The sequence below is a fragment of the Psittacula echo genome (genome assembly GCF_963264785.1).
Source record: "Psittacula echo genome assembly, chromosome: 1".
NCBI classification, from domain to species: Eukaryota; Metazoa; Chordata; class Aves; order Psittaciformes; family Psittacidae; genus Psittacula; species Psittacula echo.
Genome location: NC_137735.1, coordinates 16450484 through 16738841, shown reverse-complemented (window position 1 = coordinate 16738841; position 288358 = coordinate 16450484). Strand labels below are relative to the sequence as shown.

Below are 288358 nucleotides of genomic sequence, written 5' to 3'. Positions count from 1 at the left end.
CAAACTATGTTTGATTCCTGCTTTGAGCTCCTAAAAAGGGTCAGTTTTACCTGAGATAAGATGGGCATTAAAAATGAGATACTAGACTGCAGAACAACCTTTTATTAAGGAAACTAGACTATCTTTTTTAGTACGGGGAATATTGGTTTATATCTGATCTTAAAGATTTTACTTGAGGTTATCCAATGAAGGACTGTGCAACCAGACTCCTAACTGTGCAACCAGATTTTAGCTTTAGTTTGTTAGCTAATGTGGCTTTTTGCACCAGAAGGCTTACAAGTTATCCACTTCACTTTTGGAAACTCATGTGAAGAAATATTAAAGTGTTTGAAGGCCTCCCAGGTCATTGCACTCCATACAAAGGTGGGTTTTTGCCTTGTTTATAACATTCCTCTGAGGGATCTAACAGGCTTTTAGAGCTGATGTTCTGTATGTCTGTACTGAAAGAACAATGTCATTCAGTAGACTTGCCATGAAATGCCTTGGAGGAATTCAAACAGCAGCGTTTATATGTACATGATGCGTTCAAGTCTACTGCCATCCAAACCCAGCAGAGGAGAGACTAGAAAGGTTTCATGAGCAAGAGGAGAAAAAATGTATAAAGGTTAAACTCAGTGCTAAAATCACTGACATTTGAACAACATAGATGTAAAAGAAAAGTGAAAGCATCAGACATTAACTAGGGTTATTGTATTAGAAACTTCATCTTGGTAATGACTGCAAAGTCAAGAAAAAACCTCAAAGCCCCAAAAACTCCAACCAAAAAATCTTGCAAACCAACCTACTAGGAAGGCTGCAGATCAGCATGAGTAAGTGTTAGTTAAATGCTGTTAATAGAAAAGTATGTCTTTATATAGACATGAGCAATATAAAATTTTGCCTGCCACACGTTTAAACTTGTTCTTTTGTAATTAAAAGCAGAACTAATTTAGAACTTAATGCCATAAGAGCATAAATAGTGTAGAACAAAATTATAAATGTGATGGCAGAACAGTATTTTTATCATCTGGATTATGTATTTCCTCAGCATCACTTAATATGTTTGACTCCATCTAAATATCATGCATAGATTAATTGACTGTAAAACTACTGCTTACTTAATGTAGAGGCATGAACATTTCTCTTGTTTCCTTTCTGATAGAGAGGACATGAAGAACAAATCAAAGATTCTTGCTAAGCCTATGATCAGGAAATTTATGTCTTATTATTAAAATAATATCTGAGTGTGTTTATATTTAGGAATAGAGTGACTTCTAAAATAGCCTGAAAATCCTGGAAAAGCAAGTGAGGCTGACAGTGCTATGTGAGCACTAACTGGTGTATTTTCAAATTCTTTTTACAAATAGTTTATAAGTGTTTGAATTCTTGTTCACTGAAAAATGTCCATGATTATCAGGAAGGGGTTCTTAGCACTAAATAAATAAAATAAAATCTATAAAAAACAGTGCAAAAAATGTCAAATGCTATAGTTTCAGTGAAGGACTAGTTAAGATTTATACAGGTGTCCATACTTGGGTTTTTTTGCCCAATTACCAGTTTAAGAACAGACTTAGGTACATATTAAGTTCCTTTCATTTAATCTCAACCACCAATAAATACACTGAAGATAAGAGTTGTTCTTGAGCTTGCCTGCCCTTGCCAGTGGCAGCATTAGCTCTTGGGATACTGGCTAACAACACAAATTCAAATCTCTCCTGAAATCTGGCTGCTTTTGAGACACCCAAAGCAATAAACATTAATAAAAAGCTATCAACATCCCTTCTATAAGCATATGTGCACACTTACAAGTCTGGATCATTTTTTCTGTAGGGGCATGAACAAGCGTGGGCTTCCTGTATTCCATTTCTTTGAGACCTCATTAACTTCAGTGTATTTGTGTCTTCCACTTAGCTGACCACTTTGTCAATGCTTGCCAAATAATAAAGCCTAATTATACCAAAATCAAGTTTGGAGCACACAGCTGCAAGTCCTCCAAATTTGTCTTTCATTCTGCCTCTAAAAACTCATCCTTGCTGAGACTGCTGCCTTTCAAGCAGCAGTATTCTTGGCCTGAACACTGACTGATATTTGAAATGAATCAGCAGTACAGTAAATTTAATTTTCAAAAACAAATGGTTGCTCATATTTAGAACTTGGCCAGAAATTGTAAGTAGAATCCACTCTGCGTGCTTCCCTTTCCACAGGGCTGGTCAGTGGTAAAATCGCACTGAGCTAGGGAGAATTCTAACTATAGTTTTTGGTATGAGTGAAGTCAGGCTGAGAGACAGCATCTCAAGGATCAGAGCAGAGGCTGATTCTTAAGGGTGCAGCCTGTAATCAATCAAGCTGTAATCACAGGAAGATGGGACCAGAGCGTGCAGGTTCTGACTGCAGCTGGGTCAGTTCTTCGCACCTTTGCAAAATCATTGCAGATCTTCCAAAGTGGTCCTGAGCAGAGATGAAGAAGAGATGCCAAGGGCAGGAGCTAACTGGAATACAGACAGTGAGTAATAAATAGAGATAGCAGCACTGCTCAAAAGGGTCTGGAACAATATTTAGAGCCATGTCTTGAGATTCTCTTTTACACAGAATAGTAACATTATTCCTTTTTATTTGCCTGGAACTGTATTTCTGTTGTTCAGCATGTTGGTTTTCTCTATTGCTCAGGCAATATCAGGCAGTATGAACCTTGGTACGGTGGAGCTCTGTAGTTGCATCTCCCTAGCAACTGAGTAACTAGCACTTGAGGAAGCAATAAAACCCGGTGTTTTAATTCTTTTACAGTTTGGTAAAGCTTGAGAGATGGAGAAGCCATGTGGCAAATTCATGAGGAAGGAGAAAGTAAACTATCTTTTGTTTATATCTATTAACTGCTCTGCAAATACCTGCACTGTTGCTTTCACTCAAAAATCACGCTCTATGTAGCTAATCTGAATTGATGCACTTACGTTGTACGGAATCGTGTTTATAGGTTATTTGTAGTACAGATTTATATGTTTAGTATAGGGTGAGAGCGAAAAGAGAGGAATGAAAAAGCTAAGCAACATTTTAGCCACTTCCTAAACCCTTTGGCTTCAGAAGCAGTTCTGGTTACACAGACTGGTCAATTTTAATTTCAGTTTTGCTCAGCCTCAAAAGCTTCTTTGGTGGGAAAATTCAAGATAGCAGAAGAAAAAACTGGCAATTTGATTTTCTGAGGGGAGACATGGGGTAGTTTTTGGAGGATCCATGAGGTGGCTGGATAAAATGGACCTACCTATTCTGTCAGGAAATGATATGCTGCTAGATGAGGCACATAAACATATGTACAAATATTTTTTTAAACATTTTCCTAAGGGAATCATTCCTTCTGTTAAATGTAACTTTTTTGCTAAGACTGTTATTTATCCCATTTGGTGCAGAACTGTGGGGGATGGAAGGGAGGGAACCAGGCTGCATAGGAGATACTCAGAACATAGTCAAAGTACTGCAGTCTAGGGACTGTTCTCAGAAAAGCAAATTTATTTGAAGCTTCTCCAGAAAAGACAGATGCACAAGGCCTGGGATAACACTCATCAGAGAAGAGCAGAAAGGTGCAATATCCTTCTAACCATGACGAACGTCCTGTAAGAAAAATGTTATATCTCTTTATTACCTCTTTACTTTTCTTTTCCCTTTTGTCTGCTGTTTTCTGTCTCACATTTTACCTTTCTCCTTGTATTGTCTCAACCATTCATTTTAATCAGCTCTTATTCCATAATCTGTGGCTTTAGTATTCTGCATCTTTCTGCATGCTAAAATTGCTCTCCCGAGCATTGCTCCACCCACACTGTGATTGATTGCTGTTTATACGCTCCCGCTCCCTGCACTCTGAAAAGAGCTGTGTGCACACAGGCACACAATGCAAGTACTTCCACACTTTGGTACAACACCGGACAGGGAGCTGACTAGACCTCCAGTGAGGCTTCTGCATTTCTGTAATTGTGCTTGAATACTTTTTGCTGTCAAAACCAATTTTGGGGAGATGCTTTTTCCTCATGTCCTAACTCTCAATGCCTTTTTATTTTGTTTGGGGTTTTTTTGTGTGTTTTTTTTTGTTTGTTTTTGTGGGGTTTTTTTGTTTGTTTGTTTGTTGTTTTTTTTTTTTTTTTCCAATTGCGTACCTCCAATCCTTCAGAAAAGCATTTCTTCCTCTATTAATGATGCTTGCCTAGGGCCAATGCCTGTCAAAGCAGACAGGTATTTTCAGTGTCCTATTAAATTAGGCGATATGAGTGAATTAACTGTAAGCATGTTCAAGATTTTGGCTACTTCTAATTTGCAAAATTTTCTGATGCCTGGCAATATCTCCATGGACAGGCAGGGCAGAAAATGCTTATTTCAAGCCATTGCCTTAGCTCTTTCACCAGGACATCTACCACAGGAGTCCCTCCCCACTAGTGGTGACTTGGGGATACTGCAAAGATGATTATTCTGAAAGTACTGTTCATAGCCCTCCTTTTCTGAATTTGTGAGATGACAAATGATTTCCACCTGAACATCTGTGACATTTGGGTTCTGAAACAATCTCAAATACCGTACTGTTCATTAGTGGGGATTCAATTTCCTGTACCTCTCTGCTTCAGTTTTGCATAGAGTGTGCATATTCATTAAAAAAAATAATAATAAAGTTTTGCTAGAAAAGAGGGGTGTGTAAATAGAAGATGCGTGGGGCAAAGCTGTGTTTTGTGTTCTGGACATTTATATAGCTATTTACAGTGCTCTTCAGTTAAATAATAATAATAATAATAATAAAGAAAAAACAGAATTACCATAGCAACTGAAGCAAGTATGTGTTACATTTTTAATCTCTGAGATACACAAACCATTACTAAGAAAACCTGCACAAGAAAATACGTGAACTTATGTGCATTCCCTATGTTTGAAGGGAATATTTTGTTTCTTATTTCCGTGCCAGTATTTAATGCTGCCTTTGTTAGGAGAGTAGCTTTGTTCTCTTTGCATTGTTATGCTTGCATCTCAGGCAGATGATGAGTGCAGGAGACAACTGGAATGTGTTCTCTTCCGAGACATTTTGGGAACTGCCAGGAGTATGCAGCAAATGGTGGCTATGAGGCCACTATGATATTTTTTCCTGGTACATTGGAATGAACTCCACAGGTGAACACATGGGGAACACATCTATAAATAAAACATGCTTGTAATTCATGTCTGCACAAAACTACTTGCTATGCTTTTCTGAATCTGATGTACAGGAAGGTTCTTGTTCAAGTTTATTTCCCCTTCTTCCCCACCCCAGTTCACCACTCTTACTTGGTTTCCTTAAATCCCTTTTGAATTACAGTACACAAAATTTCTTTCCATAAAAGATCCATAACAGTTCTGCTTAAAAATATATAAACCCACATTAGCGTGTGTTGTGTCTATGGAAGAGTCAGGGGAAAGGGGCACCAGTTAATCTCAATAGTCTCCCCATTACTCTCTCCTATTAAATTGGTATTTATTTCTCGTGCTGATGGTAAATATTATTTCCTCTATTATATCTGCCCCTGTTATGGCAAAATAGTTACAATTCCTTTTATCAAGACAATCAAGGGACTAAACTAGCTGCTTTTTCCATGTTACTGCAGTACTTGGTTTTGAATCTCTTTCAAAAAATGGAGCTTTTGCAGTAACATGCCTGGACACTTCGCTGTTTCCAAGACAAACAGCTCTTGAGCCAAGACTGATTTGGACAGCATGCAATAGCTTGCATCTTTTTTTCAGGAGATTCAGAGTCCTTTAGAAAAGCTAAAAGAGCCCTAGAAGGAACAGCTGTGGGTAGCTTGAGGTACAGAAAGATTGTGCCTGCCCAACACCATACAAGTTGACTTAACAGTGCAGAGGTTCTCTGAACTATTAAACAATTTCAAGCCTAATCTTGTTGGCGCAGGTCCCTGACACACATTTTTGTCAAGTATGTCGTCATGATCCTTAGGGAAAAATATGTCCTTTTCCTTTCCCTGTCAAATGCCTGCAACCTGCTGTATCGCAAAATCAAGTGATACTCCAGACTTTGAAGAAAATACTTAAGATTCTGATACTTCACCCTTTTCATATTCTTTACAGACATAAAATTTTAGGTAGAACCTTTTGTCAGCGTGGCTGCATGGCATCCTTTCTAGAGCTGGCCAAGAGTGTTTCTCTTGGAAACAAATGTTCCCTCAGAATGAAACTTTGCATAGGAAATCAGCTGTTTCTGATGAATTTTCAATTTTAAAGTTTTTGATTGAATCGTAGCAGAATGTTTATAACTTCTTGGGTTAGAAGACTTTAATTTGCTTTGATGTTATGCCTTATGCACCAGTCAAACTGCATTAAATAGTTGGAGTATATCAGTAAAGAATTATATTTTTTTACCTCCAGGCAGATGTAAAGAATTGTTTATTGAAAATTTCTTAAAAAGTGGAAATCCTCAGTTTCATCGAGCTCTAATTTTTGCTTCAAAATGATGAAATAATAGCAGCATAACAGATTTTTTTCTTGCTTATTTCTGCTAGTGAGCCTTGAAGTAGCATTTCCAGCTCCTGTGAATGTTAAGCAAAATCCACAAATGAAATATGAATTTTCAATAGCTTATGTTCAGCTTGAATTAAAAACAAGTAATTCTTTCCTTCCTTTCTCATCTTGGAGTTCATCATGCAGTGACAATTTGAAATTTACAACCCAGACATTTAACATCCTTCACAAGAACATATAATTTGAAAAACTTGTGAAGAGAAATGTCTCTGCTAAAAAATGGCACTGTCTCTTTGTAAAAAGACCCCTGCCATCTAAATTTCTGTTCAGCTTTCCCATCTTAAGCTAAATAACATTGACTTTTTTTCAGATGCATTTTTTTGAAAGTTACCCAAATTAGATATGTGCTCAAAAGAGTTATAATGTGATATCGTTGGCTTTCTTCTATATCCCTTTGCATAAATTTGCAGCTAATGCAGAATATGGATTTTATCAAAATCCATTGCTGAAAATAGAGACAATGCCATTTAACAGGTGTTCATAACCCTACAAACTATCAAAGCAACATTCACCCTGTGAACCCCAAGGGTTTTCTTTCATAAAATGTAAGGTGATGTATGTTTTGATAAAACCTAGCAAAGGAGGGTTTCAGATGAGGTTCTGTCTCTGGGAATAGATCTCTGATGAGGTTAATAAAACTAGGCTTGATGCCTAACTCTCCTTGACTCCATTGGATTGGACACAATCTCATTTGGTAAATCCCACTAAATGCATATTCTTATTTTCTGTTAATTAGCCATCTTTGCAAATCTTTTCTCCACAGACCAATAGGTATCTTTCAATTATGTTTGGCATAACATATCCGAGTGAGCGCCTCCTTATGTTACAATCCCAAACAGCAGGGTATTTGCTTTCTCAATTTTTTTTTAAAGTTTCATTTCTCCACTAAGCTCTAGAAAATGCATCATCTGCAACACGAGTCTTGTGGGAAATGGCTGCCTTGGAAAACTTTTTAAATTTCCTTCGAATTCTAATTGGTATGAAAAAGTCTTAATTCCTCAATATTTCCAATGTGTATTAGACTCCCCAGTTCATATACAGTCGGTAGAAGGAAGACAGAGGAAGAAATTAAAAACCAAACTTCTGCAAAGTTTGTTCTTTGATGTGACAGTTTCATACGATGGCAAATTGGACAAGGGAGAAGATGACAAATAGAAGACACAAGAAACCATTTTTTTTGTGAAGCAGTAGAGCAGATTCCATATTTTAATTAGATGAGATGCTTAGCTCAAAAAAGTTAACAGAGAATCCAAAGAAGTCCCCATAATTGGTTGTCTTACGTGGTAAGCTACATTGCTCCACAATGTTCATCTTTCCTCAATAAACAGGCTTATGAATATTCTTAGAATTGCAGAACACTAAATGAGTATGATAGTGAGCCAGAATTTATGCTAGGAAATGCTTCCTTTAATGTCTTTAAAATATTGTACAGAATCTTTTTTAATTGAGTTGCACGTTATGTAAGTTATGGGAGCATGATTTTATACCTAGAAAGAGAAGAGGTTTAAAATTGCTTAGAAAGTCAGTTCTAAACTGAAAGAAAGTATCCTAAACCTTGGTAAGTTTTAAAATTGGGCATGAACTTCTCAGCTCTCTTGTAGTTTTTCTAAACCCACTCACTCTATCCCTCATGCCCAAGCTATGTTGCAGTTTCTTTAATCTCTGAACCAGTTGCAGAAGTTCATAGGCCTCTCTGTTTTGCAGTCTGGTAGATTTTCTGATACGACTAATTGGTTTTGACTCTCCTGGAATAGTCCATTGTGGTTTTACATAGTTTGACATTGTAATGAGATACGTTTGTTCACAAAGTTAATTTTGTTAGCACAGAGATTCTTTATTTCTATTAAATATTAAGACACACAGAACGAATTTTTGATCTTCGGACTCATGCCATAAGAAGCAACATAGATTACAACAAAGTCACAATGTTTTAATTCATTCTGCTATGCTTTCATTTCTGGGTTGTAAGTCCACATATATTTGCCTTTAAATGCTTTAGAGGTAGACAGGTTGGGTTTTCATTGCTTCTAAATATGTGGCTGCCTTGAGGCTTCCAATTTATTTATTTTTTTTAATGGAGTGAGAGGCTATAAAACCTGTGTGCTGTAAAGCAGGCAGACTTCTAAAAGTTTCCTACCAGCTCACCAGGCTCAGCTGAAAGAGCAGGTATCTTCAAGCATATTTAACTCTTGTTCCTAGGCTTGTAATTAAAACCACTGGAATGCTCCCCATTTTGAAAAGGTCACATTTGATTTCATCTGAGACATTCCCTTTGTCTCATTTTAGCTGCCTCTGGTTTATATACTTAAGGAAAAAAAAAAAAAGGCACTTATAATTAACTGTCCACTACCCACAGGAAGATTATCTGGTTGGTGGATGAGCTTTGGCAGAGCTGTGGACACAAATCTCCTCCCTGTCTCTACACATACCATAATAGACTTTAACCTACAAGTGCAGGATAGAGACTCCTGAATGGCTCTGCACAAAAAGAGGGAGCACGAGGAAATGGGGCAACTACGAATGGGTTTATTTGCTCAGCTCCCAGTGTCTAAGAGTAACAAAAATTTGATTCTTCTGATTGTTATTGCATTAATTAATTCAGTTCCAATCCAGGGATCTCATCTCAACAAGCTAAAATATCAGGATTTTTGCTGCTGACAAGGTTAACTTTCTAATACATTTTTTTTAATATTGTAATAAGATAATTGTCTTTATGTTTAGGAGATTCACAGAGTGCACTCTTCAAATGTGGTTATTTATCTTTGTCTATTTTCATGGATTCCATTACCATAATATACAAGTTTCATACCCTTTAATGTGCAAATCTGCCCCAGGCCTCTCTGAAAAAGTGAGTTTATTAGCTACATTTTGAAAACTGAATGTAATTCATACTGTCCAGCTTTAATCGTCTAAGTTAAGCCTCATTTTTTTTGCCTTGGATCCTAGTATGGACTATAAAAAAGGGTTAGGCTGTTAACTCAGCCATGCTGACTTGTTTGTACTCTACAGTCCCTGAAATAACTGTTCAGGAATCTCAGCACCTAAATGAGGTAGTATCACTATCCCTCTAGGAGACTAAGTAACAGGTTTTCAGAGATGTCTAGACACTTGAGAAAGCAGAGGAATATCAAATGGGATTGAAAAAAAGTGTGCTGATATACTTAGGGATGTTGAAGACATACTGAAGTCATTTATCTCCATCTGCCTGTCTTGCAAGAGCAGAACAGGGTCTTGAGTTCAGGTCTGCAAAGTCCTGCTCCTCTGCTTCGTCAGTGCTTCAGTCGTCTTCTTCGTGGCTTTATTTTTTTGTAATTCATGTTTTAGAATGGAGAATAGACATTCTGCCCAGTGACCTTTGGAAAGTCTTTTTAATCACATTTGTGCCTAGGGAATACCAGTAAGAAATAATACTAACAAGTACTGCACAATGACAGGGTCAGAAGCTGTTCCCTGTTGAGTCAGTAAGAGGAATTGTAAATTTTATCCTTCATAACTATTTCTTTTTAATATATGACATAAGAAGAAAAATAAATATCACTTCCTTTATTTGTATAGTTTATGATATTATTCTTTCTGGAAACACTAGTCTCTAAGACTTTTTCACCAGAAAGCATTCAAATCCTTGTTCAATTGATGGTACCTGCTTTAACTGGCTATACCAAAAGGTCCATGCTCCTCTGGATGCAGGTGTTGCTGTATAGCTTTATTGTCTCCCCTCCACTTTCTTTCCCTTAATCTGAAACCTTAAAACAAAGTACCAAAATTTGCTGCAAGGAAAGTAATGATCCTCCAGAAGAAATTCAATGCAACTTTAAAGAGCCCTTTTAATTAGCTGACGGAATTGCATTGTTTAGATTTCTTTTAAAAATCAATGAAGTGGCTGCAAACGTTTCTAATGTCTTCATGTCTTTAAAACACTGGGGAGCTGCCTTCTTACTACAAAAGAAGTTTTTATCATTTTGAAATTATTGTGAAGGCAACAGTACTTGAAAGGGGCTAAAATGCACTTCATGTCTGCACTTTTTTTCTGATTTTGCTTGGTGGCAAAAAAATAGGTTTAAAGATCCTTGTCCTAGTTCTGCTTTCTTCTGGGTCTTGGGTTTGGGTTTTTTTTTCTGACTTTGTGTGGGTCAGATATACATGCTATAGCATTTTATACTATAAAATATTGTGCTATCAAAGACTAAGCCTGAAGTAAACACTTCTCTCTATCTAGTAAGGATACCTCAAACTTCTCCTGTACCTGTACTTCTGCTTAGACTAACACCAAAGTCTGGAGCAATCTTTCCATCCATTCACATGCAGAATACACATAATGATGCATATTGCTTTAATAACACATGGCAAATGACTACCACTGACCGAAATCTGTATAATCTATGTAACAAAATGGTTCTGAGAAAATAAAATGTAACATGGATGAAGAATACAGCTGCATCTTCATAAACCAAAGTGCACTGAACAGCCCTGCTCAATGTGGAAAGTGTTCAAATTCACCAGACATCCTTACTAGAGGTCTCACCACTAATACCTTTTCCTTTATCATCTTCATCGTTGGAAGATTAGCATTTCTCTAAGGTGATTCTAATTGTAGCTTTTGAAATCATACAAGCACCTGATACAGTTATGTAAACATCCTCTCCCAGACCCCCACAGTATGTATCCCTTTGTGCTTTGCAGTTGTATTCTCCGAACTCTAAATATAAAAGAGAAAAATGTATCAGTCATTCATGGAGAAGACCTTTCTTTAGTTTAGGGAGATGGAGAGCAGAATGTATGGCTTCAGTTACTGGTGGAAGAATCCCGTAGTATTCTGATTACTGCTTCCACTTCTATGAGCTCCCACTTACTCCTATCCAGCCCAAGCTTAAAATAACAATAATATTATTTTTGTCTCTGACTCCAAAAACAATTGATTTCATTTAGGTTGCTTGTATAACTGACAAAGAACTGTTGCAGAAGTGATGGTGTTTTTCTTCACTTTTCTTTTGTCTTTTCATATAAAGCCACATTCTGTTGATATTTATGCATGTGCAACTCCCAAATAAGGTATGCTGTGCTTAACGTGATTCCAGTAGATGCAAAGATCACAGCTGATTAATGTGAACTGCTTTTATGTGGTAAGGTTTTTTCAAACAGATAGAACATGAGTGCAGTCCTCCCAGGAAACCTATTTGGCTTTTCCTTAATGAATATCAGTACTGTTAATCTTTAGTGATTAGAATATCACAGGAAAGCACAAAGCTCTGAAGTCCCTGAGACTTCTTAATATGAGAAAAATTCTTCTTGAGACCTTTTCTAACTTCCTATCTAACATAAACCATACAAAAAAATATACTCAATATTCTACTTTCCAGTTCCCTCATTCCATCAGTATGTAACAGATAATATTGTTGGTCTATTTCTATTACTTTTTTTAGCTCTGTTACATATTTCTGGGTCATTTCTTATGTCTACTACAACACCACTACTACAGCTAAATCATGGTTAAAAGTTATTATTATTCTTATTCAGTGTCTCTCTTTAATTTATTTTTCTGATTCAGACTCCTCAGTTACATTCCTCAGTTCATTCTGTCTGGACTTTTCCAAGCTGATCACTTGTGGATGTGTGAATGACTGTGAAAGAATAAATAGAATTTAACTCAGATTCTCAATTCTTCCCTACCCTCCCTCTTAAAAAATCCAACATAACTGATTTGAAAATGCTTGCCTTAAAGGTTAGGAGATCCTTAATATAGACTTTAGTTGGAAACAAAAATAGAATTGTGTTACTAGAGTTCTACCTCTGTACTTACAAGGATGAAATGCAAACATTTCTATTAATACAGAAAATATGTTTCACAGCCATAGAAGCAATCAATAAAAACATTCCTTTGGAAGAAAACTTAACAAACTGTTTCAGAGATCAGATGATAAAAAATAAGAAACATCCAATCTACTGTACCAAAAAAGGTGCTGTGGAGGTTCACTGTAGGTGATTTAGTGTGTATGTTCTCATGACAACAAAACTGAGAGCATTAGCAAGGGGAGAAAAATCGAAGGACAAGAAATTCAGATGTCATTTTCTACCTTTGAAAGATTTTATTTTAGAGATAACTAAAAAAAATCAGACTGACAACTACCAACCACTGTCATGCCTAAGAAGAAAAGTAGTGACGTAGCTCTGATGTCAGACTGTACCTTAGTTTTAAGGAGTAGTAAGAGAATTTGGAAATTTATTAAATGTAAGCATATTTAGTTTTTCCTCCCAATACATGAGTTACAGAGATATAAAGAGCTTACATTTTATTTGTGGTTTGAATACTTGTGAGGAAAAACCGTCCTGATTTGATAGAAAGCCTCTTTTGAGGCAAAAGCTACATCATTGTCCAATGAGTTTACCCATGAATAGGATGGGAACTCACTTCAGCAAAGAAATTTCCCTTTATTCAGAGACCTTTTTCCCTAGCTATACAGTTACAGCTGTCAGTAACACCTATGACTTAGATCAACCCCTTCCTAGCTGATGTCAGTAACATAAATGTGGTGCTCTTGTTTGCTCCATATAGCCATATTTCTGCAATAGTTTATTTATTTTTATGATTTTAATTCTTGTATTGATAACCAATGAATGAAACAGGGAAAAAAAAAAAATTCAAGTGCAAATTCAGAATTCCCTACTCAGTTTACTTGAAAAATGCTGTTAGGTGCTTGAAGCCTGTAGCATGGGGAACAAACAAGAGGAATTAGAGATGTGTGCACAACTACGGGAGTATGATATAGTAGGCATCACAGAAACATGGTGGGACGGCTCCTATGACTGGAGTGTTGGAATGGAAGGTTACAGGCTCTTTAGAAAAGACAGGCCTGGCAGGTGGGAAGGGGCAGTTGTTATTTATGTTAGCGATAGGCTGGAGAGTATGGAACTCTGTCTGGGGACGACAGAGAGTTTGTGGGTCAAGATTAAAGGGAGAGCAGCGATGGGGGACATTACTGTGGGGATCTGTTACAGACTGCCTGATCAAGAGGAATCTGCGGATGAAGTGCTCTATAGGCAGATAGGAACAGCCTCACACTCACAGGCCCTTGTTCTCATGGGAGACTCCAACCACCCTGACATCTGTTGGAGTGAACAAGCACAAGCAATCCAGGAGGTTCCTCGACTGTGTGGAAGACAACTTCCTTCTGCAAGTAATAGAGGAGCCGACAAGGAGAGATGCCATGGAGACCCGTAACGAGTGGTGTCCCTCAGGGATCGGTGTTGGGACCAGTCTTGTTCAACATCTTTGTCAGTGACATGGACAGTGGGATTGAGTGTGCCCTCAGCAAGTTTGCCAATGACACCAAGCTCTGTGGTTCAGTTGATAAGCCAGAGGGAAGAAATGCCATCCAGAGGGACCTCGACACACTTGTGAGGTGGGCTGGTGCCAGCCTTATGAAGTTTAACCATGCCAAGTGCAAGGACCTACACCTGGGTTGGAGCAATCCCAGGCACAGCTACAGGTTGGGCAGAGAAGAGATTCAGAGCAGCCCTGCAGAGAAGGACTTGGGGGTGTTGGTCGATGAAAAAATGAACATGAGCCGGCTTCAGTGTGCGCTCGCAGCCCAGAAAGCCAACCGTGTCCTGGCTGCATCAAAAGAAGCGTGACCAGCAGGTCGAAGGAGGTGATCCTGCCCCTCTACTCTGCTCTCGTGAGACCTCACTTGGAGTATTGTGTGCAGTTCTGGTGTCCTCAACATAAAAAGGACATGGAACTTTTGGAACAAGCCCAGAGGAGGGCCACAAGGATGATCAGGGGACTGGAGCACCTCCCCTATGAAGACAGGCTGAGAAAGTTGGGGCTGTTCAGCCTGGAGAAGAGAAGGCTGCATGGAGACCTCATAGCAGCCTTCCAGTATCTGAAGGTGGCCTACAAGGATGCTGGGGAGGGACTCTTCATCAGGGACTGTAGTGACAGGACAAGGGGTAACGGGTTCAAACTTAAACAGGGGAAGTTTAGATTGGATCTAAGGAAGAAATTTTTTACTGAGAGGGTGGTGAGGCACTGGAATGGGTTGCCCAGGGAGGTTGTGAATGCTCCATCCTTGGCAGTGTTCAAGGCCAGGTTGGATGAGGCCTTGGGTGATATGGTTTAGTGTGGGGTGTCCCTGCCCGTGGCAGGGGGGTTGGAACTTGATGATCTCAAGGTCCTTTCCAACCCTAACTATTCTATGATTCTATGATTCTATGACATATACCATCACATACCAGCCATGTTCACCTGCTGTTGTTAGCTCTACCACTTGCTGAACTTCTGCTGTCATCAATGGAATCAAATGATGGGCCATTGGATACAATTAGTGTGATGTTCAGCAACATTTATTCCAAAGCTTTGTGTGTGCATGTGAGAACAGGAGGCTTCCTTGAGAAGTGAAGACCCCTGGTACACACCTCACACACTAGGATGTGGAGAGACATTTTCATTTCTTTAGCAGGTGTGAATTACCTGGTCCAGATGGTGACTGCAGGGTCAACACCACTGACCATGGAAGCTTTCAGCTTGGCCTTATGAACAACTAGTTAGCTTGTGTCCACTGAGCATAATTTGCTGCACAATTTACTTAAGTCATACGGTAGCAGTAGGAATAACTAAAAAAGGTCTCTTTTGCAGTCACACATTATTTCCATTTTATGCTTTCCCAACTCCAACTTTTCTCAGGCTGTTAGTCATCTTCTAAAACTTTCACATTTCTGGTGTTTACAGAGTTTTAGGGCTCAGAGAGAGCTGTGAAAGTATGCAATTAGTGACAAGGATGAGAGACGTCAGAACCTTGTCATTTCATTATATTTATACTATGGTGCTCACAGAGTTTCCCAGTAGCCTGCTGCCTCTTCTGAGAGCTATTGCACAAAGCTATCAGAAGACTGCTGTTGACCTAAATATCTTGGACTTCAATTTTTCACTATCCTGTTTGTGGTCTGTCAGAGGGGAAACTGGAGTACTTATATTTCAAAAGTGGTGGCATCATTTGGATGGGGTTGACAGGAGTTTAGCCTAGAAAAGCGTAAGCTTAGGGTATGTCTATGGCAGAACTGATTAGAGTGTAAAAGTAATGAATGGGTTTTAGGTGAGCTTGCTCAGAGATGAGCCTGAGGACCCACGGCAGCACAGAATTCAGTGTGGGGTATCCATATGGATAGGAAGCTAAACTGCATGCTGTTATAATTACATAGTATGTGGTACCAGAGTGAGCGGTCTTTTTTTTTTTTCAACGGCTGCCTTGGGTATATCTGCCATTTGTGGTATAGATGCAAACTCCTTTAGCAGGAACCAGATTTCAGTTTCTCAGACACTTGCTTCAGCAAAAAGGAAGCTAAAATTCTCTTATTGCTATTTTTGTGTCTGTGGCTTTCCAGGGTTTCTGTTTTGTTCCAGATTGCATCGCCATGTCACATGTAAAATTCCACATCCAAGAAAGGGGTGGAGGGCTGTGCCTCTTCTGGACCGAAGAAAATAGTCTGAAATCATTTGAGCAGCAAAGGAAATAGGTTCAAGCCTCCTCTATGGTATGCAACTAATTAGCTGATGTTCATTTTCAAGTGCTGTGTTCACAGCCAAACTGAGACAATGCATAATATGCATTATAATGTCCCAGGAATGTGTCCTGATTCTCATTGCTTCCTTTTACTACTGCAGCTCCCAACCATGAATAAACCCTGCTTGAAATCTTGAAAGGTGATGGGTGTATTCTGGAGACATACATTTTCAACATCTTCTGAATCTGAGGTCTCTGTGATGTAAAGCTTGTGAAAGAATGATTCTGGCACTACAGCCTGGAAAATGTCTTCCTTTTGGCTTTTTCTCTCTGTTTATTCCTCTCTCTTTTTGATAATTATAAAAAATTTCAGTTCTTCCATTTAAAAAAAATGTTGCTCAGAGACTTTTGATTATTTACATCCATTTAATTTTAATAATACAGGTACTGGATTTTAGTGCTAGCACTGAAACATGATTTATTTTTTATTATTTATTGCTATTTATTTTGGGATTTACTTAACAGTCTGTGTAGTTACAAGCAGCTATAAGCCGCCTGGTGAGTCATTTCCTTTACCCTGACACCCACAGAAACGGCTCCCCTGCTGAAAGTTCACTGATGTAACCAGACAAGCAGTATCGCGAGAGGTCATAGCTCATTATTTCCCATTTGCTCAAGTATGTGAATGTTTCCTGCACAGAATAAAATCAAAAGAAATCTAGGCCTGGGGGGGGTGGGGGGGGGTGGTGGTGATGCAGGTCAAGGACACAAGAGAGAATGAATTTTATCCACACGAAATGATGCAAATGTTATTTGTAAAATTAGGTTTAGCTCCCATCACAGAAATGGGGCAATGAAAATGTTCTTCTAAGCAGTCCCTATCTACACAAGCCTTGGTGTCAGCCTTGCCAATGTGTATGGAGATAAGGTATTAAAGTCATGATAGTGCACTGACTCTGGTAAAGAGAGCTGGACCATAATGGACTTAATATTTAGAAGCAGCTAAACTAAATAGATATTATTGGTTCTTGGCATTTGCCTGATAACTCGTTCATTTACTCATCGTGGTCATCTGAGGCCTAAGTTTTCTCCCTTAGTGCTTAGAAGGCATATAACTGGATCAAAGAGAACTTTACTTCTGGAACATTCAAGTGGAGTTCGTAGCTGTATTTTTTTGGTAAGAAATCAAATGCTAACAATGTACAAAGTGTAAAGGCATGCATGTTAATGCTGGAGATCAAAGAGTTAGGCTTCTATGGGGATTATCTAATGTCACTACTTTCTTCCTCACTTATTATCATGGCATCACTCAGAATATAGTGGGATTTCTTGTCATATTTGTTGATATACTGGAAAACACTTGAACTTCCTCCAAGTCTGCAGATCTGTTTGCCAGGATGGATTCCTGCAGAACCCGGAGGGGCAGCTTTGGGAACATCACTGTGGTTTTTCTCTTGACTGACATACATTCAATAAATAAACAAGCAAACCAACAAACCAACCAACCAAACAACCTTGGGATACATGAGGTTCCAGATACATGCCTAAAAAGAAAATGCTGCCCTCGCACACTTCTTCTCATTGTGCTGCCATGCTCTGCCTGTCCCTGCAGACTGTGCCTCATTTTCCTTTGTTACACATCATCTTTAGGGCTTTTCTGGCCAACAAACCAACCATCATAATGAGAACAGAGGAACTATTTACTTTAGACATTAAATGGTCTCTGTGGCAATTTGTGATCTTTTTTATCTTTTAAAGAAACTCCAGTGGTTAAAAAAAAAAACAACCCAACAGGTAAAATTGCATTTTTAAAACAGATACTGCACATTCCTCACCAACACTGGCGGAGGGGGAAAGCGAGGTTTGGCTGCCATAGTGTGTTTACTGCTCAGCACCCAGAGGGGGGGTAAGTGGATGCCCAGCTGCCTGCAGTAGCCAGGTGGCCACAGGGCTGAGAAGCAGCTTCAGACTCAGCGGCAGGTAGTTCAGCATGTCTTCAGCAATCACTTTGCCTGCACAGTCTCCTGTCACATGGATCCCACACCCACACCTTGTCACAGCTTCTCTTCTTAAATAAAAAGAAACTGACAGCAATAAGGAATTAAAAAGGTCTCCGCTGGAAGAAAGAAATGCTTGCAACTGCCCTGGAAGGAGACAAGTTTGGGTATAAGGAGTTTAGGAGAGAATTTAAAATTTTCTTGTCTTTTAAATATCTAAGTAAGTTTATTTGCTTCAATGAAGCTGATTTTATGATTAAAGAAGAGTTTTATCTCCCATTTGCAAACAGAAAAGGAAGCCTTGTGGCTTTTCAATATGTTGAGTAGAGGCTTTTTGTGCCTTGTTACATTTTTCACATTGGGATAAATAATCCCCAGTAATAGGTGGGGAAGCTCACTCGGATTTATGACATGGACCTCACAAAGATGGAATTTCTGATCCTTTTCCCATAAGCATGGAACAGTATAGCTCCTTGGCTTAAAGTGGAGTCTTTTATTGCTAGGTACATTTGCTTTCATCATCAGTGCTACAGCATTCCTCATGCAACCTTGTCTGCTGATGTACAGAACTCCTGAGCAGGGTGGCTCTGCAGTCAACTTCTTTTCAAGCACCAGTCTTCATATGGGAAGCCTGAAACTATTTGGTACCAGAGAAACTGTCAAAAATCACTGCCATCCTTCTTTACAGGACTCTTTCTGAAGGTAGTTATGGGCTCCCTACCTCAGTGACAATTTTAACAGAGCATATGAAGTGTTCAGGTTCATACCACTGTGTTTTACAGTATTTTGTGGCAGCTTGTTTAGAAATAATTTGGTTGCTATAATTTTCTAGCATCATGTTATTTAGGGGAAGCAGAATAGACTATGCTTGACTAACTACAGCCTCAATCATTTTGTGGCAGAAGAGCAGGTTCTACATCATTGTGCAGCTCCCCTTATTTTTTCTTTTACTGATATATTAGGGGGAAAAATGAAATAATTAATACTTAATTGCATCAAATGGGCCCAAAATTTGTTCTGAATTGTATCCATGTAACTCACTGGCAATTGTACTTGCATTACCTGAAGGCATTTAGATTGCTTCATGAGATTCCTTTTCCTTTAGCCAAATACATAATACTTCTCCTCTGAGATCTGAATTGTTTTATTTAGCAATTAAAGTAGTTTGTGCAACATCTTAAAGATGCAAAGGGCAGATACATCAATTCCAAATCCAAGGTCTAACTCAATGGCTCTTAAAGCTTTCCTGTTAGTGAATTCTCTGAAGACAAAGAATTCTTTTGGAGGCATATGCCTCTACATTTGGATTTGGCTCATTTTAGACCAGTATCAGAGACATAATGAAAATAAACTCCTAAATCTAATGGATGTTTAATAACATCCTCCCATTATGTAGTTTTACTACTTTCTTTTTAATTTCCTTTACATATTTCAGAGCTGATTCTTTCATGTTATTCATATCCCTTTGGTCACTGCAGGTTTGATTTTGTCCTACAGAAGATGTATGAATATGTGTATAAATTTGAAATGAAGTTAACTTTGTGTCAATTCTTGACACAGAGAATGAATCCTCAAGAGATGCACAGCAAAGCTTTTGACATATTCTAAGATTTTTGACATCTTAGAGCAATCCTGAGCTGTTATGGCTTGAAGATGATAATTTCATCAAAAAGCTCCCCAAACGCAACTGGGCAGGTGAACTAGAGCAATACAAATAGAAATTCAAGTTCACAGTTTTAGCATTCAGTATTATTCTTGCCTTAAATTCTACGCATATCAGTGAAAGAGGCCTGATCTATCTGCACATATAGTGTAAAACTAGATACCAAATTAGGAATGACATGTTGGCAATTTGCTAGTAGATGAGTGTCACTTGTTTTACAACACAATTTATTTTGCATTTGCTGTCTTCCTTCAAATTTCCCATTCACATTTCTGCTCAGTTTTGGCTGGTTTTGTATGCCAGAGATGAATGGGTGGCATCTTTCCTCAGCAAGGTACTGCAGTCCACTCTCCTGGCTCTTTCTTTGATTTCTTGTGTTGTGCTTGATACCTCTAGTGGCAATACAGAGCATTGGGAGAGTATACAAATACTTGTCTTCATCCTCTTTTGGAGATTAGTTATAGGTTTTCCTTGCCCTCTTAGTCGGGTTGCTGGATTTCTTCTCACTGGCAATGACTGTAAGATTTTAACTGGGCTAGGCAAAGAAGTGATTTTTGAGGTCTGTGCCAGAATTCAAACAGAACTACGTCTTCTTTTGGGGAAACAACTAATTAAAACTGCCAGATGAACTTGCGATAAAACATTTAATTTCATTTTTAATTGTTTAACTCCTTTTAGAAGACACATGTCAAAGTAAAAAAGCTATTTTTAAAATGAATAGCCCACAGTTTTAGACACAAAAGTTTCTTTCTGATCTTTGTGAGCAAATCTATTTGTTTCCCTACTGAAGTGCATTTGCAGCAAGTTTACTATTCACTGAGAATATATTTTTCTGTCATTTTACCCAGCCAACAACAATTTCAGCAGGCAAAAGGATTAGCAAAGGCATGGAGCTAGAATAAAAAAAGTTTGCTCTGTAATTAAATTTCTCAAAAGTTATACAAAGTAAACTTTACCAGTCTAGGTACAGGAAGAAAAGTAAGCAGTTTCCATCTTGTAACAGTTCTCAGTCTCTGGGCCTGTCAAATGCAAACCAGGACCGACAACTTTTCTTTTGGGCCCAAGGATAATTTATCGATTTTTTCTGATATCCAGGCTTCTTACTTTCCAAGGCAATTTTCTCTGGCTGTGTATGCAAAGAGCACAGATTCAGTTTTACTGTTTACTTAGGAACACCAAGAATGGCAAAATCCTGTTGGGATGAGCAAAGATGACTGTCTTTCAGAGGTCTAAACCTATTCTAATTTGGGTATTAACCCTCACACTGGCTGCTTGTATCTAGCTGTGGAGCATGATCTTTTCTAAAAAAATCTCCAGTTATGGTTCAGATTAAAATGTTGGCTGCGGATTGTGGAACTTCTGTGTGCTCTTGCTTGGGGACACCAGCTACTGAGAGAGGTGGGACACAGAGTACAGAGCAAAAATTCCTGTACCCATTCCAGCTTAATCCACTTCCCCACATGAATTGGCACCCAGCTTCTTTTCTTGTTTGTTCCAACACAGTGGGCTGCTCAGTAAGGGTGTTGAGAGATACTTGTGGCACTAATGGTAATATATAAGTGCTCAACAGCTAGAATTTGTAATAACATGTTTGTGGTTTGCATATGCATGTACATAAGAGGCTATTTCTTGTCTTCCACTCTCTGTTCCATCTTCCACAGTCTCTGTACGTATGAAAAGTGACTGGTTTGGACTGGTTTTAATTGGTCTAAACTTTCTTGCAACTTCTTCTTAAAAACTAGCATTATCTTGGCTCTATTTTCTATCATAGAAGAATTTCATGATGTTTCATAAGTTCCTCAACTGTGGGTATTTAGCTGAAGCTTGCATAATAGTCAAATTAAAGAAAGTCTGCCTCTTTACAGCTGCCACAGTTGTTTAAGACTATTTGGTACCATATCAGGAGTACTAAAATTTTTACTATACTCCACACTAAATGGAACCATTTAGTAAACTGTATCTGCAAGATTGTAAGTAAATATCTCTTCCCTAATTAGCACTAATACATTATTTGGATCTGCTAAAATAAACAGGCAGTTGCTGCTACTGCCACAAAATGCATTTCTAAAGCTCACAGGAACTTGCTAAGAGCTTGTTTGTCCTCATTGTCCAGGACTGTTCATGCTGTAACGTTGTCAAATTGCATCACTGCAAGTTATTTGCTGTACACCAAGTAGGCATGAAACTATGTTTAATACAATCTATACTCTGTACTTTTGGAGTGAAATATGACTGAGCTTATTTGCCCAAATAAAGGGATAAGTAATAAGTAGGTCACACGTAACTGTTTTGTAGCACTATTTTGTGTATTACAGATGAATTCTTTGCTGTGGGCTAGTTTCCAGGATTCTCTGTTTAATTGTCAGCTTCAACTCTTCAGAAGAAATGTTCTCTGAAAAGTCTGAAAATATCAGGGTTTTTTTGATAGCATGAGATTTTTACTAGGATGTGACTTTAGACACTACTAACCTTTTTATTCCCTCTGGTTACTGAGAAAATGAAAACTAAATATTTTATCTTTAAATTCCAAAATATATGAATGTATAGTGAAATAAATTACTTTAACTTTGTCAAAATTAGATGTTTGTACTTAAAACACTACAAAAAGAGCCATACATAAGTATGAAATAGGATGTATGTTTAAAAATGGCTGAAGTTTAATATTTAAAAAAAATACACTTTGGTCCTTTATGCTTGAGAAACAGCTATGGAATATTTTTGACAACTTTTGAGCAAATAACAAGACAGAGATAATAATCTATTAAATATAAAGTCTTTATGTTAAAATGCAGCAGGCATGGAATGTGAATTTGAAGGAAAGCTGACAATTGAAGCATGCAAAAATGAGGAAATAGTTGATTTCAGAAAATGCTATATTCATTTACATGGAATTTGAGTGGCCCTGCCCAGGTTTTATTTACTTGATGAGAGATTATTTTCAGGAATAATTACATGGGAAAGAAGGACAAAAGCAGAATGCTGAAAGTGATTCATTTGTAGCAACTCTGGGGGCCTGCTGGGTCAGCGATTATGGTAAGTTATCGGTAACTTTGGCCAAGGAATAATAGCATCCTAGAGGCATCTATTCCACACTACCAAGCCTGTAATTTTGAAATGAAATATAACGCATGCATTTTTGAAAGAAATGCAAATGCAGGTCTGATTTTGTGATATGATATGGTCCCAGGGCGCTCCACTGCACTTGCCTCCCAGAAAGGTGGAAAACAGCCCAGATCCACAGGATGGACTAGGTAGGGTGTCATACTTCTGTAGTGTCAGCTGGCCATCCATGTCTACAGGTGTCCCTTCTCTACCTTCCTTGTGTACATCAGAGTATATATCGAGGAACTGGTGAACTCAGGCTGCAGGCTGACATTACTATTGAATCCCTTGCAGATGATGAAAGTCCCAGGATGTAGTTTATGCACTGAATACCCACTGTCATCTCTATCTGATGATCTGCTCTCAGATACTTGTACATTTGTTACTCTTGTATGAAATCTGAACATATAGGATACCCTTTATGTTGTTTTCAGCATGTAAGAGCCTCCAAGTACAGAGACTTTTTAAAAAGTGTGTTCTCAACAAGGCCACCTACTGTGAGCACATCAGATCCATCCTCTGATGCTTTCACTGGCTTCCTCTCAGGTTTTAAATCAGATTCAGGGAGCTGTTGTTTATATTCCACCTTATACTTCACTGCCTTGTATGCCAATGGAGGCATACTTCATTGCCTTGTCCAGAATATGTAAAAAGATTCAGAAGGGATTTGTTGCTCACTACATTTCTCTGAAAAATGGAGCACTCTATGTGAAGAGGAGATCTCACCCCTATGGAAAGGGTAACTTTCTTCAGGGTTGATCTCACACTGGAATGAACTCTGGAAATTTAAAAGATTCCCAGAGACCTTGCTGCATCCAGTTGCAAGGCACTGTTCTTTGACCCCATCCTCTCTAATGTTAATATTTAACAATATACATATGTCAAAAGCAACAGCAAACAACACTGAAACTCTACCAAGAAAAGCATGTGCTTTTGCCATGGGAAGTGAGTAAGAGGACACACAGTGTTAGTGCTGGCATGCCCTGTATAACTGTAGGCATTTGGCCGTACATAGCAAGACAGTTCTGAGCGTGCCATAGGAACCTCTGTAGAATAATACAGCAGCTTTGGGTTGCCTTTGGGAGCAGGTCTAGCTTTGAAGCCAGCTGCCAGCCCAGACTCCTTTGCGTTTGAATGAACAGGGGGATCTGAGTTAAAGGCAGCCTGAATCATGTGTCCATATTGCCTTGGATCTCATAGCACTCTGACCATGTGGATAGCACATACTTATTTCACCTTTACACTTGAGGTTGTAAGACTTGTGTTTTAGCCAGTGTCCCATGCCACTCCATGCTAGCGGCAGCATTTTAGGTATCTGAGCTCAGTACTTGAGGGATATGACATTTTTTTCCTGTTGCTACCTCATCAGCTGCTTGTGGTCAAGGTGATAGCCTGACCCAGGTTTTTTTTTTTTTCTCAAGCTGTATTTCAACACTCAGATGCACAAGTTTAAGTATTTTTTCAAATAAGTAAACAAAAGTATTAAATCTTGGTAACAAGAATTTGACAACAACAGCTTTTTATTTCGGCTATGGAATACAACACCATTGCTTCTTTCTTTCCTTCCCAGTCCTTTGATTTTCCAGGTACCATTCAAATCACCCATAAATCTTGGACTCTTAATTTAGAAAACAATCTCTCAATCTCTACCACCTCCTAAAAAGTACTTCTGAAAAATGGTAACTGTTTTAAGCATCACATTATGGGTTTTGTTCAGCATTCAGTGCCTGTGCTACTGAAAGAACATCAGGAAAAAAAAGAAAATGAAAGTCATAAAAATGAAAATCTTAACCGTGTTTAGATTTCTCACAACACATTAAATAGCAAACACATCTCATGTTACACCATTAGATTGGCTGCAATCTGCCAATTCTACTGAAGTGCTACCACCTACATGCGTGTTTTTGTCCAGTGTCTGTGAAAGGTTATACCTGGCAATAAAACTCATGGTATTTTTGAAATAGCACATATGCAAACACAATACTTGATATATATGCCATAACCTTGTGATCGTGCTTGTAGTTGTATTTACAGGAACACAGAGGCCTTAGTAATAATATGGCTTCTAATTGCCCCTATACTATTAAGTATGTATACACATAACCAAGACAATCATAATACTTAAGAGCTGATCTAATTAATGTGTGGCTTGTGTCCCACATTTATGATAGATATTTCAGGGCTGGGGGAGGAAACAACAAAAAAGCCCCACTTGTTCTAACTCTTCTATCCTCTACTTCCTGTCCTTACAGGCAATTTTTTGGAGGCAAATAATTATCTCCTTCCACCCATGATCTGTGCCTTACTTTGGAGAGAATATGTACATATGTAGGTCTCAGACAGTTTAATGGAAAGTTAAATGGAGAAGCCTTTGCCTGTCTGAAGGTGGCTGTTGGAAACCCACCCTCAGCCCACTTGTCCCTGGCTGCCTGGGAGAAAGCACAAGGGACTCAGTTCTCCCCTCGCTCCAAGGGATTACACGGGAGGGGGAGCAGAATTGCACTTCTAGAGCACTATTGTGCAAGCACAAAACTGTGTTTTTCTTGATCCGGTTACATTCTTATCATGGTGCAATTCTTTAAGTGGCAATAGTTTATTTTAATGTTTGGGGTTGTTGTTTTTTTTGGGGGGGGTGTTTTTTTTCTTCTCCTTTTGCAAGTATGTGAGATAAAAGCAAGCTATTAATGTTTCAGTGAGCATATTTTTAGGAATGACTGCTCTACCTGTGCTCAATATGGCTGAAGAGAATAGCTGGTGCTCTGGTTATATTACCGTGCTTTAAAAATTCAAAGGGAGATCCCATTGGAAACACGACTCCTTATTCACTTGTGCTCCCTAATGGCAACTTTAAATTCTGTCTTCTCTATTGTCTTTGCTAAAGACACATAGCTCTGTGCCTTTGCTGTCAGAGCACAGTGTACCGTGCCAACAAAATGCAGTCAGTGCCTAACGTGCATCTACAGAACTTTCAAAGACTGTTATATATATTTCTCTTCTTTTTTTTTTTTTTTTTTTTTTTGTGGAGGATATGTAATTTCTTCATTCAGCTCAGCAGCTTGTGATGTGATAGTACAATGGAACATGAGGCCAGTGCAGCCAGATACCTTTTTTCTTCATATTGTATTAAGGGTATGAGTCTGCTTTGATGTCAGTAACGTTAATAACGTTTAGAGATATAAAAAGCAAGTCAGTACTCACTGACTAAGAAAGTAGTACTAAACTCTTTTGCTAGTCTTGGGTTTTACCAACTTTTATATTTCTAGAAAAGAAAAAGCTGTTAGGAATTGAGACATATCTTTTTTTAGTACAAATTTGGAGGCAATATGTGGAAAAGACCATATGTTCACTCCAAACTTACACCATCTTTTGGTCATTTTATAGCACACAGAAAGGTGTCTTGAAGGGGAAACCCCTACAGCTGGAATCCCTCTAATCTATCCCACAGAACTCACAGCAAATTCAAACTAAAATTAATTGAGCCTGGGGAAGGGAAGCTAACGCCTTCTCCCTTCTCAGTGGGCATTATTTTTCCTTTGACATACAGCCACATTTTTTTTAGCCTGAAGAGCACAAGGAGAATTCTTAGGGGAAAAGAGCACTCACTGAACATTGTCACATGGGCCAGCCTGTAGCCAAGAGTAAAAAGAACAGTTTAAGAATTTGGCCTTTTTCACACCTGCCCGTGAATTATTTCAAACATGCTTTTAGTTTCCGACATACACACACTGCTCAAAGCCTGGCAACAAGACAGATATTTGGCTGTTCAGTTGTAGCCATTACATAACAGAAATGTGGTTTGTTTTGATTACAGGTAGACTACATGATATTTTATTTGTCCTTTTATTTTAGGACAAACTCCTAGAATAAACTGACACAAAATTTCAAAGTTAGCTTTCACAGAATACTCACTTGTATTTTCCTGTTATGTTCTATATCATTTTGGGTAGTGGTGATGATTACTGCTATGTATCATGTAATTTATAATGCATCATACAATCTATTTGCTGCATTTCTTCAGAGACTGAAAACAGAGGGGCACAAAAAAATGCTTCATTGCTACCATAAGGCATAGTTCTGGGTACCTTCCTTTTGCATTATTTTATCTATTTCCCAAACAGAATACGATTCTAAAGTGGCCAAATATGCATCAAACAGTACTCAAAAAGACCTGGTATGAAATGAAAATGTGTCAAAATGTGCATTGAAGAGGTTTTGATTCATTAAAGTCTCCTCCTTATGTTCTGAGCATAAGCCTGAGCCTTGAAACCCAGTTTCATCCATACTTTGTAAATGAGGGGGTTTACCTAATTTCAGGTAGGTTTGAGCTTGAGCCAACTTCAGAGTAATGCCCATCTCTTAGGTCAGTCTACAGTAGCCAAAGTCAGCAGTGCAAATGCATAAAACAGATAAAGGAACTGTCTGTATTTTTTTCCTGGGCTCATTTGCCTGGCATCCTAAATTAAATACAGACCTAGCCTGAGCAAGTGTCAACATCAAGAGGTTGAGAAGACACTTGTGACCTTATCTTGCATTTTGCATTCACAGTTGCTCATGATTTTAAAGGATACCTGTAGCATGTGCCCTCACAGAATCCACTGGGGTTTTCTAAAGTCATGCCCTATACAGAAGAGGACCATGCCTGCTGGTGTCACACTTTAAGTATGGTGTTTAATAAGGAGATCATAAAATCAATGACTGAAATGCAACCATGAGTATAATTTAACATAACACCTTTCAGCTGACTGTCTCATGTTCATTCAAGTGTCTGAAAATGAAAATAATGGGAATAAGATAAACCAGGCCTGTTCCTAACAGGTACCAGAACAGCTAAGTGGGGACTAACATACTGTGTATTTATTACATTGCGTAACAGTTGTCTTTTGAAAGTCAGCATTGCCATGTATTTCTCCATCTCTTATCCAGAGGGCAACATAACTCTCTGTAACTGGTAAATGTTAAGCTTTTAAAACACCTAAAATGAGGAGACATATTATCATGATATCATATGATGAATGGCAGATGTGATGCATTCCTCTCACTGCATCTTATTGGCAACATTATAGACTTACATATATTAGGAAATTATATTATTTTTTAAAGGACAGCATTCTGAACGTTGCTTTTGTACCCTAGACATTTATATGAAGTATATCTAGTATACAAATACCATTTTGCTCTGACAAATACAAATGTAAAACTGCTAAAGAAACTGCAATTTACATGGTTATTTTGGCTACGTATCTGAGAAATAAGCCAATTCATATTAGTTTCCTTGCAACCTCTACTGTAATGTCTGTGCCTCTTTTCTAAAGGCCAGTTCTACTCATGCAAATGTCCCATGATCTGAATTGCATGCCACAATCTTGAGGAGAGAATATGTATTTGGCACCATTTTCAATGATCAAGACACTTTACATGACATTCTTATTTAAATGGCATGAAAATCAGAGTTAAGTGCTGTGTAAATGAGGGCAGAATAGAGCCCTTTGTATCTCGTTTTCCAACTGCCTGGGATCATCTGGAGGTATAACCACATAAATCCCCTGAGGATATGTCTCCAACTCTCCCTTAACATGCTGTTCCCTGATCACATTGGAAATCCACTCAATTTAGATTTAATCTCAGCAAAATCTACCCAGGACTTCCTTTCTAAATTTGCTATACCATCTTTTGGGCAATTTTTTGCTTAGGCTATTATGTTTAGCTGCATTTTTGCTGAGACATCCTCAAACCTGCTTCCCTGTGGGGCTACCTCTGTGTGTCAGGAGGGTGGGGGTCTCTAAAAATTAGAGATGAAACTGCTGCCTTAGTCTCCAGTATGGAGCATGTTGCTTCCTCTGTAACTGCTGCATAATGTATATTGTAATGTATGCATATTGTAACTTCTCCCTGCTTTACTTTGCTTACCTAAATAAGGCCATAATATTTTCCAAATATTTTTTTGGTTTACTATCTAATCTTTCTAAGTTAAGGTTCTGCATTGTATGAAGCAAAAGGCCTCTTAAGCATGGGAGACGTATTTGGGAGTATTTTCCCCCTCCAAAAAGGAAGCTCTGAGCTTGTAATGAACGAGTATAGTAAATTTACAAGTATATACTAAACGGCAAGTTGCATGTGGAGAAAAGGAAAGAGGCACAGAGACAGATGGATTTATAGAAATTCAGCTTTTAACGTGTTATGGTTTTCTTTTTTTTAATTAAATCATCGTAAGCAGTAACCAGCTGAAGTATTATCCTTCACTGTGTAATCTGCAGAGTGAAATGTAAACAGGGGGTCAGGCTCTCCTGTGGCCATATGACCCTCTCAGCAGGAAAAGGGGGCATGGAGAGAGGCTGTGCACAGGGAAGCAAACAAGGATATTCATGAGCTGGGAAATTTTGCAGCAAAAAATAGCTTTCCTGCATAGTCAATGGTGCATAGCGCTCGGTTTAAAACCCCTTATTAAATTAAGAGGAGCTTTCTGCATCCACCAGCCTTTGCCACTGCCACTGTGTGTACTTCCATAATGTTGTTGAGAATACTGGAGCTTAATATCAACTGGAAGGGTTAGAAAAATGCAATAACATTCAGATACAACTTGATTACTGACGGAACAGAGATACAGAACATGAAAACTGATATGTCTGGGGAAACTAGCTCTTCTGAATCTCTTTGCTCCTTAAAAAAAATCTTTCTTACATAAATAAATGTCTATCTATATGTATATATGCATTCCTTTGTCAACACAGGAAGATGGAGGGATTGGCAGCCAGGCATTATTCAGTATGTTAATTATCTAATGTTTTCAGTTCTTTAAAATTCTTTTCATTTTTTTCCTTTCTTTTCTTTCCCAGCCCAAAAAGCTGAGCCCATCTTTTGCATCTGATCAGAGTTCTCACATTGAGTGTTTAATACAGCATATTTTTTAATTCACAAGCATACTCTTTCTGTCACTGCTGTAGTCACTACAGCTCTTACCTTTTTTGTTGTGGCTCAAACATCTTTTCCCTGTCGTATTTTTACGTGATAACAAACCTTTATTTATTTCTTCATTTATTATTTTAAGACCCAATATAGGTTTCCACCCAAAATACCCATTTTTACATAACCTTGAGATGCCTATTCATTCTTCCTCAGGAGGAGTTCAGGGGAAAGGTGCAGCGCTCCTCTAAATCACAAATGAAATGAATTTGTTGGCTTGAATAGTATTTCTCCTTTCAACCCTCCGCACATTTCAGTGCATTCCATTAGTCATTGTTCAAATGAGGCTGTTCTCCGACCCCAGAGGCAGGGGAGGAGGGACTTTGGGGTTTAAATGAGTTTGCCGATCAGTACATAGAGGCACATTGTTTCTCATCTTATATTTTGCATGTTCTGTTTACAGAAAATAACCCTGGTTCCCAGTACCAAAATGCTTCAGGTTTTGAGCATACTGTATGTTTGATGCAGCTAATTTAAATAAATGACTTTCACATTTAAGCAATTAAACCTATAATTAGCACTGTTTGAATGAACTAATCAGCTAATACCCTATGACACACAGTTCCTTTTTCCCTCTAAATATTTTTAAAGGGAAAGGAGAGAGATTTATAAAAAATTATAGGTGATGCAGTAAAAATATATGCGTTGATTCATGGAAATTACAAAACAACACCACAAACTATTTAGACCAATGTTTTCCTTTTGCCTTCCAGGGAATGTGAAATTATGCACACTCATTTCCTCTGAATTCAGGGGGAAAGAAAGCAATAAACAAAGTAGTGAATCTTTTTTAAAAGGACGCAAACTTCTTCTGCTCTTGTGTATTTTTAAAAATACCCAAACACACTTCTAGAGCCACTCTGTATCCACTGGGTTTTAAAATGTGTGCATACATCTAACCCAGTGGTCGGAGAGCTGCGTAAGCTGTACCCTTGGGAGATTCCCTCTAACTGGCAGAACGTTAGCCGCTCTCAATAAGATGGAAATTTATTAGGAGGAAATTATCCTGGTGTCCTCTGAAAAACAGCATTCCTGATAAAAATCTTGTTCTCTGACAGCAGCCTAACAAGATACATTTGTTAGCTGGTTTTGTTCCTTGGACTCATGTGTTAATTTTAATTCTTCTGTTGCATGGCTGTGTATTTTCCTTCTCAGGCAGACATGATCTATGTGTGCTCAGTGTAGATTGAGCTGTTGGGGGTGAGAGGGCACAGAAGTTTAGGAGAGAGCTAGTCTTTTTTTTTTTTCTTTTCTTTTCCGCTGCTTAAAGTGGAAAAAATGCCCTTACATTTTGATTAAAGTTTGAGTTCGTTAATAAATGCTGTGCCTCTTTGAATCCATGTTACTATAGATTTCTATTACTACAGAAACATGTATAATTTATCATACAATTCTTCTTTTCTTCAGCTTTGTTGTCCCTAAAACTCACAGCACCACACACTGGCCATACAAGTCACACCACATACCAGTATTACTTCTCCCTCTCCCTGCCCCAAACATCCTTAAATACCTTTAAATGATGCAAACAGCTTGAACCTCCTTGAGTTGTTCAACTCTGACTATCCTCACTGCAGCTCCACTGAGGATGGGATTCAGCACCCTTCTCTCCAACCTAATTTTGACTTGAGTCTCAGGCTGGAAGGTTTTCAAAGAAGGAATCTGGAATTTTAGTGAATGAAGCTGGCATCAGGACCCCTCCCCCTATCATTATGACAAAGTTAGTAGGTACACAGCCCTCTTGCTGAGCAGAAAGGACAACAGGAAGATGGCAGATGGTCTTTTGTAGTTATATGACTCACCAAAACTAAAGTGAACTAGTTTCTAGTCCTGAAACTTGCACCTCAGGCCTTTACACTTTTAGGCAAAGGATTTGACTACCCAGTCATTTCCTATGGTGACAGTCTTTCTGCCTAACGCTTCCAAATGTTTCCTCCAACCTGGACTGGGGATAGATAGGTAGGAAAATAATTTCTTCCTTGGCTCTACTTCTGAAAATCAGGGCAAAGGTATCTGAAGCACTGACAGTTCTCACGGTGGGTGAATTCTGAAGGAGTGGCAGATGAGCAACAGCTCAGGGAAATCAAAACCTAGGTATTTGAAGCTGGGCATCTAATCACTGAGGCACTCCAAACTCGAGGAATTCCCAAATTTTAGCCATAACCTTCTATGTTTTGGAGCCTGTACACAAACCAGAAGCATTTATGTCCTATTTTTTTTATATACATAAAGCAGAGGATCTCATCTGTCTTACAAGAGATGCCTCCACTTGAGAGGCATACTGTGCTGATGAAGAGATACCCAGGTACGAATATGCTCTCTTGAGAACCTTCCCCTATGATAAGAAAATCCTGGGTACTGATAGCAACAGTTGGAAGGAGGTGGCCTTGCAGGCCACCCCATGGGATCATAGTCAGTGTCTTGCAGGTTCTCTGGAAACCTGAACTATGATCACCCCATGTTTCTCTCAGGATGCAGATGAACTGGATCTTTTCTCAGCACATGTCTAACACAACTTTCAAGGTCTGCTAGGGAAATGCTCCTAAGTTACTCTGGTCACAATTTTACAGATTTGGCTTGGAAATAAAGTGTTTTTTCTACCAGGAAGCTCATTATTTCTAGAGCAGAATGAAAATTAAAAAAGTTCAAAACTATTTTAACATATTTTTTCTAAGTAATAATCTCTGTATGATATTAAATGGTGGTTGTTCTGATGAAGTATTGACAGCTATTAACCTCTGAATGCAATTCTTTAAATACCAGGAAATATCCAGTTAAAGCAGCTTCTGTAACATACCTAACTCCTACACAGCACCCCAACCTATCACTTTGTTAGGGTCTACGCCTCTCCAGTGCTGTTAGCAGAGTTGACCTCATGCAGCAAAAATTATATCTGCAAAAATATCCTAAATACTATCCTGGTTGGTTCAAAGTTTAAAATTCTACTTTGAAAAGTAGAAATGCTATTTTCAAAACTATTCTGCTTGTTGTTTCTATTTATTGTTTCCATGGCAGTGCCGAAAAACTATTGCAGCTGTGTTTTGGGTGGTCTATTGTATACCACTGGTGGTTTTGATTATTACGTTCAACACTCTCTTGGTATGTGTTTCACTATCCCACTGTCTTCACACAAATAAGGAGTGGTGCTGCCTCCACCCGTTGTTTATACAATTGCTCTACCGTTACAAAGTGAGAAACCGAAATTTTTCCCTCTTCTGCTTAAGGGACTCACATGGCCATACACTGGTTCCTAGGGGTGTGTGCCCTAAACACTTGGTTATAGCTTAGTATTTTAAGAGGGCATAATTCTGCCCTTCTGTCATGAAAAGTCCTGGAGCCAAAAGTAGAACATAGAAGAAGGAGCATAATCCCGTGTCCAAGTGACAGCTGGCTAAAATGAAGACACCAAGCTTCTGCTGTTTGACTGTGGTTTATTGCCAGATTAAAACCAAATCAAAACAAAACCAAACCAAAACGAGACAACACAAACCCAAGGAGTACAGAAAGACAGCTATAGGTAAGGTACTGCTGACTTGATGTTTAAACATGCTCTTACAAAGACTTTCTGATAAAGTCCATCAGGTGATACATAGTGCATTTGCTGGGAATATACGGCTCAGTGTAAAGGAGACTAATTTTCAATAACACATATTTAAATGATTGCATTTGGATATTGCTCTACTAGATGTGATTTATTTAATGTTCATAACTCTCAGAACTGACTTATGAGTAGTTAAAATGCAGACTGCTGGCTGTGAGATACACACATTATTTGTTGCAGAAGACAGGAAAATAAAAGTGCTTCCTTGAACCCAGAATTGTGAAAATGAGTGACTGTGGATATAAAATTAGTGGTTACCTGTATAAAATGGCAGTTGTAAATACAGTCTGTCTAAGCTGACTGGCAGAACTCATCCTGTCCTGTAGAGCAGCTAGCAAGGATCAGAGTAAACGAAAACTGCATTGTGGCCCATCTTCTCCCGCTTTGCAATTATCAGCATTTGACCTTCTGCAGCTGAAGCAGGACTTTGTAGCCTAGCCATAAAAAATATCCTTTAGAAACCTGCACCTTGAAGTAGGCCTAGGACAGATGAGAAACGTGTACCTGGAATCAAAAGAAACTGATGCCTTGCCACAGTCAACAGAAAAGTTTCTTATGCCGCATATTTTTCTTAAACTATGTGGTCTCCTGTGGGTTTAATTACTTGATGTAAGTGTTCCTACTTTTAATTTGGTTTTCTTTGTCCAGTTTTCAGCAAGAATAGGAAATCCGTAAAGGCAGGATTTTTAACTCAAACTTCAGATGTTTGTCTGAAACTCAACCAGGTCTCTAGGTTAGTTCTGATAATATTATTAAATGACCTTTTGTATTTAAGGTCTTCAATCCTTGATTTAGATGAAGCCATGATAAAAGTAAAAACAAAATAAAAAACCTGAGCAATACTTGAGCATTATTTAAAGTAACTAAAATTAGGACCAATTTTCAGGATGGTGCATCACGTCCTCTTATATCCTAAAAAAAATAAAAATCACTAAGCTTCTGTATTCATGAGAAACGGAAGTCTCTAACCTATTTGGCTTAACAGTAGAACAGGAGTTGATTGAGCACCTGAATGGACATAACTCTGGGTTAAATGGGGATGACTACAAGCCACATGTTGTGATTGTGAACACCACCGCCTCTTCTCTTTCCTCTGACTATATCTAAGTCTTGAATACATATTTCAAGGAACTGTGACCAGAATTCAGATGATTGATCATAGTAGCAGTAAACTTTCAGTATATCTTCACATTGACATTGAACCTAATATCAAACTTTAACCTGCAGCACTTTGCTTTCCTATAAAATAAAAATATTCTGTCCTGAATCACTGCCTTTTCAAAGCCAGAAACAAAACAAAACAAAAAAGCCAGCTCTTTTTTGATTGGCTGCATTGATTTTCATATAATTCCAAGTTTCTTATCTCTCTGATTTCCCATGAACTCCCTTTTACCTTTCCTGATCTCTCGTGAAACCCTGGCAGATCTGATAGTTCCTTCTGGGCTGGCTGCCATTGCCATATTTTATGTACTTGAGGGTTTCTGTGGGATTGATGACGCACAATACATCCTTGGGCTGCTGTGAGCAAACAAAGGTTGTGTGCTGCAGCTTCCCCTAGCATCTTGCCAGAATTGCTGAGACTTATCAAGGGGCTGAAGAAAGATGAGTAAATGTTGGTGAGGGATGGAGGAACAGTGTTGAAAGGAAGTAGATGTTGGGTAGGAGGAGAGGTCTAAAAACAGTGGCAGGGAAAGAGTTAGTAGGTGTTTCAGAAATATCTGAAATTGAAGGGAAGATAGATATATTCTGGTTCAGGATAAGATATAAGGAATGGGCTATTAGGGGGAATTGAATAGAATGAAAAGAAAAGAAAAGAAAAGAAAAGAAAAGAAAAGAAAAGAAAAGAAAAGAAAAGAAAAGAAAAGAAAAGAAAAGAAAAGAAAAGAAAAAGGTGAGTTTGGATTGAGAGAATAACAACTGAAGGGCAGGATGATGGTGAAGAGGAAGCTTCATTAGAATTTAGTAAAATAAGTGCCTTTGTATCAATGTCTTTGGCTGAATTGAACCATACTGTCCAACCTTTGTGAAACAGCCTGTCCCTAACTGTGGTCCATTGCTGTACGTGGTTATTAGTGTCAATCAATGTATGATGAGGATTACGTCTAAACTGCAGGTCAGCTGCATTTCAGGATCCCATGGGTGAGCCTTGACTTCCTATGAACCATGGGTGCAGTGATTTCCTAGCCCTGTGTTGCAAAAGCAACAGAGCACACTGTCTGCCCCTTTACCTCACTGCCAGCAGAAGAACCAGTTGCATGAACTGCCGTGTATGACTTCAGAGACATCAGTTTGGACAGCTGGACAATCAGTGCTACAAGACACACTGGAGAGTGCATCATCTGCATTCATATGCACTGCCAGATTCCACTGATCTGATGCTCTTATGATATCTGTAGGAATGGCAGAATATGATTTGAGCACAATATATCTATGAAAATGCCATTTTGAAATTAGCCATAAATGATGTCAAGCTGTATGCATGATATATGCTCCCGGTTTCTTACAGGAAACACCATTAACTTAAATTTTTGGTTGTTAAACTTCATTTAACACCATCATATACTGTAAAAATCTGAGAAATAGCTAGTACAGTCACTTAGCTTGCTATCCCGGTCTCCTACCTCATTCTCACCTCTTGCCTCTTCATCTCAATGAGCAATCTCTTTGAAGAATGGTTGTGGGAGATGCATGAAGAAACCAAATAGATGCAAATAAAAAGTTTTGAAGAAGAGGCAGAGGGGTCTCTCCTTTTTTATGTTATGGCCTCATTGCTGTACTCTGAGACTGTAAAGACAAGTGCAATATATCTGTTTGTAAAACCTTGCATTTTCCCTGAAGTGGCAGGCACCTGCTTTTGCTTCAGACCAGAAATACAGTATGATTTTCCCAATGTGACTCAATTTGATTGTTTTGAAAGAAGGAAATTAATGTGAGTTTGGATTTTAGAGTATCCAAAGTGGCAACGGCTTAAAATTATGCCATAGTGAATATATTTACAATTGAGACCTTCCAGGAAGTGTGAAAGAGGTAACAGCAGTAAATATAGAAATTAGTCTGGACAAGTTTTCAACAGGGGAACTTTAGTTTAAAGTGTTTCCTGTGTACCAATTAATAAAAATGAAACTTAAATATAGAATACTTCAAAAAACTATTATTGCCTTTGACTTATTTGCAATCAGATGTGCTCCCTGAAATTGTTTAGAAAACCTGAGCTGCAAAATGCAGGTGTGATTGCAGATCAAACAGAAACTGCCTGCCATCTACCCTGCAAAGGGAATAGTAGCAGCAAGGAGAAAACCTTCTTAAACTCGCTTACATTGACTGGTTATGTACTAATCCTGACACCCCTGTACCATTGTGCTTTTTTATTACTCCAGCAGAAAACTAAATGAACGTAGATATGGCTGGCATCACTTTGGTCTGTCCCATAATGGAAAGAAGTTCTGAAAATCTAATCTCAGTTCATCAAAATGTGAAATCATAGAATCATAGAATAGTTAGGGTTGGAAAGGACCTTGAGATCATCTAGTTCCAACCCCCCTGCCACGGGCAGGGACACCCCACACTAAACCATGCCACCCAAGGCCTCATCCAACCTGGCCTTGAACACCGCCAAGGATGGAGCATTCACAACCTCCCTGGGCAACCCATTCCAGTGCCTCACCACCCTCTCAGTAAAAAATTTCTTCCTTAGATCCAATCTAAACTTCCCCTGTTTAAGTTTTAACCCATTACCCCTTGTCCTGTCACTACAGTCCCTAATGAATAGTCCCTCCCCAGCATCCTTGTAGGCCCCCTTCAGGCACTGGAAGGCTGCTATGAGGTCTCCACGCAGCCTTCTCTTCTCCAGGCTGAACAGCCCCAACTTTCTCAGCCTGTCTTCATACGGGAGGTGCTCCAGTCCCCTGATCATCCTTGTGGCCCTCCTCTGGACTTGTTCCAAAAGTTCCATGTCCTTTTTATGTTGAGGACACCAGAACTGCACACAATACTCCAAGTGAGGTCTCACGAGAGCAGAGTAGAGGGGCAGGATCACCTCCTTTGACCTGCTGGTCACGCTCCTTTTGATGCAGCCAGGACACGGTTGGCTTTCTGGGCTGCGAGCGCACACTGAAGCCGGCTCATGTTCATTTTTTCATCGACCAACACCCTCAAGTCCTTCTCTGCAGGGCTGCTCTGAATCTCTTCTCTGCCCAACCTGTAGCCGTGCCTGGGATTGCTCCGACCCAGGTGTAGGTCCTTGCACTTGGCATGGTTAAACTTCATAAGGTTGTCATCAGCCCACCTCACAAGCGTGTCGAGGTCTCTCTGGATGGCATCCCTTCCCTCTGGCTTATCAACCGAACCACAGAGCTTGGTGTCATTGGCAAACTTGCTGAGGGCGCACTCAATCCCACTGTCCATGTCACTGACAAAGATGTTGAACAAGACCGGTCCCAACACCAATCCCTGAGGGACACCACTCGTTACCGGTCTCCAGCTGGACATCGAGCCATTGACCACAAGTCTTTGCGTGTGGCCATCCAGCCAGTTCTTTATCCACCGAGTGGTCCACCCATCAAATTGATGTCTCTCCAATTTAGGGACAAGGATGTCATGTGGGACAGTGTCAAACGCTTTGCACAAATCCAGGTAGATAACATCAAGTGCTCTGCCTCTGTCCATCAGTTTCGTAGCCCCATCATAGAAGGCCACCAAATTGGTCAGGCAGGATTTCCCCTTAGTGAAGCCATGCTGGCTGTCACCAACCACCTCCTTGTTTTTCATGTGCCTTAGCATGCCTTCCAGGAGAATCTGCTCCAAGATTTTGCCAGGCACAGAGGTGAGACTGACTGGTCTGTAATTCCCCGGGTCATCCATTTTCCCCTTCTTGAAAATGGGGTTATATTTCCCTTCTTCCAGTCATCAGGAACTTCACCTGACTGCCATGATTTTTCAAATATGATGAACAGTGGCTTAGCAATTTCATTCTCCAGCTCCTTCAGGACCTGCGGATAGATGTCGTCAGGTCCCATGGACTTGTGTACGTTTAGGTTTTTAAGATGGTCTCAAACCAGATCCTCTCCTACAGTGAGCCTAGGGTCTTCATTCTCACAGTCCCTGCGTCCGCCTTCCAAGACTTGGGTGGTGCGGTCAGAGACTTTGCCAGTGAAGACCAAGGCAAAGAAGTCATTAAGAACTTCAGCCATCTCCAAATCCAGGGTAGCCAGTTCTCCCGATATCTTCTGAAGGGGGCCTACATTGTCCCTAGTCTGTCTTTTACTCGCTACGTACCTATAGAATCCCTTCCTGTTATCCTTAACATCCCTAGCCAAGTTCAATTCTAACTGGGTCTTAGCTTTCCTCACCTGGTCCCTAGCTTTCCGGCCAACATCCCCGTATTCTTCCCAGGCTGCCTGTCCCTGCTTCCACCTTCTATAAGGCTCTTTTTTCCTTTGAATTTTCCTCAGCAGCTCCTTATCCATCCAAGGAGGTCTCCTGGCCCTCCTGCTGCACTTCCTTCTAGTTGGGATGCAACAGTCCTGAGCTTGGAGCAGGTGATCCTTGAATAACAACCAACAGTCTTGGGCCCCCCTGCCCTCTAGGGCTGTATCCCATGGAACCTTACTAAGCAGGCTCCTGAAGAGGCCAAAGTCTGCTCTCTTGATGTCCAGGGCAGTGAGCTTGCTGCACGCTCTTCTCACTGTCCCGAGGATCTCGAATTCAACCATCTTGTGGTCGCTGCAACCAAGGCTGCCCTGGAGCGTCACATTTCCAACCAGCCCTTCCCTGTTAGTGAGCACGAGGTCAAGCATGGCACCTCTCCTTGTCAGCTCCTCTATTACTTGCAGAAGGAAGTTGTCTTCCACACAATTGAGGAACCTCCTGGATTGCTTGTGCCGGGCCGTACCTTCACTCCAGCAGATGTCAGGGTGGTTGAAGTCTTCCAAATGACTGGTTGAAGTCATTAAATGACTGGATTTAATTTTTTTTTAATGGCAAATGTCAGTGTAGACTTAACTGAAGGCGTGTGAATACCTCCTTTGTTTTGATTTCTACATAACACATATTACTAGCTAGGGTGCAATTATAATGTATGTATATACATGAAATACTTAAGAAAATTTTCAGTGCTCATGCTGTCAATGTAAAACAGCCCTGTAATTGTCCTTATTATGTTCATAATTTGTTAGCTGAGTAAATGTCCCTTCTCACACACTATTCATTCATCCTTCTCTCCCAAATCTTAAGATTTTAAGTTTAAAAATGCATAAATCTAGAATGTTGTGAGTTAGAATTGTCATGCCTGAACTCAGTCTGAAATTTCATACCAGGTTAAGGATGAGGTGGTTTTAAAATAGCCAGCATTGTTGTGCTGCCCTTTCTAGATCAGACACAGGGAAGTTTGGCTGCTGGTCCTGTGGTAATTTTACTTGTTTTTTTGTTTTTGCAAATTAACACAAATGTCTTGCTGGTTAATTTTAAACCGTTTATGTTCCCTCCAAAATTTCTATCTCCATTGGATTCACATCTGTAGTTTTATTTAATATGAACCAGATGCTGAAATCAAGGCAATGTTTATTAGGCTGCTTGCACTGAAGACAGCTTGCTACAGACTGTGTTGTGCCAGTTCTCTTCTGGGTACAGCATCAGGCAGAAATAAAGTATGCTGGAGGTTTTGTCTGTTTCTCTAGTCAGAAATAAAGCTCCTAATCAATAACCTTCAAACTTCAGACTTCACAAGCAAAGAGATAGGGACAAATGTACATAAAGTTCCACAAGCTGTTGTACTTCATACACAAAACATTGTGCTGCTGTTAAAACTGCAGGCTGTTAATACACCAGTGTGAATGGGTATGCCTGGCTGCAGAATCTGTGTGATGGGATGGTGCTGAGAAGACAACAGACAGCAGAGAGCAGAATGCCCTCTTAGAATCAATAATCAAAGCTAGTGATGAGAGTAGAAGCTGGGAGATGCAGCTGCTGCCATTGAGCAGCTGGTTGGTGGTGTCCTGTCTCCATGAGAGGCAGCAGCTCCTCATGTGGGCTGAGTTACAGCTCAGAGGGAGCTTAGATCTGCTGCTTCTCCAGAGATGTTAGCATCTTTCCATGCTTTCTGCAATATGTGCATGTTGGACATGTTTAAGATGCGTTTGATGGGTTTCAAATACTGAATTAGATACATGGTCACTTTTTGGTCACTGTTTGGATATAGGACACCGAGTATCATGCCTGGAAGATATGAGATGTCAAAGGAACAGAATTTATGACATAGAAGAGATAAAGATTCATTCAGTGTATACTTTACTTAGACTCTATTTTTCTGTGAAAAATCATTATTCACTAAAAAGGAGAGGCACAGCCAGTCTTTCGCCCTCATGAGCTGGAACATTTTGCTCTTGCAGCATAATCAGATTTTCCAAGCAAAACTCCTGATTATTTCAGTCACATTTATGCAGCCGTACAAGGCCTTGGCAAAATTCAAGCACTGCAGAGCATGGTAACATTTCAAAGTACAAAATTTAAATCAATAACATATACTTAAATTTTAAAGGCCAAATTAAAAAACATATTGTGCCTACAAAATATGTATACAAGTAACTGATTTTTTTTCGTGTATTGAGTGTACAATCTGCAACAGGCAAGTGTACAACAGAATCACACAGAATCCCAAGGGTTGGAAGGGACCTCAAAAGATCATCTAGTCCAACCCCCCTGCAAGAGCATGGTAACCTCGAGTACATCACACAGGAACTTGTCCAGCCGGGCCTTGAATATCTCCAACGTAGGAGACTCCACAACCCCCCTGGGCAACCTGTTCCAGTGCTCTGTCACTCTCACAGTAAAGAAGTTTTTCCTGATGTTCACATGGAACCTCTTATGCTCCAGTTTACACCCATTACCCCTTGTCCTATCACTGGACATCACTGAGAAAAGCCTAGCTCCATCATCCTGACACTCACCCTTTACATATTTGTAAACATTGATGAGGTCACCCCTCAGTCTCCTCTTCTCCAAGCTAAAGAGACCCAGCTCCCTCAGTCTTTCCTCATAAGGGAGATGTTCCACTCCCTTAATCATCTTTGTGGCTCTGCGCTGGACTCTTTCAAGCAATTCCCTGTCCTTCTTGAACTGAGGGGCCCAGAACTGGACACAATATTCCAGATGCAGCCTCACCAAGGCAGAGTAGAGGGGAAGGAGAACCTCTCTTGACCTAGTAACCACACCCTTTCTAATGCACCCTAGGATGTCATTGGCCTTCTTGGCCACAAGGGCACATTGCTGGCTCATGGTCATCCTCCTATCCACCAGGACCCCCAGGTCCCTTTCCCCTTCACTACTTTCCAGCAGATCAACCCCCAACCTGTACTGGTGCATGGGGTTGTTCCTCCCCAGATGCAAGACTCTGCACTTGCCCTGGTTGAATTTCATCAAGTTTCTCCCCACCCAACTCTCCAGCCTGTCCAGGTCTCGCTGAATGGCAACACAGCCTTCTGGTGTGTCAGCCACTCCTCCCAATTTACCTGCTACAGTGATACCCAGAATCTCAGTGGATCATATTCAGCATGCTTTCATTTCCTGGCAAGTTTTGGTTTATGTTTTGCAAGTGCAAGGGTCTGAGCTTAAGATCAAGCCTTTATATAGAATGGAGAATGAGTCAGAAACATGAAATATAAGACTTTAGCAAAATCTGTGTGGGAAATAATATTTTCCAATATGCATTTCTTTCCACTATTGGTTCTGAATTTGTGTTTAAAAAAATGAGTAAATTAAACAGAATTGCCTCTGCATGTTTTGTAGTAAGGCATACCTGTTAGTTCAAAGCAACAAGGTAAATGCAGTATAGGCTTTGGTGGGACCTTGGCCCAGTTATGTGATAAAGGCTTAATTACAAGATTCACATTGTTGACAAACTAATCCTACCCTGGTACCAGGCACAGAATTTCTGCGCCCATTATTCCCTTTCACACCATTTCTCCTATCTGTCCATCACTTGTTCTGCTTGGTATATGTATGTGTCTGTGCTGTGCAAGATCCAAATACTGTAAGGTATAACTACCTGAGGTATAACTACATTTCTGCCACTGGCTTCCTCCGTCATTCATCTCTCCCGTACCTTCTCCACCTGTAAAATGGGGAGAGAGACCCATTGCAGAGTTTTGTCGTAGTGCTAATCACCACAGTGTCTTTATGAATGTTTATAAAGTGCTTTGAAGATGAAAATTGCCAAAGAAGTGCTAGGGATGATTATTATAAGTTAATGAATAAATTTCAACATGTATTTGATTGCCAGGTAATTCAGAAGGGAATCACCAACCCTTCCTTCTCTTCGAAGAAGAAAAGTTGACAGTCAGCTAGTTGCTAATTAGCACTCAGCTGAAATGCCTCCAAAGCTGAGTGCTCCCAGTTGAGTCCTTTAAAAAGTAAGCTTTCAACTAATTGAAATATGCTGAAAGTTGAGCAGTGGGTGAAGTGTGTAACAGGTAGACCAGTATGGTAGTGCTGGGTATGTAGAAGGAATATGTATGTAGAAGCTTTCCCAGGTAGGGACTAGAACTTTTGGGGTAAATGCTAGCCAAAATGAACACCTCTTGTTCATATTCACACATCTGTTTTCTTTCTGAGGCCCAGTGTGTTATCTGTCACAGGCAGTCCATGCTGCTATGTATTTGTGACGGCAAGGAGGAAGAGAGGAAATGTTGCTTAAAGACTGTGTTGAAGTCAGGTGTTGGTTATTTCTTGCTGTGTTGAGGGGTGGTTATAATGATTCTTGCTTTGGACTGAGACTAAAGAAATTTTGAATAACATTGTGTAATACATTAGAGCTGAGGGACCGCCACCAGCTTTTAATTCTCATTCCCCTTGTCTGTAAGGGAAACTCGTGTATCAGGGCGGCTCGGACTCTTCAGGCCCCTATGTCCCTGCCTTGTTTTTCACTGGAGGGTCAGTCTCCCAGACCACAGCCTGCTCCTGTCGCCTCCCCCACCACTGCTTTGGATTTTTTACTTTTTGCCTTTGGCTGTCTGCCAGTGCTATAAACCACAGCACTGTCTTCCCTGCTGCTGAAGGCTGCTTCCTTCCTCAGCCACGGGGAGATGGCTGCAAGAGGCAAACGACAGGAATTTCATCCCTTTCTTTCCCCTGCTTGACTGCTCTGGATTCACCATACTCAGCATTAGTTCTTCAAGCTTTCTTCAGGGAAAACACACTCAGCTAAGAAGCAAAGAACTTGTTGAGTTCTTTGGGTGAAGAATCTCAGTTGCTTTAAATAACACTTTCCAGCATTCCCTTTCTTCCAGCATTCCCTTTCTTCCAGCAATTCCTTTTCTTCCCAAACCTCAGGAACATACATGGGAGTAGGGAAAAAAAACCTCAAAAATGTGTAGGGTGGGAAGCTACCAAGGCAGATGTTTAGAAATGATTCATACAAAAGGAACTCTGTAGTTCAAAAGGGGCCATGGGCAGGTATGAATGTTATGAAGGAAAATGGGAGAAATGGAGTGAACACAGAAACAAGAGCAAGATGGAGCAAAACAAAAAGAAATATTCTTGAAGCTGCTGGATTCTGGAAAGCAGCCTCTGTGGTGTCCTCGGAGAGTCAGCAAAACCAATGTATAGAAAATATTTTTAGCATTTTACTAGTCTGGAATATGATCTGGTTTTGTCAATTGTGCAGGTGTTCTTTGGCATCCTGAGGTTACCGCAGCACAGCAAAATTTCCCTGGATGTCAAGGTCTGACTATTTCACACTTGGGATCTCATCATCTCCTCCCTGCACCTCACGGAGCAATATACATTGACAAAAATCCTTTCTGGCATGGTCACAATGTACTTTGTAGTTACAGTGCCAAGATCTGGTGCAGGGTAGATAGAAGCCTCCTATGTATGCTGTCCACTCAGGGTGCCACACTGACAGCACAGCGAGGAGCAACGTGAAGCCCCTAGTGCTTGAGGTCTCTTGCGAGCTGAAGAGCCAGACCACAGCTGTGAGGTGCTACAGACCAGTATCCCCTCTGCATTAGGCACAAGGGGAGGACACTTAAAACACACCAAATACTGGCTTACCATATCTTAGTTGAAGAGATGGTCAGTTTGTACTCTATGCCATGTTTAGAAGACCCATCAGTGTAACACCAAGACATGATTTGCACCACTGTGAGTCTGTCTCATGTTTTCTTCCCCAGCTCTGTCTGCTGCAGGTGCTGTGCATGTACTGTATGGGTAAACCAGACAGACTGCTTGGTCAAAGATGGGCAGGCTCCTCAAGACTGCATTCAGCTCAGCATTCATGAAGTTCCAAGACAAAATTTAATATCCATTTTGACTGCATAGTAAGATACTGTATAGACTGCAGAACTGAAAAGTATTTGAAATCACTTTTGTGTTATCATCTATTCAGAGGAACTTCTAGCATCACTGGTGAGTGCTCGAGCTATAACTCTAGTCCACCAGCACTAAATAGGTGAAGAGAATTCTTAGAATTGCCATATGTATCAAATTATCATTATCCGTAATTTATGCAAGGTAGGTTTGAGTTTGCAGAAAGCCTGAAGCAGTTAAAACTTGTGGACCCTTCTTGCTGCGTTGTAAACTCTGCAACACGGTTGTTTTTGTGGGCCCCACTTACAGATTTCTGAAAAACCTTTCTGGTAAAAATAGTCATGTTAATGACAGAAAAGGACAATTATCATGACTGGAAAAACCAATGTAGCCTACATGGAAAAAGCCTGGAAGCATATATGAGCCCAGCAAATATTTTTAACAATGGGTTAAACAGATTTATTTAGTTTCCTGTCCACAAATTTCTGTGAAAAGACAGTGTTTTCCGGTATATGTTTTTTATTTCAATATATTAATATTTAATGCAAACAAATTACAGCTTTTAGATTTCTTATAAATTGCAAGCATCTGGTGCACTCCATTCTATAGCTGCAGAAATTAATGGCAGTACTCAGTTCTGAAATCTGTCAAAATCCTGTGTTTAAGCTTAGCAGTTGAGCATATATTACAGATGATGGCGTAAGGCTGGTGCTTCTTCACTGTGCACCCCAACTTTCAATAAACAAATTTCATTTAGTCACTTATGAGCATCCACAGGAAAACAGCTTTGTTCTCTTACCTAAGGTAATTCCATTAAAAGTCTTCAATGCCATCTGGGTTTTGTATAAACAAAGGACAGTTCAAAAAGGTAGTTTTGTTTTTATTTTTTCAAGCAATTCATGTTTTCTTGAGTGTTCTCAAGAAATCTCATTTCAAGTACCTCTAGGTTTTAGCTCTTCATCTGCTGTGTGTCTAACTAAAATCAGTCTCCCCTGTCTTTTCAACAGCTACAAACCACCTTAAATGTATCCTTGTAAACCTGATTACTGACAGAGACTGAACAGTCAATGCATACCAGGGATAAATACAGCAATTACACCTATTTACAGCTGTATCTCTTCTCTGCATTATTATTATTATTACTAAGTGGTTATTAAAAATAGTGCAGCCTTCAGAGCTATTTCAACTGTCAGCTTGGCAAAGTGAGGGCCGTGCCTAGGTTGTGTGTGGTGTTTTTTTTGGCAATGTTAATGATGCTCGGTGCCATGACAGTGGGTAGTGTGGGTGCTCTCACAGTGGAGGCTGTGCGGAACCCCTGTGCCAAGGGCTCAAGTAATAGTCACAATGAGAAGACAGCACCTGATCGCCTGTTACAGCACAAACAGCAGAGACAGATGAACAAACCGCTCTGGTTTATACCTGCTCGCTCCCTGCTTGTGTCCTGGAGGAAGTTTCTGCTGTAGGTTTTTGGTCTTTCTGTTGTAGCACATCTTGGGTACTAGTAGGCACTGCAGGTTTCACACTGGTGGGTGCAGAGGAAGAGGACCTGCACCCTTCCACACTTCATCCTGAAATGAAGAGAAATTGTCCTCCAGAGCAGTCAGAGCGGAGTCCTTGACTTAACGCCGGTCCTTCTGTTTCTGCCCAGGAGAGGGCAATCCAGCACCCAGACATCAGCCAGCTCAGCCCACCATGTCTTGAGCCTCCTTGGGGTGTCGGAGGCCAGTGTGGTTGGTGCTTGGACAGAGGGACATGAAACATGCTCTGTCTTAGCTGGTGGGGTCTGACAGCACACTTCGACCCAGCTCCCCTTCCTCAGTTGGGAATCGTAGGCCTGTGTCCTGTTGCCTCTCTGCTCTGGTGTGCCATTTCCTTTTGTGTTCACCTGCAGCATTCATGCGAGGGCTGGCTGAGATGCAGAGGTTTCAGGATTGGATAACCGAGGTGGTGTTACAGTCCCTCCTTTTCGGGCTCTGAATGCTGGAGTGAGGCTCTTCGCTTTGAGGCATAGTGGTATTTGCATGTGCATACACCCGGGTAAATGCAGTTCTGCACATGCTGTTCTGTCACCTGTTTGTAGCTGTGCACACAACAGCTACAAACATACTCTGATTTTCAGATTTGGGAAGACTAACTAGTCTCTTCCTCTAGTTTTTCTCTACCTCTTTTTTCCTCTGCTCACATTAAACTGTCTTTCCAGATTAAGGAATTTATTGATTGTCCTAAATCTTGGACCAGATATTTGCCTTTGACCCCAGAGCCACTTCAGGTAGTTTGATGCCAGTGGCATGGAGGTTTGGAGCAGCCCAGCCACGCAGCTGCCTGCTCACCCCTAACCGGCACTCTGGGGGAGCACATGAAACATTAAAGGCAGCAGATCCAAGTGGGAATCAAGATGACACTGTCAGGACCCCTGTAACTTTCCTTGTCTTTGACTCTGCCTTCTGTTTTACTGTTCTGAGCATCACACTGGTCTAGATGATAACAGCTCCGGAAGTGCTGCTGGAGCCTGTAATTAGCAGGTTCCTACCCTGGGACTTGGTTCTTGCTGGTGGGCTGTAGGTGTGCGGTAATTTGCTAGTTAATCAATGGGAATTATTAAAAATTCACTACATATTTTTGCTTTGCGCTAGACCCGTACACAGAAGCTCTTATCTGAGGTGGGGAGGAGTATCTGTGGTTCCCAATCCTGGAAGCAAATGATTCACTTCCAGTACTCCTAGTTTGTCCTTCTTTTTTAAAATAATTTTAAAGCAACCTCTTCCTTCCACCCCACCCCAGCCTCAATGAAATACAGTAATGCTATTGCTGTGTTTAACTTCCCGAAACATTGAACTTTAGCCTAGCAAAAAGTCCTTATAACAGACTGAGTCTTCAGGCTATGCCAAATTCCACTATTTTAAATGACAAAAAGCAGTCAAATATGTTTTTTTGGCAAATATGTTACACTTTAGATTCTCTTTGCAAACAAAGTAAAATCCATAACATGATGGGTTGGTTATTTTTCTTTTTTTGCATTTATTTAAAAGTAAGTGGTACTTCAGTTACAGAAATTTTGTATATTAGTGTTGTAACTGCGTAATTTTTGGGTGATTTTGTTTTAGGCTTTAAGGTAGTCTTGCTGGGATCTCTTAAAATACCAGGAAGACACAGGGAACTTTTCTCCTAGGTACAGGCTTCTCATGTGGCCAGTGAACGCTGATAGAGCACTGTCACTGTCACTGCAGCACTACTGAGCCAAATGCTGTATATGCTATTTACTGAACTCAGCACCTCCTGTGATGGTACTGGCATGACAACATAGAGTTGCTCCATAGCTGGGGAGCATTTAAAGATAGGAGTGGAATACTCTTGTATTATCTGTTGTTTTGGTGTTTAGTGACAGAATCCATGGGAAGTCTATAAAACAGCTCAACATATCACTTTTTGTGGAAACTGTGATTCCATAACAATGTACAGAAATAGTGTCGCTAAACAGCAACTGGTTCATCTGTATTTTATCATAGAATCACAGAATCGCAGAATGGTTTGGGTTAGAAAGGACCTCAAAGATCATCCAGTTCCACCACTCCTGCCACGGGCACGCACACCTTCCACTACACCACGTTGCTCTAAGCCCCGTTCAACCTGGCTTTGAACACTTCCAAGGATGGGGCATCCACAGCTTCTCTGGGAAACCTGTGGCAGTGCCTCACCACCCTCACAGGAAAGAACTTTTTCCTGATCTCATCTAAATCTCCCCTCTTTCAGTTTAAAGCCATTCCCCCTTGTCTTATCCCTACATGATCTCGCAAAAAGCTTCTCTCTTGATTTCCTGCAGGCCCCTTTAAGTACTGGAAGACTGTTCTAAGGTCTCCTGAGAAGAGAACCCAACGTTTTCCAGATTTAGATAAATGCCAGTGAAAATTGCAATTTTCCGTATCTGCCCTAAAATATTCCTACATTCAGTTGGGTTTGAATTAATTTTTTGGCAGTGGATGAAGCCACATCATGCTCAAGTATGTTTCAGGATTCTTATATCAATTTAGGAAATGCAATGGCGTGTGCCTTGGTTTCCCCATCTGTGAAATGGGCGACCCCACAGTGCTCCTACAAGGCATCCTGGCTGAGGGCTGCTGTGACTGCGGCTGATTGTTATTCTCTTAATCATATTAGTTAACTAAATCTGTTCCTAGAGTGGTTCCATTTGCTTGAATGAATTTACATGAGAGATTAATTCAGCACTGTTTATTGTTGTTTTTACATTTATTCAGTACTGTAAATAGTGCCTGATACTTTACAGCTGTGTCTAAAGACAGCCTGTGTTTCAAGGGCTTTTTTGTACAGGTAATTTGGAGGCTCCCCTCCAAAACCTTGCACTTCCTCACGCAGCAGATGAGCCCATTTTGTTTACTCTGGATTTTGAGGACTTTTCGTTCACGTGGTCTCCTCTCCCAGCACTTTCCTGCAAGTATGATTCAACAGATAAAGTTCATCCTTCACCTCCGAAGGGTGACTACTTCCCCTTTGCCCTTCCCTCCTCCCTCGGACGCCCCTCGTCCCCCCCAGTTTTAGACATGTTTCCTCTGCAACCTTCTCTAAGCGTTACAGGATTTATGCGGAGCAATGGTCCTGGAGTACGGACCAGATCCCACCTGGTCGCCGCCACCCTATAGCCCCACGGCTGTGTTTAAGATGGTCCATGAGCACATGCTGCCGACCCGGCGGAAAGGGGCTGCCTGCGGTTGTTCTAGGAGCTCGTTCTCCCTCCCGGCTCTTTGTGTTTTCACATCTTGCCGGAGGTTTCTGTTAGCAGCATTTGCCAGATCCCCATTGTGTGAAGTGCAAAGGACGGAGGCTGTTTCTTTGTGCCGGCTCCCGCTCCCCGTCCCCGGCCACCCTGCCGCCCGCCCTCCCGTCTCCCAGACTGCTGATGTGAGGTGCACTCACCCCACACACAGCCCCAACAGCGCGGTAAGGGCTGCCGAAGCCTCGGTAGCCCGGCACAAGCTCTCGGAGCAGGCAGAGCCGCGCCGCGGGCACGATCTGGGAGCGGGCGAGGCGGCGGGACCGCGGCGGGCTGTGTCGGTGCGCCGTGCGGTAACCCCGGCCCCGACACTGCCCGGGCGAGCTCCGTGCGGAGGAGGATTGGCTCAGGCAGCTTTTAAACCACCTATATGCTAACGAGCCTGCTGCCAGGTTCCTGAGGGGTCCTGGCTGGGAAAAATCAACCCCAAAGCTCAGACCCCTGTCAGGCGGAGGGGAGAATTATATTTTTGAACTAGTCTGCAGCGCGGACAGGAAATGACCCCTCCAGCAACTGCTGCTTTAAAGCCGAGCGGCGGTGCCTGAAGCTCTCCAGTCTCCGTCTGGAGCCCGAGCGCTCCCCCCCCTTTCCCTCCTCCTGCTATAGCGGCTCCCACAGCAGTTCCCAGCCAGTGCGTGCAGCCTGGATGTGTGTGTGTGTGTGCGCGCCGCTACTTTGTACTGTGAAGAACACACAGCCCATGTGCTCTGTATGGATGTTGATGATACTCTGTGTAGCTTGAATCGCTGCAAGCAGGCAAGATGTCCAGCACACCACATGACCCTTTCTATTCTTCTCCTTTTGGCCCATTTTATAGGAGACACACACCATACATGGTGCAACCAGAGTACCGAATATATGAAATGAACAAGAGGCTGCAGTCGCGGACGGAGGTAAGTCCCCCAGCCGTGTTTTCCTGTGCATGGACTGTGGTAGGTTTCAGCCCGAATTCCAGCTGAAGCGTCCCACTAGGCAGTACAGTATATGCAGGCACGAACCCTAATTAATTTAGTAGTTTAATTGGGTAATCCCTCATTATGTTTCCACGCAGAGCAACTCTTTGAGGAGATACCAGCTTAGGCTGAAATCTTGAAATTACAGTACAGCACTTCAGGATTGATTATAATGCTGCTCTCAGGAAATTTCTTTGCCTTAGTGTGTTGTTTGCTCAGGATCTGTCCTGCTGGTGGTTGCAGCTATAATATTGCAAGGTACCGCTTGAGCTTTTGCACAAAATTGATTCAGAAATGTTGCAGGTTTAGGGGGAGAGATAAACCTTTCTCTGGTTTTGTTTTGTGAACTTGTTAAAATTGAAAATGAATGGTAACAGAAAACAGGAGCAGAGTTTTAGAAACTTATTCCTAGGCTGCACTTAAAGAACACATGTTCAGAACGACCGACAGGAGAAATTCATGTTTACATTTAGAATGCAGTTGCTTTTAGCAAGAGAGATGATCGGTTCACGACTTTATCATATAGCTGTCAAAAGTACCCAGTAATGTAAACTACAGTCACTGTTGATTATGCTTTGTATAATGTGTTAGTGGTTTTTACACTCTGGCTTCTAAATCCAGATCAGCCACCACAAAGAATATGCAGAATGGCAAGGGGGAATACTTTTGTCACTTAAAGTAAAAAAATATAGTGGAGCTGCATCTTGTTATTTACATGGTTAAATGAAGCACACTTTTTGATCAGTTGAAGTGAAAAGTGTGTGGACTGAATCAGGCTGGATTTCTGCCCATGTGCCTGTGTTTGTGCAGCAAACATTCTTGGTGCTGCAATTTTTCATAGTAGTTTACTAGTGGTGCCCTGAAAACGCTTTTAAAAGTATTCATCTTTTATAGTGAGTAGCTTCATATAGAGGTAAATATCTGCCAAATTTGTGCCATGAAGCATGGTAAAGGATTTCAGGTTGATCTGTTTGTTGTATTGTGATTGTTTAAGGGAACATGAGGTTATCATAAAATAAACCACACATGCCTGAATTGTCAGCTAAGCCATGGAGAATCTGTGACGTTTAATGTATATGATCCAGCTAACGAGATGTGACCTGCTTTCTGATTGGGTAACTGCTGTGGAGTAAGTGCTCTTCCAACACTGTTACCACTGCTCCTCTTCAAACATTGCTGTGGAATAATTGCTAAATCCACTTCGTGCTGGCTGAAAACTCCAAGCGCTCATTGCTCCCAAAATCACAGCAACTGGTTGTCAGTTTTGCCCCAAGTTGTTGGTTGCAGAGGGTCGGAGCCGTTCAGAGGATGAGGGGACTTGACGGGAGGTGTTTGCTACTGTTTGTTTGTTAGTGCCTTGCAACTCTGTTCCTTGCATTCCTGTACATATTGATGAAGCAATTTATAGACTTTTTCAAGTGAAAAGAACAAATATGTATCATTAAGTGATTCCTTCAACTGTTCTGAAAAGCTGTCAGCGCTATTTTAGCCTTTTTACACAGTTTCAAAGTGGTACTTTGGGTAATTGATCAGTTTCTGATTGCAGCTCCTTTACAGATGTTACACCAAAAAAGTTTTTGAGGAACTTGTGAAGCAACTTCCCCCTCCTGCATTGCTGAGTTGTGCTCAGACTTCAGTGTGTTTAATTGCAGTTTTTGCTATGCACATTCACAGGGACTGTTGTGGGCAAAAAGCAATAACCTACTACTCTTCCTTGCTAGTACTGCTCTGGGTTTCAGCAGCATTGTACTTTGACGGACAGTGCTTAGTTAATGAAGGCCTCATGCTCCAGCATTTCTTGTATTTGTTCAGAGTAAAAATACTTTTGCCTTGCGATTGCTCAGTGTTTACATTCTGGTTCTGTGTTTTCTAATTTCTGAACCTCTGTGCTGTAAGCACTGTTGTTTGTTGAAATGTAATTTCTAGCCAGCTTCAGCTCAGCTCATTCATCCTCCAATTAAAACACTTTCCTTAATAAAACTAAAAATTGAATTAGTTTCCTGGGACACTTGCCGTGACTAGGTGTGGACAGCCTGTAAAGAATCATGCTGGCTTCTGGGACACGTTGGGAGTAGAAGTTTCACATTAATTTTATGCACTTCCAAGCACGTTTGGGATTGGTAGCTGAAGGCTTCTGGAGAATGTATAACTAGCTCTGAATTTTTTGAGTCCAGATTGATGGAGCCCTGTATGTCATGGAAGGAATGTGCTTGTGGTGTGGGTGATACGGGCTTACTGCATGAACGTTTCTCTTCAGGCAGTCTTTGGAATAATGTAGGCACCGGTCTCTGAAGGAGGCTGCTTGTACTCTGTGGGCCCCAGGGGGTAGGTAAGCACAAGCAAAGCAGCTTAAAGGGAAAGGAATTACAAAGAAACTCTCCAAAAGACTGGGGGTAGCAAGCTGTCAGATACCACCTGGACCTAGCTTCTGGAGAGAGCCAGCAGAAAGTGAGAATGCATTAAAAAAAGGGAACCTACAGCTCTTATCCCAAATGTATCTTTGGAAAGCCTTTGGGATTTTCATCTTTTCCTACAAAATAAAAATGTTCTTAATAATCCTGTAGAGTCAGATCCTCTTCTGTCCCTTGCAGAGGTAGAAGTTTCAAGGCAGAGCAAAATGTACACAATCTAAGTTTTACAGAGGATACTTGGACAGCCTATGAAAAGATTAGCTGTATGTCATATCTATCAGTTTTCTCCCTTCCATGCATAGAGCCTTCCTTTGTAGAGAATTCCTGTAGCTGTTCTCCAGAGCTTGCAGGTAGGTGAGAAATGATTCAAAAAAAGTAATGGCTGGTAGAGATGCCATTAGAGAACCCACCAATAAATGCCATTTCTACTCCTGCTCTCTTAGAACCAGGGTCTACGGTGTGTTCAGGGAGATAGAATTGTCCTCAAAGTGGCTCTGTGCTTGAGGACCCTCCCTGGGAAATCTACTCCTCCACTCTGGTTTCTGTCAGCATTGGGTGGAAGGGAATAATAATCAGTGTGAAGGATGTGCTCAGTGTATTAAGCAGATAAAGTACAGATTTGATTAAAGAAAGGTCATTTAGATGCAGCATGGCTATCTTTGTTGTTCGTGTTTTCTTTAGGAAGAAATGAAAGTAAAGAATTAGCAGCTCTAGCCTGGTCTAGATGTGCAAACTATTGCTCTCCGAACTTCTTACAACTTTATGGGCTCCTCAGGCAGAACCTATAACTGCCTTTTTAAATTCAGGGTCAGTCTTAGGCGAAGAATTCCAATCACACTCAGGCAGGGGGTGGTTTTATGATGTAAGTACTGGCAGAAGTCCACCACCTAGCTGATTCTTATGTGATCTAAAGTAAATTAGGGAGTCTGAGTTAGGAACTCATGTGCAGAAACACCTTACCTCCCTTAAAAGTTGTTCAAAGAAATCTAATGTGGTAATACATTTTTCTAAATGGAAATTAAAAAGGGCTTTCTTAACAATACTTTGGGAACATCTAGTGCCATTTTGTAATGCATCAACAATCCTGATTTAGAGAAATAAAATGAATATTTAAATGTTTAATAATCTCTGACAGATATAAAGATAAATCTTATTTACTTCTATCATAGTTGATTAGCTTTCTGGTTAACCAAAATGCAGCTGTTTCCTTGCTCTGTGTGTAGTTTTAAGGTTTTCATTGTTATTCACTCCAATTCAGTTTATCTCGATATTTTTATATCTGTGTTAGTTTAACATTTCTGAAAAGCAATCCTGTTGTGGCATATTCAGCAGTTTCTAAAGTTCTAACTAGCAATATGCAGCATAGGTAAATTAGCTTAAACATTTTCTCTGTTTTTCATAAAACTTGATGTTTAAAAAAGCCTCTTTTCCTCTTTGATGTTGTAAATCCCTTTCCGTTCTAATTTCTAATAATTTGAAATTGCTTGCACTTAAAAGAAAACAAAAGGTGATTATATCTTATATATAATTATTTTTCAGTCACATTACAGTACGCTGTGGATAGATCATCTGAAGCTGCTGACAGTTTAAAGTTTGAGGCATTGCTTTATTGCCAATAATCAAAGAAATGTATCAAGCCTTTCACTTGCTTATTTAGTCCCCTATATTGTGAGAACTTCTGCATATCACAATATATTAAATCCATCCGTATCTCTGTCACTACAAGAGATTATGCTTTACATCGCTGTTCTATGCAAAACACAGCTTTCTTCTGGCTAAGACAGCAGTGTTTAGGGGTGACTAGAGAGCTTGATTAGTAGCATGTTTGTTTTAAAGACAATCAGCTTAATCAAAGCGTATTAAACTCCTATTAAACTGTATAGTGGATTTAACAGAAGTAGAGATTTTGTGATGGAAGAAAATGTGAAGAAAATTAAAAGGAAAATAAAGTGGAATGTTATGATTATTTAAAAGCTATTAAATGAACTGGAAGCCTATGCAGTGATTCATATTCAACCAAATATTTAAAGCAAATCAAAGCTAAACAAAATTTCTGCAGTTTAATGGAAGTCTCTTATTTTAATTCCTCACATTGCTAGCTGATGAAATAATCTTTTCTTCTTTCTGATGCATTTGTAATAGATTGGTCATAAAAATCTATGTTGTGACATCACATTTGTTCACATAGCAACTTAGTATCGCAAACAGATCTCTCATATTGTGTACATGTGTCTGAGTTTGTCCAATGAGTTTGTTTTGACGAGAGGAAAACACATAAACTTATATGTAAAAGCATTTTGGAGGAAATATTCTTTCACCCACAAATATACTAATACTTAGCGATTCTAGGAACACGAGTGAAGTATTTTAAAAGAGCACTTATAAACCATGCTTTGCTGAAATGAAAAAGGTCAGTTTTAAAAGAAAACCCTTGAACTCCTTTAGGCAGAATGGATTCAAGGCTCTTTTTACTGATTGTCTTTTATTTCATATAGTTTTTTCATCCTTTTAAAAAAACATTCAGTTGCAGCTGTTTTCAATTAAAATTGTTACAAACTGACAATTCTTATGAGGCTGGAGAAGAAAAAAAAGACTCTATTTCCTTTCCATGCTGATCCTTAGCTTACAATCAGGGATCCCTTGCTGCCTTTTTTTATTTTCCCTCAAGTTATAATATACAACATAAACTGCGTGTGTAAGTAACGGGGAGCTTCTGGGGCAGGGGCTGGTGGGGGAGGAGAGTGAGTCAGTGGGAAAGTGTAAAAATGGATCTCATCTGCAAATCACTCTGATGCTTACAAGATAATTTTCTCTAAAGAAACCTTTTCAACCCTTCCTTTTCTCTTTTCCATTCTTTAAATCATAAATCCACTCAAAAAAACTTAGTCTTCCCCTGATGTAAACAAGATTTACTATACACATCCAGTCTCAAAAATAGAAGCCTCTGGATGGTGAGAAGGAACAAAATAGAGATCATAGCACGGGCCCAGTCCTATGCTCTTATTTAAGCTGGAGTTTTGCCTGAAGTAGGATTGCAAGATCAGATAAAAAAAAAAATCCTTTGTTTTTGGTATATACACTTTCTTTGTTTACAGAAAAAGGGTATGGGTAGATTGCTAAACTCATTGCAATATTTTTAGCTGGGCTCCTCACTTCAAATGGTTTTTTTTTTGTATCTTTTTGCCAAAAGTTGCATATCTGCTGTAAACAGGCATTCCAACCATGCCGATACTTTGTTCAGTTGCTTCCTCCCAAAGAAGAGCTTTCTTTCCTGCACTGTACTGTGTAAACAGGCCAGCATATATCCTTAGTTTTGCTGGGTGCTCTTTTCCAAAAGTTGCTCCTGGGCTATTTGAAGCCTCAGAGGGGTGATCCTGGCAGGGACAAGGTGGCCTCAAAGTGGCTGATGATTAGTCTCTATAAAGTACTGTGGTAGGGCAGGGCTTGTGGGCCAGGTCTCAATGGTCTTATTTATTAGGCAAAAACAGTAGTTAAAGAAACCTTCCCTAGCTCCTAGCTGAAATCTCCTCCCTAGGCTTGTGTCTCTCTTTTCCCCAGTGCATTCTTTCTGTTTGTTACCATTAGAATTTCAGAGAGAAAGCACTTTATGATCAGAATGCTGTTTCTATTTCTATTACGTTGTGGTGGACAAACAGCCAGGCCCTTCTAAACTAAAGCCTGTAAGTTAGTGATCTAAGCCAAATAGTACACTTGGTACTCCTGAAGTAAGTGAGGATCCACTAGAACCACCAATGGACCATAAACCTTAGTATGGTAACAGCTGATGCTTCTGGAGACAACTCTGGCCCTTTTGTGCCCTATGGGGCTAGGGAAAAGTTACCAATGTGGAAAAATTAGACCTTTGCAGAACTAAACATGAGCTAGGATAGGTGACTTTTCTAAGCCTGTCACCTCTTCAGGACTCACGAGTTGTGGTTGTGTAGAGTTTTTGCAAAGGTGATGAATTTTACAAGAGCAGGCTGTCCTCTGTGAGACTTGGGTTGTCTTGGCCTCACCTTGCTGTTTATACACCGTTGTCAAAAGACATGATGAAGCTTCTGGCCAGGCTGGTGTTCCTGCCTGCATCGAACAGACTCGAAGCATAAGTGTGTAGCAGATTTCTTCTTTATGAAGAACTCTCATAACTACAGCCAAAATATAAGTATCAAACTAGAACTTCTGCCTGAGTTCTTTCTGTTGTCAATATTCACACCCAGGGCAGAATCACAAACTCACAACTGACACAGCAAAGCCATAACTTTATGTACGTTTCTAAATGTACTTAATCTACTGCCTAGTTACCTGCAAACTAAATAGTTAGGTCTTTGCATCCTTCCAAGCAACTAATATATTAGAACATTGCTGTACTATCTATCACACATGATCTGCAATAGCTGCTGCTATCCATCTTTCCTGATTCTAAGTCACAGTCAGCTTGCCGAGCCTATTCAGCTGTGCAGAAACATTCAAATCTGTCTGTAGCATTTGTGTGTGTGTGTTTAAAATGAAAGGGAAAATCTATTCTTTGGGTAGAGTTTTGCCATCAAATTAGTCATGTACAGCAGATGCAGTATCTGTCCAGAACATGTCCAGTTTACACAACTGCTAGTTGCAGACTAGAGCATTCTTCATGATCCAGAAGAATTGCAGGGGCTGATTGGATGATGTTATCTGTTGTATTCAGAAAGCAAATGCAATATTAGGTGTGTATAAAAGTGATCATGTTTGGAAATCCTGACTAAGGCAGACCCAAGAATAGAGGAAATTATAGATCCACTGTGCTTATTCTTCAAAACCTAAACACCTATAAAAAACAGCTGTGAGAGCACTATTACGTGCAGTCTTACATCACCTGTGCAGGGGACTATTTTTTACTTTTCTTTCGGAGTTTCAAACATTTGGTTTTTCTAACTACATACTTTATTAGGTAATTTTCTAAAGTAGTAAATTGAGAAAATGATGACTTCCAGTACATTGCGCATTTAAGGTATTTCATGTACCTTGTTGTGATTCTTGTTCCAGTTGTGTAGTTTTGCCTCAGCCATTAGCAGATTTTATCAGAGAAAGATCTGCCATCTGTCCTAAAGCAGGTTACAAAGAGATTCTGAAATATTAATGACCACATTATTAAAAAAAAAAATAATTCTACATCTTTAAATAGCAGTCACAGGGAGAGGGGAAAATGCCCAGAAAACAAGAAAGTAAATAGTGTGAAACTTTTTCAGTTTATTAGTGTTTAAGCTGAAGCACCCTCAGCATAATTCATCCCCCAGTAAGGGAGTCAGTAATACCAGCATTCCTAACCAGCTCCTTTTCTACGGACTAGATATCCTCCAGGCTGTGACTGGCATGGCAGGCATGAAACCTGCTTTGCCGCTAGGTGTACGACCAGGGTAGTATTTTATAATTGGAAAAAGGGAATAGGAAATGCCTTGCACCTAGAATGGTATGCTTTCTTCATGTAGTTAACAAGTCTCATGGATGGGTTATGGGCAGTAGAGGAAGGCCTACAACAGTCTCCATCCCCCATATTCTGATAGTAACTTGCGTTTTCAGATCAGTGTCACCACCTTCCATAATTCTAGTATGCACTTTAAGTGGCAAAAATGTTTCCATGTTATTCCATTCAGCATTACAATGTTACTGTGACTAGAAAGAAAAAGAACTGCTGTAAATTAGTTCCTTTAGGGCAAATTAAAATTCTTCTTCTTGTTCAGTATCTTGCGGAGGGACTCCCCTTCCTTTTGGTACTCAGTTAGCATTTCTCGACCTTTGTTCTTTGCCATACCAAGATATTAAAAACACTGTCAGCATATAGATTCTATATGTGCGTTTGCAACCATACCCTTGGTGTAGTAGATGAGGGTAATACAATAGCTCTGTCACTTCTACCTAATCACTTGAGTATCAGTTAACCCTTAGGGTAATTAAGTAATAATGTTGTTGATGTGATCTGAAGTAGCATTTTAAGCAATTAGAAGTTCAGACATAATGTGGTGCAGTTATACATTATATAGTGCATCTCTCCATTTTACAGAGCAAAAAATTACCATATGTTTTGTGGGAAGCTTGGCATTTTGCACTGACTGGAGCTCTGCTTGTATTTATGAACAGCACACTTGTAAACTATGGTAATAACTCTTTGAAGGCCACACCTATGCACACTGTTATGTTAAAAAGCGTAGCCCTCTTTTAATGGATGTGTTGACATGAATTATGGGACATAAAAAGCCAACACATTGGGTAAAGGTTTGTTACCTGAGTGCCACAAATACCACATACAACATTTCCATGACTATTCACTAGAGTTTAACAGCGAATTTGCTTTGGCTATGTTCGTGCTCCTTATTTGTTCCTGTGAATGTTCAATCAATTGAATTTTATTCTTACAAATAATTAGAGAATGCAAATTTCAGTTTGTTGGGCATTCTGGAAAGAAGTTGCTTATTTTATATGGTCTAGGCTGAGGGGCAGTGTTTCCTCTTTTGATTTTCCAGAACTTCTCAAATAGAACCACGGTACTTAGAAATTAAATACACCGGAGAAGAATCCCTGATTGCTTTACAGTGAGGACTGACTGGTGTGTGAACGTAAAGTGAATTAATGGCAATGACTGGTGGCAATGGGAAAATGAATGACCAGTAAATATGATGTATTGATATAGAATCATAGAATAGTTAGGGTTAGAAAGGACCTTAAGATCATCTAGTTCCAGCCCACCTGCCATGGGCAGGGACATCTCGCACTAAACTGTGTCATCCAAGGCTCTGTCCAACCTGGCCTTGAGCACTGCCAGGGATGGAGCATTCACAACTTCCTTGGGCAACCCATTCCAGTGCCTCCACACCTTTACAGTAAAAAAACTTCCTCCTTATATCCAATCTAAACTTCCCCTGTTTAAGTTTTAACCCGTTACCCCTCGTCCTATCACTACAGTCCCTAATGAATAGTCCCTCCCCAGCATCCTTATAGGCCCCCTTCAGGTACTGGAAGGCTGCTATGAGGTCTCCATGCAGCCTTCTCTTCTCCAGGCTCCTCTTCTTCCATGTGGCAGGATGCTGCTTACCATGCAGTTACTTTAGAAAAATGTATTGAGAAAGAATTAGTGAAAACGTCCAAATCTTCCTGGCATTTTAAACTCTAACTCCATCTGTGCTCATGGATGCAAAACAGTAAGACACAATATATGGCCAATCACAGCATACATACAAGCAAAACTATGTCTTAAATTTGAATAACTAATGCATTCAAATAAATTGTTATTATTTCCTAGCAACTCTGGGTAGGGCAAAGTGGAATTCATAAAATCTATTTGATGTGAATGATTAGCTCAGCTCTTTTCAGTACCTCTTAACACTCTGTCAGGGTTAATAATGAAAAGTAAAAAGATCAGTCAAGATGCCAGTGCACCAAGTACATCTGTTCTCTGACAGTGCAGTAAGATTATTTAACACCTCCATCAAGAACATCCTGAAGCAACCGAGTTACACCTTGACTGATTGTTTCATCCAAAGGGCTGCACTTGTAAATATGCAGTGTAGCACAGACTTCCTTGCACAGAGTGGTGTTAGCACTGGTACGTAACCTGAAGCCACAAGCTGCATGTCTAGACTGACAAGAATCCTACCAGTTGAGCCACTGTGACACCTTGTGGCTTATGAAGCAACACAAGGAACTTTTAGAAAACTAACAGGTAAAAGCCAGAGGTTAATGGGTACTGATAAATGACCTCTCATACAACTGTCAATAGAAATCTCTTTGCTGGGTTACTCTAGGATGTTTTCGAGGTACAGTTAAATTAAGTGGTAGTGGGCTCATTTCTCTTCAGGGTCCTTATGTATTTTACTGTAAAGTATCATAAGATGGGGCATCATTTTGCTAAGCCTCACCTGCTGCTATTTTCTCCAGTGCTCTGGTGTTTGCTTATCATTCAGATTACATAAAAAATCACCACTGTTTTGGCTGCAGTACAGCATAAATATTTTATTTATTTGCAACCATTAATATGGTTAACCAGAAGAATGCTTGAAGGGAGTAAAGTACTTTTTGGTGCTGAGTGTGTTCAGACAGTAGGACAGTTAAAAGTAATCAAGGTGTAGCAAGCATTTGGCAGTGGGCATGCAGCTCTGTAAGCCCCTGAATTTGGAGTTAAGTAGATAGTATTTCAGCTGTGAATTAACTATAGTGAAACTGTATTTTGCTGAGAAATTCTCAGTAAACTTAAAATGGGTCTGATGATAACACACGGAGCTGAGAAGGAGCTCTGCATCTGTAAAGGCTCAACACCTCACATTACCTGACACTAGTTTCGTGATTGTTACTTGCGTCCTCAAACAAGCATATCCATGTTTCCTTCCATGATGTTCCTGAGTGTTTAAGAGGAGTTTTTCATAAACTCGTGCATTATGTCCTGTGACACTTTCTTTGGCTTTGACATTTTCAAAAACTTGGCAACAATTGGGCTGAAATAGTTGCCTTCCATTGCAAATACTGACTTAGGAGTGAATGCACTCTGTTATGATGCAAGGGGTCTGCATCCCTTTGTTATCCCTTATCTTCAGGTCCACAGTGCTGCCATTTAGACATAATACATAGACATATATGCCCAAACTTGCATTTAACTTGCTGGTGTGAGAAGCAGTAGCAGCATAGGACTCAGGGCGTGCAGTCTTCCTTATTTCATGGATAGGTATTTTGATTCTTTGCTGAGATTTATAGTCTTAAAGTTAGGTGGCTACTCATACACAATCCTGTCTTCATGATATTTATACCATTATATTTATATTATATTTATATATAATGGTATAAGTATCATGAAGACAGGGTTGTGTATGAGTTTAGTTGTGTATGGGTTGTGTATGTGTTTAATTCCTATTTATAATAATGTAGATAAATAATTATATTTATTATGTATAATTATATTTATTATAAGATTCTTGGGACTGGGACCACCTTATACAGTTCTTATACAGTGTTCTTATACAGTTCTTATACAGTGGCAGCACAGTGGAGTACTGTAGCACATTTTTAATGTTGCGCTATGTATCTTAGCTAACTAAAGGCTAAAAGTAGATAATAGTACTTCACATACTTTCAAACCCAAATCTAAATATACCACAATAATTTTGATTTCACGGATCAAAATGTTTTAATTGATATTACATGTATTTATGCACTGCAAAGAATTATCTAACTGGAAAATACCATAATACTGTAAGTTCTTGGAAGACGACTTTTTAATGTTATTAACGTATTTCGTTACTTCTCAACTAATTCTCAACCGGTGCAAGCCTACTGGCTTTGCCAAGCAACTACAAATATATTTTAGGGCAGCATTCTGCTGGTTGATTTGTACATTTGTACATCTGATATTGTTATTAAATCTGTTACTTTTTTAGCGTAATTCTTCAGTAGTTTCATATCAATCAAAGGAGCTCATTCAAAGTTCATTTTCTCTTAACAGTGGAAAGACTTATCTTAAATTCCACAGGAAAAGCATATTCTTTTCAATGGGAACTGGTGTTATGGAATACGTATCTTATTTCATGAGGATTTGGGGAGGGAATATTGAGAAGTCTTGTAATGAATACGTTCCTGTAATAAATAAGTAGAGGTGGACCAGCAAGGTTGTTCTAGGAAAGAAAGGCAACATTTATTTTTTTTTCTTTTATTGTTTACACTCTGCTGATTTAATTAGCCAGTGAAAACAGACCCAGTTTGAATAATAAAAAGACAAAATCAACTCCTCCCTCCCCAGTCTGCCGCATCTGTTGCCTTTTGGAGACTACTTGCAGTACCCAAACTACCTATAGTCTAATGGATTTTGCTTTGTGACAAACATTACCTGTATTTGCTTGCAAATACATAAGGGAGTTATAAATATTTTTTTCTGGTTCCAAGGGACTGGGGCTGTTTAAATTGTCATTTTGAAAGAAACTGGGCTACCTTAAGCAAAACTAGAATGTTTTTGATGTTACGTAAATGAATGTAGTTACAGTCCTAATGGATTTTTGAATGGTGATCTAATAGCAGTATCTTAATGGTTACCACATTATAGAAATCTAAATCATTCCTGAGACTGCTTGAAGTTGGAAAGAGTGTGCATGGTTATTCATTGGTTATTCATTGGTCAGGAACAGGAGAGCATAGATGGGTAAAACTACTGAAATGGTCTCTGCTGTATTTCATTACGCTACCACCTTCTGCAGTGTCAAGTCAGTGGACTGAATTTCCATGAGGAAGTGAGGCAGTTTGCTGCACCTCTGCTGGGTTGGGGCCACTCCCACACAAGAGTGAGAGCCTTTTTAATTGCAGTCTTGAATATGAATATTAATGCCTCATTGCATCACAGTATTGCAGAACCAAGGGATCCTTCTCAGTGGGTTCTGCACAGTGCCCATGCTGTTTTGGGACCTTTCATCATCTGTGGACCCCAGAATTCCCTTAGCTTTGTTTAATGTATAAAGACAGCATCAAAAAAAGGTGGATTTTTTCAATAGTTTTTCCTCACCATTTTTATAAGTGAGTACCAGCTACTTTATTAAAATAGCTTTCCTGTTGAGAAGAAAGAATTCCCAATTTTGCTGAAGATGACTTTTTAGAAACACAATTACTTATATAATTTTCAAGATTATTATTAAGATGCATATAAAGCTATTAGGACCATGGGAACTTGGATAAACCCACTGGTGTGCAAATTTTGTTACCAACGTAACTGCAGTAAGCTTGAGGAGACTGAGTATGATTATAAGAGTCAACTGAGAAACATAAATTGAGAGCTCAGCCCAGCAGTCTTTCCCTTCCTTGGAGATTGATGGCACACAGATGCACGATTGCAAATAACATAGTCTGTGGGCCAATGGTGTTGGTGTGATTTAAAAAGAAAAACAAGATCTTTTTCTGTCTTACGAGCTTCATAGGTTTGTTTCAGCTCCTCATCCTATGCAAACCTTTCCCGTTTATGTCAATGAAATGAGCATTAGGCCCTTGTATATGGAGGTGCTACAAGAAGGTGCAGCAGCTGGTATATCAACAATTTGTTTTTTGTGGAACCTACCTATTCTAATAGGTTTAGCACCTTTAGGTGAATTTGTTCTTAGAAGTGAATTTGAGGCATCTTAAAAGGACTAGAAGGCATATTTAGCTTTTAAGTGTTGTCTGTAGTTGGCTCTGCGATAAAACTGCATGTTCAGGGGCTTAGATTATATATGCACTTCCCATTTCAAAAATGCCAAAGGTATAATAGAACGCATGGTTAAAAGCAAGCATTACTCTCTATTAAGGAATATTGTGCAGCAAAACAGACAACAGAAAGGGGGTGAAGCTTTTTGATTGAAAAATTGATTCTCTAGCAGGAGAGAACTGTATGGCCCGTAAATTAGCAGAATAGTAGGTAGCTCTGGCAGGACGTATGAAGTTTCATTTAGCTGAGCTTATCCACACACTCCTTGAAAAGTGGACTCTGTAGCCTACATTGTTAGCTGTATTAATAAATAACAAGCTTTCTGAGATTCGTTATTTAGGTTTACTCTTCACTTGTTTCATTTTAATGCTGATCAAAACCAAACCCTGGATGTTCGTAGTTAATATTTTTCATTGTTGTTGTTGTTTTTTGTTGTTTGTTTGTTTGTTTTTTTTCCCAGCAGTTGCTAGCCTCTGCTGCCTTACTGGGAAGGGGAAAGGAGATGATTAAATGAAATTCTTAGCCTTTTAGTGTCTGCTCGGCCTGCAACTGGCAGCATGTGGAGTTTGTGGCTGCTGACCTGTCAGACTCACAGCATTTTTGTGATGTCAAGTGCACACATCACGGGTCTGTACAAGCTAAATATGGGCTTCAAACCCCTCTCCCTGATTGCTTTCTTTTAGAAGACTAAGGACTTCTCCCAGTAAAAAACAGAGTGACGGTCGAGCTGCTCATAACAGTTGCAAACTTGTGCTTGGCAGCACGGCCTGAGTTCTGGCCTTGCAACATTTTTCTGTAGCTGTGCTTTCTGTATAGTGCTTCATTTGTTTGGTGTAGTAAATGATAAGCTGCTGCTTTAATAAGTGAAAAAAGGGGTGCAGCTAGCACATCTGAGTTCTGCTGAAATAAACAGCAAATTCCTCATTAGCTTCAACATCACCTGAGTGTATAGCTATCTTAAAGTATGGATTCCTTCAATTTGTTATTTGTAAGAATCTTTGGAGTTCTTCTGCTAAGAAAATGAGATTGATATAATTATATCTACAGGGTTTTATATATGTTGACAAAATGTTACTGTCTGTTTCACACTTGGTTGCATTTAAAACCTGTTGGTGCATTTCAGGCCATAAAATAAGTTCAAAAAATAACAGCCACTTGCATTCATAGTTGTCTTTCTTGCATCTACTTAATGATTTATTTGTTTCTAGGAATTGCATTTGAAATTCCCAGACATCTAAACCTTTTTCAGCATCGAACTGACCACTGAGCTTAAAAAATCGTCTACATCAACACCAACTCAATCATGGACAAGGGCTGGAGGAAATGAAACATCTGAGATCTATTAAGATTGTTATTTATGCTTTTAAATATTGAAAAATACATCACTGCTTTACTTTCAAGCTTTGAGCATGAATCCATTAAAGAAAACTACACAAACAGTTGCATGATAAAGTGATTTGGGCTAGAAAGCTGGGACACCACCATGTAATTGTAGAGGAATCACAATGAAGGCAATGACTGTGGTTAATAAACGAATGTCAGTTTATTTATTTATTGTGGTGATAGAAAGACTTTACCAGGTTCTTCCCAAGGATAACAGATTCTTAATTCTCTTGTAGCTTCTCATAGAAAATGCTTCACTGTTGCATTTTGCTTCCTATACACTGTGCCTTTGAGGTGCAACCTTGTTGTAGTCCTCAGTTAAAGTCATGGTCTGTTTTCCCACTGCCACGCTTTCAAATGATCCCCTACTCCCACCCTCCTCGAAGGACACTGTTCTTTATTATGAGCTTGCCTCTGTAAGCATGTAGTATTTTGGAGGGGGAAGGAGGCTGTAAGGCCAGCAGCCCAGGCCTCCTCAGGAGCTGGCCAAGTTTCCACAAACTCTGCTAAATCTCTTCAGCTGCCCCATGCTTCTCCAGATCCTGTGGAGAAGGTGAGGTGCAGGATGAGGGATTGAACCCTCTGAGGTGCTCTGTCACCATAGCACAGGCAGATTGTAAATACATTGCTAAATAAAGACATTTGGGCAATGGGTAGTTCTGCTACTGGGCTTTTTCGGAGGTCAGCTAAGGAAAGGTCTGAGCTGGTGTGCTGTCAGGTTTTCTGGAAGGCCATGTCTGAATGATGCTATTGTGTGCTGGGGCCTAAATCTTCCAGACTGAAGGCTCTTGTTGTTGCTTAGTAAACACACTTCTCTGCCTTGCTCCTCTTCCAGACAATGTGTTTAGTTCCTGAAGAATCATGTAGGCTGGTCTCGTTAGTCAAGTACTTGCAGGTGACCCTTAAGGAAGGAGAAGATCCATGAGGGGCTCCTGCTGTAGGAGCCTCCAGCAGAGCACATGCAGCATGGCAGTGCTGTTGGCACCTGGGACTACCAGCGTCAAAAGCTGAAGAAACAGCTCATGTTAACCATCAGTAAGCAGCTGTATCCTATTCTCACTGGGACCAGTCACTAGAGGGGGTGAGATCTCCTGTATTAACCTAGAGTATTACAGGCACTTTGGAGGAAGATTGTAAATCCTGTTTATGGTGGCTGATGGAAAGAGGAGCTTGTTACCAGGAAGCTGTCCTTCAGCTGAAGCTGAGTCCCTTCCATCCCACAGAAACCATCTTGTAAAATATCTTTGGGGTTTTGTCTGTGGCTTGCTGATTTTACTGGAGAGTTTGAAAATATCTGGAAAAAGTTGACTGGAAACCATGTCATTTGGGGGAAAGAGGAAGGAAAAAGGATGCACATTTGCAGATAATTGATGCATTCAAGGTGTGTTCCTGTAGTGGGTTTTAGCAGAATTTACCAGACTGACTGCCCATGAGCAGAATGAATGTTTCAATACCATTTTTATAGACAGTACAAACCAAAGAGAACAGTAAAAGCAGAAGGGTTTGGTGATGCAGCATGCAGTGTAAAAGGACATTTTGAAATTCGTTGTGACCTGACATGAATGTTCAAGATTGGATAATATCCTATAGTGATGATGATTTACTTAGTTAACTTCTATTACCTCGATGAGATACATTTCAAACTTAACTAGGAGGTATCTAAAAAAATTATACTGAAGTAATAACTTGGTAAAAAGCTAATATATTATTTATTAACAAATGTTCACTAGATTGCAAAGATTTAAATATCCTTCCGTATTTCCCTTTGGGTGTTGTCACAACATACACATGAAAATGATAGACATGTCAGCATAAAAACTTAAATAAAAGTGAAATTATTTGAAGTTTCACCCAGAACCTCCATTGCTGATACAGGGAATTGCAATGAATACAGATAATTCCACCGCTGATTATCATTCAAAATACCAGTGCTGTGGGTTTTTCCTTTTTAAGTGACATTGTAAGAGAGATTTATTTTTTACAAGTTTAAGTTGGCATTTCTTGTTCATTTAGGGAGAAGTACAGTGTTGTAATAGCTGACAACCTAAACTTTGAATGAAAAAGCACATTTACAAAATCTTAGAGCTAGATTGTAGTGTGGCAATTCTGTGAAAGACTGTTCACTCAACGATTAGTTGCAGCACTCTTCCTAAATGTGTTTCAATTCATTTTTTGTCACTGAGAAATCAAGAAATAGGTAGCTTATTAAAGGCGACCACATCCTTTTATGCAAATTTAATGCACTTGGCAGGTTTATCATGATAAATGATCAGGATGAGATAGTTCATGATGTATCTCTAATCTCTTCTGTGAAGAGGTTCATGTCTTGCAGAAAGTAGCCCCTTGAGAGCTCAAATCTTTAGAAGTATGTGGCAGATGGTGATGTCTGCAGAGTCTCATAGATTACTTTGAAGTTCCTCCAAATTATGCCTTCATTCAATGTGTCTCAGTTTTCACAAGTTCTCTTGCTTCATCTCTCCTTTGGTGCCCTCTTCTCTTTTCCATCACATTGTGTCCCCAAGTTGTTTGTCATACTGGGAACAGGCACCACATCCTTACAGAATATATCTCAACTCCCCAATCCTGTTATATCTTTGCCTGTTAAGTTGTTCTTCCATTAAGCATCTTGCATATTTTAAATGCAGTGGTTCACAGGAAAACAATAAAGCAAAACAAATGTCTTAGAAAAGCCTATCTATCATTCATGTTTTCTGTTCAGTTTTTATGTAAATCTTTGGAGCCAACATCAACACAGTGTCATGTTAACTAATCCATCAATTATAATCAATTACCGATATAAATTAGGCTAACTTCTCTTTAGATTAGTAATAAGAAATGGTTACATTTTAATGCTGCTGTAGGGAGTCTAAAGGAACTCAAAATCAAAAAAAAACACTGCAAAGCTTTTGAAAATCAAAATTTAATTTATTGGAATACAGCTAATGAAATAGACACAATGTGAAAGAATTAAATAATACAGATTACAGATCTGAACTATTGTATGTTTTCAGAGCTGAATATTTTCACCTTTGATTACTTGGCCTTGTTTGAACTGACTTTGGATGGGCTTTTTTTCTGAAATTAAGTACCAAATTTCATGCAATTTTTTGTACTTATCATATTCACTTTGTAAGGCTGCATTTTTGAATCGCTCTCCTTACCATCTTCACTATACATAAACTTGAGTGTAATACTTGGTAATATTTAGCTAGGTATACATAAAATTTTAGCATCTAGGATTTTTTTAATCTCAGAAGCTATTCTCACAATCTGATCTTTTTAAAATATATGTATTTGTAATGTTTTGGGGTTTTTGTGCTATTCCTCAGTTTACTGTATTCTGTGTAACTAAGCATAGCATCTAAGACTAGATCTAATATTTCTGTTTGCATCACGCTTTCACTGTTTAAACCATCCCCAATGGCTTTTTTTCTTCTTATACATGTAGGAGCCATGGTTAACCATATACTGTGATACCCAGTTGCCTTTGAATGGGAGAGGGCCAACGAGCTGTGTATTCTTGAGATGTGATCCAAGGAAAATTCATGGAAATTATTAACTTGCGTGATTAGTCCAGTTTAAGAATTCTTGATTTTTGAGGTTGTACTTGCAATGTCAATCTATGACATTAACTAACCTCTGCCTGGACTGTTGGCACTCTTTAATGAAGTGTCAGTAATTAAATGCTGAAGGGACATTAGTACATCTTCATCAATATATACCTTAAGTCCTTGTTATTATGATTTGCAAAACATAGTTTTGTATCACAATGTAACTACATTCAGGTTGGGGGTTTGAGTTGTGTTTTCTTTGTTTGCTATTTTAAAAGAGGCCCTGCAGAACAGTGCCACAGACCTGACTCAGCTGTTTGTGGTCTGGACCAGGGGTACTAAACAAGTATAAAATCTTCTTATTAAAATTCTGCTCATGAGTTAAGGTAAAGACTGTAGTGACTTTTCTGTCTCTGTGACATTCCTTTTGTTTCTGGTTATTGCTATAGCATGTGATGCCAAAGTGATTTATAGAATCACTTGGAATGATTCTAGATTTATAAGAATTCATTTGCAGAGCGAAGAGGTGTTTTGTTTTTTTTTTTCTTTTGGAAAAGAAAAATGGAACGGAAAAAAAGTCTGAAAGGATAGTTAAAATCTTTAATTTAAATATATACACTTTTTTTTTTCTTACCTAATTGGTACTTTACAATCTAGAACTACAAGGCCTACCAAAAGTCTTGTTTCCCTTCTACAAATAATTCTTGCACTTCTAATCCAGACCCAATGAACACTTTAATAATGATGTATCTTGTACTGTATTGTAATAAATTATGGGACTGAATGCAAATTTAGATTAACCCTCACTCAGAGTGCATGGCTGAAATGTCACCTTTGCATTTCCTCCCCTGCACTGAACTGGCAAACCATTTGTTCATGCAGATGAAATAATGAATATTTACCTGCTTACTGCCCTTCCTGCTAGTGCAGGTTTTTCTGGAGTAATGTGGGATGGACCTGGCAGCTGATTCAGTCCGTTCTGAAACCTTTGACTCATGTGCCAGGCAGACTGAATCAGTGTCTGTAACTTGCTGTGCTCTATCAGATCATATTCAAGTTTAATGGACAGGACCACTAGAGACAATCTGGCCATGACTGAAAGGCTCATTGGTGCAAATTTCACCTGGTTTTGGATTTGGCTGTTAAAACCAGATCTGGGTCATGCTGCTTGTCTTTCCTTTGTTGAGCAGCACCCTTTCTCTCTCAACCTGCTTTCAGGCCAAGAGCTAGACCTGCACAGTGCCATACTCTGACCTAACTGTACCTGGAAAGATTGTTAATGATACAAAGCTGTGGCTTTGCTCATGAAGCTCACTAATGAGTATTGTACCTCTCTGGATCATTTCTTAAGCTTTCTGGAGCAGTACCAAAAGACCAATATATTCACAATTCTGAATTTTCCAACTTTGATGTTAATTTTGTTCTAGATTTGTTTAAATTATAGCAAAATAAGAAAATTATTTCTGACAGTCATCATAATCATTGTGTATCGATGTTGCAAATGAATATGCAGTACAGTCAAGAAGGTCCTGAATAGTACATCCATTGCACAGGTTGTGAATCATAACCCAAATCTTTTATCTAGGGCATCTTTTCACCGTGCTTACAAGTGGATTGTTGTCTGGTGATCTAGTGATCTTCAGAGGAGAAAAGCTGCTTAACTGGAGAGGGAAAAATAGGAAAAAAAGAGGGGGGGGAAAAAGATAATGCCATCAGGAATAAATGCTTCACCAATAGCTAATATCTGTGTCCACACAACTGATGCTACTTTTTAATCCATAAAATGCAGTGATAAAAAAGAGTTTGTGTATTTCAGCGTGGAAAACCCAAAATATTTACTCAACTGTCTGTTTGCTTTTATAGTAGCAACCATTCTAGACTTTTATTTGCAAACTGTGAACAAAAATGAAACACTGAAATAGCTGTGAAGTTTCCTTTTTTTCATTCTTTTTGGAAATCCTTTCCACAATTGTTGGTTTAGTAAATGAACAAAATTCTAAACTTTAGGCATTGTACACAATAGTTGTGTTTAAACTAGCCAGAGACATTTCACTTACAGGAATGCCAGCAAAGCTCTGAGAACTGAAGTAGACCCTAAAGCTAGCTTTAATTGTCCTGGCTGTGTGGGTACAAACACGGAGATACAGTGCCATCTCTTCTGCATTGCTTGGCCAAGCTTCCTGGAAAGAGAGATCAGGAAAAGACAGACTGGCATAAACCCTCATGCTTGCTCCTAGGAACACCATGAAAAGACAGATTAAAACTGAATAATACTGCAGGCCAGCTAGCAGAGTTAGGAAAATATTGGCAACGTAACAGCTTTGTTTTTAAAACAGCCTGGAGGCTCTTATTTTTTTTAGGCAGTAAGAGTAAAGATAGTTGATAGATGCTATTTAGATTAGTCAGCTTTGATGCTCTATAACGAATGCTTAAGGCTGTAAGTGAATCTTTTTTTACTTTGAGAATGGGTTGTTCAGCCTGGAAAGGAGAAGGCTCCAAGTAGACCTTATAGCTCACCTAAAGGGGGCCTAGAAATCTAGACAAGGACTTTTTCCAAAGGCATGTGGGGATAGGACAAGGGGTAAATGGCTTTAAACTGAAAGAGTGTAGATTTAGATTAGATGTTAGGAATAAATTCTTCACTATGAGAGTGGTGAGGCACCACTTTCTAGTGAAAAACATTCCTGTCTCTGGCAGGGTGGTTGGAACTATATGATCTTGAAGAGCCTTTCCAACCCAAACCAGCCTATGATTCTATGACTTAACAGATACGTTAAGAAGAGTCAACTGGTGAGGCCCAATAGAGGAATTCTTGTTTTTTCAGGAATGCAATTTAGTCATGAGTGTGTACATTGGTTTGTGTAACCAGCAGGTTTATACAGAGGTGAAAACTGATACATGGCTTGAAATATGTTAATTAACCATTTGCCATTAGCTGTAATACAGAGAGGAGAAGGTGAAGAACAGATTCTATAAATATGTCTGATATATTATAGCTGTAAATAATTGTAAAATAGATGATAAGACAGGATCCTCCTCTACCACCACCACCATCCCCCCCCCCCCCCCAGTATCTAAGAAAATAATATATGTATGAAAGAAAGCAAACCATTGTAAAGTTCTAGGATGGTCTGCAGCCAGAACGTGGCAATTCTTACTTACTTACTGAAATAGAATAGGCAGTGTGCTCTCAACAGGAGAATATTGCCAAATGGAGCAACTGAATACATATTCTATAAAAAGTCTGGGTTTACATTCTGTGAGTTTCTCATAGTTGAATTCGGTATCACTTAGGAGAGTGTGGAGAGCTTGAAGATGCACAAAACTAAAGCCCTAGAAAATTCTGTTATCACTTCTCCATGCACACTCCCCATCTGATTTTGTCTAGGATTCACATTTGAAATTTGACTTAAATATAACTATATAAAAATATAACTATATAAATATTATATATATAATAAAAAAAGCACTCTTTCTTACGTAGTGTTCAAATTTGCATTGTGTTTTCTGCCTGGCAGTGAAAATACGTTAATTCTTCTTTTTCAAAAAATCTGTTTGTGGTGGATTTCTGTGAGGGATTTGCTGGGACTGGTTGGCCTGCAGGAGTACTTGCAAGGGCTTCATAAAAGGTGACTAGGAAGAGCAAACTTCCCATTGGCAGCCTTTTATTTGCCTTGCAGGGGTTGGCATATCTTCTGTTTAAAATTTGTTTGGTTTCGTTGTCATATTTTAACACTACCTCCATTGTGCAGTGTCTGGATTACAAATAAACTGATTCATTGTCCTCTACTTGTGTCCTAATATGCAGGCTCAGAGACCTCAGCAGAGATCCACTGAAGTTCATTAGCCCTGACTGCAGCTTCCAAGTTTGTTTGCCAATTGATAAAAAGAAAAAGCCTTAAAAAGATCATCCCCACCACCACCGAAAAAAAAGGAAAGAAAAGATAAAAAGGCCTGGCCGCCTGAGTTGAACTGCCAGACATCATCCGTTTAAATTCTCAAAGATAGTGAGATTTGCAGAGAAACTCAGAAAGAGCATCTATAGACTGAACACTTTCTCACATGTCAGTGCTCTCACAGGCTGGCATGTCAGAAGAGGTTTTGCAGTTTTGTTTTTTAGGGTGTCACAAGCTAGCACAAGCATGTAAGCCTTCTACATTGCATGAAATGTTAAGAAAAGTAGATCTCAGATAAAAGTATGAAGGAAGTGGGTAAATTCTGTTATTTTCCTTCCATCCATCCTGCATCATGTTCCCATTCAGAAGGTTACATTTCAATAGAAAATAAAGCCTCAAACATTCTCTCCTGCATAACAGTTTTTTGAAAGATCAGTTTGGGATGGGGTTGCATGTTATATTCTGATAAACCTTCACCTATGAAGTGATCTACCATTAAGAAGCTCTGCACCCACACACACAAGTCTCTTGGTGCCTGACTTCATTGTAAATCTGGGGCCCAAGTGTTGAGGATTTTTCAGCACAGATTACTGCGATGAAGATAACTTTTTCTATATCTCTTTTATACTTGAGCTTTTAGAAGACTTTCCCCATTCTGTGCCCCTTTGTTCACAAAACAATATATTGTTTCAGCTGGAATCAGCAAAAATAAGCATTAAGTTGGATGACTGGGTGAATAGAAGCAGTGAAGCTCTCAAAGCTAGCAGTGAATCTGTAACATACAAATTACAGGCTTCTTTCTTCAGCCTGTCCAACTGTTTTGGTGCCCCTGACAAGAGCTCATTGATGAACTGGCATATCTCTCTCTTACAGTGAAACCATTTTTGGAGAATGTCCTAATCTGCCTGTCTAGGATCTTGTATTAACATTCATTGCCATTGTATCTGAGCACTTCCCAAGTGTCAGAACGACAATGATATCTCTCTCTTCCTTCCCTGCCACGAATGGAAACAGTTAGTTTGTTCTTTCCTCATAAAAGAACTTAAATGGGGTCAGGGAGCCAGGATGGTTAACAATATGGTTTTGTAACTTAGCTGGATGGGTGGATTTCATACCCATTGTTGCTTTCTTCCTGCTTTGTGGTGGTTGCACGCTCGCTTGCCAGCTTCCCTTCCTGGTCACTGGCACAACTCAAAAGAGGAAACGAAGGCTCCGAGTGGCTGGTTGCAGAAGTGAGGCTGGGAAAAGGTGAGATGTTGGATGAAGCAGACTGATAAGGAAGAGGCTTGATGACATGATCAGATAGAGGAGCTTTAAAGAGCTAAAGTCAGATCTGGTAAGGATTTATTGCAGTACCAAGAGGTTATGTATTTTTTTCTTATGAAGCCCCACAGGAATGGGCTATAATGCAGAAAACTATATGGAAAGCCTAATAGCAAGGAAGGGCAGTTCTCTCACACGCCAGCAGAGAGAGTCATACAGTGAACTGTTTAGGCAGCTGTGCAGTTGGAGGTCATACAGCTGTGGCAGGCCCCAGCTTTTGCTGCAGCTGGGTGCTGTCTAGTAACTTCTTTTCCGAAAGGCAGCAACTTTAGCAGAGTCCTTCTGTGAGGCAGGTCATGCTGTCAGAAATGACTCTGAAAATACGAGAACATGCTCCTGGCCAAAGGTTTTAATTATTATTTATTTAGCTTAAAAACATTTTAGCAGTTTCCATGTACCCTTTGCATAAGAAGTCCAAGAGATTTCATCCTTTACTCCCCTGAGATGGACTTGATGGCAAAAGGGAAGTAGCAGAGGAAAGACAGGGTGGAGCTGAGAGGCTCAGAGTTGGAGGACTCCAGGATGCAGGACAGATTTGTCTCACTAAGGCAGAATACAATGTTGGCTTGAACATGTCAGATGTGCTGATGGCATGGTCAGATCAGAGGAATGCTACATCCTTAAGCATCACGTTTGTTAGGCTTTTCAAAGTGTATGCAATGCAGGCAGTTTGCATTTTTTCTTTCGGAAGATAATATTTCTGTGAACTGTGTCCACTCCAACCCTCCATACAAATAACAAGAGTGACACAACTAAGTGTAACAACACAGCATTAAGCATGATGTTTCGACTATGGTCAGTAATTCTGCAAGATTCTTATTGCAGTGAGTATTTAGAGCATGAATTGCTGCCAGAACTATGAGCACATGTTGCTAGAACAGCAAACAGCAGAGAGCTAAGAATACCAACAGCCAAAATTTATTATTGGGTTAAATCTGAAAACTGTGTTAGATTGTGAGGAACTCCCTCATGCATAACCAGTTTACGAGCATATACTGCTTGATGTCTGGCCATATGAGCCCTTTGCTTTCTCAGTTTCTGTAGTAAAGGATTCCTCCGGATCTACCTTATTTCTTTCTGGAATGAAAGCCTGGCCTTTGAAAGCTCTTTCTTTCTCTCTGTTTCTCAATATATTTTTTAGTCGTTTCTTGGTTTCTCTCACCTTTGGTTTGCAAAAGCTGATTCCTTAGTAGCTGTCAATGTGCAGGTTGCTCCAGTGCTAGCTGGTGATTGATAGGTCCCTGACTGAACCCATGTTGTCTTTCTATATCCCCTTCCCTTTCTGTGTTTCATTTCCCTTTCCCCTTGACCTACACAGTGGTTTCCGAACTTGATGTCTTTGGCAGTGCTTTGGCTCTAAAAATACTTTGAATTTACTTGTTTTGGGAGTTCTGGAAATGAAAAGAAGTTGAGGGCTTTTGTGTTCCTCTTATTTTCTGCTAGAGTTTAAATTTCCTCGAATTCCCATGGGAAAGGGAACAACTTTCACAAGGAGCAGCTTTGCCAGACTGAGTGACTGGGAGTTAGATCCTGGGAAATTGCACTACTATTCACCTGTACTATGAATGGAGCAGTCAAATATCTCTGATAATGTCCTTCATCTTGCAATTCAGAGCTTTTGATTCAGACTGCAAAAAATGTTTAGTTCAGTATCAAAAGAGATGAGAAAATGTAAGCATATAGCTTTACTGGGCTGCTAAATCTGCCAGAGAATGAAGAGCACTCCTTCTTGCAGCTGCCCGTGCAGTGGTGTCATCTCTTGCCTTTGCTGAGATTTGCATTACTCTAGAGAGCTCTACAAAGCATGTGTTAGAAGGCTTTTTCTCTTTTTTTAGGTATCTTCTGTCTCAGTATTGCTAGGTAGATATGACTCCATATTCTCCCATTTTCCTTTTGAATTTGGATTTGGTTCTTATATTTGTTCTTCCATTAAGTGTAGCCAGAATATCAGAGACAATTCTTTCTATATCACTCCCTGTGATAGTTTACCCTTCGTGACCGTTAACAGCCTGGTTGGCTGCATATCATCTGTCTCATGTGACAATCCTTTGTAATTGTTTAATTTGTGTTATTGCAACTCTGAGCAGTTTGCACACCCCCAAACTTTGGTTGTCTTTTCTACATTTTCTGTTGAACTCTGCACTCTTCAAACTTGAAACTACCTAGTGCTGATGAGACACCCCTGGGAATAGAGTGTTTTTAAACCAGACCTTTTCTACCTCCATAACTCTAATTGATAACATGAAAGAAATGGAAGGCTGATTTATATAGTTAAAGAGCAATTTATCTTTGTACAGAAATCTGTGTGTGCCTGTGATAGAGGAGAATTCTTATGGGAGTGTGAACTACTCTATGCAGTGTTTTCAGCAAAACTGCTGATGGCAGAAAAAAGAAGTGTCTCCTGACCACTCTGTTTTCACATGGTGAAAAACATTGTTGGCCATTACTTGTTGACTGAGGTGCTGCTTGATCCTTTTGGCTTTGGAGACCAAGACTAGAAGTACCAGGAACTTAACATGACTCAGATACAGGCAGTTACTTGCTACACTGAATAACACAATCTGGACAGGGTGGGTTTTTTTTTCTTCTATCTATTAGCTTTGCCTTAATAGTTCAGGAGGATGATACAGAAAATGGCTTTCATTCTTTAGTAATTTCAGCAAATGTTTATTTATGTTCTCAGAGTTGAGTGCAGACTGAAACTCACTCAGATAATAAATGTAATTCCCTCACACATGCACTCGTTTTCTACAGTCTATCATGTTTATTAGCACATGTATTTAAAATAACACTACACAGAAATGTTAGTGCAAGCTTTTTGTCTTGGGCATGATCCAGCTTAACCTTTCTCCCTGTGGTGGGCTCTTCCTACACTCCATTCCCACAGGACTTTTCTCTCTTGAGAGCTGTCATGATCTCCATAAATATTAGGGTAAACTCGCCTGATCACTAATCATCACTCAGTATTTTCCAGGTGGAACACCACCTGTTCATTTGGATGTGGGAAATACATGACAAAACCATTCCTGCTAGCCTGTGACAATAATGTTCTGTTAGTTTTAAAATTAGTCTCCTAAAACATAGAAAGAATTGAGGAAAATTCTGGGTATGTGACTGTTAAACATGCTTGTCTTAGTCTGCATCAGCAGAGCTGATAAATACTGATGCTATGCTTGTGTGATTAAATAGGAAACCCACAGCTGACCGACTGAAACAAGAAAGTGGCCTGCCACAGAGGAACATTTCAAATTCAGCTTTCTCTTTTTAGGTCTGAATGGCAGTTTTAGCAGACAGAGATCTTAGGACATGACTGACCCTGCATACTCCTAACCCTCACAACATGAAATAAAACATACCAGTCTTAAATGCTTTGTGTTAGCAGTTTCCATAATGTAGCTTACCTTGAATTTGTGGTAGGCTAACAGCATACATCCAGTCAGTTACTGCCTGACTGATGTACAGGCACAGATTACATGGTGGTAACTCATTGTCTGAGTCTGAACCCTGGGTAATGTAGCTAGAATGGCTAATGTTTAGAGGACTAGATTTGAAAACAGTGTTCCTTAAAGGCATGACTTACAGGCATTTCTGCTGTAAGAGCTCTCTAAGATAAAGGTTACCTAGTACTATGATGAACAGAAGTTAGCTGACAAAAAATAAGCAAACATCTTTACAGAGGTAACAATCCATTAGATAAAAAGCGCTGTTTTGGAACCTGGAAAAACAGTAAATACACCTGATAACCCTGGTTATTCACATGGCCTTATTTTTCACGTTTAAGATTCAGTCTGAGATTTCTGGACTGTAACTGATATTTCCTACTAATATCTTCCCAGATACATATTGCATGTTATTTATAAATACATATAGTAAGAGCATATTTTATTCCAAGTTTGTCTGATTTTGTTGTTACTCTCCTTTCAAATGAGAGAACATGAGGGAGATGACAGAGCATCACCCATATAATCCTGCCATGACCCTTAGAATGCTAAAGAAAGAGCAGGAGGAAACTGTTTTATAGAAATTGTGTCCTAGTGGTCACTCTCAGGCATCTCTACTTCCTCCTACAGCAGCCTTCAGACTGTTGATCACGGCTGGTGATCCGTTGCTCTGCATGCCTCTTGGCTTTTATCCTCCTCCTGTAAGCCACCTCTGGATCATGTTAATTTCCTAGCAGGTTTTGTTAGTGTTCTGTTTGGGTGTGTTGGGCTTACTTATTTATTTATTTTTAATCAGACTACTTTCATTTAAAGTGTCTAATTTGGATTTAGTAATGTAAGTAGCAGCAGTCAGATTTAAATATCTTGGCCATAATGTTCATACTGCACTGAAATATTGAATCTGTTCTCACTAACAAGGCAGTTTTTCACACATTAAAGGAATATGTCGAATGTTGGATCTGTTATATTCTTGAAGTGTTGGATCTCTCCCCCACTCAGAGCAGCAGTCCTTGTCATATATTGCAATTCAACAATAAAATATTGAAACACTATTGGGTCACATGGATTCTTCCTATGCTTCTGTCCTATAAAACAGGAAACAAAGCTTACCTGGCCTCTTCAGCCTGAGACAGTAATTCATCAATGTTGTTAAAAGAGAATGTGTCTCGAAGTGTTAACATAATATTTTAGATTTATATATCGTCTACAAATATGGTGGAGGGGATCCCTAATACCACCCAAAATCAGTGTATATAACATGCACTGCATGTTCCTTCCCTGTATCTTTTGAGATTTAGTGAATGGCACTGTCTGTGTCTTTGCTCAGAGCTTGTTTAAAACTAATATACATATTAGGTTTCCTGGACCTCTACAGGAGGCATTTAATTCACTGATAAATACCTCAGCTCTTTTCTAGCTAAATGATGGAATTCTGTGCTTCAGTAAAACAGGTAATAACATATATCTTGACTGAAAAGTGGAATAGTTGGTACTTTAAATCATAAAACTATATAAAACAGAAACAGTAGACAATGCTGCACCAGAATCATCTTTTAAAAAGCTGCATTACTGGGTGATTAGACTTTGTTTTTTAGTGGTAACAGTAGTGAGTTGCACATGTCTATTGATACAGTTTTCAAAGTCAATAAATAGTGCATTGGCTCCTGTATGGAAAGAGGATGTTGCAGGAATAATTATGACATGATGCGATAACCCGTTTCTTAAAAAAAAAAAAAAAAAAAAAAGAACAAGAAAAAAAAGAAAAAAATTAAATAAAGAAAGGAAAACAAAGCAAAACAATACTGTAGTGTTCTGGCCATCAGGAAACCATGACAATGCTCCCACCTTTTTCCTGTGACTTACCCAAAGTTCCTTCCAGGCGACACAGATAACTGATAGTGCTCTGGACTGGATTCTGTGCCAAATGAAAAGAGAGTAATTTTTTTGTTAAATTTTGTCTGATTAAAAATGGATCTTAACAACACCCTTTCCACTTAGCTTTGCAGCTCCTCTAGGTAAAATACTTCTTTGTAACTTTAAATGCTGCCTCACTTCCTAATGCAAGTGTTGCTTCAGCAGGACAAGCACAAAAAATTACTTTGTAAATTAATATCTCATAAGCTACTTGTGATTGAATAGGAATATTGTTCATCTCTGTTTCTACTAAAAAAAAAATAAAATCTTTGGAGCTAGGTTTTATGATTCTCTGGGACTTGAGTATTCCTGATTTACCAATAATGCTTTTCAAAGTACATGTGATTAGGGAAAATGCCTTGCCTCACAGTATTTGAAATGCAGATGTAATCCCCTATGTGTGAATATTTGGGGTTGTATGTGTGTCTTTACAGGCACTCTGCTATTCTCCGTGCATCCATGGATGTGTGTGTTACTGTCTCCCCCTGTGCTCTGGGCGTGGTGGAACTGGGGCAGCTCTCCAGCCAAGGCTGCACCAGCACATGGGCTTAAGCTGTAGAGGTTTTTGATGTCTCACCTAGAATAGGACCACTGTTTTACCTGCTCAGGAATGGTGTTTAGGTAAAATCTCCTATCTGTGCAGGGCTCTGCAAACATGTCTTTGTGAAGTGCAGTGCGGATGAGAGTTGGTTGTGGCATCAGGGTGCAAAGAAACCCTCTGCCTTCTGCTTTCTGGGTGGGAAGGGCCTCTCTGATGTGGTGAGTGGTACCAGGGTCCATCAGCACACACCCAGTTATCTCATGCTTTCCTTACAGGTAGGGAACTCTGTAGTCCCTTAGTTTTAGCTCTGCTTGCTCTAGTTAATTTCCTCAGGCATTTTGCAGGGTTATTTACGTTTCAGCCTGTACTTAGCAGCCAAGTTATTTTGTTCTGACTGGCTACTAATGAAGAATAAGTCAATTTATCCTCATCAGTTAAATTATGAATACAGAGAAAACAGAGTAAAAATGTCACCACATGGCGATAGCTTCACTTTTTTCCATTCCCTAAATCCTGGTTTATATAAACTGAGATAAATATTTATGAAAAATGTTAGGCACATGAACCCTCTTTTTAAAAATTATTTGGATTAGCTTGTGAGATGTAACTATTGATAACACAGTTTGGTACCTTTGTAAATAGTTTTTCTCTGTACAGCTATGTCTTACACTAGGTTTTAAAACAAATGTGTTTTATTTGAGCTGTGTAAGAAAGGAACTTGTGAAATACCCAAAACATAAAAGATGTCAGAAGAAGGTTACTTTTTGTAATGGATACTGTGAATTGAAAAAAGAAAATGCCATACTTGCAAGCCAAATGGGATTAAAGGGGACAGGCAGGAAGGTTGTCTATGCACCCTGTGGAGGTCTTCTGTGCATCCAAAACATGTGCAGGATGCAAGCGGGTGTCAGTGCAGGTGTGCCAGTCTCCCAGCTTTTTGACCCCTGGGGTTGTGGGGTGTGAGACAGCCTTTTTCAGAGAAGCCTATGCTGCTCCAGTTGAAATCAGTGCCAGGGCTTCCCTGTATTTCAAAGGAACATCATTAAACCCCCTATTATATGCCCTGGGGGTTGTCTTCTGCTGTGACCACCTTGTGCCATCCCAACCTCACAATTACTACCTCTACTGTAATAAAGTGTGCAAGCCAGAGGAGTTTGTATGATTTTTTCCCCCTTAAAAATACAGTGAAGGTTTTCAGAATTTTATGATGATTTTAATAATTAATTGTCAAAAAACAACAATGAAAATAGATGGAGCATTAAAGCAAATTTACAAGCCATTGAAGTAAAGAGCTGCAAATAGAAGCAACGCCTGTATTCTACCTTCAGCTATCAGTATAAAACTCATCAAAGTAAACCAGCTTTATTTAGACATCTGGAAAATGTACTTTGACAAACATCCACTTGATGACTGTCAGTGTCTCATAAAGATACTTTGATATCAAAGATCCTCAGAAACTGTCAGAATAAATCGTTTTTTGGGCTTTTTTTTTTATGACAGAAGGATGTTTCCCAGCCATGATTTGTATTGTCTGGTTGATATGTTTTTAGTACCTTAATACAAAGGGTTATTTTTACAAATGTTTTTGTATCTGCTTGTGCAAAAAGATGTGGCATTAAAAAGATATTTTCAGAAGTTAAGCAAACTAGAAAAGCAGAATCTGTATTCTTGCTCCTTGCAGCACTCTTAGTTTTACTGTCCCTGAGGTTAATGGACAGAAACTTTAAGACTTTGCATTTTCAATGGACTCACAGAGCTTAGGTAATCTATCACAAACCCTTTTCAAGCAGATGAAGAGAACACACTAATCATGTACTTTGAATGATATTGTTTCTTGCATTTATGCTGCTGAAACGTATATAAGAACAGAGCAAAATACAGTTGATTCTGCTACATATTTTAGGCTTTCTATAAATGGTTTTTCATCACCCATATTCAGCATACCCCTCGTTAGATACAAAGAAGATAATTAGTCACTGAGCTGTTGGAGGCTGCAGGTATGACTGCAGACATCCAAACCTTTTTTCCTCTTAGCTTTTTTCCTTTTTTTTTAATTCAGAAAGGAGGTGTTGCCCTGCAGTGTAACTGGAGATACAGAATACTTTAAAATAGGAAGATGAGAGGAATGCTTGTGGGGACTTCTTGTAAACATGGAGTATGATTGCTTTTTATTGGAGAAGGCATTTCTGCAATATTCTGTGCAGTGTTGTAGTGCCATAGATACATTCAGAACGCTATGAAAGCCTTAACTATTTAATTCTTGTAATCCATCTGTGAGCACTAAGTGATTAGTTGCAGTTTATCCCAGTGTGGAAGCTGGGTTTGGTACTTGCGTAAGGCTGTCCTGTAAGGCTCTGCTGGGATGACAATGCCCAAGCTCAGTGTGCCTGCCAAAGCTTCTCTAGGAGATTAAGAAGAGAGCTGACAAGGTGGTCTTGGGTAAACTGAAAACTGCAAGAGATGAACAGGTTAAACTGGTCAGAGAAATGGCAGTGTAGTGGCTTGATGGCTAGAAGGGTGCTCACACTGCTTAAACACCAAATTTAAGAGTATAGTTCCATGTTTTGTCAATGATGGCTCCTCACGCAGGTTAATCAAGATACAAACTTGAGACAAACAAGAGATAAACTACATGTTAGCTCTGCTTTTCAGCCTCGCTTATTCTGATATTTACTTAAATGTAAGTTTCTGCATGTTCCTTTTCCTGGTACCAAACAAATGCTGTGGTGTATCTCATTGTGCCTGCCTTTGGATAGTACATTGTTTGCAAAAAGGCATTTTATAGGCTGATAAAATAAATTCAAGAATCTTGAAACAGTTTGTTTCAGGAAAGAAGGCTGCCCAGGGGTGGATATCCTGTATGGAGTCAGGAAGGTATAGGAGGGGACAGGAGATACTCTGCTTGCAGTGGCTGTAGATCTAGAAATGGATAACAAAGGGCCGGGGGGGAAGTTAGTTGCTCTCTCGCTCTTTCTTTCACACACAGGCTATTTTTGCCTAACAAATATCAATTAATCAGTATTATAAAGCAGTCTTGCTAAGGAAGTACCCTAGTACTTCAAGTTTTTGTTGCTTCAGAGTTTCAGAAAGTTCATCCAGCTTTATCTCAAAAGAGAAGGCTCCAGGGAGACCTTGTAACAGCCTTCCAATATCTAAAGCGGGGCTGCAAGAAATCTGGAGAGGGACTTTTTACAAGGGCATGGAGTGATAGAACAAAGGTCAATGGCTTTAAGCTAAAAGAAGGTAGATTTATATTAGACATTAGGAAAAAATTCTTCCCTGTGAGGGTGGTGAGACACTGGAACAGGCTGCCCCATCCCTTGAAGTGTTCAAGGCAGGTTGGAAGGGGCTTTGAGCGTTCTAGTCTAGTGGAAGGTGTCCCTGCCTGTGACAGGGGGGCTGGAACTAGATGATCTTGAAAGTCCCTTCCAACGCAAATAATTCTATGATTCTATGAACTATTTCATTATTTACCCTTAGGACAGCTAAATAAAGATGCAGTTCACTTCTAAAGCACTACACTATTTCAGAGCAATTGCTTGTGATATAGGTAATTACATGATACCATTCTGCCATTTAAGGATGGCTGTTTGGGGAATCCCAGGTACCAGCCTACTCAGACACAACTAGCATTGGCTGCAGCCTGAACCTTGGACTGAATTAGAGGCTATTTCTACCTTTCAAAATCTGTTTTTCTTAGGTAGTTTTTTGAGTATCCTTCCATATTTGGGGTCAGCCTCTGACGGTGCTTCATGAGAACCAACAGTACCTCTCAATCTGAACCAAAGGGCAGCTGGAGTTTGCTTTTTCCTGGAGGCTAAAAGATCATATGCTTTGTTGTCTCTGCTCTGACTTAGTTTATATGGATTTTTACAGGTGTGCACAATGCTTAGTCTAGAATTGCTTGAGGAAATGGAAAGGAATCATCGGTACTTAAATTTTAACTGGAATGAAGCAAAGCTTATTTAGAAATGGGCTAGATAATCACTGAAAATAAATGTATGCTGCTAAACTTTGTCCTACAAGGCAAAACTACAAGCTGACTAGGTTGAGAAGTTTTTAAAGCTGTAGGCAAAGTTCTGCGAAAAGAGCTTGTATATTTGTGATAGTTGTGTCCTGGATTATATTCTGCAGTTTCTTTCCATGACTGTTAAATGTCTGAGCTCACCACTTTGTATTTCTAGCAAGGAGCTCCTTTCAGCTGATTTGCGTAGGTTACTTTCCTTTCCCTAGGGATAGTGTTCTTCCTCCCTACCTGCACATCTTTCTTGAGGGAGGTGGCCTCCTCTGCTGGTCATTTGATTTTTAATTCAAACGTGGGAGACAGAGAACTCATATCCTCACTTCCTTTTTGTTTTGTGTGCTCTGAATAGATCTTCAGTTGTTTGTTTTGGCAAATGATTCCTGAGGAAGGATCCATGAGAGCAATTGCTACCATTATATTAGCTTCCTCTAACTCATTTCTAGCCCCACCCCCAAGTCACCCCCTCTCCCTGCTTTTCCTCTTCTTGACCACTCCCCCTCTGGTGGTGGGTTTTTTTTGTTGCCTGTTTATATCTGTTTGTTGTCCTTTCAGTTATGATTTTTCATCCATCAACTCACTGCTTTTCAAAGCCAAGCCAAGAAACTGCAAAAGTTTGCACCTACACTCATGTAGCCACACAGAGATTTAGATCATCGGGCTTCTGACTGTAATTTGTCAGCCAGTTCCCACCTTCTTTTCCCTCAGTATGAACAGTCTGTGTCTTTCCAAATTCCGATTTTGGGCTACTCTACCCCCACTGCCCTTATGTTTAATTCCTAGGAGGTAGGCTGAATTGGGCAGAATAAAATCCTGGCTCCACTGCATGCTCTTTGCTACAGAGCAGTGCCCACACTTTCCATCTCTGTGACTCATAATGCACAAAATTAGTGCCTGTGAAACTCAAGGAGCAGGGAGAAGCTGCAGTTCCCAAGAAACCCTGTTAGCAGGTGTAAGTCACTGCTGTCACTGAAGATGGTGACTTTCTTCTTTGGGCTTATCCCTGTTGCTCACCCTGACCTTCTTTCTTTATGCCAGAAGAAGCGTTTGCGTAACTTGCCAGATCAGGGAAAGACTTCAGGTAAACCAACCGGGGAAAATAGAAAGATAATTTGACTTTTGTGTGTAAAATGTAAAGATCTTTTAGCTGCTTTGTTCCTGCTTTTAAGGAGCTAATTTTTTAAGGAATTAACTTCCATTAATTGTTTTTCATTTTTCTTTTTAATGGAATCCGTGATGATAGAGAATGCTTAAATTCTGTGTTTTCTGCAAGAGAAACAATGTGCAAAATTTTGCATTGTAAATCTGTCCAGGCTTTCCTGTGATAGTCAGAGACCTGCCAAAACACACAGATTCCCTGGGAATTTCCCATGCCTCCAATAAAATCTCACATCAGTTACAAATTTGTAAAAAAAGAAACAATTTTTGTTGTTGGCATTGTTGCCTTTACAGCACCATTTAAGAAACAAAAGTTACTATCCCAAGAAGGATTCCCAGTTGGCAACTATTTCAGTCTTAGTGGAGGATGAGAAACTTGATGTACTCAGAGCATTACATCAGCAACTGTAACTTACAATACAGCTTAAAAATATGTTAAAACACAGAATAAAAGTTACTGTGGCTATTTACATCTGAATCCCAACTAGTCTCCTTATTTGAGTAAACATTCAAAACGGTTATGCTGTCTAATAATTACAGATCTGATCTGAATTCATGCAAGTCTTTGTCATCCAGAAAACTGAACCTTACAGTTGGTACAACTAAAAATACTTAAGAGTCCAAAGAGTTAAATTTTCAGTTTCTGATTGAGCAATATCTATACATATGTATGTGTGCATATTTGTATGTATATATGCATATGTATACACCCTTTCATAAATACAGAATCATACATTGTTTTTCTGCTAGATAGAAAAAATAACAGAAGAGCAGGTTAAGTACCTGTAATCATCTAAAATAAATCATCCAAGAAAGCTGAGGTGACCGTGTTTCATTGAAAGATGAATAATTCTGCCCATTTCAGAATTAACATGTAACAAAAATATATATTTATCAGCACAATTTTCTTAATTCAACCCTATTTTCTAATGTTGGAAACACCAGGTAATATTGTCCTCTGTTTAGGGATGTTTTCCTGCAAATTTAAGTCTGCTCCTAAATGTTAATGCAAGAGCTAGTTATAGTTCAGCTGAATTTTAACAAGTGTATAGATGGCATGTTTACGTGAAGAAAAATTCAGTGTAACTTTCCAGGATGCTTGGTCTGCCAAGAAGTATGCAATTTCCCATACTAACTGTATGTAATCATTGAAGGATATCTTATGGTTTCTAGTGGTAGAGATGGGAAAATATGCCAAAATTGGTCAGCCGAGGTAAAGTTATTTTGAGCTCAATCCTACATAGCACTGAGCATCTCCATCACCCCTTCATTGTGGGACGTAGCCAGGAAGGAGGCACAGTGATGCCCATTTTGTTTCTATCCCAGTTGGTGCTGCAGCTCCAGAGCAAATGAATCACTCTTTAACCCCAGCTGGAGGTAATGCCCATTTAACTCTCTGTTTGCTCTCTAACCTCTCTTTACAAAACCATTGCCTCTGGAATCAGTTCACAGAGCTGAGTTAGAACGTGGCCAGAGAAACAGTTCAGCCAGCTATAATGATTGTGTGGTGTTTCTGTGGTGCTGTGTGGGGCAAGAGGGGACTGAGTGGGGACTGGGGGGGATGTGGAGTAATGATAGAAGGCTGAGTATTGGGGCTAACTCAGGTCCACCACCAGCCAGGCTGTTTGGTCAAAAACCTCTTAGGCTGATTGTTCTTGTCAAGGTGGTCTCCTCCAGCTGTGCCCACCCATGTAGTTTCAATGGCACATCTTGAACCCTCCATGAACTGATTCAGCTTGCTGAAGAAACAGAAAGGTACCCCAGCAATCCAGCAGACAAATTCCTTGGTTTTTGCCAGGTGGATAACCTGACCTGGCCCACAGAGGAGTTAGATGAGCTAAAATGTGGGAGGTGGAGGCCTGCAGACCTGGAAGAATATGAGACAGGAAGGGAAGGAGGCTGAGAGGCTGCTTTTCTTGACATGATGAGCTGTTGGGCAGCTATTTGGACAACCAAATGTGGATGGCTACCTCTGAGTCACATTTCTAGACTCCATTTATTATCACTGGAGAGAAACATGTTTGCACATAGCGAACAATTTATCTCCTTCCAATGTAGACATTTAAAACAGATCAGATGGATTGCAGCCTTGGAGCATCTCTTTCTCTCCACCGACTACAAGGAATTTAGAGAAGCAGCTCATATGTGGATGGCTATACCAGAGCAGCCTGGTTGAGATAAATCTTACAAAAATAAATGGGGAATTCAAGAGTACTTTGAGAACAGAATTTTACAATTCCGTTGCCTGAATTACCTCGATGCCTGATATTGGCATCAAAGTAACTAATGGATCTGGGTCATGTTACCTTATAGGATAAGACCTTTGTTTTGCAAAGTATAATTGCCATGTTAAAAAGTGCACTTCATGTTGCACATTCTGATGGCATTTACAGCAAAAAGCCTAGCATGGAGGAGATATAAAAAGTCAGAGAATACTTACCTACGGACTTAAACAGTGAGCAGAATTGTTTTTCACAACTCTCTGTCAACGTGAGCCTGTTTCATATCATTAAAATGCATACATTCAGATGGGGGGGGAAGCATATTGAACAATCGATAGTCTGGTAGCCACAAAGCTGGGGAAATGTTTACAGTGTTTATCAAGCAATTTGCTTTGAAATATTGCAGCCTGATCCTGCCAATTACAAACCCAGTTTTGTTTCCAGGCTGTGAAGATAATGGCTGTACATAGCCATAACCTTTCCACCAATGGAAAGGGGGCCATAGTACACAGGGAGCAAGTTCTTCCTCTACAAGCTGGTTTGTTACTACATAGTGGAACGTATACATGTGTGTGCAGAGCAAAAAAAAAAACCAAAACAGAAAGAAAGAGAGGAAGAATAACTCCCTGCTATCTGAAGGGCTTGGCTCTGTCTCTAACAGTAGAGGTGTAGTGAAGTTATTGTACCATTTTCTTACATAGAATCCGAATTAATTGTGGTTTAATTTGCTTATCATAGACCTCTTATGGAAAAGAGAAGAGAAATGGAATATTGAAAAAGTGATCTGGGAAAAAAGAAGTAGCATTGCTGATTGTAGCACAAGTCTGTTTGCCTGATCTGGTTGTGCTGGTGTGCTCTTCCTGCATGGAAGCCACCAAATTTCAAACTGCAAAATAAGCGTCAAGATACTCGTTTGTCTAAAATCTGTGAAGTGACGTGTCTCTTGAATGTCTGTAAAGGTTTTTTTTCACTGGAATAAATGTTAATTCATCTGCAGAAAAACATAAACATTTCATTCTGTTAAAAACATGTCTGTATCCACATCACAGATGTGGTCATGATACAGAAGGGTTTGTGTGAAGGATTGTGGCATATGAATAAGGTCTACACAGGGCCAAATAAGACTGGCAAGTAAAGATCCCTCTTTCCACAGACTATGCATGGGCAATGACATCTGCTGTGATAAGCAGTGGCATTGTTGTGATATATTCCCATCAATGTCATTCTGAAATTCAGAATTTAGGTCTAAAATCAGCATTTTTATTTCTCATTGAAACAGTAATAGCACAGAAGAAAAAGGAACTGGGAGTTTTAAGAAAGACAGATATCCATTATTACAAGCATCTGAATAAAATGGATTCATGGACAACTAATAAAATTCCAGTATTCTGTATTTATACATCACAGAGTTAAGGACTGCAGTCCCATTTGATCAAATGACAGTTGCTTTTTAGTGACTATAGCACAAATCAAAATAAAGCAACAGGTGAAAACCACAGTCATTTATTTAATTAAATATCAAACATTAATTTTTCCTGTATTTGAATCGCAGTTTTGGGAAAGAATAATAGAAAAGTTATGTTTGCTATTGGAAGTTCCTTCTGCATAGCAGCTTTGTTTCATCTGTTTTTTCTATTTTCTAAGCTTCACAGTGGTTTGATTCTGATTTAGTTAATGTTCAGGCTATTCAGAAGGGTAAAATTACTGGGGTGAGCTTTATTGCTGTAATGGAGGTCTTGAGAAATTGAAATTGAGAAGTATTCTAATGCATCTCTGTAGAATATTATCTGCCTCACTTCTGAATGCTTTGCTACTGTGTGCAGAACATGGCACATAAGTGGCTTTGGGGCTCGATGCATTTATGCAAGTGTTTTTCCTTGCCATTTCCTAACACAACAAAAAGGCACTTTAAGCCTCTTCTTGGGGCTTATTTTTATTACTAACTTAAATATAAAGAGACTAAAGTCCACCACAGTTCACCTGTAGATTTTGTTTTTTCAAATGCAGATATTGTGATGATTTTCAATGAAAAATGATGTTGCTGGGGAATTATTGAAGTGAAGATTTGTAAAAATCTATTGATGAAGATAGAGCCAAGATTAAATTAAACAAAATTATTTTTGCAACTTGTTGTGAATGAAAATTGTTTATAAGCTTATATTAGCCAGTCAGGGAACATAAACTTTATCCTGTGCTTTAGCCAGTCCGGTCTATGCTGCAAATGTTGAACTGCATCTAATGAATTATCAAAGGAATATGCTCTGTGAACAGTTGCAAACATAATATGCTGTGTTCAATACAGTGTTCATGGAGCAACTCTGAGGAGTAACAGTAATAATAATAATAATAGGAGCCTATTTGCAGACTGTTGCAAGCAGGAGAAATGGCTAAATGCTTCAGTTAAAATATTCCTTATTTGCCTTGTCATACTATGTGGTAACAGTTAATAATATAATGCACTTTAGTAATGGGTTGGGTTGGGGTTTTTTTCTCTGTTACTTCCCCTGGCCAGATTATTCTCTTCCATTAGCCCATTCTCAGTGGCTTAGTTGTTTGTGAAGTCCATCCAACGATCGCAAACTGAATTCAAACTCGACTCTCCTACTAGATCCAAGTGATGAAATAATGGTTTTTTGTGGACACTCCTCCAGCAGATCTGCTAGTGGAGAGTTTTGTTGCTATTTTATTGAAATTCTTCCCGAAGGCTTGGTAATAGCTGTGCTGAATATCAAAGCTGGAGATGGATATGTATCTCCTTCACGCATTTTTCAAGGAATTTCTAACCCCATTTTCTGACCTTTAATAATATAAGGTACCTTAACAAATATTGTGATTGAGACTTTTAACAATCAAATTTAAGATAGTATTAAGTCAGTTTAAAATTACATCAGTTTTGTAGTTCAAATACAAGACTTTACACCTCACTAAGCTTTCCTGTTTGTATTTATTATTTTCTGCAGAAAAAGTATTTAAGCTTGTAGAAAACTGTGTCTTCTCTTGGCTGTTTATAATAAACTGATTAATGTAATATAGTACAAATAATGTGGTATTCAGGGTTTTTTTTAAACTAAATCAGTTAGTGTCAGACTTTATAAAAATGGTAAAGACATGAAGTATATTCATATGCATCCATCTAAAAGCAAAGGAACATTGTGCGTTAGAGTGAAGCAAGAGGAATTTTAGTGTATGCAGGGGATATTGCCACTTGCATAACAATTCACCTCCCTCTGTTGCTAGTGAATATTCATATTCCCATAGTAGGGCTCTTTGTATTTACTGTTCTGCCGAAGTGCGAGATGGCATCCAAGCCCTCTAGCGTTTTATCGGAGTAGGCATGTCATTTGCAATGTTTTTCTAAGCCTTCCTAAATAGAACAAGCTGAGATGAACAATGCTCTTGTATACCTCTCCTAAAACTCCTTAAAATGTAAATGTAATGTGATGTTGACTCCTCTGTAAGTTTCTTGTTTTGCAAAATCACATATACTGGTTTGTCTGGAAGCAAAGGTGGGAAGAAGGGAGGGAGAATGCAGACAGCATTTGTAGTCCAGAAAACAAACTCCAAGAATCGCTCGCATTAGAAGAAATAGCTTCTAGTATAATGGCATGCAGGAGAGAATGATTACACAGAAAACATATTGTGTAAGTTGTAAGTGATTTATTCAAGGGTTCTGTTGACTGTGTAGCTGGACTACCAATTTTCCAATAGCCATCACTGCCTGCCTGTACAAGCACAGTCTATAACTATGAACTATAGACTGCTTATAAAATAAGTAATCAGTGTGATTCCTGCCAGTCTTCCTGCTCTGGCTACCCCTGCCTTCATGGCCCTTCCCTTGTTCTTTTTACCATCCTTCCTACCTGTGCTCCCCCTTAGCCCTCTTCTTTCTACTCTTCGTGCACTTTTCATGTGCTGCATTCTTGGAATGCAGCACTGGAGCTGCTTAAACCATCCACTCTGGCAGCTGCATCTTTTCCAGGAGAGCAGCCCTCATTCCCTTCTCCAACCGTGCCTATCACGGGGGGTACTGGTTGTTCACCTCTCATGCCTCTCTTCCCTCCCCTGCCTTCCCAGTGCACCAGCTCATTACCTCGGCAGGTTAAATAACACCCAAGAGCTGCATGCAAAATTTAGCGCACTTTACTTACAGCTTCATCGGCTACGTTTCACTAACGAGGGTGATCTGGACCCAAAGCAGGACAGCACTAGGCTTTGACTCCCTGGCTTTGAGGAGACTGTTCGCTCTCATGCATGGAGGGGTTGCTCTCTAAGGTGCAGCTAAGTTCCATGCAGAGCCTGAAATCTGGACTCCTCAGGTTAGACCCAGACATGAGGCAAGTATGCAGCACAGCCTCAGGTTCCTCGTTTCAAACCAGATGTAAATAACCTCTGCCTTGAAAGGATTCAGACTCACCTGTGTAGCTGCCTTTATCAGCTAACTTGTTCTCTTACAGTTAGCTGCTACAATGTTTGTGTGCAAATAGCGCTTGGAAGTGATCAGGTGGAATAATTAAGCAAAACTGTACTTTAGAAGCATCGAGTGAGTTTCCTCTTCATCTTAATGGGAAAAGAGGAAACAACCATCAGGCCTCACACTTCAGCATGCCACTGTCATACAACTCCTTTCACTGCTCTTCAGTGCCTCTGTAATCAAGGTACTTCTTTCCAAATCACAGCTAATGCTTTGGCAAACTATCGTCAGCCTGGTTGGACTGTGCACTGCAAGGACTGAGAGCACAAACATGGAAACAACAACCTGGTATTCAGATGGGTTGTGTGCAGTGCTGACAGCAGATCTGCAGGAGCTGGGCTTGTGGATGTATGAAATCAGAGCTGGGTGCTGGAAAGTTCGATTTTAACAGTGCTGGAAAGGGCTGTGCCTTTGGTGTGCTCGATCAGGAGTTGTTCAATCCCTGGCAGCAGCTCCACGGCTGATGGGCTGCCAGCCCAGCTTCATGATGAAGCCTTGCACTCTGCTGAGGGCTTCTCCAGGCACCTCAGGACAGGAATTCAAAGCCTGCAGACAGACCCTGTTAGGTAGCAAGAGGAATCTACTTGTCTGCTTTTATCCACTGTCCTGATTATGTATTAATATTCCCAAATACATGAAGGCAGAGGTTTTGTTCTCACATTACACAGTGACTTTTGTGCACGATCTGTATTCTCTAGAAATATGCTGTCAGCATGCTCTGGTTGCAGCAATTTATCCAGGTAGTTATCCAGTGTTTGCTTCCTAATGCGAACCTCATTGCCACTGGTTTCTGTCAGAGGAGGAGACATTCAGAGCAGCAAATGGGAAGTGGGTGTCTCATTCTGGATGAATTTCTTTGGCTTTTGTGTATTGCAGCTCTGGTCCTCTTGTGTTTCCTTTTTGCTAATGTAGTTGTCAGACGGGGTTTAAAGGACTGATTTTACTTAGTGAGTGTTGTTATCAATGAAGATAATTTTAATCATTCTCTTTCTATAATATTTTAGTTTTTCAGTATGACAGGATTATATTTGCTATTTGATTTTATTGCAGTCTCTGTTAATTTGAATCTGATCTTATTACAGTATTCAGCAGCCATTATATTTTATAATATGAATGACTTATGAATTGAAACACTTGAGTGGGACATTCTAACTTGCCATTTTGTATTTTTGAAAACAGATTTTCATTATTTTGTCAGGCAAATGTTAAGCTAAATTTCCCCTACCTGTAAATGAGCAGCATGATTTACCTTGGCTGAGAGATCTAAAGTAATCTAAGTGAGCCAATGGCAATGCTTGCTTTGTGTGTCCTACACAAGCGATACTTCCTCAGAAATAGTGATTCTTAGAACTACCTCTTCATGGGGGGATTTTCTTTGCCCTCAGCACATCAGCAGACACAAGAACTCATTTTACAGATATATACATATGTGTAGACATGGTGTAAGGCTGGGGTGTATTTCAGATGGCACCAGCTGCCTCTGATGCAAAAGGAGGAGAATGCAATTACTTTTGTGGAAGTCTGTACATATTTGCCAGAATTTATAAATGTTTACAAGTAACTGGTCTTCACATAAGCAGGGCCCTCAGGGAGTGCTAGGCCCCCATCTGCTGGAGAGTTTTATGTCAATTCTGGTGATTTTTAGGTTATTTTCCTTGCATTTTTGTCTAAGAATTATCATCACTTGGCTTTCTTACTTAAACGTTGATAGTGCCTGGAGAGGCAAAGGCCTGATTGTTCTGAGTACTCTACGTACATATGGTGAGAGACAGTTCCTCTCCCAACAAGTGTTCTATCTAAACAAACAAGGTTAACAGGGCTGGGAAGAAGCAGTAGCTCCCCATTTCACGGAGGAAGCACAAGAAAGTGCGAGGAGCTGAGCACTAAGCCCCAATCCTGATAAGCACTGAAACGCTTGCTCCTGGCAAGGGCAGAGGTTTTTGGAGAATATTTTCAAGTTGAAAACAGTTGGAAACATACTTCAAGAAAAATAAACATTGCAATCTGCTTGGATAGCAAGGGAGGAATGGCACAGAACTTGGCATCCCAGAGGTTGTGGGGATTAACGGCTTTCAACTACTTCTATGCCCTTTTGGGGATATTCTGCGGCCTCCTGAGTAAGTTTGGTAGCTTAATTTGCAGCTCTTCTGTGTTGCCTAGAGCTGCCTTTGACTAGAGTCTCTTGTCTGTACTTACACAGCAAAACCCTTGATGTGACTGAACTCTGACTGTGAAATGATCCTTTCCTTGGTGGTTTCAAGGAGCCTGAGAAGGTAGCTCTCTGCCTCAGTGTTTGCAGGAAAGGCTTGCTCAGGGAGCTTCTCGCATGGCTGGCAGTGAAACAAATGGGATGCAGCTTGTCTTTTATGCGCTGTTAGTTGGCATATAAGAGAATGACATAGGAGGAGGTAACCAAGATACTGAGAACATTCAGGCTTGCATAGAAATTCCCTTCTTTGCCCCATCTTTCCCCCAGTGTGGCCACTGAAAGCAGCAGGGAGAATGCTCCTGGGACCAGCCTTACTGCTCCTGCCAGACACCTCAGGGCAGTGTGTGTTCCAGTGGCTAGACTAAGATTAATTGCACACTTGGATTTCACACATATCTTTAAGGGCACCTCTAATTATGAATGCATTACTGGCTACAGTTAAAAGTTGTTAAAACATGGGGAAAAAAAATTGACGCTTGAAATTGTAACATTGGCAATGTTTAAAACCAGACATTTGTCATCAGCAGGGAAGTATTTTAGGCAGTAAATTTTTATTATCATTTCCATTTTTTCTCCTGGGTAAGAATAGGAATGGATGAAGAGGGAAGCTCTCTGGTTCTGTAGGTGAAAAGCCCCTCTGTCCAGTGGAGATGGCATTCCCAGGGGAAAGCATACAGGTTTTGGGATTCTTGCAGAAATCTGCTGTTTCTCCTCTATGAGATCTAAGAAATTGTTTACAGAGCTGCCCAAAGAAACTAGAGTGAAGCTAGGCCCAAGTTGTGTCAGAAAAATGTAGTTACATCTCACCACACAGTGTAGTTGGGCTGATTTGCAGGGGAAATTAATCATATTGAGGTAAAATCCCATTTATTGCTGTGAATTACAGTTAGTTTGAGAGTGACTGGATTCACCTGATTCTTCTGAAGTTCTGCTTTCATTGTATGACCCAGTGTGGTGTAGGAAGGATCAAACAATCTCTATATTAAAAAAAAAAAAAAAGAGGAAGAGAGAGAAACTGTCCTCAACGCATATAAAGGATTTTTGGTTTCTTCAAAAGAATAAAGGCAGTCTTGCCATAAGTTCGGTAAACTGCATTTATAGTGCTTGTGACCACAGATTTAGCTTGTAAAAGGGAAATGTGCTATGTTTAAATACCCAGAAGGAGTCTGGAAGACAGATTTGTCCTGATAGCTTGTCATTTACCAAAATGGGTAGTGATAATTTGACACAGGAGACACTTGCAGATCATCCTTTAGTGACAGTGCTGATAGTTACTAAAAACATAAAATATCTCATGGTGGAGCTTCAGTGCCTTTACTTTCATCAGCCTGGGCAATGTCTCCAGCAAGCACCACATGCACCATTGCCAAATGCATTTCATCAAGATATTCTCAGTTCAATCCCTTTCTTTAAAATATTTTACAACTGCATATTAAAATATACGGAATGTTAATGAAATTGGAGAAGTGTAAGACAGGGATGGATAAACCCATCCTTCTGAGGTTGCCTTTCGCTCTGATGGCTCTGGCCTGGAGTGCAGCAGGCATATTAATTATCTGCCAGGTTTAAACCTTGTTTCCAAACCTTGCTACCCTTGATCAGCAACATACCACTAAACATCACCTTTTAGCCATCCCTTTGGTATTCAGTGCTGTAGAGCTGAACATCGCTCTGGTGGAGTGGAACAAAATGCAGAAAATAGCTTCTTCAGAGGTGAAAAATCACAGTTAACAGAGAATTCAAAGAGCTTCCCAATCTTCCTTAATTACAACCTTTTCTTTTACATTGCTTTTCAGTATCACTTGTTGCAGCTTCCTTTTTATTTAGGTTATGCTTTTTAAGAAATGTGTTGGCTTTTTGTAGGGCACTGTACGCAGCTATGGTGTGATGGTAGAAATCCCAGGAAAAGGTTGTGTATCATTTGGACTTCTCTGACTGCATTTCTGCCTGTCAAGTAACTTACAAGAACTGTTTGGAGTTTCTTTTTTACTGTTTTTTACATGCTTTTGGTACCACATCTTAGATGCAGGATATTTCTCTGCTTGCTCTGTACTGCCTTTTCTGCACTTTTAAACTAGTCCTTTTCCAGCTTCTTGCATAGGATACACGACACTGCCTGTAATGTATACCCAGATAGCCTAGTTGTCATATTTGGCTGCCTAAGGAGCTTCTGAGAAAGATGTTCAGATGAAGCTAAATTGCTAGCTAAATATTGAATTGAGTGGTAGATGCTGAAGTCCCATGTGGTATTTTGTTATTAATCTCATCAGGAGATTGTAAAGAACAATACCAATAATTAGTCAGCCTTCTAACCCTGCAAACCAGAACCTATTAATTATATTACTCTTCATAGTGTATTTTATTAATAACTTGCTATTTTACTTTTATTATGATGTGAGAAGGATTTCTGGATCTTAATTAAGGTATTGTATGAATTAAGTAATATAATTTGACTGAGCAGGTTAAAAATTTATTTATTCAGGTCTAAAGCAATTTTTAGTAGATTAGAGTATATGTTATAAAAGGTAGCTTCTTGTTTCTGAAATAAGACTTTGGATTAATGGATGCTGGAAAGATTTAAGAACTTACTTTGCTGCCCTTCTGCTTATGTTGTTAGCCTACATATAAGATACTCAGGCTTTATGTTATATTCATACCTACTGCTTCTAAGACAGATGACCTGAATGTAGCAAAAAGATAATTTAATAATATAATGGTAAGAATTTGTAAGAATAAGAAATGAGGCCAGTAGCCAGCCTATAATGAAGGTTCTTTTTGAGGAAAAGATCCCTGTACAAGAGAGCTGTTAGGATCTGTTAAAGTAAATGGGATTTAGGCATGTACTTAAACACATAGCTCAGTGTTATTATTAATCAGGATGAGAAAGTTGATTGGAGTTTGTCATTGAGTCAGGAGACAATGTTTGTGTATGTTTCCCTTGACTTGTTATGCCTTCAGTAAACTGTGTGCTGCCATCATATCATTTTACTCCAAAGTTATTGGGAATAAAAGATCCAAGGATGTTCAGTGACACAGACTAATTCAAGTTCTCAAGAGAGCACAAACACTAAATACATCTATAGATTTAACTTTAGTGCAGTTTACTAAAAAATTTAATTAACATTTGTTGCTATGTGCTAGAAATGGTTTCTCTGACTGTACATTTGATGTGTGTGTGAGTACCAGGTTGGCTCTATGCTCTGAACAAACATTTACTTAGAAAATCGTTGGGTTTTTCTCTAGTTATTAAGCCGATGACTAGCTAGTATAGGTCTGGTGTGAAGAGAATTGCCATCTGCATCCAGTCCTCCTTAAGGGAGGCTAGACACCAAGACTGTCTGGTTTAATACTCTCCCTTCAGATGCTCACCACAAGCCACAAATTGTCCTCTGTGCATTGCATTGCATAGCAGACTGAAGGCAATGGTCGTCAGCAGTGCCTAGTCAAAAACACTTCTTAAAAAGGGGCTTATACATTGCTGTAGAAATGCACAAAGGCACTTACAGCTTCAAATCAAACAAACCAAAACCAGCCAACAAATAAACAGATAAAGAAGGTAGCTAAATGTCCAGTATGACCTGTCAGTATTGAAAGTGAAAGTTGAAATCCCATCCCTAGCTTTACTCCTACAGATTGGTTTGGGTAAATACACAAAAGAGAAAACACTGGTTTTGCTCTTCTTGATCTTCATTTTCTAATTTATTCTTCAGTCTTTGGTCCAAGTTAATCCAACTCTGATAACTTTAATGTTATCATATTTGTTCCAAACTTCTGTGGAGAAAGGGGTATACTGAAGACCAGGTTTTGAGCTTTAGGGCTTGTTTTCTTATTTCTTTTGGGGTGTTTTTTCTTAATGACAGTACGATTTTTCATGTGTCTGGGATGCTGAGAGCCAGGCTAGCAGGTCTCTGAGGTATCTGATAGATATCAAAACCATTGTAAACTGTATTTATTACTCTGTGTAAGATGCAAGGCTAATGAAGTGAATCGATAATGCTCTGCATACACATGCTGTGTTTACCTAGTTCTGTGTAAGTATGAATGGAAATTTTACTTATTGTTTACCTACTGATTAATTAACCAGTTATATTAGTTCTGGGTATTGATTTTACACTAGCAGTGAATTTCATAAATATTTTTACAACTATTTAATTGTTTATTTCTTTGTTTGTAGACAATAAAATTATAAGTCATGGCTGAGACCGTGAGCTGCCACAAATGAACTCACACCTATACAAACCCAATAATCTTTTTCTCTCAAAATTCTTTGCAGACATCAAATCAGAGTCTTATCTATGCTAAATGTTGAATTCTTTAAAAATTGAAAATAGTAAACCTTTAATAGTACAGGGAGGTGTCTGAATTTGGAGTAAGATGCCCACTTAGAGGGCCTAATGAGGAACAATTCTGGTGAAAGTTGAAGCCACAATTGAGTTAAACATGTTCAAAGTTGTCTGGAACCACCACAGGGTAGAGGATGGGGATCTGAGCCCAAAGAGCCCATGAGAGTTAGTAAGTCAGAGTCCTGATGAGTCACCTTCAGGTGAGCGTTGTTTCTGGGAAGTGTAAATGGTGAAGAAAAGCATGTTTGGAGCAGGGCTGGTTAAGGATGATGTCCTGCTGCTCATTTAGATCATGAACTGTTCATCAATACTAACAATTAGTGGGGTAAAGATTCCATTGACCACATGACAAGAATCAATATACACAGTACGTGTTAGTTATTTACCACAGAGTGTATTAAAGCCCATAGATTCACCATAAATACTTTAAAGCTATCCTGCTATGATCCTTGCCACAACATGCATTGACACATCAATAAATCCTGTTGACAAGGGCGATATGTGAAAATCAATACCAGTTTATCAGCTATTTCCATGTAGTCTTTTCTACAGAGGTTTAAAGATCTTTTCCCAAAGCTGTACAACTGACACGATGTAGAGACAGATCTTGTATCAAATAGTGACCTTGATTAATGCTGTTCACTTAAAGAACTTTGTAAATCCCATACAACGGACCTAAACCCATTTCTGATGAGGTTCACTGTTTGGAAAGTGCTTTTCAAAGCTTTTACTGAAGCTAATTTTTTTTTTGTGAAAGTGAATGAAGTTTCTGCACAGACACAGAAAGAGTTTGGCTTTTTTTTTGTCCTTAAAGAAAAAGAAGTTTCTTCTGCTGATAAAAAATAAAAAAAATGCCAGGTGTTCCCTTTTCTCTAAGCTGTTTTCTACAATGTAAGGGCCATCACCAAAGGCTTATTGTGCTGCACAAGCTTTATTGCATTATAAAAACAGGTTTAAAACTTCTATGTATAATGCAAAAGTATATGATATGGGCACAGTAGAACATTTTTTTTTTGCTGGTTGTTATTTAGTGCTTGAGGAATTTTGAGCTGATCCTACCTGATTTCAAGTGTTGAGCAATCTTTTAAAAATCTGGTCTCCTTAGGCTTTCCGTTGTCAGTTATCATTCATGTCTAAGTAACAGATTATTCAGATTTCTACAGTGATTCCTTCTATGCAGACTTTCCTCCAGTCAAACAGATGAAACAGTAGTTTTTTCCTGGTACATTACTTGTTTCACAAGCAAGTTCTAATTGTCCTGGAGGATGTAATAACCTTGAGGACCAATGGGAAAAAAAAAAAAATCTCTAAAATACAGGAACATACCTGAAACAAAACTGAAACAGAAAATAATCACTACATTAATAACATTAATTGTTATTCTTTTTAGATTAAACTCCTTCCCCTATTTCCTGCACAACAAATTTAACAGTTTGAACGCCAAAGTAGGCAAAACATTTAATTAGTTATGTATCTTGCATTCAGGGGCCTGTAAGTCACGCAGCAGCTTAAAAGCCATCTCAAATCCCACAGAGGGGAAAGGATAAGGAAGCCTATTACATGGCTCTTTGGGAGTACCTCTGCCAAAGTCAGCTTTGATGGAAGTAAATCCCACTCCCACTTCAGTCAACGAGAGCTGGCATTGCTAATGGTAGGGTTTGATTCTGCCCCTTTCATACAATTTTACCTATGAAAGCTGAATGTATCGTATGTTGCAACTCAGTGCAAATGTTTCCTGTAAAGTCTTCTACAGTTACTGACCCTAATGGAAAGAATAAGGAAGCTTTGGCATACCTTGTGGTGGTTTTAAATGAACTGATGCAGAAGAGAGCTGTAACACTCATAACAAGACCTTCTGGTATCTCAGTATCCCCCTGCCTCATGCTATACAGCATTTTACTGTAGAAATCTTACTGAAAACCTCCACTCTAAAATCTCCATTATTCTGCTATACATGCAAGATAATATTATACACTGTGTTATCTTCCTTTCTTTCTCCCCTTTATTTTCCTTATCTCTCCATCATTTCTCTTTTATGTTGTTCCCTCTGAATCTCTGAGTACTGATAAATATAATGTATCCAATGGCAGTAAAATACAGTGGAAATTGTGTATTGTTTACCTACCTTATTTATAGTGATAAACAGATTTAGATGGCATCCCCTCCCTGGTTTAGATACACAAACTATCCTTAAAACTAGTTAGTAATTTTTTTACTTTTCGCAAAGGATTTGTTAAATACCTACTCTCTCTTTCTCTCCTTTAAAGAGGAAAACTGTTTTCATTCAGAGCTGCTCTTTCCCATTACAGTAGTCTGGATTTCTCAGTGCACAACCAGGATGGGCTTCTGGAATGTGCTGTAGGGCTGTGAGCTGAAAAAGGAGCAAAGCATGAAGAAAAAAGTGGAATAAAATCCACATAAACAACCAAAGAACAATGATCCCTGAATGAAAAACAAGGTAGAGTAGCCTCAGGCAACAAATAACCCAAGCTCCAGCTGACCTTGGCAGCAAGACAGGATCTTTATATAAGGACAGAATCCTCCAGCAATTTCATCAGTTTTGCCCCAGTGTCAACCTTGCATCTATTGTTATTTTACATCTTCTTTTCTTTCTTTTTTTCCCCTTTTCTTTTCCTTCCCTCTGCTCAAATATATTTATTGCTCAAATGTATTTATTGTGGCTAATAGAAAGAAATTCTCTAAGTGCATTTTTGCTCTCTAACTCCAGAGAACTGATGAAATTCAGGACTTGAGTTTTTTTTGTTTCAGAACCCTTGAGCCAAGGAAAATCAGATACTAGTTCTGCACCAGCAGGGTTGAATTTTGGGCATAGGAGCAGTCTTTCTTTTCATTTTGGCATAGTTGTAGAGTATATCTTTCACCCTTTCTGCTGTGAATGTGCAGTTAAACTAACAGCAGAGGATGGAAAGGCAGCTGTTTCGAGCACGTCTGTTGGCAGCGACAAGACCTTAAGCATGAACAGATTTGTTGAGGCAGCTTTCCCAGCCTATTCAGTAAAGGCAACCAATTCTGAGCCTTGTGTACTGTGAGCTGATGGGGTCTATTAAATATCCTCACATAAAACACGCTAGGGGCCAGTGTAAGGGAAAGAAAAGAGTATTCATTTAGAGACCTAAGTTCGAAACTGTCAACAGTTCTGCCTCACCGAGGCTACTTGTTTGACCATTTGTTTGCACAGGATGTGTGAATGCATCTTACTTTAAAATTGTAAAATCTGCGTGACTTTTTTATTGTAACATAATTGTGCCATTTCTTATAGCTGTAACAAATAATACCCACAGCTGGTATATACAGGCGAAACTCTGGCCAGCTGAGAGAGGAACATCACTTAGTGGTGGTTTTCTTGCAGAATGCCATATAACTGATGCACCTGTGTTGTTGCATAAGAACTTTCAGAAGTGACAATATATCAGTAAGAGTCAAACTCTTGTCAAGTAAGCTATACAGGATAGTAACGTGTTACCATGGTGTTTTGATGTTCTAGCAGTTTAAAAGTTAATATTGACTGAATTGCAAGTTTTAATTGATGATTGCAAAAGGATAATTTCTACCATTTGAAGCATTTTGAGTATATCTTCATTTAAGGCTGACCGACTAAGTTCCAAAGTGTTTATTTTCAAAAGAATGACTTCTATAGCTTCAAAAAGCACACTAGTAAAATAGTCTGCATTTGTAATGCTGCTGAAATTAAGGGGGTCTTCTGGTTGTCTAGTTAAAAAAGAGACTGTTGTCATATGATTATGCTGATACGTTGTTACAGGGAGCACTATTTGCTGTTTTCAAAAGCGGAGAGAAATTTTGTCAGTCTTCTGCTGGTTGTGCCCATCTTGATCAGATTTTGCTGCAGAGGAGGTGCAGTGGCAGAAATCTGTGCAAAAAATCCCCTCTAGGAAGTATTGCTGCACAACCACAAGGTCTCTTTAGAAAATGATTATCCCTATAGTTGACAATTTGGATGAGGAGCAAAGTTAGCAGTTTGAACAAAGAAACAAATGTTAAGGAGCAAGGTTTCAGACTGGGCAGGGATTTATTTGGTAATTGGGAAGATGGTTTTATTCTTGCCCTCTAATCTGACCTACTTTCTTTCCTTTAGTTGTTTCATTATTTTACATGAACAGTGTTGTAGCATGTGTGCTAAGTAAGTAGCACTGTTTTGGCAAGAAGAGGTTATATTTCAGTAGGTTCAGTATATTTCTCTACTAGACATACCTGAAGTCTGAAGGCTGACAATGCTGCATAGATGTTTAACTGAAATGATGATAAAGTGTAAAAGCATACCAGAGTCTGTTAGAACGGGAAGCAACAAGCACATTTTGGTTTCACCTTCAGTTTTTGTGTGACAGAACCAAACCACCCAATTCTCAATTTGTGCCTCCCACAGTGAGGTCCTTTCCAACCCTAACTAGTCTATGATTCTATGATGACGGAATATTTTACTTCTTTCCAAGTATATGACAGTAGTGTGCTGAAATACTCAAAGCTTTTTTATTCTATAAATAATATTTCCTGAGCCTCTAGGATCATAAAGAGACTTTAAAAAGAAAAAAACCCAGCGCTAAAAATCTTGTGGAAGCCTAGGCTTTGTAGTCAGCCCGCCCATTGCATGTATTTGTTACTGGGAATTTCTGAGTTCCTGGGATTCAGATGTCCCTTCTGCACTCTGACTGAGACCAAGGCCTGTGCTGGAGGCAGGTTGGAAGAGGAAGGACTTGCTTTTAATCATGTCTCAGCATGCATTTTGACTGAGGTCCTACCAGGAGTCATAAAGAAACTTGGCAGGTGAAATGCAGTGGTCCTTTGGAAAGATGTTTCCTCATGTTTGAACAGCTCTGATGGTCAGTGTTGAGGAGGGACAACTGCCAATCACTCTTAAACTCTTCCCAGCCCTTTTTGGGAGAAATTGATGTCATGATTCATCTTCACATGAGGCAGTGCTCATGTTACCCTGCTGTTTTATACCTCGGCACAGGAGGAGGTTCTTTGTTTTCTTTCCCCTTGCGCTCGCTCCTTGCAGTCCCATGCAGGGCTAAATACAGTCTGGCCCATGGCAGAGATTTGGAATCCATTTGCTTGCTCTTCTACAGCTTTCAAGGCTTGCCAGCAATACTGTGGGAAGCCTGGAAAAAATTAAAGCGTTATTCTATCCTGAAACTTCTCTCTGCAAAAATGCTATTCTAGGCTCCCATGTTTATTGTTTCTCCATGATTCTCTGTATGAAATTTGATCTGTTTAAATAAGGGGAGCAAAAACGAACAAAAAAAGAAATTAAATCCCTGATTACCTGCCCAATAGACTCCTCTGTGAGCAGCCAACCTGAATTCTCCCTCCTGAATCTGAGAATCAGAATTGCCACTGGTGAAGGGAGTCAAACCCAGCTGAGAATGGCTCTGCTGTGTTTCAGCTTAAAAAATTCGTTTCAGCTTAAAAAATTCTTTTCAGCTAAAAATCATGAAGCTACTGAACAGCAAATTCAGGGGGGTTGGATCTTGATGATCTTAAGGTTCTTTCCAACCCTAACTATTCTATGATTCTATGAAATTCACAGTGCAAAGCTACTTTTAAAAGTTAGTATATTGACTGGTTCATAGGAAAGACTGAGGACTGTAAACTATGGGGTGGCAGATGGGGTTTCTTCTGAGCAGTGTTTTGTCACCTGTATTCCAGCATCATTTATTCAGTCTGCAGAGCAACTTCTCATGTTTCAAATGCAAATCATAGACCAGATCTCCACTGAGCCCTCTTACAACAGCCCAGATCTCCCCTGTATTAGTTCACTTGGAGTGAGCCCCTGGAGATTTGAATATTTTATCTCTACAAAATTCAGTGAAGTTTGTCACAGAGCTTCCTGTAGAAGCTTTTACTGGGAGGAAAAGCTTTACTTTTAGGTTAGTGGCAGAGAAGTTGTGCTCTGCTGAAAGGGTCTCTGTGCTGTAAATACAGGGAGATACATCACAGGTCCTGATGAGGAAGATCTGCAAGAACTATGGGTTAAAACCAACAGATTAATTAATGGTCAGATCTTGTAAACTGATGAGTAGCCTTTCTTATCTTTGCAAATTGTTTCTGTTTACGTACAGAAAGCAAACAAGTGAGCTCAACTGAGTCTTGATCTGTGAAAAATAAAGCTCTTCCGGCCTGCAGGGCCATAAAGAAGACTCTTGACCGACTTTCCAGAGAACTAAGAGCTTGGCTTTGTTATCAGTTAGCTTGGAAGGATATTTATCTCCTTAAATATGATTTAAAGAAGATGAAGCTTAATTGACCCCTACTTAACTAGGCATAGAAAAGCCAGGAAACTCAGAAGTCACATATGCGAATCTATCTTTTATTCTTTTGGTTATTTCTATAGACTATCTCTTGATAGTCACGTATGACAGGAAAAAGAGGGACTTTGTCCACAGCCTTTCAGCTGGCATCCCCTTGGGCCTGGCCTCACATCCTGGCCTTAGAGGAACCGCTGAGTCCAAGTGCCTTGAGTGGTATGTGCCCTCCTCCTTAGGGCCAGTGCTGAGCCATGCCGGCTGAAGGGCACCAAAGCCTGGAAGCTGGTGCCTCATACTCATCGCCAGGAAGGTGAAGCTGAGCTTCGTTGCACTCTGTGGGGTAAATTACTGCCTCAAGCCTCAGTCTTAACTGTGAATCCCATCACTTCTCTGCATTTAAAACTGTCTCTTGCGGTTAGAAAGGCACATTTTAAACAGCTGTTTTCCCATTTTTGAAAATCAATCATAATGTAGCCATTAAAAAAATTTGTGGATACTTGTAAACAAAGACAATTGCAGGGCATTATTTGTTGCAGTCATTGCCAGCGCTGATGTTCTCATTACTTCTAGTTTTAAAAGTCCTTTTGGCCCATCACAAAAAGGACCTTTTTAATTTGATGACATCTTGCAAAATAAAGTAATGCACTCTTAAAATAATGTGCAGTGAAAAGATTGCCAAAATCTATCACAGAAGGCTATGCTTTTATTATATCAGAAGCATCAGTGATCACATGTTTTATACTACGTTTTGTGCTCTTTGCTGGTGTTACAGATCAGGTTTTACTAAGATTGCCTAATGCTCTCCACCATAACTCCCTGTTTGCAGTTGCTGATAACTTTGCCAGACTTTAACCATTTGGTGAAGGTTTCCAAGCTGGTTTTCTTCTGAGTTGAATCTGTTTTGGAAAATTTTAGCAAAAAATGTTTAAAACATTTCCAGGCTTTAGGCAGGGGAAAATATATTTGTTTTGACCACACTGAGAAGTCCTGGCAAAACTTGTGCTGAATAGCTGTAGCTTCCCCTCCCTCTATCCCCCATCCTATTGTTTTGGAGTAAGGATCTGAAATTTGGCAGGAGGGTGATCTTTGTCTTATAAATTTTTTATGAAAGGCATCATATTGGGTGAAGTTATAAATCTTTGAGAAAGTTTAATGAGGCCAGGTGGGAGAGCAGTATTAGCTGAGAAAAGAAATAGTGCTCTCCCTGGTTAGTGCCATTGGGAAGTAATGGCAGAAAGCAAGGGAGAAAGGGATGTGAACAGGGAAACAGTTAATAGGGGATGAGACTGATATGAAACTGGAACCCAAAGACAGTTACAAGATTTGGTATTTCCTACACGGTATTTCCTACACAAAGATCAGGCCTTGAAATCAGCATTTGCAGAAGAAAAGGTTTGTGAGAAAGAGGAGTCAGATGTCCACTATCCTGCCACCAGCAGCAGATGGTTTAGGAAAGTAAAAGTGGGTAAACTGGGAAAGGACCAAACACATTTTACTGATGCATCAGCTCATCTCAAATGGGAGGTTGTGCCTTGGAGCCTGCATTCAGGAATTACCAATGCATTCTGCCTCCACTAACACACCTAATAGGTTTTGAAATTTGTTTATGCTTGTGTCTTCTCTGCAGCCTGGCAGCAACAAGTTCTGCAGCTTATGCATTGTGTGAAAAATTACTTCCTCTTACTGGGTTGAAAACTGAGCTAATTTTATTAGGTGTCCCCTGATTTCTTTTTTTGTAATTTATTTACTACAATGGTGGTTATTAGACTGAATAATCATTCCCTAATCACAGACAAGGAAGTCCAGAACTTTTATGACTTGCAAACCTCTGTTGTACCCATCCTCAGTTACCTCTTTTCTGAGCTGAGAGCGTGAAGTTGGCCTTTTTTATCACTACATATCATTAAACCAACATTTCCATGGAATTATCCATAATGGTTCTGAGATTTTTGTGCTGAGTGATAATAGCTAGGGTCCATTGTGGTTTAGATCTAATTAGGATTGTTTTCCCTTATATGCATTACTTTGCATTCCTCAACACCCTCTGCTGTTTTATTGTTGTTTAGTATTTTAAGCCTCCCACATCTCTTTGCATTCAGATCAGCTAGCCAGAATGACTCTCTGTGCCTGGTAAACTTTTTCATGTTGTTATCCATCTTCTTTCAAAGTCCTACAAGACTAGACATAACATCTCAGGTCCCTGGGAGATGGGGTGGTAGCTTTCTTGTTTTGTGAAAATTCACCAGTTATTTCTACCCTTTGTTTGCTATCTTTTAATGATTTATTAAGCAAGTCTTTGGGTTTCCTTTAATAAAACTTAGAATAAGAGGAAAACCATCTGACTTCCATAAAAAATTTCAATGCTGCCTCTTGGAGATGTAGGAATTCAATTTGCCTATGAAACGGTAACGAACATCTTTTAGCTTATAATAAATTGTCTAATGAAACTGATCACACAGTATCTGATCACACAGCATGGCCCTGTAATGGGAACGAGTCAGGATAACACAAGGGATTAGACTGTTGTCTGGAGAATATTTGTTCCAGAACTTGGCAATTGTACTGTGAGTAAAACAGGAGGAAAAATGTCCCCCAGTTAAGTGGTTAAATATTAAGCTGAACAAGTGGTTGCATTTGCACAATTTACTTCAAGGTATTCACATGTGCAAGTAAGGCACAGATTCCCATAGGGACCAGGGCCATTGCCTATTTACAACAGGCTGCAATATTTTTACAAGAGATTGGAGAAGTGAATGTTATGGCATTCTCTAAGAAGAAATTCTGGATGAAAGAAGGCACAGATATGTGGACAGATAGATTTATGCACATAAGATCCTTCTTCTAAGTGTAATTCAGAATTGCATTATTAGCATAATTACTAGGAAATATCTGTCTCCAGGCAGCAGAAGAACCACTGTCCACTATGGTACAGAACAATTGCTCGCAAATGATTAAGCTTGAATGTTGACAAAATAATATCTAAAGACAACTCTGGTGTTTATAAATCAACAACAGCTGTTCCTGTTTGTGCAATACTCTGTAAAAATAAAAGAGTAAAATAGAACCTGATATGACAGCTCATAGACCAAGATTCAGCTTTCTGCAAAAACAAACCAGGCCATTAAAGAATGTGGGGTTTATTTCAGATATTCTAACAGAGTCAACTGGTCTCATGATTATAAATGTAACCATGTTTCTCTAACACCTTTAGGCCTATGGCAGGTCCTTGGCAAAAAGATTCCTAAAGCTAAGCTGTCAAAGAAGTTTTCTTGTTCTCTCCCTGCAAGGAACAAAGAGGAAGACCTTCTCCTAGGCAGCACCTGCCAAACATTTCTGAGCCATGTCAGGCTCAGAGTTGCTCTAAGTGGCAAATTCTGTCACACGGATGCTGTCACAGAAAGTGCAGGAATTCTCTGAAGCCAGTAGGGTTTGCTTTAGTATAATTGCCCTCAGAACAGAACCTGAGATCTCTCTTATGAGCTGGGTGTGTAGTACTGTTGGAGTAATACTCCTTGCATAATGACAAGCTCTTGGGTTGCCTACTTTGTTGATTATTTCTTATGTGCACAGTGGCCTAGCTGACACAGTCACCTAAAACCAGTTAAGTGGGAGAAAAAAAAAATATATGTAGTCATCATGCTACTAGATGCCTGATCCCCAGAATGGAATAAAATCACAGGCTGATGCCATGTAAAGTGTGAAAGCCAGGCTCCTCGGAGCAGCATTTTCAACAAGCCGTCACTCAGCTCAACACTAAACTCACAATGGAGTGATCTTCAGGTTAGTTTTTGTTTTGTTGTGAAAGCTCAGCTCCTTTCCAGAGCTGAGATTCACCCAGACGCAGCTGCCCACCAAAGTCCCTTAGGATAGGAACCTAAAATTTTCTTATCAAAAAACAGGTTAGAAAATGAGCACTGTTTTTCCTCTTAATTGTGTTTGGAAAAAATAATAGGGGCTGCATCTTCACCTCTGCTACTGCTTTAGTTGTACTTCGATTACCAGTTTTGAAGTAAATTACATATATGTCTCTGCTTACTCCATGTTGGGTCATGTAGCAAAGCAGTCTTGGCACATGTGTGCTGAACTTTAAGGTGTCTGACTGGTTCTTGGCATTCAGCCCCTGAGATTAATCTCAAACTCATTGAAATTAAACCCTTCTTTCCTTCTGCCTCACCCCCCCAATCTGTATATTGTGGACATTGGATCCTCAGCACCAGCTGTTGTGCTCTTATTGCAGCTTGCTAATGCAGATGTGACTAGAGACCTGCTATGTTTAAAGCTGTTGGTTAGTATTTAGATATATAAGATCTGATCTGTATCTCCCAGAGGTGCTTGGCTCCCATAGCTCAAGAGTAAAGTTCCTTCCTGCTTAGTCCGTTCTTGACCCTGAAAATTTGTGTTCCCTTCTAAAAACAGTGACAGAGGGTTGCTAGAAAGGGATAAATAGTGCTTCTTTTGGGCTCTTCTGGAAATTAGAGCTTTCCCTGGATGCTAGAGAAGGCAGTTTTGAATCTCTGCAAGCTGCAGAGACACTTGAATTTCGGTCTTCTTGGTAAATACTTTATTGGTGATGTTGTCATGTAGGAATTTTCTGCTCTTTAACCATACTGGCCCAGCCCTTCAGTGGCTTAGCTGCTACCTGGGACTTGCCAAACCACGTTTCAGCTCTTTGGGGATGAGAGGTCTTGGGCAGGACTGACCTAAAATCCAGATGACTTAGGATCTCCTTGTGTGGACATGATAGTGGTTTCAGAGAGGAAGAGATTGCATTATGGAGGCCCTTCTACTAAATATATGGTGGAGGTAGAATTCAACTGACCTATTCTGTTTTAGGTGATAAAATCATTCTTGGGTACTGGCTTCCTATTCTTTCTAGAGGCTATTCATATTCTTATAGATGGATATATATGAGGTTTTCCTTCACAAAATGTTCAAAAGCAGATTGTAAATTTTTTGACCACTTTTGGGAATTGTTTGGATAAGTGTTATTGTTGATGAACTGTTTGCAACAAATTTCCTATCTCTGTTGAGATTTGCTACTCTTGCTTTATGGTTGACCACCTTTACTCATAATTTCCTAATATTTTTTTAAAGCAAACAGAAATCCCAACATGTGGCAGACTAACTAGTAGCAGTAGTAGGTTGTCATGCTGGTTTCTCTATTCTCTAATTCTGCAACATATTTTTTGTAAGCTACCTCTCTCTCTGCTGGAAATAAATTTAATTTAATCACAAAATGATTTTTCTTTTGATGATTGCATTCATATTGGCAACCTGCCCCTAAATCCATTGTTCACAAACATTTGTTTGAATTAAACTTTGGTTGCAGAACTCTACATAAACAAATCAAATTGAGATCAGATTTGTAATCTGAAAAATAGCCTACAAAAAGATTTTTACATTATTCAGTGACTTCTGTTGACTGTTACACTATTAACAACTGCCTGGAGATTATTCGGCAGTGCAGTGGTAGGATAAGACATTAAACTGAATACTTGAGAAGTGGGATGTACTTTTTCTGGCTGAATTTTATGGGCCTTGTCTTGATGGTTTTTTTTCACAGAATATTTACTGTTCAAAATCCACTTGTCGTGGTTTAAGCCCAGCCAGCAACCCAGAACCACACAGCCGCTCTTTCACTCCCCCCAATCCTGGAGGGATGGGGAGGAGAATCTAAAGAATATAACTCCCACGAGCTGAGATAAGAACAGTCCAGTAACTAAGGTATAACACAAACCACTGCTGCTACCACCAATAAGAATAATGATAAGGGAAATAACAAGGGAAGAGAATGCAACCGCTCACCACCCGCTGACCGATACCCAGTCCGACTGAGCAGTGAAGTAGCCCTTCTGGGTAACTGCCCCCAGTTTATATACTGGGCATGATGTGCTGTGGAATACCTCTTTGGTGAGTTTGGGTCAGGTGTCCTGTCTTTGCTTCCTCCTGGCTTCCCCTCCTCCCTGGCAGAGCGTGAGACTCACAAAGTCCTTGGTCAGAGTAAACATGACTGAGCAGCAACTAAAAACATCGGTGTTATCAGCACTGTTCCCAGGCTGAAAGTCAAAACCACAGCACTGCACCAGCTGCTAAGAAGGAGAAAAATGACTGCTACTGCTGAACTCAGGACACCACTTTTATTTCTAAATAGTATACAAAAGAGCAGTGTAATTTTTTGAGGGTGGGGTTCAAATGATGTTTGACAGTGATTTAAAGGTAATCAAAAGGGCTGGGGAAAATTATATATGCAGACCTGTTAACAGAGACTTGGCCCTAGCATGGAACAGAAATGCTCACCTGGGAAGGGAGTTGTTACATCTTGCTCTGCATCCAAATACTGTGAATGGTGCTTACCAGAAGCTCACCACCTTCAGGATGTCTATCATAAAAACCCAGTTCCCATTTTTCTTATAAGCCGCCTTTAAGTATTGAAAGGCCACAATAAGTTCTCCCTGGAGCTTTCTCTTCTCCAAACTGAAGCAGCACAATTCTCTCAACCTGTCCTCATAGGAGAGATGCTCCAGCCCTCTCTCTCATGATCCTTGTGGCCTTCATCTGGACCCTTTCCACAGGTTCATATCATTCCTGTACTGACGACTCCAGAGCTGAACACAGCACTCCAAGTGGGGTCTCACTAGAGCAGAGTAGAGGGGCAGTATTATCTCCTTCGACCTGCTGGTCACGCTTTTTTTGATGCAGCCCAGGATACGTTTGGCTTTCTGGGCCTTGAATGCACATTCCTGGGTCATGTCCAGCTTCTTATGCACAAGTACCCCCAAATCCTTCTTCAAAGGGCTGCTCCCAATCCCTTCATCTTCCATCCTGTATTGAAAATGAGGGTTGCCCTGATCCAGGTGTAAGACCTTGAGCTTGGCTTTGTTGAACCTCATGAGGTTCACATGGGCCCATTTCTTGACCTTGTCCAGGACCCTCTGGATGGCATCATTCCCCTAAGGTGTGTCAACCACACCACACAGGTTGGTCTCATCTGCAAACTTGCTGAAGGTGCACTCAATCCCACTGTCTATTTCACTGATGACGATATTAAACACTACTGGACCCCTGAGGGACACTACTCGTCACTGAAGAGATATGTAGATGGCCTTTCTATTTACCAAGTTTTGTGTGACATCTGGAAAGTAAAGACATAAAACTGAAATCATAACTCTCCTGTTTGGAGATTTTCTAGGACATGACATTTTAGTGGCAGAATCCACCAATAGAATATATTATTTTGGAACTCTATTTTTATCTTATTTATTTATGACTTGGCAGTCTTCTAGTCAAGAGGGGATAACCCTGGCCCTAGTGATAAGTTTTAACAACTGCATGTTTATGCACCGGTAGGTATCAGGAGGTCAGTCATAAAAACCTGTCAGTTTGTATTACTTCTCCGTTGATTTTCTATCAAAGCACGAAGGAAGGAGAGCTGCCATCTTTATTTTCATGCCAGTGGGTAGTATGTCACAGATTAGATAAAATAAGCTGATTTTTTCTTATATTGGTGCAAAATGCTGTTCCTTTGAGAACGGAGGAGAAAAAAAAGATTAAATTTCCATGTATTTGTTCTGTCACTGCAGCAGAGATGCTGCTTTAGCAGGTGGAGGCAGTGGAAATAATGTATAAGACATGCATCTTCTGGGCCTTTTAAAGAATGCATTGGCAGTGTTCTCAAATGCTTACAATATCTAGTGTTGAATTCTGATCAGGTCTCCCCAAAGCAGATCTGTTTGGATATTAATGAACCATTAATTTTTAAGTCATATGCAACAGGGAATACTGAAGCTTGCATCGTCTTTAATATGTTCAGGTCACTTTCTTTTGATATCACCACTCAAATCAAAGAAGCTGAATGAGAAAAGATAATATCAAAGATGATTACAGTTTCTTCTGTTCCAAATGAGAAATTTGCACTCTGTTTAACACCCTGCCTCCGAGTGAGCTTCCTATTACCTGATATGGATGGCCATGAGGGTGAACATATGTAATTAAAATAGGCAAGCCACTCGGTGCTTCTACCCAAAGCAGAGCCAGGCTCTGAAGGATCATGCAATTGGCTTAAATGTTGTAGTATTGAAGAAGAAAAAGAATTTGGCATTGCCTTTATTCCCTTGCTCATATTTAAATACATTCTGTCATATTCCAGCTTCTCTCTGCAACCATGACTACCGTCAGGATAGGCTCCTGTTCTTAAAAAAAGGAACACACTTTAAAATCTGTCTAGAGGACCTAGAAGCTTTCATTTCAAGTTAATTTTTAGGTAGGACAAGCTACAGAGTGCACATTCTGCAGCAGAACAGAGGAAGTGGATATTCTAAGCTTGTAACAAGAAAGTAGATACTAAAGACTGACAATTTCAAATGTTAAGATAATTTTTCAAATGTTAAGTTCACTCCCAGCACTACACCATGCAGAAGAGACACTCCTGCATCTCCTCTGGGGTAGACCTTGGAGATCAGGAAGATATCCAGAAATATTTTGGTCATTATCTGGATAGGAAGTAATTATGATTTTATTTATATTGAAACATAATGTATAGTAGTTTCCTCAGAGATATTTATGGTAGCAGCAGTTAATGTGAATAAATTGTGTACCTGCTTCTCATTATTTCACAACTGAGTAAATTATTTTGGGAGTTTTGTCTCTCAAAATCCAATAAATGGCCTTGGAAGCATGAAAGTACTTGGCTAAATCTAAGAAGTACACCTGGCAGGTGGAAATTTTCTAGGAATGATGAAGGAGTGTAGTCTTTCAAATAGGAAACATCTATTCTTAGGGCTGTGGTTACATCATACAGTACCAACTTTTCACCTTTCATTGCTTTGGAGATATTTATTATGCCTGACTGCTGTGTCTGTTATTATAGGAACATAGTAAGAACATCATCTGTCCTTTTATGTTTGCAAGGCACTGCTGCTGATAATCTGATAGGTTAGATATCTCCCTACAGCATTCTTTGTTGTGAGACTCATCCTATACAATGGTAGAGGACACTTACATTTTCACGTCCCATCCTGACTGCTGAGTGAAGTTGGTATACATCAATTGACAACCCATAGGATTGTGTGTCTGCAGCACACTGTATAATACAGTTGAAAATATTCAGTATCTCTCTAGTTTCTAGGCCATTTCCCCTGGACAGTTTGGTATTACCTCTGCTGCTGCTGCTAATGATTGCTTGGAATATTGGCACAGGAATGAGGAGGATACTGATGACATAATCCTGCTTGTGGTCCCTTCAGATCAAGGTGCATGAGTATTTTCAGGGAGAGAGGGGAAAGCTGCTTTGATTCTGTACTTGTTCTGCAAGTCTGCTGAGGCTTTAGGACATGAAAACCTGTGATTGTCAGCTGTACTGAAGAGCATTGAATCAAGACAGAAGGACGTCAGCCCAGATCTGACCCCTGCCAGATGCTGAGACTTACTGAACTAGAACATTCACAGGAGTCTGAATAAGGAGCTGCTTGCCTAATACAAAGCATATTTGATCTTCAATACACTCCTCTGTCCTTGCTGATACGCTGTGGGGTACGTGGTGGGCTCTGTGCTGACCTGGCAGTTTCTGATGGGCCTCTTTCAGACCTCACATGTTGTGGAGGTTATAAAAAGTTCACATTCAGTCTAGAGTGCCTGAGACCAACATATATATGATTTTAAGAGGCAGATGACATGAGTCAGGAGACCCTACTACAGAAGCCAAGGATATCAACAAAAAGTGAGTGTATGCACATCTGTATCAGTGCATTTGCCTGTAGAAAAAACTCTTCCAAATCAGGAAGATAGAGGGAGAAAAAAGAACAGAAGTCATTTGTTCTAGAGCAGAGAGGTGATTCTTCAGTGTGGCATACAGAGATCAGGTGTGAAAGTCAAGCTGATTGTGAAGGGACTCATTTGGAGCAGAATCCTAAGATGTCTGAACAATCAGCATCTGAAATCAGCACCCTCAGAAGAAGAACTGTGATATTTTTATAGTCTTTATTTGAGGACCTAGACAGTGATCCAGCTATGATTAATTTTGTAGGTTCCAATTAAACGTAGCATGATAACATCTATCAGTGGTCATCACTGCATTGGCAGAAAACAAGCTGCTTGGTGTGGATCTCTATATTCTGGGCTGAGCTTGGCGTAAGCTTCCCCTAGCCTAAGAAGACATTAGCACTGCGTCTTTTCTGTTTCACTCTCAGAGGAGAGCTCCTCTGGCAGCTACACAATCATGGAAATAGGACCATGTAGTTATTTGGCTTTGTCAAAGCTACTAGTGCCTTCTTGGGCTCTCTAGTAGTCTGAACACAAGTCTTCCAGAAGAGCTCTGTAACAGTAGATGCTCTGGGTTTACAGCACTCATGAGGAGCGCATAGTGCTTAAAACAAAAATAGGGTTCTGAACACGATTATTACTTATTTTAGTTAGAAATGCACAGCTGTAGCAAAACAAATAAACAACCCACCCACGCCCCACACGGTTTGCTTTTGTTAAGATGTGAAGATTTAGATCTTTGAAAATAGGTCTAAGCTGCCCAAGAAGTGCTTTCCTATACATGGCTTCTTGTAGTTATTTCACTCTCCTCTGCAGCAATTCTACACATGAATCACCATGTTATGCGAAAATGTTTTCTTTCTTAAAATAGTTCTCTGTGTGTTTGAGATTTCTCCTGGACTTCATATTCTTTATGGTTTTAAAAGGCTGTATCAACACTAGTATTTTTGTTCAGGCTAGAGGTATGCACCATGACTCTAGATGCTGCTCCTTAAAAAGCTGCGGAGGAAGGAAACGGCTTTTCCTAAGGCTTTTCTTGCTCTCTGTCAGAAGATACTTTCACCTGCAAGGTAACAGGGGTAAAAATCTACCTCAACCGTCCTGGGTGTCATTCACTCGACTCTCAGACTAATGCAGAAGATAAAAATTGGAAAGACCATTAGTCAGTTTTCACAATGGAGTTTGTGAGCTGGCATGAGCACACCAAGAAATCCAGAGTTTCCAAGCAAATTCACAAGCTTTCCATAAGCAAGTTTTCCAAATTGTCACATATGGTCCTTTTTTATACTGCTTTATGTCCTACAATTTTATAAAAAGAAATTTTGAAATAATTAGAAAATAGGGAAGGACAAATACCATCTATGGAAAACTTAAGAAATCTGAAGTGAATCAGTTTTACTGCTGATCTAACAGGTCCATGGAGTCTGAAGTGATGAAAAGATGTTTAAAATTTCATTAGATGTTTATGGACCCAGAGGTGAGGCCCCAGTGGATTATCATAGACAGCATAAAGATTTAAAAAAAAGAGAAAGGGTTAAACATTGACCTGCTATGATCTTTCAACTAGATCATACCAGGTCTCAGCTACAAGGATGACCTTAGTGGGTGATTTCCCTGACACATGTAGCTCTCTCTTGGCCTTGCTTACTTTGTTTAAATTTAGATTTATACATTTTTCATGTTTAAGCGGTAGGGTAGCTGCTAAGTAGACATTTTTAGTAAATAATTGCTCATGTTGCTACTAGTTGACTGACAGCAAAAGAAATCCTACAAGGATTTTTATACATTTGGTGGTAGTGATACAGCTAAGTGGCCACTTGGTAGGTGAGAGCTTTGTTTGTCTAGGGTTTTAGCATAATCATTAAATCACAGCTTTCTCTAATTGCTTCAGCTGCAGCCAAACTCAGCTGGATGGGATTCTGTAGCAAATGGAATTCTGTCGCATTCAATATCAGTGTTTGCTTTATTAAATAGCATTTCTCTGGGGACCCACGTAGACTTTTGGAGTTTTTAATTTGTTACAGTATGTAATAGCTGGCTTCTGTGACGGAATTGTTCACCAAACTGCATTTTTATTATTACTACTGATGCCTTTTTACTTTAAATGAGGTTGACAAGATAACGTACGCCATTTAGAAGAAAGCTGTACTTACTTTGCTCAGTGCAGACTGAGTTTTGAAAGGGAGTGCTTCTTGGCATGCATAAATTCTCCCATTTCTTTTGAAGTGAAAATTTAAAGTTAATAATTAAACCAAACACACTAAATCACTCTGTTGTCACAACCTCTGGATTTCCCAGTGTGTGCTTCATTCTCTTTATGTTTATTCTTGTGACTTTCAGGACAGTAGCTAAATATCCTTTGGTTTAGCAATCTCAACACCCTTGTCAGTGATCTGCTACACTATTATGCAATATTATAACAGTTTTGGTTCTAAGTAGTTTTTTGTCATTGTAAACAGGTGATTCAGATTTATCCATCTGAATCAGAGTTTTATTTGTAAATGCAAATGTCAGCATAAAAAGTTTACTACCTTGTGGTTCTCACCACCAAAACTTGCAAACCATGGTGTGTGCTGAGAACCTGTGCCTTAAGCACAATCTATCCTGCTTTATCGAAGCAACTTGGACTTCTGATTGTTGTTCCTTCATTAATCAGACTTGGCTGTCACATGCCCATTAGTGAATGTTACATGCTTGAGAGGGATAGTGCTACAGGATGGAAACAGCAGTGACTGAGTGGTCTGATGGTAACAGAATGAGAAATAGCAATATTTGATGTGTTGTCTTGACTTAGGATTTCCTTGTATTTCAGATTTCTGAGGATGTAGGAAGATACATATGAACAATTCTGCCTCTAGTTTAATTGCCTTTTGTACAGGAATTTTGTATCCAAATACGAGGCGAGATAAAACACAGGATCTGAGGGCCTTTATTGGCAACTGTGGCTAGCCAGGGAGTGAAGGTAGGAAGCCAAGCAGATAATCACATCTTCTTCATTTAAAACATTTCATACTGGCAGAAATCTTTAACCAGGGCTCCAAATTCTGTCTGCCACTAGGAGCTTTTTATTTGAAACAGCAGGAATCTGGCAGCTTGGAGATCTTTGGGCATTGCAAGCAAAAAACTTGAGCATCATTTATAGGTTTTCCTGCCAAGACTGTAAAAATCTAGACAAAGTAGATATGGTTGTTTCACCCAGCTTTTCACTTATGTTTGTCTTTCACGATGTAAGCTCCCAAAACCTCAACCAGTTTTCTTCCTGAAAGTTAAATTCCTGGTAGGTACATGGAAAAGGATTTATCTTACCCACCTTTATCCCTGTAAAAGTTACATGGCTAGACTGAACTATTCTCTAGGCTCCCTCTACAGTCAGTGAAGAGACAGATATCTCCAGGAGGCTTTTCATCTCGTATGAATTTAGACAACTGTCTTGGGGTGAGATGAATCCCAGCCCTGTTGTCACCCTCCAGCTTTGATTCAGCTAATCCAACAAGTTCCATTTCCATGCTGGGATTTGGAGCCTTGCACAGCATATTCCAGCATCTGTTTTCTACTTAATTTAATGGAAAATGAATGCATAAGTCTTTTAATTAGCTTCGAAAATCTCAGCCTTAATGTTAGATTAAGTTTAAATGCACATATGTTTGTATATCAAAAATTAGAAGCAATAAATACAGCTGTATTATTTTCAAAAACCAGAGCTTTATTTGACAACTTCAGCTGATTAGTGGCTAAATGGGTGATACAGATGATATTAGTTATGCTGTAGTGTTCAAAACTGGACCAAGTACATAGAGTCTTGAAAGATGGACTTAATAACTTAATACCTCAGAGATACCTTTTCCTTTTCTCTCCCCTAAGCAGAGTTTAGATTCTGAAACACATATTTATCATAAATAGTATTTGTGGATATTGTCAGTGACATTGTCAGTTGACAAAAATGGCTGTGATTACTGATCCTAATAAGTTCAGAATGTATACAGGAATTAACTTGAAATGTACTTTTGCTAAACTAAAGTAGTAATCCTTTAAAAAGATCACAAGAGTGAGGCTTCTGAGATGAGCTGAATAAAAAAATGTGAGTAACTTTTAAGAGATAATTTTCAGGTAACTATATCTCTTTTATGAAATTATTTATTCCCATAGTGGTTGTTCATGCTTTACCATTGCTTCTCACAAGGATTTCTGTAAAGCACCATAGTATTTGCTTCTCTGCACTGCCTGGAATTATACTGCGCTGTTAAAATTTCTTCAGGTGATACCTGAACCCCCAAAATCACAGTTATATTATTAAGCACTTAAATGCAGCCAACAATATATGAAGTGCTTGTAAATATGTATTAAATATATAACATAAATATGCTTGTAAATAGTAACAAAAGGGAGTGATTTCTCAAATACTTTCCTTTAAAATATTTCTCTCCTTCTGACTTGCTACTGCTAAATTAAACTTTCGCGCATGAGATTACCTGCCCTGTACAGGAGAGGAGACATACAATACACTGGATCTTTTCCACTTCATGTATCTTCCCAAGTAATAGCAGCGCTTTGGTTAGACAGAGCTGTCCAACACTGTGATATGCTCTTACCTGGTTTGCAAAGCTTAGTAGGAAGTCATAATCTTTAATTAGCTTGACTTGCAGGCTAAAAAAATGCATATTTGTACCCCATTCCAGCAAAGCATTTCAGCATATCCTTATTTTTAAAAGTCTTCTGCTGAGTCTTAGCAGGAGTTTTCTCAAAGTCCTGTAGGGTAGAGAGTGTGTGTCATATAGAACTATATCTCCTCCACTATATGTCTTTTCAACCAGTATAATCTTCATGTATGATAAAATCAACTCTTCACTGCTGCATTACTTAGCCCTGTCACTGCCTGATATTTCTCCAAGAAGCTGGAATGTAGGGTTTGTCTTATCTGGGTTTTCCTTTCCTGCCTGGACCACTAGACTTGCACAAGAATAAGGCACAAGCGATAAAATGAGTAGGTTTTCTTTACTTAGCTGAAGAGCTGTTTCTTACTGCTCAAAATACAGTCTGTTAGATCATAATTTAGACTACAGTTGTTCAGAGGCGGGGACCTCTGAAGGCCCCAGCTTTGTGCATGTCTCTGACATGTGTAGTGCTGCCATGAGGCTTCAGTGAACAAAGAGTTTGTGAGAGTCTGGTGTGAGGTATCAAGGACTGTCTTCATTGTTTTCCCACTGTGGTATTTAAATGTTGTCAGTAATAATGTTGCTTTCACTGTAATAACTGATGAAGGCATTTGTGTTGGCTAAATTTTAAAGCCTTGGGAGTTGGTATAGTCGTGTAGATAGACCCAGAGAGACTCTTTCACTAATGTTGCTGGGGATATGACTTTTTTTTCTGTGCCCTAGTGACATATGATGTTTGATGCTCTGTATTCACTGATGGCAATACTAGTTATTGCCTTTTCACTGGGATAGATGGCATAGTAGCTTCCATTTACTCATATAGATGGAAGTAAACAAGGTAAAAAAGAAACCAGGTCAAAATGTCAGAATAAAATAAGAACATTCGTATGACTGGCGGTAGTACAATAGATAATAGATACACTTAATATTCCTTCTCTATAAACCATCCTCAAAGGCTGAGGCTGTGCAGTATTCTGTGGTAGAATAGAGAAGTGTAACCATGGTTCATTTTTGATAAACACAAATCTTAAGTCTGTCATTTGTCTGCAATGATCATGGGTGGAGTATACTGCTAAGGAAATCCATTACTGTTCCAAGCCAGCTAGGGACATCCTGATGCCTATTGAAAAGAAGACTTAAATTTAAAACAACTTTGAATATAGTTTTAACATGAACTGTGTATATACCAAGTCCAAAGAGATGCTATGGTATGCACGAGAGTGTCTATTTCTGTTAACAACTACACATAATCTAGTTGTTAATGCTCAGTCTTTTTTTTTTCACACAGCCAGAATATAGGTCTTATCCATGGAGACCAAGCGCAATCTTATCCCGTAGACTTAAAAAGCACAAAGGAGCATCTTCTGCTAGTTATTGATAATATTGCTGTGAAATATCAAGGATGATGCCATGGTGGCTGTAAGAATTGGTAGTGGAATATGTCATGAGCCCAGCTTCATTGCTCTTTTTTCCCCTTTCTTTCTCATATCCATTCTTGTGCACAAGTTCCAGGAGTGGTAATAATGAATTCAAATTAAGGAAGCAGATGAAATGGCACATTTCATAAATTAACTCTTTCTGGTCTGTACTGGTGCAGCATTAAATGGCAATCTGTGTCTGTTTACTGTAGCTGAATAGTGAAACATGTACAGAGTGAATATTTAAGGATTCATTTCTCTTTGTCCACTGGCTGCAGTAAAATTTAAAGAATGACGAATAATAGGTTTGAGACCAAGCATTCTACTTTGACTCTGTTATTAGGCTGAACCAGACAGCTCTCTGCCTTAGAGAATCTAAGAAAATCTCCATAATTTCAAGGACTCTAATTATAAAAGGATATCCAACTTGATATATGTGTAGCATCTGTGTAGATGGAAAAATTAGGTGGCTTAGATGTAACAGAACTATACTCTTTTATAGCTGTGTGTAGACTGGTCTTGCTGTTTGCCAGCCCAGTGAGCTGTTGCCACAACTACTCTAACAAAAAGTCTCTAATTTGGGTATACATGAGTGGCCAGATAACAAGGAAGAGGTCAAACATCCTTCTAAACATAAGAAAATTATTTCTCTTCCTTATATCAGTATCAGCATGTTTCAGTTAATCTGAACTGCTGCTATAATTGCTCAGTGTGGACTTGCTATTTGAGAATCTAAGTGATGATATCTCAAAGCAGTGTATCTGCAAAGCTGAGCTGGATGGCCAGGATCATTACAGCATAATGGTTTTGCTGTAGTGATGCTGATTCCCACATCCCCTGGTTCAGAGTACATCAAGGAAACAGCATGAATTAATTTGCATATTTTGCAAAGTCTCTCTCTCTCTCCCCCCCCCCCCCATTTTTATCTGAAATCAAATAATTAATGTTTGATTTTCACAGTTCCCCATTCAGTAAATTAACTGTTACAGCTTCCCACCCCCTGATGTTTTGTTGCCTGATAGTGCCATGGTTTATAGACAATAAAAATAGGATTCTTGATATATAAAGAATTTCCAGCGAACCTGTAAGAGTAGCTTTCCATTATGAGCTTTTCCCTATAATTCCATTGGACTCTTCAAGTTAATCCAGATTTATGTGAGAAGCAGAGGGACATTGTCCCCATATTGTACCCGAGCTAGTCTCTTTGAGGCGGTGTTGCTCTGGGGATCTGTTGCATGACTATATTCTGCCTTTTCAGTAAAACAGAACTTGTTGTTGTTTCTTTACTGTGCAAATGAAGATAAGTTCCAAAGTGGAATGTAAACAATAATTTAATTAATTAATTATTAAGTAAGCTGAAGAAACTGATACGTTTTGGGCATTGAGCAGTGTTTTGGCAAGAAGTTGCAAGTATATAATGGAAATAAAAACTACTTATGACCAAAGCCAAGTCTTAAAAATTTTTCTGCCAGTTTTACTACACATTGTTTGAGAGATGGCATCCAGCCACACTAGTAAGTGAAATAAAAACAAACAACACCATTAGAACTGTGAATATGTGTGAAATAACAAATGGACAGAATAGAGTTGGGCATTCCTGGCAGGGCGAGGGGAGGCAGAGATTCCAGAAGATACCACTAGCTGCAAGACTAAAGTTATGTTTAATGCTATGTAAAACATGCTTTATGTTTAAGATCAAATAAATGAGGTAAGCAAATAACAAATGCAAAAGGATTGGGAGTGGTCCTTACAAACCAGCCCTGGGCAAGGAAACTGTTCCTCTTTTTCAGGTGCTTTTGCTAGTTACAGGGTACCACATATTGCTAGCAAAGATACTGTGAATGTAAAATAGTTGTGCATCTTCTTGCATCTGTATGATAATAGACAGCCATTTGACTACATGGATTTCTCACCTACATACTGTATATGAGTATTACACTCTTTCACTCTGTTCATATGCTTTCCAAGAAAATCAGTTTAAGATTTGGTATTTCATATAGTATTTATATATTTTAAACATATATTTAAACCTCCCCTATACTACATTATGAAAACATTGTGCATTGCAGGGCCAGATCTACAGATCAGTGCTCAAATGTATAAAATTAAGATATATAAGTTCTTGTTAATGTGTTACTTCTGTGAAATTTGTATCAGGACCTTAAATATGTTGGGTAGTCTCAAGATGGGTCTAATTTAAAGCTAATGGGGAAAATATTTGTGTTTCTCTTATTCAGGCTCTTTATGGTCTGTCAGTGTGCTCTGTGTATAAACATTAATATCAGAATTTTTTAATGGAACTTACCCTGTAAATTTCATAGGTTGCAATGGTTGTGCAGTTTTTACAGGTGTATTTAATGGCAACATCTTATCTTGAACTGCATTTTAAAGGCTCAAGCATAGTTTGATTTCCTGGGAATGGGAGGAGGGGAGAAATACCATTCTGTCCTTGGGGAGACAGCAGCTTCCTTGTGCAGTATTAACTTGAAAAGAATATGAGAAGCGCGTATCTTGCCAAAAGGAGTGTGGATGTATAGAGTTCTGAAAATAGTAAGTGTCAATAGGGAAGGGTTGTAGGTGCCAGAAGAAAAATGTGAGCTCCCAAGGGCACTATCTCTTTTTATTTTTGCCTTGTCCAATGAACATTGTCCAATGTTCATGTTTAAAATTCAGTTCTTTCCTGAGAAATGATTATATATGAAAAAAGGTCCCATTTTAGAACAGATGTGTTTCCTGTGTGTATTCAGAATCACATTTACTTGTGTCCATGACTCTCTTTTTAATATACTATTTACACCTGTTATACATGTGCAACCAGAAGTGATGTGAGGCAGAAAACGAAAGTCCACTTTTCACTGAGTACAAGCCATGGAGCTGCTGCTGCAATGGGGCAGCTCTGTCTGAGGCTCTTCTGTGTCCCCTCTCCTTGGGAACACAGTAGCCATGCTCTGCGGCTCTTTCTCTACTGCAAAACAGTAGCCTAGAAATCTGTAGCAGGGGATTAAACCACTTAACCTGCAATGGCAGCAGATTGAGCCGATTATTACTTCTCCTATTGTTAGCCACCATGGACAAGTGATTGCTCTTCTTTATAGCAATCTTTTCATATGGTTGTCATCACATTCCCTGTCCGAGGAGCTTCTGATTTATACTAAACACAGCTAAGTCTTTCTGCCTTGCTTGCTATGAGTCTTTTGGGGTTGGCTTGTTTGTTTGTGTCTTTAGACTCAATGATTCCTGTTGTTCTCAGATAAATTCTTTAAGAGTGGGTGGCCCAGGCCTGGCCCCACAGTACTCCAGAGGTGGACAGACTATTCCAGTTGAAGTCTTTCCAGAGAAGTGTTTGCTGGATCAGTAGGGAATTATATCTAAGACATTTCCCATGTTTGCAAGAGCAACAGATTGCTGACATATTTGCTTTATGATCTGGACCATTTTCTACAGTATTGCTTAGCCAGTTATTCCCCATTTTGTATTTGTGCTTTTGTCACTTCACGAAACTTCATCTTCATTTCAGATCATTTCTGCAATCTATCAAAATAATTCTGAATTCCAGTTTTATCCTACAAGATATCTGCATCCTCCCTTGAGCATGGTTTCATGTACTGACTTTTTACATGAACTCCATTCATCCTCCCAGATAGTTAAATAAAAATAAAGGAATTTGGAGAAAATGCCATAATCTCAGTTGGCCTTATACTCCAGTTGCAAGATCTATTTTGGTTCAGTAATCACCATCACAGGCAAGTTGAAAAGCCTCGTTTGGCTTGCAGACTCTTAATCATGTAAGTGTGTAAGGTGTAAAGAAGAACCCAGCTTGACTCTCAGATCACACAGGGAACATGTGGGACTGTTAGAAGAGGGGGGAAAAAGAACATCATTGTACTTACAATCTGATTACATTTGCCAAAGAAATCAGAGTAAGGAAAAAATATTGAAACCCTAGGATTCCATTTACTTGGAGACCCTATTCAGAGTTGAGCCATGCTTCAAATTACAAATAATGCCAGGGGTGGAGGGAATCAGAGGGAATAATGGAAGTTATGGCAGAAGACGTTCTGCTGCTTGGGTAGCTGGCTCTAGCAGCATGGCAGCTTCGCTTCTGACCCAGCTTGCTGGCTCCCTTTGCCCTCTTCTCTCCTTTGACCCATTCCTTAAGTTTATTTTAAGACAAAATATTTTTAAAGTATTAAATTTTTTTTTTGTTATGTTTAGGCCATTATTTCAATGTTTGAACGTGTGAGTGCACTACGTGAAAGGGAGGTTGCCATGGTAATTTCTCATTATTGTTGAATAGAAAAATAATTACTCTGGCAAAATCCCCCGTAACCTGTCAGAGCAGAAGTTAAAGATGCCTGGGGGCAGCCTTGCCTTCACCATCCCCTTTTTTGCAGAAAAAAACCCAGGGCGATTTTATTATCCTCCTTCTCTTTTTTTGCAATAACTGGATTCTTTTCCAGTTTGGCTGAGGGACACCTCATTTGGTTTTGTTCACCAGCTGGCTGTGAAAATAGTTGGGCCCACCTGTGACAAGGGTGGAGCAGAGAATTAATCAGCAGAGTGTATATGAGCTTGACAGGATTTATATCATCTAGTAAGGTTTGGAGGTATTTTTTGTGGGTGGGGTTTTGCATTTTCTGTTTTTCCTTTTTCCTGACATAAAAATATGAAAAAAAGCATAAGATAAAGACGTTGGACAGTATCCAGACTGTGACAGAGTCAGGATATTTCATCTATCCAGAGAGGGAATCCACAGTAATTCCATCTCCACATTTTCCTTGCCCTCAGACTTCCTGGAAGCAAAAGTGAGTGCAAATACACGTGGCTTTGAGGTGAGGCTCTGCACTTTCCCTGCTCTTCTCTATCTTTCGCTTGTGCATTTGCATCCCAGCTGTGTGATGATCCCCTTTTGCTTCCCGTGTCATTGGATGCTGCAGGAGGAGCTCCAGTGATACTCAACTGAGTTAATGAGAGCTGCAAATGCATACGTGATATTGCTTAAATCCTTCCCTCCCTATAACAAGTATGTCAAAATGATCCAAGTTAAGTGATACAGCAGCCTCCCTTTTGGCAAATGGTAGCTTGTAATTCCTTATTGGACAATACACTCTTTTATGGGCTTAGAATGTTACCCACCAGGCTGTCCCAAGTGAAGGGTGGGTGTGCAGAGGTGTGTTGCTAGAAGCTGGTTGCTAGGCACCTCTTGAGCACCTGTGTGTATATATCCTGTACTTGCTGTTGTGGTTACATGGCTAGTTGATGCAGTGATGTTTGCACACAGAAACACTCATCAGATTTACACCAACAAAGAGGAGAGAGCAGCAGCTGTCTGTAGTAACAGATTCCTAAGATGTGGGGATGGTTTTTGACTGTGTGTGACTGAATTTTGAGCAAGTATCACAGGGCTGGACTGCACATTGTCCTGACACTGCTGAGGAGGAGTGTTGGCAAGGAAGCCAAGAAGTCTGTTAAAGGTCACTGGTAGGACCTGGAATGCTAAAACCTGTCTTTATTGTTTCTCCATTGCATGATTGACAAGAATCAAAGTTGTGAGGCAGGAGGGATATACTGCTCAGCAGTTCGGAATGAAATCCAGTAGTAATGTCTTTAGCAAAAACAGGAACAGAACAGAAAAACCAAGATAGTTATTTCTCTGTGTATATATAATGAGTATATTAGATGGATATTTTGTCTTAAATTTTTATTTTATCCCAGTTTTTTTCCCAGTGAAGGTAACAAATGTTTTCTGGCTTAATTTCATATTGCTCAGGCATATATATGAGGTGCTGGGTGCTCACTACACTGACTGAACCTGACCTTGCACCCTGTAAGGCAGCTGTCCTAAGTGGGATATAACGGCATTGAGGAGTGCAACTGGGGCATCTTCAGAGGTGTATTTCTAGCTTTGTTTCTGATCCTGTATGCTGCAGATGATCCAAATCTCAGGGCCTCAAAGCAGCAGATGAGCACCAAACATTTTAAATACAGCTGTTTAATATATCCGTAGCTTTTCAATGAAGCAGTTGATGGATTCTGTTGTCTGACTTCTGTGAAAACCTTTGTGAGCTAGATCACTTGCACAGGTGCTAGGCATCAAGGTTTGGGTGCCTGTTGTTGATCACCCAGGTCTGAAAATGCCTGGTTCAATTGTCAAAAGCCACTGATCACCTGTATTGGTATACTGGTATAAGCTTTATATTGTACATTATATTAATTCTTGCTATATGTATTACTGTACCTCTAACTGTACATAGCTCATCTTAAAATATTGTCTTCACTTCATGTAACATGGAAAGTAAAGATTTCTCATAACAATTAAATTTAAGTAACTACCTGATATTTAATCAACCTGCAATGGCATTGTATTTATTTTAAAGGCATTGGAGTGGAATGGCTATTACATTTAATTTCTAAATAACTTTCTTGTCAGCTCATGCTGATAATTGGGTTATGTAGCATTATAGAATTGAGTACGGAGGGTTTTTTTTCATTATTAGGATCAAGCATTTGAGATACACAGCCCTGAAATAGGGGGAGAAAGTCATAATTGCTATATTTGCAACTGGTTTATAAAACCATTTTTTAACATTTGAAGAAAAACATATATTTATGAGTATGAAAGTCATTACGTTTTTATTGTGTGCTCGGTAAAATGAAAGTTTCTTGTGTAATAAACTAAATGTTTTAGCTTTTTGCTTAAATTAGAACAAGAACTTTATCTAGGAAAATGAGTTTGAAATATCATATAAACATCTACATTCCAAAATCACAGGTGAAGAAGCACAAACTGTATCTGAACTTCTTTTACAAAAGATGAACATATTTTCATTTTGCCTCCTGTTAAGTGAATGATCTGTTGCTTCCTAGGATAGTGACAACCTCTGGTGGGATGCCTTTGCAACTGAATTTTTTGAAGATGATGCAACTTTAACGCTTTCATTTTGTTTGGAAGATGGACCAAAGCGATACAGTAAGAGATATATTTTTTTATTCTAATTTTGAGCCTGAATTTCTAAACACAGTTACCTGTAAAAGACAGATGCAAACCTGGCAATGAGAAAGCCCCTTGTTTGTTTTCAGTGACCATCAAGTTCCTTTAAGAATTGCATGGATTGGGAATCCATTTTTTTTGAGGAATTCCTCTGAATTTTATTACATGAAAAATTATTTCCTGGTGGAGTAAGGCAAATAATCCAATATGTTATTTGGAATTTTTCTATTAATTTTCTTTGGCTATGCTTGCATTCTGCAAACATTTGCAGTGTTGAGTCCTGTGGACAAAATTGTTTACACAAAGGGAACTTTGTACCAAATTTTGGTATCAAAAAATATATATATACCAAAAGCTATACCCTTGCTGGTTCCGTCAGCTCTGTGGATCTGTGCTGTTTGCACACATTAAGGACCTATCCTGCATATTGTTTGAACAGCAGTGGAAGTCTAAAATACTCTCAATCAAGCACTAAATGGAAGCTTGAATAGAAGTGAAGCAGTGAATAACTCTGATGGCATTGGTATCCATTTCTGAGCAGGAAAAAGGAGTAAAATTCATCAAATAGTTTGAAGTGAATAACTCAGTCAGCTTTAGCACTAAGCAACAGAGAGATAAGTAAACATTGAAAAACTGCATTGCCAATTGTTTCACTCCATTCAGAGTGACCCCTGCTTCACGGTGACAGCTTGTGCTCTCTACTTAGTGCTCTGAATCCTGCAAGGTTCTTTTTCATGAGAGTGACTGATTGTTGGTGTATCACTCACATACTCCTAATTCCTTTTATCAATTATCTCAGGTATTTATTTGACAAGTGTTACCTTCTCCTGGAGAAAAAATAACAGCCACTTTGAACGCACATTCTGGGATTAGTGTTGACAGAATTGCAGTTTCTTGCCTTTCAAAGCAAGTGATAACTCTGTAAAGGTCCTCAAATTACAGCCTGTAGCAACACTGGTAACAGCTGATCTGTCCTGATTAGGTTGAGTCAACTTGTCAGATATCAGATTTGCTAGTTGTGTTATCAGTCCAGAAGGCACAGATGCATCAGCCAAAAAGCAATTAATGTCCAGTTAGATCAGAAGGAGTTGTGTTTCTGGAAAACAGTGCTGCATATGAAAGAATTTGTCAAACAGTAAAATATTCCTGTTGTCACTAATGCTTGATAATGGTTGTGCTATCTGTAACTGGGATGGTTTGGTACGGGGCAGTACTGTGGTTCTTAGCATTGTTGCTGATAAGTGTGATTGAAAGATCAAATTACTGTAGGCATGTTTTTAATAGTGCCTGGTACACAGCATATTTTCTCTGGTTTTAATTTCTGACATCTGCACAAACTGTTGTTGCTTTTGGTGTTACTATTCTCAACATCTAGAATTAAAGTTCAGCATTTAGGGCTCTTTCTGTTTATTCACGTTTCCTTTCCTTCATTAGTAAAAATTTATGTAAGCCTGAACTACAGTAGTAGTGATTATTTCTGACATGAGCAGTATTCCTATTTAGCGATACTCTAAAGAGCATGCTTGAGCTGTTCCAGTCTGGCATTTCCATTGCCATCTGAGCAGGTTTTGAGAGCAGCCTTGGGGGTGCATGTTGTTCAAGTTGTCCTTCCTGCTGAAGGGCACCTCCAGCATTGCCTGGGGAGGGTGCAGAGTGGAAGTTGTGTGTTAAGAGCAACCCTTTCTTTCTGCCAGGGAAGCTTGTGTCCAAAAAGATGTCTAGGAGTTGAGAACCGAGCAGCCTGCTCCCCTTTGGTTGCAAACGTTAACAGGAAGTTGCTTCTACCTGTAGCAGGTCCTTGCTGAGCACAGAGACCTGATCAAGGTCACGGTTTTGTGGGCCCAACCTGTTTGCATGCTCCATTATGTCTATGGTCTTTGTACCTCCTAAAGACCATTATGTCACTCAGTACCTTTATTCCAAGTAACTGGTGAAATCGTTGGGCAGTGGGCTGGTGGTAGGCCAGAACATAATGAGTGGTGCCATCACCGTGCACTGAGTTCTAGACGAGATCAAACTGAAGTGCCTTGTCTCCACTTGCACTATCCCCAGCAAGACACCTGCCTCCTTTCCCACTGTGCAAGCTCTTTACTACATAGTGGGCATTAAAGACATTGAAGCTGGCTGAGAGGGAAGAGAAGAGACGAATTGTTCTTACTCTTGCAGGCACAAACAGTAATGGAGGCAACCAAGATTAAGCCCCAGAAAAGAGAAATAGGCATCCTTTAAGAAGTCATTTATAGAGTTGAAAGTGATGAAAGATGCTGGCCTCTTGCCTTTGCTGCAGGATTCAGCTCAAAATTGCCTGCCTTTGTGTTGCTTCAGCCTCTGAGAGATTTGCTTACATCTTTTGACATTGGTTGTGGCTGCCACCTTGTTCTCTTTCCTTTGGGCAATGGTTTCCCTCTTTGGGAAACTCAAATATTTTCTTCTGGAGGAACCAAATTCCAGGAAAAATCTTGTGGGGGTATGTGAGGAAAGGACAACTGGTGTTATATTGTCCATGGCGAGAATTTTTCAGTTCTCAGTCCTTTTTCTTTCTTGCTGTCTTGATCTCTCTGGATCTTGCCTTAAGCCACCAGAGATGAGGAGAAGCATGGTGTTTTGCTCTTCTCTAATCTTGATGGTGGTTCCCAGACCTCTCAGGGGGCTTCCTTTCCATGCTTGCTTTAAACTTTTCCTTTCCATGGGTTTCCTATTGCAGCCCCACCTCTGCCCTCTGTTTTTACCTGGACAGCCCATTCCCCACAGCCAATGCAGATGTTCAGAGCACATGAATCAGGCATGTAAATCATTGTCTCTGTGTTATAAGGTTTTAAAAAATAATACTTTTATTTGCCTTCCATTTCTTTTAACTTTTAATATACAGTCCTGTCCAAGAAACTGCAAGGGTTATAAACTCACTTTGTTTTGTCTCGGAAAACTAAGCTGCTTATTTAATTTCATGGCCCCAGACTGAAGCTTTGTGGAAAACACCAAATATTTTTAGGCCTGCCTTTCACATTACTGTGTTTTACAGTATTCCTCCCTATACAGAGAAAACTTGTTTGCTTCCCTTTGCTACTCTCCCTCTTAAGTCTGTGGTGTTTTTCCTTGTCTGTCAGCTCTGAAACTCTTTATCTTGTAGGGGAAAACAGATATGGGTCGAGATGAGGATTTGAAGTCACTGAGCTATGTTTACTTCACTTGGCATGAGACAGCACAATGTACTGATACTTGAGCTAGATTTAAATGTGCCTGTGTATCTATATGGCACAGCACGTAAAGATACTTATGCCCTGGGAAGAGTAGAGGTCTGTTGGTTCAGTGATCCACCAGTGCTAATTAATTTGATTGCCAAGTTTGTTAGACCTACACCACTTATCTTTGCAGAATATTATTCTGCCTTGGATAGATGTGCACTTGAAAGCTCAGCTCAACTTTTCATGCAGAGATTCTCTGTCAGACCTGAGATTGCTGCTGTGCCCGGCTCTGCAGCTTTTTTTGTCTTTCTTCAGTATTTTATTTCTGTAGATGCAAGAACTTTACCTTCTGCAATTCTTCCTCCCTGGTGCAACATTCCAGAGAGAAGATAGTATCTTCTTTCAAACATCCACTGAAAATGTATGTTTTTCTCCTGCTTGCTTATACCCTTCAGCTGTTTTTCTGTCTATTATCTATGAACCCTACTCACATTATTAAATTCTATGTTGAAATTTAGTTTTAATGTGAAATGCTACAGAAAATATATATTTTAATGAAACAAAGGTGTAAATTATGTGTGTTTTCTGTAGTCTGGCTCTTTTGGCCACAGTGAGATAGGGAGAAAGCTCACACATTCCAATGTCTACAGTCAGGGAAAGATTTCCCAATCCAAAGAGATGCTACCTGTTTTAAACTGCACTAATTATATTCAACAGAAGATAAAAGTAAATCCATGAAATTCATTTTACAGTGAAAAAGAAATTTGCTTTAATTTATTATGCCCTGATTTACTGAGTTAAGAAGTAAATAGGATTTAAAGAAAACCGAAAAAGAAAATATGCCTAATGGAGCAGATTTTTTTTTTTCCTTGTTGTGGATAAAACATTCATTTCCTGTTAAGAGCCTTCATCCCTCTAAAAGAGTAAATACTAGACTCTGATCCATTGTTGCCCAGGTTCTTTGTTTCTTAGAGACAAAATATTTCCCGAACAGATAAGAGAAACAAGTTTGATTGACAGCTCTTAGCAGAGTCTCATCAGCTGCTGTGCTGACAGCCTGGTGATGCGCACTGTGCTGATGTGGTAGGGACTGACAGCTGATTGACAGCCCAAGACTGTGGAGACAGGAAAGATGAAGCATGCTCAGTAAGAATAATGTGCAGTGTTTATGCAGCACTGCAGAGAATAGGAGCTAGAAAGTTAACTCTTTCTGAGCAGAGTGACTCTGTAACACATAATGGATGCACTTGCCACTGTGCAGAAAATTAGAGCTTGTCTACATTTCTCTTCTGTTCACTAAATGCTTTCTGTTCATGGAGGAGCTATATACTGTGAGGAAGCAAAAGCATGAGCTATCACATTTGTAGCTGTGAAAAAATTTCATGTGTGGTAGGTATAATGGAGCCCTCAAAATGGATTTATTTAAGCCTATAGGTGTAGAATGTATTGAGAATTTCAGGCACTTTTTCTGGATTTCCATCACCCAATTTTATATGCTATTGCATAATGTTACACAGCAGCAAATTTCAGAAGGAACCAGTTGAGCTCTTTTGCTGTGTGTATCCCTAGAAAAATACAGTGATTTCAGTTTTATTGTTGCTCTGAATCTGGAGCTGATAATTGAATATGGATTTTGTGTTACAATTGCTACTGCAGTTTGTGTTTGGAATGTACAATATAACTATGCCATGCTTTGCATTTTAGGCAATTATTGTTCATTTTCTCCATTTTGTGCATGAACCCTGCTTGATTTTTCTTAATTTCTTGATTTTTTTTTTTTATAATTATGAAGTTACAGGTAGAGTTTTCTGGGCAATAGTTTCAGAGTACAGTGAACTTTGGGCTAAATGATCAAATCAGCAGCTTTAAAGAGCTTATTGAAGTTTATCTGTGTGCCTTTAGAATACATTAAGTAGCTGTATTGTAGACATTGCTACAAATTATTTAGTGAATATAGTGTGAGTGCGCTGTAACAGATTCATTCTACCATTCTTCTTGTTTATAACCTGTGCCATACAAGTAACTTTCCAGCCCTTTGTCAGATAACTTCTGCAGGGGTTAATGGTGGAAAGCTACATTTAGTGGTCATTTCTTACAAGGAGAGAACATAGCTTGGAAATAAACAGAGAAAGTTTGCTACACATTACCCACTTGTTTAACCATTGTCACAAAGGTGGTTTTGAGAGGCCAGTGTGCTGCATTGTCACCCCAGGTTTCTATAAAACTGTTGTCTGGCTTCTCTCACATAACTCAGAGAAAATTAAATTTGCCAAGAGAAACAGATTGTAGTATTTCCAGGAATATGCTCTTTCTTTTTCCTTTCATTTTTTCTTCCCAGAAAAATCCCAGTTGTTAAACATGATTTGAGCATTCAGGTACAACACAGAGTAAATTGGCCTAGCTTAGGCAGGCAGATTATTCTGTGTGACTGCTTGGTCTTCACCTCTATATACCACTCTTCTAGTCTTGTTTTTTTTCTTGGCAATACTTTAGAGTTTAATTTCTTAACATACATGAAGATTTCATTAAAATCATGCCTATCAGGTCCACATGTGCCTGTGGATCACCACTAGAGCCTCTACTCCCCCCCCCCAGTTAAAGATTTCTGATTGAGAATTATTTCTTTAAAATAGTGGTTTAAGGAGTTCTCAGTCCATTTTACAAATGTTTTAGCAAAACTGTATAATAGTAATTTTTATTAAGAATATAAGCAATGCACTAGTAAGTCAAATGCATTACAGGTGTCTAAGTGTATTACACCTATGCACTTATCTTTATCACCCAAACTTTTGTAAGCTCATCAAAGAATAAAATGAGATTTGTTTGACAAGACCTATTTTACATAAACCCATGTTGACTGGCATTAATTACATCTCTTTCACTTCAATCTTCATCAGTTAAATCCTGTATAATTTTTTTCTCTATTTTGTCTGGATTGATATCAAGTAAGTGTATTATGTTACAGTTACCTGACTGTATAGTGTCCCTTCTTAAATAGCAACACAACAGTAGTGTGGGGTTTTTAATTCCCTCAATAGTTCTTTATTTTTAATTATTATTTTATAACACCAGATAGAAATGTGTAAAAGAAACTCTTAGAACACCTAATCTTAAAACATTTACTCATAACAGATAGATTTTAAGATCCTTCTTAGCTGCTGACAAACTAAGAAGCATTTTCATCTCAAGATCAACATTCTTTCCAAAGTAGGACAAAAGTTTGTATCAATGTTAACGAATTTTCTATTTCTAAATTAAATTAGAGCTAATTAAATTTTGAATAATATTCAAGGTCCTTCTTTTTTCCTTTAGCCATACATACAGTCATGGATTGTTCACTGCAGTCTTCAGCATCTCATTCTAATATTTTCTATTTCATAATGTGTTTTTACAGATTGTTTTTCCATTTTTTCTCTTTGCTTTTCATACTGTATTCATTATAATTATCATGGGGTTTTCCTTCTAATTATTGCCTTATTTTTTCTACTAACTTTTTTTTTGCCAAAGTTGTCTTCTTTCTCTCATTATAGTTGTAGCTTTTGGATATTTTATCAAATATGTTTAACAGTTTCTTAATTTTCGTGCAATTTTTATCTGTACTTTTTCCCAGTCAGTTGCTTTAGTGAATCCAGTATTTTGAAGCATCAGCTGTATCTCTCCTACTGATTGGGATTGCCTTTTCTTTGTCTGTACTGAATGCATGTTTTGGATGGCATTTGTACAGAAACATGTGGTCTGATTGGAGAATGCCTGGAGGGAAGCAAAAGTTTTTAAAATAAGACTTACTCAGAAAAAATGAAAGAATTTGAGTTGGTGTGTCTATAAAAGAGAAGATATGGTGAAAAGGAGAAGGGAAAATGGGACATAATAACAAGACCTATCAAGAAAAGGCATGTGATCTGTTTCCTTATCCATGATGAGCAGAAGATGCTAGCCATAAATTGCATTAGAAAAGTACATTGAGGGGTTAGTTCCTACTGATAAGAAAAATAAGGTGCTGGAACAGATTCCCTGAGGAGGCTGTGGAGCCTTCTCCAGCCAGGGGGCTGTGTTTGACCTGCATCTCTGATTCCCTGGCATCACTGGTCTCAAAGCAAGTGCCAGCTTCCAGCCCCCTCTTCAGTTCAGTCTCAGCCATCATAACAAGTTCCAGAATGATTTTCTTATCTTGGGTGCTAAACTTTGTGTGAGAAAAACCACCCTACTATTTTTCATATTTAACAACATGAATAATGTTTTTGTAATACTACTGGCTATGCAAGACTTCCTACGCAAATTTCCCACTTATTTCCTTCAGAACATGTATTTTTCTCTTTCTCCATATTACTGACAGGTGCTGAAAGAATAATTCCTTCAAGTTCCTGATTTGCAATTAGCAGGTATGAATTAGACCTTCACCTCTGCCTGCTGCGGACTTGTTGCTTAGCATAATGTTCCTGTACTTCTTAGCGATTGATAAAGGACTTCTTCACTGTAAAGTGCCACCCATGTGCAATGTGTGTGCATGCACATATGTACACACATGACCTCATTTAGGTACTCCAGGGAAAGGTTTATTAATCAATGTTCTATCAATCTCTTTTTCAAATATCTTGCAAATAAATAGAAGGTTTTAGGTGTCTTACAAATGGGTATCTCAAGTCTCTTCTGCTTGTTACTAAGTATGTTATACAAATCAATGTTGGAGACCTATGTCTGTAAAGTGGCACTTGGTAAAAGGGTTACTAAACTCCTAATGTGAATATTGCACAATTATATATAGCCTCTAATTGCAATGGACACTGAAATCCCAGTCAATCAGATTGATTCTGCTGCTATATAAACAGATTAAGTGATAAATCCTCTTTAGAGAAATCATAATATTATAGGACATGATACATTGTAGGAGTCTAGGATCCATTCAGAGAGCAGGGAGAATAAAGGCAAAATTAATATTAAGAGAATCACAGTGACTTACGGGGTTTTTGACTCCCCAGTACAAATAGTCCCTTTGTTGTGGTTGGCTTTGGTTCACCCACTTGGTCCGAAATATGCAGAGTTCAGTTCTTTCTCTCTGCTGGAGACAATGTTATTAATGTTAATGCGGTTAATCCCTGCAAAATAATGAAAATCAATAGCTTTTTTTGCACCAGAATATTAAACAACTTTTCACTATTACAAACTCACAGTAAATTATTTCTTTCTTTGCATAGAGTAGTGGCAGTTGTGAAGAACTGGCCAGTACTTTTTCTGTTCTGCTAAGTAACTGGCAGGCAGATCAGTGTTAGGTTTCAAATGGCTTCAGTACATTAAACACAGATCATAAAGGTGTTTTTTTAAATGAGAAAAAAAAATGCTGCTATGCTGTTTATTATATTTTATACGAAATTGAAACTATTCGGTTGTTATTACGTCAACTTTCAAAATTATCAGGTGATTTTTGAGATGGTCAGTTAATATTTGTTACGTTCTTGCAGAAGAATGTTTCAACGTACTTTACAGAGTTCCTGTAAGAAACAAGACTTAGTCTGAATATCCCTCCAAACCTAAATTTATGAGTATCTTTGCCTTAGTAGTCAGGGAATATTTTTCTTCTTCATTTTTCATTTTATTTCTTTTCTTTATTACACTTATGTTGTTTCTTTTTCAGAAGTGAAACACCCCACTCTATGAATGACCTAAGCTATACCATAAAAACCTGGAAACTGTGGCAGAGTGTATTTTCATGTTGTCATCTCATTTCTAGACCAAAGAGGCACTTAACTAAGTATAGTAGTTTTTCCCACAACTGTTATAAACTATAATACTTTGGAGCACATGGATTGCCTGAAGGTATTAGAAACAAATTGAACTTTTATAGAGCACTGGCAAACTAAACAGTGGACTATCAGATTTTTTTCTTCCCTTTTTGAATCCTCACGTGTAAGTGAATCAGAATATGAGTCCTAATGGGTCTGGGAGTTTTGTGTATTTTATAGTAATTTTATAATAATTTCAAAAATACTATATTGTGTATATACACTTAACACTGCAGGGGGTGGAGTTGCAGAACTCACAGCTCTAGGACACCAGCAGGACAAGGCTTGTAGGTGCCGATGATCTTTTATAAGTTCAGATGTTAAACGCTCACCACAAAATATGACCTCCACCCACAGACTTACTCTCTCACACATATATGCACACACAAATAGAACATAGTCAAATACATAAATGCGCATCTTAATATAGTGTTGGGTTTATTACACAAATATGCATGTCTGTGTTTACTGTAGAAATGAAACTTTTACATTGTATTTCAGTGGTGCAGTAGTGCTGTTCCACATGATGCACCTGAGTTTTAGGCACTATGTATTTACTGTAGTGCGTATTTTTAAATGGCTTAGGAGAATACAATATGCAACATCACCAAAAATTATGAATCTTTATAGAAATACATTTAAACTGGGTCAGCTGCAGCACCATGATTAGTAGAAATAGAGCCAAAAGCTGACTCTGGACACTGAGATACTGTTCCAGTTCCATACTGGAAGTTCCCTTGAATTAATGTAGCCATGATTTTTTTTAAGTCTGCTGTATATGAGAAGGCTGAGATATTATACAGTGGTTATCGTTCTTTATCATATTGAATTCTGAACTTCAAATTATATTACCTTTAAAATGTTGCTGACATTTTGCTGTTCCACTATTCTGATGCATGCAGGTTTTATTCCTTAGTATTTTAAGTTCATTCTGGTGCATATAGCAGTGTAAGCAGAACCTTGCGTTTCTTGTCTCTGCTTGTTTTCTCGGAGGAGTGGATTCTGTGGAGTATTCGTTTAGGATTTTTCAAGACAAATGCAGTCAATATATAGATCCTATTAAAAGTTTACATCAGAGAGGACAGTTTATAGGAATACCTGTTGGATTTAGAATGGAATGATTGAGACGTGTGATATTCCCTTGATTTTGTGGAGTTCAAACTACTCTTTTACTGGACTTCTGTGAATGTCTCATCTCCTGAAAGACAGTGATCAGTGCTCAGCTATACCAGCACAGGAAGAAATGGTGATCCAGGTCCAGTACTCCAGAGCTCCACATTTTTTGAAAGATCTTGGCTTCAAGTCACTGAAAGTGAGTGTTACATTGATTTTATATTGTATGGGAAAGCAAAGAGAAGGAGTACAGTCTAGCTCTGATGCAGTAGCGTTAATGGCTTGGACTGCTAAGGAGATAATGCTGCATCACATTCAGTTATGTGCAACCTTGTGGTTTCAGTGTGTAGGTCTCTTCCATTGCTATGACCTAGCCAAGATATGGTTGAGAAATGTTTATTGCTCAAGGATGCCATCACATTGTTGTGGTTTAAGCCCAGCCACTCAGCCACACTCTCACCCCCTTCTTCCCCCCCCCCCCGCCCCGCTCCCAGAGGGAGGGGGAGGAGAATCGAAAGAATGTAAGTCCCATGGGTTGAGATAAAAGCAGTCCTGTAGCTAAGGTATAACACAAACCACTGCTGCTACCACCAATAAGAATAATGATAAGGGGAATAACAAGAGAAGAGAATACAGCTGCTCACCGCCTGCCAACAGATACCCAGCCTGACCGAGCAGTGAAGTAGCCCTTCTGGGTAACTGCCCCCAGTTCTACATCCTGGGCATGACGTGCTGTGGTATGGAATACCTCTTTGGCTAGTTTGGGTCAGGTGTCCTGTCTCTGCTTCCTCCTGGCTTCCCCTCCTCCCTGACAGAGCATGAGACTCATAAAGTCCTTGGTCAGAGTAAACATGACTGAGCAGCAACTAAAAACATCGGTGTTATCTGCGCTGTTCCCAGGCTGAAAGACAAAACCACAGCACTGCACCAGCTACTAAGTAAGAGAAAAATGACTGCTACTGCTGAACCCAGGACACAAATGCAGTTTAGCATTGGACAATGTCGTAGTTTAAGCCCAGGCCATAAATTAGAACCACGCAGTCTACTTCCCCCCCCCCCCCCCCCCCCGAGGGATGGGGAGGAGAATCGAAAGAACTCCCACGGGTTGAGATAAAAACAGTCCAGTAACTAAGGTATAACACAAATCACTACTGCTGCCACCAACAATAATAATGGTAAGAGAAATAACAAGGGAAGAGAATACGATACTGCCCGCCGGAAATGAGCCCGACAGAAAAGAGGACGTGCCCTTCCAGGTAACTCCCAGTTACATCCCCGGGCATGACGTGCTGTGGTATGGAATACCTCTTTGGTTAGTTTGGGTCAGTGTCCTGTCCCTGCTTCCTCCCGGCTTCTCCTCCTCCCTGGCAGAGCATGAGACTCACAAAGTCCTTGATCAGGGTAAACATTCTGACCAGCAACTGAAAACATCGGCTTTATCAGTATTATTGCCAGGCCGAAAGTCAAACCCACAGCGTTGCACCAGCCACTAAGAAGGAGAAAAACTGACTGCTGCTGCTGAATCCAGGACAGGCAAGAATCTAGGAGATGTCTTTTCCATACCTCTAATCCAGAATGAACTGCTTGTTTGTGTTCCTTCAGTCAAAGGGATTAGCACTTTGACCACAGTGTATTTAAAGTGCTATACTTTTATTATCCATGTTGCCCTTTTCAAACCATTCAGCTTGAAACAGCTGTTTTTCATCTGTGACTAGGGCAGATCTTAGGATTTTGCTGTTTTGGATGTAGTGGACAAATGTGTGCAGGGAAGCGCCAGTGGACAGCTATCTGATCAGCAGCAGCTTTTGAGTCACCATCATCTGTGCAGCTCACTGGATGCCTGAAAGTAGATGCTGACCATTTTGTTATATCTTTTAAGCTATTACTCCCATCTCCATTTGGCTATGAAAACAATACAATTTTATCTAGTCCAGAAATACTAAACTACTGTGTAATTCAATTTTATTTTTGTCTTTAATGTCTGGACCTGAATTAATACAGCATTACTTTTCAGACTGATATCAATCTTGTTCCTTTCATTCAGACCCAAATTCCTTTGTAGTACATGATTTAATTCACTAAAATAAGGCAGAATGAAACCCTGGGTCAGGGAGCATGAAACTAACATATTTTTGGTGGCACATGCCATAGCAGCACTGTTTGTGTTTCCCTCCCCTCTTTTAGTGGCTCAGAGACTTTAAAACTTTTTCACTCTCAAGAACCGGTATTATCTGTATTTGTTGCTCCCTCTCAGCCTTAAGGAAAAATCACTTCATCCATTATTAAATTATATTAAAGAGATTAAAAATACATTTTATTTTGTAAAATCAAGTCTCTATGATTTATTTTTTTTAAGCAACCCTGAACTCAAACCAGCTTGTTATTCCCTAACTGAGAATCCATGCTTTCTTTTGTGGAAAATTAGTTTTGATTTGACAGCTATTTTTGTTTCAAGATTGTATGCACACCAGCTTTTCTGCTGAGGCTTGGCTCTTAGGGACAGTTGCACATGCATGGCTGGCTATGCATCAAATTCTTTGATCCAAAGGGATGCTCCAAGTCATGGTTATTAAAAAAAAAAAAAAAAAAAAAAGGAAAAAATTCCAAGCAGAGAGATGTTGAACCAGGACATGTCCTTGCACCAAGCAAAGGTTGATCAAGATGGAAAACAAAGGTGTTTCTGCCCTTTCTAGGCTGTTTCTATTCAATATTCTGTTTTTCTTCATCATGCATGCACAACTAAATTGATTGAAGTGGTTAATAGTTATAGATGAAATAGAGGATATTTTATACTGAGAAATGATGTTTAACTTAGCTTAGTAAAATGTGCATGATCTGTAATGAAAATTTGTGTACAACTTGATAACTGTGTTATGGTAAGGAGAAGGTGCTTGAATAAATAGAAAGGAAACTTTTGGGCAATAATTCTGACTTGGTGATCCAGCATCTCCAACCACCTTCAGACAGGTAGAGCTTGTACTGTTAGCACTTTTAGGGGCAGTGTGTTGATTTAAGGTCATAATCTGTTGTTCAGTATAGCCAGAGGATACGTTAAAAATTACTAAACAGTGCAGAGTGGTAAAAGAGGACTGAAGAGCAAAACAGCTGGTGTTGAGGACATGACATCCGCATAGCACATGTTTTCTTAGTTTACATTGGTCTAGGTCCAGTCCAGTCTAATAAACTAAATGCCTGTTAATGGCTGGCATGAACTATGTGCATTCCTGGAGTCCATCTGATTCCTCCTTGTGAAGTGAATCTAGTGTGTGGTCTTGGACACGTCTCCACAGCGCAGACGAAAGCTGATTTGGCCACTGACTGCAGAAGAGTGGTCCTTAACTGTGCTAAAAAGTGAGTGTGAATTTAGCTGTGGAGAAGGAACCTCTGTGATAATGCCTTCATTAAGCATCTCGCCAGGTGCCATATCTGGCATCCTGGGCAAAAAACTTGGTTTGATTTTACTTTTGGTATCATTTATAGCATAGAGGGAATAACCCTTTACTCTTCTCTCTTGCTTCCAAAAGAAGCATGTTTCTCTTGGAGGGGTCTATTCTACATATTCGTCATTGATCATGTTCCTGCGGTAATGCTGAATGCTTCTTTTCACCCATCAATTCTCTTTAATAATAACAAAGATAAAAGACCTATTTAGAATCTGATGGTGTGATTCTACAATGTAGAGCTCAGATACAATAAATACAACTTTAGCTGCTCCTATCAATAACTTTTTCAAAAGAATGTAACCGATATGTCAGTAGAAATACTGTAGACTGCCATGACTTGAAATTAGTATTAATATACCTTGATGTGTCTCTTGATTGTAGAAAGGTGCACACGTATATCTAGATCATAGTAAATTTGTATACTATCAAGTTCATTTGTGCAAATATATGTGATCATGTAATTACAGTCTACATTATTGCAGTATAGATGCACAGGGAAGCAGGATTAAGATTGTGTTGTCAGCTTCAATTTGAACATCCCTTGGCATCTGAGCGCACTGCAATGTCACATTAGCTTCTGGTGAAGCTTTTGCTGCAGCTGCGAGAAATGGGATCAGTGCCTGCTTCTCTTTGGCAAGTCACTGCTATCCTAAACCTAGGTACATGGACCTGCTTATTCTGAGCAGTGCATTGGTCACCCGCAGGACACAAAAAAAAGTATGAGGAATGGAAGTCCATGGGGAATTTTAGCTAGTACAGAATATGGCAGCAGAGCTTCTAGGCAGAAACGGCCAGTGAGAGCTCTGGCACTAGTACTCAGAGCAGGGCATCCTCTGGAACTGGTCACCACTAGTGCATCTTTCTACAAGGTAAAAATGAAGTGTCCTGTGAGACAGCAAGGACCAGCTCTCTCCCTGCCTGCACCGTTCCAGAACTGCCACTTCTGGAGAAAAAGGACTGACCCAGCTCTTAGACCTCCTTCTAGAAAGGAAAAGAATGTCAGTATTTGATGTTTGCTTGTTTGTACAATGTGTCATGGGATAGTCATTCAGTTCTGTTTAAGTTGAATGACTGTTTAAAGACATTTTGTATCTACTAATATGCAGAGACAAACAAAAAATATCATTTACATCATGTTAAAGCCATTTTTAAGAAAGGCTTTAATGAGATAATGTTGGAGTGTATGTATTTTTTGGCTTGCACTTCTTTCCAGTTGAGTATTCCACTCTGTCATTTCTTTGTTAAAGTTAGTGTTATTGCAATTGCCCAGCATTTATAATTTGGCTTTGTGAAATTGATGTATTTTCTCACCAGACCCTGACACATTGCTCTAGACCTGTTGATAGGATCTATACTATACTAATTCTGTGTGCTTTGAATTTGCAAGCAAAAGTTAGCAGGATTGAAAGGAACATCTATGAGTCCTTTACCGTGAAATTTTGAAACAGTTCTAATATTAGGGAAAAGGAGCTGGAAACCTGGATCAGACAACTGTGTCACGATAGCATGCACAGCTTTTCATGTACACATTACTATCCAGTTTTCATTCCTACTGAAGAACATTATGGGTTGTTTGGTTTTTTTTTTTTTTTTGCAAGCTTTTGAAGCACTTATGTCTGTCTTCTTTATACAACCATAGTTATACTCTGATTTTTGTCACTGTTTTACTTCATGAAAGATGCTATTTGACATGTCTAGCTAGTTTAGTTATTAAGGAAGGAAGCAATGAGAAAACAGCATCCTAATATGCTCGAATTACATTCAAGTCAACAGTGCTTGTGCGAAGCAGTGCTTTTGCTTTATGCTCATATACCTTACCTGTGCAATGAGGAGACACAGGGGCAAAGACCAAATTTTCAAAGGCAGAGAATATTAGAGCCATTTTTATAAGTGTTCTTGTAAGCTCTCTTAATATGTCCATGACTGCCAGTGAGGCGTTGGAATGGGTTGCCCAGGGAGGCTGTGAATGCTCCATCCTTGGCGGTGTTCAAGGCCAGGTTGGATGAGGCCTTGGGTGGCATGGTTTAGTGTGGGGTGTCCCTGCCCATGGCAGGGGGGTTGGAACTAGATGATCTTAAGGTCCTTTCCAACCCTAACTATTCTATGATTCTATGATATACAGCCATTTGAGGAAAAGAAAAATCACCATTACAACCATCATGTGATGTGTTTAGAGTCTCACTATCATTTATGAAACTTACATTTTTGCCATTTCTTAAAATAATTATTAATGTTTCAGGTTTCTAGCACAACTGACTTAGTAAAATATCATGTGTATAGAGATTTCCTATTTGTAAAGCAGTCTAAGAAAGATAATATTTGATTGATAACATATGAGTAAACCTGCTGTTTCAGACCATGTAGCTGAACGTATTTTATGAAAAAATATTAAAATACATCTTTCCTCTAAAACAAAGATAGGCCAAAACATCAGGAATTATAAGAGCCTTTCTGCAGGTTCACAGCAGTACAGCAGTTCTCTTTCATTTGATAATTACCTTGTTAAGGCAGTGTCCAGCTAGCTCTGTATCTTCTAAAGACAAATTATCTTCTCATTAATTCATGGCAGAGCTCCAACACTCTTCATCAAGATATTGCTCTGGAAATTTAACTGAGTTTTAGATTTTCTGGACTGAAATAAGCAGCTCCTTGACAGGTTCCCCTGGGTCATTTGCCACTCTCTTTTTCTATTTCTTATCTCTACTATTATACTTCAGATTATACAATACTTAGTTGCCTGTGTTTGAATGAGTTCTGCCTAGCGCTACATAAATGGCAAGAACTCCTTCTCTCTCCATACAAACCGAAGAGCATGTGATCTTTTTTTCCCTGTTCATTTCCCCTCTAACTTTGTTTGTGAAAATTAACAAAAGAACAATATATACAACCTTTTTAACACATCACATATTTTTCAGACACAGAGAGACATGGTTCATGTTGCAGGGATGGTGAATAACATAAGAATCCTTTAACAAAACACATAGAAGTTTCCTTGGATGATGTGAGAATGGCTACAAATCCTCAAAGGGAAGTTTCCTCTTTTTGCTTGATTTTTCAAATGTAGCTCAGACTCGTTTGGTGGGATTTTAAAGAGACAGACTTAGGTCAGTGGAAACCTTTCTTAAGTTGCATTTCTTCTTTTTTTTTTCTCCAGAAGAAACCTAACTTCCTGTTTTGTTATCTTAGATGCCTCGTGATCACTGAGAATAGCAACAATCAGGTTTATCCTGTTGCTAAACTAGCTTAAATATAGACATCTACAAAGACAGCAATAATGAATCTCAGCTAATACCCTGTTTATTTTTACAGAGCTTTTGTAGATTCCTTTGCTGTCATTGAAGGCGCTTTTACGATTTCTGTAATGTGTTTCTCCTTCAAAACAGCAGAGAAGCTTTCATCTGTCTGCCATCATTACTATTTACAATTGCACTGGCACTGAAGATGATCTTAAGTTTCCAATCCACAGTATTTTCTCAGGCGCTTCAAAACTGCCAGAAGTTATTTCAGGGAGAATACGTTTAATATAGACTATTAAATCTGATGCCTTGAATTCCTCAAGACATGTCAGGAGTGACTCAAGCTCTTATTTGTTTTTGCACGGACCACATGAGAGCATCCTTTATTTGAAATCAACCCAATTTTATCCATTGCCAAAAGTGCAATGAAAATTAGTTCAGGATGGCTGAAAGGTCATAAGTTGCTTTGCTAAAGGTATATCTCATCAGAGTCCTCCGCCTAGTGCACTAAACACGCTGCAGAGTAGAAAAGTCCAATTTTCTACTTAAAGAAAAAAGGAAAAAAGGCATGGGTTGGGTAGTGGTGTTTCAAAGTCCTTTGCTTTTACTTAAAGCAACATCTTAAGTAGTCAGTTCTTTTTTGACTTTGTATGGCAGTGGAGTGCCCAGTTACCCCTTACATTTTCACACCCTGACCTTGTGCATAATCTGAGAACATGAAAGTGGGAGAGGGCAGGAAGGGGCTTTGGGCTGTTGGATCCCCCTGATGAAGGACTTACTACACTTACCAGCTCCTAAGCTGTCACTGTATAGTACTGTGCTACATGATATCCAGAAGTGCCTCTCTGCAGCCTCTGAGATGACCAGAATCCCCACATGGATGGAAGCTGAATTGGCTCTAGCAACTGCTACCTGCCTCTTGGTAGAAAGAACCAGCCATTTTTCCTTTCTGGGGACATTTAGAGACAAGCACTGAGCTTGCCTGCCCTCACCATACACTTTTAACACTTCCTCAAATGCTTTGGAAATACCACTTAACTGATTCATCCCACCCAACTGAACCATCTGTTAGAAGGTATCTGGATTTGTCTGGGATTGGGTTTGGGGATTTTTTCCTAATTTTAGTCAAAGTACAAAATCTACACGATTCAGTCTGGACCTTTGTTCCCTGCTCAAATAGCAATACATTTCTATGTACAGTTTTACTAAAGACTGCCTACCTTTTGTTTGAAGTTTGGTCAGATTGGAGAAGAAGGTAGGAGGAGAACAAATCCCAGATACTTAATTTTGTGTGTTAATTTCTAAGATGGACTTGAGGCTCCATATTTGGCTTATAGCAGACATTCAGGGAAACCTAGCACCTGAGAAACACATGGATCCTCCCTAGGCTGTGGTGGGAGTTTTTTTAAGTGTCCTGTGTTCAGCAGTAGCAGTCAGTTTTTCTCCTTCTTAGTAGCTGTTGCAGCACTGTGTTTTTGACTTTCGGCCTGGGAACAGAGCTGATAACACCAATGTTTAGACTGACCAAGGACTTTGTGAGTCTCATGCTCTGCCAGGGAGGAGGAGAAGCCGGGAGGAAGCAGGGGCAGGACACCTGACCCAAACTAGACAAAGAGGTATTCCATACCACAGCACGTCATGCCCACGATGTGGAACTGAGAGTTCCCGGAAGGGCTGGATCACTGCGGGGTGGGGGCGAGGTACCGGTCGGTGAGCGGTTGTTTTCTCTTCCTTGTTATTTCCTTTATCATTATTACTATTGGTGGTAGCAGTAGTGATTTGTGTTACACCTTAGTTATTAAACTGTTCTTATCTCAACCCGTGGGAGTTGCATTCTTTTGATTCTCCTCCCCGTCCCTCCAGAAGCAGAGGGAAGAAAGGTGGGGGGGGAAGTGGACTTCGTGGTTCTGATTTACGGCCTGGGCTTAAACCACGACATTAAGTAAACATCAAGATGCATTTATTTTTTCTTAATATCGTTTTTGAGTGTTCTGAGGTCTTATCTCTTGTGAAAGGCACAAGAGCTGCATAAGTAGTATTCTGAAAACTCTGAAAATAATGAGTCCAAGATGAATTGTCTTGCTCTAGTTACATAGAGATGCTAGGAAGAAAACACAAATCCTCTGAGTTACAATTCCTGAACTTTCACTACAAAATCAGACTTCTTTTCTTTAGACCACCCTTCCTAAAGCTCCAGACAAGATGCTGTCTAGTTAAAAAATTATTTCTGTAGTTAACCTCTCCTTTTACTGTTATTTATTTCATGTATATTTCTTCTATTGTCACCTTTGCTATATTTTGCCTCATTTTGGAGAGAAGGCACTGCAGTAGCATGGGAACTGCTGTTTTCTCAGGATCAGAAACACTGCAAAATACCATGCTAAGTTACTTATCATTCTAAGAGATCCAATCTGATTTTAAGATCAGAGTCAGTGAGGTCTAGCTATGGAACCAAGAGTTTGAAAGTATTCATGATCTAAACTGGACCTCTTGTGAGTTTTATGTCACCATAAAACGCATAGCAGACATTTTTATTTTGCTGTAAGTATTGCTTGAGGTCTAGAAGAATTCACTAAACTTGCACAGGAAAAAAATCTCTCTTCCACATTGGCATCATTAGTCCTGCATTTTCTACAGGAAAATACAAATTAATTTATGTAGCACAGAGCTAAAAATCAAAGGTAATGAACCCTTGCAGGTTACTTCTAATCTTCTGCAGTGTGTCTGACTGCATCACATTATCAATGGACAAAAGAGAGTTTCCATTTCAGCACACAATCTTTTTTTAGCTTTTTATCATATAACCTCTTGTTTTTATGACGTGAATTACCATGCTCTCATTTATTTTTTCTCTACCATTTGTATCATCCTGGAGGTGAAAAATTCTGTATCCAGTGATTCCTGTCCAGTAGCTGTTCTGAGAATTTGTGCTTTTACATACTTTTGTGAGGTTTTTCTTCTTTAATTCATAACCAAAAGCTACAGCAGATAATACCGTGCAAATGATGTATTGTATGCGCTAAATAAAGCTGTTGCTTTCTGCTATGATTTGTGACTGAAGTTACATCTCAACAAACGGTGAAGGTCTAAGGGATGCAGCTAGCAAAGTATATGTCTTGTTGTCTTGTCTGCTCAGAGTCTGGCAGTTAATTCAGGTAAGATTTGTCTGTTGGACAAGTTCAGATACCTTCTTTGATTGCCTGTCCTAAACAATGCTACACATGGGAGGTGAGTATCCAGCAGCTCAAACTGCGTTTCCACATGTACAGGTACTGGAAACTCCAGCTCATCAGAGTTATTTTCTGCACAGATCAGCTGTAAAGACTTTCTAGGTGACCCTCTTGCAAATGAAAGTCCATCTACATCTTAGATGGAATTAGATGGTGTGAATTGTGGTCACCATGTTTGCAATAAAGTGTTTGTCTTTACTTGCAACACCAGTCCTACTTATATTTGTTCTGTTTCTTGTATCTGTGTTCCTTATTATCAAGGCAGTGCTTCAATATTGGACTGTGGGGATGATGAATACGGGCAACAGGTTTCAACAACAGAGTCCTAGAATATATTCTAGAACATGTATTTAAGACCTCAAAACATTTCCAAAATACCTAATTTTCCACAAAGTCAGTGAAAGTTGCTTGCATGGTTGAGGTGAGGGTTCCCAAAGGCACATGGAGGAGACAAGTGCTGCATGCATGTGACAAGCCAGTGTGAGGTTAGGGGCTGATACCACTAGTGCAGTTGAAAATGCAGACCTGAATATCAAGGTATATTTTAAGAGCAAATCTGTGACGTGGAAAAAGGTTGTCAAACAAATAGGCAACATTTTCACCCATTAAGTTTTTAGCATTCAGGATACCTTTGGTCTTAATTTCTGTTTCTTACAGGTGAGAAAGCCTCTTAGAGGGAGAAGATAAATGCTCATGTCTCTCTCCATTGTTAAATGTCTCACAGAAAGGGGGATGCTTGTTCAATCATATGCAGTTTTGCATTGGATTTGTGAGGCTAAACTGCTAGTGATTCATAGCTGTTTCATTTTGGATAGGAGAGGTAACCTGTTAGGTCCTTGTGAAAGACTGAGTCTCTTCCATACCACTTCTTCATTCACATATTTTTGGGTAGTAGTGACAGTCTGTGTAGACTGCATCATCTTGTCTGTGTCTGTCATTTGTCTCATAACTGTTAGGTATCCATATAAATACATGGCTGAGAAAATACAATTGAATGAATCGTACAATAATTTCATTAGCTGACATAAAAATCGGCTTCTACACTTTTTCTCCCTAGAGAAATACCATGACATTTGTGTAGATGTGAATTAAAAATGCCACACAGTTAGGACCTGGACTTCTGAACTCTGTTGAAAATGGAATATATATAGCTGTCAAAAAACAGTAACAAAAAACTACGCAGTGAGGAGGCAGATCTGTCATTCACACTGATTGGGCTTATATACATTCACCGCTTATATACATTCACTGTATCTTGAACTATGCAGTATTTGATCGTCCAGATGGCTTTTATCAACTGTTCAACTGACAGAAGTCCATTGAAAATTGGCCTAACAGTGTGTGAATTACTTTGCTATGATTCCTCAGGCACCTGAGGGCGGCTGTTAAAGACTGAATCCAATTCACCTCTGTGCTCATGTCAGACTAAACAGGTGTTACTTCTGTTTTTATTTGGTCTATCTGATTATTAATTCAACAGAAATTGCCAAATAAAAAACCCTGACAACTTCTTTTAGCTAAAGAGAGGAGAATTGGCTGGAATGCAGTGTTTACTCCTTCCCTAATGTCAGTTTTGTTTCCGTTCCTTTAAAATACATACCCATGTTCAATTAAGCTTAGTTTTCTCGAACAGCTAGTTGTCTGTGCTGCTTCTGAGGCAAGCCAGGCTTCAGTCTTAGCTTTATGTATTGTAATGTCTGAAAAACAAAGACAAAAAGGATCAGAGAAAGTTGACAGGAAGGACCTTATTTAGAGGACAAAGTTCTGCAGGTGTAAACAGCTTCAATCAAGTAGATTTTATTTTGATATTCCAGAGTTCCCAGTCTTCTGTGGCTTCTTCCAAAGTGCTGCTCCTGTTGCTTACCAGCACTTAAAAATTTACACAGAGCAAAGACTACTTTCATTAGTAGATTTGTCTCTGTTTCCTTGTCCTTTCTTATGGTCAAGATCAGCCACTGCCTGGCAGGGAGCATGAGGTTACCTCACCCTGCTCCATACTATGTAAACTGCTTTCATCTAAGATGTGAGGCTCCTGATACATGGTTAAATTGATAGAAACTAAGGAGTATAAATCATGTGGTGTGTTACACAAGTTAAAAATCACATACATGGATTTCACGCCGTGTTTAACACAGGAACCACAGCTGTGAATGCAAGACTGTGTGCTCAAGCCCACATTGAAGAAGCACCTTTTTCCATTCTGCAGAAGTCACAAGTCTGTGTATTAAGTGCTGTATTTTTGTTCCGTATTCTTTACATGTGTATGTGTATATTTTTAAAAGTCTAAAATCATAAGTCATGTCTCAGCACTGCTGAAATTGTAAGTCAAACTTGCTAGTCTTTGTCTCAAATTTGTAACACACCAGATTGAAATAAGGGAATGCAGTGGCTGATAATTTTGAGGGGAGTTTCATCCTATGGGGAGATGTTCCCATTTAAAAGAAAGAATTCTAGGAGATGGGACTTGAATTTGGTATCGCACTGTTTCCCTGTGCTGTCATTCATAGGCATGGGGCAAGGTGCAAGACTAGATTTACATCCATGTGAAATGATTTTTAGTCCTTTCATGCCTGAATCTGAGCTTGATTGTCTAGAGTAGATTTAGCGTATCATTTGGATGTGTCTAAATTAGATCATAAAAATTGCTTTGCTTTCCTGGCACAACTGGCAAAGGAATTGGAACTGGAGTGAATCTCAGTTGATACCTCAAATCCCAGTGCCTGCTAAGAGATCGCAGGCATAAGTTTAGCATTTGTGACCACTTCTCTTGTTCTGGGTTACACATGGGGTTCTGGGTTATCTACAAAGAAAAGGCAAAAGCGTCCACATGCTATCAAACCAAGTGCTGTAGTTCATTTTGTGAGGTCTCTGAAATAGATTATGTGAGTGCAAATATTTGTCAGAACTGGTCATGGATATTCACTGATTTTAAACAACTGGATGACTGTTGCACTGCTTCCCTAGGTGCTAAAAATCAATGATAATGCCAGACTACTTTGCTCATTGTTATTTTAGAAAATCCCTAATCAAAACAAGTATAAGTGCTGATGTGTGCTCAGTGGTGGAGTTTTGTGTGTTCCTTGGAAAGATGATATTCCCTGGAGAGAGAGGAAAGGATTAGAAATGATAACCACTTTTTAAATACATCAGCTTGCTCATGTGTGTGGTGTTTTTTATCAGCTTTACAGCAAAAGCTTCATTTGATTTGTGCAGGGATGTGGATAATAAGGAGAGAGGCCAGCGAGCTGATTTTTATAGTCTGTTTGTAGCTTAAACAAAGATCTGGGATTTTGCGGATAAAGACCAACTGAAATACAGCAGATTATGCAGCTTCCTCTTTTTTTTTTTTTTTTCCCCCAAAGGTTTGTTAATTCCCCCTCCTCCTGCCCAGCCTGATCTTCATGTGTCCACTCCGCATGAAAACAGGGAGTTTTAAAATAGAATTTGTGGCAGAACTTCATCAAATCCTCCTCCTTGACCATGGCTGATTCTTTGTATTCAGGAATGTGCCATGCTTGGGCACTGTTGCATTTGTGATAAACACGGTTTCAACTTGGACCACCATGATATTAGCAGGCACAGTTCTCACTGCTAAAATGCCACTGTTGTGGATAAAATCCCTGAAGTCAAAGAAGAGGTGGAGCAAGCTGCTGTCTTCACTGGAGGGTGAATATATCTTGGTGGCATGGCTCCAGTTTTTCTGTGACACAATTAAGAAGCTTGATGAAAACTGTACTGCCTTTTCCCCTTTACAGCAGTGGAATGCACAGCCTTGCCGACAGGTTTCTCAGTGCAGGCAGAAGTAGTATTTTGGGTTATTTGTCATTTAATTTCTTATGAGCATAGTATATTATGGTGAAGTTAGTATCATTCTAATGTGAAGTGGCTTCTCTATGGTGAGAGCTAAGTGAAGAATTGCTGTTAAAGTCCAGCACTGCAACTCCTGCACAGTTCACAGCTTGCTTTCTTGCAAAGCTAAACAAGATGCATTCACAAAAGAGCTGGGACCTCCTGCACTGGACGTTGGCTGGAAATGCAAAGAACCACATAAATAAAAAGCATCATATAGATGCTCTGTGTTATTTTTAAATGCATCGCATAAAGATAGGCAAGTGCAAGGTGGAGTGGTAGGACAACACATCATTTTAGCAGTACTGTTCATTTTCTTATTCTAATGAAGCTTTTCTGTCTGATGTTGGAAGAATTATTTTAAAATTAATTTTTAGCTTGGTCTAGAATTTAGCTTATTTCAGAACCTGCAATAGAGATGTTGGTCCCATTTATTTTTAAATTCCAAAGGAAACAAATATAGGAATAAAACCATGTTTCCCTGCAGCACTTGGCAAGCAGCTACTCTTTCATCTACCCAGTACACGACCACCTAGAAATTCGGTTCACTAAAAATTGACTAAACAAAGCTGAATCTACAGGGAATATTTCCATGGCAGAGAAAGCTGTAAGGAGTAACTCAGCAGTGTTCTTGCAGGCAGCGTGATATAGTGGGCAGAACTCTGGCACAACTCAGGCGGGAGCATGAGGAGACACAGGTCTCAATTCTTGTAAGCCGTAAAACAAGCAAAGCAGTGCATTTGACTTATGTGTTTTAATTTTTCTGATACATGGTTTATGTACTTTACATTTTCAGTGAGCTATCTATTTTTTTTCTCCCTATAAGCAGGAGGAATAGCAAATGGAAGGAGGTGGTAGAGGCAAAATGAAGCATCTTAAACTAGAGTCACTTGTAGGAAGATTGAACCAGCTGTCAGTGTCTTAGAACAGCTAAGGGATAGGAGCTGATTTTGCTCTTTATAGCTAGACTGTCCCTCATTTTAGAAGACTGCTAGATATTTTCAGCTTATGTTTGCAAATTTGCCATCTTTGCTGTAGTCCTATCATGCCTCATGTACAACTGACATCCTGATGAGAGATTTCTGAGGATGGCTCAGCCTGAGTGATCAATTACTGCGTATTCAATCTGGAAAGCACTTTGGGTTCTTAGTGAGGTTAAGATGCTGTCTGAGTTTTCCAGTACTGAGGGTCAGACTCTGATGTTAGACTTTATATTAGCTAGTACCTAATCCTGTATCAACCTCAGGGTGCGTGTTGCATACAGTATTATTAAACATGAGTTAAGGTAGCTGACGTAATTCTCAGAAGAATACACATCAGTATATAATAGATATGGTTAATAAACCAATGCTGTTTTAGAACCATTGGCTCTGCATGAAGAGGAAAAACTCAGAAAATAATATTCAGAGCTCTCGGAAAAACAGCTATTAAGAACTCCACTTCCAAGCCATCAATAAGCGTGTTGTGTTTTGTGGTGTGCTTCTGAATGACACCAGGCTGTGAGTTTAGAATTGTGTTCAGTGTCTGGCCACAAAACACAGCTCTGAACGACCTGCTTTTTATTTTGCCGATTTTGAAAGGACTGAAGTAGTGGGGCTGCTGTTGAGGGACTGCCAGCCAACTGCCATACTCAATTATATCTGCCCTTCCTCAGCTTCAGTAGGGTAAAGTCACAAAGTCCCTTTAAGAGTGATTTTTGCTCTACAGGAAATGTCATGTTGAAGGTATAGTAGTGCATCTATCATGAAGTGTTCAGTTATGGGGCAAAACATTGCTCAGGGAGGTAAATTTGATCTCTGGGAAGCAGATGAATTAGAAAGGAAGCTGAATCTCTGAGAAAAATGAAAGAATTAGTATCAAAAAAATAATTGTGATTGTGTGAGAAAAACCCTGTGTTGCTCTGACTTTCATACAGCTGGCCATTGAAATTCAAGTTTAGGTTTTGCTGGATACACAAAGGCATATTTTGAGGACTTTATCCAAAGGGAAAAGCTCCCAGTGGGATGAGCTCCATCAGGACAAGCTGCAGCCCCAGACTAGAGAGGGCTTGGTATGGTCGCATTCATATTGTCAGACCTGAAGCAGAGGCGTGTTGCACAGCTCAGTGTTTTCTTTCCTGTCTGGGATGAACATTGGCCAGAGCAGGTTTTTAAACTGCCCCCACCATACAGGTTCAGGAACTCCCTGCTCCAGGCAAGGACATCCTTTCTGTGACACAAAGTCTTTAGGTCAGCACCAGGAGGAATTAATTACTGGAGATTTAGCTGTGCTGCTAGCCAGAAGGTTCCCACGTAACTATGTCCCATTTTTTAAGAAGTGGGTTATCTTGGCTTAGCTCAGCATGTTGACTTGATTGAAGGCTTTTGAAAGTATCTACATGGAATAGGCACTCTGTGTCTCCAGCTCCCACTTTGTCATAGGCCAGAAGCAGAGAATGCCCCGGAGCTGGGTAGTGGTGGCAATCCTCAATCCCCTGAATTTCCCAAGTGTTAATTCCAAGAGTGCCAGTCAGCAGGAAATAACTTCTGTCTTACTGTCTTGTTTCATGCATTCCGTTGATCCGCTCAGCAGTTCAGAAATGGTAGAAACATGACCTTTCCCATGAATTTTTAACATAAGGGCCCTTATCTTGCAGGCTCGCCTGCCTTTGCACACCCTAGAGGACCAAAGTCAGAGCTTGAGAGGGTAGCAACATTTATTAGCAGAGATCATCCTGAATCTGGCAGAACTGAAGCCTAAATACTTTCTTATTCTTTCAGAAATGTCCAACAGTTTTAGGATTTTTCTGTTTTAAATGTATTAAGCAGAATAAAATTTTTAACCTGTGCTTTAAATTAACTTTCTAACCATATAGCAGTAATTTCAACCTGTATATCTTAGTCTATAAAGTTAATTTTTAATGCTTCAGTTTACAATTTGGAATAAGATTTTATGAGATTCTACTACTGTACATCAATTTGACAAGATTCTGCTATTAAAGTTAAATGTTTTAACACATAGCTGGAAATAGTCTATGTTACTGTGAGATTGTTTAGCAATAAATACAAGCTGAAATAGTAAATTTTATTTGTTGTGAAAATAGTCTGTCGTTGTTAAATAGAATTTCTATTATATACCTTATTTACTGTTATTTGAATTAAAAAGAACAATTTATTTACATTACAAACTCTAAATTTAATTTACTGTTAAACAGTTAAATTACAGCATTTGTGAAGCTAAGCTGCCAGTAATTTGACCATAAATGTATGTGATTTTTTCCCTGAATGCTTTACACAAAACATGATGAAAATGCATGCATTACAAGAATCCAGAGAAGGAGTGCAATTAAAGCTCTCCTAATTTTTATCTGAAAATCTATCCATTTTCAGCATTAGAAAGTAAGATGCAATAATGTATTCAGAGTGATAGAACAAGGGATTCTGATGGCTTTCAGTGTCTAACAACCTTCTTAATGTTTCTAGATTTTGATCCTTTAAGATATCATCTTGAAAGTCATTGTAAAAGAAAGCTACTGTAATGTATGTGATACAATGCATCTGGTATCTGCTTTCGTGCACTTTTTTTAACTGCCCCTTTTTCAAGTGCTTTAAACTCACATGTATTTTTGACATGGTTTCCATAGTCAACAGTTTCTACTGACAACAGTTTTCAATAATTCACCAAGGTCTGGGTCCTACTGAGTGTTGACTTCTCTGGTGCTGATCTCACAGCTTTAACCTAAGCACACACCTCTTCTTCCTGCTGACTTAGGCAGTGCTAGCAAAAGAGTTCACATCTGGCTGCTGGGTTTGGGGAGGGAGCAGCCTAGTGGACAGCAAAATAAGAGACCTGTCGGAGACTTGGCATCAACAGAGTATGAGCCCTGACAATGAAGGTCTGAGTTCAGGTTCTAACCCTTCCATGTCCATTCTGACTTCCAAACGGGAGGTCTTTGGTTCAAATTCTTACTGGCATATGCTCCTGGATGGCAGGAGGTGCTGTCATGTGTGTCTTCTGACACATAAACACGAGCTCTGAGGGTGTACAGAGAGGAGCATATGGTAAGACCCAGCCAGCCCACTGACAGGACTAGTCAGGTGGCAACCTCAGTTTTTGAAGTGCTGGTAAGAATTTGTAAGTTATTAGTGAACGTTGCTGTTGTTTCTTCTTCATTGATGTTTTCTTCATCTGTTTTCTGCCTACTGTGGAATGTACAGAACATGAACACACAGATCATCTACCACTTTGGAACTCAGTTTAAGCAGAGACCTTATGAGGTGCCTATCGCTGTCAGTTATTTTGTCAGAGACTATAATTACCTACTTTCAGTGATCGATTTGTCCCTTCTCAAGCCCAGGCACTTAAAATTTGCGTTTTCTTGTCTTACTGTGCATTCTGGACCTCTGTTACTGGCTGAATCCTTGAGTTTCATTCTGTCCCTACCTAGGGACTGTGTCTCTTCTTCTCTGTATGTACTGTCATGCTCTTTCTTCATCTTCTTTGGAACAGAAGAGTCACAATTTGTCTTACATGTAGCTGGCCAAACAAGAAAATATCTTAAAATTTGATAGTAGAGAACCACAAAAAAAAATTTAACCTCATCAATAAATGAAAAGCTGAATTACTTGTGTCAAGCACAGTTGGAACGGTTACTGTTTCACTGTCTTTTTTCTACTTCAGCTACTCTACCCACCATCTTACTCCATCAAAACTCTCTGACAAAAATCTCATCCTGGCTTTCCATTTCCTTCAAGGTCTGCTTCTGTACCCATCACCTCTTGCATTGCTGCACACTTGACAAATCAGAGCAGCATATGTCTTTACTGTGCTGTCATGTGCAAGAAGCAAATTAAAGTGGTTTTTGAATCTCACTGCTAGTTTCATTTCTACATGATGTGGTAGAGTGTGTTTGCACAAGCTGTGCTGACAGATAGGATGGAGAACATATACCTACTTTGAGCAATTATAGTCTTATAAAATGTTAGTTGGCTATGGTTTTGAGTTAGATTTTGTCCAGAGAGAGATTCAGTCAGTGATAAACAAATTACATGTGTTCTTCACATCTCTTTTGAGAAAAATTCCATTCAGAGCAGAATGGTATTAGACAGGCACCAACTTGGCCGGTGGATCATTGGCATGTTTCTGGCTGTATGTTCCTTATGTGCACCACTGCCTCATCCTATAGCTACCTCTGGTTTATTTGTAGTCAGCAGATTCACAAGGAAAGGCTTTCTGAGTACTGGCGGGGGCAGCTGGCAGGGATCATTTGTTCAAGATCATAGAATCACAGAATGGTTTGGGTTGAAAGGGACCTTAAAGATTATCTAATTCCACCCCCCTACCATGGGCAGGGACAACTTCCACTACTAGATCAGGTTGCTCAAAGCCCCATCTCCTTTCTTAATGTCTGGGAAAAAACATTAATTGGAGGTCAGGATGCATCTTTTTTAACACCAGAAAAGACTCTCATTTGAGTCATGCAAGCAAACTTGCTTGGTGCTTCTTGTTCTCTTGCTCTATGTTATTGAGTTGCACGTATTAAGTTCTTTGCCTCTCAGTAGCATGCCATGCGTACTTCTGTAAAAGGTCACTATATAATGATATAGCAGTTTGTACTTGATGATATTTTTCACACTGGATTTTTTTCTCCTAAACATTTCTGAAAAATATCACACAGTTTCTAAGCACTTCTGAGCTGAATTTGAACAAGGTGCTGTGAGGAATTCACCATTGCACTGCTCACCCATCCCTAACCTTGAAACGTTTAAAAATAAATAAATAAACGGATTTGCATAAAATAATATAGTAACCCACCGAATTTATTTAGTTTAATTTATGCTAATCATGGCATATTGGTGCTCTGGCAGATAAAATAAAGCTGGTGGAGAAGACTGCATCAAGGAAGCGATGTCAATTAACCCTAGAAATTGCCACTGAAAGTGGGTTCAGCTTTGCCATTGAGGAGAGCCAGTCCAGCAAATTCTGTTAACTGGCAATAATAAGGTGGATTTATTAATTTTAGGGTTGTGTAAATTTAATTTTTTATTTATAGATTTTTTTCATTTATATGTATTTTTATTTTTATATATATATAAGTACACATGTATTTTCTTAGGGTTGCATATATTCCTGATAGATATTAGAAGTTAAAATATTTGAAAAGATGGGAATATAAATCCAGGAGTGAATTCAGGTTATTTTGCATAGGCTTTTAATTATTTCTGTCTTACAATTCTAGTCATGTTTTTTTCAGGTTATATAATATACCATTTAGGAATAACTATACATAATATGGAATTTAATATTAGTTCAGGCTTTCAGTAGCATCAGAAATAATGAAAATGACCAAGCAGAATGGGTTGTATTCATCTTTACTGCTGTTTGATCAGGGAAGGATAGATAGGTTGTATCAGGTTGCATCTGTTATAATTGCGCCTTGACTCTGGCTACCAAAGGAAGCAAACAGCCCACAAGAATAAATAAAATCATTTCCATAAACAAATATCTCGAGGCTTCTCATGTGCTCTAGCTCCTGTGTGTACTGATTTGCTTTTAGATGTAAATAAACTCCTTTGGTTTCTGACTTGCAAATTTGTATAGCACTCAATCGGAACAGGATTTTAGCTGTAACTTTTTTCCACACAAAATGAAAGATTGAAAATGGGAGGAAGAGGGAGAAGAGAAAAAAAAGTTCCCTTCTTCACCTTAGACCACATCGCATAAGATAAATGTCAGACAGGATTTAAGTGCAAGCAGTCTTTGAAAAGGAGAGATATTTATACAGTTTGCTAGGTTGGGGTTAGGATTTTTGTTGTTTTGATTTGCTTTTTAGGAGTAGAACCAGAGGCTTTAAGGTGATGGCAAGGATTTTCCAAAAAGGATGCCTCAATTAGATTTTAATTTTATTTAGGACATAGGTAGGTGGCCTGATTTTCAGTACTGTGGAGCAAGCAATGGCACTCCAAGGCCCATGAGGACTGCAGAATTTTGTGGCTTTAGATCATATTATCCTGTACCTTAAAACAGTTCTAGTGACTGCCTGCAATGTCTGAACAAATGACAGGAGCTGAGCAAGTAGATGTCTCTGCACAAGGAAGAGTAAAACTCATGGAGTGCAACTTCTGCCATGTATGCAAAACAAACATGAAAACAAAACTCATTTTCTCAAATGCCTTTTGTTTGCTGTTATTATTTGAAGGGTCACTAGCAAAATGACAGGCGCAATTATAATCTCTTACAGATTGCAGTATGTATTGAACTTGCATACTAGTTTTCATTTGGACTTCTTGTTTTCAGTCATGAAGAAGTTGCCTGAGTTTCACTTGCTTGGAAGTCACATTTGCTGGTCTGAACACAGTTTGAGGCATTTTCTAATGCAGACCAAGATAAAACATACTTTTCAACTTTTACAGAGAATATTTGTGAATTCCGACAGCTTGTTCGGCTGTAGGTAGAAACTTGAAATTTGGCATAGAAATAGCTCTCATGAAGGGGAAGTGCTTTTGCTTTTTCTAGAGAAAATTGCTTTTGATTTGACTGAGCTGTAAGCCTTTGAGCAAGTGGCAAAAAAATTTTATTCTCGGCGCTTGCAGGGTGTGCAGCGGAGGAAAGGCTCTGTGCATATGGTTAATTTAGTGAAAGCACACAGTATAGTGCAATATGCTTCTGAAAATGGGTGGAGCCACCTGAGGCTGGGACTTTATAAGGTATGAGGGACACATAAAAAGAGCTTTTCATTTTCAGGGGCTAAGCCAAAGGCTTCCTCCTCTCCTCAGCTCATAGAACTGTCTTAACTGATGCTTATAACAAAGCAAGCCGGTTTTCTGACATGCACACTGTCATGTTGCTCTGCCCCAGCAAAGAGACTTTGTACAAATGTTCTTGTGGAGTTAAAATTACATTATGGTGGTACTACAGCAAATCCACCAGATGTATCAGGCCGTGTGCACCATGATCCAGGTAGCAGAGTCTCACAGTATCACACAGTATCACAGTATGTTAGAGATTGGAAGGGACCTCAAAAGATCATCTAGTCCAATCCCCCTGCCAGAGCAGGAACACCTAAATAAGGTTACATAGGAATGTGTCCAGGCGGGTTTTGAACGTCTCCAGAGAAGGAGACTCCACAACCTCCCTGGGCAGCCTGTTCCAGTGTTCTGTCACCCTCACTGAGAAGAAGTTTCTTCTCAAGTTTAAGTGGAACCTCTTGTGTTCCAGTTTATACCCATTACCCCTTGTCTTATCATTGTTTGCCACTGAGAAGAGCCTGGCTCCATCCTCGTGACACTCCCCCTTTATATATTTATATACACTAATAAGGTCCCCCCGCAGTCTCCTCTTCTCCAGACTATAGAGACCCAGCTCCCTCAGTCTTTCCTCATAAGGGAGATGCTCCACTCCCTTAATCATCTTAGTTGCCCTGCGCTGGACTCTCTCCAGCAGGTCCCTGTCCTTCTGGAACTGAGGGGCCCAGAACTGGACCCAATATTCCAGATGCGGTCTCACCAGGGCAGAGTAGAGGGGAAGGAGGACCTCTCTCGACCTACTGACCACCCCCCTTCTAATACACCCCAGGATGCCATTGGCCTTCTTGGCCCCAAGGGCACAGTGTTGGCTCATGGTCATCCTGCTGTCCACTAGGACCCCCAGGTCCCTCTCCCCTACACTGCTCTCTAACAGGTCGTTCCCCAACCTATATTGGAACCTGGGGTTGTTCCTGCCCAGATGCAGGACTCTACACTTTCCCTTGTTATATTTCATCAAGTTTCTCCCCACCCAACTCTCCAGCCTGTCCAGGTCTCGCTGGATGGCAGCACAGCCTTCTGGCGTGTCAGCCACTCCTCCCAGCTTAGTGTCATCCGCAAACTTGCTGACAGTACACTCAATTCCCTCATCTAAATCATTGATGAATATATTAAATAATACTGGTCCCAATACTGACCCTTGAGGCACTCCACTAGATACAGGCCTCCAACTAGTCTGTATCTATCTATTGCTTGCCACATCTGTTGCCTCAGTTTCTTCACTTCTAGCTAAAATCAGTCTCATTTTTAAAGCTTTGAAAATCAGTCTTCAGGTATCTTGGATATTTTTAATTTCCTTCAATTCATTTTTTCACAGCCCTCTTTCCAAGGCCAACATAGTCTACCCAGTTCTTTACCAAACCTTAATTTTTGTTTATTTGTAGACTTCCCATAAGGTCTCTACAGCCTTCTCTTCCCTAAAGTTCAAACTGCTCCTCTGGATTTGATGGCACAGGGAAGAAGAAGGGATCTGTGGTATGTTCCTTTCAGAACAGCTTTAGTTGCCTGGACAGACAGAGCTCTTCTGAGCAATGGCAGCTTCTGTCCAGGCTCCAGCTCCCCTGCACCTCTTTGGCTTTCTCACTTAGTCCTGAGCTTCCTTTGTGTTCCTGTGGAGCTGTGTTACCTGGCTGCCACTTTATGAGTAGATCTGCAATTCCACCACACATCAAACAGATGAAATTGATTGAACCAATATATATTTAAAAGACCAGCTCTGTGACAGGCCTAAGCACTTCACATTGTGCAATTTTCCTATCTAAAGCACTGCCCAATTATAATTCCTCTGACAGACACTGATAGACAAACCCCCTCCAATGGGGTCAGATCCAGTCTCCCCGAAAACATCTCTCCATCGAGCCCACAAACGTGGATACTGAAATCAGGACAGTACTCAGGGAGCAAAGCAGTTTCTCACTTGCGTGCTGTGAGGTGAGCAAAACCTCCCTGCAGGACCTCGCTTCACCAGAGCTTTCTCACCAAAGGCTGCAAGTGGAGAACAGTGCACCAGACCAAGGGCAGATCCATCATAGATCTACCTATCATAAAAGGATACAAAGATGTTTTTCATGTTTCCCTTGTGTTTGTTACAAGGCTGCCAAATAGATACATCATTCACACTTGCTCAGGCCTGCCTTTTGGCCTGTCCTGCTCCATCAGAGACCGTAATGCTCCTGACCCCCTTGGACTTGGTCCCAGTGGAGATTTCAGAGAAGGGATGCTTTTCTTAGGTCTGTGGCTGTCAGGTATAGACCAACACAATATCAAAGCCAACTTATTCACTGCTAGATTAATTATGTTGTTAATTGGTTAACCTAGGGCAGACAGTATGGAAAAAAATGTTTAATATGTTGGCACGAGTGAATAGAGCTGGGCAATGGCTATGTACACATTATGGCAGTTGGATGTTTTCATTGTAAAACTTAGGTAGATGATCTTGAATGTTTTAAGATGTTGTTAATATTATTTGAAAAAACAATGTCTTCTGGAATTAAATTTTAGAGGAGTACTGAGCATAGGTAATTTTGGTAACTCTTCACTTTTTCATGCTTAACTGGAACGGTCTTACTATTCTTCTGGCTGCCTGGTGTACAGAAGACAGCATGGCACAAAATGGTAATGAGATGTTTCCACTTGAAATAGTGAGCTGCAACAGCTGGGTCCTGGGCCTTGAATCCAGTTCTAGCAAAAGGACAGGATGCCACTGCAAGCATTTGAAAAGAAAACAGAAAACTAGAAAGATTTCCAAAGGTAAAACATCCCCAGCAATGTGCTGCAAGGAAAAAGCCTAATTAAATTGCCCAAATCATTTTAGCCCTGGAGCTTGAAAATGTCAGTAAATAAATAATTGGTTATGCAAAGATTACTCTTTTCTGCTAATAGAGCATAGGAGAGAAGAAGCAAAGCCACTGGGGGTTCCTTCTTTGACCCACAGCAGTTTATAAGAATACAGACAATACCAACAAAATGAAAAAGGAAAAAAATAAAAATACATTTCCTTTCATAGCTGTCAGTCCTCTCCTTTCTTTGGAAGGGAGGAAGGCAGGTTATCGCTTGTGCATGCGTGGAGCTCAGCCCTGTTTGCAGTATGATTGTATGAAAAGCACTTTATTAAAAGCTGACTGTTATTTCCAGATTTTAAACTTAAACACAGACAAGTTAAGGGGTAGATATAAAATCAATATCACTCTTCAGGTATTGCAGACAACATTTTGAAAGGTAACTATTTAGACTGTAGCAAGTGATTTACTGATAAGGATGTTCTGCTGATCCGTTTGTTCCTGATTTGCTGTACCTTGTCCATTAACATGACTGCAAAATGGGACTGAGAGCTCGTTTTGATTCTGCTGTAGGGCTTTTATTTCATCCTCTGAAAAAACTGAGAGCAGCATAGCTGAAAGTTTGTACAAGAGAACTCCTAACACCTAACATGAAGACAATGTATTTTTACACCAAACGTGCTGCGCATTTCAGATGAGTTTTTTAATCATGAACTGTGCTAAAAGTCTTGATTTATTTTGGAATGATTAGGTGCATACAGAACTCTATTAGTCTGTAAGCAGAGATAATGAAATGCTGGGTTACTGACTATGCCTTTAAATACTTATTGTCTTCATATGAATTTTGATGAAATGATGTATGAATTCTGCAGTATTAAAATTAATAATATTTTCCTCATATTACGCAGACTGAAGTGAGCACAGTAGCCATGAAACAGTACTGATATTTCCTCGGTGCCTCATCTTACTACATTAGTTTTCTAGCTTACCTGGTTCTGAGTGCCATCTAATAGGTGAATGTCATTCATCTGAGAGACATTAGTTTGATGTCAAATGTGACTTAGGCTTTGAGGTTGATGGGATGATAAGTAGCCCACCATTTCCCCCTGTGGGATATAATGTCTGTGCCAATCTGCCTTTTTACATTCAAAGGTCATGTCCACTTGAGAGAGCAACATATACAAATGGGATTTTAGGTACAAATTACCTTTTGCCCTGGAACTGCGGGGGGTGGGGTGTGGGGTGTGGGGTGTGTGTGACACAATAAATATGCAGGTTTTTCTTCAGTCTTACCTGTTCCTATGAATATTCCAGCACTTTAAAAAGATGCACACAGCTTTAGCACAGATATGCTTGTCTAGATAGATGTTTCCCCCCAAAAGTCAGCTTTTCAAAGCACAACCCAGTCAACAGAATTAAAAAAACCCTTGCAAGCATAGACTGGACAAGTGTCTTTATATATATAGTCACTGTGATGAGCATGGTAGAAGAACTCCTATACGGTTTGAGGACAACAGATGGAAGCACTTTAGAAATTCTTTTTCTGAAGAGCTTTTTAAGTGAATTCAACGATGGTATATTTTTTCCCATAATTTATATTTAGCATTTTAGGTCTCTCATTTTACTACCTACTGTAGAGATCTGAAAAAATAAACTAAAATATGGAATGAGGACATATAAATACTTCTGATATTGTGCTGAAAATTCAATGGGAAAGATTCTTATCATTTTCCAATCTGTATTGTGAAATACTACTTTTTAATTGTGGTATTTGGTGCATTGGCACCATATTTTGGACGAACAGTGTGAGTTTTAAGAGGTGAGGCATCATTTTGCCCAAGAAAATATGGAATTTATGGCAGTATCACTGCCAGACCTCTAACTGCTGTGTACCGTGACACTTTCTAGTGACATTAGTGACCACCACTGGGTGTAAATTCTACACGCACTGAGCTTTCATACACAAGTTGAAGGGTGAGTGAGGGAGGAAGAAGAGGAGACAAGGCTGTATAATGCTTCATGACTGGCTTAAGGGATATTAAATCGACCTTAAATCCTTGCCAACCGGTTAGATGGATAGCACACTGTTTCTAAAATTTGCAAGTCAAAGGGAGACAGGCCTAAATTCTTTCCGCTATGAAACCCCCACAGTCCTCTGCCTTTCAGGCAGAAGCAAAAAGGAATGGAAAATTCCAAACTAACGAGCGCTTCATTTTTTATTTTTTTTTTTTTTCTGCAGTGCTGTGCTTAGAAAAATTGCACTCTTTTTTTTCTAAGGCAAAGAAGTAAAATTAAAGTTGTATGACTGTTATAAATATTACATGTTCTGGGTATCAAGAGTACCTGTAGTTCTCTGGTTTCTGAGGGTGTTTTTGAATTAACCCTTTTATAGACAGCGGGTGTTGGGAGGAAAGTATAACATTCATGCTCAGTCAAATCTTACACTGTCTATTCAGGAGAAAGCATCCTAATGTAAAAGTGCGCTCACTGGAGCAATTGTGAGTTTTGTATGTATACTTGGTTTTTGTCTGCTTTGTAGATGTGAACTTTAGAGCATTTGAGAAATAATGACTTGGCCAAGTTAACTGACAAGTCAGAGATGGAACCCAATGTCTTCAGTCCAGATTCTGTGATGGTTTGTAATACCATCAGTTTTACTGAATATTAGGGATTAGTCAATGTAGAAGTTGGTTTCATAATGAATGCATATGTATTCAGCAGCAGAAGGATTTAGGATTCAAGAAGTGGTGAACTTCTACTGAATCTCTCAAGGGCTCAAGCAAATATGCTGTCCTGTTTTATTGGCATGGTTCAGAAGAACTTCTGACTGGTCCTTTGGGAGGAGTAATGCAAGATGGAAGGAAGCTGGAGCTGTCAAATTCCTTGGCTGAGACGTCCTAGACTGAAGGACCCATACAAGCCGGAATGGAGCGGGTGGGAAAGCAGGCTCTCCTGCTGAACCAGACAAGAAACATGCTCTGTGCAGTGAGTGCACTGACATTCAGGCAGTAGATGTTGCCTGGAATTCACTTTGTCATGAGCTTCACTTTTGCTGAGCACTGCCCTTGCAGGGGATGAGATGCTTCCAGATACACTTCCTACATGGTTAAAGCTCATGTTTAGCTTTCTGCTTGGTCTTGTATAAGCAGTAGAGAGACTCTCTGTCCTCATTTCATGTATTCACAACATCTTCCTACATAAAATCTATCTATAATTTAACCCATATTGTCCAGATTACAGTGCTTAAGAAGAGCTTCCATCCTAAGTCAAAGTCAAAAAGAATATTGTGCAATTTGTTCTGTTTCTTATGTGCTATTGATAATTTTTAAAAGCTGCTTCACTTCTGCTTATCCATGGACTCCAGTGAATTTACTCATTGGATCAAACTGCTTTTCCCTTCATCATAATACCCCAGCCACAACCCCAGTATCTATCTGCCTGCCTCCAGTCTTCATTTTGCAAGCTGGTCACAGCCAGTAATAATGGTGTCCTTTCATTTTCCTCGTAGTCTTTACCTGTCTTTGGGCTGGTTGATGTTCCCATAATTTTGGTAAATGCTACCCTATTTAAATAAATAAACACATTAAGTAGATTGTCAGGTATTAATGTAGACAAGACATCCCTAATGTAATTATTGTTCTGTGCATTACAGCTTCAGGAGTGGATCTTTTCTGAGTACAACATAAGAAGACTGGTTTGAGGAAATTAATACCAACTTTTAAATCCACTACTGTCTCTTTACTGAAGAAGTAATAGGCAATTTTTTAGAAAATGTACTATTTTGGATAAGCATAAATAGCTTTACTTACTGTGTCACAGCAAGAACAACTTTGTATGTAATTTCTGTGACAATTCTTAGACATTTCCCAACATTTCTGTCTCTTTAAAGTATTCACTTGCTTCAAAGCTATTTTTGACTCTGACCACTATCTGATGAGAAATTCACATGTGCTAAATATACCCATGATAATAATCTTATTTTCAGTCTTCCACTAAAAATGCTGATGGCCTGAAAGGTATTTGGGTCCTCAGTGTAGCTTCCCTGCCATTATTTTTCCAGTGGATTTCAGGACAAAGAAATAGTTAGAATGCTAAGCAATAAATATTGCTGTAATGTTGTTTACCAATCATTTTGTCAATATAACAATAATATAGCAATAATAATATGTCAATATAACAATAACAGTATATGTAATAATAGCAACGGTGTTCGTCTCACAAAGGACTGTTAGTGAATAAGTGACTTGAGAAAAGGGTTGAGAGAAATTAATTTCTCACACTTATAATACAGTGTCAGGTGTGAGAAATGTAATTCCCCCTATGTGATAAATTTGGGACAGAAAGGAATGTTGCAAAATTGTTGGGTTGTTCAACCAAACATCGATTTGATTTTCAGGTCTCTGGGCTACTGCTTGAAATACAGACCATTGGCAAAGCTAGCTGATCAGTGTTACATGCATCGTTCCTAACTTGAAGTCAGTGAGGCTATTGCAAAGTCACCTCAGAGGGAGCAAGTGCTGGGATCCAGGTTTCTTCTGGAACAGATCTAAATGCCAATTTCCACTGATTATTTTGGCATGATTAGGGCAAATGAAGTGTGCCTTTATGATTATGTGCCATGTTTTGGTAGCTAGACCACAGCTTGATTAGAACTCTTATGTTGTTTCTGCATTAGTCCTTTAGCTGAAGAAGTAGAAATTTTGTTCTTGCATCCAGCAGTTCCTGCTTCAGCTCAGGTACATGATAGATAGGGCTTGGGTACAACTACGCTGTTAGTAAGTGCTGGGCCTCTCTGCTGTAATGCTGTGCAAGGAAGAAGAGGGCACCCTGGTACAGGATGCACTGTTGCCTTAGAAGTATTTACGCAGCCTACAAGTAGCGATGTCTGTATTTTTACCTATCTCTGCCTGAGCTGATCTAAACAGAAGGTAGCAGCATCAGCCTTGGTGTCCACCAGACATTTCTGTGAGTTGAAACAAGTAATATAGTGAAATTCTGAAGACTATTGATGGAAGACTTTCACATTGCCAAGGAAAGATTAAACTAGACAAAGAACTAACTAAACTAAACTCCCAAACAAGAAAATGACTAAACACAAAACTACAAGAAATCTGGAGAGGGACTTTTTACATGCACATGTAGTGACGGGACAACAATGACTTTAAGCTGACAGAGAGGAGACTTAGATTAGATACTAGGAAAAAGTTCCTTACTGTGAGGGTGGTGAGACACTGGAACAGGTTGCCTAGGGAAATTGTGGAAGTCCCATCCCTGACAGTGTTCAAGGCCAGGTTGGACAGGGCTTTGCACAACCTGGTCTAGTGGAAGGTGTCCCTGCCCATGGCAAGGGGGTTGGAACTAGATGATCTTGAAGGTTCCTTCCAACCCAAACCATTCTATAATTCTATTTAACCTCCAAGATTTAAGAATCTGGGCATTATTGTTGCAAAAGTTGGAGGGGAATAAATGTGGGTGATATACCAAGAGTGGGTTTATTCCAGCATTGGTTTTGTGATTAAAGCAATCTGGCAGAGAAGGATTATTTGTGGGAGTGAGAGAAATAGGGAAGATCTCAGCCAGTGTCTAGAGAATACAAGACACTGTTTTTGTGAGCTCAAAAAAAACTTATGAATCATTCAATGAACTAACTTTTCCAGAAAACAGGTTCATTCTCAAATATTTAACTAGCATGGCCAAAACTAACTGCTTATAAGTGATAGATCACTCTCCAAAATATCGTAAGCTTTAAAGACTATAATATTTTTTAGTTTTGTCCTGTGATTTCAAATATCTTGGGGGTGGCTGGTTTAGTTTTGTTTTTCTTCTGCAACCACAAAGTCTGCAAGGATTTTATTTTTATCACATGACAGCTGATTCTTATTCCAGTATCTACGATTTATGAAAGTCAGCAACTATTGTTAGACTTTCAATAAAATTATCAGCTAATCATTTATGGTACACTACATTCTTCAGGGCACTATCGATGAGCAACAGAGATGCTCTTAGCCGCAGGCCACCATTTCTGACTCCCGTGGGACGAAGGTTGATGCAGTCATGCAGAGTATGAATTTTACTAGAAATCTGAAATAGCAAAACTAAACTTGCTGCATATAAACCAGAGTTAGGTAAAGAAAACTAAAAATCAAAACAACAATCAGGACTTAAGCTCTTAATTTAACTTAATTTAATTTAATTTAATTTAATTTTAGATTTGAGGTCAGACCTAAGCATTTGTATCTTAAATGCTTAATAAAGATAAACCCTGTAGGTCTGTTTCTACCAAGGTTAATTTTGAGGTTTTGAGTTCCTTACTTAATCTCTGAGGCTCTCCACTTTCACGTGCTTGTTCATGGTGGTAGTTCTCCTTGAAGGTTTGGATGAAGTTAAGGTGGTATTTGTAAATTCCTGTCCTTCAAAAAAATTCCAGCAGTAGTAGGAGTTATGTAATAAAGAGCTTTACCTGAATACTTAGCTCTGAAATTAAATAATAATTCTAAATTATAATTGCTTTTCTTAATTAACTATCATGTAAGAAAGTACAGATAGGTGAAAGAGTCTTTCTGGTAACATAACATGCTTTTCTGACTGAACGCATTATTTTAGTGATCAGGTGAACATTTTCTTCCTTCTATCAAGCTGACAGAAAGGTACAATGCAAATGCATTTTTGTAATTTGAAAACACATTTCTTCACCAAATATTTGACCTGGGTTAAGAAGTGAGGAAGATAATAGCTGTGTCTTGGTGTTTTATAGTCAAGTAGTGTTAGTTATCTAACAGGAAAAATTAGCAATGTGGCAAAGATCTGCATGGAATTCTGTGTTATAGAAGTACATTTTATTTAGTAAATCTTACTCCCTTTTGTATATGTTAGGTGAAAATGAATTGCATTTACCTTTGGTGTCTTCGTGGTACACTCCAGTACCTCACATGAAGATCTGTCCCAATTTAGCAGTACCAATAAATGTTTGAGCACATATTATTTTAAGAAGTTAATCTGTAGCCTAAACTAGTGCCAGCTTTTCCTCATCTTGAAGTTGCTTTCATGTTTCAGTGGAGTTTGGTTATTTATAGAAATACATTCTGACTCTTTGTCTGATTCATGGACATACAAAAATCACTTTGTGTCAATTCCTGGGTGCTAATTTAACCTCCTAGTGTGGTGTGAACCTTCAAATATAATGGGGTTGTAATATTTGTGCTTTGTTTACTGGCTTATTTTGCAAACTCTGAGATTGTCATCCTTGGGAAGGAGAAAATGAATATAGGCTCACTGCTCTTTTAAACCAAAAATTAGTCAAGTGAATCACAGAAAGGCCATCCGGTCCAAACTTTGTCCCAGAGCAGGGCTAACATCAAAGCTAGAAGGTATTCTGAAAGACAGAAGTCCAGGATCTGCTCAGTGACAAAATAACCTTGTCATTATTTATTTTATTTGAAGAATGTATTTGCTTTAAGTTCCCTTCATAAGGAAAAATAAGCGACAGTTCTTCCAGAAATGAAATAGTGGGTCTTTAAAGCACAGATTTCTGTATTGTGTAATACAGCCTAGAGTATCGTATCTTAGCTCAGTGAAATCCCACCATTTTATCTGTATAATTTGCTAGACTAGTGGTATGATTAATGCTGTAGCTTGCTATACATGCTAAGTGATCTAGAAGGAAAACAAGCTATTCCTTTTCATTATACATATAAATAATCTGAAAGGCTGCAGGAGATCTTTCCAGGTAGAGACAGAAATTGAGCTGATAGATCCAACTTTTATCCACTTGTTTGGAAAAAATCATGTTCTTTCTGCTTTGCTGTCTTGCCCATCACACTACAATACATTCTGCTTCCAGAGCTGGAAATAAAATCTCAGATTTTTGTTTCCTTCAGTACTGTTGAGTAACTGTAATAGGGGGTAATGGGTCATTTTTCTATCTAGCTCTTAATTCATATAGAAGCTATGGGACTTATTGGAGCATTAGAAGTCTCTGGTCAGAAATTCAGAGTGCATGTAAGAAATAAGATGACCCAAGTTTTTGACAGGGTAAGACAGGGCTGAAAAAGAAATCAAATTGAGTTTACTGATTTGACAGTATGAACAGATCTTCAGCAATGAACACCAATATTTTGCAGTGAAGTTTTACCTTAATCTTTCAATGAAATCATACAATGCATACGAGTATTTACATTTCCATCACTTCCTGGACTTGGATTTGCATGCATCTCTCCTCAGTCGCATCATAGATGGGAAGCTGTGAAAGCAGTTATTCATATCTTTTGGCCTAAGTGGTTACTTCACGTTGGTTTATGTTGGTTAACTTTTGCAGAGCAATCCAGAGAAAGAAAGGGGAATAGAAAGTCCATGGTGGTGATTTAAGAGCATACAAATTATGCACCCTGGGCCCTTTGGGCCCTGGAGACTGCCTGTATTAACTATACACTGCTTCTTTTTCTTCTCTTCTGCCTCTGATGATGCTACACATTTCTGTGGAACTGAGCTCCAGTTCATTGCCATCAGATCTTGAAAAACACTGGAGTGAGTCTTCCCCTTCCCTGAATATTGAAGACAAATGGAAGCATAATATGGACAATGGGTTTTGGCAGCTGAGTCCTTTCCCAGATGCATATAAAAAGTCAAAAACATTTATATGAATCATGTGGAATGTTTTACTACTATTGATAGATACAGCCCTCCTCTCTTTCCCCTCCACAAGTACAAACTTCAGGCTTCACTGAACCCCTAGAGGATTCACCATCTGAAAAAGGAGGAGAGCACAGCTAACAGAAAAAGAACTCAAACAGGAGAGGGGAAAAGACAAACTAGAGATGTTCCCAAAGCAGTGTATAAGCCCTTCCAAAATGTCACTAAGTTATTCTCATAAAGCAGCTTAGCTCTGGGTTTTGGCACTCTTCATCCAATGTTTTTCTGAGAGTCCCTCTCAGAAGCAGAAAGAGATTCTGGTGAAACTGGTCATTTTTGGTTCTTTGGTCATTCCTTATCTAATGTTTGGAATATTCATCTGTCTCTTTCCATGCTTAAGAAACTTGGTAATGCCTTGCATGTACCTCAACAGAGACTTGGGAAGGAGGAGTGCTTCATTCCATCAGTGAACCCGATCTCAGCTGGGAAAACCTCTCCTCCTCTATCCGCATCTCTTTGTTCAACTTAGCATCTACGTATCTTTGAGATTGTTTTTAAGGCCAGGAAGCTCAGCAAGGGGAGAATCATGTCTGCACTTGTACCAGCAGTTTAAAGGAATTATAGCACAGAATGATTTACAGATATTTTCTAAAAGGCAGTATTCTGAGGTATGCACAGTCCTTTTTATTTTTTTAAAGAACAAGAAAAGAGCTGTAGTAATTACCTTCAGTCAGCATAACCCTCAGCCTTCATTGCTGCCACTGAATAGAAAAATATTTCTTCTTTGTATTTCTGGATGCAATGTTTTCCACTTTTAACTGCAGTATAAAAGGACAATGATTTTCTTCTCCGCCCCCAGAAGAGTGAGAGATGAATGTTTAATTAGAGCCAGAATTTGTAATGTTCACAGAACAATTTTTTCCCCATAAGTGTCTCTGCTGATATGGATACTGTTTGTAGCTCATCTCCATACATCCTTACTATCTGCTAGCAACACAGCCCTGCTGCAGTTGCTGCATAAGCAGTTTTTGCTTTTTTAATAAGGGAAGGGAAGTCTTGTGGTTCATCCCAGTGGTGCAGTTCAAGAGAGAAAAAAAAATGAGGCAAGCAAGGGCAAAGAAGATTCTTTTAACCCCCTGATTGCTTTTGCCACCTTGTTTCATTTACACTCGTGACAGAAATTTTGGCAGCGTATGCCTGGTGCACCTCGCTCCCCCTCACTGCCCAGAAATATCAACTGGATGCTGTCAAATGACTTTCACCTGGCCATTTTTCTTGCATTATTTGTCGTAGCTTGTTGTGTATTTTGACTATTGGCTCCCTCAGATTGCTACAGCACGTCAAAAAGGAGGAGGGGAAATAGCAAACTGTCCAAATGGGATCTGCTCAGCAGGGCCCTGCTGAGAGAAAACCTGCTGAAGCAAAAAAGAAAAGTTGTGGGGGAAGCAGGAGGGAATGAAGACCAGGACACCAACCACCTCCTATTTAAATCTTCTCTAGAAATCAGCAATTGTTTTCCTTAACTTTTGCCCATAGAAAGCAAATATAGCAGAAATATTCCCATTGCTTGTAAAGAAGCTCTTGGCTGCAGCTTGTGCTTGAAGTGCTTTTCCATAGTCTCCTGACTCTTTCAGAAATGGGTGGGACTCTCAGGGCTGTTTTTAAGGCGGGTTTCCCTGGCAGATGCTGCACTGACCTGCACACTTTGCATCCTAATGGCCAATTTAATTGCTCTTGACTGATTCCAATGAAGCGACTTACAGAAAGGCAGTGCAACATTGCCAGGCATAAAATCCAAATCCCACAGAGGGGTGGGACATGGGAAAAGGTGTGATGTTCCTGTTAGTCACTAATTCCAGTAAAAATGAAATGTTGGGGAGGGAGAGTTATGTGATCGCAAACATATTGCTGGAGTGGAGCTGCTGTAGTATCTCATTTATGGAGCAGTGAAATGTAGGAATGATAATAGCTCGAGTTTATGTAGCACCTTTCATCACAAAGGATCCAGAGGTGATTTGCAAACTTAAGCTGTTATATAGATGACACTTATGAAACAGAACACGGTTGCTGTTTTCAGAGTAATGGACTGAAACACTACAGATTGCATTAGTGCTACTGAAATTATTTGGGCCATTACTAGAAAATAGGTAGGATTTTTTATTTTTGTAGAATAAAAGCTGGATCACAGTGGCCAGCTCATGGGCAAGCTGTGACAGCTCTTCAAACGTGCCCAGAAAAGCACAATGCAAGAAAACATGCATCTGGAGAAAGAAGGTGTCTCTGACACAGAAACGTTAGTAGAGGTTCAGCAAAAGGAGTAGCATCACCATCGCATGGAAGAATCCTGTGGAGTGGCACGGGGCTGTTCAAGCAGCCTTGACTTTACATTTCCTGCAAAAGTACGCCCAGCAGCTTGGTGGCCCAAAGCACTGCAGGAGGGAAACAGGCCTGCAGTCCCAGCTCCTGGGGAGGAGCGGTCTCTGCTGCTTTTGCAGTCTCACTTGTGCCACTTTTAGGTTCCCTTGAGGTTTCCAGCCCAGATGCTGGTGCTGCCTGTAATGTTTAAATGTGATGTATGGGAAAATACACTGACGGTATGCTATGTGAAAAGTTAATGTAGGTGGATTTGGCACCTGTAGGAGCTATCATCTTTTTTGTCACACATTACCCCTCAGATCATGATTGCAAAGTGGTCTGTGCTGGCCCAGCTAGAAGGCAGCAGGTACGAACAACTGCAGTACAAACTGCAGCTCTTTTCTCTGACTCCCATGAGGTGAAGCATTATCCCAAGCGCCCATTACTGCTGTTACAGGTGAAGTTACAACACAGCTCTCTCCAGCACGAATGTATGTAGTGACTCATCTGCCTGCGAACTGAGCTGAAACATTCTAACATTTTCTCTGCAGAAAGAAGTCAGGGTAAAGCTGAAAATCAGGCATCTTCCTTTGGAACAGACTGAAAGCAGATGTAGGTGAAAGGAGTTCAAATGACTACTAATCCTTGACTACTAATTCTATACTAATCATGAGGAGGTGGTGCTGACACCTCGTGCAAACCATGCTTCCGCGCTGTGCCTGTGTTCCTGCGCAATTATCACCACACAGTGTTAAATGGAGGTTGCTTTTATCAGTACTTCCAATAAGACTTGCATTTCACAGTCTGGAGGAACTGTATAAAATACCCACTGTAAACTGTCAGCGTGAAGTGTTTGGAAATATTTAAGAGATGGGCAGAGGAGCTATGTGCTTTTTGTTTCAGCAACAGATTTTAGACCAACAAGCTGTTGGGGGGCTGTATCCATTTTTATTTTTGTTTTCCTGTTATCCTGATTCATTGCGGACCCACCTACTCCATGCAGTTTATTTTGACCTAAAAAAAAAATTCCAAATATAATGCCTTCTAAGCACTTGGAATTGAAGGAATGTGTCTTGCTGGATATATGGAGAACTAACAAAGTAGGTATTAAAAGAATAAAAAATTTCAACTGAAAAGATGTGGGATCAGCTTGATGCTAAGCAAAACGTTGGCAAATCTCTGTGTGGTTTTGTAGCTATGTGATTCCTGTGCAGTTTACCCTGGAAAATGCAAGCCTTAAAACTTTGCATAGCAATCTGAAAAATATTTGTGTCTGTCCAGTGCTTATTCCAGTACAATGGGAAGGGTAATTCCAAATGCAACTACAGTGATACAAAATGATCTACATAATGGGATTTGTAGATTAAAGCCTAATTAGGGCAAGTACCTCATGAAAGCCTCCTCCAAAGTGCAGCTGCTCTCCCAAAAAATGCACCAGAGGAACTTGTAACAATCTTTTACCAAACAGTTCTATATTTGTAGCTAAGGTCACTAAATAGCAAAAAGAGCTTTGGTCCTGAGTTTATATCTTGGTTGTGTTAAAACTGGAGTAAAGAACCACTGAAGGAGATGAATGCAATGAGGTTGTTTTTCAGTGGGAAATTGGGAATTTGCTCAGGAATATGAAAAGCTAAAATGATAAACTACATGTAATCCTTCTTTACAAATGCCAGTACAAAGCTCAAAGCTTTTTTTATTCCTCATTCTTCCCCAGGAAATCAAATATTCTGTCCTGGACAGGTTGCTTTTTGATCTAGCTAGAATATCAGAACCCTGCTATTATTCTATTTTACTTTAGCTTATAGTTTTATGTATTCTATCATTATTCATGCTTTAATATAGGTTTTCTTATATATGAGATATAAGTTGATGAGACAAAATAGGACAATAATATACTTTCATGTATTCATATTTTCTAAACTTTGGATCAGTACACCAGTTCAACAGAGAGATGCTTAAATTTAAACATCTCTCTATTGAGAGATGCTTACTCTGTGGATTATTATTTTGCTAAAGTGTGATCTTACCGTTCCTGTTCAGGTTTTTTTCACTGCTTCAGTAACTCTGTTGTTGATGTCAAGGGACATTCTGCCTCAGAAAGAATTCACTGGGACAAATAGGAAATTTGAAGATATGACCCAACTTACAAAGGATTGGATAGGCTTGCACCATTAATGCCAGCACAAGAAGCAGCTCTTACAGAAGGGTGGTAATAGTGTGCAGCCCTATCCAGCTGAAATTGCAAGGCGAGGTTACAAAGGCATAATGTGACAACCCAAATCAGATTTAGGCAAACTGGGCAAAACTAGCACCTTACCCTCATTTTTTTACAAGATTTCCAATGTCCCCAATGGTCAGGACCTTAGATTTATTTCTTGTAAGAAGACTGGCATATCCAGGAGTATCATATGTGAATCAGAAGGGAACAGGGGGAAAATAATCAAACAGGAAAAAAACAACCAAACAAAAAAAACACAACCCAAAATAAATAAATAAGCAAAACCCCTAGAAACACTTTATTGATATGAGGAGAGGATCAAGGTGTGTGCCTAGAAAGCTAAATCAGATTCTGGGTTTAGATCTAAGAAATGTTCTGCTGTTTATGAAAATTCAGTGTTGATCGAAGAGGGGGAATCAAGCAGTTAGCTGCTCTGAATGAATGCTAAAATGTCTGTTTTATTAGGGTTCCTGGTACTTTTCAGATGTATGAACGCCATCACTCACAGCTGAGCTTGCTGAGACTCCCCAGAGGGAAGGTCCTGTGCAGGACCGTGTGCCGCTGCAGCTGAGGGGACCCCAGTGAGCTCTCGCTGCTGTAGCACTTCAGCATTTCTTTTCAGGAGGCATCTCAGCAGAGAATGCTGATTTAGAGCAAAAATATTTGTTGATGTCTGTTTTGCTGATGGCCAGTTTTTGTGGGAAGACAGGGCCCCTTGGAGACCGCACGCCAGCCTGCGCTGTTACCTGCTCGTGCTTAGTTAGCAGCAGGCTGAGGCAGACCTGGGAGAAAGCTCAGCCTTTGCCGGGAGTGGTTCTGGGGGAAGAGAATCTGTTCACTGATGCAGAAAGTCTTTTCGTGTGTGAAGTCCCCCCGGCTCATTCCGTCTTGTTTCCTGAACTGACTGTAGGCTCCTCTGCCTAAGTCCAGTTCTAAGGCAGTTCAGGCACTGCCGAGGAGGGTGCTGTGTGGCTCGGCACTGCCTGGCTGCAGCTCCTGGCGCAGCATGCCCACAGCAGGCACAGCCCGGGGGACACGGCCTCCCTCCATGTGGCTTCCCTGGAGCTCAGCCCTCCCCTGGCACAGGCACTGCTGGCACCATCGTCTGCTGCAACACCCACCCTTGGCAGTGCTGCACAGCTCGACCCTGCTGCCTTCCAGCCATGCTGCGCTCCTGTGTCTCCGCAAAAGCCCATCCACTTCTGTGGGTGCCTCCAGTCCTCTCGCCTGGATGATGCAGCGATTAGAGTACAAGCGTGTTTCTTCTTCCTTTCTCTCTTGCTGGTTGTACAGCCTGCTACTGGGGACAGGCAGCGGCTGCCAAATTGCATCCTACATCTGTTCATTTCCAAATGCGCCTTTGTTAGGTGCAAACGAAGGCCTCATTATTGGCTGTAAGTATGTAGTCACTTAGGAAAATAAGCCGATAAGTAAACATCTGAGTGAACAAATTGGTGATTTGCATCTACTTGTTCCCTGAATGTGTTCACAAGTGGTAACAAAAAGAGGCAGTGTCTCCAAATACATCCACGTGTCATTTCCCCACAATATACTTGTGGGGGACACAAGTCTGGCTTTTGCAGCCAGGCTATATGCAGCAAAGTCTGGAGCAAAGAGAGACAAATGTTTTGGATTTAGTAACTTGAGGGACCGTGGTAAGGCTACAAAGATTATTTTCCTTCTGGAATACTTCTGATTTACTCCTAAACACAGAGTTGACCATATGGAGAACTTCTTATGTCTGAAGGAAAGCAGCTCACTAATTCAGATCTGTAAGAGGAACTTCTTTTTGTTATGACAGTAAATCTCTGGGCTTCTACAAACTGCTGTTCCTACAACTTGGTGTTTTTCTGTTCACTAGACTGAAGTTTATATTCAGGAAGAGTGTAGTATTAGAGGTGAATAAACTGTTAGAGAAAGTCTTAAGTCATATTGACTTAAGTGATGAGATCATGCCAAGAAAGTTAATACAGGCAGCTCTAGGGGAATACTGATCAACTGATTTATTCACCTTTGTTTGTTCTAAGCAAAAGCATATGTCTGAGGAGGCTTTCAAAGCAGAACAAAAAGCTAAAAGGAAAATAAGTTTCCTTTAAACCCTTGTTGTCCTCACTCCCTTCACTATCTATTTTTCATACAGAGGTAAACCAGTATGAAGACATGAACATGCAGCATAAATGCTTTTCAAAGTATCTTTTCAATTCTGCATTGACATTTATTAAAAAATAACCTTAGATTCCAGGTTGTGTGGTCCCACATCAGTGGGGCAGAATGTAGTCAGATGTTTCTGCTTGCCTTGGTAACTGCTGATGTCCCTTACCACCTTTGGTTCTACTAGAGGACACTGCCTGTGGTTTTATTATAAATGATTTTCTGCAGTTTCTGCTTGCCTGTAAGGCTGTACAAAGATAACTTGACAGCCTAAGATCTAAAGTGAATTTAGGCTTTTTCAAACTGTAGATGCACATTGCCCACGCAGACACATGGTTCCATGTTGAAAGGATGAGGTTTTTTTTGTTAGTCCTCTCTTTTATGGAATCCAGTCTCACCCTGACATGCAGATTTGCTGAGAGTCTGTTGGTGTTAAAATAAATGGGATCCACGTTTATTCTACCAAAAATTCTCAGAAATGAAAAAAATCCCAAACAACAAAATTCCAGACAAGCATGCATGACACACAAGAATCTAAGGAACACTTGGAAATATCTTCTATTTCTAGACTGTAACCTTTCCCAAAAGTTAATAAATATACAATGGCTGTAGCAAATCTGTGCTCTGGACTAATTCAATGTGGACTTTAATATAATTAGTCATCCCTCAGTATGAACTATAAAGCATTTATGTCAAGGCAGTGAAAAAGCTTTTCAATATTGTATTTTTAATATATTTAGTAGGGACTTGTAAGTTTAGTTGTGATTGGCTATCAAGCAAATAATGCACATCTCACATGCAAACATGCAACTCTGAGGGTCGGCTGTGTAAATGAGTCTCATTTGTGTAACTGTGCTTTTGTATGCATCTGCCTGTTTCTGTGATAGATGGAGATATTACCACGTCACTGACAAAAACCTCCACCCTTGAGAGAATTCTTGTTGCTGTTCATTTAACTGTCTATGACCAGAGTTTTGAGTCCTTTCTCATAGTAATTCTTTGCATGTGTCTGGCTTTATTTATGCCTTTGCTTATATAATTTAAGGTTATCTTCTAAAGGCTATCTTCTCTTCTGCTTCCATATGTAAGCATTAAGAAACACATTTGGCTGTATGCACCAGGAAGCAGGTATGCTATTCTCTTCAAGCTCCTATTTTTTGTTCTTAGATGTTGAAATCATTAGGTGTTAGACCATCAAACTGTTGTGTCTTTGCCTCAGAATTCATTAACACAACTCTTTGCCAGAGTAGAACCATAAAAAGATCCCTGACAAAGCAGGAACTGGCTTCTAGGAGACTGTGAGAATCTTGTAATGGAGTGGATATGGACTGACCACCGTTTCTTGAAAAGGCAAGTCCAGTTGTTTGAAAGGGAGAGAAGTTACAAGTGTGATCTGAATGGAAAGTGCACCGATAGTGAAAAAGAGAGGTTTAGACTAAATGCTTTGGGAGAGTGTCACATGGGCCCTACAGTGCTCTGCACTGAGAAGTGGTTGTATAAAACACTTGTGTGGGATTAAAAAGTAAGTAAATAAGGGGTTTTAGAAAAGTCACAGAAGTGGTCCTCAGGGAATGATTTTACATGGTTTCAGAAAATGACCAAATAATACATCTCACTGTTTCATCTTAACATGAGTCAAAAGTTCTTTAAGCCTCTGAAGAGTCATATGGCTCATCATTTTTCAGTTTATATAGGTGACAGAAATTAAATCTCATATTCTTTCTTTCTCTCCAGCTAAGGCACTCACTGTTGAACCCAATACACTCTTAAGAAAAGGCTTTCCCCATTAGGCACAGAAATCCTAGTGAACATAAAGATTCCTCAGTTGCTGCCTGGTGAAGAGTTTGGATGTAACCAGAATCAAAGTTACCTTTGAATTCCTAAAGCAAAGATGCCAGCTCATTAGCACAGGAATACTGCTTAGTACTGGGGATTCTGATGAACCAGGTGTTAACTGATAATCTAAAAAGCATTTGCAGCATATGCAGCTACTGATCATGAACTTGTTATATCTGTGAACAGAAGTGATGGCAGCTGCCAATAATGTCTGCTTTCAATAGTTTAAAAAAAAAAACAAACCTACCTTTTTACCACAGCTGAAATCTCTTCTGGCATAAATGCTAGTAATATTGTATTCATAATTGGAATTGTAAGTCCTTGGTACTCTTGAAACACATTGCATTATTTGATCTGAAAGCCATGACTGTAAAAATGTGAAAAAAGTTCTGAAAAGTCTCTGATAAAAGACTTACAGAATCATCTTTAAAAAGTAAATACAAGTAAATATAGAAATAATGGGAAAATGTGAAAGTAGAGGCAGCAAATTTAAATTGCAGGTTAAAAATGCTTACACTGGATAAGAGAAGCCAAAGAAATCAATGATATGTAAGTAGAAATAGAACTAAAATAGTAAAAAATATTTTAAAAGTATTAGTAATAAAAATCACCTTTATCCAAGACTAGGTCCATTGCAATATGCAGAATGTAAAATCAAATAACACAGAAAAATCAGAAATGTTCAATTAATAATTCTGTTCAATGTTTGAAGAGAAATAGGACACGATGTGGTGGATGAAATGAGAAGTTTACCATTGCAATGAAAGAGAATATGAAACAGTGTCTGCCATAATTAAATGCTATAGAAACAAAAGGCCCAAAGAATGTACAATTAGAAGCCTTAAAGGAATTATCCAAGGAGCAGAAAGAGCTGAATCATTTGATGATTGAGACATAACTTTAGGACTGGACATGGATACCTGTGGCAGACAGGCTAGATGGAAGCCTAGATGTTGCAAACAAAAGCACATAAGGGTCTGGTGGGTAAAAGTTGAACTTAGATTAAGTCAGCCCTGAAGGAGACAGATTTGACTTGTATTAACGTAGTTTAGCATAGGAACAGCTCACCAGGGAAGGTGGAAGACTCATCAGTTCAAGACTAAAATGGAATGAGATAACTCTTTTAAGAGTTATATCTCAGGAAAATTCTGTCCTGTATACAGACAAGGTGAAAATAAATGATCAGAGCAGTCCCTTCTGGCCACAAAGTGCATAAATTATAAATTAAACTCAAACTAATTTGGAAAATGATGTTTCAACCCAAACAAGAGACTAATTTACTGTGGCCTGCATTAGACTCTTTCCTCTTATGTCTCCAGCATAACTGCCATTGATTTTTATTAATTATGGCATATGTTTCTAATGTGGTCTGGTTTATGTCCAGTTAATACTTCTGTTCCTTCTGTGTTGCTGCTGTATATGCACATATAATGAATTACATGTAAAAAGGACTGTAAAAGGGCTTACATTTGAAAAGTACATGAGAAACAACACATTGGCACGACAGCCACATTGAAGAAGCTGGGGGATGGTACAATACCAGATAGAACTGAAGTGTTTCTATTGAATATAATAAGATGCCATCTGTCCAGACATGCCTGAATGTACTGCGGGGGCTTTTCAGCCAGACTGGCTGAAGGCTCTAGCAAAAGGCTCAGAAGTAGCATTAAAACTGACAAAGAGGAGATTGTGTTTAATTGTGAAAGAATCAGACTCAACAGAGGAAGGTACCACAACCCTGCGGATACAGAGAGCACATGCACAGAATCCAGGCCTACATAAATATAAATATTTTCTATGTCTTTATTTTGGCAAATGTTAAATATAAAGATGTTGGCATCCTTAGAGAAACTGAACCAAGTCATTAAAGTTACTCCTTGTAACCTACCTAGAAATACATACTTTTATTCCATGGCAGGGAGGTTAGAACTAGATGATCTTAAGGTCCTTTCCAACCCTAACTATTCTATGATTCTATGATTCTGTATAAGATACTTCCGAATTTATCTCAGCAGTAATGGATAAATTAAATTAATAGGATAAATATTTTATTATCGCTCTAAGAAAAAATGAGGTACCTCTCCTACCATTTAAATGTTTAGAATTTGTATGCAGTGAGAACGGTTGCTTGTACCAAGTGAGCTTGACGTCATACTGCTTCCTTCCTAATCATTTGGAAGGGCAGAGTGTACCTAAACTCTGCAAGATACCCTGTTTTCAAATTCTCAGTGGCATCCTGTGCTTTATTGGGTACTTTTCACATGTTCAGACATTGTTCTACAAGAGTCTGGTTAATTATTTTTGAATGATAAAGACAATAAAAGGTAAAATGAGCCAGCTAAGCATGGCTGAAAAGAATTTGTAAGACTTGGAATGTAGTGGATTTCATATACATATATGTATATGTTATATATATGTGTGTATATATATAAAAAAATGTGCCTCATATAGTATTTGTTTATTTATTTATTTATTTCAATAACTAGCTCAACTGTCTATGCTAGATAACCTACAATGATTCCAATATTTCTGGGAAAGCATCTTTCTTTGATGGACTGGGGAAAATAATCTTAGACTATGTACAGTGGTATGTGTGTTGGTACCTTTGTCTATAGCTGTATGGGGGACAAGTGTATAAAAGGTGATGAAGAGCTTCAAACCTTTATGTGTCATCTTTATCTGAGATGGCATTTAACATGCACTGTATATGGTGCTCTTATCTGTAGCTCTTCCTAGAGCTTGTTAAGAAGCAGAGGCAGTGGCTTGCTAATATGCTCATATATACAAGTATCATGCAGAAGTGCAATTTGAAATATGGGTCATTTGAAAAGTGGAATTTGTCCAGTGATTTCAGTGGGCAACAGATCAGGCCCATACCATTCATCATTATTCCTGTTTAAAGTCCTAGTGGGCACCTCTGACGAATTTTAAAAAGAATGGCAGAAGAAAATCTGTATTTCCCAGCAACTAAAGTCATTCACTGAAGTATTGTGTCTGTCTGAGGGAGAGCAAAGGTGCAGTAAGGCAAAACAGGCACCAACAGGGATTTTCTCTGCACTGAAACCCCAAGTCTGGGCCAACAGTGTCTTTTTTTCAGAGGCTGCATAAGTCAGTTTGTATTAATATCATGGCTTATGGTCCTTGGCACAAGAAGGATTAAAAAAAAAGATTGTTAATGCATTTCTCAGAGCCTGTTGGTTTTTGCATTATTATCTATATACCTGCCTGCCTCTTTGGGTGTCTAATTATCAGTTGTAGTGTGGCCTTTCTAGAATGCTGTGTGTATTTATCATTCGAGCTGCCTTTTCAGTCTGCTTTATTTTCTTTGGTAGAAATGTAATGAATGTATAGTGCAGGCTGAAGTGTTTCTAATATCACCATTATTTGGAATTCTATCAGGAGCTGCATTAAGAGGAACTGGTGATGCTATTCCATGCCTGGTGAGTTGTTTGGTGTCGTTTTATTTTTCAAAAAAATTGAACAGTTGCAATCCCAATACAAATGTTATATAGTTTTAATATATCATTACTTATGAAAGCAGAACTATTGATTGCAAAACATAAGTGACTGCAGATAGTTTCTTTTTTCTTACGCTGTTTGGCTTCACCATCTCAATTCTTAGACAGCAACTCTTTTTTCTTCTTCTATACAAGGCACGTTTCATATTGTATTATTGAAATGTACAGCTGTGTTTAGTAGCTCCATCCTCACACATTTAAGAATAGCCATGCCTGATTCTTTTGAGATTGTGCCAATATTCCAAATGGCTTCTCTTTTGTTTTTGAGAAGCTTAATTTTGGCATTTATCAGTTCTGAAGTTATGTTTGGTTTCAACAGCTTTTTTTTGTAAGATTCGTCTTCTGAAATAACCCACCATAATTACAAAAAATTTGTCAGGATATTGCCCATCACCTCCTGCACGTGGTTTGTGAGGGAGGCGTGGGGCAGAATGTGAGGAAACGTGTGTGTGCGTGAGCCCTGCATGGGGAGTGCTCACTCCCCACCTCCTGCCCTCACCGTGCCATGTCAGCATCAATCCACCTCGACGGCTTCCTGATCTTCAATCAGTCTTTATGGCCCCTAGTCGCTTGTTGTTCAAGCTGTGTGTCACAGCCAGTCACAACAGTTACTTCAAGCAAATTTTCACACTCTTTGGCTCAAACTGCTGGCAGCATTCCTAAAGACTCTGAGGAAATAATTCCACAAAGTGGCATAAATTAATGTGACTAATTAACATGATGTTAATTATTTGTAAATTGTATGTTTGGATACACATTACTTGAGAGGCATATGTTACATTCAATGTTTACTGAAACAAGTGACTGCTAATCGCATCTCCTGAGTGTTCCTTTCACAACAGTCAGCAAATAGAGGCTTCTCTAAAAATAAGAATTGTGTCCTAAGGGAATGCATGAACTATAGCATGCAGTGAAATGAGGAACTGGAATAGAGAGTTACCTTCGTGTCCGCCTGAGAAACGCATTGGAACGAGTTTCATAGGTAGTAACTGCTTCCACCTTGCATATAAGTGAGGACATACATAGTGTATTAGCAGAGTATTTTTAAATGATCCTTTTACAAGCCTATGGTAAAAATAAATGGAGCTCATGTAATTAAAAGTTGCGCACAAGGACAAGACCTCAATTTAAGGTTGAAAAAGCAAGAGTAAGGTGGTTGTTATCTATCTTTTAAGTTTCTGTGTGATGCCGAAAGTGTCCTCCTGCATCATTAGCAATAGATGCATGGCACTTGAGTGGTAAGTGCAACGAGGGCGTAAATACAACATGCACAGTAACCTGTGACTTTCTCAGCACACAAGAGTCTCATACCATGGATTACAATCTGTGTATAGACAACTGTTCCAACCAGACCTGGTAGCAGTCTAAGGTACGTGTTATACAGAGCCCACATGGGTTCTTGCATGCTCTGCAGGGCATTGACGTTGGTGCTCACTATTGCATGGTGCGTTTGTGAACAGGGAGTTTGGTTTTGAATGACAGTACTGAAGGGGTAGAACAGAGAAATGCAGTAATTCCAGTGGTGTGGTACCACAGGCCACCACATCATGTAATCCCTTTATTAAATTGGTCAAGCTCCATTATTTAGGATTGTTTTCTCATTACTGCTGCTGGAAAGTTATTTTAGAATACAACGCAGTAATGCTTAGAAACTCTTTTGTAATTTCTAGATTACATTTCTCCATGATTGCTTAGAGCTATTATTTTGTCACATCAACATTTTCTTTTAGATTAAATAGTTCTTTTACCTCTCCCATGTTTTCATCCCCCCCCCCCCCGGCCCGCAATTTCATTTACATCACATCTTTCAAAGTGCAGGTCTTTGGAAGCTTGATTACTTTGAATGCTGGGTTACTTTCTTGCTGCAGCAGCTCCCTATACTCACTCATCACCTGACTGCACATGCGCTAGTGGTGGTGCAAAAGAGAGGGAGGGGACATGTAGCTGGAATAGAAAGACAGAAATATAGATATATAGAAAAAAGGACAGGCGTATGGTAGCTGAGAATTACATCAGTTCAAGCTGCCATGGTACAATACCTTCAGCTTCACTTCTCTGTACTGAAAACTTTAGCTCTTATTTAATCTCTTCTGATGAAACCCTTCCAATCAAATCCTTTTCTTCAGCTTTTCCAGTTTATGTGTTGTGAAGTGCTGTGATGCTGTGGGTTGCTTTCAGTCACAGAACAAGGATGGCCGGAGCCATCCAAAGCACCCTTGCACTGCCTCCCTTGGCCTCAGGTCTTCCCGAGGCCTGTGGCATTTGTGCCAGGCCCATGGGGATGTCTTAGATACCTTCCAGCATTTCAGGTGGCACCAAATACTTCACATTGGCCGTCTCAGTCAAGCTCAGAATGACTGACAGTTTTAGATGTAAATTTTCATCTCCTACTTTAAGATTTATGTTAGTCCTGAGCCAGCAACCTTGATATTATTGAGATATTCTTGAATTAAAAAAAAAAATGAAATCTGATTTTCTACAAAACACAGTGTTGAGAACCGTTGGAAAGTTTTGCTGCACAGAATAAGTTTCCATTTCTTGAACTATGCAGTTGGCAGCTACAGAAAACGCTGTCTATAAGAGATGTACTTTAGCAGCAAGATCTAAAGGGGTGAGCGTGGTCAGAACAGGCAGAACATTTGGTGACTGAGGTGACTGATCTAGCGGCCTCTGACGTATTTTATTGTGTAAAAAGTACAGATTTTGAGAAGCGGATTTTCAATCACAGTAACAGCTATATTCTGGATACTAGTGAAACCTTTGCATTTTACCCTTCCTCTTCATCCTACCATATTTTCTATTCTTGCTTCTGTACAGCACAGCGTTCAAGCTTTCCCATAAAGAAAAGGCTTTTGATTCAATTTTTTTTTTAACACAGGCAAATAACCTGTTTCCTAACATTTTTTTTTTCTTTTGGAAAGACAGAAACTGCTTTTGTTGAAAGTTAAAAAAAAAAAAAGAAAAATTCATCTGAGGCAAACGTCTAGCCTGGAAAATTTCAGCTAAATAATTACAGCTTGGCAAAGACATAAGCAACCGAAACTAATGTATTATATTAAAAAATATTAAGCAAACTTAACCAGAGCTCTTGTCTATAATAAAAATGTAAGCAGACATACATATGTATATACTGTGCTATTTTCTTATGTATGTAATGAATAATGCAGTTCATTATTTTTGGAACTGTATCATTTGCAGTACTCTTTCAAGCCAGCTCCTGAATTCAATGGGGCTCATTGTATATGTAAAGTTTAATCCATGTGTAACTCTTTTACAGGATCATATTCTACAATATTAATGTGGTATTCAGATTGTGAATTTACCTGCTGAAAAATCCAGAATATTTTAAAATATGGCTCCATACATATTCTCAATTAAATTACAAACCCTAGCATTCTCCATTTTTGTGCTTTCTTTGTGTAAAAGAGTTATATTATAGTGGGAAAAAAAGGCAACATGTAGCTCCTGGGTTTTTTTTCCAAAAATAAGTTGTTGTGGTTTCTAGTCTTTTCAAACAGAGATTTTACATTTTGCTTGTTTAGGGAGTATTTCAAGAGCTGGGTGCATGAATCCTCTACTGGCAGGGTTGAGTGGCAGCCCCAGTTGCTGTTGTACTGAGGTGCAGATGTTCCACAGGCTGGTTTGAGGCCTTTGTTGACTTAGCTGTACTTGAATAAAGAGCCTTCCCTCTGCAAGTCTGTTTTATGACATGGAGTCTGGTCTGTTTGAACTCTCTTAAGTTCAAGGGAAAACTCAACTCTGAGCATGGATGGACAACTGAGACTGGGATTGGTGCTGAAGTTATGCAGAATACAATAGGGAACTTATATTCAGAAAGCTACAACTTCCAGCCACTTTTCAAAAGAAACTTAGAAGAGCTTTATTATGCCACAGTTCATAGTGACTCAGAATTCTCTGTACAAAGCATTTTCAGATAAATGGAAATAGGTGAGTACTGGGAAAAGTTTTTTATTCTAGAAAAACAAAAATGCAATTTTTGAGGCTTTGCAGTCATGCTGAAATTGTATTAAAGTTTCTGAAAACAAAAACAAGAGGGTGAAGAATTACGCAAAAATAATGACTAACAACAGGTCTTTAAGCTGTGAAGTTTATTTCAAATAGAAACGTTTCTATATCTCTTCATCTATATCTCTCCTCAGTTGAAGTAGTTTCTTAGCATTTGGGTTTTTTCTACAGGTTTCTGACAGTGGTCAGACAACAATAAAAAACCAGGGATAGCTCAGAATATTTTTAAAAGAAAACAAATTATTGATTTTTTGAAAATTAAAAGCTATTTATAATTTCTCGCTCATACATCCCATTCAGCCAGGCAATTGTTAGCTGACTTGGATGGCAGTTGAATCAGTTACACTGACTAGGCCACACTTAAAAAGGTGAGAAAATGTGCTGGCAGGTCCTGTCTCATGTGGCTGTGTTCAGTCATGTGAAAAAGAGCCACTATTCACAATAAAACAGCATAAAGTTGGGATAGGATAGAAGGTAAAGAACAGAAATTACAGAGAAGAAATTGCAACCTGCAGGCAGAATCAATCATCAGATCTGGTGTTGGGAGATACCATGGAGATATGTCCAGAGAAATACCATTTCACTGAGCACATGTGCTAAGGACTGTTTCTTTGGGGATCTGCTTTCCCAAATGGTGTGGTCCTTCCAGGCTGAAACCTTGCCCAGGCAGCAGGGTGGCTGAAAGGAAAGCTTTGGTTTGTTTGATGACCACTCCATCTTGCAGTGCTTGAGTTTTCACTAGACATTTCAGGCACAACCCTGCCATGATTAGTCTGAGGGAGAGGATAGCCTGAGACCTTGTAGCATTGAATGTAATTTTAAGGACCGTACACAAACCCCCAAATTTGGCAGGGAAAACTGACTTCCATTCAACTACTTAACTATCTGTAGTTTTCTTTTTCCTGGTGACTGTACTGCCTGTGCTGAACAGCCCACAGGAACTGTTGTGAAGTCCTAACTGTAAAGAACTTTGATAAAAGGCTGAGAACCAGGGTTTGCTAATCCCGCGGATTTCACTGGGAGTTCAACCAGAGCCCGAACACCCAGGCATCACAGGAAATCCAGTTTTCTTTCTGAATTCCTCCAATCTCCAAGTGAAATTTTGAAATAACCCTAAAGAAATTAATTTGAGAACTGCAAGAATCATACATATATTATGAAAATTGTAACCAAGCTGTTACAATCCCAGTCTGCACTGAAGAGATCTGTTATCAGATGGCCCTGAATTATTTTCCAATGCTGAAATAATTCAGAGGCATAATTTCTGCAGTGTTTTCTAGGGAATAATTTAAGTTTCAAAACCTTGTATTTTATATTATTTTAAACTTTCAGATTGTTTTTAACTTTTCATATTCTTTGGCATTATTCAGAATTTTCAGCCCCCTAGTACTGCAGCTATAATTCATCACAGTTGCATTCTAGCTGTAAGATTTATGATGATGCAAATCCCCCCTAAAAAAATCAAGAATTGAATTTCTAGAAAAAATGGGTTGCAACTATAAAACAAGGAAAGTAATCAAAACCTAACAGTAGTGATTTTCAATGTGTATTTTGATGTGTTTCAAAAACTGATCTACCTTTTGGAATAATTGCTGCCATCTCAAGTCCAAAAGGTGTTTTCTGAAATGATAGATGATAGTATTAGATTTCCAAGAGTCTCCTTGGGTGTGGGCATAAGGCTGCCTGCGGGTAAAGCCACTGGGGAATAGACTCTATGATAAGGTGAAGTAATGGGACTTCATGAGGCTGGTGACTCTTTTTACTTAAAGGTCAATTCCGTTCATGGTATGGGAATGGGGGTATCTCCAACAGATTTTGGGGAACCAGCTGGTCAGATTAGGTCCCCCAGATTATAAGAACCTCTCTGGCTGAGCCGGGAGAACAACTGCTCTCTGTTACAGAGTTTGAAACTGAAGTTAGTGTCTTGGGTTACATCCTAATTTTCTACTGGCAAAAATTGTGCCGATATATTAGATGTTTGTAACTTGAGCATATACTCATTCCCCAAAATAGCCAACTAAGGTAAAGTTAAACTGCAAGTATATTAACTTCTTCTATGCATCACCTTTTTTTTAGCAGCATTTCTATTTGTAGGTTATATCCTTGGTAATGTGCATGTCTCTTCATGCAAAACTAGAAAACCTTCTCTTGAGGTATCCATAAAGGACATTTTCTTGTTCCTCCCTTCTCTGCCTGATGTGTCACACAGAAGACAGATGCACATATCAGCTTCTCTGGTTTTCTGTGATAAGACACAGGTCCGGATGTTGTTAGGACGCCTATTGGCACCGTGCATCTCAAAGATGATGAGTTTCAGGTATGTGACCTTCCCAGAATGAAAAACCACTCTAGCACGTCTACATTAAAATTAGATTAGTTCAAAAAGTCACATGAATGTGAAGTTCATGTTAGCTGTATTCTTATTCAGTGATCCATTTTAAGAATTTTGTTATAATAGTCACAATTTGCCTATCGATTACTTAAAGATCTCTAATGGAGAGACGTCATATAAAAGTGCAACAGCAATGTTACTTGCTTGATTTATGAACTATTCTTCTCTCTAGCCTTCTGGCCTGCAGTGGGATTTCTATTGTTGTCTGTTTTTAAATCCCAGCATAATGGATATCACAGCTGCAGTGGACAGCTGTAATTTTTACTGACTTCTGTCTTGGTGTGTGACTTAGTTATGCAGTTCAGTACTCAGCCCATGTGTTTCTATAATGGATTTAAATAGCGTAAGCGTATACTTTTTTTTAATTAACAATAGGCAATGTTTATTCTTTTGTACTTCACACTGTTAAAAAAGAAACAGAATGTTTGTTTTGAATTTAACATTGGTATTCCCTATGTGTTTAATGAGAGAATTTATAGGGCAGCTGTTTTGGGTGTATGCAGAATGTAAACCCATGGTGGAGTGTTTAACTTTTTGAAACTACATTTAAAGTCTCATGAAAGGTAGAATAGTCACAAAACACTGAAGGAGTCATACAATCTTACTACAAAAATAGGAGGAATATGGTATGTATTAGCCAGGATCCTTAGTACCTAACTCCGTGTTTTGGTGTTTAAAGAAGAGTTTCTTGCCATCATTTACTAACTTTTTTTTTTCCCTGCACAAAAGCCTTAGAAAGAACCTTCATCACCCCTGAACTGAAATTTAATGGGCATACCAGCTTTTCACTAGAATATCCCAACATGTTCAACTTGTCATGTTGTATGTTGGATCTTGTCCATTGAATGACACGCAATAATGTAACTGAAGAAGAATTGTGTGCTGCTATTGTTGCGGTTTGTACTTAATAACAGGTAACACACACTTACATGTAACTTGCTCAAAAAGCTGAATATTTTCTTCCAGACAACTTTTACTGTGAGAGCAACTGTAAATACATGCTATTGCCATGTCACTCATATATGGGAAAAAGGAAAAGAGGAGATATTTGCACACACTGAAACAGAGCAGTATACCCCAAAAGCATCCCAAATTTAGCTATATGTGCAGAACCCCATGAGAAGTAAGACCTGCCCCTGAGAAATAAGACAGAGATATCACCCAACAATTTGGCCTCCTGGTTTTGAACCTGATAGAACAATGAACATCCCATAATCTCATAAAGCAACTTTAGATTACTGAATGGTTTGCAGGTGAAAAGCCCAGTTTAAATATTTAAATGATAAGCCCTCCACTGCATTAGGTACAAATCTGTTTCCTGTCAACATTCAGGCACTCCTGAGTAGGATTTTAAAAAGAGGTATCAGTTAATTGTAAATCTATCTTCAGGCTGTACGAGCCTCTCTAATGTGTAATTTCAGGAAGATTGCCACAGGACTAATGTGTATCCAGCACTGAAGCATGTAGCACTCTCCATGAGATTCAGTGTGATAGAAAAGTGGAAATAAAACCTTCAGTCTCTCCAGGAGGAGGTACATTAGTGCAGTGGTTGGGCATTTTTAATATCATTTGATATCTTGTAAATGCATAAGAGTACTGAGAATTAGTAGTCTGTTTGGCAGGTGGTTTTCTAGCTCTTCTCCAGGCGAGAGCCAGTTTTGCTGGTAGCAGTGGCTTATTGAGAGAGGAAATAGTGTCAGGATTTCCACATTTTTATCTGATTACAATATCTGTTTAACAGGATTCTTCGCACCCTCAGTCAGAATGATGCTAGCTACAGTCTGCTAATCAAAACTGGAAGGGTTTGGGTTTCCTTGGAAGAATTTTGTTCAACTGTCAAGTGAGTGGTCAGTAGGGACACTGGATACTTGTGGGAATGTTCAGCTTCTAACTATCAGAGTCAAATTCTGTGCCGGTTTCATAAAATTAAGAGTGTAAGGTTATAGGATACAATATCTGGAAAATTGTGATAGCCAAGAACATTTTGAATATATATAATTAAATCTTTTTGGCTTTGGAAAACAGGATTTACTGCTATGGATCAGCATATGGCTTACTGTTCCATTTGAAAACAGTTTGACTTTAGGCTGGTTTAATTCAGAGACTGTCACAGTATTAAAAAAAAACCCTTGTTCTAAAAAAAATCTTTTTGCCTGAGTATGATTTACATTACTAATGCAATTACTGTAATAACACAGGTAATGTTTCTCACAGATATCCCAGGAATGGTATTATCCACTTATTTCCTTTTTAGTATTTACTCTTTGCATCTGTGTGCTGTTGATTTTTCCTGTTTACAATTTATTTAACTTCATACTCTCTTGTAGAATAACTTTCCTTTACAAGGAGTACCTTGCATACAAGATCAAATATTGTTCTATGTAGTCCATTCATTAAAGAATCGGTAAGCTGTTTTCTGTATTGTAAGTAGCTTGTTAAAAGTAGGAGCTTGCAAAAGTAATAGTAAGACATCTCCAGTCTGTTTTTTCTGTTTCCCTGGATAGAAAAGGAGCAGCTGGATAGAATCTGTCTGCCATATTAAATAACATCCCAGTAGGAACTGCTTCTCGCTCAGAAAAAAATCTAACACTGAAAGACTTACCAGAATGTCCAGACTGTAGATTCTATGTTAGCTTTTACTTTAATTCATCCTACAAGTTGTGTCTAGGTATTTGTTGCTACTTTTCTACATATGATTTTTAATGAATGTATTTTTGAGTATTTAAATTAAAAACCTAGTAAATGGAAGTGAACATTAGATTTTTCAAAGGAAGGATGTAAAACTCAAGTCCTGAATTCTGAGTTTTAAACTTTTCTGTGAGGTATGAAATCCCTATAAAAATATTTGTAGTGGTGGTTGCAATGTGCATGTTCACTTATTACGTGTGAAGGTAAAAGTAGCGCATAAGTATTTTCCAAAGATTTCTGTGCATGGTTAATCTGTAAATTAAACACAAGTTATTTGTTTTATTTACATTGTACAGCCATTTGTCACATAGCTTGAAAAAAAGCTGTAAGTTAGAAAGGTTATGTTGAATTTTACACAACTTCAAATATCTGAAAAGCATTCTGTTTAGGTAACATCTTCCTATTAAGTACAAGGTACTCATCATCTGAGTGCCAAATCTAAAATGTTAAGACAGCTATTTGGCATGTTGGCCTGTTCCATGTACCTTTTCTAAAATTTATGTGATAGCACTTGTTAGATTTTTAAAGGTTTTCCTTTGTTTTGTAATCAAGATTTGTTGGTGATTATATTTGGAACATGTTTGTGTAGGTACACACAGACACACACTCTTACACATATGTATAAAATAATGAGGTAACAGTTTATATGATAGTGAGCTATTTATTCTTAAATGTTGGTTACAGATTCATTATGCTCTTTGACATCATTGTATTTGAATGCTTAAACCATGAATAATTCTTCTTCCATGGCAAACTGAGACTATATTATTGAAAGAAATAAACAATGGAAAAAATGGGACTAGTAGTTACAGTAAATTCACCTTAGTGAGTTAAATGCTCCTAGTTAACTCATGTGAACAAACTTCATGCAGACCTTTTCCTGCACTATACCTGCAGGAAAGCAGCTGTTCTTATTATGGGTGTCATCTGATCTAGGAGTAGGATTTTGTTGTATCTGTGTATAATAAGTAGTATCCAGGGCTGCTCCTAGAAGCTACCCCAGGAGAACAGATACCACCAAGGGGACTCCTTACAAATTGATGAGGTACAGAATCTGGTCTGGCATACACGAGCCATGTATGTTGAGACCAGCTGAGGCGTGGCATCAGGAACTGGATGAGTGGTATCTTGTGCCTTGCGTATGTACATGCCATAAAGAGGTGTCAGAACTATTTCCGATATCGGCGAAGAATTTGGGATTTATATGCCTCTCCTTTTGCCTGGTTCCTTTCCAGGTTTCCCTGGTAGGATAACTGGGCTGATTGCTGGAGGCTCTAGTTCCTGAGGGAAGGTCGGGGGGAAGACTGTGATGAAATAATAGAAATGAAAGGAACATGTTACAGAGCTGATTCTTTTTTCACTCTGGACCTGCCTTAAAATGATTGTGCAGGATTGTACTCTCCTGTTTGCTTTATTTTTCTTTTGGAAAGGAATGTTTGAAAGGAGTGAGCAAACATTCATGACCTTCCATAAGGAAGATCAGTAAAATGCTTGTGCCCACAGGATAGGTAACAAAGGCAACAGTGGCATTAGAGATAGTGGAAGTTCCAGTGATATTCCCTGTATAGCAAATGAGGAATTATTCTGGCATCTGAAGTTCCTGTAGTAATAGAAGAAGCTCATGCAGTACTGAATTCTCTTCTGTTTATTTTTAGTGTTCTCATCCATAATAAGAAATATTAGGGCCTGTCCCACTTACTTTCCTACTCAGAATACTGTAGTTCAGTGCAAGAGCACATGGAGAAGTTTAATCCCACAGTCATGAAGTTACTGCTGCAGAAAATGGTGTATAGTCTTGTTCATCACATAAGAAAAAAAAAGTTAGCCTTATATTCAAGTGTATCCACGATGACTACCATGTATTGCTATAGATGTCTAACATTGAACAGAAAGTAAAAGAAGCTATTATGGTAATCTAGGAAATGCTAATTTTCCTCATTTTATTCATCTCTTCCTTACCCATGTACTTGGCATTGGACCTTTAAGCTTTCACTTCTGATATAGAAAGTGTAGGTAAAAATGGAGTATGCCTGATAGCTTTGTTTAGAAAACAATAGTTTTTATCTTTTAATTAATATCATCTGATTCGTTCTCATGACCATATATATTCCTTTTGGTTTTGTTTGGGGTATTTTTTCATTTTGCTGCTCTTGTCTGTAATAAATTCCTTGATATTTTCTCCTTGGAAAAATGTGTGGTCAGGTTATTATTTTCCCACCATTCCTCTTGTTAACTCTAACTTTTCTTTCATGCACGTTACAGTATATCCCAGAAGGTCTTGACTAATTTCAGTAACTAGGTAATCTCTGAGGTGGCAGCAGAATTTCTCGGTGTTTGGAATGATTCTGAGAAACAAGATTAAATTTAGTGCAATGGTGACACAGGAACTGTCATGAATAGATCATATTTAAACTATAAAAACATTTTACATTACAGGTTTGTATTAACAAAGTCCAGGGTTAAGGAAATAAATTCAAAACCTGCTCTTCAAGCCTGAAAGTGTGTGTCTCAGTCTCAACTGATGGGAGAGGGAAGCTGCTGCAGAAACTAACTTTATTCATGTGATAGAGTGACATTGCACAAGAGGAAAAGGGTCAGCACTCCTGAGTTTTAAACAGTCTTTTAAACATCCTACACCCAGATCTTTAAGTGATTTGGAGCTAAGGCTGCAGAACTCACCTTAATGTAATATTCTGGAGGGAACTGGCATAGCTAGTGTTGATAGATTTGATATATTCTTGACAGTATTTCCAACCTTTTGGCTGGAGTTGCCTATAAAGGCTCTTTGGGAAGTGTTTGGTGGCCCCCTCTCCTGTTGTTTGAATACAGATGTGGTTGTCCTGTGGTCCAGGTAAAGCATGAATCAACCGAATGACAGCCAGGCACATGTCATATATGCCTCCTGAGCCAGGATAGGACATGTAAGCAGCCTTCATCACGTCACAGGGGACGTGAAGCACTCCCAGCATGTGACGGATGGGAGGCTGTGGAGATCCAGAAAGTAGGAGAAGGCAGTGAGGCAATCCCAGGAGGCACAGCTGGCCTCTGGGCTGCTGTGCTTTCAGCATTATGTTTAAAGCTTAGCAAGCTGCAGACATTTCTTTCAGCTGCAGATAGGCGTGTTAATTTAGTTACATGCTCTCAGAAACGTCTTTGTTATCAGTTCATAGTGGTTGCCTCCTGGGTGATTACAGTTCCCTGGTAAAGATCTAAAAAGCTCTACGAAAAAGTATCCAGTGGCACAGAATATCTTCCAAAACTCCTTCCACAGCCACATATGAACTACTGGGTTTAGGCTAATAACTACAGCTCTTCCAACAGTGTTACTTACTTTCTAGCAACAGCAAGCTCAATAATCCTGCTACAGCACAATGCTAACCAGTCTTTAACCAGCCTGGAAAATGTGCTATCTCTCTGAACAGCAGAAATCCATGTATTTGTAATTTTTTAATTTTTCTGCCTAGCAGTTATAATAGCTTTTTCTTGCTATGCTCCACCTTCTATGAGAAGCCTGATATATTCTCACAGGTCTGTGCCTTTGTACTTCTTTTCCTGTATTGTGAAGACGCATGAATGCTTATTTTGTTAATATGTTGAAAACACACGTTCATATAAGAATGTTTATTTCTTGCAACACATTGTATTCTAAGGCTCTCTACCAAATCTACATTATAAGTTATGTTTTTTCTTACAACCATTTTAGATCACTGCTGGAAAATAGCTGATTATTTAATGCTTTAGTTAATTTCTTGCATATAAGTTGCCTTTATTTCATGGGTTGCTCTGAAATAAAATTTCTTTAATGACAATTTTCTGAAGAGGTAATTTACTACCATCTCATTTTGTATGACCTTTAAATCAGTTTTCAAGCAACCACAATATTAGAACATTCAAATAAATGCAACATAGATTTATCAAAGTTATTATCCCAGACTACACGGATACCTGGATACAAGAAATGTGGTAGATCTAATATTATTTGGAGTTCAGCATTTGATACAGGATTACACATGGGAGATTCAGCTCAACAAGCTGGATGTTAGTAGTGGCACTGCAGAATGGAATGGAGCTGAATAAAAAAGAGATGACAACAGGTTATGTTAAATGGAGAACTGTCACACTGGAAGGAAGATATCAGCAGAATTTTTCAAGGATCAATCTAGAGGACTTGACTTACTTAACATTTTAATTAATGATGTTGGCACATAATGTAGAAGTAGAGGAATGGAATTTGGTGGTGGCAAAATATTGTGAGGCATCATTAATATAAAGGATGATCAGAATATTACACAGGAAAAATGTTCTGACCTTGAGGACTCAGGTAATAGAAATGAGATGAAATTTAAGAGTACGAATGGCACTTAAGGGCTGCTGAAAAGAATTTCTGCTAGAGACTTATCAGTTGAAAATGACAGAGGAGGCAAAAGACCTGTGTGTAACAATCAGTCATAGAATAACTGTGAGTCACCAGTGTGATACAGACGTGAAGAAAGCAATGTGATCCGAGAAAGTATCAAATGAGATATTTCCTGTGGAGACAGGGAAATGTTAACATTGTAGCAGCACCGGGAAAATCGCTTCTCCAAAACTAGCCGCCTGTATTTGAGAAAGATGAAATCCAAGTGGAGCATGCTTTAGGATGATAGGGATGATTGGAATGATACAGAAGCTTAATGTTGTGCCAACAAAGTAAAAGGTTGTGGCTTGTTTAGTCCAGTAATGGAAGGTTGAGAGGAGACTGGAGTGCTGTCCACATGGTTTTCAGAAGGGGAAACAGAATCATGGGAGAAAAGTGGCACTTGACACTTGAACCAAATGGATACAAGTGAATATAGGCTGGAAATTCAGAAAAACATTTCTAGTTGTCAGATCAATGGAGTCTGAGTCAGTAGTAGCGGTGGAGGAAGAAATGGACCAGTTTTAAGACAGAGGTTAGTAAGCTCTTGGAAAAGATTATGAGATGTGATTTGCTGAGTCAGTAGGGGACTAAATCTGCAGATTTAGGAGGTCTTATGTTCTTTGCTGTTAATCACGAATGTATGCATCATATGTAGCACAGCTTGCTTAGAATATGCTTGCTTCTTTATCCTCAAATTGATAATGAACAGCATGATACAACCTTTTCTTGAGAGTTACTCTCTCTCTCCTTTAATACCAGTAAAACTCAAGTCTTCTTTGCTGACACAAGTGCAAGTCTTCAAAAATGCAAAAATCATAGTGTCTGCTCTATCAGTTGTATGTTCACTTCCGCAACTAATTCACTGGAACAGTGTGGTAGTAAGTTTTACTGAAGTAAGAGGTTGAATTTGGCTTGGAATATAAACTGAACTTCTTGGAGATTGTGAATGTGATGTGAATTCTACTAGTAGAAGCTCAAATGCACATCATTCCTTGCAGGATAATAAATGTGAAGGTTCTGGGCAGCTAAAACTGTTGATCTTTATATGCCAGACAATAATAATTAAAAATATTTATAATGGGCTAAATTGTTTTCTGACTTTAGAAAATAAAAATAATTTCAAAGCATTTGCAAGAAAAGAAAGGGGCTCTGGCAAACAAAGCATGTCCAGGTTAGCTAATTTCAACTCGATAGAGGTTCTTCACATTACTTCCCTACAGTAATGGATTTGGGGGTGAGAGGCATGTCTTAGTAGAGCACTTTAAATGACAAGAGTTGTTATTTAAAAAAAAGTACAAGAAAATTCTTAGAAGTGAGCATTTTGGGTTTCCCTGTCTCATGCTACTGGAGCATACTTGTCTTGTTTGAACTATATTTTATTGTTACAATTACAGAATCCTCTGGGCTCTCTTCAGCCCAAAGTAGCTGCTGCTTTACCACTATGGACATCACAGAAGGTTGTGGGTAGGGTTCTGCAAAAAAAACCCCTATTCTTCTAGAATAAACATCCTTTTTGCAGAAAGTTGAAACAAAAATAGCATGTAGTACACTGGCATGTTGCTAAGCAGCAAAAGGACATATGTCAAGAACCATCTATGCCTTTTGTATTGCCACACTTCTTTTCCTCACACCTTCATCACACAAGCTGTTATGATTCTTATGTATCCATAAGATGGAGAGAAAATGACACAGAAGCTAGTTTTTCCTCCATTTCTTTTCCATTTCCTTTTTAAAAGAACTAGTGTAAAAGACAGGTCCCTGATGGGTCTAAGCTGGTTGAGATATTACTGGTTTTGATGTAGCTGATTAATTCATTAGTTGATGGGCATCATGTTGAAGTCTTTTGGTCCTGGGTTACTTCCAGAAATGAAAGGAATCTTACCAAAAGAGATAATATTAACCTTAGAAATAAAATTGGCCTCTCTGTACTGTGAGGGTGTCAGCAGTATTCTGCTCTTTATTTTGGCTGGGATAGTAAAGACCTGCAAAATGGTGACTGCCAGAACAAAAAGAGATAATTTGAAAACATTACCAAGCAAGAGTTAGGAGATGTTTTGCACTGACCACTAATTTGTGTTGCTGATCACATCTCTTACTTTCTGGAGTAGGTGTTTTTGCTTCCTAGCAATTTTTCACTGTACAAGCATTAAGGTCTCCCTCTTGCTCTCCTGCAAATATTTATTTATGTGAGTAGTTTCAATGACATGTATTTGTAAAGTGTCTTGTATTAAAGACCTTTTACTAATTGATTATATTTGTTTTGCGGGGATATATTTTATGGTAATCACATTCCATGGTTTTAAAAGCATTCATTTACTGTGAAACTGTTACAGAGCACTTTCAGGATACACTGTCTTCCTGATAACAAATGTCTCCTGAAATGAGAATGAGCTTTTCTTAATTTAAAATTTCAGTATTGGGATTATTTTTTATTAATACAGCTATTTAATAATCTTTTCCAAGTAGTTTCATATTTTCAAGGTTAAGATTTTTTAAAAGGACTAATGGGACCCAAATTTCCTTCACTTCTATCAGACCAACTGTGATGAAGTAATGATGCTGTGCAAGTTGGCATTGGAACAACAAATTATACATCAGCCAGGATTCATCAGCCAGGACACATGCCTTTTTCCCTGTGTGCGCTATGACTGTATGACTAATAAAATGCCTATTTTTATTGTGTGTGGTCCAACTTCAGAATAATAATCATCCTTGAAGATTAAATTAATGAAAAATCAATTTAGCAATCAAATATATCAGCCATAGTGGGTGGCTGAGTTAAGAAAGTATTATAAGCAGAATATAATTTGTTCAGCCATATAGGCAGTTGTTGAATTTTTTATTCAGCCATCAATTACTGCAAAATGGTTAGCTGAAACTGCAATTAAATAATGGTTGCAAACTATACTGTTAGAGCACAGTCACATGTGGAAACAGCTGTAGTTATATTAAAAATGACCATCCCTGCTGTCTGCTACTGCTTTTCCTATGGAGGTAGACCTCAGAAGGGGCTTTTGTCAGACGCTGCCTTGCCAAGTCAGTGTCAGCCACCACCAAGCCCTTGTTTGGAGTAGGAGCCTTCATGAGGGCCACTGTGGTGTCTCCCTATGGGTTTGTAACTCCCAGTAGGACGGCAGCAAGCAGCTAAGGCTGGTCACATCTTGCACTGCTTCTGCTCTGCCTACTGCGTGAGTTTGTCTGTGAGCATGGGCTTTTGCTCAAAATGAATAAGTTGTCCTTAACTTCTTTCATGGTCATACATTTATAACAGCATGCTTCATGCCTCTATGCAAAGAGGAATAAGTTTTACCTGTAGTCCACTTGGAATACTATGCATAGTTATGGTGTTGCCAACATAAGAAGGATATGGAACTGCTGGAGCAAGTCCAAAAGAGGGCCACAGAGGAGGGCACAAAGGGACTTGAGCACTTCCCATACGAAGACAGGCTGAGAAAGTTGGGACTGTTGAGCCTGGAGAAGAGAAGGCTGCATGGAGACCTCATAGCAGCCTTCCAATATCTGAAGGGGACCTACAAGGATGCTGGGGAGGGACTCTTCGTTAAGGACTGTGGCAATAGGACAGGGGGTAATGGGTTCAAAATTAAACAGGGGAGATCTAGGTTAAATATGAGGAAGAAGTTCTTTGCTGTGAGAGTGGTGAGACACTGGAATGGTGGTGAGACACAAGGAAGCTGTGAATGCTCCATCCCTGGCAGTGTTCGAGGCCAGGTTGGACAGGGCCCTGAACAGCCTGTGCAAGGCACCCTGCCCATGGCAGGGGGATTGGAACTAGATGATCTTGGGATCTTTCCAACCCAAACCATTCTATGATTTTATGAATGTTTACTGTGACCCATCTTGGAATGTCCCTGCTCTAAGTATTACAATGATATTCACTGTCCTACAGTTATACTTCTAACAAACTGTGTGTAGATTAGGAACTAGGCTGTAAGAGCAGTATTTTAAGTGGAAGTATTCACAGTAAGCTTTCTGTTTGAATTTCCCACATGTTCAGTACTCATCTTTATGACATGAGTGAAAATAATTAATTGCTTCTTGATTAAATACTTGCTCCCAGTTTACTGCGTACCATAGAATGTTCTAGAAGACATGGGAGAGGCTTTGAAAATTGCTGTCAAGATTTTCAAGTGAAAATAATGATAAATTAAGACTTTTCAGGCTCATTATCAGTTTGTGACTCCATTTTTAGAGCTCAGCTTCTCACAGAAAAGCAGTGACATAATAATGTGGGTCAAGTCTTTCCTTTTTATTAATGATACATGTGCTTTTTAGTACTTAACAATCTCACAGACCTCGCTTACATATTCAGAGGGAAAGGTTGTACTCTGCAAGCTTGTCTGTTGCAATATTTCCAGCTATCTTGTTTTAAAGCATTCACAGATAGGTATGCATATGCCGTACACCATGAGCAAATGCCAGAAAGAAACCCATAAAAAATTACTTTGTTTCTTGAAAGAGGATGTGGGTTCAGATGTGCTCCAACACTGCACTACTACTGTGTCTTTTTAGTAGTTTTACATGTAGGCGTTTGCTATTAGGTGTTTGCTATTGTTAAAAGTGACAGCTACATCTCCCTCTTTAGGCAAGCCCTTTAAAAATAAGTGTGATTTACATATGGTTTGCATATTTTAATTCACAATCTGCATATGCTAATTGACAGTGCATCACAGCGACAAGTGGTATTACATGTAGTCAGCCTAAACTGTGAAGAGCTACAGCAAAATTTGCTCAAAGGCAGGGTCCTTTCTGCACCTTAGCAAAGACTGAACTGCTCTTGACTCTCCCCAGTGATGCTAGACAGGGTGGTGTCCGTATTGCACTCTTCAAAAGCATAAGTAAATAAAGACAATGGTCTGGTCTGTTTCCTATTTTCAAAATATATCTCACAACTCCAGAGGGGAATCTTCCCTTTCTGTCAGTGTCTTTCATGATGGCATCGTTGTGCCAGATCATACAGAGATTTGCTCTTAAAGTGATCCTGCATTTCTAAAACTTATTCAAGGAATGAGAATCTTATCAGAAAAATCCTATATAAAGTATATGTCTCTTGTAACCATGCAGAGGAGTCAGGAATCGGAACTGTGGTGCAGAGCGAACCAGATGAACACACCACTTTGAAGCATGGACTGTCATGCCATGGAAAACAGCAGTGCTGCAACATGAGATTAATTTCTGCAGACTACCGGGGTGTTTTCCAAGAGCAAGCAAAATCAGTGGGATACTCAAAAATATGTATTAGAGGAAACATCCAAGTTTTTGCTCTAAAAGGTGTTAGAAATGAAAGGACACAGTAGGGAATAACTCCTTTAATGATATTTAGGCAGCTGAATATTGCAAGAGTTGACCCATACTGGAATAATCTTATAAAGAGAGCCCACTGGGATCCTTCCACTATATAGCAGGCACACTGGCATCAGTTTATGTATTTTCTAGGCCACTACATTTCAAACAAGAGCAGTTTCATATTACTACTGTCAGTGATGCATTGAGAAAAAATAGTGAAAAAGACAAAAAGAAAACCTGCATCATTTTCCATTACAGTGACACCAATGTGGTATCAATAATATGGATCATCCATCTTGCAGTTTATTCCTGTGGTTAGCAGATATGCAAGTGGCCAATGACTCTTTCCTTCAACATATCTAATGTTGCCAGCAATACAGTTTTTATTCAATGTTTCAGCAAGAATTCTGCTTAGCATCACATTTGATGAAGACAATGTAGTAATTCCTGGTAAATCTAGGAGAACAATTCATAAATGGGTAGGTAGTTGGAAAAATCCCCCCCTGTCATCTCACAGTGCCCATTAAGAAACATCCATTGCCAGCCACTCTCTTGGGACCGGTTTGCGAACTTGGCAGGAAGCACTGCTACATTTGCCCGAGATGTGTCAACCCAGCGTACCATGGTCAGTGTAGTAAGTATGGCATATGGGAAGGAGTTGATTATTCCACATCAGTTAGCTAGCTATGTAAAGGTTTTGTATTTCAAATAAATCACTACACTTCAAAAAATTCTTAATTTCTAGAATCACTGGGCAGACAAAAAAACTCACCCACAACACAGATACTGTAATTTTTTTCAACATAGAAATTTCTCTGAAAAAAAAAAAGTAAGAATTTTTCTTGGTTTCTGATCACATTTGGGTTAAAATTTACTCCTTATGAAGTAAACACCACTTTTTCTTGACACTGTTAAGAATGTCATTCCTCAAGTGTAACTTGTAGATCTGATGCAGTAAACAAAAATGTTGTTTTGTTAGTACTACCATTTGCTCTTAAATCTTCTCACAGTTGCATAAAAACCTGTGTTCTGAAATTCAACCATCACCTTCCTTGAGACTCTGCAGTTTTCGGTGCTTTTATCACTGCTCAGAACATACAGAACACTGATAACAAATGAATAGCAAACACAAATTCTTCAATGGAACGGCTGTGGGTGACCTTCTTGAGAGTGGTTTCCATGTGAGTACCCCTTTGAAGGACATTGAATGGAGCAGACGGCTTACGACATCAGACAGTAAAATGTGAATGGGATGACATATAAGTGATGAAACTCGGGGTAAAAAAACAGGTGGAAATAACAGAGGAGGAGCAAAAGTTCAGCTCCCCTACGCAGCATCACCACGCAGAGCAAAGGCTTCCTGTGAAGTTGGCTCTTTGGGGGTGTAGCCTGCCATCTGCCTCGGAAGTGGCGGATTTTTAGGAGAAACTAAAGGTGAGAAATGTCACTCAGAGCCACTGCTTGTGACTGCACTGTACACCACCTCATGGGAATAGCTCTCAGAAGTCAGACTCATGCTGCTTCGCCGGCACAGTGTGCGTATGGTTAGAAGCTCCTATTCCACCCCAATAGGATATTGCATATGAGTGTGTAGGCATGGAGGATTAGCCTGAAGAAAATCAGCATCACTTTGCTAAATGCTTGTTGCTTCTGCAATGGGTATGTTATGTAGACACAAAACACATACTGTAAGAGAGCGTTGATATTTTATTCTCTCAGAAGTATAGGTCCCCATATACTGCTATGAATTTCATCTGCCATAATAGGTGAGACTTGGTTGCATGATGTGGCAAGACCAAACACCGTGTGAATCTTCTTTGCATTTGCTACATGCATTGTGTTATTGTGCACTCAGCATGGGCACCTACTGTGTATGAATCCCAAGGGAGAAGAGGCTTTAGTATTATATCAGTTGCTGTGAGTTGTTTTCTGTGTTAACTCACGTGCACGTAGATTCAAATACTTAATGAGTTATTTATAAATTCCAAGCCATAACTCAGACATCAAAGCAATTTGACTCTTTTCCAATGGCAAGCAAACGAGCCATTCCTGTTTAAGGAGCACTTGCTTCTGAAGTTCTTGCAAAGGCAGGAATCAATAAGAATTCCAAGCTCAAAAGCCTGTGAGAATACACTCTGTCTTATGATTTTTAGCACTTCCTGACTCTAACCAGATGTGAGATATGCAAGAATTACCTTTTATTTTATATTTCTAGCTGTGCTGATTCTAGGAACAGGAGGATAAGAGAGATGTGTATAAAGTACTGTATAAAATACCAGAGTGTTGATCCAAAAAAATGTTAAATGTCATGTTCAGTCCAACGTTTGTGCAGAGGTCTGGGAACAGCTCTTGTTTGTCTAAATTGTTTTATGCCTCACTGTGGGTGATTTTTCCTTTTTTTCATAGCAAAATGACTCTTTAGTTTTGAATTAATCCCCAATTTTTCTAAACAAAAATTTAGGCAGAATTCAGTTTGTACAAGTGAGTAGGTGCAGAGCAAAGCCGGGGTTTTCTGAGGTTTTTCAAGTTGCGTGCAATGTGCTTTATTGGCATGATTCAAGCACACGGGGAGGAGAAACAGAGCAGCTACCTGTCGGGCATCAGAGTACAGCACTCCTCCTCTGCCCTTACCCCTTAGATGAGTAACTTCACAGAAATAAAGATCTTTTTCTCCAATTTTTATCGTTATGCAAGAAAAATTCCTGCTGTTTCAGTGAAGATCCATGAGGGATCAGGATTTGTCATTGAATAATGTCTGAAATAAGATCAGGATTAACAGGGTGAAAAATAATATGAAAGTATTCATGTATGAGGGTAGTGAAGGAAGCTGAATTTAGGCAAAGATCTTTTTATATGGTTATGGTGAAAAAAATTACTTTGTAGGAATGTTACCTTACTCTTCTGTGTAATGGATGCCCACAACATAACAATTTTGGACTGACATTTCTGCATTTTATTCCAGCACCTTTTTTATTTGTCTTATAGCAAAAGTATGGATTGGTTCCCACCAAGCAAACTTGTACATGGTGCTAGGTTTTGTAAACAAATGAGTCATCTAACTGTTCACCACAGTAATCAGCACACACATTCATTTCCAAATGCTGGGCTGAGTTTGCAATGCTGCTGTTAGAAAAAATTATTCTTAGTTGTAAAATATCTACAAATTTGAAAGCCAGGGCTATTTCAAACATGTAGTGTACAGCACGTATTTGAATGTTTACATTGCAAAGTGGAGTATCATTTCTTATTCAGAGTCCCGTTTGACCATAACAGATGTGAAAGATAGCAAACTAAATTGGTTTTCCCATATTAGGTGATTTCTGTACATTTTTCAAATTTGGTAGATTTTGAAAAATATATTTAATTTGTCAAAGTAGCATTTGGAATTAGATAGTCATATGCATGTTAAGATATCAGAACATCGAGTTGTCTATCTGGATCATTCTCCTTGATATCAACAGGGGTGCTTATTGGCAGCATTGCATTTTAACCCTATCAACACTGCTGAATGAGATATGTTATTGCTAAACTTTTAGAGAATAACTTCCACCTTCTTCAGTTCTATAAGAAAATATGCCCCAAGAGAATTGTTTTGGTGTGTTTCCAGCCTGGGATTATAAAGTTTGTATATATTTTCCTGTAATTAAATTAACAGTTGTAGGTTGATATTCGGAGCATGGGGTTCCCTGTGATCTCATTGCGCTTGAATGTTAATAGCTATTAATAGCCATGACTTCCATGTGTAATTCAATGAAACCAGCACCTTTGTAGCTTTCCCTCTGTTAATTTTTGGAAGCAAGTATGATGGACCAGGGCAAAGATCATGTCACAGTTGTCCTTAATTTTTCCATTTTTCCCTTAGGTTTTTAGTTTAGTTCTTGTCAGCACAGGTGTTGATCTGGGTGGCATTTGGGTTGATCCTGTGTGGTGGTCATTATGTTTTGTGTTCAGGAGGTCTCTAAAGCTGTCTTGACAGTGGCAGTTCAGCATTATGGGGACTGCATCTTACCTGTAGTGGTTCCAGAAATCACAGTGAGTCATGGCAGCAAAAATATATCAAGAAGATGATATAATGACTCTCTGTGAAATGTGGAAAAAATGTATCATACAGCTAAAAGGACAGAAAACATAAGAAGAGGCTATTTCAACCTCAGCACAGATTTGTTACAGCACTTACTACTGATGTTACCTTTTTCAAGTTAAGAGCATTCTGCGTTATTTGCTGCATAAAATTTTATTAAAAAATACCTATAACATGTTCTGACTGAAGCTTATAAACCTGTTACATTGCTTGCTCTTTCCTGAAAGTGGTTCTTTATTATTTGACATTATCGTGTCAGACATCTGATTTGTATAGCTGAACACAGGGCACTTGCCATCGTTTTAAGGGTAATAAACAAGCTGCACTCTTAAAACCAACAAAACATTTGAAAATGGTAGAATATTTTCCTAATTATTTTGTCTAGCATGTTGAATACCTTTTTACTTTCTCTGCAGTTAGCTTCCGTGAGCTTGAAAGAGAAAGAGAGTGGGAAAGCTTTGCTGCAGAAAAAAAGAAATCAAAGCCAACCACCAACGGCTTTTTGAAAAATAAGTGTTCTGGTTGTCATAAAACATGTACATAGCCGACAACTGATATTATCCACTGGTGAGGTATTGTTCATACATCTACAGCATAAAATTACCAGAAAAATCATGCTGGTTATCAATCCACATGGGCTTAATGCCATTTGAGCATTTTGAGAATGCTGTGGATATCTTTTATCATATCACTGTAACCCCTCACCTCCCACCAGTTCTCCAGACACGCTCCCCACTATGTTACTTTGATGCACATATCAACACATTTCACCTCTGATATTTTTCATCTGAATGTGGACCGTGCCGTGATGCTTGACTGAGAGTGCTTGAGCACGAAGTCCTGTGTTCAGGGAGGGGGCTATCTTTCTTCTTCTCATCGCCTACCAATGGGTTTCAGTCTTGCCATGAAAAGAAGTCTTCCAACATTGAGGATGTCAGCTATGCGTGTATGGCAAATGTCTATGTGAGCCCATTCTGCTCACATGTGGAGCTGACCAGGTGCTGTGTGTGGCCATTTTCATCTGGCTTGGAGCCCAAAAAAAATACATCCTGCCTCTTCACAGAGTTTACTTGCTTAGACATGATGCTATGCTACACAGACACGTGGCTTTTGGGTTGCTTTGAGTGTTATCAGAGCAAGTTGGTGTCTGCCTACAATATGCTGTATAGACACATTGATGGCTACGTTTACACTGCACTATCACAGCAAAAAAAGTAGCTTTAACTAACTTCAACTAGCTGCCATAAGTACTGTTTCTAGCTTTCTGTCAGTAAAAGGGAGCTTGTGGATAGCTGCAGAAAGCATCCAGAAAGAAAGGTAAATTCTTCCTGGGTGGAACCCTCTGAGATCCCAGCAGCCTGTGCTTGTCCTCAGGCTTCTCATCAGGAATAGTGGTGGTGTAAGGTGCTGTTCTGGCAGATACAAACAGGACTGAAACCAAAACCAGGATTAATCAGAGTTACAGCTAATGAAAGGTGTGTGTCGCTGCTGATTCAGCCTGGATGTAAATCAGGAGCTTTAGAAGTGAAAAAGCCAGCCATCAGATGTAGTACTCTCACTCACAGCTTCTCTTATAATATTTCTGAGGGTGAAAGGGACCTATGCATTATTTAGATCAGTACTTTATCAGTTGTTTATCCTTCCCTTATGTAGAATTATGTTTGTAGACATCTGTCTTCAGAACTTTGCTCCAGCAAATGTAGCCCAACAGATCTTTCTACATGCTTTCATAGCGATAGCTTGAATATGTATACAATCTTGGGGAGGAAGGGGAGAGAACTCCAGCATAATGGCCAAATCCTTGCAGGTGGCAATTGGTGTGGCTCCAGTGACTTAATTTTTGTGGAACTGTTTGGATTCAGATCAACAAGAGATTAATTGAGTTGATTGCTGTGAAATGTGTGGGTTGGTCAGTTACCCCACCACCAGCAGGAGCTGAAGCAGAGAAGCAGACACCTGTTTACTGCAGCAGCTAAGCTTGGGCTTTGAGCTGTCTGTCTAGGTTTTGTCCCAGACCAGCTTGAGTACTTTCATAAAAGAATTGTGGCAGTGTAGGAGGGTATGTCCAATAAGACTTTATTTTAATGTCATTTTGCTTGTACTTTTACATAATCTTTTTGGTTTATGCTGTGTTTAGTATTCTGGTAGGTCAGATGAAGTCAGGGATCGGGGTGTGCTTGATTTAATACAACTGGATGGTTTGCCTGGTTTTTGTCTGTTCCTTTCAGTGTCCTGTCATTTGAATTTCATGTTTTTGCCTTTATTTTTTGACACGACTTCTCTGGGTATCATTTTCTGTGCTGTGTTGGTACTTTATGCTGGTACAGATTGCATTTGTTCATCTAAAATGCCTGTCCTGCACAATTTCAATCATTTTTACAGTCTTACGTTTTGTCATTTTCTGCTTGAGTTTGGTTGTGGTTTGTTGTGTTTTGACAGTGGTTTGTCAACAGCTGTGAATAACCTCTTTGGCTTGCCTTTAAAACTTTCTTCTTTGCAGTTGTTGAACAAAGTCAACTGAAATGCTCTTTCTTCAGAGAAATTAGCAAACAGAAGCATGAGTGGCTGTTTATTGCAACCAGGCAAACCATTTGTTCTGGCTTTATTTGCATTCAGAGTGCAGATTTTTTATGCAAATATAAATATTCTCTTTGCTATAATGCTCATAGATATCATTGCTGGGGGGCTATGGGTTTGATTTATAAGATTTTGAGGTTTTACAGTTAAAACTGGAGCTTCCTTATCTAAGGTGTGTCTTTCGTCTGTGGAAAAAAATTAAGGGTGACCCACTCAAACACTTCTTCCCTCCAGCCTAAAAAATCAGCTTAGACCATAGGCTTCCACAGAAATGTGCCTGCTATAAGAACTTCTGGATTTTTCAATGTGAGGTAAGGGTCTGCACTGCTCTGTACTACTAGAAACCCAGCTCAGTTGTTTAAACAACAACTTGTATGGGCTTTGAGTTTTGGTTTTATGATCAGTTAACAGACTCCATGAGTTCTTGGAGTGTTGTTATGGGTTACAGAGCAAAAATCTTGCAGCTGGTACAGAACTGTTCCGGGCTGGTGTTCTGCTCTTTGTGCTTGAGTTTGAGGTGCTGATTATGAGATCTGCAGGAGAGCAGCTGAGAGTTCAAGCTGACTGTGAGCCAGCATTGTGTCATTACAGCAAAGAAGCCAACAGCCAATGCACTGTGCTGCATAAGGGAGAGTTTGAGGGAGGAGATCTTTCCCTCAGTGCTGGTGAGACACATCTGCAGTAGGACATGCATTTTGGGCTCATAGTAAAGAAGACAGAGCCAGACTCTTCTCAGTGTTGCCCAGTGAAATACAAGAGGCAGTGGGTACAAAGTGAAACACAGAAAAAATCCGTTTAAACATAAGAAAAAGCATTTTCCTCAAGAGATGGTCAAACACTGGCACTGGTTGCTCTCCACATTTTATCAACTGTCTTAGCTTGAGGCTGAAACACTCGAGATCCGAAGGCTGAATTTTGTAGTGAGCAATTTTTTAGAGACTGGCAGTGTGCTGCCGGTATAATAAGGAAAGGGTTGGGAGGAAATCTTATTGTAATAAGTAGGCTGGCTGAGCCCAATGAAAAGCTATGCCCATGCAGTTTAGCTTTTTACTGAGACATACAGAGCTTTTTATAGCAGTTTTCTGACTGTTTTTACTAAAATGAATTATAGTAAAATATTGTGTATCTTCAAGGAGATGATAAATTTAAGACTGAGTTGCAGATTATGTGGCTATAATAATAAGGGTCATAAGGTGTGGGTCCCATTGTCATGAAGTTTCTGTTACTTGTTCTTGACTCAAGTGTGTTTTAGAGGATTCAAGTGCCAGTTACAGACTTTTGAGAAAGAGAAATACACTGTCAAGTGAATCTAAATTACAGAGGCAAGTCCTCACCAGGGTAAAATATGGGTAGAAAACCCTTATTGGAGAAATCGCACAGTCAAACATAACACAATGATTGAATTACATGGGATAAAAAGAGCAGGGGAGAGAAATCTAGACATTTACAATTTTATACGCTTTAGTATTTTGGGTTGTAGCATTTAACTGTAGGCAGTATTATTGACATAAAAAAGATAAGATATTGCAGATACCATGAAAATGACATGGATCAAAACAAAACCACCCCAAAACATTGGAATCTGGATGTGGAAAGAATTCAAGTCACTCTGTCACTGTCCTGAATCCGTATTGCTCATTCACTTTACAGTTTTGTTACAAAATTGAGAACAAAGGCAAAATGGTTGGAACCCTCAGATTTCCCCAATTTCCATGAAATGCTAAGTAGGTTACTAAAGATGAAAACAAAATTGTAAGAACATGGGAAAAATGTGTATATACAGCTAATTTTACCCCTCAAAAAGCTGTGCTTTATCAGCAATATGGAGGTAGTACTCCCACTGTCTTCCAAACCTCATGGAGTTTAAAATCTATATCTGTGAATTATATAGATGTTTTCTGAATTTCTAAAAACAATGTAGTATATTATACTACTAACTATTATGTTATTATTACTACTGTTTTAATAGATTTAAAATAATACATTTAATTTTATTTAATATTTAATTTGTATAAATAAATATAATTTTCCTAAAAGTGGAAATTAATCATACATTACCATTTTTATTCTATAAGTAAACTAAACGATAGGAGCCCAGTCTTACCCACTAGATAGGGAACAAAAAAGGACAGGTCTGTGTGTGCCAGATTCTGCCTTGGATACATGTGGGTGGTTTAATCAACATGGCCCACACGTCTCTGAGACAGGATTTGGACTTATTAGACTGTCTTTTCACTGCCTTTCATGCTGCACTATCAAATCTGACAGTAGCTTTTCCTGGAAATTGACAGATACATGTTGTTTGGGTTTGAATCACTCACCACGTAAGGTCTTATAAGGTGGAGGGGCATTCCCACAAGCAGCCAGCCTTGCAGCTCTTCCAGAGAACAGGTCACAGTACTGAAACCAGGATCTTTACTGTTGTCCAGTTTCATGGAGAGATCCCTGCCTCCATATCCCAACCAGATGGACTGTGTCTGGGAGGGAGCAAGTGTCTGTGCTAGTTCCCTGGGACAAATTTAGACAAATAGAAGTATAAGCAGAATAACAGCAGTGACTTCACTGGGTAACTCCATGGATTTTTGCTTTGTGTGTACTGATTTGCTTATTTCTGTTTCAAAAACGTGTGTAAGTGAACATGCCAAACTCTGGCCCACACAGACGTCAATTACCAATTAACAGAAAGCTCTTTCTGTTTTCTTTTGGGGTGCTCAGGAAAGCTCATTTGCAATCAGTGAGAAGTCATCTCTGGGCTTCCCTAGCCCTTACATCTGGCTGAGGGAGAGTTAGTTGTAGCATCTCCGTTTAATTACTGCGATCCAACTGTGATAATTGCTTGAGCAAGACACTTTCATGGTCTGCCTAAAGCTTTATGGGATAGCTCAACATTTTGTGTTGGGAGGCAAAAAAACCCACAGCTCCAACCAGTGGAGTTTCTCAAGCCCACCTATAGCATGTTGATGAGATAACCGTCTGCAGTCTGCACCAGAGCTTCCAGACGGAGCTCCCTTAAACAATAGGAACAGGGTGTTTTTTTTCCATTCTGTTGCTGATTCTGTGGATCTTTAAAAGGCTTTTTATATTTTGTGCTTTTACTTCTGTCTGTTTTATTACTTATTTTATAACCTAGCTCTAATTGAAGACATAGGGCTTGACAGGATTCAGAGCTGCAAAAACTAGCCTGGAAGCAATAAAACCAATATTTTTTTTCACTGATTAACACTTCCATTGTTTTGCTTCTATACCAACTTGGCAGTTATCTTACATGGTGTATATATGTATATGTTAAATCTCGGTCTTTGCCCCTGTGAGCTTCTACTGTAAAGGCAACACATGAGCAGTTCAGTGAGCAAGGAGGCGTTTGCTATCAAGCCCAGCTCCTGCAAAGAGGCCATGAACCTTCATTCTGTAGAGAGGGCATTGAGATTTTGACAGCCTATCTTTGGGACACAAAAGGAGGAAGTGTTCTTCTATTCCTAGCCCACAAATAATACCAGTTTCCTGTGAACTAGAAAAACATGTTTACTTTCTGTTTTATGCAAATCTTCCTTGGGGAAAAAAAGACCCAACACAACACTACCATCACCACCACATGGTGTGTGCCGGTGCCACATTTGTGTTACAGAGTATTTTTTAAAGTGGCTTTCTGCCCATAGCTACTCTGAGGCTTGCAGAAACCCTGAACTTCGCAAGTTATGTCAATTCCCACCTAGACATCAATGGACTTTTTGGCTTAATTTGGAAAGGAAAAAATAATTTTAGACTCAAACATATCCCTGAGAGAATGAAGTATTTTACACTCAGGCAAACATATTTAAAAGGGGAAATAAATGAAAGGACAGCATGGAAATAATAATTGCTAGGATCAGGATGACAGAGGGGCACCCTAATCAGTATTGTTGCATGCCCAAGCCAAAAAGCAGGAGCGTTACCTAAGTGCATCCCTCCCTGAGACAGGCCTTGGTCCATTTAGTACGGTAGATAGTTCCATTATTTTCTTTAGAAGTCCCCAGGAATGATACTTAAGAAATGATTCATAATATAACTGTAACTGACCTGTAAAGCTTCTTGCCTAAGTTCATAGAATGAATTAATCGATTTCTAGGCAGCTCATATTTGTGAGGGTCTCACAGACCTACTTGTCTTACTTCAGTTCTAACACTGTAGTTAGGTCTCTGATCCACCAGAAAGGTATACAAAAATCACACGTAGCCAAGCTGTTACACCACTGACTAGGCTAAAGTTACGTCATTCCAGCAGGTGACAGCATTATATTTTGTGCAAAATAGTCACTTCAGATATGCCTTTCTTCTAGACATTTTCATATAAATAACTATTACCTGTTGCTAAATCCAGCTGATCTTTGTCAGTTTGCCGTGCTATCTAGGGATTTGCAAGCACAAATGAAGCAAACATTAAGGGCCAGTGCCCTCTTCTCATGGAAAATAGTACATCCTCAGATACTCTGCTGGGGATGAAAGATGCTGCTCAGGACAAAATGATTATTTACGCAGCATTCCAGTGATGTGATTTAAAGCCTGAATGCTGATGGGCAGGTGAATTTTCCTTCTAGTGTATCCAGTATCTTGCAGTGCAGGGTATCATATTTCACACTATAAAAAGGTCTTTTCTGGGTAATGTGACTGTAAGAGCCTGTTAGCATTTGTATAGACGTGGGTACGAACCTACATCTGCTTTCTGAAGCCCAAATGTTGGGTTCAGGCCCTCAGCATCTGCAGTCATGGCTATTCTGGTGTATTGTTGCAGGCAGATGATGTAGCATCTATTATTAATCTCGTTTAATAAGTCACATTAAAAGGCCTTCTTTCTAATTATTTATAATTTTGCCGAACTTGAGCCAATGAAGCTGAAACTGGTTTCGCTTTTAGCTAGCTCCTTTCTATTTAATCCAAAAAGGATTTCTCCTTTCCCTGCAAATAGAAAATGCTACAAAAGTCTTGCAAATTTGTTTTTTTAAATGCCTAAGAATCTGTATGCTCTGGAGTAGGGTTGCTCACCTTTGCAGCAGGGAGCAACCCTTTTGTCCTCTTTGTGGAAATCTTACTGAATTTATCAAATACATAAATCTTTGGGGAAAAAAGTGCCCATTCTTAACTATTCAATGCGGCTTTACCAGAGTCTGACAGCCAAAATTTCCAAGGACTCCCTTTCCCAGGAACACAGTGAGGCTTATCGTAGGAGCCCAAGTGGGGCTACCCACACATCAACTGCAAATAATAACTAGACAAGTTGCAGCTGAGGGCTATGTGGAGACATGGGCATTTCCACTGCAAAGCTTGCAGGGCAGGATCAGCCAGTGCCGCATGCAAGAGCAGGAAGCATTTCCTTCTCTTGCACTGCTGGCGGATGCACCCAGGATCCAGGTGCCCTGCAAAGGAAGCAACTTGACCTGAATGTGGAGGAAAGAAGAGGGAAGAGGATTAAAAAAGAGAAAAGAAAAGAATCAGGGCAACATGACGTTAATGTGAGAGAGAGGGGAGATGTAGTAACTGGGGGGTGAAAGGAGAAGATGGAAGATGACTGAGGGAGAGATGGAAGTCAATGGGAAAAACACAGAGGATGGGAAAATGTTTGGCTGGGTGGGGGTCCCAGAGGAAAGAGGTCCTTTTGCCTGGCCCCTTGCTGGATGAGAAGCTGAAGGAAGGAATGAGGGATGGGATTAATTTGGAGAAAGAACTGCTGTTCTAACTGCTATTAGGAGAAGGCAGAGTAGGGGTAAGAACAGAGAGAGAATCTTATGTGGGAGACAAAATCAAGAAAGAGGGCTGACTGCTGAGTTAGGGAGCCTGGAATGAGAAGCTGGGGCAGCCTGGCTGGGTAGGAAGAGCACCAAGAAGATGTGAATCTGGCATTTTGGGGATAGTGGGAAAAAAACAAGGAGACTGTGACTAGATAGCTGGGATTGCTTAAATAAGGAGAATGAGGAAATCAGGTGGATTTGGGAAAGGTTAAGGAGCTGCTTTGAGTGAGAGAAAAAGAGGCAGCATGCAAGGATAGGGAGAGAAGACAGGGAGATACTGGGAGCTGAAAAGTGAACTTGAAAGATAACCAGTGCAAAGCAAACAACCATAACATGAGAAAACGGAGGATTGGACCATGGGGATAGGTGAGCAAAAAGACTGGAGGAGAATTAAAGAGCAACAGTTGGATAGTAGACAGGATTTGAAGGAGATCCAGTTGTACGGGACTCCATGAGGATGCAAGCAGGAAGTCTTGCTGGGCAAGCATTCCCCTGAGAAGTTCAAAGGAAATCTGAGTGGCAGCCCAACCCTGAAGCCAGGGTGTTCTCAGGCTCCTCTCAGGGCCCTGACACCAGGAAAGACTCTTTGGTCTGGGTCTGGGTCTGGATGGAAAGACCACACTCTGCATGCTCAGACTGCTACTGCAAATGCTCAGTGCTCCTGTGTCTAAGATCTGTGCTCTGGCTCCAAGGGTGTCCATATGATGCTCCTTTCAGGAAGTATGGTGTGGGAGAGAGGAGCTCTACAAAACTATGCACAGAAATACGTTCTTAAAAGTTTATTCAGTGGACTCAAAACCAAGCTCTAAAGCACGAAGAAATTCTATGTCAGTAGCATATACAGCACTCTCTGCTCTGCAAGGTGTTGGGTTCACTTTATGGGCACAAGGATAGCTAAACTACATCCTGAGCTGGTCACAGGTATCAAATTGTCCCATAAGGGAATGGCTTTATACTGAAAGAAGGTAGATTTTGCTTAGATGTAAGGAAGAAGTTTTTCACCATGAGGGTGGTGAGACACTGGAACAGATTGCTCAGAGAAGCTGTGGATGCCTCATCCCTGGAAGCAATCACGTATAGGGAGGCCTTGAGTAACCACGGCAGGCGACTTGGAACTAGATGATATTTAAGGTCCCTTGCAAATCAAACCATTTTATACGGCTGCTTTCATATTAGTCAGAGTCCTTTTAGGAAGCAGTATCAGCTGACTGGCGAAAGATACATGGTGTTGTTAGAATCCTGTTGACACATACAGTGTCAGGCAGGGCTAGAGTGTGTACATCCACACTTGAGGGTACCCATTTACTGTGAGAAGGGAAGGAAAAGTGCATTTGACATATGCCTATGTTCAGGTAAGGGTTGTATGTATGCATGCAGCAGTGCTGGCTGCACAAACGTAGGTGCTTGAATACTCATATACACAATTATGTTTTGGAGGAGGAAAAAATCAAGAAAAAGTCCTTTGCACTTAAAATACACAGAGTCTGTGATGATCCCTAGACTTTATAGGAGCTCTTCCACAGCCTTTTATTGTTCTTGGAAATACCATCTCCTGCACAAATAAACTTTGTTACCACTGTAGAGAGTTTCATGTTTATCCTAGAAATGAAATGATCTTTTTAAGCCATGGAGTGCTTCAGAAGAGAACCAAAACCTTGAACCTGCTTCAATCTTCTCTGGCAAGGCCACATGGTGAGCTGAGGACAGGCTTATTAACACAAGTTTCCATTAATGTTTCTTCTGAAGCTGAATATTAACTATAATCATCTATGCTGAACTAATTTACATTAGCTATTTTCAATTTTACAGTCAGACAGGGTCTGCATGGGCATCTGTCATTGAAAATCATGTTCCACGGGGCATATCCTTGTGTGCACCTTTATTCCTCTGCATCCTTTTGGTCCCCCACTTTGTTGTTCACAGTAGCACTTCCCTGTGGCAAACCTGGGTAATGCTTACTAGGAAAAGTAATAAGAACAAGGTATTTAATGCATTTCTAGCTTTCTTTAATGTGTTGTAGCTGTGAATACAAGGCAGAAAGCAACACTGTATGACTGTGCTGCTTTGGGAATGGTCTATAAAGTGCAGTTAAAATACTTTCAAGATATTTATGCAGTGCATAAGTCACATGAATAGAGGTTTATCACAGTCAGTAGGAATGCTGGATTTTCATATCACACATTCGCTGCTTAGGATGATTAGCAGGAAATTAAATTTGCACTAATTAGCCTTAGGGGAGCAAGAAATTAACTTGATGGGTAAATTCCACGTTTTACTCTATACCATAACAACATGGAGGGATTTGAGTTAAAGCTTGAGTTGAGTCCTATGCTGGTACACTGGACTGCAGATTTCCTAAATTAAATTAAAAACAGTAGAAAATTAATATATGTATGGTGAGCAGGGTGAGTAGGTGGGGGGGTTTAAGATCAAGAGTTGTAGAATCATCATTCAAAGTATTCATTGGATTGCCAGCCACTTCTAGAGAGTGCTGTATATTTGTGTACGTTCTATTACATTAATATTGAATATTACAGCAAAAGCTTTAACAAGTCCTGATTTTCTATATTTGTATATTTTCATCATACAATGTGCTTTATGACCGATCATGCAATATTGCACATTGTAATGCTCAGAGCAGAAACTGTTTTCACAGAACTACTGTGAAAATGCCATACTTTTTAATTTACAACACCCACTTGCAAATACATTTTTAGGGTCAGGAGCCTTTGTTTGTGTGCTGTAAAAACTCCTATGAAAATAATTTTTTCAGAAGTTACTCTCAAAAGTATAAAGCAGATGAGGGAGGCATGAGTCACCACACAGTCCTAACAGACAAACTAGGAACTAATAAACGCCAGTCTTGCCTGTTGATGGTGACTTTTCTATCTCATTCTTCCAAAACACAGTTTAGATCACTTGGTTTTCCCCTCTGTAAAATGGAGGCAATTCTTATGTATCCACCACACAGAATTACTGTAGATTGATTAAAGCATGCAAAGCAGTGAGTCATTCGGTATGGAAGTATCGGTCTATTATGCACTGAAGTGTTCTGTCATACCAGGCTTGTGGTTACACCCAAATTTATCTGTAAAAAACAAGATGGAAAACATCAGTTGCATACAAGATAATTGCCTTTAATGTCAGTGCTTTTCCTAGTTTGTGCATCTGAAGAACACTCAAAAGCTCACTATTATGCATTTGGATTTAGACTTTGTAGTACTTACGTGAAACTGCTATTGAAGTGAGAGGTATGACTTCAGTGAGAGTTTTGCCTGAATAAGTATTGCAGAACTGGGTACCTTGAGTCCATAGTTTGGTGTTTAAGTGGTGCATACACACTAGTTCATATGTCTGCTGAGACTCTCTAATAAATACTTCTGGTCTGAAGAGAGATCTCAGATAGACCTGTGGGTAGTCATATATTGTACATCATATATCATATTGCATTCTTAGGTCCTTCTTCAATGCCCAGGACTCTCATTTTGCAGCAGTAGGACTCCAATAAAGAGTGTGTGATGTGTGTGTGTATTTATGGGTGGTTATATATATACATGTGCCCACACACAGACAAACATATATGTATACACAACACCAATATATAAATGTGCCTTTCCTTTTTGGGTGTACAAGTATATTTCTGTAAATGCTCAACACTTGTATCTACACATTTATGAGTAATATCCAACTTCCAGTTATAATTGACACCATGTGGTTTTCTGTATAATAATTAGTTTGGGACAAAAAACCTTGCAGATGGTTTCAAGACTGACTCTAACTTGCCATCAGTGTAAAAAGATTAAATAAGATGAGCCCACTCCCTCTGAATGAAATAAGCCATTTTCATTGATTTCAATGGGAGCAGGCGCAACTTCGTTTCTGCAGCAGAGAACATGTATTATATTCGTTAAATGAAAGTTTGATTTCATTGCACTTAAAATTATTCATGTTCTGTTAGAAAATGGTTTGAGATTTTATAATCTAGAGCATTTGCTGAATTCTGCTTTGTATTTTCCTCACAGCAATTGGAAGGACCCTCATTCCTCGTTATTTTAGCACTGTCTTTGAAGGAGGTGTAACAGACCTGTATTACATTCTCAAGCACTCAAAAGAGTCATACCACAACTCATCCATCACAGTGGACTGTGATCAATGCACCATGGTCACTCAGCATGGAAAACCCATGTTTACCAAGGTAACAGGGAAGACTCAGTAAAGCGTCTTGTTTTTCTTTTTCAGTTTGTATAAGGGTGAAAAATATTGGCTGTTGCATTTTTCTGGTAGACTAAGATCATTTCAATACTGAAAACCCTTGAAGCCATTTAATTACTATTTTCTATATTCATTATGTGACTGGAAAATTCTGTGAGCATCCTCTGCACTTCTTCCAGAGAGACTGCAAGAGAAGCACATAATGCCAGGTTGCCAGAACCGTCAGTTGTATGAATTAAATTCAGCCTGCCCATCTCATGTTCTCTGGGTTTGATTTTAAAGCAACAATGAAATTTCACATTGCTGGTACCTACCGTTTGGGATGGTATGTGTTACATTTGATACTTACCCAATCCAAGGGCTATAAATCTCTAGGAAAATAGTGATTTAATACAATAAGATGCTGGTCAAAAGGGCAGTGAAGTCAATGGAAGGAGTCAATTGATTTAAACATGCTCTGGATCACGCAGTTAGTGAATATTCAATATTTGTAATTGATAGTGAATTATCTTCATGCATTGGCCACTTCTAGTCCTGTAATTAAACTGAGTGCCATGTATTTAGAAAAAACAGTACCAAAAAGGTAGAAAATACAAATTAAAACAAATTTTTCCTTGCATTAAAAAAAATCTAAATTGAAAAGTCCTCTTTCATAAATTAATGGGAAATTATAATTTTCCATCTTGTACTTGTTCCTCTGTATGAACGTTAACCTTTGTGTGAAAAAAGCACGAAAAGAGAAGGGGTAGCAGGAGATCACCCATTCATTTTGGCCTGCAGGACTGCGAAGGTTTTAGGGTCAAAAAAGACGCTGGCTATTGAAAGCATTATGACCAGGGCCCACCTGTCTTACACTGTTTTAGCTGGGACGTGTGTGTTTAATGGTGTCATCGTTCCAGCTTTCCCACTCCAGCCCTCAGAGACTTACATAGACACAAATGAAGAGACAGAAAGCTGCAAAGAGACCAGATAGTCCTAGATATCACCTCTTTACTACCTCCCTGCTCACAAGGAGCGGTGTGCTGGCCGTGGGCAGAGGACATGAAGAGGGTATACAGTAGTAGCTGCTTCTCTTCAGAGCTTCCTAAAGTGATCTGTGTCATTTCCCTTTGCGTAAGCTTTAATGCAATAGCAAATATAAGGCAGGGTATTTTTTGGTATCAGTAAATACAACACAATTTTCTCAATTCAGTTAGTTTATTTTCCTTATCATGGCAGAACATTATGGCACCAGGCTGGGTGCACACCTCGTATGAGGGGCCCAGAGGCACATCCCATAGCATCTTCCTGTGTGAGCAATGAGTCTCTCTGTCTGACACTGCCTTGGCAGCACACAGCCTGCTTCAGCCCTGATGCTTCCGCTGCAGATTCTGACGTAAACCTCTGTGTCCCAGTAGAAAAGTTCAGGTGGGGCTATGATTTGGATTCTAGGAGAAAAATTAGGGGGTTTTAATGGCTGTATCTTTAAAATGTAACTATGTTTAAGAGAAAATTTAAAATAAAACAGAGTAGTTAGTGGAATAAGGTAGAAAAGAATACGTTACCCTCTCAGAAACAAGTTAGAGCTGAATACTGTCTCAGCTGTGCATGTGTGGCTTCTAGCAGAGATACCGAGGGCACAGATCTTGTACCCAAAAGTAAATTCCTACTCTCACACTATCTGTGGTGGAACAAAGCAGATGTCTCACAATAAGCAGCACTCCAATGGACTGTGTAGGTCCTTAGATCAAGTCTGCATTTGTCCCAGTAGAACTACCACAAAGAAGTAGTTAGTTTCTAGTTCCACAAACCAAAAATACAAACTAACTCTATTTGTTAATACCTCTTTCAGCTTCACAAACAACCTCTAAGCTGCAAGTTCACTATTTTCTAATATAAGTGGCTGAAATAGTTTTCATCACATATTGAATCAGAAATCTGCAGCTGCATTTTATTCATGTCAACATTTTCCTAGTTAGAGAAACTCACTGCATGCTGCAGTATTGGACAAATATATAAAATGGCATTTCCATTTTTTATTTTCAAACAAATATGGCCACAACATGCCTAACAGTAAGAATATGAATAGCCCAGCTTGTCTTTAGAGGGCAAGAAATCCTTGTGAAGTGTGGCAAACTGGTTTTTTTTGCAGTGAGCAATGTTTGTATTTCCCAATAGACTGACAGAGGAGAATTATTTTTTTACCCATAGCAGAAGAGGAGAGGACCTTTGCCACTAGACTAGTGAGCACCCCTGTTTGAACCATTCTCTTCCTGCACCCAACACTGGAGCCATCAGCTGGATTTTATAGATGAAACCCTTGAAACTGAGGCATTTCCCAGATTTGTGTAAGCCTAAGGTTTCTTTTCAAGCAGCGACTCAGGTTTGAGACATGGTAGTTAATAAAAGGGGAAGTCTTCTAAAAGATGCCCCGTTAGGAGAGCAAGGCTCTGAGTAAGGCACAGGACCAAAGTTCGTTTTCATAGGTGCGAGCGGTTGAAATTCCTACAATTAATAAGTGCAGTGAAGGGGTTAAAAAGCTATTGGTTAGTTTGAGAAATGTTCTTTTTTAGTTTTTTCCTGGCCTAGTCTACAGCAACCACGTGATGCACTGAATGCCTGCCAGCCTCTTTCTTGTTGATCCTCCGGAGACCATCTGTGCTGGGGGCATTGATTAGAGTGTGTCTGCTGGGATTACATCTTTTCTGTTGCCATGCCAACTAATCAGCTGATTTTGGTTACCACAGAAACAAAATGTCAGAGCTCACAGTACGGTAACATGAATTCAGCACAACAGAAAATGTTTTCTTAATTGGAGACCCTTTTGATTTTTTGGATTCTATGTAAAAGGCAGCTTTTTTTTATTTTTTTTTTTTAAAGGCCCATTTAAAATAAGAACTGCACCAATTTTATTGATTAAAAGCAATGCATAAAATTCTGCTCTGCGTAAGGAAATGAAATTCCTTTATAAGAGGTATAAATTTTTACCACTGTGATATGAGAAATGTGCTTCAGTTTTTCTATTAAAATTTGTTAATGCCAGTGCATAAAATAAATCTATTAAGAACAGTGCGGTTTTGAGCTTAAGAGAAGAAACATTTGAGAAGCCTCAGGTATTGTTATAAAAAATATTTTAAACCTGAAAGATTTTCATATTAACTAGACAATAATCAGGATCTTTGGCTTCAATATAGTAAAATTAATATAAAAGGGTTTTCTTCTGGTATGAATCCTATGTGTGTGCATGTGTACCCCTGTGTAATTTCTCATCCTAGTGCAAGTGACGTGAAAATCAAAATCAGGGTCAAATGACAAAATAAGTCACATTAAAAATTTGAAGGCATCACTAAGAAGTGTTGAAAAGGGCAGATGAGAACCTGTTGCAAGATTGTCCTTCGTAAGTCTACCCTAATTTGTCTATATGGTGTGCCTGTTAAAATTACTGGCATGTTTTTGCAGAAACAACCAGGAAAACTATGATGATGTTAAATGAAATGTTAACCAGAAAAGCCACACGTTGACCAAATGGGAACTAGCCAAGTCTGATCTGGGGATTGTAAAAAGTCTCAACAGACTCAACTGAATCTAGGATGGCTAGTTGTTCATTCACATACCAGTTGTATTAGAATTAAAGTTGCAGAAACCTTTTATTTTGAAAGCTGTTACACCCTGTTTCCACAACAGTTTTCCACTTTGAGCAGAAGCTGTAAACTAATCAACAACAGAGGTAGTTAATTTTCAGATCAGGCATTATTTACAGTACTACATGGTACCCCTGGTTAAGATACCATGCCAGGTATGTATTTTGCACCTTAAAGAATACCACAGCCATAGTAGGTTTTCCACATAAAGCTGTGGACCATTGTTTTAAAGCAATTTATTTTATTTTTCATTTCCAGGTAGTACCCACTTGCTTCGCTTGTTCCTCCCATATTTTGTCTCCTGTCTTAGACAAGAGCCCTCACAAATCTGAGTGAGCCACTTTCTGTGGAAGCAGCTCTGTTATCCATGACTGCAACCTCTCCTCTGCTCCCCTGGCTCTCAAACCTGCTGTGGCAGTGCAGCTCATACAGCTTGATGGCAGACACCCTGTCTGGCTTTTCTTGGAAGGGGGCATTAATAGAAGTAAATAAAAAATTAAAGAAAAATAAAAATGGAATAAAATGCCTGGAAAAGACAAGAAAACTTGGAAAATACAAGAAGTAAAAAAATAGGGAAAATATCAGGTTTGGCCACAGGCATTCAGGGCACTGTATATTCCAACTGGACATGAAAGGAAGGTTTGTATGCCAAGTTATTGTAAGGAAAGGGCAACATAAAACAGGTTGGGAATGACTGGTTCAGCAACTTGACATCAGGTGCACACAGTTGCACCACAGCCACCTCCACTGTGAGGTTCAGTCATTAATTAGCAGTAGTGAACTGTGAGGGAAAGAGAATTGATGCAATAAATTAGATTTAGTGCATACAATATTCCATGTTTGTAAAATGCTATAAAAACTATAGTATTATAAGTTAGTGTTTCTGCAGTAAGCCCTATGAAGTCATTTTCCCACATTCATTTTTTCTCCCCAAGAGAACAAAACCTAATTAATCTACCAGAGATAAACAATAGAATACTGCTCTGATATGTTCAAATGTTGTTTAATTGATGATACAATACCACTGAAAACAAAATTCCTGGGAATTTATTTCATGCGTTTTATGTATTCTAGGTGTGCACAGAAGGACGTCTTATCTTGGAGTTTACTTTTGATGATCTTATGAGAATAAAAACATGGCACTTTACTATTAGACAATACAGAGAATTAGTCCCACGCAGCATTCTAGCCATGCATGTAAGTAATCCTTTATTCACTTGACCTAATGCAAACAGATAAGATTAGGTTTATGAAGAACTCCAGCAAATTTCACACCCAAGGCAATTAACTATAAATATTTTGGTTTGCCTGCAACTACATCCTTTTACAAGTTCTTTTATGATCCCCTTGTTTCTCAGTGCTCTATTGTTGCCACTGTTGCTGTGTTTTCATTTGAGTTTAACATATAGTTTGCTTTCAATCCCGTTTGGTCATTGGCCCATTGGCTGAAAATTTGTTCTTATTAATATGAACTGCAATTCAGTGAGTTTTCATCATTATAGATATGAATTATATTTAGTCTTTAAATGAAGCAAACTTAATGTTACCCTTGCATGAGACAGAAAATAAGTATTTACGATGTATTTACTTAGAAACCTGTAGAATTTTAATTCTGATCTCTTTTTTTCATAGTTAATGACTTTTCTTTTGCAATTGAATGAAAACACACACAGTAGAACATTAAAATATTAAATATGCTAGAGGCTGAAGTCAAAATATTATCAGGTAAATCGTTGCAGAGAAACAAAGGACAGAGTCTTATTGCCACTTTGAGTTCTGCACTGTAGAAGCATTCTGACTAGTAGTGCTCCATATACAAAATTAATCTCAGGACTGTAGTTATAGAGAATAAAAACACAGGCTTATACATGTGCTTGTATTTTGACATCAAGTTACTTAGCTGTCCATAGATAAAGATATGTTCATAGTGAGGAATTTTAAATAACTTAAGAAGCCTGGGCGTTTTTGAAAGTGCTGTTACACGCCTGAAGAAAATACATTTGAAAACCTGCCCCATCTTTTACTGTAGAGGGCTGATCTTCTGAACTCTTCAACAGTATCCCATTAAGGGACAATGAGGATGGCCATGAGTGACATTATGTATTTAGGGGGGCCACTGCAATTCAAAGAGAGTGGAAGCAGGTTAGCCAGCAACCAGCAGGTATTAATTTTAGTAATGAGATTGATCTCATTTTAAAGAGGAGGCTGGTCTCACAAGTAAAGCTCCTGGCTAGGGTCAGAGAAGGAGTGTACTTGCATTTTCCCTGTTTAATTCTGGGAAGATAACTTAGACCAGGAGGGTTCTGCAGCCTGTGCTTAATGCCACTTACATGATAAGCTCTGCTGAAGGTGCCTTGATGAGTTCTTTCTGCTTCAGTTTCTTATCCACGAAAAGAAAGTGATGCCTTCTGTATTCCTGCCTTTGTCTGCTTAGTTTGGTGGGGCTCCCAGCCAAAAAGCTGGAGGCTTAAAGCATGGTATGATCCTTGAGGAAGCTCTTTGGTGGGGTTCCACTTACTTGCAGCCCTGTGCATGCCCAGAGCTCCTAAGTCTATCTTTTGAAAGGGCAAGGACAGAAGGAAGATATTGGAAACCAGTCTTTATTCTGTTCCAATTTCATAATTTCCTATGCCAGCAGAACTCTGTAACTTACATACATTTAGCATCAGTGTATAATTTTTCCATAGGAATGGCACCTTTCTCCAGAAAACCCTTCCTGCACCCCTCCAAGCACATAGAAAAAAAAAACAAATAGACAAAAAGCAAAGTGAAAATGCTTTTTTCCTCTGTTGTTTAGGCACAAGACCCTCAGGTGCTGGAGCAGCTGTCCAAAAACATCACTCGAATGGGTCTGACAAACTTCACCCTCAACTACCTCAGGGTAAGCACACCATAGCTGATGATTATTGTGAGCATTTTTAAAAGTTACTGTTAGCTTTGAATCAAGGTAATGAGAGCAGAGCCTGTGTTGGTCAAGTAAGAAATGGAGCTAACCCTTAATGAGGGTAAAGGAGAAACACAGAGACTGTAATATACAGCTGCTAACAATGTGCCATTAAAAAGGATAAGAATTTTATCATGGGGTCAAAGCAGTGTGAGAGTAGCCCCTGTTTTTAACAGTCTTTCTTCTCAATTTTGAATTTATTTGTAAGAAGGAAATTCCCCACTATTTTTCCTCTCTGCTTCACTGTTCCTGAGAAAATGGCAGCTCATTCTTATTAAAAGCTGCCTGTCTTCTCCAGCTTTCAACCTCCCCACCTCTCCCAGGAAGAGAGGCAGGGCTGAGGGAAAGCTCAGCTCCAGCCCTTTTTGCCGCAGCCCCTCACAGCAGCCCACACTTCATTTGCCTCTGGGAGCCTGAGCTTCTTCCTCAGCCTAGCACTGAATCGAGTGTGTTTTTTACAATTAAATAATGCATGTGTTCCCACTGCTTTTTGACCCTTAAAGTGCATTCAAAGTTTGGAAGTTTATTTTTATTTTTGAAAGTATTCCCTGGTGTGGGCTTACAATGCACACACTGAAATATGGGATTGTAGAGCTCATATTTCAAGGTTGAAATTCAAATTTATCTTTTTTCTAGACATGCCATTAGCAGATACAATGAAGCAAATTGCTTAATGATACAGCAAGCTAACTTGGCCAAAATATCTGATTTTATTCCTTTTAATTGTGTGAGCAATTATACAAGATGCTTTTTTAAGATAATAAGAACACTAGAAAATGCAGTTATTTTCAGGCTAATGTGGAGCTGTACCTGACAGTCTATATTCTAGCTCATTTCATTCAGGTCTATGAACCTGTAATACCTTCCTGATGGATGAAGTCCTACCCCCAGGTCTTCTGAACTCCCAGGGGGACAGTGTGCAGGACTGAAATGTGTGGTGAGATCTCTCTCACTGTATCCCTACAGCTTATAGACAGCCTGTGGTTGTACTTACTCTCCCAATATGATAAACCATTGCTGATTGTTGCTTATGTGGTGTTAGTGTAAAAGTTACTGTTCAAATTATAGTCTGAGTTGTGCAGGGCATGTTTGTATAGCTGGAAGAAGAATATGGCATAAAACCTCAGAGGGATATTACATTGAATTAGAATTTTTCTATGCATAAATTCAAAAATAATATGTCTGTGTGGTGGGTATTGTATTTCTCATGGTTCTTTTAGTCTGCGGTTTGGTACAGAGAGTGACTATTAGCTTAGTCAACATCCCTATAGCCGCACTGTCATTGTCCTGTGGCGAGGCATCCTAGGGCACATTGTCCAGAAATCCCCACTGGGGATTCCTCCTCAGTCAAGCCAAGGTTTGCATTACACCCTTGTGGTAAACTGTGCAGCTAGTGGCTGGCTTAGGTAGGCTATTTCCATGTTTTCCTTCCAAAGCGTTGTATGGTACAAGCTATTGCCTCACTTTTGAGGTCTTTGATCCCCTTAGCATGACACACCAGCAAGCACGTGGGCTGGCCTACACCAGCCACAATACTCATACCTGTCCTCTGCCAGGCTCGGGGGGCCTTACTGGATTTACAGCACTACCTCTATCACTGACCCCTTCTGGGTCCTTTGTGGTATATTCTGTAATTGCTGAATGTGACAATGCAAATTAGAAAGGCAGGGTCCCTGTTAGGGGGCAGTTGGCATCAGGCACTCATGCTGCTCCCCCCATCAGCATCAAAAAAAAAGGAGAGGAAGGGGGGAGAGAGAAAAAAATCTTCAGAAAAAGAAAATGGGGATCAAGCACTCGGGAGATGAGCAGTGAAGTGGAAGGGGATGAAAAGATGAAGTCTTACTTTTTTTCTTCTTCCAGACTAGTTTTGTTAGCTTCACAGACAACATTAGGTCTTTGGGTGCAAAGCTTCCTCTGGCTCCTGCTGTGGTGATTCCAAAAGGAAATCTTTTTTTTCCCAAGCCAGTCTTTGCATCTCTCTTTCTTGTGGTGAGGAATTGATCATTCTGCTCTTTTTCTTTTTCAGACGCTGAGCTCATCATGGGAGCTCATATTACATGATATATTTCCATTTTGATTTACTTCTTTTCCAATTACTTTATTCTGTTAATTTTAATATGAAAATCTTTTCTGCACTCAGGGTTGTAAAATCATGCACTAAAAAAAATGTGGCAAATGCAGTTAGGTTTAAGGTGTTTTGTTTTGTGGGGTTGTTTTTGTTTTAAGTTAGCACTTTATGATGCTTTATTCAGTCTTCCCAGTGTTTGGTAATTAGCAGTGTTAGATGGGTTTGAATAAGGATTTGAAACTAAGCATAAAAATTATTTTCCTTTTTCTTTTTTTTTCTGCTGCACACAGCAAAGGCTTGTGATACTCATAAGCAAAAACTTCACTGATGGGCAGAATTAATCATTTTTATTCTCCAACATTCACACAGCAGCAAGCTGTGCTGCAGTCTCTTTAAAGGCAGAATTTAAACCTGGATTTCAGATGGTTGTGATATAAAGGTATAGCCTGTGTTTTTTATGCTCTAGACATCACAGAATGCTAAATCATTGCTAGTTGGGATAATCACAGTTGCTGGCATGTAGACCTCCATTCCAGAGTGCCACATGCCTTTAGAGCCACAGCTTTGGATGCATGCCCTGGTTTGTCTTCATTCTCTCCAAATAAAGCTGTCCAGCATAGAAGAACATTGATTTTGTAAATCATATTTAATACAAATTTAAAATATATCTTCTTGGAACCTGAAAATGAAATGTTTTGTCCTGTGTCATTTGCCAAATGCTCTTTCTCTCTGTTTTCTCTGGCTCTGTGTAAAACTATAGGCTTCCTTTCTTTCTACTTACTAGTTTGTTTTGTTCCAGCATAATTGATTACCTCACCAATGGGGTCAGCAGACTTTGCTGTAGCTGCTGACTAGGAGTTGAATAGGCTGTCTCAGAAATAATGAGCAAAACCTTGTAGGTTTTAAATTAATATCAAGCTTTTTAAAGTGTAATTTCTCATCAAGTCATCAAGTAGTAGATATTACAGACTATCAGATAATAAGGCCAAGACCTATATCCTAGTCTCAGCTGGTATGAGTCTAGGAGCAAACAGGAATCTTGTACAGAGTATGAAGATGGAGATAACGCTCAGAAGAACAGTTTCCACCAAGCTACGATAATGTAGTCCCCGTGCATTATCTTATTTTTTTTCTATGTAATTTTCTAGTTGCTCAGCTATGTTATTTAGATCTTCAATGCATAATGGATTTGAATGCACTCTAAAACCAGTAGCTTTATACCAGCAGCACTATTCACAATTTGGAGGTCAAATGTTTCTTGCTGCCTTCTATACAATGATTTATTCTCTTGAAATTTCTGACATTATAAAAAGGCAGCCCCTACTGTCAATTAGGCTGGCCTACCTGGCCTGAGCCTTGAAATACAGTTGTATCTTGCCCGGCTGGCTTCCAGAATTTGTCTCTGCCTTATTGTACTGCCTGGTTTGGGGTGATTTTTTTAGGGCTTTTCCTCATGTGTAGCTATTGCATCCTCTTCACACTGCGGTCTGCTCTGGTAGCCAGTTTATTGGTGTCAATGAAGCTGAATCTGCCTCTGCCCTGTGCAAAATGGGTTAGTGTGGCAGAGCCCTTTCGCTTTACATCAGGGGAGGTATCTAAGCAGGGGAATGCACAGTCCCATTTCCGTTTGTATCCTGTATGGCTATATTAACCAAGGCTTATCTCTGAGCTACAAATTATCCAATTTCTTTGTTTTCCATATAAACCAATAATGAAGTGTTACTATTGCAATACAGAGGACAATATTTTTTGAATCCCCACTTTCACTAATTTAGTTCCTCAATAGACACTTTTGGATTTCTTCTGCTAGGAGGATAACATGAATTATTTAATGGGACATGAATTTCTAAAGTCGATACTTACATTATAATCAAAAGCCATTTGTATGTATACCCATTGTGTATGCAAAGTTTTCTTTTACACATGCAAAATAGACATGCATGCAACAGTTCCCTTTAATGCGCAGGGAAATGGCTTCATGCACAGAAAGGATATAAACTCAAGTAGTTTGATTGCTATTTTGCTCCCAATATGTGACAGTTTGTGGCAGCTATCAGGTCAATATTTTACAGCTGTTTGTGTATCTTCAGTGAAGAAGGAAAAAGATTACATGCAAGTGTGTTAAGGATGCAAGTCAAATACTGGGGGAAAAGAAATGCTATCTATATAGTCACCCATACAACATAAATTCATTTCCCTTTGTGCATTACATTATGGCATCCTCTTCTAACTACATCATCATGCATTGTCTTTCTCACAGACTCCACAATGAATTCAGTGCACAGATTGAGTAGCCCTCACTTAGTAACAAGTGCTCCAGTGCTACTCATTTCCTTTTCTGCAGCATTATTCTAGTATCTCAACTGCAAATGTCAATGGCTACAGAGCACCTACCATTGTTAGGTGCTCCATAGCCATTGTTATTCCCAGTGCTCTCATGTGGCACTGAGACATGTGGATGAGCACCAGGGCAATCTGAGGGGTCAGCTAAGGGGAGGTGGACATTCTGAGAAAACAAGGGCCTGATTTTGCAGAGCACAAAATATATTAATAACAAAACTGTTGCCCTTGGATGCAGTCTGCTGGCTCAGGCTAGCTTTAGAGTTGTAAAAGGAGCAGCTGGTGGTTCTGGGAACACGCTGGTGAAAATGATTTTTCCATGACTTAGTACTATAGTAGAGCTTGGGGGCAGGGGCATTTTGTTAAAGCAGCATTGGGTTACTCTAAGCTCACCCTTTCCTGTTCTGCAGTTCCCTGCTTCATGCTCTGCTGCGGTCCCATGTCTTCAGCAGATACAAATGAAGTCCTATACACAGCAACTTCATTTACTTTGTGCTGTGCAGTGAACTGGGGATGCTGGGGAAACAGAGTGTATGATCATGTGTTGAGATCCATGGAAGTGTTTAAGGCCAGACTGAATGGGGCTTTGAGCAACATGGTCTAGTGGAAGATGTCCCTGCCCATGACAGGGGGACTGGAACTAGATGAGCTTTAAGGTCCCTTATAGCCAAACCATTCTGTGACTCTGAGATGCTGTATCCTAATGGATATGAATAAGAGTTCTGTTAAGGGCTTACAAGCACTCAAAGGAGGGGGTTTGGATCATTTAATCATTCTGAAGCTTTTCCTATGGAAGCTGTCAAAATTTTAAAGAATCCTCAGAACTGGAGTTGCTGAAAGCAGACGGGATTTTGTAGACTTTATTCCTATACATGATGGAATTTTTCAGCCTAAACCAATTCAGCTTGTGGCAGGTCTCCCCAGGAAAATGCAGTCAAAATCAGAAGGTTCTCACAGGATTCAGATGGCTGTAACTAGATATCCATAATCTATCTGTGCCAACTATAATTAGCTGATTCTGCCAAGGTTTTCTGGTAATGTAATTTCTTAGCATTTATTTTAGTAATGATCACAGCGGTTTCTCTCCCTATCTTTCATGCATCTAATGCTTTATACACAGTGTTATATCTTCCTTTCAGAATAATAAATGAGAAGAAACGTATTCTTTGCAACAGCTCATACAGTCAAATGTTACATTTTCACTTTTTTTAATAAAGACTCGACATCAAAGAATAGTTCTATCAAGAGCTGCTCCATCATAAATAGGAAAGAGCAGAGAAAAAGATACAGCAAAGTTTTTAAAACTTAAGTGGTCAGTGTGGAGTGGTTAGGACAAGGAAGCAGCAATGTGAGAGTTGCAGAAGGTGAGACAGGTAGAGAAGCACCAACCTAGAAATATTCTGAAGAAAGGATGGAATCTGATGCAGTCTCTAGACAGGACATGGCTTGGAAAGATAACATAATTTTAACAATAATAGCAGTGTGCTTTTCACCCATTGATCTCTAAGTATTTTATTAAAATGAAATGTTTTATAGATGGGAAAATTGTGGCACATGAGAAGCAAAACAAAAGATGGAGCATATCCAATGACATTTTAAAAAATCTGATGGAAATTTAAACCAGACTTTGAAAAGTAGAGTGAGCTGGTGCGGCAGTGATCACTTCTGCTTCTTACAGCTCAGAAAAAGATTTCAGAGTCTGTGGATAGCAGGAATTTCAGAAGTCAGTGAAAAATGGGGAATGGGAACAGAGTGCAAGTGACTAGAGAACAAATTGAGATTTTAGCAGAAATGGCAAATTTCACTGGTATTCTGGAGATGGTAATGGCCAGTCTTCACACAAAGGGCACTACCAAGCTCATGAGTATCAGTTAAGGAGAGAGATATATTGTGTATGAACACAAGCTAGCTACTGTGCCTACTGGACATACAGACCATCTGACCTTTGAAATAAAATTGAGGTCTGGACTAATGAGAATGGAAGGATGATAATCAGTGATGTGAGTCCTTGAAGCATCCATGAGTAAGAAATCAGAATGAAGTTAGGCTGGAGCAGTTTAAAAATAAAAATGTCAGAAGGGTAAAAGGGAGACAAAGAGAGACAAAGACAAAGCAGTGGCCATACAAAAACAAGCTACGAAATTTGAACAAGTAATGTTATTGCAGAAAAAAAAAAAGATTAAGAAAAAAAGTCTAAGAACACAGCCACAGGCTCTCTTTTTAGAAGACCAAATTAAAGCTTGGACTAGTATGCAGTGCAGTCATAAATAATAATAACTATTAATTAAGTTTAGGAAAGAGAGCTGCAGAGGTACGATTTGTATGAAGAACTGAAAACGCCAAAACCAGCTTCTTGTTCAAAGCAATGAAAGCAGCAAAAATTTTAATTAGTTGTTTAATATTGAATATCCATGGATGTTTGGTGCAAATTGTTATGCAGGGAACGGTGGGTGCTCAGAAGAGGTTAAGAAATCGGCTTTAATGCAAAGCTGGTGGTTCTAACCTTTGTTTTTGGATGCAGTTATTTTAGAATCGGAAGTCTTCATTGTGTAAAGCTTATGGCAGCCCTGTGGTCTGCTCCTGATTTAGAAAGTGAATCCTATACCCCCTACCTCATGTTTTTAATCTTCAGAAAGATTATTTCATGAGTCTGTTTATTGTGGTATCAAAAGCAACTAGGTCATATAATCTTCTTTAATCATTTTCTACACATAGTTTACTGGTTAGCCTGCTTGTCCCTTCCCCTTGCTCTGCCACTCTTTATAGGTAAAGTGGCATTACTGTTTGCCCATCTCTGCTGGAGTGATCTTTGATGCACCTCAAGATCAAATTTGGCTTTTCCATGTCTACATATGTTGAAGGATTGCTTTGGACTCTTGAGTTTGATCCTATTTCTAGCTAGATCAGGAGACTGATCTGATGAAAAACCTAATCTAGTCCTTTCCTCTCAAACGGGGACTGTCCTTAATAGCTCCCTGAGTGCTGCTGGTGCTGGGCAGGGAAGAGAGCAGCTGGCATCTGTCTTGAAGTTGGACCTCACCACCAAATTTGCCAGCACTGAAGGGAGAAGACAGGAAAGTGCTGAGGAATTCTGCACATTCTAAGTTGTAAATTTCCCTTTCTTACTTCTGGATTTGAGAACAGGATAGCAGTTATGTATAGTGTCTGACCTGTCACAGCCTCACACTGTCAAAATTTATCCACTTCAGCAGAGTGACTACTGACTTTCAGCAGTACAATTTAGAGCAGACTCTAGCTCATACCAGATTACCATAATTTAGAAAACTGAATTGAAAACAAAATAAGCAGAGAGAAAAAAGGTTGATTCATTGCACTGGTTCTGAGAAACAAAATTCTATCCATACATATAATGTACGTATGGACATAAATGGAGCGCATGCATTTGTAGGTATCCTGTGAACCATACTGTTTATTAATTTGCCAGTTAATTGTAAATATTCTTCTTTGTACTAGACTATTGAAAACTTCAGTAAACTTTTTCACTGCTGTATATACACATATATGGATATCAGCGTCTATCTGGTGATCACTAAAGTGGGCATGGCTTTCGATTTCTAAACATACTTTCTGTTCATGTTAAAAGAAATGCCAACAGGTATATCAAATTAACAAACAGAAGCCCATGGGTTTGTGTTTGTCTTGCCTAAGGATGTAAATGTGGAGGATGTAATGTGGAGGATGTAATGTGGATGTAATGTGTACATTTGTAGGATGCAATGTGGAGAATCTGTAGGCATTGCCTTTAAGCAGAGGTGCTAAACCAAGCCTGTACTGATGCATATGTGTGGCTTGTGAGCAGAGCGGAGGCAGAAGACATTATTCAAATGATAACACAGGTTTCCATTTGAATTGTGTCATTTCTGTTATTGCATTCTGCACAGCTAGAAAACTGTGCTATATCGAACATTCCTCCCTACCCCAAATCGCTTCTGAAATCCTGTGCCTTGTTAACTTTTTTAGTTGGTGGTGCTGCCTTACTGTTAATTCACAATAAGGCAGTTTGTTAATCAAAGATCCAGTTCAACATCCATTAAGTCAATGGGTATATCTCCTTTGATCCAAATGTCATCTCACAGTTTTTCATTTATTCAGAGGTCTTTTATACCCATAAAATCCAATTTGTTGAAATTAATTTCTCCATTCCCTTGGGCAATTTTAGCCATGAAAATGCCATGCTTCATGAACAACAACAACAACTGGTTATTTTTATTACACTTTTTGTTGTTGTTTTCTTTTGGAGTTTTGTGACAGAAGAAAATTAACTTGATTTAGTCACAGATTATAGTTCTTAGGTAAGCCCAAAGGAGCAAGTATCAACTTCAGGATGATTTGAAGAAAGGGTTTCGGAACGGAAAAGAATGGAGGAATACAAAAGAATAGAGCTTTCCTAGCAAGACAGAGAATTTTCTCATTTTATTAATCATTCAGGCAAAACTTGGAGCTGATTTAATTAAAGGACTGTGCACCATTTCTACCCAAGATAAGATGATTTTACATAAAGTAAGTGTGAGGCACAAGAGAAAAAAAAAATCTCACAGTTGTATTCCCTATCCTAGATTTCATAGCATCTCATTTATAAAGCAGGCTGGACCCAACCATGCTGGATCAAAACCTCAAAGGAAAGCAGAAGCACTGTGTAAACAAATGGTGTTGGTGATTAGGCAGAGATCACAGTACCTTGGAATAGACCTTGCAGAACTCTGGTATTTTGCTGCCCCAGCTTCATCAGTATTGCCACTCTGTATATCACAATGTAATGTAGATCCCAAGTGTAGAGGAAGGCAGAGGTTTCTAGAAGCTTTCCAATCAAAGTAATGAAATGGAAAATGGAGTAATCTTATGGTAGTGATATGCAAAGGAAGGAAGTAAAGTTTCAATCTTCTAAACAGTACACCGCACCTTTCCACAGATTAGCATTTGACAAGATGAATTAGAGCTATGGTATCATTTGAAATATGATAATCAGTTTAATAGCAAGTCTCTGTCTTTTATAACTCTCCCAGTATTGTGGTGGTATTCCAGTGTATCCTTGGATGCCTTACTGATTTTCTTTCCCAGTGTGTGAGATTGAATGTTCAGCCATACAAAGCAGAGAATATCATATATTCTATTGCTAAGTGCCCTTGAACAATGTAATTTTAAAAATGAGTTAATTTTATGAAAATAATTGCAGTAAGAAACAGAACATGAAATACAGCCTGCTCATTATGATAGCTAACAGTGTAAGGAAAATGAAAAATGATTCAGACCAAAATGTATATTCTTGGAGTCTTTCAATGTTATCATCAAAATTGTATTCATGACACCTTTTCTTTCTTTTGTGTACCTTCTTAGTGACTAATTGTATCTTGAAAACCATCTGGTCTCTATTTATCAGCTTCTTCAAATTCTTTCTAGTTTAATATAAGGATAAGTTGGTTCCTATAGTCTTACTTTAATATTTAGATTCCTACTGTGGGCCACTTTACTACCTAAAGTAAGTTTCCTGTTATTATAATAAAATTTCGCTTTCAATTATGCAAACATGCAAACTGCAATAACACCTCAGAAAGCAGTGGCCAATCTCCAGAGTGATGTAGTGGCGCAAAGCTTGTCCTGTGGTATTCATATATTTCAATACCTTTAGAAATACAAGGCACAAACACTATTGGATTAATCAGTGAACCTCACAGCAGCAAAGGGCATGTGGACACTGTCATATTCTGACCTCCAAGCTTTGCCCCCAAGCCTCTGCCAGTCAGTCCAGTTCTGCTGAAACTCCAGAGAGCAGCAGGCACTGCTCAAGACCCTTCTGAGTATGAACCCAGTTTGGAGAGACTCTCCCTTCAGGATAGTAAAAAAGGACCACACAAGCTTCAAGAGTTTTCTTTTTCTTTTTCACTGACTACTGCAACAGCGATTAGAAATACATGAAGCAAGAGGAAAAGCAGCAGAAACAAAATCTACCCACATAAGCAAAAGCACTGTAGTCCCCCAGGGGTCTTGAGAAAGATGCTGTCTACAAAGATGCTCTCACTTCTCTGCTGACTCTATCTCACATTTCTTGCACCAAATGGTGCAAGACCATTTCCTTGAAGAGAATAGAAAGCCAGAGAAATCATAGGAAGGGTCAAAATATAAAACAAAATACTTTTTTAACACTGATGGTTTTGGAGTGATGTTTTAGGCTTTTTTCTCCTCATTTCATTTAAGTGAAATTCAAGAAGAAAGTAGCCTCCTTTGATACCTGATATGAAGGCAGCTATTGGTCCTTGATAATGCCTTCATTTAAGTGGAAGTTGTGGCTGCTTAGTACTTCTCAAGATGGATGTATCATGCCAGCTTTTGCTCCTAATTTATATTCTCACACAAACCTAAAGGGAGCCTGCATTTTTAACTTGTGGTGTTTGATTTCATTGTTCAAAGTTTTGTTCTTTTATAGTTTCTTTCTGGACAACAATTAGATTAGAAAGAACTTCAGAGGATACCAGCTGTAAGAGGGTTGTTGATTTCAGTGGAATTATCGTTAGAAAAAACAAAGGACCATAACAGGGAAAAAAGAAAACTAAAGAAAGAGTATATTTACTTAATATTCTTTGAGCTTGCTTTGATGAAGCATTTAAAAGGTGAGCTGCTTCAGTTTTGCCCACACTCCTTTCTTTTAGGCACGTAAACATATGCTTTGCCCAAAACATGAATACATTCATCTTTGCTCAGTTTCCTACAAGTAAGCCTGGAACCAAGTTCTTGAGGCAGTTTCTGAGTCTAGTTATAGATGTAGTCCAAAAAGCTATTCATCTATATGTGTAACCATGGAAGGTGATATATATAAAGGTGAAATCAACCATTTGTCATCACAATCTAGCTTAAAGATGATCTCTGCCTTGGGAAAAAGGCAGTATGGACAGTTTTTCTTCTCATTAGCTGCTTTATTCATATCTGCAGGAGCTGTCAGAAACATGCATTTAATAACAGTCAGCTCTGTGTTTTAATAAATAAGGCTGTATGAATCTATACAATATCACAGAAATTGTGATTGTGCAGAAAATGCCTTTGGTGATGAAGAGTTCAGCCTCCTGCTTGGGAGCGCTCAAAAACATTAAACAAAATTCAGAAGGGATTAATCCATGATGGCTTTTTGTTTGGTTTTTTGTTAGTTTGTTTTGGTTTTTGGTTTTTTGAGGGTTTTGTTTGTTTGTTTGTTTGTTTATTGCATAGGTATTTTTATATTAACATAAAATTCTGTGTTTTCCACAGTTTTAGCTGAAAAAAACCCCAACCCTGTATTAGTTGGCCGTTTTGGCAGTGTGTTACTGAGGCAACGGGAAAGTCCAGGGAGTGCATCTGTGGTTGGTTATCAGTACTAAACACCTTGAATGAATTGCATAGCATCAGGAAAACCAGATGACTTCAGCCATCCAAAAAGTGCAAGAAAATGCATTGCCTACAGGCTTTTGCAGCTATTATAAAATAGAAATAATTATGAGGAAGGGAAAAAAGTTCATCCATGTACATTTACTAAAGTATATAGAATCATGTCCATGACATCACTGAAAACACACCTGAAAGTTCTAGCATAGTAGTGCCATTTGCTATAATGAATTTTGTTATCTCTTCTCGTATTTTCTGTGAATTCTGAAAATCTGGACCTACCTGCATTCCCATCATCACAGTAGCTGCTGGGTTTGCAATTTTTAATTTTTCATCCTAGCAGTATTGTTATAAAAGCAATTTTGCCCATTGCACATGTGAGGAGCTCTAGGATGCTCAGAAGGACATAAAGCCACAGTCAGACTTATAGGCTTCACTACAGCCTTTAGCTAGAGGCTTATCTTTGACTGAAGTTCCTTGCTTTGGATGCCACAGGCATCTGAGGATGCCAGTTTCAACCAGACATTCTTTTGTTTATTTTCACAGCACAGCGTTGGAGGTGGTAAGTGATGTCTGGCTTTATCTGATGTTCCAGAACCCTTGCCAATGGGTCTGAACCTACGGGTCTTGACCTATGGGTCAGTGTCCTCCTTAACCTAAGGGAGTTCAAAACCTCATCTGCTGATGCACTGTGATCAGGATGAAAGAGCAGTGTGCTATGAGTGACCTCTTGAAAGAGAAAGGAGAGTTCAGGAAGGAGCTGGATTGTCTCAGCTGTTAGGGAACATAGCTGACTAAGAATGAGGACTTCTATGCTCCAGTATTTGCTCTCAGGATTAATTTTTTTTATTGAAGAGCCACTGAACAGCAGAGTGAAGGTGCCAGTGGTTGCTTTTCTATTTACTCAATTTGTACTTTTATGTAGCTAAGCCATCCAGATCTGTCAGACCTAGAGCTCATTTGTCTGTTCAAGACTTCCAGGTTATGTCCATCCTTCTATATTGAACAGCATCTAGCGATGTTCTTAGGTACCTGAATGCAATGTCTATACTCTTTTAGAACTCTCCCTGGCCTGCTTTGCTGACTCAGATAATTCCTGGACACAGTTCAGGAGTTGGTGTGATATAAAGTCCATTGCTGGAAGGCAATTTGTATGTGGTCTCCTGTCTTCGTGCATGAGAGGACAAAATTATGAAGGTGGGACACTCGCTGTCAGTTGGCCTCACTGCCAGAGAACAGTGCTGGCACATTTAGTTTACTAGGGTTGCTATGGCTTCAGGGGGCTTAAGCACACTGTTTTGTGAAGTCTGAATTGTTTGAGTATGTGCCAGGCTCACCACATCCAAGGTGTGTGAAACATGGGTGCCTCAGCAGGACTCTTGTGGCTCATACTCTTGGAATTGAATTCTTAAACATAGGTACTTTTGGATGCTTTTTTTTTTCTGGTGTTTCATTTAGTGGTATGACCACAGTCACAGACCAAGAATGAGCTTGAAGACCAGCTCTCCTAAGTCTTTGCCTGTTATCATTACCACTGTTTCAGTCAGTCCTTTCTATATTAACATACACACGTTTGTGTGCACATACTCTTTCTGTCACAGGAAAATGCTGCTATTGTTCTCCTGCATACTAGGATCGCAGTTGGTAATAGCAATTTGCTCTGTCAGATAGCAGGAGAAATGGCAGTCTCTTTTTCCTCCCCTCCCATATACACTTCCAGCAGTAACAAAAATACCCCTACTTGTCTCTCTGGAACAGGCCAGCTGCCTTGACTGGTGGCAGGTGTGTAATGGCCAAGCATCAATGTGCCCAACTGGTACATAACACAACATGTTCCAGGATATGAGAAAGCTGAATGCTGTGGAGAACCTGTGACACTTGGAAGCGTGTATCTGAGTCCACAAAATGGAGCTAAAATCAGACAAAAATGCCACCTTCTTGAATACCTCTGGTCCCTGTGTACCTGTCTGAGTAAGGTAGGAATTTGCTCCTGGATTTCTTTTGGCAGTGCTGCAAAGTCATGTAGCTTGCAAAGATTAGAGGGTTTCCTCCCTTCTGAGTCGCACTTTACAACAGAATTGTTAAGCGCTGAGTGCAGTGTTTTACTGTGGTGATATATGAGACAGAAGAAACACAGCTTGACTTTCAAACTCCAGGCAAGAGTTTGCAGTGCTAGCAATTAGGAAAAAGATATTGGTACATGTAACCTGCACGTCTTATCTGGAAATCACTGTGAGATAATAATCTTGGGATTTTATGACGTTATTTTACCATGACACAAATGAATCATAACAGCAGTTTAAGGATGTTGTGTAAAACTTTGCACAAATCTAGCTATAGATCAGCTGTTCTGTTTTTAAAAGGAGGGAAGGAAGACTATTTATTTCCCCCTAAAGGAACTGCTACAAAGCTATTTTCCTTATCAGAAGAACACCTTTTTCCTGAATGTTATCTCTGACATTTGTTCTGTGGAACCTAATGAGGGCAGGTGGAACACCATGGGAATGAGTTATTGTTGGTTTGATATAATTTTAACTTTTGTTTCAAGCCTGCACATGGAGTTGGTGTTTTGAGCCTTCATTTTTCTTATTGGTGACCTTGGGTTTTTGTAGTCAATAAGAAGGGGAAAAAATAGTGCTTCTTTTTACTGCTAAACTGCTAGGTGGCTAAGTTCTTATCTAGAGACTGTGACAGAGTTTCTATATATGTTTTTTCTTCTCTGAGCAGCAGAGAGTGTTCTTCTCCTCAGACTGGATACAGCATTGTGCACACAGTAAAACCCTGTGATTGGGAGAGAAGCTTGTGCATCCTCCTCTGCTATGCTCAGCTGTGTCCTCCTGCGCAAGCCTGTTTTAATTTGCTTTCTTGGCACTAAAAGGGAAGTATGAAGGAGACCTGAGGGTTACAAATAATTGTCATGGAAAGTAAGGCTATAGAAAGTAAAGATTTAACCTTATTTGTGCCTAGGTGCAGCCTCTTCCCATCCTGGTATGACCCCAGAGGTGTGTTAAACTCTGGATCAGGCAGAATACAAGGTTGTAGAGTATCAAGGCTCAGGGAATACTCTGACACAGTCTGTTGAATCTTAAGTGGCTGAACAGCCATAGCCTGTTTACATGTCCCTCATACTTTACATGGTACAGTAATATCTAACCCTGGATAAAGGTGAATTCCCAGTGTTGCTACTCTGCCAGGATCATGGGGCAGCTTCTGTCACAATAAGAAGAAAAATTGCTTCAGTTCAGCCTGCTGGATAAATGACCATTCTTTGCAATTCCATCTGGAAAACAGTTATTATATGAACAACTTTCTCCTCTTCACCATACTTCACTACTGGGAAAACTAGAAGAGTCATAGACAGATCTAAAGAAATCTAAATGCAATACGGAACTAAATGTAGTCTTCTCTATTGTCATCTATTCTGGCTTCTGACCAAAGAGATTTAATCCCCAGCTCTTATGTTGTCTTAGTTGTGCAGCCCAGCCACAGTGTGGAGTAAGGGTGGTCCCCAAGAGCTCTTCTGAGTCTGGACTTGAGAGCCACAAGCCTCCACAGTACCATCAGTCTTTGCTCCAGAATAACCCTTTCTGGGGAGCTGAGATAATCAGCAGTAATTAGAGCTACAGTAAGATAGCTTTCCTTAAACAAGCCAGCAAGGGTCTGGCTCAAAATACAGTCCTAAAAATGCCTTTGTCTATCACCGAGCAGAAAACCTTCTCCAATTGCCTTCAGAAACCCACATATGGATTGGTCCTCTATGCCAGTTTCTTAAGGAGCATTTGTCCCACCTCACCAGTTTTAGCCACACATTTCTGCCCACATGCTGCCTATTCCCTTGCTTATTTTTTGGACAGATCTGTTCTCCCTGCTGGTTTGCTGTACAACCATGCAAATTGCTGGGCTCACACAGCAGTGGGGACAACATGGTGCCGCTTGAGCTGGCATTGCCACCTACCTACGAAACAGCAGCCTTAGCACAGTGTCCTTTGGATCCTGTTCCTTCCTAAAGCTTCCATAAGATTTCTTCTGGCCTTGCTTTCTGGGAGAGGGGAAGAAGGGAGAGAAGGCAGTTAATTGATAACATATCTGAAACAAGATTTTTCGTAAATAGCAGCTTACTCAATATTTAATGGGTCATTCAATCACAGGTTATACAGTTGGATACAAATACTTGCTGTCTTCTTGCTTCTCAACAAGAGTTTAACTCATTTCTCCACTTAGTCACAGATTGCTGAAGGGCTGGGGAAACTGGGGCATATCTAGTGAGTATAAAAACATTGCCATAATTTTTCAAGTTCTCTACATCCTAAATGTTCACTTCATGGTGTACATACCATATTGCTTCCCAGACCGCTGAGACTAGGGTTCTTTCGCAGTCTGCAAAACTAGTTAAAAGCTTAAAAACATACGCTCTGAAAGAGCATATTCCTGCTAAAGCTTTGCTGGTCAGTGGTGTCTGCAGACTAATTTATCCTCCTGTCTTATCAATTGACTCTTGCTATAATGACCTCATACTTTTCCCATTCAATCTCAGAATATTTTTAATGATTGGAAATCTCTGGCTCTGGCTGTGCTTTATACATTGTGTCATCTCTTTCACTTAAGGAAATTTCTTAGCAAGAGTTTCCACCTTTTGGTGGAGCTAACAGGCTCTCCGGACTGTACGATTCTTCATCGTCAGCTCCCAGAATGAACCTACTCTGGAAGAACAAGATAAATCAAACAACATAGGCAGGGATATAATGCAGACAATTCACAATAATAAAGTAGCTGCATTAGTCTCAAAACAGCAGTTCAAAGGAGCACAGGATTAAGCAAATGCTGTATATGCCAGTTCATTTGCACCATCTGCTGAACCAAGCATCAAAAGAGGAAAGGATAGTGGACACATGGGACTGTGTGTTGAAATACATTTGGGAAAAGAAATTGTTTCAGAAAGCTATGAAAACAAAAATTTGGGTGCTTACAAGTCTGCAGTCAGGAGAGGGAAGGAAGAATGATGTCATTTCATAGACCTCGGAGATTTGATATTTTCATTTACCATTTTCAGGATTGGGGAAGGTTATGGACCTTATTATCCACACTGGAATCTTCAGACTCAGATAGGAATTGCCATTTAACTATAGGAACCATAAATGTGGAAATTATCATGCAGAGAATAAGAAGGACAGGAAACATGCTTGGATACTGTGAGTACAGGCAAAGTTTGGGCTTGGAGACGGCCACCAGGATACAGCCACAGACTGACCGTGTTTTAGCTGGTTTAGACAATGCAGCTGCTTGTTAAGAATCTGTTGTGTTGATCAGAGTGGCTGATAAGCATTTGGATCCCTTCAGCTCATCTTTGGGTCAATAATGCTACTGAGATGCTTCCCTGTAAAGCATGAGTAAAAGCTGAGAAAGTTGGTTGTTCAGCTACCATTGTGAAATTTGTGTATTAGTCAAAAGATTATATTGGATTTATGCATTGCCAAACATAGAAACAGTAATATAGAGATTAAAAAAAAAAATAATCCCAGTATTCCAGTAGTCTGGGAAGTGCTGGTGGATCTCTGAAGTGTCATATGGCCTATTGGCATATACTAACCTATTTCAACCGTTGAAAATGCATGTTTATTTCTGTTCATCAAAACTGCTTCAATATTGGAAGTTGCAGTTTTTCTCTTGTAATATAAATTGCTGTAAGAAACACAACTGAATTGTTATTTATTTAATTGATAATTACACTTAACAATCTGTGCTGCAAAAGATAATGGCTGTGGAACTCAAAAGGCATTTGCACAGAAGTTTAACTTGGTGATAAATGGCTTCCAGTGTGAGATGACACACCAGAGCTGGAAATACTGTCCCATCTTTAAAGACTTGAAAAATTTTGGTTTAACTGCAGGGGAAAAAAAAAAAATAGTAAAAGAATTGTCAGTGCATTTTCTTTTAGTGTTGAATAGGAAATATTCTGGAATGTGACTATGGAAATTAGAAGGGTCCCTTAAAAATGCAGTAAAAAGTAATTGTTTAGATACTTTAATTTTCAACTCTTGTAGTATCAGAACATTAAAAATTACTCATAAATGCATCACTGATTCATACATAGGTGGTGTTAAAGGACATAAGGCATCAGCAGAGAATCCAGTCAGACTCTGTATATAGCATAGGTCATTTTATTTTACTGAATTACTGCCAAACTGAGCCCAGTGGCTTCCATTTCACCGATACGTAACTGGTATTTGTCAAGAGCAGAAAGTATCCTCACAGTACCCATTTCAAATTATGGAATTATTAATTCCCTTATTATATAGATGGGACATAGAGTAGTTCAGGGAACCATTGGAAGGTCTTTCTGGATGCTGCATGCTCTACCAGGAGGCTATTTTCTTAGGGAAAAAAAAAAAGAAAGAAAACACCACAGGAATCTTAAGGTCTCCATAACTCCTTCCCCATAAAACTGATTTCTCCTGGCACCAGTAGTGATAATGAGAATTTGATGATTGTTCTGTGACTTGTGTGATATTTTCAGTCCTGGCTGGAACCCATTAAAAAGTTGTTTTGAAGATAGAGAATACATTACTGTGATCACACTAACAGAAAAGTTCAAAATCTGTCCTTGCTCTCTGAAAGCGCTGAACTGCCTGAAGCAAACTGATGTGTTAGCATAGGCAAAATCACCCAAACCGTGCGCTGAAAGTAAAATTCACATTGCCTTGCTCACATATGATGTAAATTGCAATTTATTTTATATATATACATATAAAGTATAAAAAACCAAATCATAATTGTTGTGATCAGAGTTTCCAGAGGCAGACACTGTGTCTTCATGGTGGCCAATCTGGAAATAGTAGCTGCACTGTCCCCAGCAGCGCCAGGACCACTGCATACTGTCTATATGCATCAGTAATGTACGGATAGTGCTATTTGCAATCTGTTACAGATTTCAGCTTCCTGATTCAGAAATGTAGCTCTGTCCAATTAGTCCAGCTCCTCTCCACCATGGAAAACAAATAGGACATCCCAGTCACCAGAGGGATGGAAGGCTCTCATTAAGTATTATAGAATAGTTTGGATTGGAAGGGACCTTAAAGATCATCTAGTTCCAGCCCTCCTGCTATGATCAGGGACACCTTCCACTAGAGCAGGTTGCTCAAAGCACCATCCAGCCTGAGTCTGAACACTACCAGGGATGGGGCAGCCACAACTTCTCTCATGGTAACCTGCTCCAGTGTCTCACCACCCTCACAGTAAAGAACTTAGAATCACAGAATCATAGAATGGTTTAGGTTGGAAAGGACCTCAAGATCATCTAGTTCCAAACCCCTTGCCATGGGCAGGGACGCCTCACACTAAACCATGCCACCCAAGGCTCTGTCCAGCCTGGCCTTCAACACTGCCAGGGATGGAGCATTCACAACTTCCTTGGGCAACCCATTCCAGTGCCTCACCACCCTCTCAGTAAAGAACTTCTTCCTTCTGTCTACCCTGAACTTCCCTTGTTTAAGTTTTAACCTGTTACCCGTTTTCCTATTGCTACAGACCCTAATGAAGAGTCCCTCCCCAGCATCCTTGTAGGCCCCCTTCAGATACTAGAAGGCTGCTATGAGGTCTCCACGCAGCCTTCTCTTCTCCACGCTGAACAGCCCCAACTTTCTCAGCCTGTCTTCATACGGAGGTGCCATGATCATCCTTGTGGCCCTCCTCTGGACTTGTTCCAACAGTTCCATGTCCTTCTTATGTTGAGGACACCAGAACTGCACACAATACTCCAAGTGAGGTCTCATGAGAGCAGAGCAGAGGGGCAGGATCACCTCCTTCGACCTGCTGGTCATGCTCCTTTTGATGCAGCCCAGGATATTGGCTTTCTGGGCTGCAAGTGCACACTGAAGCTGGCTCATGTTCGTTTTCTCATCAACCAATAACCAATACCCCCATGTCCTTCTCCGCAGGGCTGCTCTGAATCTCTTCTCCACCCAACCCATAGCTCTGCCTGGGATTGCCCCAACCCAGGTGTAGAACCTTGCACTTGCCTTTGCTGAACTTCATAAGGTTGGCGTCAGCCCACCTCACAAGCGTGTCAAGGTCCCTCTGCATGGCATCTCTTCCCTCCAGCTTATCAACTGATCCACACAGCTTAGTTTTGTCGGCAAACTTGCTGAGGGTGCACTCAATTCCACTATCCATGTCGCTGACAACTTCTTCCTAATATCTAATCTAAGTCTACCCTCTTTCAGTTTAAAACCATTCCCCCTTGTCCTATCACTATTTGCTTGTGTAAATAGTTCCTCTCCAGGTAGACAATGTTCTTGGCACAAGTCTCTGGCTGTGTTTCCCCTAGTAAACCAAACAGAGCTACAGCACTGAGTAGAGACTTGGCATATAAATATCCACTCAGGTGATCTGTTGGCACATTTTCTCAAACAATTTATACCATGCCATCTCTCCCTCTCCCAGACAATGTCTTGGTGTGATTCTCAAGCAGTCTGGGTGAGGCATGGTTTCCAGTAAGAAGTGCAGCTGGGGCCACTTTCTGCTGGCAAGTAGACTTCAGTTGTGTGCACACAGCACTGGTCTGTCACACTGCCCTGAAGGCTGGAGGATGAGCTTCTCACATTTTATTTGAGAGCATAAGTCTGTGGTTCCATACCCATTAGTAATGGATCCTTGTGTACTGGATCACCAAGCCATATAAACTTAGCCTGGATCAGATGGGAGCAAAATTACATTTCTGCTATGTTAGCAGAGCATCTGTTGTGGAATTCAGACTAACTTTGTGCTGGGCAATACCTGATCTGGTGCTAGAATGGAACTGGCAGATGATTCCTTGCATAGGCTGAAGCAGGCTGATACAAAAGTAATCTGACAAATATTTTGGAAAATAATTGGACTGGTCAAATTAATTTCTACAAGCACAGTTGTCTGCATCACTGCTACCCCGGGGCTCTAAAACCAGGGTTGCTGTGCTGCTGAAGCACAACTCTAATAGCACAGTTAAAAGCATTGAAAGCAGTGCTTCAGTGCAGTTGGTAGCACTGATATATGCACAGAAGACCTTTTCCAATATTGCTATTATTGAGAACTTCAAATGAATAGATATATTTGAAAGACTTCCCAGAAAATACACTTCCTTTTCAGCTGGCAGCTCAATTATTCATCTAAGTAGTCTGTGGATTAAGTAATTTGACAATCATTGAAAGGTTTCTTTTTTGTGAAACAACTGCATGGTATTGCTCTCTCCTTTTTCCATTTCACCTGTACAACTAACCAGAAATTCCACACAGACATAACCAAGACACACACCAGCAACAGACAGCAGACACACCAAGGTGTGTGCAATGATGCTGGTGCATCTCTGGAAGTACTGAAGGCTTGTAAAAAACTGGGAAGGGAAAAACAGAAGCAGGGAAATGGTTAAGAAGATTGTTTTTTCCTATTTGCTTTTTAGCTCATTTCTTTAAATACATGGGGAAGAGGGAGCACAGATCTTAGTCATTGCACATCACAGAGGATTAGTGCAGGGGAGGTCAAGTTGAGGTACAGCATCATGTGTTATAAAGCAGTTGAATGATCCAGTATTTAATTTATTAAGATACCAGGCAGATTGGGCAATCTGATATTTATAAGTGCATAAGGACTGTCAGGTTGGTTGGTACTTCTCCATCTTCCTGTCTCTGCTATATTGCAATGTGGGGCACGTGGGAAGAAGCTGAACTGATCCTGTTTGGCTGCGGCCACTGTGCTTCGTGGCACTTTTTCTTCTCAGGAGGCCATTAGATGTGCTTCCCTGGGGCTTACCTCCGCAGCCCTGACAGACCACGAGGCACTTGTTGAGCAGGTGGTGTGAGGCAGTACCATTGCTGTACCTAATGCCCCCATGGCACTGTGAGATGCAGTTGCTCTGGGAAGCTGGGGCTGTGCGTGCTGGTGTGTTACACCTCCACCTCACCGTCAGATCCACCCACCTTAAATCCCATCTCTGTTTTTTGTATAGATCCTGACAGAACAGCTCGAGTACACTGTGTACAGTCAGAGGAAATGTATTGATTTGCTGTACCTGAATAGAATTCTTAACAGAAATATAAGCCTAATGTTGCTGTTTGGGTTTTTTTCTCTTTTGACTTTTCTGCATGGGTTTCTGTATTCACCATATAGTATTTGATCTATGTGAAGTACACAGTTAGAGCTTGATTTTTAAGATAAGCACGACCCAGGCTCTGATCTGTGCCAGCACAATTTCAGAACCAGTAAATAATTTTGCCCATGTTTTATTGCCTGTTTTTAATTGAACTGCAAAGTAATAATTTCCTTCCTACCTGCAAATCAGAGAATCAGATGGGCAGTTATTACATTTTTCTGGGGCAATTATCAGGAATGGTATCCTTCTGCATCGGCATTACCAAAAGGTTTCAAAATGTAGCTTATCTGCAATTCACTGGGCCAAGGGATAAGCCTGATCCAAAGTGTATCCTTATTTATTTTGAGGATGTTACTGTGAATTGTTTATTAAAACATTATTTTAATAATAAGTGTAGTATACATTAGTTGTGCTCCTAATTATATCATTATAAAAACAGTTAAAGCATTATTAACGCGCACACTATCAATACTTAAAAGCATCATTGCCTGATGGTGATAATACAGCTTCACTAGTGGATGATCTATGACTGCAAGCATTAAATATTCTCTACTTCAAAGTCATTAATCCCTACTTTCTTCGAATACGTTTAATTAAAAAGTTCCATTTTCCAGTAATTGCTGTTTTTATATAACCTCGAAATGGAATTTTATACAGGCACAATATCTTTATATAAACATCCATCTGTCCATAGCATAGCAGTGCTGGGACAAGTTTTGTGGATTGGGCGAAAAGTGGAGAGATTATGGAAGACTCTGTGTCCCTGTAAGAACTGTGAACTTTTGTCCTCTGTGTAACAGCTCTGGAGGATTTTTGCTTTCATAATGTTGGTACCAAACAAGGGAATTGCAGAGTGAATAGGAGAGAAAATCATGAAGCGATGGGTTTAATGCCTGGTGAGGCTGCTTTACTAGTTTATAAAGAAAAGCTCCTTCCTTGTTCTTTTTTTCCTATGTCAAGATCTGCACTGCAAAATGTCATTTATTTCTTGTATTGCTCCTTTCTATTAGAACACAGAATTAAGAAAATCTCAATTGCATATATAAAAATGCATCTACATAAGTAGATACATATATATGCTTCAGGCTGAGAGATATCACTAATAAAATAGTAAATATGTTAGTATTAATAAGGTTGGCATTCAAAAAGTATTAAATAAATGCATGAAAGTTTGTCAGCTTATTAATCATTCTGTTATAAGTGGTGTTTTTACTTTCATTGCTCTAACATCTAACCACAGTTCATTGGCTAAAGGCCAAGCTAGCTCTTGCATTGGCACATTACCATGTGGTGTAGTTCTGTACTTTTCTTCCATTTATTAATGCTGCAGACTTCCTACAATTCAGGCTAAAAATAGAACTGGTTATGTGAAAAACACTGCATTTGTGCTTGAGCTGCAGTATAGAAACAAGAGGATTTTATATGGATGGGGGAAGAGATTCATGACAGAAGAGCTAGCTGCTTATACTCTGGAAAAAGCTTTCTTTTTGCATGGTTGTAAATAAGATTAGAGCTGCTATGTACGCATTAGTCTGAAGAATGAATCATAGTTGTGGTATTGCCTCGGAATGTATGAATCTCCATGTGTATCTATTCTATGAAGGAAAGCTGATTTTTTGTACAAGGAAACCTGAAAATAGTGCAATGTACAAAAGTGAATTTGTAAAATCAAAGGCAAAGGTGATGTTTTGTTTTTCGGTATAAAGAGTATCTTCATCTGTGGCACCTATATTGAAGCATCCTCAAAAAATATATATACTAAACTGAAACTTCAACCACACCACTGAGTTTTTAGACTTGTGTTTTGGCCAGGCGTAGCCTCTCCCATTGTTCTGCTTCCAGTACCTTTAAGGCAGCATTTGCTGTCTCCAGACAACTTCACAATGAAAACATTCCTCAACTTATTTCCAAGTTGTATTGCAGCTGCACACTAAAAATTTTCAGCATTCAAATGCAGTCCCTACACTCTTGATCTTTTTTATAATGCTGTGATTTGTTTTGGATCAGCAGTAGTTTGATCAAGACAAACAACATACAGGATTCCATCTGAACCTAAGGGAGCTGCCAGGGACACAGGTGAAGAGTGATAGTGGATGCATTTCATAGTCAAAATGAAAAGCGGCAAAACTGATAAGGTCTTATTGTTGCACAAATAGAAAAAGCCAACAGTTTGCATATCAGAAATATCAGGTGTTTGGATTTGACTCAGAACTGCTGAATAGTAGCTTGTTTGCCTTTGGAGAAATAGAGAGGAAGGAAATGTCATGCAGCAACATCACACGTGATAGTGATGGGAGATGGCAAACAGGGAAATAGACCTTTCCGATGCTGTTTCCTAAAGATACTGTTGAACTGGCTGTGATGGTGGATTATTAAGGAATTCTGATTATTAAGTATCTGCACTTGGCGAAGAATAAGAGAGGAATGAATGAACCTCTTTTGAAGTGCACAACAGTCTCTGAAGTCACGCTTGTTTTGTTCTTAACTTGGTACTATGTAGGAAATGAAATTGGTGATTGCGTTAGGAGCAGAGGCAATAATAATGAAATGAGAATAAATTGTAAGCTATATGATTTTTGAACTATCTAGAGAAAATGAAATTAAGAAAGCTTTCAAATGTCATGTGCTTGACACCAGGCCACTGAAACACACTGAGGAAAACAACTACTATTGGGTTTCTGTGTGGATTCAAAACCTATGATTGGGTGTAAAAAAGGAGAGATTAGTTCACAGGACAAGGCTTAAGTAAAACATATTTAATCCAAAATGCTTAGTTCCTCCTGTTAATTACTACAGACCAGCCTTAACCCCTGCATAATGGTGGAACTCCATCCAAATCCAGTATATGCTGAAATCAATGAATCTATTCCGATTTACATTAAAATTTAATTTTGTTCTGACAAGCTGTCTGAAACTGATACTCAGCACAATACCAAATGCAGTATAAAGGATCATATCATGCAGTCAACATGATGCACTTTGCAATATAATTTAACACTAATGTTATATTAAATTACAAAGATAAATTTTATGGTCTCTCTTAAAATCATTTAAGAGCTTAATTCTGATATGAGATGTGTAAGACACAAACCTTGCCTATTGATCATTGAATATACAGATAATTGTGAAAGAAGAATCACACAATATGATGGGCTATCCTAGACTTTTCATTATGATACAGGCTTGTGATTTGATGTATTGATCCTTAACTGCAGTCAGGATCTCTGCCCAAGGAAAAGGCTCAAGCAGGTCATTGCAGAAAAGACCCAACAATCTATATACTTTAGATATACTGTATACTTGGATGAGGCTACATTGCACCAGGAGGTCCATAAGGAAGAATTAAACTGTGAATTATTCAGATTCTGGGTTTTCACAGACTTCAGAACTAAGTTCATCAAGAGGAAGATGAGACTTCTGCTGCAAGACTTGTTCATTAGCTGAAGATACATAATAACGAGATGCTGTTTCCTCTGCCATTGGGATTCCACTGCCTTTACTTTGCCTGGTTTGTCATCAGTGAAAAAGGAAAGGAGCCAGGTAACTTTCACTCTTCACTGTGGTGCAGAAAGTAGGAAAAGGCATGAGCCCAGCTGGTGCAAATGATATTAAAAGCTCCTAAGACTTGTGTGATGCTGTTGAAGGAAGAGTTTTTGAAAACATTTCCCCATTGTACAGACGGTAAATAGAAAAAAGAGCATTTACTGAAAGGACATTCTTTTAATGGCTGGGTAATGAGTTGCAAAGTTCTTGCAGAGTCCGAAAACTATAAATCTATTAAAAAAACAGTACTAAAACTTCAAAAAGAGAAGCAATAACGCAAACAATAGAGCTTCTTTCTAAGTCCACAAACTATAGATTTAAATAGAAAGATTAAGCAAAATCACAAGGAATAAAAAAAAAAAAAGAGCTACTTTTTCAAGAAGTCCAAGGAAAGTGGGTTATCAAATGGTTACAGCAATGAATGGGAGGCCTAAAACATTTATTTAATACTTAGGAGTATTGTGAAACAGAATTCATTCCAGCACATGGTGTAATGATGAGCGTACCGCCAAAGTGATAGCTAAATAAGGCATATGTCAAACTTATACCCACAAATGCAACTCCAGCATGAGTGTTTCCCCTCAGCCAGGAAAAAGAGAGCACATCTGTGCAGTTCAGCATTCATTACATGGCACCTGGAAGATGCTTCATACCATTCATTACATATAAGCTGAAGATGTCACTAAGAATGCTCGTGTCCGGCTTAAGAAATGCTTTGTTTGGTACAATATGAATGCTAAGGAGGCCCTTAAACAAGGTTCTTCTCAGGGGACAGTGTGCTCAGCTGTTTGCAAAGCATTTCAGCAGCAGTTCTTCAAGAACAAGGATGTTTCCGGGAATGTTTTTCTGGTTACAGAAGTATTGAGCCCTTTTGTTTGTATAGGCACACTGCAGGGAGTGAGAAACCTGAAGTGGGATGCAGGGAAGGAGGGAGAAGCTTTTTGAATTGTAAGGAAGGTTGGGTTCCTTGCTGACCAGTCACATGGTTTTGATGCTGTCATTGATGCCATCACAAGAAAGGGCAGAATTAATGACCATGAGAGGTAACAAAATCTTCATAATCAGCTGAATTGTTCCAGAGTGAATGGAGGGGAGAGGAGAGGTGGAAGCCATTTGCTAGCCGATATATTCAAAAAATAAATAAAGAAATAAATAAATAAGAGTGAAGGAGACAGATAAAGAAATTAAATTGGGGTCCAACACGTTAGTAAGAATTAGCTGCACTGCTGGTGATTGCTGTGCTAAGAACTGTTTCTGTTTCCTACCCACTCATAGTATTTGCCTGGAAAAAAAACAGGTTTTTTAAGCTTAGTCTTACCTGAAATGAATGCTGCTTCTTCCCATTCTCACTGTTGCTGGGAATTGAAATGGCTGCAGATACAGAGCAGTGTAAGAACATGATGAGCTATGTAGCTTGGGAGCAATTGAGCAGCTGAATACTGCATTATTGAGAAATCATTTGCTACCTCTGGGTGTTAGTGAGAAACTGGAGAGTCCTAGACTGGCATTCAGGGAAGAGCATAGGATGAATAAACATTACTGAGTGCTGAGTATTTACTAGTGAATCCAGCGTGGAGCTTCAGTAGTTACATGTCATCCCACTGCATCTTGCAGGGTTGGCAACACACAGGAAAGAAATAGTGAATTCCAGAAGCCTTGTGGCAGAACTGATCTTATATTGTTTCCTAAATAACCAAATTATCAATGAAATGAATGACATTTTGCTTAATGTGCAGCAGGCAATCTACATAGCAAAACAGCCATATTTTCAAGTGACAACACGTGAGAACCATTTAAATATATATTAGTAGTCCTCAAGGGACTTGTAGATAGCTACATGAAATTGTTGGGTTTATGTGCATACCTTACCGTTGCCAAATTATTCCTGGCTCAGTATTTTCCCTCTTAATCTAGTTGAGATAGGAATCTCTTTAGAACAAGGGGCTCAATAGTTTGTAAAATATCCATGTATGTCTCTGGCATCGTATAAATAATAAATAATAAGCTGTAGATGCTACTGATCATTAATATTGCAAGTGTTAAACTGGAAATTCTAATTCCTAGATTCTTATGTGATTGCAAGTATAAATATTTCTTGACTCAGCATGGTGAATAGTCACAAAACATGGAACCTTCTCTAGTGTGGAGTGATGGCTGTTAAGTATATCCCAGACCCAGTAAATCTCAGGTTATGGAATTTGTCCCAGAATCTCCTCTTGTAATGGTATTGTGCTGCAGAAACTCATCCTGCATTTTTTAAAGCTAACACAGAATATCCACTCCATATGGTTTTGGAGATGTACTTAAAATATGAGCCAAGCTCAAGTGGATGCAGCGCTGTCTTGCTGAGCTCTGAACTAGTCTCAAACTATTTCTTTGAGAGGTGCGATCCCATTCATTTTAATGGGTTTTAAGTCAAAGCCTAAAGAAAGATTTTTTAGTAACAGGTTTTAAGCCTTTTCGTTACTATCTGTTTAAATGAGATGTATTCAATTTAGGAGTGAATACAGTAGATGTGCCTATACCATATTTCCAAGCAGTGTCCCACTTCCTTCTGGATACCAAAAGCTCATATTTCTCCCTACCTATGTAGCAAAACAAAGGACTTCAGTCTGTTTATACACCGCCCATTTAAAAATCTTTGGCACAGAAGGAACTGGAAATACAGAGAGAACAGTAGTCACAGTAAACAAGTCAGGGATTACTCAGTGGTATTGGACCACTTAAGCTCTTGGGGTTAAGAGCTGCCTTTTCATCTTGTCCCAAAGGTCATCTAAGGTTTCACTAAAATAAATGATCCCATGCAGACTAAATTTTGAATAGTCAGGTTAAAATAACTACTTTTACCATTTCAGCTGAAGTGGTTACTGGATTTGCTGCTTTCTACACCAAGTACTGCAAATTTTCAATACTGATAATTTATTTGTTCCATGTATATCATTACATGGGATGTACAATGAACATTTCTTATTAGTGTCCACATCTCAGCAGGAGTTTACAGTGGCTCTTCAAAAACTAAAACCAGGTGGCAAGGGCAGTATGTTGAGCAGCGGGAATTTCAAAGGCCCTGATTTTGGCTTAAAGTTTATCATGCAGGGAAGGAGCATGGATATAGTTGATCCACTGAAATGCACTGATGGAAGAGACTTGTATTTGACTTGACATACTGGGCAAAAGCTTAGAACAAAGCAAAAGCAATCCCCTCCAGAAAAAACAAGTTTGTGAAAAAACCCTCATTTCTTTGGTTCATAAACATTCCAAAACATTTCTCATTTATATCTCCATGGTTTTAATGGAAAACAAAGACAGTTTTTAAGATGAAAATGTTCTGTATTCACATGTGGTTCTTAAAAAACATAAGCTATTTTGAGCAGTGAATTGCAAGCCAGCCAGTGAAAGAAGCAGCAATATGTTCCTAGGAAATTTTCATTCCTCCCTCTGTTCTGCAGCAGAATGATACTTTATATTAATTTCGAAAAACAAGCATAAGCAGAGAAATTTGAACTCAGCTATAAGCCTTCCCTATTTCTAACTCCAGAGAATGAGCCATATTGAGAACTGCAGCAGAGCATTACTGTTTCAGTGCCATACTGCTGGGAGCGCAGAGCACTTGTACAAGGCTTTGACACCACTCCTGAAGTCAGACGTTCAGGTATAGCTCTTTCACAGGGGCTGAAAAAATATCCATAATGTGTCCCATTCCTCATTGCAGTATCAGTTACGCATCATGGACCTCTGGAAATATGTATCTGGTTGTCCATAAAACAGTGTGCAGAGACATTTCAGTCCTTTTCAGAAATCCTGCACCATTGAAGTCAATGGGACCTTCCCCAGGGAAACAAACTGGGGCTAGAAATTCACTGGCGGCATTAACTGGAGCCGTTCTCTCTAGAGCACATACAGGGTATGCAGAGGGAAGACTGCATTTCAGCATAGAAATAAAATGTCATTGTGTTCAGGTTTGTTAGTTGACAACTCAGAATCTTTGTGGAGGATAAAAAATGATCTCTGAAAGAAAGCACTGAACCCCTTCAGTGCTGCACAGTGGATTATGGGTATACTTCCACTGTCAACTTCCTACCTGAACATTAGACAGTGATTAATACTTCCATACAAATGGGGTTTTGTCACTTTTAGGAAGGGTTGTAAATCTCTCTGAGCTCTGATCATGCAATAGTTCCTATAGTTTTCAAGTGATGCAGCCAGGAGAAGTGTCAAGCATCAAAGAGTTAAAGCTAATTTTCAGTAAAAACTTTGGGGAAGTCTCTTCACTGTTAGGCGCCTTGCTGCTTTCGTTCAGAAAATCTGATGTTACGTTATACATTCACATTTTTATGTGTAATTTACATGAAAATTTTAGCTAATTCCATTCTTTATTTTTTAATTGTGGTTAGTGAAACTTTTGCTTATACAGACAAAACTGGTAGCCATGGCAAGATACAGTTTTCAAACTTGATTCTTTTAGTAGACTTTGGGACTCTGGCTGTCCAGCGCTTGCTGACCAGATATATTGTCTGCTTTAAAGAAACTGGCTTGGTGACTATGTCAGTCTCAGCAATCAAGTGTTGCAAGCCTCGAGTCCCACTGAATTCTCTTTAAAATGCAAAAGGCATGGAAAAAGCTGAAAGGCTGCAGTTCTTTTGTGCTCTTGGCATGTAAGCAGGGGAAGAGAGTTAGCTGGGCTAGCTCTGCCACCTGCAGCTCAGAGCCGGCAGAACTGCAACACCTTCACCAGGCTATAACAAACCACTGCTTCTGGAAACAAAAATCTTATGGAAACAAGAGATTTCACTGAAGAGGGTAATTGCTAATTAAATTAACAATAGAATGCATAAGATTATGGTATGCAAAAGTAAGGTAAAAGAGAGCTTTCGCCTTGGTCTTTCTGCTAATCTTCACTGCTAAAAGAATGAGCAGCTATTCTCAGAAAAGAATTAAAACAAAAATCATAAGGCTTAAACCATTCTTGGTGTGACTGGAGTGATCTCACAGCTGAGTTTGACTCCCCCTACCTCAGAAGGCTGATTTTGGCTCTGCTAATAGCTGAAGTATTACAGGAAATCACGTGTGGATCCATATTCTCAGAACACTCTAACTCCTGTATACAGTGCCTCCAGTATCTCCTTGTACAAATCCCTTCTTAAAACACACTGGTTTTGAAACATTTTTAAACGTTAGTCTTCTCCTCAAACAAACAAACAAACAAACAAAGCCAAAACAAACAAAAAAAACCCCACACAACAAAATCCCAAAAAAAGTCATTAAAAAAAAAAAAAAAAGTCAAATCCTTCCAGATGTGTTTTACTAACACAAAGAACCATGTGCTTTATTGTGTTCCCTACTTTCACTTCCCTGAGCCCTGAGGGTATAACATTACTATTTTTTCAAGTTGGATCCAAGCCCTGTGATTGATGAATTGTCCATAGGATCCATATGGAACTCTAGCAAAATCCCTGACACTCTATACAGCACCAAAATGTGTGCATGTGTTCTGTGTGTACCAGACACCCACAAATTTCTCATGCCAGTGACTTGCCTCACTGTAAGGCATTGTGTTCATCTCTAGTGCTGGATCCACCTCACAGCTATGGCAGTGAAACAGCAGTGATTCTGCAGTAATGGACAGACATCATTGTGATAAGTTCAAGTAAAAAAACATGACTGGAAACTAATTCTAATAATATTGGGTTACTAAGCATTATGTGAAGTTCATTCAGTAGGTTTTAGGTCTGTGGAGGGAAAGTATATACTCTACTGTGATACACATTATTCCAAATTTGTTTTAAATGGTAAAAGAAGCATAATTCTTCTTTTAACTTGGGGCTTCTTTGAATTGCCCACACACTTCAGATATCTTCTAGTGCCTGAAACATCCACAGGGAGCCTTATGTCCTTCTGAGGCAGTAAAAGCAATCAGATGGATCAGATCCAACATAACTTAGGGCATTTCACCTGGCACTAGACACATGTGTGGGCAAATGGGACCCACCTTTCATAGTACCCTAACATGGAGCTTGGAAATATCTAACAGAAATATCTAATCATATCTAACATCTAACAGTCAAGTGTTGCCATTAAAGATTCTGTCTTCCTAGAAATGTAGAAATTATTTCTGTGATCATATATTGTCACTGCACTAAAGTCTGTAAGTCTTTAGGGTATTTTCCTGTGTGACTTTCTGAGCTGTGCAGAAAATGCTTGTAGAATAGATTGGTTTTGTTGATGTTCCAAATACTATTGTTATAGTACTAAAGTAAAGACTTGTGCATTCTAATATTATCCAATTCTTGCAAAAAAATGTTAAAATAGATATTTTGGAAAGGAATCTCACAGAATAAGATTAGGTGATCTGTGGAGAATAGGCAGTTTAAGCCTCAGGCTTCTCCTATATGCCAATGAATGAATGAATGTAGGAATATGTAAAATATTTAGTTGACTTTGTTTTCAGAAGTCACTTTGTAAAATGATGCAGTCAAACCAGCTTGCAGGTTACCCTGCTCACTAGCAGCTAAAGAAGGCAGGTGGTTTTGGCCAATCTAACTCTTGCAGGCATCTTGTCGCCACATTTTTAATCTAGTTTTTTGCAAAAAAACAAGCTACTGATTGTCACAGGCAAGTTCCTCAGACTGAAGATAATTGGACTATGAACTTTTCCTCTTTCAGGGATTTGGTTTGGAGTCACTTTAGGTTTCAAGTAGGTCTTAAAGGTCACAGGAAAGGACTATGAGATTTATTATCAATCATTGTTAATCCAGTTCATTTTACATTTGTGCCCAATTCACATGAGCCAGACACATTTAAAATGAACTTGTCACTATAGAGGTCAATGCCCTCCTATTATTCACACATCCAAAGCTGACTTTACAATTTTCATACTTTAGAAAGGGAAATGATTGTGAAATCCCCAAAACCAGAAGAGGAATTTATGTGAGTCCATACACCTCCCAGGTGTCCAGAAGATGAGACATGCTCTAGTGTAGGGGCCTCAGTGCTTGTCATTTTGAGTCCACACGTGTGAGATCAGTCAGGCATTGCTACATTTTGGGTCTGTATCCTATTTTAATCATGTGTGTGAAGAGAGATTATAGACAGGATTAGCATTCAAGATATCTACAGGCAGCAAGGACTGCATAGTTCTCCTCAGTGTGCATTACAGTTAGAGCACAATAGGAAGCATCTTTGCCACATGATAAAGAAAAAACACTCTCTTCGTTGCCAGCAATAAATATATACAAAGGAGTAAATGTGTCATGTATAAAGTATCCCTAAGGAAATCTTGGAAGACCCTACATGTATATTTACATACTTTTAGTCCCAGCAGCGGTAGAGCTATGTGAGTGTACTGCTCTGCCCTGGCTAACTAGTTTGTCAAGAATTATCACAGCTAGATTTTTCGTGCTAGTTACTATCTTCTCATAATGAAACAATTTAGGCAGCCCTGCCAGAACCCAAACTTTTGAGAACCAAAACAATGGTGTCCATTATGATCACAAATCTCTCTCTCTCACAAACACACCCAAAACCTGAACAAGTGCCTGCAGGTTTCAGAATAAATTGAATAAGAACACAAAATACAACACCTCTTTCACAGCATAAACTGGATCCTGCACATACTTTAGAACCTGATACTGTTAATTCTTGATAGAATATTGAACCAGAGGAAAATCTGAGCCTAAAGTGCACAGCCTGACAGTAGCTATCTTTCTATTAGATTATCTTGCAGATATTTATCTACAAAAATATATGTAAAAAGTCTGTGTAAGAAAAAAGTCAATGAGGCAATTGCAGATTCAATTTCTGCAGTTGGAAAAAACAATTCCTCATATTGAAGCTCTTCATTCTCCCTGCTGCTTTATGTTATCTCTATTTTAACTGCTGTTAATGAAAGGCTCATCGAAAGGCATTGCCAGCACATAATAATATTTAAATGCTGAATTAATCTCTCAGTCCTCATGGCAGCTCCCTTTCAGCTATTTTCCCTGCATACTTTGCATCACCATTTATATGAATGAGAATAGGGTGCACATAGGGAGAACAGAGAAAACATCGATTGGCCCTGCAACCCAGAGAGAAGAATTTGCCTCATGCCTTACATATTTGTAAAAGCATGAAATGAAAGCATTGTCTGCTGAAGTAAATCCATTATGCTCCTTCAGGAAAGCTTGATAAAATTAAGTAAACAACTCAAAACAAGACTGGGATTAAGTTACGCCTTTCTGCAGTTGCCTTTCTAAGTTCTAATAATTGGACCAACTTGTTGCCTTACTTCTGTTGGTTAAAAGGCCCCAAACTTTCCCCTACTTCTAGATGTGGTTCTGCTTTGAAAAGGAACTAAAAAGGTCATGCAGGGTCCATGTTTATTCTGTGTCAGCTATTTCCTTATCAAATGTGCTCAGCAAGTAAGGAACCTTTTCTGCCTTTGTGCCCTGCAAATTTCAGGTGGAACCTAGGGGTTCAAAATCCACCTGGATTTTTTCTTCTCATGTAGGATGACCAAAAAACAAGAATACTGCAAGCAAGAGTAAGCCCTCAATTGCATGTGTGCGATTCTGTAGTCTTCTGTGGCTTTGCATAAGGTTTAACTGACTGGAAATGATTCTGTGGTGATAAACAGGAGGGAATAGAAACCAGCTTACTGTTTTTTATGCTAGATCTGCTGTGCTAACAGGAGCAGAAAGCAGTGATTTTAATTAAGTGAACAGATAGAAAATATACAAGACTATTTAAAAAAGGTGTTTGCTTGAGATTCCATATTTTCAGAAATCTCCAGCTTTCACACAATAGTGTTCAAGCTGACAAGGAAAATAAAATGCTTCTCCTTTTTCTTGGACATGTCATTCATGATAGAAAGAGAATGTATAGTCTTCATAACAAAGGAACAAAATTACTTGAATTATTTTCATGCAATAACAAGATAAAAGATCATTTATGAGAAGTCTTCATGTGGAGTGCAGCAGGTCAGAAGAAGATCACTGAGTGTACATTTTGCTGCACAGGAATGATAACCTGCTATGGGCATTTCGTTATTTATTAATTCATCTTTGCAGCTTTGGCAATCAAGAGTGAAAATTTTCTACTCTTCTGAAATCTCTGCAGTCTGGAAAACCAGAGTTGAAGTTTATCTGACTTTTTTAATTATTAGTTTTTAATATTTAAGATAGCAAATAGTTAGTAAAACTTTGCTTCAATTCAGTTTTGATCCATGCAATGCCAGAGCAGATTAAACTGAGGCGTACAAGGCATACCCTGTTAGTAAGGGTAAAAATAAGCCAAAAATATCCTTTCCAGCTATGTAAACACTGATCAACTTAGTCTTTGCTTGGATGAAATCATTCCGTTCTGACTTTTTCTTCTAGTTGTGTGTAATACTGGAGCCAATGCAGGAACTGATGTCAAGACATAAAACTTACAATCTAAGTCCTCGAGACTGCTTGAAGACTTGCTTGTTTCAAAAATGGCAGAGAATGGTGGCCCCACCAGGTATGTTTCATTTCCAGTATTTTACCTATTTTATAGTTAAATTAATGTAGAAACAATGGGGGAAATTACTTACAAAGAAAAGTAATAAGAATTAGCACTGTTCCAAAAGTAAGCCTGGAAATGATTCTGATGTTTTATGATTTCAGTCTGACCCAAGTGATTTATAGATGTGCATGTTCAGATGGTTTCACTGACTAGGATATAATTTAGTACAAAAATTTGTCTAGATGGAATGCAAAATGCCTACTGGCTCCATTAGAATTCATCATTTGTGTAATTCAGCTTCCTGCTGTGACTCTAAAATTACAGCTACAATTCGTAATTAATTGTCTTTGAGACTAATATAATGTTATTTACGGGCCTGAACCTAATCTCCTTCCTCTTACACCTCAAAATAATAATTCTCTCTTTTTTCAGATTATTAAAGATTTTTATATCTGAGACTATTCACAAGGGTGCTCAGGCCAAATTTTGAGAAGCACAATTGCCCCTCTGTTCCTTGCCTATTTAAGCAAAGTTATGTAATTGTCCTGATTTGGTCTGAGTTTGGAAGACTTGCTGACAAATGGCATGCTCTAACATGTTCCTTTGGGAGCAGAAGTTTTAAAGATGAAGCCCACATTAGACGTAGAAGGAACTTAAATCGTAGTTGCTTGTATGCTGCATCAATGGCAGCAGAAGGATACAAAGCTACCTTTAGCCTTTGCCTCTGAATGGGTCAGCTGAGGCTGTATCCTGCGTCAGAATAAGACCTGGAATTTTATTAGCATTGTTGCTTGCTTTGTGACCTTCAGCAAGTTACACAATCAATTTGAGCATCATGGTAGTTATCGTGTTGTTCCCATTGGTAAGATGCTTTCAAACTCATGAGACCTCACTAGGAGTATTGTGTGCAGTTCTGCTGTCCTCAAAATAAAAAGGACATGGAACTGTCGGAGCAAGTCCAGAGGAGGGCCATGAGGATGATCAGGGGACTGGAGTACTTCCCATATGAAGATAGGCTGAGAAAGTTGGGGCTGTTCAGCCTGGAGAAGAGAAGGCTGTGTGCAGACCTCATAGCAGCCTTCCAGTATCTGAAGGGGGCCTACAAGGATGCTGGGGAGGGACTATTCATTAGGTACTGTAGTGACAGGGCAAGGGGTAACAGATTAAAACTTAAACAGAGGAAGTTTAGATTGGATATAAGGAGGAAGTTCTTTAGTGTGAGGGTGGTGAGGCACTGGAATGGGTTGCCAAGGGAGGTTGTGAATGCTCCATTCCTGGCGGTGTTCAAGGCCAGGTTGGATGAGGCCTTGGGTGGCATGGTTTAGTGTGAGGTGTCCCTGCCCATGGGAGGGGGTTGGAACTAGATGATCTTAAGGTCCTTTCCACCCCTAACTATTCTATGATTCTATGATTCTAAATATCTTTATAGATAGTGCTGGGAAAATAAGTGTCATTATTCCATTATACACAATTAAAAGCAGATGCTGTTGGCTTGGGTCCAAATATTATTACATGGTTCATATGTTAAATCTACTACTACTAGTAGTAAACATAGAAACTTAAAACTAAATGAAAAGATATTTCACCACTTCTGCTTATGGATCATTTTAGTGCACACTTTACAATACCTGCTGTTTGCTTTCCTTCTTACCATTTTATTGCAGCAGAACCCACAAGGCAACCTACAACCAAGCGGAGAAAAAGGAAAAACTCTACCAGCAGCACTTCCAACAGCAGTGCTGGGAACAACGCTAATAGTACCAGCAGCAAGAAAAAGTCAGCTGCTGCAAACCTGAGTCTATCAAGTCAGGTACCTGTAAGTCTCACCTTCCTTTTAGGCCTGAATCACTTATGGTGCTTTAATTTTTCCCTTACATTGTAAAGAAGGTGCATTCTTGAGCCTAAACTATCACAAGCTAAAAGCGATCTTGCACAGTGTGCTGTGGAAGCTGGGGTATTAGTGGAGAGATGTGAAGAAGCCATTCTGCAGTGCAGATTTAATGAATGACCCTCAAGGAGGGGTATCCTGAGGACAAGATGTGATTTTTTTAAGGCCTGGGCTAGCTCCCCTTCTTGTCAGTGGGAGTCCTTCCACTGGCGATGGGACTCAGACTGGGCCTCATGTTCTTAGAGATAGCATGAGTCTTGCAGACTTCCACTTGCCAGGTGCTAAAAGAGGATGAGTCCCTGTGGAACAAGACAGCCATACCTGAGCAGAACCCTGGAGTCCCTACGTTAGTACCTTACCTCTAATCTGTGCCGGGTTCAGGTGCTTCAGTGGATCAGGTTATGAATTTACTTACCTGCAGAGGTTACCTTTTTCCAATCACTCCACTTGCAGAAGGTAGATCCCCTGGAATATGGGTCTCAGCTTATCCACGCTGCTAGCTGTAACTGTTGACATCCTAATTATATAGGGAAATACCAATTCATTTCCAGAACTGTACAGCACTTTGACAACGTCATGTTTATTGCCTTAGTCACAATATAGGGGAAATCAGACCCCAAATTCTAACAAAGTGCTCTTAAGTCAATAAGGAGATAGCTTATGCGTTTTAAAGCTAGGGAAATTAACTTGATATTATACAAAATAGAAAGTGGTATCTTGGGAATAACATGCAGGGATTTTTTATTGAATTTCTGATCAGAAGATAGGAAAGGCCTGGTCTCCTCTGAAGCCTGACAAAGAATATAGGCCTTTTGTTAGCACAAAGCAGGCACTTCCTAGGAAGCTTGAATACCCAGATAAAAACGAGGACTAGACTAACACCAGTGAAATGAAATGAAGGTTTTTGTTTAGCAACTGATTCAGCAATCCGCTAGCTTACAGAAGCTTTGGGTTTCAGTGCATTAAACTCATATTTTCTCCTTGTCATATTAAAATTTTTGCATGGCTTGCATCCCTGGAGTCAGATTCTTTCCCTAATATAGGCATCTCTGGGTCTTTCTGGCAGCACAAAGCAGTCTGAAGGCCAGTTACCTGATCCGCTGGTGCCAGGGACCACTCTGCCTCACTGACTGTGTCTGCCAGAAAACCACTTGGATCAATAATCAACCATATTTAAGAAAAATCAGCAGTTAGGTACAAAACTGAGCAATCAGCTAGTTTCCTGCTGTCTCCAAGTTTAAAGGACAGTAAACTCATTTTATCTTGGCTACTCCCTGCCCCAAGTTCAGCTCAATAGGACTAGACTCTGACCCCCTGCCCCTCTTCAGTCTGCTTTTCCCTGGAGAGATGGCTTTTGTTGGCTTCAGTGGTAGCCATGTGTTCTTGTATGTTTGAGTGTAACTGAGCCCTTTGAAAGTTACCTGTCACTCCCAATGATATTCAAGCTGACTTCAGGTACTGAAAGGCTTCTCCCGCCAGATGAAGTAGTTAAGGCTACTCTTCCTGATGGAGATATTTGAGCATCTGAGACATAATGGTGAAGTTTATAATGAAATACAGGGATGGGTTTTTAGTCTTCACTGACTTTTCAGGATGCTGCATAGTCAATATTTTCCAATTTGTTTTCTATACCAGAGTAGCAAGATGGTCCCAAGTCTTTATAAGGAAGATCAGGTTCCATTTTTAGGACTCTGAAAAGTGGAAAAAGCTCAGCTATTTGATTTGACATACAACAGCTCTTCCCACAGCAAAGATAGCAAACCAGATGGAATTAATGGTTGGGCCACCCTCTAGAGTAGACAGAACTCAAAATAATTTTAGCAGTAGGATATTTTGGTGTAAAACTATTCAACACTTTTCAGTTAAATAGCGAGATGTTTCTTCAAAATTATGCATTCTTTGAAGTGGGCCTTATTACAGGCATGCCACTGCTTTATGAAGGTAGCTGCAGGTAGCAGTAACTTGCTTTCTATTTCTTTCACGTAACTTTACCTTAAAGCAAATCATTCGATAGTTAATGCTTGATTTCCTGTATATGCGATAGAAGACAAGATAACCTCAAATACTATTTGATTGTTTTCAATTAATCAAAAGCTTCATTTGGCCATAGAGCTTTCTGTGAGTGGGACTTTCGTGCTCAGTACAAAACATCTTCTGAAATCATTCATTTTCAGTGGTAAAAGCATTTTCCCGCTCACTAGAGAAGGGGAATGAAATCACTGCATCTTCTGTCCAGATGACTCACATAACTAAAGCTAGTTTCGATTCCATTTTTCCCATACTCTTCTCTAGAGAACCCTAACAATGAGCTCACATCCATACCAGACCTGGATTAATATGAAGTCATGTACTTCAGCTTTCTCTTTTTCTCCAGTGATTTCTTCCCAGCCAGCACAGTCTGTCTACCATAATAGAATTTAAATCCTACTTTCCTGTCACTTTTATGCTTATGTGTTGTTTTCTGTTTGATAGTAAATTAATCCTGGTTAGATAATGCTTGCTTATCGTCTATTCTATGTAATGTTTCTTGGTGTAGGACATTAGTACTTATTCTGTTTCACTCCTGTAGTAATGCTGTGTACACTCTGGCAAAGATGTGAACTTCACATATACCTCATCCACAGTTCTATTCACACTATTAACTTCTCTTTCTTTAATGAGGTGTTCATGTCTGGAGAGGCAAATGTACCATTTGACTGGAAAGCACCTGGAGTGCCATCAGCTACGACGAAGCTTGAAACTTCAGGGAGATTTGTCATTTTCCCATAACCCCTTCCAGTTCTTCAGATATATACATGGGGGTAAGCAAGCCCCCAATGAGATGGAACAGTAATTGTCACATACACATTCTTCTCAGTAATACGAGGTTGTGCCATTTCCTCTACCTGCATTATTTCCTGTTCTTCAGGCAGGGACAATGCTGAAAATAGAGCCAAGGCCAGAGACTGCAATGATGTGGTTGTATTTCCATGCATGCGTCAGACAGATTGGCACTGTACCCTGAAGTTCAGTTGCTGAACCCTAATTCATCAGTATCATTTGTTCCCTTTGTGTTGCCTTAAATTTATTAGCACTTTGACTGTGCTGACACATTCTGATACATTTTTAATAATAGTCTTCAAAAACGTCTTAAGGGTCTCTGCCAGTGGGTGGGTATGCATCTTCCCTCTCATCAGTAATTTGAGAAGGGTCAGTTTCTCTGTGTCTTCATATCTCTAACTATTTTTCATATTTTCTCAACCCTCAAAATACAACGTTTTGCCCTTTGCCAGTCACTTGCACTCTATTACACTCATTTTCCCTTATAGTGGTAGGAAAAACAGTGGTTTCTGTGATTCTGATAGTGCCCATGCTATTGATGGCAGACCTTCAGCATCTCTTGTCAATCCCAATCTCTTGGGACATTTCTTGCCTAAGTGCCTTGTTACATATTACATGTTTCCTACCTTCTTAAAACAAATGCAGTTAGCCAGTGTGCTACATGATTGCACTTCACAACTCATGCCTAGATTGGCCTATTACTTGTCCGGTGATGCTTTCAACCTGAATCCCAGAGGTGTTGACGCAACACATTGAAGAGTGTTAGAAGTAGAGCCAAGTGCCACTAAAGTTACTCCAATAGCACAAATATAGAAACATTTTTCTCACCAGAAGTTTTCTTCTCTCAGGCTGTCCTTGGAGCAGGCTCCATACTGCCAGTGCTTTCCACAAATACCTTGGCTTTTTTAGTGCATAAAGAAAGCTGAGATAACAGGGACCAGAAATTGTAGTTCCATCAGCTGTCTTAGTCTCAATAGCTGCCAGTCATTTGAAAAGTACTCAGATATGTTCATGTTCTCAATCACATCTGAACTTTGGGAGAAACGTTAACCCATTGGGCAGAAACTGGAATTACCAATTTCCTCTTTCCTCAAAATTAAGATCAAAGATGGGCAAGACTCCTTCCGCAAGGTTCACAGAAAACATGGCTTTCTAATATTAGTCTATGATTTCACAGAAATTAGTTGTCTAATTTGGGTGTGTCATTGCCTTGTCACTTGCACAGTACTAATCTCTTCTGTTTGAAGCTAGCTGCAGTGTTTTCCCATATCTTCGCTCAGTTTTCAAGCCTCTTTACTGGCTGAAAAAACATTCATTTACGTTTTTCATATTCTTTTGTTTCAAATAAAACTTTCTTGCAAGCTCAGACTCTTGTACATAGAACAGTGACTTGTACACAGTGAGCTGTAGATTATAGGTAGTACCTGCAAGCTCATCAGAAGCAGTCCATACAGCTATTATCACTTAAGTATAACTTTCTCCTAAGTTCAATGAAAACAGTGCACATTGATCCATATTCATCTATTTGAATTTGGAAATTTGACAGCAATACACAACTCTCACAAATTCTGAGAACCATTGCTCTAGACTGCTCTCAGTCATAACCATAGAAATTAATAGGTGGATTTTGCTTTCAATTACTAATGAAGATCCTGTTGAGTGTAATACTATAACCATGAAGCCAGTGAAATATCATTCGCGTTGGAAAGAATAAAGCATCATTACATGCCACTAAGTAAATCAAATGTTCTTTGTTACATCCAGAGTCTTAATTAGAGCCTCCTTGCATTCTTTAAGCAATACCTCAATAATCTCTCTTTCTCTTTGTAGTTCTCTGTGAGCTCCTCAAAAGCCAAATCAATAGGTAAACCTGCTAATGTGGAAGGGAGCACTCTCTTACGTGTTTCAGAAAGAAGTAGTGGGTTTAGGTGGTTTCTAACAGATGTAGTAGTACCAGAGCTGCAGTGTCAGGGCCAGAAGATTAGTGTCAGAAATTATCCCATGTCTCAGAACCGTGCAATTAAGAATCTAAGATTTAGCTGTAAGGAGATGAGAGTGAGCAAATTGGTTTCCAGTTTTTACGCTTTATGAAAAATATTCCAAACAAGACCAGAATGTCAAGTTAACAGAGAGGGCCATGATGAGATGTGAAAGATAACCATTATCCTCTACAAAGTGTTTACTCTGAAACCTAATTAAAATGACAGTTCTGTTTGTATAGATCATTTCAACACCAGTGTCAGTCTGATGCTTTTGTCTTGGGAGCAGTGACCATTATGGATGTGGGCAGCAATGGGGCTCTCAGTTGTTAATAATTTTTGTGACAAGGAGATAAAAAGTCAATTATTAAAATAATAACTACTCATGCAGTTCCGTAAGAAGGAAGGAAAGCAGGAGGAGGTACCCTTGTTCCTTTGACTTAGCACTTAGGGGCATGCTGGCTGCTAAAACTAGTGCAACTTTCAATCCTTGGAGTATGAGACTTGCTCGAACAAGACACTTGATAGTTTCAGGCATTCTAAATTACCTCAGGCTTGTGAAGCACTGTTTGTGTACTTCTGGGGACTGTGACACCTGAGCTACCAACTGATCACTGTAACACACTGAGCAGGGCAAAGAGCAGCAAAGTCAGCAGGCATAGGGATGAGGAATTTTACATGGCCCACCACACATTTTTACCACCACACTCCAGTAAGGCATTGTGTAGCCATAAAATGATCTTTAAAATCCCAAGTTAAAAAGTTTAGTTATGTAATTGGGCATAGTAGAGCTAAACTTTGAGGCTAGGTATAAAAAAGACGAAGCCTGAGAAATGACCGGTCTGTTAAATAGAAGTGCTTGCATTTGAGTTGTGTATGAAGTAATTGCTGTGTGTAGTTTATATGCATCAATTTAAGTTTGGATGGCAATTAGGGTTATTTCAGGATGTAAGGTATGATATACATGAAAGCTGCTTTTGTGGTTATATTATTAAATTTATATCACATAATGTAAAACATCCACTGCTTTATTTACAGTGCTTCACTGCAACCATATTTTACTACCATGAGACATTCCTTGACCAAAAATGTTGTTTCTAATCACAGAGTAAATTAATAAGATTGAGTGACTACAGTCTAAATCTTTTTTTAAACTAACCTAGTCAAATATGTACTACCATAACTAGGCCATAGCAGTGTATGCTGCCATGCAAGAGACTAGGGTTTAATTCTTGGATTCTGCTTCTCACTCCATGAGCAGGAGCTAGGAGCACTCCAGAGCTGCAGCCTCAACCCTGGGAGGGATGGAGCCTTGTGTCATTCAACAGCAGTGACCCCCACTGGCCAATTTAAGGAGAAGCATTGAGGGGCTCTAAAAGGAGTCACTTCCAGTCCTCCTCAGAGGTTGGTGGTCATTGCACGGGATCTTAGTGAGTGGAGGTTCAATGGGGTGCACTCGGTGGGGTCTTCAGCTTTCAGTCTGAGGAGCAGAATCCTCTCTGGGGAGGAACCAGCATGTGCGCTTCCTGAGACACTATTTTTACCTGACATAGCTATAAGTGGCAAGATTGTCAAGAATATATATACTATTTTTTCAAATGTCCTGTAACTAATGCTGTGATATCTATCTTTTACGTAGAACAAGGAAAAACTCCACTAACCTCAATAGAATTGTAGTTTAATTCCCACAGAGACAGAGAGATCCTCAATAGCATGAAGAGAAGTGCAAACTGTCCTCTCAGTGGGTGTCATTATAATATAGGAATTTTATTTGTAAAGAATCTTAGAAATTAGAGCTGGACATACTTACAAGGTCATTGAGCATCTCCCCGCTGATGCAAAATGTTTCCTACCACAGACTGAGATTTTCCCAGCCCAGTGTTAGGTGACCTGAGTGGCAAAGCTAGCACTGTTCCAGTGGGGTCATTAATCCTCAGTCTGCAGTTCTCAGTAACAGGAATATTGTCTTAGCAGTGGGGATTACATTTCCATTTACTTAATGTCATCTTAGTACCCTAGTTCATAGCTCATCAGATTGGCCTAAAGTGGTCCTCTTCCTTTCAGCACTTGCAGCTGTTAAGCATGTTTACCCCTCCCAATCATTTGGTGGATGTAATGCATATTTAATTCCATCACATGGCCTCCCCAGTCAGCTTTTCTAGCCCCACAGTTATTTTTGATGCACATCTCTAAGTCTCATCCAAGTTGCTGACCTTTGGCTAGTATGGCAACAGGGAGAACTTGAGGTTCATAGTCAAGAGCGTTGAAGTAAGAGGAACTGTTGCCATCTCGGTCTGTGATTCTGTATTTCAGCCACTGTGGTCCTTTTTGCCTGCCGTATCACACTGCACACTCAAACGCAACTTGCTGTCCTCTGCCAGGTCTCTCTTGTCATTAATGCTCTCGCCATACAATGGGGCCAGGTCTGGTTCAGCAGTGCACACTATACACTGTCTGTGGTTTAGAGGGGTGGAATAAATTAGAATAAACTTTTGGTTATAAATGCCTTTGTCTTTTAAACTTCTATGTCTCGAAGCTATCTGTGAGTTTTATTTAACCTAACATTTTATGACTATATGGAGTAACAAAATATGGACAATGTAAAGAAGAAATAATGCAACAGTTTCCATCTACTCACAAATTTTTCACATAGCACAGGCTGAAAATATGATATTAACATTCTTTTGTAGCATGTCAGCCTTTGCTGAGGGATATGAGAAACTGCAAATACTTGCAGGCAATAATTGGTATTGTTTCATGGTGAATGAGGTACATAGCTGATTAAAAAGAAACCTTATTAAATGCAAACATTTGTCTTCTGTTTGCTTTTTACAAATGCTTTTACATTCCTAAGGAGGAACAGATCCTTTAAAATACAAATCTGCTGATCGCTAGGATTCTTGGAAGGGCTTGTTAAATCAGCAGGTACAAAGCTAGACATCTGGAATTACAGCACTTCTACCAAATGCTAGCTGATGCCCTGCCACCTGAGCTGCATGAAAAGATGCATCCCGCATATTTCTGTAGCAGTTAGCACAGCAGCCTGATTCTCCATTGAACAGAGAGAACAAGAGAGCTCTCTGGCTTTGCACCTTTGCTTTCCAATCTCAAGTTTGCACCTTTCTATCCCATGCTGCTTAGGTTTTTTGCAGCAAATCTGTGATGCACTGGAGTACAGTAGGCGGTTTACTTGTTTTCATGGAAGGACAATTTGTACTTAAAGCAGTGATTAGATGAATTCTTTCTTTCTTGCATGCTTCAGTTTTTGATGACTACTAGCTTCATCAGTGTAATTATAATTAGCACTCTTCATCTTCCTTTTACGGTACCAGCTGGACAGATTGGTCCTCTTACTGCACAGATTGGCGGCAGGGTTGCCTACATGGAGTTAGGTGACAGGCACCATGAAATAACAGATGGTAAATTCAGGGCTTGTTGGCAATCAGCAGGTTTTTGCTAATGACTTAATTAGCTATGCAAATTGTCAAATCAGTGTGAACATTGTTTTTATCGAAAACTTTACCTAAATTAATTACCATAATTAAGTAGCAGAATGTCAAGTATATCGGATGCATAAAAGGGCTTGGCTGACTATGGATAAGAGTTACCATCTTTATTAGAGTGCTGTGCTCCACATTGGAGAAGTCTGAGGATAAGAAATGTGGTTTCTTTTAAACTACTTTTAAAATACGCATCTCGCCAAGTTCCAGCCGAGACGCACCCTGGTGCCTTTCCAAATAAAATGGCTCAGGAAAGAATTACTGGATGAAGGCTAAATATTTCAAGCAGGAGTTTAAGGCCTGCTTATTTGCTTAAAATCATGCATTTGTTTCAGACTACCAGCTTTTCAGTTCTGGGGTTTCTGAGATCCAGAGCCATAAGCATGCAACTAGAGAGATGTGTTATAGCTTTTCATTAAAATTAGCAATAAAGTGTAAGCCTGTCTCTTGGTTCCTACTATGCAGGAACTTTTAACTCTGTTGTTCAAATGTCACAAAGTTAAAAGATGCAAATTCTCTAACATGATTTTTTTAAGTTGATTTTTTCTCTCTCAAGGTTTCCATATAACAAATATTGGGTGCTGTTCACAGGATGTGATGGTGGTAGGAGAACCAACTCTGATGGGCGGCGAATTTGGGGATGAAGACGAAAGGCTTATCACTAGATTAGAGAATACACAGTATGATGCAGCAAATGGCATGGATGATGAAGAAGATTTCAACAATTCACCTGCACTGGGAAATAACAGCCCGTGGAACAGCAAACCTCCTGCTAACCAGGAGACTAAATCTGAAAACCCCACACCACAAGCTTCCCAATAGGTTATTCTGCAGCAGTACCCACTGCAGTGTATGTCAGTGGGTTATTAATTACTGTTGCACAGCATTCCTTAAAGTAAAATTTAAAAAACCATCTTTCAATGGATATCATTTCAAAGTATCTCTTTCTAAACTAAAGCTATCCAACTTTTTTAATTAGGGAAAACTCTTGTATAAGCTTCCATATAAATTTCTTGGAAGCATTCACATGCGATGTGATACTGGCACTGACCTCAGTTAAAATAATCAAAAATTAAATAGCATCTCATGGCAAATTTCTGACAATGTATGTTATCGGAAGGGGTTGTTTTTTTCCTCATCAAACAATGGCCATATTGAAACAACTCATCAGTGCTCAGGATCTCATTAAGGTAACTATGTAAAACTTTTTACAATTGTAATATATTTTCTGCTTTTCAACTTGCACCTGAAATTTCTTGTTTCAGAAAAAGATCAGTTTTTAAGGAAAAGTAATTTAAAGTAACTTTTGTTCTTTCCTTAACTTTTCTTTCATCGGTTAAACATGTCAAAGATCCAGCATTTTTCATTTACGTTTAGCTGATGCCAGTAGATTCTCGTTCCATCATTTAATACAAAAAACTGAAACAAGAAATGTCTTTTTTTCATCAAAGACATGAGAAATATTTTTATGTGGAAAAAGACACCCAGTCCTATGAGAGTTTATGCTTTGTAAAATTGCTGTCGATCCAGATATTTTAAAGCCATGTAATCCATTAACTTTGTGGGCAGCTTAATAAATCTAAAACTTTTGTGTTTTTATTATTGTACCTGAGTTGGCTTTGTTGTTATTTCTTTTCATAGTATATTTCTTGTATAATATTTTTGTAAAGCCTTCAAACCTTTTTCTGGTTCACCTTTTTTTTTCTTTTTTTTATTTTTTTGGGGGTTTTTTTTGGGGGGGTTGGTTTTTTTGTTTGTTTTTTTTGATTCTGGTGTATTTATGTGAGACTTTATAAGAGAAACTAATTTTTTTCATTTACATATTAATATGTTCAACTCATCATGTAAAGACACAGTGAGTCAGTGTGTTATATAATACAACTGTATTTTATGTATGCTTTGCCAATAAGTGTGCCAATAAACTGTGTTAACAAATATGCTCTTATATGGTGCATTTACAGTTCCTTGCATGCAAAAGACACAAGCCCATGTGCAGGATGATGCATCAGGAATTTTTGGAATTGGTGTTTCACTGAATTACACTCTTCTTCCAGCAGAAAAGGAAGTCTACATTTCAGGTGTGAATCACTTTCAGCTCAATTTGGTTAGAGGCTCTTTTTTCTAACATTAATGATGTGTAACACCATGGGTAGATAGCATCAGTGAGAGCTGAGCACAAGGGAGTGAGGACATCTAGCAAGCACCCCTCCACCCTGAACTCTGTATCCCCCGCCTTCCAGGGCTTGGGCTTATCAGAGCAGGGATTTCCACTCTACTGCATTCTGTCTCATAGTTTTATGATGAGTCCCTCAACTGGGGCTGCGAGGGTTTTAAAAATTCTCCTTTTTTCTTCCCTTTGCTGTCAAATCACTTGTTCACAGGAGCAAGCAAACCCCCTGGGCTGGTGCAGCCACTCTGAGTACAGCCCAGTGTGTAAAGCCCCTGGCTGAGCCCAGAGTCACCCGCCTGCATCCCGAGGCAGCTGAGAAGCCCTGCAAGGAGGCAAATACAGGGAGAGTTACCAATACAGAGATACTGAATCTACACAATCCTGCCTTTTGTGCAGGGGAGTGAGGTTTTGGTCTTGACTGAAACTGTACTTTTAATATGGCTGATATCGTAAAAGCATCTGAAGAACTCCTGGTTTTTTTCTTGAGTTGCTGTACGTATACCCAGAAGCCACTCTAGGGAAATGTGCCTCCCAAGCATACATACATACTATTTAAGCATGCTTTTGCCGGATGTGATTCCAACAAATAGTTTTGAAACCACCCTTGGAGAAAACATACAAGACAAAGCACCCTGCATGGCCACTTGGTTCTTAGCAGGAGTCAGCTCCTTCCCTGCCTGAAGGATGAACCTCAGCTGCCAGCATGGGCCCTGTTCTCCTGCAAACAAAATCCTCCTTTGATGAACTTTGGTACCTATGGTAGGCCTCACAGGAAGATAGCCTAAAAGGCGCTACAGGATTCTGTAGGAACTGGAGCACAAGGATATTGACTGTAGGGTAGAATTTACAACTAAATAACAAACACGACTGAGTGCATCAGCATAGATAGCAGTGCCGCTGCTTCATAGCATTTGCAGGAGTAAGAAACTGTAGGTCTATCATTCAGTGACTATATCAGCCCCAATTTTTCCATGTAAATAATTAAATTCACAATGTATTCCATTAAGGCTCCTATATAGCTGCTATAACATTACAATTATACACTGTAATTCTAATGTTCAAAAACACTAATCATTCATATTACTTTTCCATGAGCACATTCTAAAAGGCGTTGCTTATTATTAATCTTTCACAACTGGCACTACTATTTCAATTTTTAAAAGATTTATGGTGTCATATTACTGCTGTTGTTTCAGTAAATAAACATAGGAACACTTGAAAAATGGGTAACAGACTCCTTAGAGTGCTGTCCTTGAATTAATCTGGAAGGACACTTTCTCCATATCTCCTCAAAAACCTTGTCTACCAGCTATCAATCCACCCTATCATGGTTGGGGTGAACAACAGACGGAGCTAGCTGATTTTATTTATTCACTTATTTATTCATAAAAGATTTGTGCAAATGGGCTGGCTCAGTGAAGCGATTTGAGGTGGGCAGCAGCTGACCCTACAGCCTTGGCATTGCTGCTTCCTTCAGCCCCATGCCCTGGGCTACTATATGAGCTTTTCTTACCAGGTTTGAAATGACACAGTAAATTCATCGAGAAGGAGCCTGTGGTTCTGTGTCTGATCCCATGTGTTTGTGCCCAGTCCTTGGGAACACTCCCTACAGGTAGAGAATTAAGGTACAATGATCACATCAACTACTGGACTTTATGACTTCTGGGTGTAGGTTGCAGTTAAATGACACTGCAGCTCCATAGCTACCTGGTGCAGAAAGTAGAAAACATGAATAAAGACCACAGGGGAGTTGAAGTAACAGGTTCATGAGAGCTGAGGTTGCAGCCTGAAGAATGAAAGCTTGAAACCAACAATTAATTTTGCTGTAATCTAATCTCACCACCTACAAGAACATTGTATCTCTCTCAGAAATTGGAAGGAAATAATGCTGTTGACACTTTCCTCTGGGGAGCCCTGCAATTATTAAAAGGAGGAAGGAAACTTATCTCATGATGCTGAAATACATGCAAAGAGAAAGCTCTTGTTTGTTTTAGCAAAATGGAGGGAAATGCTGGCCCTGAGAAATGCCCTCACAAATCAGAGAGAGGAAATTCCAGCAGTTTATTTAGAAAAGCAGAATCACATAATTAATAAAGTGACTGAGTAAGAACACTGATAACTGAGCTGGTTGCTGTTTCAAAGGACTTGGACCATGCAAGAGCCATAAGCACTAGTGGGTTTTGTTATTCTTTGAATTCCTTTGTTTAGGAATCTTAACATTGTTTTTGGGCTTGGGTCAGCAGAGTCCCCTTCCCAGAGAGCTCCCACCTCACATGAGCCACCGGCTGGTCTCACTAGCTGCACCTCGTGATAACACAGCAGTTCTTAAAGCTCCTACTTTCTCCCTTTTCACAAGCAAAGATAAGCAATATTTGCAGTTTTGTAGTCTTTTCAGAAAGGTGTCCTTCGGTTTCATCATCTATGCATTGGTGTGTATGAATGTAATAATGCTGTAGGATAATTCAATCTGGAAGGGACCTTGGGATTTATATAGTATTTGTATGCTTGCAGCATCATGAAAGTCACGAATGGCTGATTTGTAACCTTGGTCCTGGAGAAGGTGCTACACTCGCACACTAGGGAAGTGTAATCAATTTATGTCCTTAGGGAACAGAGCAAAAATACCCAATGACCAGAGAGCTGCCAAGGAAAACAAGTCTTGAAGTGTTCAGAAAGAGATGGGGCTAGAAGGGAAGGAAACCACTGAATGGAATGGAAAAACATTTGGCATTAGTGGGTTTTCTCTAAGACAGAGGTTCCTTGCCCAGCTTCTGCTGCAAAACACCATTAAAGGAGCCTAAATGATAGAACAGCTGTAAGAACAGGCTAAATTTTGCAATTTCATGACCTCCATGAAAATCCCATTTTAGCAAAGACAGGATGAAAGAGAAAACATGGATGATTGATATTGAAGGGAACCCAGTTTGTGCCTAATATATCCTGGAGAAACTGCTAATGGAAATTGAATAGTCCTGAAAAAATTTCCTGAGACTGCAACTCCGATCAAGTAGCCCTATGGTGATATATTGCATGTCCAAATTAAAGCTGCCCTGGGGCACAAGTAACCCCAGCAGCTGGTTTTACTGTGTAGGACTGGATGATTTGTATGTTTTTTCTTGCTTTTTGACAGCATATTTTTATACAAGGCTAAGGCCCAAATCTTCTAATATGTAAGAGAAGCTACTGAATATTTAACATCCCATAGAACTGACATTATGCTGGCGTATCATTATGCTTCTACCAGGAAGTCTGGTGGTACCCCAGCATTGCAAAATGGCAGATGGTACCTTTGGATAGAGTCACTTTTCGAAGTCTCTAAATGTATGGACCATGCTGCTAAGTTTCATGAGAAAATATGAATTTCCACTGAACACTCACAGTATTAAATTCTGTTCTAATTTAGCATGTTATTTTGACAGCCACTAGTACCAGTTCTTTCAAGGGAGAGGCTTTATTAGGAGCAGTGATGGAGCAATCTAACTGCAGGAGCATTTTTTCTATGACCCTATGAGTCAGTTCTGAAATAGAAGAACTATATCCCTTACACCAAGAAATAATTTAAATGGGCCTATGGGCAGTCTTAATCCATAAGCACACTTTTAAACACCATCATGCAGTAAAGATGACATCAGAGAATAATACACTTGTGCACACAGAATCAAAACTTTATAAAAAGCATCCAGCCACAACAGAGCACAAGCACTCCAGCTCCCCAAGAAACTCCTAACTGCGCTTCCATCAACTTTACAAGGAGGAGGAAGAGACTGATAAGCTTTCATTTGGATACGTTACTAAATGCATCCCAGATAGCTCAGGTGCTGAATGCCATTACAGCCCATTAGCAGGGGAATGTGCTTCAGCTGAATGCAAATATATGTCCACCCAGGGTGCCTCCATGCCTGTTGGACATCCCCACTTAGGATCCCTTAAGTCTGTTCTCATAACTAGAGCCTAAAACTCTTCAGGTTGTTTTCCTTTTCTTTCTGTGTATTTCTGGGGGGGATTTTATGAGGGTGCAGAGGTTTTGGCTTTGAGTTATTTTTGTTATAGTTTTTACAGTGCTCTACGGTAAAAATGCTTCTTGGGTGTCCAAGATCTTACCAGTTGTGATATGGCATGAGAATAGTTGTTAGAGTGTGTTTGGGGGTAGAGGAGAGCAAAGCAGTTCTTATATCATGCTAAAATGAATTCTGTCTAACCTCTGGAGAACTTCAAGTTGTGTATCGCCCCAGTTTAATTAATAGCTCTGTCTCAACAACTCTGAATTCATCTGAGATACTATGTATAATTATATATTGAACAGCTATAATGTATAAAGTTAGCGTCTCCTTTGTAAGTGCATTAGGAAACGTTTTAGCAAATGCTTGATATGAAGCAGGCATTTAACACTCCTTATCAGATTCATCTGCAACCCTCATTTCATCACATAGAGTTTTATCCTCCCTGAGTGATCTCTTGGGGGGTCTGAGTGCTGGAAAAGCTTTTAAGGACTGTGTTTGGTGCTTTCAGATGCTGGGTTGAGGGTTTTTTTCTGTTCAATTTTCTTTCATCTTTCTTTGATAGCTTATGAAAATTTGCTTACTGCTTTGCCCGAAGTTTTTAACTTTCAATCTTCTTCTGGCTACATGTAAAACAAAATGCAGGACTCGCTTGTGCTCCACGCAGACAAACTCATTAAAACCAAGGTGGGTTGCTCCTGGGTTGCCAAGAGAGATCAAATTCAGCAGTCAGAAGGTGTGAAATTTAGGAACTGATGGATGTTGGGGCTTGTGTCGTGTTTGACTGAAAACTCCATTTTGAAAGGGAATTTTCAGCTGTTTTCTTTGAAATCTCTCCTCCAGGTTAAACTCATTTTCCAAAGGGTGATAACAAAAGGTGAGCAACTGAGACAGCTACCTTTTCATACAGGTTTTTCAGCAGCTCTATGACTCTCTCTGTGCTTAAATCACCAGCTCCTCTGATGTGAATCAGGTGTGAAGTGCTACAGGAGTTCAATTTATAGGAGCAGGGCTCATAGCTAAGGTGTCCCTGGACAGTGATCAAGAACCTTTATTGTGGTTCCCAAGCTTTGTAGGAGCAATGCAATTTCATTTTTACATATCACAACTATCTCCTCTGCTTTGTGTCACCAGGGATAGGAAGTTTCAGGTTGGCTTTGCTTAACAAACTTCCATGTTTTGCTGTTATTTCAGCCTAAGGGCTCAGAAAAATATAACCTAAATCAGCTTTCTTTCTCCAAGAAAATATATTATTTTTAAATATCCCCTTCTCCCCCTTCTTTCTTTTAAGTCAGAACTCCCTTGAGAAGGGCCTAACCCACAAATTTCACGCAGCAACATTTGGCTTTACTGTAGATGCCAGCTGCATTCCTGTGAGGGAGGGGAAAAAATACTAATGGACAGTTTATAATGAGTATCTGAACAGGATTACTCCACAGGGATGCAATGTTTTTAAGTTGAAGACCATGTAATAGTGGGATGTGGGCTTTTCAAATGGAAACAGAGTTGTCAAGTATGATTTTATTGTGAGACCTGCAGTATAGCCAGTTCTCAAGTAGGGAGAGGAACTGTTGGGGAGGGAAGGACTGGGGAGGGAAGGAGTGGTCTGTGTACTGATTGCCTTTGAGCAGTCTGTCACTTCAGAAAGCGGCACTCCGTAAGACAGCAGTTTCCACGCAAAGCCCATATACTGAGGAAGAAAACTGCAACCAGTAATGAAGGAAACCTCCCAGAGGTGGGCCTCATGCAGACGCTGCCAGGTACCAGGATGTGCACATAGCTGCAAGACCAAGACTAGGAAAGGACATGGAATATTTATTTTATTTTTTATTCATTTTTTTAATAGATTTTTTTAATCATCTGTGATAACAGAGGTCAACACAAAATTGTTCAGTTTTTTTAACAGCAACAATCTCCTTTAACTGATTAACAGATGGATTAATTTGAAATAACCTTTGACATCAAATAAACAAGACGCATGGGCGTCTACCTTGAAACCAGTGGGGTGTTTTGTCACATCAAAGGCCTGGCTGCAGTCACAGCTATTCTGGGACTGTTACACCAGGTCACCTATACATCGCCCTGAGCTGAGCACCTCACAATCTCCAACAAACTGGTGTTTCCCCAGTGGGAAGGTTTGTGGCCATTTGACTTTTCTGCCTGTGACTACAGGCTTCTATGAAACAGCTAGAATAGATGTACAAAAATAATAATCCCCAAAATCGTGATTTCTTAATTTTTTTATTTTATTAAACCAGAACCTTTTTGTTTGGTTTGATTCCACTTTTTCTTTTGGTTACTTCCAAATATTGACATTTGAACTTACACTTTGATAATTTTTTTTCCAGATTTGATTTTCACTAAGCTACAAGCACCACAAATTTGGTTTTGTTTTAAAACAAATGCTTAGAAAATGCTGTAGCTAAAAGCTGAATATCAAATATAAGCACCTCTGATTTAGATAGGGGTGGGCTGATGAGGTTCCTTTCTCAAGGCTCCTGACTAAGCCACGATGCTGCAGAGTGAATTACACAGATCATGTCCTGCCCAGCTCTCTGCAGAAATATGCTTGTAAACATTGCAGAGCAGTAGCTTGAAGGACATACAAGTGATATAGATCACCCAAAGCATCAGTTATTCCATCTTTCTCCTCTCCTCCCTTCCCCAATTCCCTTCAGTATCTGAAAATAGACTAATCCAGGAGAGTCACAATAAGGAAAAAAACAACAAATCATAAAGAGTTGTCAGCTCTGGCTTTCCAGGTGAGCTTGTGCTCACATCTTGGGATGTTCTTGTGGCAGCTGGTGTTTTAAATGTGACCAGAAGTGAACAGCCCTCACACAACACAGCTGTTGTGTACCTGGGTGGCTTTATTGCGTTTTCAGTGCATACAGGGCAGCAAGCAGGACCGACTCCTTCTTCCTTTTTGTTGTTCCTAAATCCAGGTTCTGAAGATTACCACAAAAGAACTGTGCTGCGGATGTTTTATACAAAGATAAAAGGCTTCAGAGCTCAGCTGGCCTCGTGGCACACCTGTGGTTCCTCACAGGAAGCACAAGGTGCCCTGGTGAGGGGCACAGCACGCACAGCTCCGTGTTAGCTACTCCTGTCCCATCCTTCATCGTCTGGTACCACCCCTCCACCCAAGCATCCATGGTTCTGCACTGAAGTCACTCAGCCTTTTACATGACCCAAGACACTTGTATGTCTTAACATTAATAAGTCCTGACTGGAGCTGTGCCAATTTGGATCCCTTTATTAGTAGTATTAAATTCCATTGTGCAGGTACATCCACAGCTGTGAGTTATTCAACATAAACTCCTACTGGAGTAGAGAATAGGCTGCAAATAACCCACCAGGGAACAATTTCTTAAGTGCTAGTCATCCAGCAAATTCCTTTATTCTCAGTTTTTATAGCAGGATTATTCTATGTAGAGGATATGTCCAGGTTATAATGTATTTGATTATTTATAGCAGGTATCTTGTGGCATGAGTTCCATTTTTAAATGGACAAGGCTTATTGGAACTAGACAGATGTGATGTTAATTTCCAAAACTAACCTCATTTTCAGTGGAGCCTGTGCTATTGCTTGCACTCTTGAGAATATCACTTTTCTGGTAATTTTTCAAACCCCTGGTTGTTTTCCTACTAAGCCTACTTCAGCCTGTGATTTCTCTGTTTCCCATATCTGTCCTTGATGATTATTCCTCTTTCCTAAGGAAAAATTTCCCTCCCTGTACCACCAAAATGGACCCCCCTGGGTGGAAAAAAAATACCCAAACCCACTCTTTTTTTGTTCCACTCTTCCTCATCTCATGAGATATGTTTTCAGTTCTAGGGACATTCGGTTCTAGGGAAGCCCCAGGAGCAGGTGTTGCCTGCTTTAACTCCTTAAACACCTCCTATCCCACTGAAACTCTGGAAACTCCATCCTGTGCCCTGCCACCTGCCTGAGCCACCAATCTGCACGTTGTGCTGGGAAATACATTTAGAGGATATACATCCATTTTCTAATGCTACTACACTAGCCTAAGGACAGTAGGCTAGTCCTGTCCTTATTTACACAATTCTTGCTGGTGTATCCAAGTCAGGCTATTGGCACAGCACAGTTCAGTCCCTTTTTGAAGCTGTCATTATTCTCTCTCTCTTCACCCCCTCTTTGCTATTTAAAATACCTTGAACTGAACCAGTAGCTCTGTTGAGGACCTCTATGTCTTGTACCAAGAGTGGTGTTGAGCAACAGCTCCATGTTCGGTGGTCCCGTTTACCCATCCTTTCTGCCTGTATGTTTCAGAGAAACACGTCAGCGCAAGGCTGGCTTCAGTTCCACTGCGTAACGGGCTCTGCAGGGACTGTAGGTGTGCTACAGCTGCAGCCAGGCAGTGGAGTCTTAGCAGATGCTGTGCCTATCTGCAGCTTGTCTGCTCCTTTCCTTCATGTGATGAAGAGGCTGGTTCTGGAATGTGTATTCATGAGGTTATTCCACACTGAGCTGAACCATTAAAGTGCATTGCCTACAACTAAGGCCCTTTTATTTATTTATTTTTACAATCCCATGCACTGTGAGGCCCACTGGTGTGGTTTCAAAGTGTTGTGCATGGGTTTTATTTGGGTGGCTTTCATTGATTTTCTTTTTTTTTTTTTCCTTTTTTTAATAGAAACTTTGAAGCAAAATCCTCCAAGTGCCTCTCACAGCGCTAGGATTTCACTCCTGTCCTCCCTAGCCTTTTTTTTTTTTCTTTGCAGACTATTCAGCCAGCAATATTCAGGGCTTTTCTTAATGCCTTCCATCTTCTCTGCACTGCTGGGAAAGGGCCAGCCATCAGCCAAACAGCAAGTAAATAGACTGCATGCACTTAGTGTAGTGACAGGCACATATGTTTTTAGTGAAGAGTTTATTTGTCGGAAGAAATGCAGTTTGAGAATTCAGGTCAACTTCTGGTGAATCACTTTGAACTAATAAATATAAAAGGTGAGGACAGAAAGATTTCAGAAGTGCAGAAAAAGTTCGTATCAATTCTTCTGAAACAAATCAGCTCTGTTTAGTTGGGATAGGCTACTCCTGTTGCCAGTACCAAAGGCGGGTGAGGGCAGTAGATTCTCTTGCCCCAAACCCAACATCTTAGATGTGTTTAATAAATCCATTTCCTTTGGTGCCCATCGTTTCCCCACCCTAGCCCTCCCTTTCTCCTGTGCCAAAACTCCTGTTTTCAAATCATCCATTACAATCATCTACATCCCCTGATCCTTCTGATGAATGTGCCTCGGTCCCAGCTGGAGAACCCCCAGCCTCTGCCATGCTACACCTCTCTTTCTAATGCTCTGCATGAAATTCTCTTTGTCCAGATACACCCAGAGCTCTCCAGCCTCAAGCACCTTCACAAAACCTCCCCAAACCCTCTTCTTGCATCAAAGATTTGTGTCAGGGCAGGTACTTGACTCTTCCCTGTTGGCTGCTGCAGCCCATTGTGCTCATCTTCACACCCTTAAAAAGCCTCTGACTTTGCTCCATCAGTGAATGGAAGATCCCAGAGGGATGTTGCACATACCAGTAATACGGAGTCCTGTCCTAACAGGTCTCTGAGGGCAGGAAAGGAGAGTTATGATGGGTGAAAATCTGACATACAGACCCTTTTTTCAGGTTGCAGCCACAAGAGACTGAAATGTCATTTATATCTTGGCAAAAATGTTGCCCTTAACACTCAAGATGTGAAAGAGCTGGATTCAGTCCTCAGCCTTGCATGTTACATGAGGGTTACACTAGAGGGAGGGTGATCTCACCTCCTGTTGAAGGGCAAAGATGATTTCGGTAGTACCCAGGCCAAAGGACAACTAGCAGATCCAAAGGATGCTGGCTCTCTGTGCAGAAATTTAGTCCATGTCTTTTCTTCAAAGCAGTCAAAGGGGAGATCTGAGCTTGGGTTTTGTACCACAACACTATCCTGTTGGCTGTTCAGGTGACTTAGGGATCACTGTCCCTCCCATCTACTGTCCCCTGTCAATCTCAAGTTCAGTTTTTGTCAGAGTGAATAAAGAAGCCCCAAGTGAACTGCCCCAAGTATCAAGCCCCAGTGAATTGAGCATGATTCTTTCAAGCACACTAAGAAATTCTGGTTGAAACCTGACTCAAAATGAAATTACTTAATTAACTTCATTTATTTTATTTAATGTATTTAATTTAACACATAAATTATGTAAATTCTTTTTCGTTTAGTAAATCAGGGAACACCTGAGCTACTGGGAGAGCTCCAGCCATGTGTCCCTGCCATGGAACGACAAAGTCATTTTGGTGCCAGGAGGGCTGCCCCAGACACACAGAGAGAACAGAGTACAAGGTACTTGTAATGAGGTGGCAGTTTCCCATTGGAATAGATAATTCCTCTGATTTTGGTGAAATCAAAAGCTGTGAGGCTTAAAGATCCTAATGTTAACCTGCTACAACTGCACTAAACCCTTGTTTTAGCTTTCTGAGTTTGGTGAGTTTAACCTGTGCAGCCCGTGGCAGATATTTCAGTATAATGGTCCTTCTTCACAGGCACAGCAAATGGAGCTCCACAGATTTATGAATTAGCATGTTGAATAGCATTGCATACTTGAAAATGATGAAGACAAATATTGGTGTAATGGACCACATCCTGATGTTACAACATCGGTTAGGATGCCTCTTCCCACAGAGGCATGGCCTATGTCTGCTCTGCCTCCCACCCAACTTTGTGCTTTCCAGACCAGCTACAAAGCTCCAGTCCTCACCCACACTGACTGGGGGTCCCCAGCTTGAGCACACCCCATTGTTCAAATCTCATCTCCCACTCACAAAACCAACACACCTGTAGTCTAACTGTGGGTCATTTAGCAAACGATCTCATTTAGAAACTAACCCACTCAGTCCAATTATCCCTCTTCTTCAGCCACATGTCCTTATGTAGCAGCATTGCTCATTTATATGCTAATTTTACTAAGTCTACTTCAAAGGGAAGAATTGTTTGTTAAAAATCTTACACTCCAGCCTCAGTTCAGATCATCTCATTATTTACCTGCAAATTTGGGGAGATATGGGTAAAAGCTCTGTTCTTTTATGATCTATTGTCTAAGTGATCAAAGGAAACCATTCAATATGAAGATCAAAAAGAGTCTGGCTCCCAGCAGCCCAGAAGCTGGCTCTGCCAACTCCCAAAGTCTGCAACCTCTGTTATAAGTAAAGGCTGATTTTACTATTAAATAACTTTTGATTACAAATTGGAGGGAAAAAATACCCTTCCCATCATAGTCTCTTTACTAAGGTGTTAATGAAACTAGGCTTCATATCAATATTATCTCAATTATTAGTCAAGGAATAATCACCATGTATATAGTGTCTCTATTAATAATCCTCAGATAATGAAAAATATCCCACAGACATAACTAATACTGCTTGATAAATTGCTGGTGGCCCACAGCTAACCCAGATTTTCTTTTTTTACATAGATGTACTGCTCAAAGGACTTTTGAAAACAGGAACTCGGACACAGAATTGTTTACTATTTAAAGAAGGCAAAAGCAGTGACTGTAGGTTGAAGTATCAAACTGGGACATCTCATGTCCCAGTCTGTTAGGGAATTATGTCAACAGAGTAACAAGGTGTGAGTAATGAATCCATGCTTTTCAGGGCTGACATAATTCCTCAGCCTAAGGAATTTCAAAAATTGTGATTTGTAGAAATCCTACTCTTCTAGAAAAGATAACCCACAGGATTTTTCATCTTCCCCAGAAATAGACATTAAATAGCATACAGCTTTCTTTAGAAAAATAATGTGAGAAGTGAAAAAGTATGGACTTTCAGGCTTTAACATTCCCTTTCAAGTCAACACAGTTATTCACTATGGTGTGCCTCTTTTCCACAGTATAAATGGCAATAAACAAGAGGCTGAGGGCTCAAGTATATCTGGGGGCTCTGCGAGGGCAGCACAAGGATACTTTGACTTCTGAGATAACGAAAAGTGTGTGTGCGGAGGGGGATTACCAAGTTTCTTGATGCATTTCTGAAAACGCTGAGAATTTTCCTAAAAATATTCAGACTATTAAGCTACTTCTAGAGAAGAAAAGCCTCCAGCACTGCTGGGAAAGGTATTTTTCTTGTTGTACTATAGCTGGTTTCCTTGACTCAGGATGTTGTAGTCTTTCCTGTCAGTCAGTATTAAATGAATACCTCAGCAGGTCTTAGATGACTTTTAGAGCTGTTCTCGTTTGGAGCAGATCTAAAGCTGATGTTTTGACCAGTTGTTAGTATTAAAGGTCTGATGGCACTTTACAGAAGGGTTGGGGTGTAAATTTTGGTGTCCTGGCCAAATTCCAACATGAGTAATTAAATTCTGTCCATCTAAACTTCCCCCTGTGGCTTTAGTTGGCTCAGGTATTCTTAATTTCCTGTCTTAAAATGTTCCATAGTGTTGCAGCGGTGCTGTTAAATAGTTGTCAGGTTTCACCTTGGCAATGTGTGAGATGATTCATACCTTACAGATTTGCAGATAGCACAGCCTATGAGGGCAGGAGGAAAGGCAGAGTAGAACTGAGAAGATGTCGCAGTGACTGTTTCCTCCATTTGTTTTCTGTTTTTGTGACACTTCAGAAAAAAACAATAAAATATCTCTATTTGCTAATTAAATAAATTCCTCTCCTCCTCAAAACCTTCCATTTCTCCTCCTCAAAAGCTTCCATTTTTTGCATGCCCGGGAAAGAACAGAGCAGCTGAACAGATATGTGCAGGGCTAAATAAAAACCCAGAGCCCAGACTATGCCAGGACATGAAGAGAACTGAGGTCTACAATTGAACTGCTCTCCTTCCTCACCTCCACAACAGGCAGAACCACATTTTTCATGTCACATACTCTGAAGCTTTGAGAAATTTCACTCCCAAATCTAAGCTTTATGCCCCGAAATCATTCTTACAGTAGTTTTTCTCCTTAAAATGTAGCAACAAAACACCAGAACAGTGCTGAAGGTGAGATGTGCCCAGGTGAATGTGTACTTTAACTTGCTCCATTTTGTCCCTTCACTGGCAGTTTAAAAGCTAAACAGAGTCTAAATTGCACACACACACCCCATCAAAATAAAACACAGCCTTCAGAAAGCCCTTGTTCAGTATGGTGTATGCAAGGCTGTTATTTGACACTCCTTCATCGTTATCTGTGCCGTTTCCTCCCTTAGTTTGCTTCAGCATTGCAAAACTTTTGAAACCAGTCTGGACGGGCCCGGGGAGCTGAAAGCATTCAGTCTGTCACCAAAAACAAGTTAGAAGGAGAAGCTGTCTTCATTAGGGAAGAGAGAGGGGCTTTTCTATTAGCTGATTTAGACACCCAAAAATCCAGAGTTGCCTGCCAGAATCCATTGCTCAGGTAAGAAGTGGAAAACGAAGCTTTTCACTTAAACGCCGCAGTTAGTTTGTTGCCTAAGGCGGGGGGAACATCCCTGCCATTTTAACACAAATAACACGTAATGTGTCCGCTTTGTGGTACAGCTCATGCATTTATCACGAGGTAGCAAAACCAGGATGGTAATAAATTGGTGAGATTTCATTCTCATACAACTTACTGAAAGCTCTCAGTAGCTATTAAAATCACCAGGAGCCTAGCAAACACCCACTACTGTCTTCTGCAGTGTCCAGTACAAGAACAATCCCTTTTACAAGAGCAGGGGAAAAGGCTGAAATGAATAGCAACTTGATAGTCCTGTATTTATGTTTTCTCCCTCAAGCCTTGCTTCAGAAATGGATCCCAGCATCGCTCACAGTGAGAGCTTTGTCTGACTTGTCTGCTCAGGAGCTCAGTGAGTTACTGGCTGGATTACAATTGCTTGGCTGCCCAGTCTGCAATTCTGTGCTAGTGAGGGGTAATGGGCAGACTTTTAAACTTCTTTAAATAAGCAAAAAACTCTTTTGGAAACAGAAAGCAAATATATGCCAGGTTTTATTAAATACAAACACAGAGCAGTAAAAAGGCGGGGAAACATAAATGCTGCTTTGGGACAAAAGTGTCTTGAAGAAGAACATCTTTAACTGATCAGGAAGCTCTGGAGGATGGGCCTAATCTGTCTGGTCTAAGCAACAAAATCTACTCGACTCATATTTTGGCAGAAAGCCAGTTTTTTCAGTCTCAAGATTTCCTGAAATGAGATCAATCAGGGCCTGATCCTGGAAACCTGGAAGCGGTTGAATTCCCAGGAACCACTATGTAGTATGCTGATAAAAAGTTTTTCTGCTACCCTGAATGAAAACAAAGTCAAGCACTTTCTTAATCAGAATAGTCATTGGCTATGTAAAGCCAAAAAGCGATGAAAAATACGGCGCTGGAAGTCCCAGTAAGTAAAGCTCTGTTTAAAAGTCAAGAGTTTTCACTTTGTCCTCTGTGAATGCAGGCAGGGATCATTTGCTTGAACTGCTCTGATCCTGCTGCCCTTAAACATTTAAAACTCCCACTTCAGTCACTGGGAGTTTTCAGAGCTACTGGGTTGGGCTCATAAAAGTCTGTCACGGATTGTATGACACATCGGCACTCTTATGGCTGATTAAAGGAACAGACGTGTCAACAGCAGAGGAGACCTTTGCACAAATAGGATAGCGACACCATGTCAATATTTTCCTAATGTGTGAATAAGTGCTGTGAGGGACAGGGCAGACAATATTCAAGAAGCTGAAGTGTGGGAGATGATTGAGAAAGCTTGCTGAATTCTTATCTAAACACAAAAGAGGAAACATTAAATATTAAATCAAATTATTAATATTGGAATATAATATGTTAACATGACACTTCACCTTCTCTAAAGCAGCCTGCTACCACTTTGCCCTGGATATATAGTCATGCACTAAACAAATGATATTCTGTTACTGCTTTCCAGTATGGGTTAAATGGGGTGAAAAAGCTTTCTTTTTGTCAGAAAGAGAAATTTTCTAGACAGGATTGGATGATGTGGTTACTAGAGGTGGTAGTAGCAGGGGTACATACGGAGGACCTGGCCTTTGCAGCATGTAAGGATAGAAGTATGAAATGGTGTTAAGCCACCCTGAAGTCTCCAGCTCCAGCACAAGTCCTGTGCACAAAGTAAAGCAGTGTTATTTTTCTTCTGTCTTATGCCTTAAATAAGGCTTGGAAACAGCTAACAGTGTAAGTATAATTCTGCATTTTTAAGATCACAAACTGATGAGTCTAATTAATTTAGCATATTTATTTACTTACTTTAAGCTTAAATAGAAACATCACCATCTAGGTATATGAATGCTTCTGGAGAAGCTTTTCTGGTGCTTGGGACCACCTGGGGATCCTACAAATGTTTTAACCTTGTCCTTCCAGTACCAAAGTCAGTGTTAGAGTTTATAGGAACAATTCAGAGGAAACAGAAGAAGGGGGATGGTGGTCAGCCATTGACACAGGCAGGGGCTTTTCTTCTCAGGAAAAGCTTCTCCTTACCAGTTGCCTTGCCTTACAGCTGCTTTGTAGCACATTACAAGGCAGGAGATCTTGTCTGCTTTCTCACTAACAAGAAATTACCATTTTATTGTGGGAGAGGTTTCCATTTTTCACCAGTCCAACACAGCAAGAGTGGTCCTTGCTTACCTCATTTTTTCCTTTGCTCGAGATGGATACGTGATGCAGGAATATGAATTCATCACCAACTCAGTGTTGCCATTTGTCCTTCCTCCCTACCAGCCTTGAGTTCTCACAGTCTTTTTTGTGTAAGCCATTCTCAGAGTATACAGGCTCTCTAAAGACACAAGTGGATAGCAGTGCCAGTTACCCGAGTTACCTGCTCTCCTGTGGGAGATGCTAGATCATTTCCGACCACAAGAAGGCTTGGATGAGCATATAGGATCATTAAGTGAAAATTCAGGAGGCGTTCAAAGCGCTTTAAGTAAGCACCTGATGTCTTAACCTCAGGACCAAGAAGCTCTGGGGAATTTGGAAGTGCCCAGCAATCATGCAAGGGTGTCTTAGTTATCCCCACGTCAAGATAATGATGATTTCTGATGATTTCTGAGTCCTACAAGAAAACTGGTCATGTGTCAGCAGTGTCCATAACAATGGGACTTTCACATGCACATTTTTACAGTAGAATTTGTAATTCTGTAAAGCACTTCAGTGCTTGTGATACCCATTGCATGAATTAATACATAATAATAGCTCCGAAATCGCAAGACATTCCGCTTTAAATCTAAGAGGACTCTAATCCTTTCATGCTATGAGGACATCTTTTCTATATTCTGTTTCTTGGGATGTCACAGATATGTTTTTCCGAAGCATTTGAACAATTTGACTGGAACCCAAGGGGAAATTCTGGATGCTTTGTGGTGGAGTAATGAGTCAGAAAGTTTTCTTGCCAGGGATTGAGAAATGCCTGACCTCATTTCTGAGAACACTGCATGCAAGGGAAAGATTTTGCCCTTAGTGGAATTCTAAATGTTTAGTGTAGCCTTCTGAGCATAGAGCA

The 288358-nt window shown here is 39.4% G+C and overlaps 1 protein-coding gene across 3 annotated transcripts; it reads left to right on the top strand.

Annotated features, from left to right (window-relative positions):
- Window positions 1–50181: 50181 nt before the first annotated feature.
- LDB2 (LIM domain binding 2) lies at window positions 50182–270556 on the top strand (the record flags this gene model as incomplete). 3 transcript variants are annotated; one of them, XM_080637091.1, is made up of 8 exons in its annotated part: window positions 50182–50313; window positions 127416–127518; window positions 217887–218059; window positions 222771–222893; window positions 224494–224577; window positions 259439–259562; window positions 261212–261357; window positions 270326–270556. In XM_080637091.1, 8 exons carry the CDS (start codon window positions 50182–50184, stop codon window positions 270554–270556), a joined length of 1116 nt encoding a protein of 371 aa, XP_080493217.1. The 3 variants fall into 3 exon arrangements, with proteins under 3 accessions (XP_080493217.1, XP_080493216.1, XP_080493218.1); XM_080637090.1 differs by having other exon boundaries at window positions 261212–261363; XM_080637092.1 differs by lacking the exon at window positions 270326–270556 and adding an exon at window positions 267496–267600 and having other exon boundaries at window positions 261212–261363.
- Between the last annotated feature and the right edge of the window lie 17802 nt (window positions 270557–288358).